The sequence below is a fragment of the Pseudophryne corroboree genome, chromosome 2 (assembly GCF_028390025.1).
Source record: "Pseudophryne corroboree isolate aPseCor3 chromosome 2, aPseCor3.hap2, whole genome shotgun sequence".
Lineage (NCBI taxonomy): Eukaryota > Metazoa > Chordata > Amphibia > Anura > Myobatrachidae > Pseudophryne > Pseudophryne corroboree.
The window spans coordinates 404811981-405100338 of NC_086445.1; the positions used below are offsets into that span (position 1 = coordinate 404811981).

At 43.8% G+C, this 288358-nt stretch overlaps 1 long non-coding RNA gene across 1 annotated transcript; it reads right to left on the bottom strand.

The window, feature by feature from the left end:
• Nucleotides 1-29122: 29122 nt before the first annotated feature.
• Nucleotides 29123-232499, bottom strand: LOC135050837 (uncharacterized). The gene is made up of 3 exons (XR_010241864.1): nt 232343-232499; nt 31201-31310; nt 29123-30713 (listed from the first exon to the last, which is right to left on the bottom strand). It is a non-coding gene; the product is annotated as an uncharacterized LOC135050837 (long non-coding RNA).
• Nucleotides 232500-288358: the final 55859 nt, after the last annotated feature.

The following is a 288358-nucleotide window of genomic DNA, read 5'->3' on the forward strand; positions in this document are numbered from 1 at the left end:
GAACCCGAAATGCTGTTGCTAAGGGCAACAGCAAAACCCTAAAGGGTTACCAACGGGTGTGGCAGTAAACTCCTTGGTCAGAGATGGAATGATAGACACAAGGAGAATCTCCACAATCCTAATTCTCACTTGCAGTGCACAGGTTTTAGCTTACTGCCACTAAACTGACCCCTGACACCTAGCACAGTGAGACAGGATTAGACAGGCAAGTCTTAGAATACAGCCGCAAACTTGCTAAGTTCACAGAGTAGTAACAGAACCCCAGCAAGCTAAACGACTGACTCCAGTCTTACTGCTAGGTCTGGATTGGCAGAGTGTAATACCAAATCCCCAGGCCTATTTGCAGTAAGCAACAAACAAATACAAAGCTACACAGTACTGGCTAACTTTCATGAACTGACTAACCAACAAAGATTCAGCAGCATCTGCTTACCCTGAAAAGAGGCCTTATAAAGCAGGTGCTATCCACGCCCCACTCAGACCTCACAGACTGTGAGCACAAAAACCAGCACCGGATCCCCTGCCGTGCACAGAGCCTATAACCACTGCACAGCAAAAGACCCGAACCGGAGTATCAGCTGCGCTCAGGTTACTCCACTAGCACTTGTCTCCCGGTTGCCATGACGACGTGGCAGCACAGGGCAGGAGACCCTAACAGTACCCCCCCTCTGACGAGGGGTCAAAGAACCCCTACCACCGGGTTTATCGGGGAACTGCGAGAAGAAAGAGCGTATCAGTCTGGGGGCATGAAGATCACAACTGCGCACCCACGACCGCTCCTCCGGGCCATACCCCTTCCAGTGCACCAAAAATGACAGCCGACCCCGAACCACCTTGGAGTCAAGAATCCTTTCAACAACAAACTCCCTCTGGCCACGTATCAGAAGAGGGGAAGGTCTTCCACTGGAAGAAGGATTACTAATCGCCCGTTTTAAAAGGGAACAATGGAATGTTTTATTGATACCCAAAGAACGGGGCAGATCTAACTGAAATGCCACCGGATTGATAACCCTGGTGATCTTATAAGGGCCGATGAACCGGGGCCCTAACTTATGAGATGGCTGTCTCAACTTCAAATTCTTGGTAGACAACCAGACGAAGTCTCCTAATTTGAAGCTGCAGGGTCTTTTCCGCTTATCAAAAACCCTTTTGGTCACTAATGACACAGACACAAGGGCTTTCTTCACTTTCCGCCAAATACCTCTAAGGACCGAAACCACAGAGGAACCACCAGGCGTGGAGTCCAGGGGGTCAAAAGAATTGGCCTTAGGATGATGCCCATACACACAAAGGAAGGGAGAGATCCCTGTAGCAGAGTGAGCCGCGTTGTTATAGGCAAACTCCGCCATGGACAGATGAGCAACCCAGTCAGTCTGACACTTGGAGACATAACACCTGAGGAACTGCTCCAAGGACTGGTTCACCCTTTCAGTCTGCCCATTAGACTGCGGATGGTAGCCTGACGACAAGCTGACAGAAATCAGGAGATCGGAACAAAATGCCCTCCAGAATTTGGCCACAAACTGGGATCCGCGGTCAGAGACCACATCAAGTGGCAACCCGTGGAGACGCACAACATGCAGCATAAATAATTCAGACAGGCGTCTGGCTGATGGCAGCCCAACCAATGGAACGAAGTGCGCCATCTTCGAAAACCTGTCAACGACAACCCAGATGGCTGTCATCCCCGAGGATTTGGGCAAGTCCACCACAAAATCCATAGAAATGTGGGTCCATGGCTTAGATGGGATAGAGAGTGGATGTAATGGGCCAACAGGAACCCCTCTAGGAGTCTTATTTCGGGCACAGATGTCACATGCCCGAACCCACTGTTCCACATCCTTAGCCACCGAGGGCCACCACACCGCCCTAGATAGCAACTCCCGAGTTCTGGCAATACCCGGGTGACCTGCCGACTTCTTGGCATGGAATTCCAGGAACACTCGCTGTCTTAACCTAGGAGGCACAAACAAAAGACCTACCGGAAGGTCTGGAGGAGCCTGCTCCTGTGCTCTAAGGACTAATGATAAGAGGTCCTGGGTAATGCCCACTTTAATACATGATGGGGAAACAATGGGCAACGGCTCCTCGGTGGTCTCCTGGATTGGAGCAAAACTCCGCGAGAGCGCATCAGCCTTGATGTTTTTTGACCCAGGGCGATATGTTATCAAAAAATTAAAGCGAGCAAAAAACAAAGCCCATCGTGCCTGCCTGGCATTGAGACGCTTCGCTGACTCTAAATATGCCAGATTCTTATGGTCAGTGAGAATTGAGACCACAAACTTAGCCCCCTCAAGCCAGTGTCTCCACTCCTCGAGTGCATCCTTAATAGCCAACAATTCCCGGTTACCCACGTCATAATTCATCTCGGCAGGCGAAAATTTACGGGAAAAGTAAGCACAGGGATGAAGGCGATTATCAGACACTCCCATCTGAGAAAGCACTGCCCCAATACCCATCTCAGAGGCATCCACCTCCACCACAAAAGGACGCTCTGGATCTGGGTGTCGCAGCACCTTGGCCGAAACAAATGCCCTTTTGAGACGGGCAAAAGCCGCTTTAGCCTCACAAGACCAGTGAGCAACATCCGCCCCTTTCTTAGTGAGTGCCACCAAGGGCGCCACTATAGACGAAAATCCAGCGATAAATCGTCTATAAAAATTTGCAAAGCCCAGGAAACGCTGAAGCGCCTTCAAACTAGTGGGCTGCACCCAATCCAGGACTGCCTGTACCTTGGAACCCTCCATTTGGAAACCTTCTGGGGAGATAATATATCCTAGAAATGCGATTTGCTGAACTTCAAATTCGCACTTCTCCAGCTTCGCCCCAAGCCGGTGGTCTCTGAGTTTCTGGAGGACTAAGCGTACATGCTTCCGATGTTCCTCCAGGGAATGGGAGAAGATTAGGATGTCATCTAAGTATACAACTAAGAATCTATCCAAATATTCCCTGAGCACATCATTCATGAAATCCTGGAAGACTGCCGGGGCATTACAGAGCCCAAAAGGCATCACCAAATATTCATAATGCCCTGAGTGGGTATTAAGGGCAGTCTTCCATTCATCCCCCTCTCTTATTCGGATTAGATTGTACGCACCGCGTAGGTCAATCTTAGAAAAAATGGTGGCAGTACGAAGCTGGTCAAACAAGACCGAAATGAGAGGCAGTGGGTATGAGTTTTTAATCGTGATACGGTTCAATTCCCTGAAGTCGATGCAGGGTCGCAACGAACCGTCCTTTTTACCCACGAAGAAGAACCCCGACCCAACTGGAGACTGTGAAGGTCTGATAAATCCCTTAGCCAAGTTCTCCTGAATGTACTCTGCCATAGCCTGAGTCTCAGGACGTGACAGGGAGTACAACCTGCTCTTGGGAAGCTTAGCATTTGGCAACAAATCAATGGCACAGTCATAGGGGCGATGGGGAGGTAGTACCTCTGCAACTTTTTTGGAGAACACATCCGCAAAATCTGCATAACACCCTGGCAATCCTGGCAAACTTAGCTGCGAGAGCCTGACTGGAAGGCTCAAGCAACTCCTGAAACAATCAGTACCCCAACTAAGAATCTCCCCAGAGACCAAGTCAAATTGAGGATTGTGGGCCCTTAACCAGGGTAACCCCAACACCAATGGGGCAAAAGTACAAACAGTCACATAAAAGGACAATTTTTCAGAGTGTGTGGCTCCAATAAACAAAGAAATCTGGCTAGTGCAAGAGGTAATTTTACCTTGGGATAATGGTTCCCCGTTTAACCCACAAATCTCAATATCCGATGCCAAGGGTACTAAGGGAACAGAGTGTTTCAGGGCGAATTGGCGGTCCATAAAAACCCCGTCGGCCCCACTGTCCACAAAGGCCTCAGTCTTGACAGTTTGTCCGAGGATCTTCAAGGTCACCGGAATGATAAAAGTCTTCTTGGGAAATTCTGACTTCTGGCCTGACAGGATATTTCCCATCACCCTCAGGCCCTGAAGTTTTCCGGCTTTTCTGGGCATGATACTTCCACATGACCTTTATTCCCACAGTACAAACACAACCCCTGCTGTCTCCTCCGCGTCTTCTCACGCGAGGAGAGGCGGGTAGCCCCAATCTGCATAGGCTCCTCAGAAAATTCCTCAGAGTCTGAGGTTCCCTTGGGAAGGAAGGAAATCTCAGTCTCCCTTTCAAGCCTACGCTCTCTCAGCCGTCTATCCACCCGGATGGATAACTGCATGAGCTGATCCAAGCTATCAGGCAAGGGATATTGTACCAGTTGGTCCTTTATCTGGTTAGAAAGACCTCTTCGGTACTGGTGTCTCAGGGCTGGGTCATTCCACTGGGTATCATGGGCCAACCTCCGAAACTCCGTACAGTAAACCTCAACTGGCCTTCGCCCTTGCTTAAGGATCGAAATCTGAGCCTCGGCTGAGGCCGTCTTGTCAGGGTCATCATACAACATGCCCAGTGCCGTAAAAAAAGCATCAACACTTTTAAGCGACGGACAGTCAGGCTGCAACCCATATGCCCAGACCTGTGGGTCTCCTTGTAGCAAGGAAATCACTATGCCCACCCGCTGAATCTCCGACCCAGAAGACTGAGGCCTAAGCCGGAAGTATAGCTTGCAGCTCTCCTTGAAACAAAAGAACTGCGAGCGATCTCCAGAAAAACGATCCGGGAGATTTACTTTCGGCTCCTTAACCCCTGCAGGTGCTGCTGCTGCGGGAGCTCCGCCAGCAGCCTGGGAGGTGTGCATTTTAATGGACAAATCATTAAATTGTCGAGTCAGGACCTGCACCTGATCGACCACCTGTTGCAACGTATTTTGAGGGGTATGCTCCATATTCCCACAAAATTTCAACAGGAGTATTAGGCTGCTGAATATGTTATGCACACCAGTGCCTGCAGGAAAGTACTGGTGTTTGAACTGTTATGCAAAACAGATGGACTCACAGACAAACTGGGGGATATGACATAATGTACACAGAAGGTGATAGGGTAACAAAATACACACAAAGTGAACAGAGAAGCCCAGAGGCTAAGGAACTGGGTATCTCCCTTGTATTAGAACTGCTCAGATGGAAAAGCAAGATGTTGTGTTTTAATACGTAGAGAACCCGAAATGCTGTTGCTAAGGGCAACAGCAAAACCCTAAAGGGTTACCAACGGGTGTGGCAGTAAACTCCTTGGTCAGAGATGGAATGATAGACACAAGGAGAATCTCCACAATCCTAATTCTCACTTGCAGTGCACAGGTTTTAGCTTACTGCCACTAAACTGACCCCTGACACCTAGCACAGTGAGACAGGATTAGACAGGCAAGTCTTAGAATACAGCCGCAAACTTGCTAAGTTCACAGAGTAGTAACAGAACCCCAGCAAGCTAAACGACTGACTCCAGTCTTACTGCTAGGTCTGGATTGGCAGAGTGTAATACCAAATCCCCAGGCCTATTTGCAGTAAGCAACAAACAAATACAAAGCTACACAGTACTGGCTAACTTTCATGAACTGACTAACCAACAAAGATTCAGCAGCATCTGCTTACCCTGAAAAGAGGCCTTATAAAGCAGGTGCTATCCACGCCCCACTCAGACCTCACAGACTGTGAGCACAAAAACCAGCACCGGATCCCCTGCCGTGCACAGAGCCTATAACCACTGCACAGCAAAAGACCCGAACCGGAGTATCAGCTGCGCTCAGGTTACTCCACTAGCACTTGTCTCCCGGTTGCCATGACGACGTGGCAGCACAGGGCAGGAGACCCTAACAAACTATACATATAAGAACTTTTAAAGACAAAGACGCGACAAATGAGGAACTATTAAGGGTGGGGGGGCATAATAGAGATGTTTTTCTCTTTGGGGGGGGGGGTTCCTACTGAAATCAAAAAGAACAGAGGTTTTTTTATCTCCCCGTAACTTCCAAGCCTTTACAAGATTGTTTGATTCCCCTGCCTGAAAGGTCTTTGCGTTTCGGGTTCAAGGACTTTGCGTTTCGGGTTCAAGGACTTTGCGGCGGGTTCAAGGACTTTGTGCTCGGGTTCAATTATTTTTTATGTACATGCAAAATTGTTCATGAATTTGATTTTGTTTATTTTACTTATGGAAACTTGTTTGAAAAACTGTATTTGTTTATAGTAACTGCACTAACTCCCCCAAAAATTTTTTTTGTATGTATAACTACAGAAGTGAATAGGTTTTATACTAAGATAGGGAGAAGTAACCAGAAATACATTTCCAACTTACAGTGTCGGATTTCCGACAACAGGGGGACTGTGAAGGAGCATCGATATTCGCGTCTGCTCAGCGCCACTGATAATGTGCGCATGCGCAAGACTGCTTGCAAACATTAAGAAATACACTGGGAATAAATCAGCTGTATATAGAACAAAAGAAATATACTGTATTGATCGTAACATGAGCTACAGTAATACAAAGAACAGGAAATGACACCTAGCCAGCCATGGACCTTATGTCCCACTTCCATGCCATGTGCAGCTGTGGGAGTAAGTTGGTGGTGCATGCTGGGAAAGGTTATATAAAGTCCCCTCACCCAAAAACAAACTCTCTTTTCCTGACACTACAATACAGGACACAACACTGACCTGGCTTCTGGAAATCCACTCAACAAAACACTTTCTTTGGAAGGTAACCATACTTCTGACTATACTAGAACACACTCTACCTTTATTTACCTTCACTTTAAATCACCTCTCCTTTTGACTTTGATATCTTTACTATGGCCCTCATTCCGAGTTGTTCGCTCGCTAGCTGCTTTTAGCAGCATTGCACATGCTAGGCCGCCGCCCTCTGGGAGTGTATCTTAGCTTAGCAGAATTGCGAACGAAAGATTAGCAGAATTGCGAATAGAAAATTCTTAGCAGTTTCTGAGTAGCTCCAGACTTACTCAGCCATTGCGATCAGTTCAGTCAGTTTCGTTCCTGGTTTGACGTCACAAACACACCCAGCGTTCGCCCAGACACTCCCCCGTTTCTTCAGACACTCCCGCGTTTTTCCCAGAAACGCCAGCGTTTTTTCGCACATGCCCAGAAAACTGCCAGTTTCCGCCCAGAAACACCCACTTCCTGTCAATCACACTCCGATCACCAGAACAATGAAAAATCCTTGTTATGCCGTGAGTAAAATACCTAACTTTTGTGTAAAATAACTAAGCGCATGCGCTCTGCGAACCTTGCGCATGCGCAGTAAGCGACTAATCGCAATATAGCGAAAATCGGCAACGAGCGAACAACTCAGAATGACCACCTATGTCTGTATGTGTTATGCCCAGAGCCGGCCCTAACCAATATGATGCCCTAGGCAAGATTTTGGCTGGTGCCCCCTAGCACAACCGCTGGTTCCACCTCTGACCTTGCACCTCTTTCCCAGCACCATCACCCCTCGCCCATAGCAGTCCTTATTTTGGTGTTTGTACCCCCTATACTTTAAATAGGAACAGTTCGCACATTTGGCGCACAGCCCAAAAAGGGGTGTGTTTTTGCCTGCAAGGGGCATGGCCACATAATAGTAACCCCAATTCCAAATACGCCACACAGTACTGCAACTTTATTCACATTTGATCATGCGATAGTGTCGATAATTCATATTACATCCCACAGTAGTATCACTTTACCTTAAACGTTACTCCTCACAGTAGAGCCCCTTATTCACATTACATCACACTGAATTGCTCCTTATTCACATTACAATACACTCTATTGCTCTTTATTCACATTAGATGACACAGTAGTGCCCTTTCTATACGCAACGCCACATAGTAGAGCACCTTACATACATAATGCCGCACATTAGTAATGCATTTATACACATAATTCCACACAGTAATGCCCCTTCCACATATGAGACACATTATTAATGTCCTTATAAACATAATGCACCTTACACATTATGACAACCTTTATTAATGCCCTTTTACACATAATGTCCCTTACACATATGCCGCACATTAATAATGCCCTTATACACATAATGACACCCATAGTGCCCCCTACACATTTGCTGCACATTATTAGTGCCCCTATACACATAATGACACACATACAGTAGTACCCTGTTACACATATGCTGCACATTATTAATGCCCTTATACACATAATAACACACATAGTGCCCCTTACACATATGTTGCACATTATTAATGCATTTTTACATGACACACATAATGCTCCTAACACATATTCCGAACACTACTGCACAACCAACCCACTCACATGCACACAGCACTCACACTGCCACTAACACTGTGACCTCTGCCTCTGCTTGGATACAGATGTGTCCTTATAAATCTTGCTTCAATGCTAACGTCGGGCACCTTTTTTAATGAAAAAGCATCTTATTTGCATTGCTATGTGGCTAGGATGCACAAGCAGGTTCTGCTGATTAAAATGATATGCAGCATGCCTATATACTGTGTGAGACTGTGGCTGTATCTGCATATGAAATGCTACATACAGAATATAGGCATGCCGCATATCATTTTAATCAGCAGAAGCTGCTGATGCCCCTAGGCATATCAAATGCCCTAGGCAATTGCCTAGTTTGCCTATGCCTATGGCCGGCTCTGGTTATGCCTGCACTTGGGCTGGCCTATACAATGGACACTGCTTTCTTCATTTGTTTGCTTTCATCTCTCCATACTGATAACTTTTTAACATACACACAAATATATATACATACATACACACACACACACACACACACACACACACACACACACACACACACACACACACTAGATGTTTTTCAGGTAGATGATTATCCAGCATTTACCAGTTAGTCCACTGATTAGCCGAGTGCGTGGTAAACATTTATCCCCTAACAATATCATCCCCTAACAATACATGCTACAGACACACACACATGTTTCTCACCATGCTTTCTGGAACAGCCATCTACTCACATCCTTATACACACGTACACAGGGAAGAGCACAATCTGATAACACTAGCACAGCTTTCTTGCATTCATACATTCACACACACACACACACACACACACATATATATCTACTAGAGATGAGCGGGTTCGGTTCCTCGGAATCCGAACCCCCCCGAACTTCAGCCTTTTTACACGGGTCCGAGGCAGACTCGGATCTTCCCGCCTTGCTCGGTTAACCCGAGCGCGCCCGAACGTCATCATCCCGCTGTCGGATTCTCGCGAGGCTCGGATTCTATCGCGAGACTCGGATTCTATATAAGGAGCCGCGCGTCGCCGCCATTTTCACACGTGCATTGAGATTGATAGGGAGAGGACGTGGCTGGCGTCCTCTCCGTGTAGAATAGATTAGAGAGACACTTGATTTACTACTTGGGGAGCATTAGGAGTATTCAGTACAGTGCAGAGTTTTGCTGATAGTGACCAGTGACCACCAGTTTTATTTATAATCCGTTCTCTGCCTGAAAAAAAACGATACACAGTCACATACCATATCTGTGCTCAGCCTCAGTGTGCTGCATGATAATATCATCTTTGTATATCTGACTGTGCTGAGTGCTCACTGCTCACACAGCTGAATTGTGGGGGAGACTGGGGTGCAGTTAATAGCAGGAGTACAGTGCACACTTTTGCTGCCAGTGTGACTGACCAGTGACCACCAGTATATTGTCTGCCTGAAAAAGTTAAACACTCCTGTGGTGTTTTTTTTTTTTATTCTATAAACGCATTCTGCTGACAGTGTCCAGCAGGTCCGTCATTCATTATATTATATAAATATTTACCTGCAGTAGTGTTATATTTTTTTTGTTCATCTCTATCATCTTTATCATCTCTATATTAGCAGACGCAGTACGGTAGTCCACGGCTGTGGCCACCTCTGTGTCGTCAGTGCTCGTCCATAATTGTATACCTACCTGTGGTGGTTTTTTTTTTCTATCTTCTTCATACTAGTAGTTTAGGAGTCTGCTGACAGTGTCCAGCAGGTCCGTCATTATATTATATATACCTGCAGTAGTGATATATATATATTTTTTATATCATTATCCTCTCTATACTAGCAGACGCAGTACGGTAGTCCACGGCTGTAGCTACCTCTGTGTCGTCAGTGCTCGTCCATAATTGTATACCTACCTGTGGTGGGTTTTTTTTTCTATCTTCTTCATACTAGTAGTTTAGGAGTCTGCTGACAGTGTCCAGCAGGTCCGTCATTATATTATATATACCTGCAGTAGTGATATATAAATATTTTTTATATCATTATCATCTCTATACTAGCAGACGCAGTACGATAGTCCACGGCTGTAGCTACCTCTGTGTCGTCAGTGCTCGTCCATAATTGTATACCTACCTGTGGTGGGGTTTTTTTTTCTATCTTCTTCATACTAGTAGTTTAGGAGTCTGCTGACAGTGTCCAGCAGGTCCGTCATTATATTATATATACCTGCAGTAGTGATATATATATATTTTTTATATCATTATCATCTCTATACTAGCAGACACAGTACGGTAGTCCACGGCTGTAGCTACCTCTGTGTCGTCAGTGCTCGTCCATAATTGTATACCTACCTGTGGTGGGGGTTTTTTTTCTATCTTTTTCATACTAGTAGTTTAGGAGTCTGCTGACAGTGTCCAGCAGGTCCGTCATTATATTATATATACCTGCAGTAGTGATATATATATATTTTTTATATCATTATCATCTCTATACTAGCAGACGCAGTACGGTAGTCCACGGCTGTAGCTACCTCTGTGTCGCAGTGCTCGTCCATAATTGTATATCTACCTGTGGTGGGGTTTTTTTTTCTATCTTCTTCATACTAGTAGTTTAGGAGTCTGCTGACAGTGTCCAGTAGGTCCGTCATTATATTATATATACCTGCAGTAGTGATATATATATATTTTTTATATCATTATCATCTCTATACTAGCAGACGCAGTACGGTAGTCCACGGCTGTAGCTACCTCTGTGTCGTCAGTGCTCGTCCATAATTGTATACCTACCTGTGGTGGGGTTTTTTTTTCTATCTTCTTCATACTAGTAGTTTAGGAGTCTGCCGACAGTGTCCAGTAGGTCCGTCATTATATTATATATACCTGCAGTAGTGATATATATATATTTTTTATATCATTATCATCTCTATACTAGCAGACGCAGTATGGTAGTTCACGGCTGTAGCTACCTCTGTGTCGTCAGTGCTCATCCATAATTGTATACCTACCTGTGGTGGGTTTTTTTTTTCTATCTTCTTCATACTAGTAGTTTAGGAGTCTGCTGACAGTGTCCAGCAGGTCCGTCATTATATTATATATACTTGCAGTAGTGATATATATATATATTTTTAATATCATTATCATCTCTATACTAGCAGACGCAGTACGGTAGTCCACGGCTGTAGCTACCTCTGTGTCGTCAGTGCTCGTCCATAATTGTATACCTACCTGTGGTGGGGGTTTTTTTCTATCTTCTTCATACTAGTAGTTTAGGAGTCTGCTGACAGTGTCCAGCAGGTCCGTCATTATATTATATATACCTGCAGTAGTGATATATATATATTTTTATATCATTATCATCTCTATACTAGCAGATGCAGTACGGTAGTCCACGGCTGTAGCTACCTCTGTGTCGTCAGTGCTCGTCCATAATTGTATACCTACCTGTGTTGGGGTTTTTTTTTCTATCTTCTTCATACTAGTAGTTTAGGAGTCTGCTGACAGTGTCCAGCAGGTCCGTCATTATATTATATATACCTGCAGTAGTGATATATATATATATTTTATATCATTATCATCTCTATACTAGCAGACGCAGTACGGTAGTCCACGGCTGTAGCTACCTCTGTGTCGTCAGTGCTCGTCCATAATTGTATACCTACCTGTGGTGGGTTTTTTTTTCTATCTTCTTCATACTAGTAGTTTAGGATTCTGCTGACAGTGTCCAGCAGGTCCGTCATTATATTATATATACCTGCAGTAGTGATATATATATATATTTTATATCATTATCATCTCTATACTAGCAGACGCAGTACGGTAGTCCACGGCTGTAGCTACCTCTGTGTCGTCAGTGCTCGTCCATAATTGTATACCTACCTGTGGTGGGTTTTTTTTTCTATCTTCTTCATACTAGTAGTTTAGGAGTCTGCTGACAGTGTCCAGCAGGTCCGTCATTATATTATATATACCTGCAGTAGTGATATATATATATTTTTTATATCATTATCATCTCTATACTAGCAGACTCAGTACGGTAGTCCACGGCTGTAGCTACCTCTGTGTCGTCAGTGCTCGTCCATAATTGTATACCTACCTGTGGTGGGGTTTTTTTTTCTATCTTCTTCATACTAGTAGTTTTGGAGTCTGCTGACAGTGTCCAGAAGGTCCGTCATTATATTATATATACCTGCAGTAGTGATATATATATATTTTTTATATCATTATCATCTCTATACTAGCAGACGCAGTACGGTAGTCCACGGCTGTAGCTACCTCTGTGTCGTCAGTGCTCGTCCATAATTGTATACCTACCTGTGGTGGGTTTTTTTTTTCTATCTTCTTCATACTAGTAGTTTAGGAGTCTGCTGACAGTGTCCAGCAGGTCCGTCATTATATTATATATACCTGCAGTAGTGATATATATATATTTTTTATATCATTATCATCTCTATACTAGCAGATGCAGTACGGTAATCCACGGCTGTAGCTACCTCTGTGTCGTCAGTCACTCGTCATCCATAAGTATACTAGTCTCCATCCATCTCCATTGTTTACCTGAGGTGCCTTTTAGTTGTGCCTATTAAAATATGGAGAACAAAAATGTTGAGGTTCCAAAAATAGGGAAAGATCAAGATCCACTTCCACCTCGTGCTGAAGCTGCTGCCACTAGTCATGGCCGAGACGATGAAATTCCATCAACGTCGTCTGCCAAGGCCGATGCCCAATGTCATAGTACAGAGCATGTAAAATCCAAAACACAAAATATCAGTAAAAAAAGGACTCAAAAATCTAAAATAAAATCGTCGGAGGAGAAGCCTAAACTTGCCAATATGCCATTTACCACACGGAGTGGCAAGGAACGGCTGAGGCCCTGGCCTATGTTCATGGCTAGTGGTTCAGCTTCACATGAGGATGGAAGCACTCAGCCTCTCGCTAGAAAAATGAAAAGACTTAAGCTGGCAAAAGCACAGCAAAGAACTGTGCGTTCTTCAAAATCACAAATCCACAAGGAGAGTCCAATTGTGTCGGTTGCGATGCCTGACCTTCCCAACACTGGACGTGAAGAGCATGCGCCTTCCACCATTTGCACGCCCCCTGCAAGTGCTGGAAGGAGCACCCGCAGTCCAGTTCCTGATAGTCAGATTGAAGATGTCAGTGTTGAAGTACACCAGGATGAGGAGGATATGGGTGTTGCTGGCGCTGGGGAGGAAATTGACAAGGAGGATTCTGATGGTGAGGTGGTTTGTTTAAGTCAGGCACCCGGGGAGACACCTGTTGTCCGTGGGAGAGGAATATGGCCATTGACATGCCTGGTGAAAATACCAAAAAAATCAGCTCTTCGGTGTGGAAGTATTTCAACAGAAATGCGGACAACATTTGTCAAGCCGTGTGTTGCCTTTGTCAATCTGTAATAAGTAGGGGTAAGGACGTTAACCACCTCGGAACATCCTCCATTATATGTCACCTGCAGCGTATTCATCATAAGTTAGTGACAAGTTCAAAAACTTTGGGGGACAGCGGAAGCAGTCCACTGACCAGTAAATCCCTTCCTCTTGTAACCAAGCTCACGCAAACCACCCCACCAACTCCCTCAGTGTCAATTTCCTCCTTCCCCAGGAATTTCAATAGTCCTGCAGGCCATGTCACTGGCAATTCTGACGAGTCCTCTCCTGCCTGGGATTCCACCGATGCATCCTTGCGTGTAACGCCTACTGCTGCTGGCGCTGCTGTTGTTGCTGCTGGGAGTCGATGGTCATCCCAGAGGGGAAGTCGTAAGATTACTTTTACTACTTCCACCAAGCAATTGACTGTCCAACAGTCCTTTGCGAGGAAGATGAAATATCACAGCAGTCATCCTGCTGCAAAGCGGATAACTGAGGCCTTGGCATCCTGGGCGGTGAGAAACGTGGTTCCGGTATCCATCATTACTGCAGAGCCAACTATAGACTTGATTGAGGTACTGTGTCCCCGGTACCAAATACCATCTAGGTTCCATTTCTCTAGGCAGGCGATACCGAAAATGTACACAGACCTCAGAAAAAGACTCACCAGTGTCCTAAAAAATGCAGTTGTACCCAATGTCCACTTAACCACGGACATGTGGACAAGTGGAGCAGGGCAGACTCAGGACTATATGACTGTGATAGCCCACTGGGTAGATGTATTGACTCCCGCCGCAAGAACAGCAGCGGCGGCACCAGTAGCAGCATCTCGCAAACGCCAACTCTTTCCTAGGCAGGCTACGCTTTGTATCACCGCTTTCCAGAATACGCACACAGCTGAAAGCCTCTTACAGCAACTGAGGAAGATCATCGCGGAATGGCTTACCCCAATTGGACTCTCCTGTGGATTTGTGGCATCGGACAACGCCAGCAATATTGTGTGTGCATTAAATATGGGCAAATTCCAGCACGTCCCATGTTTTGCACATACCTTGAATTTGGTGGTGCAGAATTATTTAAAAAACGACAGGGGCGTGCAAGAGATGCTGTCGGTGGCCAGAAGAATTGCGGGACACTTTCGGCGTACAGGCACCACGTACAGAAGACTGGAGCAACACCAAAAACGCCTGAACCTGCCCTGCCATCATCTGAAGCAAGAAGTGGTAACGAGGTGGAATTCAACCCTCTATATGCTTCAGAGGTTGGAGGAGCAGCAAAAGGCCATTCAAGCCTATACAACTGACCACGATATAGGAGGTGGAATGCACCTGTCTCAAGCGCAGTGGAGAATGATTTCAACGTTGTGCAAGGTTCTGCAACCTTTTGAACTTGCCACACGTGAAGTCAGTTCAGACACTGCCAGCCTGAGTCAGGTCATTCCCCTCATCAGGCTTTTGCAGAAGAAGCTGGAGACATTGAAGGAGGAGCTAACACTGAGCGATTCCGCTAGGCATGTGGGACTTGTGGATGGAGCCCTTAATTCGCTTAACAAGGATTCACGGGTGGTCAATCTGTTGAAATCAGAGCACTACATTTTGGCCACCGTGCTCGATCCTAGATTTAAAACCTACCTTGGATCTCTCTTTCCGGCAGACACAAGTCTGCAGGGGTTCAAAGAACTGCTGGTGAGAAAATTGTCAAGTCAAGCAGAACGCGACCTGTCAACATCTCCTCCTTCACATTCTCCCGCAACTGGGGGTGCGAGGAAAAGGCTCAGAATTCCGAGCCCACCCGCTGGCGGTGATGCAGGGCAGTCTGGAGCGACTGCTGATGCTGACATCTGGTCCGGACTGAAGGACCTGCCAACGATTATGGACATGTCGTCTACTGTCACTGCATATGATTCTCTCACCATTGAAAGAATGGTGGAGGATTATATGAGTGACCGCATCCAAGTAGGCACGTCAGACAGTCCGTACGTATACTGGCAGGAAAAAGAGGCAATTTGGAGGCCCTTGCACAAACTGGCTTTATTCTACCTAAGTTGCCCTCCCACAAGTGTGTACTCCGAAAGAGTGTTTAGTGCCGCCGCTCACCTTGTCAGCAATCGGCGTACGAGGTTACTTCCAGAAAATGTGGAGAAGATGATGTTCATTAAAATGAATTATAATCAATTCCTCCATGGAGACATTCACCAGCAGCAATTGCCTCCACAAAGTACACAGGGAGCTGTGATGGTGGATTCCAGTGGGGACGAATTGATAATCTGTGAGGAGGGGGATGTACACGGTGATGAATCGGAGGATGATGATGAGGTGGACATCTTGCCTCTGTAGAGCCAGTTTGTGCAAGGAGAGATTAATTGCTTCTTTTTTGGTGGGGGTCCAAACCAACCCGTCATTTCAGTCACAGTCGTGTGGCAGACAATGTCACTGAAATGATGGGTTGGTTAAAGTGTGCATGTCCTGTTTATACAACATAAGGGTGGGTGGGAGGGCCAAAGGACAATTCCATCTTGCACCTCTTTTTTCTTTCATTTTTCTTTGCGTCATGTGCTGTTTGGGGAGTGTTTTTTGGAAGGGCCATCCTGCGTGACACTGCAGTGCCACTCCTAGATGGGCCAGGTGTTTGTGTCGGCCACTAGGGTCACTTATCTTAGTCACACAGCTACCTCATTGCGCCTCTTTTTTTTCTTCTTTGCGTCATGTGCTGTTTGGGGAGTATTTTTTCGAAGGGCCATCCGGCCTGACACTGCAGTGCCACTCCTAGATGGTCCAGGTGTTTGTGTCGGCCACTAGGGTCGCTTAGCTTACTCACACAGCTACCTCATTGCGCCTCTTTTTTTCTTTGCGTCATGTGCTGTTTGGGGAGTGTTTTTTGGAAGGGCCATCCTGCGTGACACTGCAGTGCCACTCCTAGATGGGCCAGGTGTTTGTGTCGGCCACTAGGGTCACTTATCTTAGTCACACAGCTACATCATTGCGCCTCTTTTTTTTCTTCTTTGCGTCATGTGCTGTTTGGGGAGTATTTTTTGGAAGGGCCATCCGGCCTGACACTGCAGTGCCACTCCTAGATGGGACAGGTGTTTGTGTCGGCCACTAGGGTCGCTTAGCTAACTCACACAGCTACCTCATTGCGCCTCTTTTTTTCTTTGCGTCATGTGCTGTTTGGGGAGTGTTTTTTGGAAGGGCCATCCTGCGTGACACTGCAGTGCCACTCCTAGATGGGCCAGGTGTTTGTGTCGGCCACTAGGGTCACTTATCTTAGTCACACAGCTACCTCATTGCGCCTCTTTTTTTTCTTCTTTGCGTCATGTGCAGTTTGGGGAGTATTTTTTCGAAGGGCCATCCGGCCTGACACTGCAGTGCCACTCCTAGATGGGCCAGGTGTTTGTGTCGGCCACTAGGGTCGCTTAGCTTACTCACACAGCTACCTCATTGCGCCTCTTTTTTTCTTTGCGTCATGTGCTGTTTGGGGAGTGTTTTTTGGAAGGGCCATCCTGCGTGACACTGCAGTGCCACTCCTAGATGGGCCAGGTGTTTGTGTCGGCCACTTGGGTCGCTGAGCTTAGTCATCCAGCGACCTCGGTGCAAATTTTAGGACTAAAAATAATATTGTGAGGTGTGAGGTGTTCAGAATAGACTGAAAATGAGTGGAAATTATGGTTATTGAGGTTAATAATACTTTGGGATCAAAATGACCCCCAAATTCTATGATTTAAGCAGTTTTTTAGGGTTTTTTTAAAAAAACACCCGAATCCAAAACACACCCGAATCCGACAAAAAAAATTCGGTGAGGTTTTGCCAAAACGCGTTCGAACCCAAAACACGGCCACGGAACCGAACCCAAAACCAAAACACAAAACCCGAAAAATTTCCGGTGCACATCTCTAATATCTACATTATTGCATTATTTGTAACTGTCCGCATGTAAGTCATCTATAACATTGCAGTTACTGTTTATGGAGTAAAAGATGTTATACTTTATATGGTCTTTGGTTCATTACAACTGAGGGTAAGAAGGATTTAAATGTTTAAATCATATGTATAATGCAATATAGCGATATAACGAGGTTACTTGACGGATTTTGTCAAGCAGTAATATTTGGGCGGTTTTGGCCCAGGCAATAGTAGAGAGTTCGCGTGTGTAGCTCACATGGGACTCTAGCTGAGACGCATAATGCATTTCAGCTGGGACCTTCTGTCTGTGGGCTGTTGTGGTATAAGACAAATATATATATTATAAGACTGCATGGTAAGGCAAGTGAATATTAGTCAGAAGGTCATAGATGAAGTAGTATCACATGTAAGGAATATGGAATGGAAGAAAGTATTGTATCATTTCCCAATAATTACTTATAACAATTAATACTGGTATAAAGGTTATTTTGTATTTGTGTGACTATCAGACCCCCCAGAGGGAGAGGGAGGAGTACAAACAACCTCAGACAAAAGGTACACACTTTAACAGTGTGTCAGAGTTGGGGGCTTTGTCCTGTAAAAGCCCATACTTGATCTTCAACGAAGATAGAGCTGAGCTCCGGACACATCATCAGTTTCTTCCGAAGGTTGTGTCGGCATTTCATATCAACCAACCTATTGTGGTGCCAGTGGCTACTGACTCCTCAATTTCATCAAAGTCCTTGGATGTTGTACGGGCTCTGAAAGTATATGTGGAGAGGACTGCTCGTCACAGGAAATCGGACTCTCTGTTTGTCATGTATGATCCCAAGAAAATTGGGTGTCCTGCTACTAAGCATGCGTATTCTACGGCAGGCTTGCCGTGTCCTACGTCTGTCAAGGCCCACTCTACTCGTAAAGTGGGGTCTTCCTGGGTGGCTGCCCGGGGTGGCTTGGTGTCAACTTTGCCGAGCCGCAACTTGGTCTGGGTCGAACATGTTTGCAAAGTTGTACAAGTTTGATACTTTGGCATCTGATGATCTGAAGTTCAGTCAATCAGTTCTGCAGGAGCCTCTGCGCTCTACCTCCCATTCTGGGAGCTTTGGTACATCCCCATGGTACTAATGTGGACCCCAGCATCCTCTAGGACTTAAGAGAAAATAGGATTTTGGTTACCTACTGGTAAATCCTTTTCTAGAGGATGGTGGGCGCCCGCCAAGCGCTTCGTTTTCCTGCAATTGTTATCTGGTTCAGTACAACTTTGTTTTAGTTACGTACTGCATTGTTACTTGGTATGTAATGTTTCAGTGGTTGCTGAGTTTTCAAGCTAAGTTAGCTTGATGTATGTGCGAGCTGGTATGAATCTCGCCACTATCTGTGTTAAATCCTTCTCTCGAAGATGTCCATCTCCTCGGCACAGTTTCTAGACTGAGTCTGGTAGGAGGGGCATAGAGGGAGGAGCCAGCCCACACTCTCAAACTCTTAAAGTGCAAATGGCTCCTGTTGGACCCATCTATACCCCATGGCACTAATGTGGACCCCAGCATCCTCTGTGGACTACAAGAAAAGGATTTACCGGTAGGTAACTAAAACCCTATTGTTACTCACTCCAAACCTTGCAAGTTATTCCGCTCCCTCACTGGTCCTTCTCTGCGGTTTCAGCTTTCTCAAGATGGCTGCAGCATCCACACCTCTGCAAAAGCCTAGTAGTGTCTGGCTACCAGCTGCGATGTCTCACGCCCTCTCTCCCGGTTCTCTTTACTGTCTGGAAGCACTCTTCTGCCTTAGAACTGTAGCACTGCTCTTCACCGCCATGCGTGACCACCCGGCTCATACCATTCAGCTGTCCTGCTCTGCTCCTCAATACATGCCTGTATGGCTTTCCTCCAACTCCCTGTTCATGCCTCCTTCTTCCCACAAATCTCCACTTGCTCTCAGATCACCATCCAATCAGATCTCGCCACCTCACAGAACAGAACACATGACCAGTCTCTAGTCCATTTCATTAACTCCTGCTGTGCCAAAAAAAATGTCCCAAGGCTAGCAAACAACTTTCTCTTGCAATTAAAGGGGTATACACAATTTTTCCGATGTACCACAAAAAGGGTATTTAATGCTAGTTTGAATCAGCAGGCATTTTCTATTATAAACAATAATATGTCTGAATACTGGAACAGACATCAGTTAGAACCCTCACTAAACTCTATAATTGGGCTCAACTCTACTGAAATAAAGCTGACCATACATAAGATTATCTGTTAGGCTGTAAAGCCTCTGGCTGCAAAGTCTCTTAGCTGTGAAGTATGTTAATGTAAAGTATGAGGATAATATTATTATGAACATCAGAGATATACGGAGATGAACAGGAGAGAAACAGAAGGACAGCAGACTGTCTCCCCAGCTCCACAAAAAGAACTGGAATCTGAGTTACCTAATCCACTACTACCAACGCCTGCAGACTGCACAGCCTGGAGACTGAACTCCCTGTCTGATTAACAAACAACCCTAGTGCTCTCACACATTGCTTTCTGCTCCTCAGTTATACTATCTACAACCACTGTGTAACAATCTCGGCCTTTCCGTTCCTTTCATTTTTTCCCAAAAATTCCTGTTTGCACTGTCTTTGTTTTACTACACCCCCCTTCTCATTGTTCATTCTATATTACACCCACTCCATTCTATATTATTCCTCTGAACAACACTACTGTACTGGAATTAATGCTCCTCGATCCTGTCCCATACCAATCCTCACTGCTAGCCCCCCTCCCCCAATATCCAGACCACCCACACGCATTCAGAACCCAGACAACCTGATCCCCATCTCCCCTGTCCCCTCCATTCCTTTCTCCTGTGCACTCTGGAATGCTAGATCAATCTGCAACAAGCTGCCAACTATCCACGACCTCTTCATCTCCCACTCTTTTAACCTTCTCGCCATCACTGAAACCTGGCTCTCCTCCTCTAACACCACCTCCCCTGCTGTCCTCTCCTATGAAGGCCTCTCCTTCACCCAATTGGTAAGACCTTCTCCTCCTTTGAGGTCCACACTATCCGCCTTTTCTACTCCATTCACCTCTGTGTGGCAGTGATCTACCGCCCCCCTGGCTGCTGTTCACCTTTCCTTGACAACTTTGCTGCCTGGCTTCCCCACTTTCTCTCCTCCGACCTTCCCTCTATCATCTTCGGTGACTTTAACATCCCTATAACCATCACTAATGCTGCTTCCACTAATCTTCTTGCCCTTTCCACCTCTTTTGGAATTTCTCAATGGATCTCCACCCCTACTCACAATCTCGTCCACTCCCGCGACCTTGTCTTCACACACCGATGTGATATCTCTGATTTCTCTAACTCTTTCTTCCCTCTTTCTGACCACCATCTGCTTTCTTTCACCCTCTCATCTTCCCATCTCCTCTCCACGCCCAGTCCCACCATCACCAGATGCAATCTCGGGTCTCTCGACCACGCTATCCTGTCCTCCCTTGAGACTTTCCTCTCTCCTCTTTCCACTATGACTTGTCCCACCCAGGCAGCCTGCTTCTATAATTCTTCCCTAACTGCTGCTCTCGACTCTGTGGCACCCCTCTCCTCTGTCCTTCTCCGCCGCTCCAAACCCCAACCCTGGCACACCAAAGTAACACGATTCTTACAAAAATGTTCACGCTCTGCTGAATGCTCCTGGAGGAAATCTCACTCTCTTGTGGACTTCCTCCATTTCAAGTTTATGATCTCCTCCTACAGCTCTGCTCTTTCCCTCGCCAAGCAATCCTTTTTCTAAGTACTCATCTCTTCCCAGTCCTCCAGTCCACATTGTCTCTTTGAAAGTTTCAACACTCTCCTTTGTCCCCTTCCTCCTCCCCTCCCATCCTCCCTCACTGCCACTGACTTTACCTCCTTCTTAATCTCCAAAATTGAGGATATCTGACACAATATCTCTTTTGTCACTCCTCTGCTGCCCCCCTACCCCCATCATCCTTCCCCTCTATCTATATCACCCTGTCCTCCTTCCATCCCACTACAGACTAGAAAGTCCACTCCCTCAACCTGCTCCCTGGTTCCCCCTCCCATCTTCTTCGCTCCCTCTTTCCCACTGCCTGCTCCCACTTTGCTCACCTCTTTAACCTATCACTCTCTACTGGCATCTTTCCCTCACCATTCAAACATCCTCTGGTCTCACCTATTCTAAAAAAAAACAACCTCGACCCTTCATCACCCACTAGCTACCACCCCCTCTCTCTTCTCCCATTCGCCTCCAAACTACTTGAATGACTGGTCTACTGCCATCTCACAAGCTACCTCTACGAAAACTGCATCCTTGATCCACTACAATCTGGCTTTCGCCCACTCCACTGAGACTGTCCTGGTGAAAGTCGCCAATGACCTGCTTTCGGCAAAATCCAAGGGCTACTTCTCTCTGCTCATCCTTCTAGACCTCTCTGCTGCCTTTGACACTGTGGATCATCCTCTCCTCCTCCGCACACTCCAAAATATTGGCCTCTCTAGCACTGTCCTTGACTGGTTTACCTCTTACCTCACTAACTGCTCCTTCTCTGTGTCTGCCTCTGGCACCACCTCACACCCTTCCATCCTTCCTGCTGGTATCCCTCAGGGTTCTGTCCTAGGCCGTGTTCTGTTCTCCCTGTATACCTATTCCCTGGTTGTGCTCAGTAACTCCTTTGGCCTTCAATACCACCTCTATGCTTATGACACACAACTCTACCTCTCCTCTCCTGATCTGTCCCCCTATATCCTCTCTCAGGTTTCCAGCTGCCTCTTCATCATCTCCTGGATGTCTGAGCGCTCTTTGAAGTTCAACATGGAAAAAACTGAACTCATTATCTATTATCTTTCCCCCAGCCAGAGTAACACCCCCTACTAATATCTCTATCACTGTTGACAACACCATCATAACCCCAGTACCCCAACTCTGCTGCTTGGGCATCACTCTTGACTCCTCCCTCTCCTTTGCAGCCCACATCAAAGTTCTGGCACAATCCTGTCAGTTCCAGCTACACAACATTGCTCGCATCAGGCCATTTCTCTCCCAGAGTGCAACTAAACTTATCCACTCACTGGTCATCTCACGACTTTACTACTGCAATGTTCTCCTCACTTGCTCCCATCTTACTCCCATCCAATCTGTGCTCAACTACGCAGCTAGGCTTATGTTCCTCTCCTGCCACTCCACATCTGCCACTCCCATTTGACAAAATCTGCACTGGCTCCCATTCTCCTACAGAATCCTCTTCAAACTCCTCACCCTCACATACAAGGCCATCTCTAATTCCACTGCTCCCTACATCTCCAACCTCCTCTCCCTTCATACTCCCTCCACCCCCTACAGTCACCTCTGCTTTACCCTGGTCACTGCTTTCCATGCTCGAGTTCAAGATTTTGCCCGTGCTGCACCCCTTCAGTGGAACACGCTCCCCCGCTCCATTAGACTCTCCCCGAACTTCCAATACTTCAAACTGCACTGAAAGCCCACCTATTCATCAAAGCATACCCTTCCGATGCATAATATAGTCCTGAGGCTGCTCCTCCATCCCCCTGCCTCATGCCTTGAACATCTCTATTTTGCTTACATACTATCATCAGGCTACCTCCCACTTGCTTGCACTTCATGTCATCTGTCTGTTGCCCCTTTCCCACTAGATTGTTAGCTCTTCAGAGCAAGGCCCTCTTTCCTCTTGTTGTCAAAGCCCTCTTCTCTACACATTTCACTCACAGCTCTTTTCTACTCAGCGACCATCTTTACCTGCTTTATCTCCTGCTGTTAAAGGTTTATCTCTATCTATGGCCGCCAGCCCCAAGTAGTATGATGATTACGCCCTCACTACTTACATCTTAGCTGTATTATGGCCCTCATTCCGAGTTGATCGGTCGCAAGGCGAATTTAGCAGAGTTACACACGCTAAGCCGCCGCCTACTGGGAGTGTATCTTAGCATCTTAAAATTGCGACCGATGTATTCGCAATATTGCGCTCACAAACTACTTAGCAGTTTTAGAGTAGCTCCACACTTACTCTGCCTGTGCGATCAGTTCAGTGCTTGTCGTTCCTGGTTTGACGTCACAAACACACCCAGCGTTCGCCCAACCACTCCCCCGTTTCTCCGGCCACTCCTGCGTTTTTTCCGGAAACGGTAGCGTTTTCAGCCACACTCCCATAAAACGGCCTGTTTCCGCCCAGTAACACCCATTTCCTGTCAATCACATTACGATCGCCGGAGCGATGAAAAAGCCGTGAGTAAAAATACTATCTTCATAGCAAAGATACTTGGCGCAGTCGCAGTGCGAATATTGCGCATGCGCACTAAGCGGAATTTCACTGCGATGCGATGAAAAATACCGAGCGAACGACTCGGAATGAGGGCCCATGTTTTGAGAATTGTGGTGCTCTTTGTTACCTGTTAACTTGTTAACTATTTTTGTTATTTATTTACTGTAATGCCAAGTTTATTCTCCCTGTACTGTCCTTTGTACGGCGCTGTGAAACACTTGTGGCACATTATAAATAAAATGTAATAATAATAATAATAATAATAATAATAATAATCTGTTAAAACATCCAACTACAGTAGTTGGCTGGTTGAAATGAAAATCTGATAATGCATGGAAGTAACAAATGACCATTTTCTCCCAAAGACTAAAGCAGACAAAAATGGTCATTCAGACAAATTGGTTATTGAAAACAAACTAAAGAATATGCAACCAAGAAATAACATTACTTTGCTAGTAACATTAAATATTACATATACTGTGTTTATTACTGGGGGCCTGCCAGTCTGAGGGATGTCTGAAGCATATTCTCTCTCTCTCTCTCTTCCATTTTTCTCTCTTTCTCTCTCTCTGTCTCTTTCTCTCCCTCACTCTCTCCCCCCCATCCTCTATCACACTCCCTCACCCCTCACAATCTCCTCCCTCCCATCTCTCTCTCTCCTTTCTTTCTGTGCAGTGTAATGAAAATAAGGTTGCACCACTGGGTAGCACTGTTTGATTTTTTTTTCCCTTTTTTAAATCTTTTTTTTTTTTTTAAATTGGGGGGGAAGAGGGGGGGGGGGGGTAAATTGATGATTTACCTCGCATGCTGTAAATCCTAATTTCAGCCCTGCTTTGACATTTTTAAAATGTATTGTGTACTTTTGTAGTCATCTTTCCTACTTTTTTCTGCTAATTTTTTCTTCATTGTGCTACGTTTTCCTTAATTTTGCATGTTAGATTGCACATAATGTACCAGACATTATAGGATAGTTTATTTTTGTCACATAGGAATACCTCTATGTCTGTCTGTTATTACCCAGTATTGTTCTATTACTGTTGTTCCAATTGTAAAGAGCAATGGAATATGCTGTGCTCTACAAGAAACTGTCAATAAATAATAATAATATATACTGTAGGTATAAAGATGTAGATTAAGCATAAAGATGCACGGCATCTGTACTTTTCCCCTCAACTTTGCTGCTTTTTCTCTTCTGCTACTGTTCCTTATTTTAGTACTTTAGATCACTTATAGGGGCCCATTCATCAAAAAATATTTGTGGCCGTTTTTGGGTGTTAGCCACAAATATTTAGCATCCCCTGAATGTATGTGTGAAGACCACGGGTTCATGTGTGCATTATTCTCACCTAGCGGTATTCTCTGCCTTGAGAAAGGCAGCATTTACAGCTTCGCACGGTGCTCCAAGGTCACTACTGGGCCCTTCAGCTGATTGCTGTTTCCTATGAAGGGGGGCTGCGACAGAGGGGGGGTAAGCCCTGCTCTTCCTGTACATCGCACAGCCAGATGTCCCAGACAGCGTACCTGGCTGGGCACACACCTGACAAAAAGCCCTTACACTCATTAGTGCAATACAATGCAATCACGCATATACATTTCATAGGCATTTTGTAGGGTACAAATCAGGGCTAGAAAGATATTCCCTGAGAGGCACAACCATATTAAAAGTGGAACAATAACCTAAATGCATATAGTAGATGACAGGTTCAGCATTAAACCATATATTGTCCTGTTAATGTCCACAATAGTAGGGGATACACAACTCCGTTGAGCATGCAGGCAGTGGGCCGTAGAGGATCACACTCAGTTATATCCTGCATCTTGTACTTACATACTGAATGCAGGAATAGGCTGCCCAAAAAATACGCAACGTGATTCTGGCATGGCTGCATCTGTCACAGTATGTAGGAGGGACCGCAGCAGATATCTCTTATACCTGCTGCGATCCATCCATTTCCACTGGTAGCTACATCTCTCATAGGTTTCTATAGGGGATGCGATGCTACCAGATTTATTAATTTCTGGAATGCAAAGCATTCCAGAGATTGACCCCTGTAACCCACTGTAGCCTATGGGGTACACACCGCATATGCTGCTGACAGAGGGTTCCCCCAGAGCCGTCCACAGAAATGGATACTGTGCATGAGCGGTTAACAGGACCATGCATGCGCAGTAATCCCGCTTCAACACCCTGCGAGTGCTCAATAAAAAATTTTTTTTTCACTCGGTGTGCATTAGGGAACACATTGTGAGTGCTCAATAAAACACAGCACCTGTTCAATTGCAGGTATCCTCGGGACTAATTTTTCGCCCAGATCGCATTGAACATGCAATTAATGATAAATGGGTCCCATAGTGTACACAGTACTAGGTATTTAGGATTAGCGTTTAAGCACAGCAAAGTAGCAAAGTCTGTGGCACAAAAAGTAGGGCAAGTTGGTGCGATTTGAGGAAGTCATAAGTCGACACATCTGTACAGGATAAATGCGACAATTATTAATACAATACAGGCTCTGTCTACTTATCTTTACACACTGTAGTCATTCATGTTCATGAAAATAATGGACTTAGTATTAAATGGAATTAGGCAGACTGATAGAGAAAATGGGATATACAGTATATAAACTTAGAAATTTCTGTAGTAAATCAATATATTATACTGACATGACTCAGGGAACAGTTCTGTGCATCCAAACAGCACTGGGGGCAGAAGGGAGCCTGGGTGCCCATGCATCAGGCAGCCAGTGAGAGCTGTGATGGGAGGTAGAGGGTGAGCACCTTCCAGCTTTCACTACACAGCTGCTAGACAGCAACTTTGTAGGATTAAATAATAGTATCAAACAGAAACGTATATGAATTTATAAAAGACCAATGCATCAACCAATGATATGATAGCATTTAAAATAATTAGATTATTTGTATGTAAAATAATGTAGATTCCACCAAAGTTAAATTGTGATTTTTTTTATTATTTACATAAATATTATATGCAATTTTTCTTTATTACAGCTCAATTATGTTTTTTAGGGTATAGTATTTACAAAAATCATTAGATAGTGTTTAGATGTTCCTTGATTTCAGTACTGAAATAATTTTATTACATTGACCCAGTTAGTTACAAAGACATTACCCGAGAAAAGAAAGAAATAAAGGTTTATTGTTCACTAACAGCAAGTTCTTCTACAGTTGATCTATCAGAAGCTAAAATGTCATGAAAACTCCCATTACTGTAGCTCATATAAGAAAAACAAACAAAAACTTAAACAGAATGCAATTATTTGCTAGAAAGCAATCTTTTGTGGTCCACTATTACTCACAGGTTATTCTCTAGCAATGATTTGATAAATATTACAAGTAATATTAGAAATATTTTTAATAAGCCCAAATTAGTGTGATCTAAATTTCCAACCTTGACAAAATATTAAAATTTATTTTTAAATCTGGAATGAAATCTGTAACATTAGTTTGTTTCACAAATACATCTTGCTGTAAGTAGCATATTTTACATTACACTCACAGAACACAAGAGGCCAGTTTCAACAATAGGCAATATAACTTTTTAGAAGGTCCACTCATTTTTAAATTTGTTATATAAAACAACATGCTGCCAGAACTGACATAATAGCAGAAGATTTTTGCTTGTGTTATAAACATTCACTTTTAAGTATAAAGGTCAAAGACAAAATCACTCATAATTGTTTTCAATTATATGTCAATTTTTATCTTTGCTGTAACATTTTAGACTACAAAGAAAATTAAATGGAATATCCACTGTAGCTATCACATGTGTCTTCTCATTAAAATACAGGTGATTAGTTTTACAAAAAGCTTTGTTCTCGTTTATTCATATTTTTTTCAACAATGATTGGAAGTAGCACAAAAGCCTGCTGAATCTTCTCAGTTACATACAGCATTAATCTGTCTTAATCAAAGAAAAAAGTTAACTTCCTCTTTTGAAAATTGTTTAATTTGTGGAACTTTGTAATTGAAGCATTTCTAAATTTGATGTTAATAATTAGTATGATGGCTCTTTTGAAAGCAAGCAGCCTCAGACTAGCCTGAGCATTTATTTCCATGACAGTTTATTCTATCTTACTACGTTGTGGTAGATCTAACGATACATTGACTTTAATTGTGATATATAACCCTTAACATAGAATTTGTAAATGCATTACATATCTGGAAATTTTAAGAGTATCTGAAATATAGTATGGAGCTGTTTTGGCAAGGTTGCAATAGTTTAGTACAGAGGTTCTCAAATGCAGTCCTCAAGGCACCCCAACGGTCCAGATATTAGGTATATCCACAGCTCTTCATAGATGGTTAAATCAAGTCACCTGTGGCCAAACATGGATAATCTTAAAACCTGGACCATTGGACCACATTGAGGACCGTATTTGAGAACCTCTGTTTTAGTATATAGTAATGCATTACAATACAAAGAAATATTGACAGCTGTTACAATGGGTAAATTCCCTTTAGTTTTAGATGAAATACTGCCACAGATAATTTTGTGGTATCATAAAAGAATCTTTAGACTAATGTGCCTTTTTATGTAGCTGTATATTGGCAAAAGGAATACACAAAAATCTGGTGATTATAGTAGAATATTTTATCTTCTTATTTTTGCTGAGGCTTAGAACAGTATTTATATGTACCCAAAATATATTAATGTTATAGACCACCCCTGATATTATAATTATGTTATCATATCTCTATGTTACCACAACTATTCCTTATAACTATCAATAGAGATAAGCAAATTGCTTTGATAAAATTAAACATTCAACCAAATTTCAAAGATTTTCTGCAGCATAATTAAGTCATGAATCAGTACAGATTATTATTATTATTATTATTATTATTATCCTTTATTTATATGGTGCCACAAGGGATCCGCAGTGCCCATTTACAGAGTACATAAATGAATAATCAAAACAGGAAAATAGTGACTTACAGTTGAAGACAATATAGGACAAGTACAGGGTAAATAAACTAAACTGCAAGATTTGGTGCCGTTGAAGATGGTTTAAGTAAAAGAAGGATAAGGACATGAAGGTTGGGGGACCTGCTTATAAGAATTTACATTCTACATTACATCACCTCCATTAGCCAACACAAATGAGACACCACAGCAATGACCTTATTCCTGATTTTACAGAAATGGGTGTATACACCATTTACCACGCAGTAAGGAGAATATAGAGCTGCCTCATATATACCTTTATGGAAATGAGCACTTAAGTCCCCTCATAGTACAGAAAATAAAACAAATCAGGTATATATGTTCGCTCTTGTACCTATTAGATGCCTCAAATATAAATACCTTGGACCATGAATATATCAATTTTTATTTCATGGTCAAGGTATTTCTATTTGAGGCATCTAAGAGGTACAAGTGCCAACATATATACCTGATTTGTTTTATTTACTTTTTCTTGACTTTGTCACATCAGTGATACAGAAATGGCAAAAGTTCCAAGGCTACATAAAATACCAGACCAACCTAAGGTTTTATAGATTCCACAGCCAGACACAACCACTCCCACAAAAAACATTGGCCTCCCAGCCAGTCACACCAATAAATTAATGAACAAGCCTCACCTGCAAATCTGACATACATGCAAGAACCTGTCCCAACTTAAAAACCATAATGCTTAATACAGCCTTTCCGTTATCCAAAGTTTCATTTTTCTATAGAACCACTTGAATGCTTTGAATGCTATTTATGACACACAAAATTGTAGAGCAGCAGAAGAAATCTTACTTGGTAATGTCATGCACTTAGATTTGCGCTGGAGTGACTGCAGTTGTTTTCCAAAGTAAATGGGTTTGCAGGGCAAGATGATGAAGTTTGCAGAGATGCAAAGGCTTGCACTGGATAATGGGAATGGGTTGGAGAAGCAAGTGTTCATTCTTAACTGTGTTCAAGGCAGACTTTTGCAACTATGGGGCCAGATGTACTGCCACCCGAGTTGGTGGCTGTTCAGGATTACATCTGGTCCATGTACTGTAACATATATTTTGCCACTAAACAGATTATCTCCAAAGCAATTCAACTAAGACACAAGATAAAGGCACATTGACATTGCTATATTGTATATTGTATATTCTGATTGAGACCTTTCTCATGTGTTTATGTGTATGCTTGTTGATGGCAAATTCTACCCAGGCTGAAAATATAATTCCAGAGTTTATGTTCAAACACTTGGCTGATTTATGCATTGGTCTGTTTTCTGTCAACTGGCTAAAAATTGAATATAAGGCCAATATTTAAAAAAAAATAGTTTTTATATCTTTACTCTTCAAAAACAAATTGACTAACGACCTACTCTTGAGCCTCTCATCAACAGCAAGTGCTAGTGCTTGTTAACGAACTGCAAAATGTTCAAGGAAAGGGAATTTTTTTTATCATTTATTTAGAATTCCAGCTATGTGGTGATGTTAAAGTATTATGATTAATGCAAAGAGGACAATGTTGCTGTCAGCCAAGATTTTTGTAAATGAAATTAAAACTACACCACCATGAGGTACTGTAAGAACACCACATTTTCTGGATGAAACATACAGCTTGTTGATAATGCAGCATCAAACAGTACTATGTTATCCTGACTTGCATCCAGTGCCGGTTTAAAGAACAGGTGGGCCCAGGAAAAGAAATAATTTCCTACCACTTACATTTTCACTCAATTGCTGCAAATGCTTCCTACAGTTCAATGCACAATGTTTACTCAACTTAACTTGCTGTGCATTGAATGTAATATAATAATATAATAATAGATTGTCCACACATACATTTTTTCAAGTAAAATAAAGAGGCAGACATCCAGCTTTCTCTCACCAATAGAAAAGTGTCAGGAAAGTGGTATGCTTCTCGGCAGCAAGATGCTGCTTACATTGTATCTATGAAGTACAGTATACTGTATTTGTATAGTTGTGCATGGACAAAGCTCTACAACCTCTTTTTATGGTCTTGCAGTCTGTTCATGGGGTCTTGGCAGAGATGACACCTAGAAATAGCAATTAGAGAAAAAGCCATTAAAATATATTATATAAATCCTAAATCTTTGGGATTTTTATGTTAAGAATATATATTTATTTTTATGTTAAGAATATATATTTTCTTATCAATCTTTCTTCATAAAACGTATGAGTTTGCACTTATTTAAATATATTTTGCTATGTTTGTGTCTGTTTTGTAGTACTAAGTATGATGATAAAGAACATGTAAGTGCTAGCTCAGCATGCAGTCCCTTCAGGTTATTGTATTTTATAAGTCCAACCTAGGGTCATAGCTCCATCTACACGCTACATGAAATTGCACAGCATGCTTCCTCAGTATTGTGTAGTGCAGCTGTTTAAAGGTTCACTACAGAGGCTGCAAACAAAAGACAGATCATAGATTAAGTACTGTAACTCACAGCTCTTTAACCCTCCCTTCCACCCTATTGGCAATGCTTGCATTCAATAAAACATTTAAAATGCCTTTATGTTCACCTGATATCTTCTGACAGCAGTAAACAACACAGCTAGGAAGAAGTTGTTTGAAGAGATATCGCCTTCCCAATTTTTTTTTGATGTAAAAGAGAAAAAAAGTGGATCCTTTTCTAAAATAGAAAAGTAATGTAGACAAATTATGCAATACTAACAATTAGGTGCTCTAGGCAATATTTTGGCTGGTTCCCCCTTAATTTGCAAACGCATCCCACCACCAAGGATTCTGTTCATACATACACAGAGAAACTACTGATTAGCTTTATATCTTTTAGATTTATTTTTATTTTTAAAGAAACCAGTGCTATATACTAAAAACACAGACCTATTGTATAGCTATAATATAAATATCAAGGAACAAAAGACAGAAATAAATAAATAAATAAATATAAATTACTGCCTCCCTGATCACATGAATGTGGTGCAAATTAATGTCCCTCATTTTTTCACTGGTGGCTTCTGCTGACGTGGTCCCACTCAGTGCCTGATTAACCATTAGGCTGATCAGGCTACAGCCCAGGTTGCTGGATCTTGTGGGTGGACTAGCGACACCATCAATCCTTGTATCCTGCTGTGCTACTAAAGTTGAAATACGTTAGTTACACCCAGGGATGTGCGGTGAGCTAAATGGCTCAGGAGGCACTGGCTAGCACTAGAGCCAGATTTACATGCAATATATGGGCCAAATGGTACATCTGGGCATTATACACAGGTGCAGCAGTATAAACTCTTGGAAATTTGGTGAGTTTTTATCAGAGATGTGCAGAAAAGATAGGCACTGCCTCACCTGCCATAGACTTTTTACTCCAGAGTTTTGGCTATAAAAATGATTAGAATAATACAAAGAAGATATTTCAAACATATTCTTTGTATTTTTCATATACTTTATACAATCAAAACTCTGACACAAACGTTAGTATGACAGGAAAGGCTCTGCCTCTCCCCACCACATGTCACTGGCTACACCATCATGGGCCTCGCTCTCTGCAACTTTCAGGATTGCAGAAGCTGCATGTTACTCTGTAACAGTGAAGAGTAGAGCTGGGAAGAGAGACCAAAACTACATATCTTGCTTTATTTTCTAGAACATGCTGGAATGGACAAATGGTAGATGCTTGGTGCCTGTATGTCAGTATAAGTTCTGCATTTGATTTGATACTCTGATGTAAACAGTATGGGGAGAGGGTTGCGAGTAAGCCTACTTAGTTATTAATCATTTAATTGCCACATATTTCAATGAATATAAATGTTTGAGGTTTTGGGATCTTTCAAACTTATCTTTCAACGAGAGGGGGTCCCAGGATCTAAATTTGTCAGGGGTCCCATAATTCTTCTTACAACTACTCTGTCCAAGAAAGAACTTTAGTTGCAGAGAAACATGGGACAAATATTGGTAGTGGGAGTGAGATAAACAGAAGGCGGTAGGTCTTCTTATTAGGGTTGAGTTAGCTGATCAAGCCTCGGCTCATAAAATTCGGGTGAATAATTCTAAAGGTGAAAATTTAAAGGGTGCAGCCTGGACTTATTCTGGACTTGAAGTGGCTGAAAACAGACATAAAACATTTAAAACTAATGCAGCTACAGATGAACTGCTACACAACTTATATGAACACAAATGAACTTTACTGACACAACAATTGTAAGTTCAACTACTTATCACACCAAGCAACTCTAATCGGTGTAACCTGGACAATCCGCACTGTATTTCCCTGTTTTAGACATACAGTAGCTACAACTATCCAGTTCAATCGCATTTACTTACTGTACATTTGCTTGCAGTATTCACAAATCTCTTCATGCACACGCTGAACCTATGTAATTTAGTTTTTTTATAGTTGCAAATCCAGTCTGAATTTTTAGTTTTTTTCTAATCTCATTTCTAACACCTCCTTCTACTTAATTTCTGCAACTACATAAACTTTCTGATTGAAACCAAATTACTGCTGTTGAACACTTCCAACACTGTACTTTTACCTGCATTTCTGCAATCCTACTCGTCTGTCTATCATACACCACCACTCCTATTTCCATATTTATACTCCTATTTACATTATCCACACTACAGTCCAGCCTGTTGCTAATGCCCTCCAACAAACCTTGTCTGCCCCATCCTGTTTTCTGTCACCAGCTCCCACCTCTATGCTTTTCTCTGAGTCTCCTACATCTCCTACTTGCTCCCCCTCTGTCTCCCATCCACCCTACTTCCACTCCTCCCCTGTAACTCTACTGTCTTCACCTCTTCCCTGCATTGGGCCTACTCCTCCACCACTCAGCCCAGCTCCTTCCCTCCTCTCAATGCCACCTCACCTCCCTCAGTAATACACTTTACTCTGTCCATTCTCAACTCCTGCTGCTTCTCTTTCTAGCCTAGGAAACAGCACCATAACAACTAGACCCTCTGTATCCCTGCCTTCTAACTTCATCTCACCTCATCATTACAAAAACACTGATAATCTCATTCACATCACCCCTTCAGACTCTCACCCACTCTCTTCTGCTCTTTGGCAGGCCAGATCTGTCTGTAACAAACTGGTCTTCACCCATGACCTTTTCATCTCCAATTCCCTGCATCTCCTAGCCATCACTGAATCCTTGATTACCCCCTCTGACACAGTTTCTTCCACTGCTTTCTCTGCTGGAGGACTCACATCTTTCTACCCTGGGGTCAACATGGTGGTGGTGTTGGGGTCCTACTATCCTCTAGCCACTCATACCAGCTCATACTCCCAAAACCCTCCCTTACATTCTCTACATTTGAGGTCCATGCTATATGCCTCTTCCAACCTGTTCACCTTCAGGTAGCTGTCATTTATTGTCCCCCTGGTATTCCCTACAAATTCAACGACAACTTTGCTTCTTGGCTTCCTTATGTCCTCTACTCAGACATCCTCTCCATTATCTTAGGTGATTTCAACATAACTATCAAGACCCCCACAAAATACCCTGCCTCTAAACTCCTTAAAATCACATTGTCGCTTGGTCTCTCCCAGTGGACCTCCTCTCGATCCCATGTGAATGGGAACTCACTTGATTTAGTCTTCACTCACCACTGTAATATTTCTTATTTCTCCAACTGCCTGTTTCCCCTCTCTAACTATCACCTGCTCTTTTTTTAACTTAGCTTTCTCTGCTTCCCCATCTCTAAATGTAACATTGAGGCTGACACCACTTCCATTTCCTCCCTGTTTGACTCACTTCTGTTTCCTATTCTCTTTCTCTATTCTGCCTTAAACAAGCTACTTCCCTATACAATGCACCCTTACTTTTGCTCTTGACTCTGTTGCCCCACTTACCACTATTCAACCTTGCAAATCGACACCACATCCCTGGTACTCCATATGCACCAGATATCTGCAAAAATGCTCACGTACCGCCGAGCAGCAGTGGAGGAAATCATGCTCTGAGGCAGACTTCCACCATTACAAATGTATCCTACTGTGCTGCCATTTCCCTATCTAAACAGTCATACTTCAAGAACCTCATCCCCTTCCCAGTTCTCATCCCCCCAGTGCCTCTTTGCCACCGTCAACTCACTCTTCTGTTCACCCCTGCCTCAACTCCCCTCTTCACTCTCTGTTCTTGACTTTGCTACCTATTTCACTTCCAAAATTGACTCCATATGACATCACAATCCTCCAGACCCTGAGCTAGCTCCCTCCTCCATTCCCTTACGATCCTCACCTCCTCTCCTACTGACTCTGGGCCTAATTAAAATCTGATCGCACCACCAAATTTGTTAGCAAATGGGCAAAACCATGTGCACTGCAGGTGGGACAGATCTAACATGTGCAGAAAGAGTTAAATTTGGGTGGGGTGTGTTCAAACTGAAATCTAAATTGCAGTGTAAAAATAAAGCAGCCAGTATTTACCCTGCACAGAAACAATATAACCCACCCAAATCTAACTCTCTCTGCACATGTTATTTCTGCCCTCCTTGCAGTGTACATGGCTTTGTCTATTAACTAACAAATTTGCTGCTGTGATCAGATCTGAATTACCCCCTTTGACATCTTTCTTTCCTGTATCTGGTGAGGAAGGCAATGTCCTCATCCATTCCTCTCCACCTATCCACTTTGCCCTATGCCCTCCCATCTCCTCCGCTACCTCTTTATGTCTACATGTTCCCATCTTGCCCATCTCCTTAATCTCTACCTCTCATCAGGCACTGTCTCATCAGTCTTCAAGTATGCTCTTATCTTCCCTATTTTTAAAAAACCTAACCTTGATCCAACCACTCTCTCCAACTACCGACCCATCTCTCTTCTCCCTTTTGCCACCAAACTCCTTGAGCATATTGTCTACAACTGCCTATATGCCTTTCTTTCCTACAACTCACTGCTTGACCGATTCCATTCTGGTTGATATCCTCTTCACTCCACTGAAACTGTCCTCACGAAACTCTGCAGTGACTTCCTTGCTGCTAAATCCAAAGGGCCACTACTAACTGCTTTCTCTGCTTGATCTCCCTGCTACATTTGACACCGTGGACAACCCTCTCATGTGGACCAAGGGAGTAAATCCTTTACTCCCTTGGTCTGCATGATTCTGCCCTCTCCTGGCTGTCCTCCTACCATTCTGAATATTCCTTCTCTGTCTTCTCTTATGACTCCACCTCTCCCCCACTTCCTCTAAAAGTAGGTGTCCCTCAAGGTTCTGATCTTGGACCTCTCCTTTTCTCTCTCTACACATCCTCTTTAGGTGAGTGCATGAGCTCTTTTGGCTTAGAATTTCATATCTACACTGATGATACTGAAAGCTACCTTTCCTCTCCTGACCTTTCCCCCACTCTCCTCACTCGTATCTCCAAGTGTCTCTCAGCTATCTCTTCCTATTTGTCCCAGTGCCTTCTTAATCTTAACACGTCTAAGACTGATCTGTTCATCTTCCCTCCCTCTGCATAACCTCACCTCCCACAATTTCATTATTTATTAATGCCACTACTATCTTCTATAGACCCCAAGTACGCTGTCTTGGAGTAATCATTTACTCCTCCCTCAAATTCAAACCACACATTCAGTACCTCTCACAAACCTGCCCTTTCCATTTCAAAAAACTTTCCAGGATCAGACCCTTTCTCACCCAGTATGCTACTAAGACTACTACAGTAGTAGTACTACTGTAATGTCCTCCTTTCTGGACTCCCTTACATACACCTGTCTCCACTCCAATCTATCCGCAATGCTGATGCCTGTCTCATCTTCCTCGCCAAATGTACTACATCCATTTCCCTTCTGGCTTGTAAGAGAGGGGAAGACATACTTCTTCACGAAACCCAGCCAACTGTCCTCCTATCCCAAAAGTAATAATAATAATAATCACAACAATAATTATAATGATATTAATAATAATAATGCGGGCCCTGCCTATCTGGATTTGAATTCATCTGCTTTATCTGGACTCCGTTCTCCCAACCGGCCCGCAAAAGCCGTGTCCTCCTCGGCACTATTTGGACTTTCTCCCATCACTGGATTTTTCCATTCAACTGGCTATACCCCTACAGCTACATTATGGACTTGCTCCAATGCTGATGCACATCAACAAGGGGATCTGGTAAATATCCACCCAGTACAGTGAATGCACAGAGGGAGGCTGTCCTAGCCTTTAGGATTGGACATACTTCAATATTGGAGAATGTGAATTTATGAATTTTGTCCAGATAAGCTTTATTTTTGTTTTTATCGCCACCTAGTGGCAAGAGGAATTCCTCTTCTTTTAGAATTGTCTTATATGAGATGTTATTAAATTGTTATATTTTTTACATAGAACAAACCATCCGCATTATTATTATTAATATCATTATAATTATTGTTGTGATTATTATTATTATTACTTTTAGTATTGTTGATAATTTATCAACTTGACCCCATTCAGCCAGCGCTGGTACCCATTTTCTTTTCTACTACTTAGCTTTTGAGGAACTGACCTTCCTCCTACCTGCTGCTGTTGGCCGCGCACCTGCCTATTTGTTATTTGTCCTCCTATCCCTCTTGTCCATGCTCGTAGTCTACCCCTTCACTCCGGTCTGTTAGAACTTTACCTTTTAGTTTGTAATCTCAATAGAGCAGGACCTTCTCCCCTAATGTGCCTTTCCTTCTCTTACTTACACCATCGTATACTTAATACTTTCTTTGATGGTACCTAACCCTTGGTTTTCTGTATATACTATTGTCTCAAACTGCAAGTGCTTTTTTCTTGTTTTGATTATTTGTTTGTGTACTCTGTAACTGGGTGCTGCGGATCCCTTTTGGCGTCATATAAATAAAAGATAATAATAAAAATAATGTGAGCAATAGGGGAGAGGAGGTGAGAGATATTCAGGAGGAATTCTTTGGGAGGTGAAGAGAAAAACATAGGAGGAATAGCGAATGGGAAACAGACATGGGAGGAACAGGGGGATAGGGAGATGGGAGGAATACTGGGAAATAGGAAGGTGTGAGAAGAAAGAGAGAAAAAAAATCCAAGCATAATAGGTTATAACCTGGCAAATCATAGGTCCAAAATACTAGTACATTTAAATATTAAGGGCTCAAATGCAATGGGTTTTTTTCTCTGAAAATTGTTCATTTCTTACTGCACCCTGCAGTCTAAAGATTCATACACATTCAGTACCTAGCCTTGTTGAGTGAAACACATTATGCACTTACAAACCCTTGAACTAAGGGGGAAGGGATGAGAATTGGAATGCACATGTATGAATGGCCAAATTTTAATATGAGCATTTTCATGTGGAATGCATACCATGCTAATCACAAGACAGACATACAGTATGTGCACCTGTTTGTTGGAGGATCACTTGTGGGTGTATGACCCCTTGTGCAAAATACAAATTGATAATAACAATTGGCATCCACTCCTAACTGTTTAAAAACATTTAAATCCTAAAATGTATGCTAATACTAAAGTAATAATAAAGCTACAATCCATTGTCATCATTACAATGACAATAGTAATCGGTCTGCACAATAAAGCATGTTTGCATTTCATCTTTTACAGTGGAAGGCGATGTATGTGTGTATCATTTCAGCTCTATGATGACTCATTTCCTTTTACACTGTGAATGTGACTTTAATAGTAATCAGTGTCTGTGCAGATATGCCCTTTATTGTGAAATTGAGGCATATGAGTTTGGGCCACTGGGTAACACTTAACCCGCCTTCTTTAATATATATCCAAAATGTGATTTTAAATCAGTGCTTTTACATTTTCCCATGTGGTTTTAGATTTTTTTTTTTCTTCAGAAGATGTGTGAATAAAAAAAAACATAAAAAAAATAATATTGTAATACAATAAAAAATAATTAAAAAAAAATACTGATACACCCTGTAGTGAAGCATATCCAATTGAGGAAGAAAGGGTGAGGGAAAGTGTTAGCTTTACTGCCGGAAGTATGCTTGTTAATTGCCTTTCAATCAATTCTTTACTTTTCTGCAATCCCTCCAATCAGCAATGGTATCAAATGAATACACAAAGAGAAGAAGAAGAAGAAGAAGAAGAAGAAGAGAATTAGTGCACTACTGCCAGTAATTCTGCATATATTTCAGAACACTTTCAGACATTGCATCAGGATCCAGGTCTGCTGTCCGTTATAGCAATAAAAACAGTAAATATCCCCTGGGGGATGGTGCCTTTATTAAACAAATATCATAGGAAGAATCTAAATGAATTAAAACCTTGATGTGAAAAGGCATCCTGAGGAGATAGTTCAAGAATTATCACCACAGGAAGAAAAAGATGGCAATATGGTGGATAATAACCTGTCAGAGCAGAGGATCTACATGACCCACAGAAACCTTAAAGGATACAAAGTGTTTACAGCTATGCTATTCTGCAAATGTCCGAACACGTTTGACCTTGGAAGCTAAGCAGGTAAGGGCCTTCCCACTAGTGAGATGAGATACCACTCAAGAAGAACAGGTATTGTATACCATCATCACAGGGCTGCTGTAGGACCATATCTGCTTGACAGTTTCTTCCTCCAAAGGGGGTCTTATCCATCCACTAGAAATATCCACAAGATTACATTTTTTGAAGAACAAAACTTATTTTATAAAATTCATCTTGGATACATCATCTATCCACCACTTTTAATTGTTGCCATACTACTATTAACTTAGATCCCTGCCATATACCATTTATTCCTTAGCTTGATTTATTTATACTGCATTGTACCTGAGATAAGTATCTGCCGTCCACTTTCTTGTGTCACTAAGATCAAGGGCAAATGCAGGCTTTCTCGAGGGGGTGGGTCCAAATGTTTGATTTATGAGTATTTGTCACCAGCCCATGAAGGATGAATAATCTATAGGATGGGGGGGGGGTTATCCTATTAGCAGTGGTATTTTACATGAAGCTTAATCCACAATAAGGGGCTGCCAGAGCCATGATAACACATGGGATCGGGAACTTCTCCTGTATTCTATGTGTTTCCGTGCGATGCGGGTCCAATTTGTCAAAACAGCCTTTAATTTGATACCGTGATAATCACCATCAGTCATAAATAACAATGGGGGTGGTTCAGACCTGATCGTTCATGTGCTAAATTTAGCACATCTACGATCAACTTCCCTGACATGCGGGGAGACGCACAGCACAGGGCTAGTCTGCCCCGCATGTCAGGCCCTACCCCATCATTCAAGTACAAAAGCAGCGCACAGCGGCGATGCTTTTGAACTGTAGGAGTAGCTCTCTACCAACGCAGCTCCTGCGCACTGGTAGGGAGCTACTGGTCGCTGCCCGGGTCGCATCGGCTGCATGTGAAGTCACGAAGCCGCCACGGCCCACCCCCCCCCAACGGTCCAGGCACATTTGCGTTGCCCAGACCGCGCCCCCTAAATGGTGGCCAAATGCAGCCGGCCCGCCCCCTTCCTCCCAGCGTCTGCCTCTGCCTGTCAATTAGGCAGAGGCGATCGCAGGGCTAAGACAGCCATCAGCTGTCTGCCATGCACTGGCACACTGCGGTGCCGGTGCATGCGCACTTCAGACCTGATCGCTGCTGTTCGAACACGCATAGCAGCGATCAAGTCTGAATTAGCCCCAATATCCGTCTGTTTTAACTACCGAAATTGCATCTGGGCTAATTGAATACCCCCATAGTCTGTCCCAAACAAAGTACAGTGTATGTAATACAGTACTGTACGTCAGACATATACAGGCCCAATTATCACGGTAAGCCACTTACCAGATTCTCTCTCTGGTGTGATGAATGTGCAATCACATCCACAGACACACACAAAGCAGGCTTAGTAGGGAAATCTACTACCAATGGGCATGTGCAGCAGCTCCATTCTGTCCTTTATATTGCATGTAGTGGCTGCTGGCCAGGCTGTGGGGAAAGAAGCTTACTGTGCAACTGGAAACCAACTTCTGCATTTGCCTAGGAAGATATTCCAGTGTGGCTTCATACACCAACCTCATTATACAATAGTTTAATTACCTCCATCTATTCCAACAAGTCTTCAATGTTTACATCAGCTCAATTCTATACCTTATGACATGCTAGTCTGTATTCCTACGTGGGTTTCATTTTATCCATACTACTGTTATTTTATTTGATCTCTTGTATTTTTGCATACCACGTTAAAACCAGAACAGTGTTTAGAGATGTGCGGCTGGCACTTTTCGTGTTTTGTGTTTTGGTTTTGCTTCTAATTCCACTTTTGTGTTTTGGTTTTGGCTTGGTTTTGCCAAAACCACCCTTTCGTGTTTTGGTTTTGGATCTGGATAATTTTTGAAAAAAACATAAAAACGGCTAAAATCACAGAATTTGGGGGTAATTTTGATCATACGGCATTATTAACCTCAATAACATTTATTTCCACTCATTTACAGTCTATTCTGAACACTTCACACCTCACAATATGGTTTTTAGGCCAAAAGGTTGCACCGAGGTTGCTGGATGACTAAGCTAAGCGAGACAAGTGGACAACACAAACACCTGGCCCATCTAGGAGTGGCACTGCAGTGTCAGACAGGAGGGCAGATATAAAAAAAGACCCCAAACAGCACATGATGCCAAGAATAAAAAGAGGTGCACTGAGGTTGCTGTATGACTAACCAAGTGACACAAGTGTGTGGCACAAACACCTGGCCCCTCTAGGAGTGGCACTGCAGTGTCAGACAGGAAGGTAGATATAAAAAAAGTCCCCAAACAGCACCTCATGCCAAGATGTAGAATAGGTGCAATGATGTAACTGTATGACTGAGCCAAGCAACACAAACAATTGGCCCATCTAGGAGTGGCATTGCAGTGTCAGACAGGAGGGCAGATATAAAAAAAGCCCCAACAGCACATCATGCAAAGATGTAGAAGAGCTGCAATGAGGTAGCTGTATGACTAAGCCAAGCGACACAAACAATTGGCCCATCTATAAGTGGCACTGCAGTGGCAGACAGGAGGGCAGATATAAAAAAGGGACCTAAACAGCGCCTCATGCAAAGATGTAGAAGAGGTGCAATGAGGTACAGTAGCTATATGACTAAGCCAAGCGACACAAACAATTCCCACTGGAATTATACAGCAATATCACTAGAATTATACGGCAAAATCACTGGAATTATATGGCAGTACCACTGGACATATACGGCAGTATCACTGGAATTTTATGGCAGTACCATTGGACATATACGGAAGTGTTAGACAGGATGGCACTTTAAAAAATAGTCCCCAAACAGCGCATGATGTAAAGAAGAAAAAGAGGTGCAAGATGGAATTGTCCTTGGGCCCTCCCACCCACCCTTACGTTGTATAAACAGGACATGCACACTTTAAAAAACCGATTATTTCAGCCACATGGTCTGCCACACGACTGTGGCTGAAATGACTGGTTTGTTTGGGCCCTCACCAAAAAAGAAGCAATCTCTCCTTGCACAAACTGGCTCTACAGAGGTAAGATGTCGACCTCATCCTCCAATTCCTCACCCCTTTCACTGTGTACATCTCCCTCCTCACAGAGTATTAATTTGTCCACACTGGAATCCATCATCACAGGTCCCTGTGTACTTACCGGAGACAATTGCTGGTCAAGGTCTTCCTGGAGGAATTTATAATTAATTTTGATGAACATCATCTTCTTCACATTTTGTGGAAGTATCCTCCTACACTGATCGCTGACAAGGTTACCGGCTGCACTAAACACTCTTTCAGAGTACACACTGGAGGGGGGGGGGGCAACTTAGGTAAAATAAAGCCAGTTTGTGCAAATTGCCCCTTTTTCCTGCCAGTATACATAATCGCTGACAAGGTTACCGGCTGCACTAAACACTCTTTCAGAGTACACACTGGAGGGGGGGGGGGGCAACTTAGGTAAAATAAAGCCAGTTTGTGCAAATTGCCCCTTTTTCCAGCCAGTATACATAAGGGCTGTCTGACATGCCTACTTGGATGCTGCCACTCATATAATCCTCCACCATTCTTTTAATGGTGACAGGATCATATGCAGTGACAGTAGACATATCAGTAATTGTTGACAGGTCCTTCAGTCTGGACCAGATGTCAGCTTTTGCTCCTGACTGCCCTGCATCACCGCCAGTGGGTGGGCTAGGAAATCTTATTCTTTTCCTTACAGCCCCAGTTGTGGGAGAAATTGAAGGAGGAGCTGTTGATGGATCACATTCCGCTTGAGTTGACAATTTACTCACCAGCAGGTCTTTGTACCTCTGCGCACTTGTGTCTGCCGGAAAGAGAGATACAAAGTAGGCTTTAAACCTAGTATCGAGCACTGTGGCCAAAATGTAGTGCTCTGATTTCAACAGATTGACCACCCTTGAATTCTGGCAAAGCGAATGAAGGGCTCCATCCACAAGTCCCACATACTTAGCGGAATCGCTCTGTCTTAGCTCCTCCTTTAATTTCTCCAGCTGATTCTGCAAAAGCCTGATGAGGGGAATGACCTGACTCAAGGTGGCAGTGTCTGAACTGACTTCACGTGTGGCAAGTTCAAAGGGTTGGAGAACCTTGCACAAGATGGAAATCATTCTCCACTGCGCTTGAGTCAGGTGCATTCCCCCTCCTTTGCCTATATCGTAGGTGGATGTTAGGCTTTATTGGCCTTTTGCTACTCCTCCATTCTCTGAAGCATATACAGTGTTGAATTCCACCTCGTTACCACCTCTTGCTTCAGTTGATGGCAGGGCAGGTTCAGGAGTGTTTGCTGGTGCTCCAGTCTTCGGCAGGCAGTGGCAGAATTTCGAAAGTGGTCCGCAATTTTTTGGCCCACCGACAGCATCTCCTGTACACCCCTATCATTTTTCAAAAAATTCTGCTCCACCAAATTAATTGTATGTGCAAAACATGGGACATGCTGGAATTTGCCAAGTTTTAATGCATGCACAATATTGGTTGCGTTGTCTGATATCATAAATCCCCAGGAGAGTCTAAGTGTGGTAAGCCAATGCGCGATGATGTCCCCCAGTTTCCATAAGAGGTTGTCAGTGGTGTGCCTCTTATGGAAAGCAGGGATGCACAGTGTAGCCTGCCTAGGAACGAGTTTGGATTTGCGAGATGGTGCTACTAGTGCTGCTGCTGCTGCTGCTGCTGCTGCTGTTGTTGTGGGAGGCAAATCATCTACCCAGTGGGCTGTCACAGTTATATAGTCCTTAGTCTGCCCTGTTCCACTTGTCCACATGTCCGTGGTTTAGTGGACAGTGGATACACCCGCATTTTTTAGGACACTGAAGACACTTTTCCTGACGTCTCTGTACATTCTCAGTATCGTCTGCCTAGTGAAGTGGAATCTAGATGGGATTTGGTACCAGGGACACAATACCTCCATCAATTTCTAAATCTCACTGCACTAATGGCGTATACCGGATGCACGTCTAACACCAACATAAGTGTCAAGGCCTCAGTTATCCGCTTTGCAACAGGATGACTGCTGTCATATTTAATCTGTTGGACAATCAATTGCTTAGTTGAAGTAGTACAAGTGGTCTTCCGACTTCCCCTCTGGGATGACGATCGACTCCCAGCAGCAACAACAGCAGCGGTGGCAGCAACAGCAGCAGTAGGTGTACCACTCATGGATCCTCCCAAGGAATCCCGGTTAGGAGAGGACTCATCAGTCTTGCCTGGGACATGGCCTGCAGGACTACTGACATTCATGGCTGAGGAGGAAGTTGACTTTGAGGGAGTTGGTGGTGTGGCTTGCAGGAGCTTGGGTACAAGAGGAAGAAGGAATTTAGGTGTCAGTGGACTGCTTACGCTCTTACCAAAAGTTTCACAACTTGACACTGACTTCTGATGAATGTGCAGCAGGTGATGTATAAGGGAGGATGTTCCTAGGTGGTTAATGTCCTTATCCCTACTTATTAGAGTTTGACACAGGCAACACACGACTTGACACCTGTTGTCCGGATTTGTGGAGAAATAATTCCACACCGAAGAGGTGGCTTCACAAGGCATCACAATGGGTTTCTTCATCCCACAGACAACAGGTGTCTTCCCCCGGTGCCTGACTTAAACAAACCACATCGCCATCAAAATCCTAAGCGCCAGCAACAATCATATCCTCTGGTGTACTTCAACAGTGACATCTTCAATTTCAATATCAGGAACTGGGTGCTCCTTCCAGTACTTGCAGGGGGTGTGCAAATGATGGAAGGAGCCACCTCTTCCCGTCCAGTGTTGGGAGTGTTAGGCATCGCAACCGCCAACACACTTGACTCTCCTTGGGGATTTGTGATACCATCTTAGAACATACAGTTCTTTTCTGTGCTTTTTCCAGCTTATCTCTTTTAATTTTTCTAGTGGCAGGATGAGGGTTCCACCGTCATGTGAAGCTGAACCACTAGTCATGAACATAGGCCAGGGTCAAAGCCGTTCCTTGCCACTCAGTGTCGTAAATGGCATATTGGTAAGTTTACATTTCTCCTCAGATGATTTAAATTTCTTTGTTTTTGGGTCTTTTTACTGAACTTTAGCTTTTTGGATTTTACATGCCCTCTACTATCACATTGGGCATCGGCCTTGGCAGACGACGTTGATGGCATTTCATCGTCTATGTCATGACTAGTGGCAGCAGCTTCAGCACTAGGAGGAAGTGGTTCTTGATCTTTCCCTATTTTATCCTCCAAATTTTTGTTCTCCATTATTTTTCTGGAGTAATATAACACAATATGCGGCACAGGAGAGCGTACCCCTACACCTCACAGGGGAAACCCTGTAAAAATTATTTGGATTAAATATTAATAACCCCTTTATTTGTAATAAATGATATATAGCACAGGACAGCACCACTGAATTTATATGGCAGCACCACTGGACTGGATTTATACGGAATTATATGGATTTAATTTGGAATTATAAGGCAGAATCACTGAAATTATACAGCAGGATTACTGGAATTATATGGCAATATCACTGGAATTATACAGCAATATCACAGGAATTATACGGCATTATCACACGAATTATACGCCAGTATTCCGAGAATTACACGGCAATATCACAGGAATTATGCGCCAGTATCACAGGAATTATATGGCAATATCACAGGAATTATACGGCAAAATCACAGGTATTATACGCCAGTGTTCCGAGAATTAGGATCCCGCCTCCCAGCACACCTTTTTCCAGGTATCTGCACTAGAAGCAAGCCGCATTGTTCCAGTGTGATTTCTATTTGATCCGCTCACCGCTGCAGGCTGCTGCCTCTCATCTTGCCTCTCCAGCCAGCCACACCAGCCCGGCGGCCTTTCATCTCTCCTCCGCTGCACAGCGTCTGTGGGTATTGCAGGACATTTAACCGAGGACGCTCGGTTCATGACCAGACCACCAGAGAGATAATTACCATCATATCCACCTAGATTGGTGATGTCAAGCACTTGAATTTCGGGACTTCATTTATTGCTCTTTGATCATCAGTTGCTATTTCAGCTGTCACTGGCCCTTTGTGATTGCGGACAATTGCTCAGAGAACTTATACCAGCCACTGCTTGCATATGCTGAATAACATACCTAAATACATGAGATAACCCAGGTGTGCTTATCAATACCATTTATGATATTCTTTTAATGTTTCTTAATTTTCTATGTATTGTTAATAAATTTTATACTTTTACACGTCAGCTCTCATCTTATAATTGTCTCCTGATATACCGCGCAGCCGCTCTTTGTTTAAAATATTCAGAGAATTATACGGCAATATCACAGGAATTATATGCCAGTATCACGGGAATTATATGGCAATATCACAGAAATTATACAGCAATATCACAGGAATTATATGCCAGTATCACAGGAATGATATGGCAATATCACTGGAATTATACGGCAATATCACAGGAATTTTATGGCAATATCACAGGAATTATACGCCAGTATTCCGAGAATTATACGGCAATATCACAGGAATTATATGCCATTATCACGGGAATTATATGGCAATATCACAGGAATTATACGGCAATATCACAGGAATTATAAGCCAGTATCACGGGAATTATATGGCAATATCACAGAAATTATACAGCAATATCGCAGGAATTATATGACAGTATTCCGAGAATTATACAGCAATATCACAGGAATTATATGCCAGTATCACAGGAATTATATGGCAATATCACTGGAATTATACGGCAATATCACAGGAATTATACGGCAATATCACAGGAATTATACGCAAGTATTCTGAGAATTATACGGCAATATCACAGGAATTCAGCCATTATCACGGGAATTATATGGCAATATCACAGGAATTATACGGCAATATCACAGGAATTATACGCCAGTATTCCGAGAATTATATGGAAATATCACAGGAATTTTACGGCAATATCATGGGAATTATATGGAAATATCACAGGAATTTTACGGCAATGTCACAGGAATTATACGCCAGTATTCTGAGAATTATACAGCAATAGCACAGGAATTATACGTCAGTATCACGGGAATTATATGGCAATATCACAGGAATTATATGGAAATATCACAGGAATTATATGGCAATATCACAGGAATTATACGCCAGTATTCCGAGAATTATACGGCAATATCACAGGAATTATACGTCAGTATCACTGGAATTATACGGCAATATCACAGGAATTATACGCCAATATCCCGAGAATTATATGGCAATATCACAGGAATTATATGCCAGTATCACGGTAATTATACGTCAATTTCACGGGAATTAAATGCCAGTAACACTGGATATATGGCAGCAGAGGACACCACCACTGTGACTGGTCACTGGACTGATGCTACACAAGAGAGACGCTACCCCTGGTCTGATGCAAGACAATAGAGCAAAACTGCAAGGGACTTATACAGCAGCCAGCAGCACTAGGGACATATAGCAGCAGGACACCAACACTGTGACTGGCTGGACTGATGCAGCATAAGACACTGACTACACTGGACTGAGCAGCACAAGACAGCACTAGAATCGCCCCCCCCCCCCACACACACTTTCCTGCCCACACAGACACTGAGGATGGAGACACGTCCTCTCACGTCACTCTCCGAGACTGGAGTGAAAATGGGCGCGACGCGCGGCTCCTTGTATGGAATCCAAATCCCGTGAGAATCCGACAGCGGGATGACTGCGTTTTGCCTCGTTCTGGTTTCCGAGTCAGGCGGGAAAACCAAAGCCTGACTCGGATCCGGACTCAGGTAGGGAGGTTCGGTAGGGTTCGGATCTCAGGGATCCGAACCTGCTCATCTCTAGTTTATTATTATTTATTTTTTCTGCAACTGTACCTAAAGTTCACCCCAAGTGCTCAATGATTCTTACTTAATGATCTTTTTGATATTACTATGGCACTGAAGAGACACTAGCTCTTTAAACCAATTACAATGAATTACCTCCTAGAAAAGAAGAATTTGCGGTTCCTTCATCATACATTCTGTTTATCTACTGTATATATATATAAATATAAATACGAAAGCCCTCATTCACTCACTGACTGACTGACTCATCACTGGTTCTCTTACTTCCCGCTATGCTAGGAAGCTGACATTTAACATAGGTATTCTTCAGGTGAGAAGTAGGAAAACTACTTAATTAGAATTTTAATAAACCTCGCCTAAGGGGATGAACAGGGGGTTGACATAATGATGTCATTACCGATGCATGACTTGCGTTGCCTGAACGATAATGCCCAAACGGACAATCGTATAAAAATTTGAGTTGCACCTTCAGTGGGTAGAATGTAAAAAACTACAAAACTGGTCCTGTCACTTTTTACCGTATCTGCTACGGGTGCTCCTCAGGTAACGCCAAGAACCATGGATTAATATTTACTGACATTAAGATGTCTCAAATTTACATCTCTATAGATGTACCAAATTTTTAATACTCATTTATATTTACAACCATGAAAATAAGAAACTCCCATGCGAAGAATGAGTACAACAGCTAGTACTTAATATTTGAGGCTAACCCTCGAAAATGGGTGTTTTCATAGTAAAAGCCGCAAATATTTATTGATAAATGGGCCCCTTGCTCTTTTCTATTTCAACAGAGATTTGTATGAAGTCTGATTTCCTTAAATCTGTTTCAGCAATCAGCATTACCATTTATCTATCTGAAGCAATTAGACAGCAAAAACAAAGGTTTGATTGGTTGGTGCAAGATAGTGAAAGATTGAACCTAAATGTAATATTAGTCAATAATGTATGTCATATTCCACATTTGTCATATGATCACTAATCTCCAGTACTGGAAACATAAATGAATGAATACATGACAACTCCATAAATATATGTATTTTGCATGTTAAGAGAGAGACAGCTTTAGTATGTGTCATTGTGCTTGGAGTTCTCCAGTATAATCTACTTACGCAAAAGCTGGCTTGTGCTTCTTTCAGTAACTCCTTTATTAACGGTATCCGGACTCTGGGTCAACACCGTTTAGGTCGACACCCATTACGATGACACCTATTGGTCGACAGTGAGTAGGTCGACAGTAGAAATATGTCAACATGACCATTAGGTCGACATGAACAAGGTCGACATACAAAAAGTTTGACATGAGTTTTTCACATTTTTTCTTTTTTTAACTTTTTCATACTTTACGATCCACGTGGACTACGATTGGGAATGGTAACCTGTGCCGAGCGCAGCGGAGCGAGCACCTTGCCCAAATCATGGCGAGCTAAGTGAGCCATGTGACGGGACACGGTGCACTAATTGGGGTTCCTGGTCACTTTGTGAAGAAAACGACACCTAAAAAACATGAAAAATTCATGTCGACTTTTTTTCATGTCGACCTAATGGTGTGTTGACCTATTTCTAGTGTCAACCTAGCCACTGTCGACCAATAGGTGTCAACCTAATGGGTGTAGGCCCTGAGTCCCATACCCTTTATTAACCATATTAACCATCATAACAACTTAAATTATCGGTAATAAATAAAGACATGACAAAGGTATATGGTATTAAAATTCGTCATAAACTTATTGATAACATTAAGTGGTAAATTTACTAAAGCTTCTAAAACAGGAAATTGGTGATTTTGCCCATAGCAACCAATCAGATGCTGTCTATCATTTTCTAGAAGGCAATAGAGAAATGATAGACGGCATCTGATTGGTTGCTATGGGCAACATCATCAATTCTCTGTTTTAGAAGCTTTAGTAAACTTACCGCTAAGAGAAGAAAATGGTGGCAAGAAAAAATGGGCAGACAGATCAATATATAGTCATCACCCAGCCCCATATAATCAGGTTAAAGGCTTGGCAACCACAATAGCCATAAGATGTCAAAAGAGGTGTAACCATCTAGCCACAACTAAAAGGCAACACCTCCTCCATATCCGCGCCAAAAGGGTGGGACCCATCTGGTAAGATGACGTTGTTGGCCTCCAGAATAAAGGCTTCAGCTGACATACCACTGTGAAGGAGAGTGTTCCTGCATTGCACCTCAAAGTATTTGACCTGCCAGACCCCTTATATGACATGAATACAGTACGCACTTACAGTAATCCTTAGATAATTAGTAAAAATACCAGAGCTATTGGATAAAACTTGTCATATATGTTTGTATTGGAAGTGGGTTCCCTGTCAAGTGGTGCTGTCTTCCCTGTGATAAACTTTGAAAGATGGTGCTGTGCATTGAAAGAAAAGACACTGGCATTGTGTCGGAGCCTTTGCTATCATCTATGTATCCGCCAACTTCCTGAATATCACTGGGAAGATGGCGCTAACCACAGAAGGTGTGGAGGCTGCTGCACAAAGGTGTGGGCCACTGAATATGCCCTCTCCCAGTATTGATACACCCTGTATGGAACACTTGCCTTTTGCATCCTGCTACTTACAGTTATATCTATTGGTCATCCTCTCCAAACATTTCTGATAAACAATTTTAAATAGTGTCTATCGTGATGTGCACCGGAAATTTTTCGGGTTTTGTGTTTTGGTCTTGGGTTCGGTTCCGCGGCCGTGTTTTGGGTTCGGACGCGTTTTGGCAAAACCTCACCGAAATTTTTTTGTCGGATTCGGGTGTGTTTTGGATTCGGGTGTTTTTTTCAAAAAACCCTAAAAAAAACGCTTAAATCATAGAATTTGGGGGTCATTTTGATCCCATAGTATTATTAACCTCAATAACCATAATTTCAACTCATTTTCAGACTATTCTGAACACCTCACATCTCACAATATTATTTTTAGTCCTAAAATTTGCACCGAGGTCGCTGGATGGCTAAGCTAAGCGACCCAAGTGGCCGACACAAACACCTCGCCCATCTAGGAGTGGCACTGCAGTGTCAGACAGGATGGCCCTTCAAAAAAATTGTCCCCAAACAGCACATGATGCAAAGAAAAAAAGAGGCGCAATGAGGTAGCTGTGTGATTAAGCTAAGCGACCCAAGTGGCCGACACAAACACCTGGCCCATCTAGGAGTGGCACTGCAGTGTCAGACAGGATGGCACTTCAAAAAAATACTCCCCAAACAGCGCATGATGCAAAGAAAGAAAGAGGCGCACCAAGGTCGCTGTGTGACTAAGCTAAGCGACACAAGTGGCCGACACAAACACCTGGCCCATCTAGGAGTGGCACTGCAGTGTCACGCAGGATGGCCCTTCAAAAAAATACTCCCCAAACAGCACATGATGCAAAGAAAAAAAGAGGCGCAATGAGGTAGCTGTGTGACTAAGCTAAGCGACCCTAGTGGCCGACACAAACACCTGGCCCATCTAGGAGTGGCACTGCAGTGTCACGCAGGATGGCCCTTCAAAAAAATACTCCCCAAACAGCACATGATGCAAAGAAAAAAAGACACCACAGGTATACAATGTAGATGGATGGATACTTAGTATACTTATGGACGACGAGTGACGACACAGAGGTAGGTACAGCAGTGGCCTACCGTACTGCTATATACAGTATAATGGACCTGGTGGACACTGTCAGCAGACTGCGTTTATACTTAGTATAAAGGAAAAAAGACACCACAGGTTTACAATGTAGATGGATGGATACTTAGTATACTTATGGACGACGAGTGACGACACAGAGGTAGGTACAGCAGTGGCCTACCGTACTGCTATATACAGTATAATGGACCTGGTGGACACTGTCAGCAGACTGCGTTTATAGTATAAAGAAAAAAAGACACCACAGGTATACAATGTAGATGGATGGATACTTAGTGTACTTATGGACGACGAGTGACGACACAGAGGTAGGTACAGAAGTGGCCTACCGTACTGCTATATACAGTATAATGGACCTGGTGGACACTGTCAGCAGACTGCGTTTATAGTATAAAAAAAAAAGACACCACAGGTATACAATGTAGATGGATGGATACTAGTATACTTATGGACGACGAGTGACGACACAGAGGTAGGTACAGCAGTGGCCTACCGTACTGCTATATACAGTATAATGGACCTGGTGGACACTGTCAGCAGACTGCGTTTATAGTATTAAAAAAAAGACACCACAGGTATACAATGTAGATGGATGGACAGTATACTTATGGACGACGAGTGACGACACAGAGGTAGGTACAGCAGTGGCCTACAGTACTGCTATATACAGTATAATGGACCTGGTGGACACTGTCAGCAGACTGCGTTTATAGTATAAAAAAAAAGACACCACAGGAGTGTTTTTCAGGCAGACAAACGTATACTGGTGGTCACTGTCAGCAAAACTGTGCACTGTACTCCTGCTACAGCTGCTCCCCAGTCCCCACAATTAAGCAGTGTGAGCACTCAGCACAGATATATCATGCAGCACTGCACACTGAGCACAGATATGGTATGGAGCGTTTTTTTCAGGCAGAGAACGGATAAAAAACTGGTGGTCACTATTAGCAAAACTCTGCACTGTACTCCTCCTAACAGCTGCTCCCCAATCCTCCCCACAATAAGCTAAGCAATCAGATCAACTGTGTAGTATATAACTAGTATATAAACGGAGAGGACGCCAGCCACGTCCTCTCCCTATCAATCTCAATGCACGTGTGGAAAATGGCGGCGACGCGCGGCTGCTTATATAGAATCCGAATCTCGCGAGAATCCGACAGCGGGATGATGACGTTCGGGCGCGCTCGGGTTAGCCGAGCAAGGCGGGAGGATCCGAGTCTGCTCGGACCCGTGTAAAAAAGGTAAAGCTCGGGTGGGTTCGGTTTCTCGGAAACCGAACCCGCTCATCACTACTATCCATACATTTAAAATGCTCTCTGTGCTCTCTGCATCCAAATCACCTTGTTTTGCTATACTTTATTGTTTTATTTCTTCTGGGTTTATTGCAAGGATTATCTTAAAGCTGCTGACATATAATTTAGTATGTATGAGTGATTCACTATGGATCACAAACACGATCCTCTGTGCAGTTTCCCAATGGTGGGGAAACTGCACATATGCAGGACTTCCTGCAATGCGATCGCAGGTATGCGAACACTTCTGCCTGATTGACAGGCAGAGGCATTCAGAGGGAGGATCAAGGGTGGCTGGCGTTGCCAGAAATGGGGGCATGTTGCCCCATTTTTCAGGAGTGGCATGGCCAAGGACTATGTCATGGACACTGTTTCCTTTGCCCCGCAAGGCCACCTGTGATGTCAAGCCTGAGTAAGCTCAGGCTTACTCAGCCTGCCTGACAGGATATCCACAATTTCTTCTCAGTCCCGCATAACTTGATTTCTCGAGTTAAAGGGAAAAGGCCTTGTTTTCCACACTTCTCGGGCTCAGAAAGATCATTCTTACCCCCAGGCTGGAGCAGAACACAGTTCTGTACTCCTCATACTGATAACCTAGAGAGCACTGATCCCGGATGACCAGGAGGGAGGAGTAGGAAGAAGGAAGGAAAACAGTGGTTAGAAAAAGATACCTTTATGTGGAAGACGACACACAAGATATAGTAAGTTGGGTACGCTGGATGCTAGTTCATTCCCTTAAGGTTCAGTGAAAAGATACCTTTATGAGATTTATACAGTTTTGATTATAGTAAGTAAGGTACGGTTTGACACCATACTTTTATAGCCTTCACTGTGGTGGACCTTTTTAAAAGGAGATTCACACCCTTCTGAGAGATAAGGTGACGGACCCACCTTTTTTGACCTATTAAGGGGTTGGAGAAAGAAAAGGATAAGGAGAATCCCCGTCTCCAGACCTACTATAATTCCTGTTCCCCTCTCTGTCTTGCTATCCTCATTGATCGAGACTGGAATAACCACCAGGCGATAGAAGTACAGAAAGGAAGAGAGTGGAAATAAAGATACCTTTATGTGGAAGACTACTCCTGAAAAATAGTGAGTCGGGTACGCCTCATATCATCTCATCCCTCCAATGATTTGGTGAAAAGATACCTTTATGGGATTTGCACAGGTTCTTCATTAGTAAGTTAGGTACGGGCTGGCACCCTACCTGCTTATCTTTCACTGTGGTGGACCCCTAAAGGAGTGATACACCCTTTCTGAAAAAAAGTATAAAGAACAATCAGAATATTCCCTCTCCTGTGTTAAGGAGAATAGGGTGATGGACCTACCCTGTTTGATCCTTTTCGGGGGCGGATAAAAGGGGAGAAGAGATTTTCACCTTCAGGGTCCACTACAATCTTGTTTCCCATTGTTTTTTCCCTTTAACTCGAGAAATCAAGTTATGCGGGACTGAGAAGAAATTGTGGATATCCTGTCAGTCAGACCAGTGAAGAACATTCAAGGACTATCTCCCAGCCTATGAGTATTAACTCTTATGTATGGTTACATTTATGGTTTGTAAAAGATCTGAATTGAGCGCTGTCTAAGGTGGTTTCCAATTTTAATTGTAAAAGTTTCTATCCTTCTGGTGTGTGTGGTGATACACCAAGTGATACGACCATAGACTGCTGCTCCTAGAGTGCTCATTAGAATTCTCTTTTAATTTTTATCTTACTCAGCCTGCCGTTGCAGATGAACATCCTAACCGATGTTTGCGATGTTCATCTCAGATGCAATCACATTGCAAATACAGGAAAGTAGTGCTATGCACCTCCTAGTGCATTTGCATTGCTAAAGATTGCAACTGCAAAGCTGTTAATATAATGGCTGTCGGGATCCCGGCATTCTGGATACTAATGTCGGAATCCTGACAGCCGGTAAAATGCCAGTGGCCGGAATACCGACCGAAGCCCGGTATTTCCACTTGGGTGGCCAGTGGCAAATGCAGGATTTCTAGAGGGGGGTTTCCAAATTCACTCCACAATCTCCCACTCTGCGGAACATTGGAGCAAGTGCGGTAGTCTGGGGGAGCGGTAGAATAACCTAGTAATGACTCTGGACATTAATGTAAACATTGGTCTTTTTAAACATTGGAAACTGTATGGAATACAGTATTAATAGTTAACACTATAGATGGTCTAGGTATAGGCTGTATCAAACATAGTTAAATAATATAAATAAGATAAGTGGTCAGGAAAAGGTTAAGCATACCATAATAAATTCTCCTGTTTCTTCTTCCTGTTAGATCATAGGTCTGCAAACTCGGTCCTCATTACCCCACACAGTGCATGTTTTGCAGGTCTCCTCACAAAATAATATGTGAAATAATTAACTCCACCTGCGGACCTTTTAAAATGTGTCTGTGAGTAATTAATACACCTGTGCACCTGCTGGGTTACCTGCAAAACATGCACTGTGTGGGGTAATGAGGACCGAGTTGGCAGACCTATGTGTTAGATACTCTCTGGTCCTGTATACTGATTGAGGACTCAGATCCACACACACAGAAAACTTGGTAGAAGAAGCACCTACCACTGGGCATGTGCAGGCTCTCTGCTCTATCCCTTAAATTGAATGATGTGGACCAGAGAGTATCTAACAGGAAGAAGAGACAGAAGCCTTACTATGAGGTGGGAGAATGTGTGCTTAGAAAGTGCAGTACTGGTTCTATTATGTATGTGTATTTATTATTGTATGTTTAACCTTTTCCTGACCACTTATCTTATTTATATTATTTAAATATGTTTGATACAGTCTTTACTATAGACCATCTATAGTGTTAACTATTAATACTGTATTCCATACAGTATCCAATGTTTAAAAAGACCAATGTTTACATTACATACCATTGCTATTGTTGTTATAATTTGAGCCACTTTCCAAGATGAGGAGGGTTTCCGGGCAACCAGAATACCCCCCCCCCCTGTGTTTGTCTATGGTGGTGGGTGCACGCCACCATCCAATTGGGCATATAACCTGTGGAGACCAAAGCTTTCCACTGGTCTTGAAGCGTGGTGAGCGCAGCGAGCTTGTAAGAGGACTCACTGCATTCGCTGCCGGGATTCAGGCTGGCGGGATGCCACAGTCGATACACTGACAGCCGGCATCCCATCAGCCAGTATCAAGTATTTATTCCAGTTCATGCAATATTATGTAAAACCTATATACACAAATGAAACTCTTAAATGCCTTTTTGGATCAGATAATTCCCATCAGTCTACTAAAGATTTTCTTCTCTCTGGCGACACTTCCTATCATTATTACTACTTTACAAGCAACGACAGTTTAAATATGAAAGAGTACATTTGCTCAGAATGTCTTGGTTTTTGTAAAACAATGCCCTGTAGATCTTGGCAGAAGTAAAAGTGTCAGCATCCCAAGTGAGAGAACAAAAGCAGCCTTCACAAGTATGGAACTAAATACCTTTTATGCTTTTGCAGATATACTTCTTTATTTGTGCATTGAATGTTTTGTAGAAATACAATTATTGTACAAACTTGTCCTATTCCTTCATACAAACATTGAAATTCCATGTTTGAAGAATATTGGCTCACCATCCATAACCAAGATTGGATTCCCCTGCAATATACAGTATTGTAGCACTACTTTGCCACATTCCTCTGTGTTTTTTTGTGGAGGTTTTGAAGTTGAGGTTACGTAGAGTATCAATAGTCAGTATGCGAGCAGTATACAGAAAACCAGCACCGCAGTGATTTTTAGCCAGGCCGCTATTTCCTGAATCCTAGATGAAAAATATTTTTCTCCCATCATGACCTAAGTGAATAGCAACAAAACATAACATGAGTAGTTATTTCAACTTGTGTGTTTTTCTTTAGTGTGTAGATCTTACAAAGTGTTTTTTTACACTACTTAGATTTCATTTATTTTGCCCCTTATATAGTCTACAAGTCATATTCATAAGTTATTTGTCAATCTAATTTCTATAAAATAACATTTTGTTACTTAAAATATGCATTATTTTGAAAGTACTATCATGTAGAGTAAATACATGTGGAATTTTATCTCACACTAATTATGGAACCAAACATTGAAGTTTATTTATACTGAACAGAAACACAATCTCAGTTTGTTTATTTGTGATGCATAGCACACACATAAATATATAATATAGGTAAACTATTCTTCAGAAGACTTTTAGAATACAGAGCATTAGAATGTACTGTATGTATAGTAACAGAGGCAACGTAAGATACACTCATGAAGGGAGGGCTGTCTATAATTCATAATATATCATACTTTCAATGTGGTGTATCTCAATATCTAAATATGCCCTCCACTGTGACCAGCACTCAAAAACAAATCCTAGAGTGAACACAATACTTATTGCTCAAGTACTGAACAGCAAAACACTCATGGACAGGGCGGTATTATCCTATGGCTGGGCCCCTAAGCTTTCAGGTATTTTGGGCCCCTTCCAGCACTTAAATCTTTCACCCCACTTCAGCTGATGTTTGGGAAGCATAGCTTATGCCATCATTTACACTTTTTGTATTATCATGGACACCAATACATAGTTGAAATATAATCCATTGACCTCTTTTCTCAAATCATAATCATTCTTCCTTTTCTTTTCCCATTTGAAATAGCGCTAGTACACTACTGGTTCGCTGTCCCCACCCACACCCCCACTGTCTAAAAAAAATATTTCAGAGCCCCTAGTCCCTGCGGGGCTCCTATTCTTCAGCTTAGTCAGCCTTATGGATAATATGGCCCTGCTCATGAATTTACATCCAACTCTAAATTATAGCTAGTTACTGAATCTTCCATAGGCTGAAACTGTGGCAACAAGGAATAAAATTAAGACTTGCAAAAAGCTTCTTAGTATAATTGATGATTCTTTCTCAAATATTTAGCTTCTTCTGAATTGGATCCCATAGCCAGAATGGGTTGATAATGTATGCTGCTTCTCATCACTCTCCCATTTTTTTTATATTGCTTTACCAAAATTGTCTTGGAATGATAATATACAGTATTTAGTTGCATACTGTATATTGTTATACATGTTAAGCTGCAAATCTGGAATTCATTAACTTGATTTGGTTACTGTCTTTGTGCTTCAATTTTTCTCATATATATATATATATATATATATATACTGCCAGAAGAATGATTACTGAATTTGTCCCTGCTGTATAGCTATACTTTTTGCACAATTCTACAGGCAGAAATGTCACTAGTACCATGATTGAAAGAGCGTTTCAAAAGCTCATCCACATAATTCTGCTATATATAAAATGCCCTTTAGAGTATAATTCTTTTTTAGGTTGGCATTGGCACTGGCTCTCTAGAACTTTTTATGCAACTTTATATTGGACATTGGAATGGAAATAATTATAGAGGGTCATTCAGAGTTGCAAGCACATCAATCACCACGCATCATCTATTCACTTGTGAAAGTAGCATTCATCACAATCAGTGGGGACCTGCACCAGCCCCCCCAGATCCCACAATTATGTCAATGGACCCATGATGCATTCACGGCACACTTATCCTATGTTCTGAAGCCCAGGATATCAGCGTTCAGGATCACGGCTGTCGGAATACCAATGCAGGAATCCTGACACTACTCAAAATGCCGACTCCAGCTTCCCAACATGGATCAAAATGCAAGTGCTGGGATCACAACCGACCTTTGCTGTGAGTCCTCAGTGGTAAGCCACCTGGGGGGTGTAATGTTAAGTCTGTGGGTAAGCGGGGTGTTAAGGTTAGGCTACAGGGAGGGGGTTAGGGTTAGACACCCCCAGAAAGAAATTAGGGTTAGGCTGTGGGGAAAGGAAGGGTTAGGGATAGGCTGCAAGGAGGGGTATTTAAGTTTAGGTACCATCGGGGAGTGTTAGGCTAAGGCTGTAGGGGGGGGTGAAGCTTATGGTTAGGCTGTAGGAAGGATGGGTTAGGGTAGGAGGGTAAGGGGGTAGGGTAAACATACTTATCCATCCCCTGTCAGGATCCTCTGCATCAGGATGCGGGTGTCAGTCATATGACTGCTGGCATCCCATCCATCAGCATATTGTATGTATGTCCCCTGGAGAGGGTAGTCATGTCATCATGGGGAGAGCATGGTGTGGCAGAAGTGGATAGTGCAGGTTTTATGATGGCGTGATTCTATCATTAAGCCCCTACCCCCACTATACAATAATGCAATTGTGGGCATTGTGAATTGGGGCAGGGCCACAGTGATGTGATTCAGCGTGAATTGCATTAATGGCCATCCAGACTGCCCACTTCAATCAGGAAGTGGGCAGTGCCAGACAGTTGCAGAAGCTATTAACATTGCTCTTCAACCCTCGTCAGGAATCCATGGCTATTAATAATGCTCTTCAACCCCTGTCAAGAATCCTTAGCTATTAACATTGCTCTTCAACACTTGTCAGGAATAGAATGTGTGTACAATTGCGATGTCAGCAGCAACTGGTAGAGGGGTGGTCAAAACCCCAATGGTACTAGGATATATAGAAAGAGAGGTATGTAATCACTGGCTGCTTTAGTCAATACAAGACTTGTATGTTTAAAATAAACACATTTAATATCACAATATGAAATATATATTAAAAGAACACTATATCACATGTACATAGATAGACATCAATGTAAATAGCCACTGGTCGCCCAATGATCCACTTGATCTGGCTATGAATCTCCCTTGAAGTTATTTGGAAAGTTGCAATAATAAATGGCAGATGAATAATCGAGGTCAAAACCTTGGATGGATATTACGCAGGTGGCTCAATGCGTTTCTCTGGTGTGTAATATATCCAGCTTGATTTGTCTTATTTATAGGTAACACCTCTACCTCTTTAGTGAAAAATTTAGATTTCAGGTGCGCTTTCTTAAACTTTCTGTCCCCTGGACCACCTTTAGTAGATGTTGAAATACTATCATGAATGGCAGCAGCCACAGGACTAGTACTAGGTTGCTGCTTCTGATCTTCTGTTGACTGATTCATCTTACTCACAGCGCTATTAGTTATGGCGGCACCTACTGAGCATTATTTTATAAGTGCAGTTCCTGAATAACAACACACATTTGATTTATATTGTAACACTGCAGTACAGATGTACCCATGCTCTTCTTTGCTGTGATGCATGGCATGCCAGGCTGCGAGTATTCACAACCAGTGATCACTCCATTAATTCCTAAAGGAATTGATGCTACATCACAGTAAGATGAGCATGGCTACATCTGTAAGTAACTGTTGCACCTGTTGAACATTGTGTCGAAACTAAAACACATACTTTTTTATAATGATGATTTTCCTGACACAGTCACACTACTGCAGCCCACAGCCCTTTACAGATGACACTGAGTCTGAGGGTGACACAGTATCCCACTGCCCAATATCAGTCACAGTAGCTTTTAATTATTAACAGTCACAGTAGCCTTAATTACACTGCAGCATGCCCCAAACCCTTTCCTTCTGGTGTTCTGTGTAAAATGGTGCTCAAACCACGAGGGAGGGACATTTATCGAATCCAAAATATGGGAGCATAACATTTTGCGAGGTTTGGATCTGAACCTGGCGGGAAATACAGAGCAGGGACTCAGAAGTACACGGAATCCGAAAGTTTGGGTTTCCAAGTAAAACTAACTGCACATCTCTACTTATAATCATTCCTTTGAATGAAGAGACTCAAAGTAATCCCTTTGGATGAATATATGTTAAGACAAAGTCATTCTGCTAGGGCGAGGAGCTCACTGAGAAACAGTTTTCTATCATTGATAGAAGTAGCTAATTTGTAAATACTGGAGAACTGTTCTTTAAGAAACCTATGTGAGTAGGGCTTAAAATAGCTGGCAGCTCAGCAAAAAATTGACAATATCTTTGCAATACCGGCAGTAGTATTTCTTGGGTTTGCAAGTGACATTTTCCAATTCCTGTTGTTGTTCAGTATTGAAATCTTAATGGAAATCTTCATTTTAAAGCTGGTATCGCAAACCACTCTCTGAGACACAGGATGCAGATCAGTAGCAGCCTGTGAGTGATTGACAGTTTTCTGCCATCTGCGGGTTGAGGAAGGGGTTGTTATGGCCATTTAAGGGGTGGGAAGAAGCCACGGATCTTCATCATAGGATGGAGATTTCCAAGCCTCTGTGACAGGCAGCTTGTGCTGCACCAATGGTGAGTGATAGATCCAATGCGTCCTAGGATGCAGGTTGGATCACTACTGTAGCAGGAGGCATCTGCTTGTAATAGATGCCTCCTGCTGCATTACTGCACAGCGCTATCACTGTTGCTTCCTTTGAAGTTTTTCTTTTCTCCTTATTTGCAAGTCTTAAAAGTCGCAAAAAAGAGGGGAATGTAAGCTGATTCCTATTTTTGTTTAAATTGATATCTAGCACATAAACAGATTTAAAAAAAAATGAAATTCCAATAGTGCTTAGTTATTCATTTCTAAGCTTTTATTAGTATGATAATGTCACTTTACTTACGCAACTTATATTTCTATTACTTGAGGTTTTTTTCCTAATAATAGAGGTTAGTATGTTAACCTTGCAATTTTGTAGCTAATGTTATTATTCTTTTTTTGGGGGGCCAAAAGGGATTTGTCAGATTTTACTACAAAACTTTGTCTTGGTTAAGAGCATGAAAGAGAATGCTTGGCTGTGAAAGTATTCAGGATGAAGAGAAACTGAATAAACATTATAGGATTGTTGATATTAACTAGAAGAAAATGTCATTCCAACTGGGAAAAGAATATTTTCATATAAAATAATATTTGCGAAGAGGGGTATAATGGTGTCCTTGATTACAGTAAAAGAATATTCTATACAATATGCAAATATGCACAGTTGAAAACTGAAACAACTGACGAAAAGGGCAAATAAACAGAATAAAGTTTCATAATTAAACAAAAAAGGGTCACTGCTGAATGTTAAAAGTGTTAGCCTAATCACATTTTTAGCAGAAAAATATTTGTTCGTATTTTCTAAATTAAATAATACAGTATACAAAATGCAGTAAATACTATGTTATATTTACAACAGACTACTCTATGCGCTCCTATAAATAAAACAAATATTATACTACTTATAGTAACTGCATCTTTATTGAAACAGCAAGATAACATTTTAGGCTTACAATATATGATTAAATTAATTTTCAAGTAGACCATTATAACAATGTTAAGATTAAATTATAAAAGTAATGTAATAAAAAAAGATTTTGAAGCTATTTTTTCCAACTTTTATATAATGACAATATAACTGCAAATCTATTTTAATAATGTTAAATATGAATAAGTATATTAAATTGACTATTTTACATTTTTAAGTAATACAAAAAACTTTTTTTGCTTTTTGTTACAAATATTTGTGTAACTGACAGCACATCACCAATGAATGGTTCTTTTAAAAGTTCTACTGCCATTAGAGAGATGGAAGAGGCTACCTTCAAATGCGTAGTTTTTCCATCAAACTATTGTGTGTATATATATATATATATACAAAACATGGGAGATCTGACATTTCTGGGAAAATTATGTTTTCCCACATTTTGGGATCTGAACTTGGTTTATAAAAAATTGTAAAAGCTCTGTCCTTCCTGGGATCCGGATTGAAAGTCGACAGTAACTAGGTCGACAATGTCTAGGTTGACCACTGTTGGTCGACAGTAACTAGGTCGACAGGGTGTCTAGGTCAACAGGGTCATTAGGTCGACATGTTCTAGGTCGACAGGTCAAAAGGTGGACATGAGTTTTTCACAATTTTTTTCTTTTTTTGAACCTTTTCATACTTAACGATCCACGTGGACTACGATTGGAACGGTAATCTGTGCCGAGCGAAGCAGTAGCGGAATGAAGGCACCATGCCCGAAGCATGGCGAGCGAAGCGAGCCATGCGCGGGGACGCGGTGCACTAATTGGGGTTCCCGGTCACTCTACGAAGAAAACGACACCAAAATAACATTAAAAACTCATGTCGACCTTTTGACCTGTCGACCTAGAACATGTCGACCTAAAGACCCTGTCGACCTAGACACCCTGTCGACCTAGTTACTGTCGACCAATAGTGGTCGACCTAGACATTGTCGACCTAGTTACTGTCGACTTTCAATACCACACCCGTCCTTCCTACCCAGAAGAGAAGAACCGGCCACCGGCAATGGTAGTAAGTATGTGATCTGTGGGAAGAGGCAGTTGTGATGATCAAGATGGAGCAGCAGGGGAAGGGTTTGGTACGGAGCAGCAGAGGGTCAGAAAACTGACCTTGGACCGGACAGAGTGGACAGAGGAGTATCTGCAATCTGCAAATATATATGAATTCTTACCATGCTTACACAGTACTACTTACTAAGATGTAATTATAACAGATTGCTATGTTATTATAATTGAACACATTTTTTAATATGCTTTTAGTAATGTGTTTAAAGGAATGCATGTCATACAGTACTGAATGTTATTCTGGCAAATAATAGTGAATTTGTACTTTGCTTGTTGTAATGGGAACGGAAGTAAATACATAAATATCTGCAATACAGTATTTCCATTGCAGCCTCTATTCAATCTGCTAAAACCTACAGTGAAGTAAAATCTGGTCTCATTTAGAAGAAATAAATTCTTAATTTGCAAATGCAAATAACCTAATATTTGGATGACTGAAGATGCATAGATATTTTTACTCTTTACTTACTGAAGCCCTAACAAGATGTTCTCTAGCCTCAGCTTTCATTAGTACTTCTGGAATTGGCAGAAAATAAAGATCCTACAAAAGCTCTTCACATAACCAGAGCTTGCCAGGGTGTCTCCATTGCCAGCAGTAGATTTTCAGAATAAACAGTTGAAAGTTGGCATTTTTTTGTGCTTCTGTGGTGCTTACATGATGGGTTCCTCTTATCCAAAATGTGCCAGGCTTTGTACAAAATATACTTGCATTAAAAATAGATTGTTAGGGTGTAATGTAACCATATGCTTAGATATTTCAAGACTAAATGTGATTCAACTTCTCTCTTGCAAAGGTGCTCTATTTTTTTGGGATACAAAATACAAATAAAAATACTAAGCAAATAATACACCACTGCATAAGGTCAAATATAATTGTGTCTCAGGGGTGTTAGGATCATGAAGAGGTTTAGAAACTCTTCAAGTATGTAAAATATATATAAAATCTTGCCCAAATGTATAGTAATACCAATAGTATCAATTACTGTATAAGGAGAAAAACTATACATGTTTTTGAACTTTGCTACCCAAAGTTTGTTTTATGCATAGCTGTGTTTAAAAATAGTTCATAGAAGGGTTTATCTATAGTTTTTTGTGTGTATCATTTATAAGAAGATTATTATTTAATGTTTAATTGCTTTTACAGTTAGCCAGGGTTTGCATTATGAAGTGACGGCATTGACACAGGGAAGGCAGAGGCACTGATGCAGCTCTTTCCTTACACATTCATACAGCAGGGCCGAAACTAGGAGTTTTGTCTCCCGGGGCGATACATTAACTTGGCGCGCCCCCCCATATTCAACTGTGTTATTTATTTTGGCTACAGATGAAGATATAAAATAACAACCCATACATTGATACATAAAATCACACACCTAAACACATACATAAATTCATACATACATATGTAAAAATACATATGGTTGGGGTTGTTTCACCGACGGTCAGCATCCCGAAACTGTGATCCCAGCTGTAAAATGGGGGCGGTGGGAGGGGGGGTTGAGCGTAACAAAGGTTTTATTCCCACGCCACAGGTTCTATTTCCACTCTATGGGTGTCGTGAACACCCACGAGTGGACATAGTCCCTGTTAGTTGGCATGCTGACTGTCGGGATGTTCAGGGGATGGTATGTAGGTGCCAGTATTGTGACTGGAAGTCTCCTGACCGCCGGTCACATAACTACATCCCATACATATATAGTGACACGTATACATACAGTGACACACGAGCACACATACAGATATGTAGTAACACACCTATTCACTTACAGTCACACGCAAGCACACATTCATACACACATATATAGTAGTCACACACACAATGCCCCTTCCCTCAGTCATACTCATTATTTAGACTGTGATGCTGCTCTCTTCCCCTCTTCTCTCCCATGCTACTGGCTGGCTGACATGGCACTGTGTACAGTGCAGTTTAGCCCCACCCCCTTTTCAGACCTCAGGATGCTTTTTTTCCAGTGCAGCAGTGCACTGCAATGATTAAATACACTGGCGGGGAGGGAGGGGGTAATTTGTCCCCTGTGCCCACTCTTTTTTTTTAAACATACAATTTTTATTTAGGAAAGAGTAGAAGGACAATATTAAAATGTCAGAATTGACTGTTGTATACAAGAATAAAGATATACAGATAAAATAAACTGCAAGCGGAGACAATCCATAGATGAGTATAACAGATACATATGTAGACAATATAATGCTTGGTTTGATGTAGAGCTGATTAGTTCTAAATGTACTGAGCACGCTAAGGATAAACCAGAACTAATCAATTATACAGAGGTACCAAAAATACTTAAGAAAAGCTAATACTGTACATAATAAGATGAATTGTCAGTTGGTACAGAATTATATAATTGTGTACTATAAGTATATGGACATACAGCTTGTAGTAAGCTATGATATTATCTGATATATTCAAATATTAGGTATATATATATATATATATATATATATATATGTATATGATAGATAAGAACTACCTGAATAATTCTAGTCAGAACATAAACAATTGCCAAATTAACTAAGGGGGTAATTCCAAGTTGATCGCAGCAGGAATTCTGTTAGCAATTGGGCAAAGCCATGTGCACTGCAGGGGAGGCAGATATAACATGTGCAGAGAGAGTTAGATTTGGGTGTGGTGTGTTCAATCTGCAATATAATTTGCAGTGTAAAAATAAAGCAGCCAGTATTTACCCTGCACAGAAATAAAATAACCCACCCAAATCTAACTCTCTCTGCAAATGTTATATCTGCCACACCTGCAGTGCACATGGTTTTGCCCAACTGCTAAAAAATGTCCTGCTGTGATCAATTGGAATGGAATTACCCCCTAAGTACTATGGAGGAGGGGAGGGTGTGGGATGAGGGGTAGGGTTGTGGTTATCCAGGAAACAGCAGGTTGACATATCAAAAATATAAGGTACGAGTCAGATGAGTGAGTAAGGAGGAAGCACTAAGGAGGAGGCAGTTAGGAGTTGGTAATATTGCGTAATAGTTGAGATTCAGTATTTTCAAATATTTTCAGAATGCCATTTTGGGTTTGTGTGTCTAATGAAATAATGAAGGGGTTCCATTTTGAGTAAAATTTTGGTAAGTGTTTGTTAATGTCTGGGAAGGTGGCTTTTCTGTTAAAATATAAGAGTTGGAGAAGTTTATTTTTAAGTTCATGAAGAGATGGAGACGTTTTAGATACCCAGTGGACTAGAATAATCTTTTTGGCCACTGTGATTATAGTAGTTAATAATGGTAGATTAGAGGAAAGTAGGTATGTATTTGACCAATTTGTGAAATTAGCGAATAAACAAGCTATTGGATATAGAGATAATTTTGTATTCAATAATTGATTGATGTAGTTTAGTGTTTTATTCCAATTTTTTTTTATTTTCCCACATTCCCAAAAACAGTGAAAAAATGTTGCATGAGAGTGAAAACATTTTAAACAGGAACATGAGGTGTCTGGCGAAAAATGCTTTCTTTGTGCAGGAGAAATATACGCTCGATGCAAAGTTTTTATATGAACCTCTTGTAGATAAGAGGATTTTAGCCATGTGAGGACATTGTCATAATGTTTAGTGAAGACTTGAGGGAAATCAATATCAGGTAAATCTGAAAGCCAGAAGGATGTTAAAGATTGCCACGTTTTCTTGTTAGAGTGTGGCAGTAATATGTTATAAACATATGTAGTATGATAGGGTGTCAGTTTAAGTAAACGGAGAAGAGAAGATAGAGGCTCTGAGGATTGTGTATAGCGAGTATCCGGTTTTAAGGAGCAGACATAATGCCTGGATTGAAGGTACATAAAAAAGGTATTATTTAGCAAGTGATATAGTTCCTGTAAGTTGGAAAAAGATAAAATGGAGCCACCGGTTCAAAAACCTGGGCTGTAAGTGACAATCCTTTTTCTTTCCATGTGAGAAATAGTGAGTTATTTAGTGAGGGAGGAAATGTGGGGTTTCCCCAAAGGGGAAGATAAGGAGATGAAGAAGGATCTCTAGACAATTTTTTGTTAATTATCAGCCAAGCCTTATAAATCCAGTTAAATAGAGGATGGTGTAATATATGTGAAGGTATGAGACGTCGGTTAGTATGCAAGAGGGCACTTGGGGAGTAGGGTGAAAATAGTGCTAAGTCTAGAGAAGGCATTGTGTAGGTGGAAGTAGAAAGGAGACAATCTGAGATGTATCTAAAGTGGATGGCTAAGGTATAATTGAGAAGATTGGGTAAGGATAATCCACCTTTAGTTCTATGGGTTTGTAATTTGGACAGTGCAATATGAAGTTTTTTAGATTGCCACAAAAAGGTGGAGATAAGATGATCAAATTTGCGAAGATCTGGTTTGGTTAAACCCATGGGCAGCATTTGAAGTAGGTAAAACATTTTTGGAAAAATAATATTTTTAAGAACCGCTATGCGGCCTAGTAAAGATAAAGGCAGGTTGATTCAAGAGTCGTAAAGAGAGGATATTTTAGTAAGAATAGGAGTAAAGTTGTGAGAATATAAAGTGGAGATATCCAATGAAATAGTAATACCGAGGTATTTTATAATTTTTTTTACTAGGAGGGCGTGTGGGAAAAGAGGGAGATTGAAAAGTGAAGTTTGTTCCTGACATTGTTAAAATTTCTGATTTTGAGGGATTGATTTTGAAACCTGATACTTTGTCAAATTGATCAAGAAGGTTAAATAGCGGTAATAATGAAGATTGGGGGTCAGTCAGGAATAGTAACATGTCGTCGACATAGAGGGCTAGTTTCAAATCAACGTCACCTAGTGAAATACCGAGAATATCAGGAGAGAGTCTTATTTGAATTGCTAGAGGTTCAATGGCTAGGGCAAAGAGTAAGGGGGAAAGTGGACATCCTTGCCTTGTGCCCCTGTATAATTGAAAGGGTTCAGATAAAAGTCTATTGCAGTTCAATTGTGAAGTAGGAGATGTATAAAGGGTTTGAAGTAGGGAAATGAAAGGGGGTGGGTAGCCAAAGTATTTCATAGTTTTACATAGGTGTCACCATGCAACAAGGTCAAAGGCCTTTTCTGCACCTAGGGCTAAAATAATTTTATTGACGGGTGATGGATTGGTGGACGAATGATATATTGCTGAGTGAAGTTTACATACATTAGTCACTGAATGATGTCCCCATATGAAACCAGTTTGGTCTGAGTGTATCACATGAGGAAGGGAAAGTTTAAGACGATCCACAAAAATTTTTGTGAGTATTTTGTAGTCTGTGTTTAAGAGTGAAATCTGTCGATATGAGCTAGGAATGGAAGGATCACGGCCTGGTTTAAGAAATAGTTTTATAATTGCAGAATTAAAATATAGGGGGAGAGTATGAGATTCCATAATCGTGTTGTATAATGTCAAAAGATGTGTATCTATTTTGTCTATAAGTAATTTGTAGAATTAACTTGAAAAGCCATCTGGTCCTGGGGCATTGTTAGGGTTTAAATGTTGTATTGTATGGCGTATTTCTTCAATAGTAATTGGTGCGGAGAGAGATGAGATAAATTCAGGGAGGTTTTGAGGCATTTGAGGAAAAGACCAGGTATGGGAAGTCGGGTGTATGGATGGGGAGGGGTCTTTAGAGGATGATTGCGCATCTATACGTACATTGGGAACTTGTGAGCAAGTTTCCGAGTCAACAGGATCAGAATATAAAGCTTTGTAATATGATTTCATTATTTGAGATATTTTATGTGGGTCTGTGGTTAAGGATCCATCTGATTGTTTCAAGCGGTAAACTATGATGGGAGATGATGTACCTTTTAGTAAATTCGTTAGTAGTTTGCCAGTTTTGTTGCCATATTTATGGAAACGAAAATCTGCATGGAATTTATACTTCTCACCTGTGGATGACAAAAATTCATTAAATTGTAATTTTAGGGTGTTATATGTTGTTTATGGGTAAAGTGGGATTGGATTTGAACAGTTGATAGGCATTAGAAAGAGATTGTTGAATTTCAATGTAAGCTTGAGCATATTTCTTTTTCAATGCAGAGGAATAAGACATAATATGTCCACGAAGGACCGATTTCGCAGTTTGCCAAAATAGAGTAGGATTATCCTCAGAATGTGATTTATTTATGAGAAAATAAGAGTCCCAAGCTACTTGCAAGGAGTCACAAAATTTGTTAGAGGTTACTAGATGAGTGGGAAATTTCCATAGAGAAGGAGGGGGGCGATCGGGATGTATAGTTAAAGAGAACCATGTCAAGGTATGGTCGGAAATCGAGATGGGTTCAATAGCTGAGGAAGATACAGTAGGAAATAAATGTTGAGTGACTAATAAATAATCTATTCATGAGAATGTGTTTTGCGCAGCCAAGTGACATGAAAATTCTCTATCGGGTGTAATGCTCTCTAGACATCAATCAATTGTAAAGTAGAGGAAAAGAGAGGTATACCTAATTTAGGAAGACGGAAGGTTTAATTGGGAGGCTGAGAGCGATCCAAATAAGGTGAGGAGATTAAATTAAAGTCCCTAGTAAGTATTAAGTTATTAGTACAATGCGGAATCAATTTGGATATCAGGTTTTGAAAGAAAAATGTATTATATAAGTTGGGGGCATAGATTGAAAAAAAAAAAGGCCTATCACTGATAGTAGTATGCACTATAAGATGTCTGCCCTGGGGATTTATAACTGTGGAGAGTGTTTTAATATTGAGATATTTTTTTGCCAAAAATACTACACCTCTAGATTTTGAGTTGTAGGGGGCCGCTGCAATTAAAGACAAACCTAGGAATTGGATTTTAAGGTCTCGGGCGGTGTGAGATGTGTTTCTTGAAGGAAAGCTAAATCTATAAATTGTTTATTTAAGTATAATAATTTTTTTTGGCATTTAGCCAGTGTGTTTATGCCTCCAACATTTAAGGTGCCAATCTTCACCTCAGTTATCTACTCATCCAATAGTAGGGCCTTCCAAGGAAGTAGTTCCACTGCTCTCGACGAAGTGTGGCAGTGTCTTCGATGTGGAATTGGGGATAGGAGGAGGAGGAACATAGGAAAATACTAAAAAGAACATAGGAACAAAACATAGTTAAGTAATGGGTTTGTAAAACAAACCAACTTCCAGAAAACAAAATCAGTATGAGTAAGACATAAAACATGTCTATACAGTAATCCGGCTAGGAACTCCGGACAACAATCCGGCCAGGTGGGTATGTAGGATTAAAGTAAGAGGCTGTCAGAAGTAGCCCTTAGCTAGTACAACATAAAAAGGTATACAGGTATTAAGTTAGGTACAGCGTAAGAAGAGATGGAAGACAATAATTAAAGGTAAGGCAAAGAAGAGAGAGGTCCGCAATCTGAGGAAGAATTTTCTCAGGGTATAATAAGTATTCAAGATTAATATGAATATGCATAGATATACATCATTTATTTATTTATTTATTTATTTATTTTTTATGTCATTATATGTGTATACAAATTCCATAGAGTCTGTGAGAGCAAAGCAATAAGATCACCAATCTTATTATACTATGTGTCTCAGTGACCGAGGTAGTGTAGATTCATATAGTAGAATGACGTGACGTAATGGTGAGGGGATAGAAGAGAATAGACAGTAATAGAGTTGAGAAATTTCATATCAAAAGAGGTTGAGTAACATAATATATCATAGGATATCAGGGAGCATTATTCCTACAAAGGACATCAGTAGTAAAAAACAATACTCAGCTTGGGATAAGTGACATAGACAATACAGGTAAACATGAACATTGTCAAACTGGAGCAGTGGAAGGGAGATTTGCAATATCATCCAGATCTGATGATTGGAGATCTCGCAGGTAGGCATTGGCATCAGCAGGTGATGTAAAGTCAATATGATTGTCTCCTGCAAATATGCGTAGTTTGGCTTGGAAGAGCACTGTGAATTTTAGTTTCACCGATACTAGTTTGGAACAGATAAGGTTGAAGGCTTTGCGAGCTCTCGTTAATTTGGACGAAAAGTCTTGGAAAATGAATAAACGCGTATTCTGCCAGAGTAAATTGTGCTGTTTCCGGGAGGAGGTCCAAAAAGCCAACTTATGTAGATAGTTCATGCACCTAAATAAGGTCACACGTGGACGACCATCAGAGGATCATGGCAGAGGGCCAACCCTATGTACTCGTTCAATTACTAAATCTTTGCATTCATCAGTTATTCCAAGCAAAGAGGGTAGGGTGTTTTGAACAAAACGGGTAAGTTCAGTACCTTTTATGTTTTCAGGAAGGCCCACTAACCTTATATTGTTTCTGCTAGAATGATTTTCTGCATCCTCTAATCCAGGGATGGGGAACCTTCGGCCCTCCAGCTGTTGTTGAATTACATATCCCAGCATGCACTGCAACCGTTTTAGCATGGCCAAATAGCAAAACTGTAGCAAGGCATGCTGGTATGTGTAGTTCAACAACAGCTGGAGGGCCAAAGGTTCCCCACCCATGCTCTAATCGGTTCCAGAGCTGGTAATTTTCTCTTTCCAGATGCTTCATTTCAACTTGGACAGTAGCCATGTCATGGCATAAGCCTCCTATTCTATTTTCGTTGATAGAGACTTTGTGCTGCAGCTGCTGCAGCTGCTCTGTTATATCTGTGACAGCCTTAGTGAGAAGTGAAGCCATGGCTCTTATTATGGCAACCGTGAGATCTGCATGTGTGAGCGGGGCATTAGGGTTGCAGGTAACCGGTGCTGTGTCGTCTCGTGGCTGTGCTGGAGCCGGTTTCTTAGGCACCGGAGATGCCGGTGGGGTATTGATGCCGGGCGCCATGGTGGAGTTAGCCTGGCGTTTCACCTGTTTCACCGAGGTGGATGGAGTCAAATCCTTGTCCATATAAACCTCCGGGGTGTAGATGGCTGATTGTGCAGCCGTGGAGGCTTGAAAGCAGCATTTAAAAGGGTATTCTGGCCAGGTCGACACGGACCTCCGGTGACTCGCTGTTTTACAGCATGAATCCGGAACCGGAAGCCCCCCCTGTGCCCACTCTTAATCCTGCTCTGCTGATCACATGCTGCAAAGATGAAACTGAAAGTAAACTACAGCTCCTGGCAGCAAGGACTGCTGGGAGATGTAGTTTATTTTCAGTTTAATCTCAGGGATGCCTGTGTGCTCGGTGACGGCTTCTACATAGGCGGCACTGGCTCTAAGCAAACGCTGCCACACAGGGAGGGGGCGTCAGGGGGATTCAAGTGCCAGCTTGGCACCCTCACCAATTTGGCACCCAGGTCACATGTACCCCTAGCCCCCCCCCCCTAGTTGCGACCATGCAGTATGTCAAAACTATTTATATCTAAATATGCACCCATAGCCATTAATATAATGTCTACCCTACACTGTTTACCTCTGTAGCTTTATTCTAGCAATAGATTGAATTTTGTAGTTCTATATAGAGAATAATAGATCATCAGAATGTTTCTCTATAACTTACACACAGTCTTTGACAAATTAATTGAGGAAAATGAGCAAAATACAGTATACTGTATGTGCAAGTAATTCTTAGCTGCTATGCAATACTCTAGTAGTGACAAACTGGACCACGAGAAATATAGAGTCCAACTATCACTTATTACATCGTAATAGCCTAGATTTTAATTCAATACAAAATATAGAAAACACACAGTTACAAAACCCCTTCTTGTTTACATGACTGATTGGTTGTATCATTCCTGCTTAAAAACAAGCAAAAAAAGGAAAGGAAATAAAAGGGAAAGAAATTGTCAGTAATCTAGTCTAATATTCTGACTTGGGCACTTTAGTTTTAGGAACTGTTATTTAAATGTTTTTTCAAAACATTGCAATTCACAGCTATTGCTCATCCCTCATCTTTGCTGGCTACTGAATAGGTTGTTTACCATATAACTGAAAACCCTGCTGTAAGTGTCAAAGGGCAGCTAAGTCTGGTGAGTTTAATTATGGTGACCTTCAGCTGTGAGCAGCAGAAACGGTGAGAAGCGACTGCTATGTAAATCCAAAGAATTGTAACCCCTTAGTAAGCAATCATTTTACAGCTGTCCCGCTGCTGAAAAGGACAACATTCTAGAAAAATAGAATGGTCATCTCTTTGTACAGTATGTACTGAATCGGCAGGATGTAATGAAATCCGATATCGCTGGAGGTCTGGGATGCCGTCGATCTCTGACATTTTTTTAGAGGGGAGCATGGGAAAAACCTGACTAAGGATCTCATCTTCCCTTTAAGTCAGACCAAGTCCCTCAGTGATAATCAGTGCTCGAGGGTTCGAGATACAAAGTCTTGAATGTCTTTCCACTTGTCTGGGGGAACTGCTATCGATAAAGAAGGGGTATCTTTCAAAAATCCCAGAAAGACAATTGACTAGTAAGGTATTAACATGGATTTGTCGATATTTATGGTAAACCCTAGACAGAGACTGGACGAGTGACAGGATGAGATTCTTGTGGAGTAAAAGGGACTCCTGGTCTGAGAGGACCACCAGGAGATCATCTAGGTAGATTATACAGCAGATCCTTTTCTGTTGGAGGTGAGAGACCACTGCTATCATGAGGCGTGTGAATGTGTAAGGTGCATTGGATATCCCGAAAACCGTGACAGTTCACTGATAGAGTACGTCCCTCCACAGGAACCTCAAAAATCTTGTGAGATTTAGATGTACTTGAATTGTTTGAAAGGGCTCCTTCAGGTCTATTTTGATACAGAAATCATTCTCAGAGAGCAGAAAAGGTACATCTGCTAAGCCCTCAATATGGAAAGAGCAAAGTTTTATATGTTGGTTTAGAGATTTGACATTTAAGACTGGTCTGTATGAACAATCCTGTTTCTGACAGGGAAAAGGTGACTGACCCAGCCTTTCTTGGAAGTGCCTGCCAACTTTTTTATGCCTTGCTGCAGGGCAAGGGATAGGCCACCATCTTATAAATAACTGGTGTTCTTTAAGTAGGGAAATATCTGGCATGAAAATGAAAAAAGGGGAAGGACAGACCTTCTTCCACGATCCTTAGCAACCACCTGTCTGTGGTGATCTGCCTCCAGGAAGCTATTGCATTGGAAAGACAAGGAGGAGGTTGTAAAGATAAGTGACTTACAGTATCCTCTGTCTTTCCTGGGGGCATGTGCATCGCCAGACACTGTACCTCCTCATGATCCATGTCTAGGATAGACCTCCGCGGGTAGCTCTGGGAGAGCCCTGCTGATCTTGGGTTGAACTGCTGAGAAAATGGCAGTTTGGGGGGCTGAGGACCCTTAAGGTTGGCAAAGGATTTGCAAGCTTTATAACAGACTTTCACTTTGTCTTTAAAGTCAGTGCCAAAAAGGTCAGAATCTGTTAGGATGGGAACGTCTACTAGCCTGGGATCTATATTAGTCAGACCTGCACTAGCTAGGCAGCAAGTTCTACAGGAATTGTATATGAAATCAAATTTCTGGCCAATCATCAGGGTAGCCCTGATAATAGCTTTCAAGAGGGCCATCTTAGAAGCTACCAGGGAATCTAGGGAGTCCCCTGACATGCCTTCTTTTTCTGCCTTGTCTAGGACAAATAACAGAGAACCGGCAGCGTCCAAAACTTTAAACTGAATTTTCCTCAGTAATTTATCATTACAATCACTCTGGGTCTTCTTCCCAATGAGTGAAGTGACAGCCGGATTAATGTTCATGGCAATGGCAAGTAGCAGTAGTTCTAGTTAGCTCCTCTTACTCCCAATCTACTGGAGGGTAACTAGCGTCCTTTATTAGTGAGATAGGGGCAGTATACAGTGCATCTGAAAAGTATTCACAGCGCTTCACTTTTTCCACATTTTGTTATGTTACAGCCTTTTTCCAAAATGGAATAAATTCATTTTTCCCCTCAAAATTCTACACACACCATAATGACAACATGAAAAAAGTTTTTTTGAGATTTTTACAAATTTATTAAAAATAGAAAACTAGGAAATCACATGTACACAAGTATTCACATCTTTGTCATGAAGCTCAAAATTGAGCTCAGGTGCTTCCTGTTTCCACTGATCCTCCTTGAGATGTTCCTACGCCTTAATTGGAGTCCACCTGTGGTAAATTCAGTTGATTGGACATGATTTGTAAAGGCACACACCTGTCTACATAAGGTCCCACACTTGACAGTGCATGTCTGAGCACAAACCAAGCATGCAGTGAAAGTAATTGTAGATCTCCGAGACAGGATTGTCTCGAGGCACAAATATGGGGAAGGGTACATAAAAATATCTGCTGCTTTGAAGGTCCCAATGAGCACAGTGGCCTCCATCATCCATAAATGTAAGAAGTTCAGAACCACCAGGACTCTTCCTAGTGCTGTCTGGCCATCTGAACTGAGTGATCGGGGGAGAAGGGCCCAAGTCAGGGAGGTGACCAAGAACCCGATGGTCACTCTGTCAGGGCTACAGCATTCCTCTGTGGAGAGAGTAGAACCTTCCAGCAGGACAACCATCTCTGCAGAAATCCACCAATCAGGCCTGTATGCTAGAGTGGTCAGACGGAAGCCACTCCTTAGTAAAAAAGCACTTGGCAGCCCATCTCGAGTTTGCCAAAATGCACCTGAAGGACTTTCAGACAATGAGAAACAAAATTCTCTGGTCTGATGAATCAAAGACTGAACTCTTTGGCGTGAATGCCAGGCGTCATATTTGGAGGAAACCAGGCACCACTCATCACCATGCCAATACAATCCCTACAGTGAAGCATGGTGGTAGCAGCATCATGCTGTGGGGATGTTTTTCAGAGGCAGGAACTGGGAGACTAGGCCGGATAGAGGAAAAGATGAATGCAGCAATGTACAGGGACATCCTGGATGAAAACCTGCTAAAGAGCGCTCTTAACCTCAGAACGGGGCGACAGTTTATCTTTCAGCAGGACAACGACCCTAAAAACACAGCCAAGATATCAAAGGAGTGGCTCCAGGAATACTCTGTAAATGTCCTTGAGTGGCCCAGCCAGAGCCCAGACTTGAATCCGATTGAACAACTCTGGAGAGATCTGAAAATGGCTGTGCACCAACGCTTCCCATCCAACCTGATGGAGCTTGAGAGGTGCTGCAAAGAGTAATGGGTGAAACTGCCCAAAGATAGGTGTGCTAAGCCTGTGGCATCATATTCAAAAAGACTTGGGGCTGTAAGTGCTGCCAAAGATGCATCAACTTTAGAAAAGCTAACTTCAATAGGCTGAGGCAGGCACTAAGCAACTTTGACTGGGAAGTTTTGTTTCAGGGTATGGACACTTCGGAAATGTGGGATATTTTAAAAGGGTTGCTTGATAGCAATATTCACAAATTCATTCCCATGGGCAATAAATGCAGGAGTACTAAACACAGACCAATGTGGCTTAATGAGGATGTCAAAAAAGGAATGGCAAATAAGAGGCGTGCTTTCAAAGCATTTAAATCAATTGTTGGGGAGGAGGTATTCCAGTATTACAAAGAATGCAATAAAAGATTCAAAAAGGTAATTAGAGCAGCTAAAATTGTAAATGAAAAGCAAATAGCTATAGAGAGAAAAGCCAATCCCAAAAAGTTTTATAAATACATAAATAGTAAAAGGTTAAAAAAGGAGAATGTAGGTCCATTAAAAGATGAACTGGGAGCCTTGATAAATGATGACAAAATAAAAGCGGATATACTAAACAATTTTTTTCATCAGAATTCACCAGGAAGGATCAGACGGTGACAGTAGTGCATAACGACAAAGACGATAATGATTCGTGGCTAGATACTTGTTTAAGTGAGGAATTAGTCCTGGAGAGATTAAGCAACATAAAGATTAATAAATCACTGGGCCCAGAAAGCTTTCACCCGAGGGTTATTAAGGAGCTTAGGACTCAGCTGGCAAAACCCTTATACTTGATTTTCTGTAGTTCAATTAAATCAGGTATGGTACTGAGGGATTGGCGTATAGCTGAGGTAGTGCCATTATTTAAAAAGGGTTCTAAAAATCTTCCTGGGAACTATCTACCAGTTAGTATAACCTCTATAGTGGGTAAAATATTGGAAATAATTTTGAGGGATAGCATAGAGGATTATCTACGGAATTCTAAGTGTGTTAGCAATAGTCAGCATGGGTTTATGAGGGACAGATCATGTCAAACTAACTTAATTAGCTTCTACGAGAAAGTGAGCAATAATCTCGACCAGGGTAAAGCAGTGGATGTGATCTTTTTAGATTTTGCAAAAGCCTTCGATACAGTGCCTCACAGGAGACTGATCATCAAATTAAGGGAACTTGGACTAGGAAATACTATTTGTACATGGATAGGAAATTGGCTGGATAACAGGGTACAACGAGTAGTGGTTAATGGGATGTTCTCCAGTTGGGCACCAGTAGTCAGCGGAATACCACAAGGGTCCATAATTATCCCGCTACTGTTTAATATATTCATTAATGATCAAGGAATAGGCTTGGAAAGCACAGTGTCAAACTTTGCAGATGATACTAAACTGTGTAAGGTAATTCATTCAGAAATCGATGTGGAGTCTTTACAAAATGACTTATTTTGACTTGAAACTTTGGGAGTCTAAATGGGGAAGGAGATTCAATATTGATAAATGCAAAGTTATGCACTTTGGGATTAGAAACAAACTTGCATCCTACACTCTAATTGGGGAAAAGGTAGGGGTAACTGTGGTGAAAAAAGATTTAGGAGTGCTCATAGATAATAGGCTTAATAACAGTACACAATGTCAAAATGCAGCAAAGAAGGCAAGTAAAGTCCTTGCGTGCATAAACCGGGGTATTGAGTCAAGGGACGCGGATGTAATCCTGCCTCTATATAAATCATTGGTACTTCCGCATCTGGAATATTGTGTTCAATTTTGGGCACCATATTATAAAAAAGATATCGGGGAGCTTGAAAGAGTTCAAAGGCGCCCTACTAAACTGATTAAAGGGTTAGAGGCACTGGAGTATAAGGAAAGGCTTACTGGGTTAAATTTGTATTCCCTTGATAAGAGGAGACTAAGAGGAGACATTATTAATATCTTCAAATATGTAAAGGATCAATACAAAGAGTTAGTAGGGGATTTGTTTATAAATAAAACTCTGTATACTGTAGGACACGTGGGCACTCACTGAGGCTAGAGGAGAGAAAATTCTATACACAATGTAGGAAAGGGTTCTTCACCATAAGGGCAATAAGGATTTGGAACTCCCTGCCAGAGAAGGTAATAATGGCAGACTCTGTAAATGCATTTAAAAGTGGATTGGACAGTTTTCTAGCTGAAAAAGGCATCCAAGGCTACAGCATTTAATATATTGACATTATGTATATGGAAGTAATACGAAATATAGTTGTCAATAGGTTCGAAACCATTATTTTGGTTGGTGCATTATAATGTGCACAGCTTAATACGGATACAGGTTGAACTCGATGGGTATTTCACCTTCTTTCAACCTCACTAGCTATGTAACTATGTTACAAAGTATTGAGCAAAGGCTGTGAATACTTATGTACATGTGATTTCTTAATTTGAAATTTTTAATAAATTTGCAAAAATCTAAAAAAAGATTTTTTTTCACGTAGTCATTATGGGGTATTGTGTGTTGAATTTTGAGGGGAAAAATGAATTTATTCCATTTTGGAATTATGCTGTAACATAAGAAAATGTGGAAAAAGTGAAGCGCTGTGAATACTTTCCGGATGCACTGTAAGGCGGTGAATAGCTCTCATATGAGCGTGATGTGGCACAAATTGCTGGTCAGAGGCATGGAATATGTTCCGACCATGGCCAGGAGAGAGCAGTCTGCTGTGGACCTTAGACGTATTCCAGCTATGGGAAATACCTGGGAATAAGATGTTTTGTCTTGAACAGGCATCTCTAGAAGAAACACGGTTGATATGCTTCTTTTTGGAAGTGCATTTTCTTCTTTGGAAGTGCATTTTCTTCTTTTAGATGTGCATTGGAAGTACAAGTGCTTGATAAGGTGGCTCCAGCAACCCATTACACTCCACATAGGCCTAGATGTCAACCATGGCACTCTAAATTAACAAGACATCTACAAAAACTCACATATAAACTTGAACGTCAGTGGCGTAAATCTCATATTTCAAGTGGCTTCCTCACATATAAGACTTTCTACCACTCTTATAGAAATTCCCTGGACACTGCCAAACAAACATATTTCCAACCTCTCATCTCTGCTCAAGCCTCTAACACCAAATGACTCTTTAGTACATTTAAATCATTTCTGAATCCTCCCTCACCTACACCACCAGCCACTATCAAGGCACAAGATCTTGCTTCCTACTTTAAGTAGAAGATTGATAAGATCTGAGATAAAATGGTATGCTTTTCATCAGCCAGTGACCTGCTCAGTTCTTTACCTGAACCCTCTGGCACTCTCTCTTCATTTGATCCCACAAATGAAGATGAAGTGTCATTACTCTTCTCATTTTGCTTCTCTACTACCTCTCCTCTTGATCCTTTACCCTCACAAATAAGTAAAGCTCTGTCTGCGGTGCTCATCCCAACCTTAACTAACATCTGTAATCTCTCTCCCTCTGCTGGTATTTTTTCTTCACTGTTCAAGCATGCAGTGATTACTCCCATTTAAAAAAAAATTCGGACCCTAACTTTCTCTCAATCTACCGCCCTATTTCTCAGCTCCCTTGTCTCTCTAAGCTACATGAGACTTGCCTACACTCGACTCACACACTTTCTTAACTCACACAACTTATTGGACCCACTTCAGTCAGGCTTTCATTCCCAACACTCCACAGAGACAGCACTGACTAAAGTGGTTAATGATTTTTTCACTACGAAGTCTAAAGGCCATTACTCACTTCTTATTCTTCTAGATCTATCTGCTGCCTTTGACACTGTTGACAACTCTCTTCTCATACAGACACTACATTTCCTAGGTCTTAAAGACACAGCCCTTTCTTGGTTCTTAGCCTACCTATCTAATCGCTCCTTCAGTGTTTGCTTCTCTGAATCTATCTCCTCTTCGCTACCTCTTTCAGTTGGAGTACCGCAAGGCTCAGTCTTAGGTCCTCTGCTTTTCTCAATCTATACTTCATCTCTTGGCATACTAATCAGCTATTTCGGATTTCAGTATCATCTGTACGCAGATGATACTCAAATCTATTTATCCTCCCCTGATTTGTCTCTATATGTACCGTGTCACTGAATGCCTTTCTGCCATTTCATCTTGGATGACATCTCGCCACCTCAAACCTAATATTTAAAAAATAGAGTTAATTATATTACCACCGACCAATAGTAAGTATCAACCTGACAACCTATCACTTTTGAAAACTTGACAATCAACCCTACCCAACAAGCTCGCTGCCTAGGTGTCATCCTTGACTCTGATCTGTCCTTTGTTCCCACCATTCAATCTTTCTCAAAATAATGTTACATGCATCTAAAACACATATCCAAAATATGACATAGAAACATAGAATTTGACCATACCTTACACAAGACACTGCTAAAACTCGAATCCATGCTCGCATTATCTCCTGCATTGATTATTGCAATAGTCTCCTAACTGGTCTTCCCATTTTGAATGCAGCTGTGAGGCTAATCTTCCTCGCTAGATGTTCATCATCTGCAGACCCACTCTGTCAGTCCCTCCATTGATTACCTGTATTCTACTGTATTCAATATAAAATACATTTCCTCACACACAAGGCCATTAACCAAACTACACCAATGTACATCACTTCGCTTATCTCAAAATATCTCCCAACCTGACCTCTTTGCTCTTCACAAGATCTGCATCTCTCATCCACATTCATTACTCGCTACCACTCACGATTGCAGGACTTTCTTCGGGCTGCACCGACTCTCCTCTAGTCTCAAAACCTTCAAGCGTTCCCTGAAAACTCCCCTCTTCAGGGAAGCTTATCAAATTCCAGAACCGCCCACATAACTTTCATAAACTTTCCTATCAAATTGCATCCACTCTGCACAGTCCACACATATCCTCACATGTCATCTCATTCTTCACTTTCCCTTCCTCCCGACCCCGGTTCATCTTTGCTGTGTGACTATATCATCATACAGCCCATCAAGAACCTTTGCAATCTGGTGGACAACTATGCAATAGATAGCACCTATCCTTGTGTATCCATGCCTATTTTCCTATAGATTGTAAGCTTGCGAGCAGGGCCATCCTACCTCTATGACGGTTTGTTATTACCCAGTTTTGTTATATAATTGTTATTTCCAACTGTAAAGCACAACGGAATTTGCTGCACTATATAAGAAACTGTTAATAAATAAAATAATAAATAAATAAAGCATTTTCTCACTACTCTGTGAGAATATGCAGGAAGGGAAGCAGTCTCTGCAGCCTGACTGATTTCCCCCTCCTCAGAGGTGTCCCTGCTGTCCTCCAACCTGACAGGGTTCATTAACTTTCTCCTTTTAAAAATAATGTCCTCATCTGAGGAAGAACTCATCCAGGTTATGCCTGGAGGGCTGCCTACCTCTTTTGCTGGGTGTTGGGGACAGTAACACAGTGTCTGTAGCAGATACAGACACTTTGCTCTACATTCTGCCAGCGCTGAGGAAAGATCTGAGTCAGGGGGCGGGCCTAAGCACTTTATACCGGCACATGCACTTGCCCAGCATGCGCGCGTGACCAGAGGGCGCATGCATGCATCTTTGATGCGTGCAATGCGCATGCATTGGTAAAGCACAGCTGTGACCTGCAGCTCTGCCCCTCTCCCCCTGGCTGTAAAGAAGGTAAGTGAAAGTTTTCTTTCACTTTATCTTCTCAGCGCTCGTTGGGAGGCTTGATCCTAACCAACCAGCTGTTTCTAGGTGGCAAGCCTCCTGCCGAACAAATATTGCAGCAAGTAGTAGGGCGCCAGGCTCCTTTCTATATTGTCCCAGCATTGCCAGGCATGGTCTTGCACTAAGGGCATTCTTTACAGCTTGACCGTTATATAATCTTATATAGTCTACGGCATACCTCCCAACTTTTTTCTCTTCCAGGGAGGGACATCATCGCGGGTGTGGTATAAAAGATAGGTAGAGTCTAGTTAGACAGTCAATAGATAGACACCATATGTTAGCTGGACATTAGGTCGACAGGATCAAAAGGTCGACATGAAAAAGGTAGACAGTACAAAAGGTCAACAGGGTCAAAAGGTCGACATGGTCAAAAGGTCGACAAGAAAATGGTCGACATGAAAAAGGTAGACACCATGTTTTTTGCATTTTTGTGCTTTGTGTGGATAGTTTTGTCATCTGGGACCCCCAATTGTAAAAAGGCATACCCTCGCGGGGCTCGCTTCGCTCGCCACGCTTCGGGCTCGGTGGCTTGCTGCGCTCGCCACAAGGTTTATAACCAACTCTATGCCGACATGGATAGAGAAGGTATGAAATAGTCCAAAAACAGGTTACATTTTAAAAAAACATTTGTCTATCTTTATTATGTCGACCTTTTGACCCTGTCAACCTTTTGTACTGTCTACCTTTTTCATGTTGACCTTTTGACCCTGTTGACCTTTTGACCATGTCGACCTAATATCTGTCTAACATGTGTCTATCTACTGACTATCTAACTAGACACTGTCTATCTATCAACCGGATACCCATCATCGCACGTGACCAAAATTAGGGGGGTGGCCTTTTCGTCATTATGGTGGCATGAACAGTGCTCAGTGAGCAGCTAGCCATGCCCCCTGTCCCTCTCTGCTGGGAATAGATGCTATGCGCACAGCATCTATTCACCGTTACTCTACCCAGAGCAGCAAGTGAAATGGGAGATCTCCCACCGCGGGACACTGAGATAGAAGGTGAAAAATGGGACTGTCCTGACAAAATTGGGACAGTTGGGAGGTATGGTTTATGATCCATTTAGAAATTTGGGAGGATACTGAAAGCATTTGACAGCTTTCTCAAATGGTGCACATGATCTGCAATTTCTGTAATAAATTAATTGAATGCATAATGTGTTCACACATACACCTTATTTAATGTTAACTTCAATAAAATGGAATGATCTTTAATATTAGATCATATTCAGTTTTATATACCACTGTTATTTTGCTAGTTTTCATTTTCCAGTTCTGGATAATTTAACCAATGAAATACAATCTTTGGGTTCTATAGATCTTTAATGTTAATTAAATAGCACTTTCCTTTGGAAGTGAGCAATGAAGAGGTTGAAGTGGTTGATTTGCTGGCATTAATTAGTCTTAGTGAAGATCTTGGACCAGAAAACACACAAACACACACCCACCCACACACACACACACAAACACAGAATGTATTTGATTCTTCTCTTGTTTGGAGTTATCTGTTTATTTACTCAGGATCAGTTTGATAACATGATATGGCCATGTCTTTTTTAATAGGTGAGTGCATTATAGCTTTGTATTTACTAATAGATGAAATTACACAATCATCTTTTTATTATTACAGAAGAAAGTTAATTCTTTTCTATACAAATGGGCATTCTTTCAATGCAAATAAAGTGAATTTTTAATTACAGGTTGAGTATCCCTTATCCAAAATGCTTGGGACCAGAAGTATTTTGGATATCAGATTTTTCCGTATTTTGGAGTAATTGCATACCATAATGAGATATCATGGCGATGAGACCAAAGTCTAAGCACAAAATACATTTATGTTTCATATACACCATATACACAAAAAATGATGGTCATTTTAGCCAATATTTTTAATAACTTTGTGCATTAAACAAAGTGTGTGTACATTCACACGATTGATTTATGTTTCATATACACCTTATACACACAGCCTGAAGCTCATTTAATACAATATTTTTACTAACTCTGTTTATTAAACAAAGTTTGTGTACATTGAGCCATCAGAAAACAAAGGTTTCACTATCTCACTCTCACTCAAAAAATTCCGTATTTCGGAATATTCTGTATTTCGGAATATTTAGATATGAAATACTCAACCTGTAATACTTTTTTTGTATATATACAGAAAGCACCCTGGGGTTGGTATATCAATGACTGGCGTCACATTGCTTGTAATTCAGTTGCTCCTACATGATCACCATTAGAGAGGGCAGGTGTACAGGGCCAGGACTGATAGGGGTGGCCTAATGGCGCTGGCGATCCTGGCCACTGACATCTGTCCGTGAATAAGAAGCAGATTGTGGTAGAGATCATCAGTGACCATGGAGCCAGAATGGGTTGCATGCTCATACGGGGCACCAGACCACTTCTAATTATTTTATTTAACTTCTATTTGCAGTCTCCACATATGTCCTCAATCCCAGCACTCTCTTCTCCTACTTACCCTGCTTACAATGGCTGGTCTATTACTGAAGGGGATGGGGGTAACTACCTGTTTTATTTGTACTGGGCATCACAATTTCTGATGACAGCCTTAGTCCTTGTAACCACTGTCTACCTTATGTGCAGTCCACCTCTAAGTCAGGCCCAAAGTAAGTAGTACTGCTCTTTTTTTATTTTGTTTTACATACCTTTTCACTGGGTAAGTCCATTTGAGAGTGTGTGCCAACTCACATCCAAAGAAATATATTCTCCCATTATATTTTACCTTTCTTAGGTGACTAGCTATGCATCTGTTTTATGCTAAGTAATTACAGTACAAAGTGGTCTTTCACCTTCTTTTTGTTTTTTTATTGCTGCAAACTGAATAAAGCTTGAAAGACGCTATAAAAATATTTTCACATTTTGACTATTTGCCTGGCATTGTTGCATCGTTAGCGACCACACCAGCAAGTGCATTATCTGATCTGGTAGCAAACGATGTAGCCAGCCAGATACATAGTGTGGGCAGCTGCCAGAAGATAATCACTATCTTACTTTAAAAAATGCCCTTCGGACTCTCTGTCACTAAGAGACAGTGGTAACTAGGGTAACTCCTCCACTTATATACTAGCTAGACCACCTCAACCCTTTGTCCATTTCCCATATTTATAAAATAATATAGTGATAGGGGTAAGAAGCTATGTGTTTTAGCTGAAAGAGGCTATCATAGTAAGGAACAGTAGGGGAGCAGACAGGGGCTCCAAGAGGGGGTAATAATCACCAAGGCCCAGGTATTTTGGAGGGGCACACTACCTCCTCCTTAGGCTGTCTGCCCCTGGACTCCAATCCATGAATGTTTTAATTTCTGTAGATGACCTAGATCCATTATCTGTGCCCAGGGTGGGGGGGTAAACTCATCCAAGTCGCCCCGCGGCAAGTTGAAGTTTGGTCCCTCACCCCTTAAAAAGAGAAAACAAATATATATATCTATCTATCATCTATCTATCTATCTATCTATCTATCTATCTATGTGTCTGTCTGTCTGTCTGTCTGTCTGTCTGTCTATCTATATATAACACACACAATTTACAGAATTATATACAGTAGATCATATCCTCAGCCAGTTTATAGGACTGGAGCCCGTAGTGAATTGGCAGGGCTCCAGCTATGCTGTGTCACAATGGATGGTGGATCAGGAGATTCAACCGTCTGCTGTATGCAGAATCATCGTTCACCGGTAGGTCCCATCTTACAGTCCAGCAGAGGCGGGTGAACCATCACTCGCTGCAGCGCAGCCTGAGCAGTACCAGGTGGGAGCCTTCCTGTACCCTATTGCAGGTGTTAGCAGAGCTCCTGGGAAAGTGGTAGGTAACTCTGCAGCTGCAGCTAGTGCACCACAGAGCTCCATTGTGAGAGCAGCAGTCACACTGTGAACCACAAAGGTTCTATTGTACATGCAGGTGCCCCTTAAGGTCTTGGAGCCCGGAGGCAGGTGTCTCCATTGCCTCTGGGAGTTACGCCTCTGTCTGTGTCCATGCTACAGGTACAGGTTTTAGCAGCTAACACTGAATATTTCTATTGCATCCCTTGTGTCAGTGACTGTGTTGAAGATTATAGTGCTATTTGTTGTTTACTGTCTGTACTGTACTGTTTTCTGTACTATACTGTTCTGTACTGTCTTATTGTTTTGCCCTCTGTCCAGCACTGGGGACCACCAGTAATAATAATAATAATAACAACAACAATAATAATACACACAATATTTGGCAGTGTGCATAGCTTGCAAAACAGATCTTTGGAAATCGCCCCTTAGGGAGGTTGAAAAAGATTTTAGCTTCATATTTTACCATTACGACATATGTTTATCCAAAGAAATGCAAGACAACCCCTTTCATGATCTCACATAGAGCAGATGAACCAATGGACACAACTAGCTACTTCATTGCTGATTATAATTATTAATAGAATCTCATTGTTAAAAAAACATCCGATCCATTTTAAATTCATCCACTGATTGTACTTTATGACACCCTCAATAGTGAATTGCAACTGGTAAATACAGTGAAAAATGTGTTTGTATGGGTACTGACACCTTTTCTTCAGTCATGGTGGATATCCCCTTGTCACTTGTACAGACCTTGACCTTGAATGAACAACTTGTCAGACATACAGTTTCTTGAATTGTTTTTGAATTTGTTTGTAGACAATATTTAGGTCACTTCTAATGTGCCTTTTTTCCAAAGCAAACATGTTTACAATTTGAAAGAAAACCCACTGCTTTTTAGACAGGTCTTTAATTTTTCAAGATCCTCTCAATAGCAGCATAATATGTATTGTCACTTTACAAATAAAGCGTAATATAGTAACTAAGGGCTATACTAAGAGTAATTACACTGGAACTTAATGAATTATGCAAAATATGTGCACTATAGCTGATGTAAAAAAACAAGGTCAATTCATTACTTGTTCAAAACAAGGTATTTAAGACCATGGACAGGAAAGTATAGTAAAGACCATGGACAGGAAAGTAGAGATGAGCGCCTGAAATTTTTCGGGTTTTGTGTTTTGGTTTTGGGTTCGGTTCCGCGGCCGTGTTTTGGGTTCGACCGCGTTTTGGCAAAACCTCACCGAATTTTTTTTGTCGGATTCGGGTGTGTTTTGGATTCGGGTGTTTTTTTAAAAAAACACTAAAAAACAGCTTAAATCATAGAATTTGGGGGTCATTTTGATCCCATATTATTATTAACCTCAAAAACCATAATTTCCACTCATTTTCAGTCTATTCTGAATACCTCACACCTCACAATATTATTTTTAGTCCTAAAATTTGCACCAAGGTCGCTGGATGACTAAGCTAAGCGACACTAGTGGCCGACACAAACACCTGGCCCATCTAGGAGTGGCACTGCAGTGTCACGCAGGATGTCCCTTCCTAAAAACCCTCCCCAATCAGCACATGACGCAAAGAAAAAAAGAGGCGCAATGAGGTAGCTGACTGTGTGAGTAAGATAAGCGACCCTAGTGGCCGACACAAACACCGGGCCCATTTAGGAGTGGCACTGCAGTGTCACGCAGGATGTCCCTTCCAAAAAACCCTCCCCAATCAGCACATGACGCAAAGAAAAAAAGAGGCGCAATGAGGTAGCTGACTGTGTGAGTAAGATTAGCGACCCTAGTGGCCGACACAAACACCGGGCCCATTTAGGAGTGGCACTGCAGTGTCACGCAGGATGTCCCTTCCAAAAAACCCTCCCCAATCAGCACATGACGCAAAGAAAAAAAGAGGCGCAATGAGGTAGCTGACTGTGTGAGTAAGATTAGCGACCCTAGTGGCCGACACAAACACCGGGCCCATTTAGGAGTGGCACTGCAGTGTCACGCAGGATGTCCCTTCCAAAAAACCCTCCCCAATCAGCACATGACGCAAAGAAAAAAAGAGGCGCAATGAGGTAGCTGACTGTGTGAGTAAGATTAGCGACCCTAGTGGCCGACACAAACACCGGGCCCATTTAGGAGTGGCACTGCAGTGTCACGCAGGATGTCCCTTCCAAAAAACCCTCCCCAATCAGCACATGACGCAAAGAAAAAAAGAGGCGCAATGAGGTAGCTGACTGTGTGAGTAAGATTAGCGACCCTAGTGGCCGACACAAACACCGGGCCCATTTAGGAGTGGCACTGCAGTGTCACGCAGGATGTCCCTTCCAAAAAACCCTCCCCAATCAGCACATGACGCAAAGAAAAAAAGAGGCGCAATGAGGTAGCTGACTGTGTGAGTAAGATTAGCGACCCTAGTGGCCGACACAAACACCGGGCCCATTTAGGAGTGGCACTGCAGTGTCACGCAGGATGTCCCTTCCAAAAAACCCTCCCCAATCAGCACATGACGCAAAGAAAAAAAGAGGCGCAATGAGGTAGCTGACTGTGTGAGTAAGATTAGCGACCCTAGTGGCCGACACAAACACCGGGCCCATTTAGGAGTGGCACTGCAGTGTCACGCAGGATGTCCCTTCCAAAAAACCCTCCCCAATCAGCACATGACGCAAAGAAAAAAAGAGGCGCAATGAGGTAGCTGACTGTGTGAGTAAGATTAGCGACCCTAGTGGCCGACACAAACACCGGGCCCATTTAGGAGTGGCACTGCAGTGTCACGCAGGATGTCCCTTCCAAAAAACCCTCCCCAATCAGCACATGACGCAAAGAAAAAAAGAGGCGCAATGAGGTAGCTGACTGTGTGAGTAAGATTAGCGACCCTAGTGGCCGACACAAACACCGGGCCCATTTAGGAGTGGCACTGCAGTGTCACGCAGGATGTCCGTTCCAAAAAACCCTCCCCAAACAGCACATGACGCAAAGAAAAAGAAAAGAAAAAAGAGGTGCAAGATGGAATTGTCCTTGGGCCCTCCCACCCACCCTTATGTTGTATAAACAAAACAGGACATGCACACTTTAACCAACCCATCATTTCAGTGACAGGGTCTGCCACACGACTGTGACTGATATGACGGGTTGTTTTGGACCCCCCCCAAAAAAGAAGCAATTAATCTCTCCTTGCACAAACTGGCTCTACAGAGGCAAGATGTCCACCTCATCATCACCCTCCGATATATCACCGTGTACATCCCCCTCCTCACAGATTATCAATTCGTCCCCACTGGAATCCACCATCTCAGCTCCCTGTGTACTTTGTGGAGGCAATTGCTGCTGGTCAATGTCTCCGCGGAGGAATTGATTATAATTCATTTTAATGAACATCATCTTCTCCACATTTTCTGGATGTAACCTCGTACGCCGATTGCTGACAAGGTGAGCGGAGGCACTAAACACTCTTTCGGAGTACACACTTGTGGGAGGGCAACTTAGGTAGAATAAAGCCAGTTTGTGCAATGGCCTCCAAATTGCCTCTTTTTCCTGCCAGTATAAGTATGGACTGTGTGACGTGCCTACTTGGATGCGGTCACTCATATAATCCTCCACCATTCTTTCAATGGTGAGAGAATCATATGCAGTGACAGTAGACGACATGTCCGTAATCGTTGTCAGGTCCTTCAGTCCGGACCAGATGTCAGCATCAGCAGTCGCTCCAGACTGCCCTGCATCACCGCCAGCGGGTGGGCTCGGAATTCTGAGCCTTTTCCTCGCACCCCCAGTTGCGGGAGAATGTGAAGGAGGAGATGTTGACAGGTCGCGTTCCGCTTGACTTGACAATTTTCTCACCAGCAGGTCTTTCAACCCCAGCAGACTTGTGTCTGCCGGAAAGAGAGATCCAAGGTAGGCTTTAAATCTAGGATTGAGCACGGTGGCCAAAATGTAGTGCTCTGATTTCAACAGATTGACCACCCGTGAATCCTTGTTAAGCGAATTAAGGGCTCCATCCACAAGTCCCACATGCCTAGCGGAATCGCTCCGTGTTAGCTCCTCCTTCAATGTCTCCAGCTTCTTCTGCAAAAGCCTGATGAGGGGAATGACCTGACTCAGGCTGGCAGTGTCTGAACTGACTTCACGTGTGGCAAGTTCAAAGGGCATCAGAACCTTGCACAACGTTGAAATCATTCTCCACTGCGCTTGAGACAGGTGCATTCCACCTCCTATATCGTGCTCAATTGTATAGGCTTGAATGGCCTTTTGCTGCTCCTCCAACCTCTGAAGCATATAGAGGGTTGAATTCCACCTCGTTACCACTTCTTGCTTCAGATGATGGCAGGGCAGGTTCAGTTGTTTTTGGTGGTGCTCCAGTCTTCTGTACGTGGTGCCTGTACGCCGAAAGGGTCCCGCAATTTTTCTGGCCACCGACAGCATCTCTTGCACGCCCCTGTCGTTTTTTAAATAATTCTGCACCACCAAATTCAAGGTATGTGCAAAACATGGGACGTGCTGGAATTTGCCCATATTTAATGCACACACAATATTGCTGGCGTTGTCCGATGCCACAAATCCACAGGAGAGTCCAATTGGGGTAAGCCATTCCGCGATGATCTTCCTCAGTTGCCGTAAGAGGTTTTCAGCTGTGTGCGTATTCTGGAAACCGGTGATACAAAGCGTAGCCTGCCTAGGAAAGAGTTGGCATTTGCGAGATGCTGCTACTGGTGCCGCCGCTGCTGTTCTTGCGGCGGGAGTCCATACATCTACCCAGTGGGCTGTCACAGTCATATAGTCCTGACCCTGCCCTGCTCCACTTGTCCACATGTCCGTGGTTAAGTGGACATTGGGTACAACTGCATTTTTTAGGACACTGGTGAGTCTTTTTCTGACGTCCGTGTACATTCTCGGTATCGCCTGCCTAGAGAAGTGGAACCTAGATGGTATTTGGTAACGGGGGCACACTGCCTCAATAAATTGTCTAGTTCCCTGTGAACTAACGGCGGATACCGGACGCACGTCTAACACCAACATAGTTGTCAAGGCCTCAGTTATCCGCTTTGCAGCAGGATGACTGCTGTGATATTTCATCTTCCTCGCAAAGGACTGTTGAACAGTCAATTGCTTACTGGAAGTAGTACAAGTGGGCTTACGACTTCCCCTCTGGGATGACCATCGACTCCCAGCAGCAACAACAGCAGCGCCAGCAGCAGTAGGCGTTACACGCAAGGATGCATCGGAGGAATCCCAGGCAGGAGAGGACTCGTCAGAATTGCCAGTGACATGGCCTGCAGGACTATTGGCATTCCTTGGGAAGGAGGAAATTGACACTGAGGGAGTTGGTGGGGTGGTTTGCGTGAGCTTGGTTACAAGAGGAAGGGATTTACTGGTCAGTGGACTGCTTCCGCTGTCACCCAAAGTTTTTGAACTTGTCACTGACTTATTATGAATGCGCTGCAGGTGACGTATAAGGGAGGATGTTCCGAGGTGGTTAACATCCTTACCCCTACTTATTACAGCTTGACAAAGGGAACACACGGCTTGACACCTGTTGTCCGCATTTCTGTTGAAATAGTTCCACACCGAAGAGCTGATTTTTTTGGTATTTTCACCAGGCATGTCAACGGCCATATTCCTCCCACGGACAACAGGTGTCTCCCCGGGTGCCTGACTTAAACAAACCACCTCACCATCAGAATCCTCCTGGTCAATTTCCTCCCCAGCGCCAGCAACACCCATATCCTCCTCATCCTGGTGTACTTCAACACTGACATCTTCAATCTGACTATCAGGAACTGGACTGCGGGTGCTCCTTCCAGCACTTGCAGGGGGCATGCAAATGGTGGAAGGCGCATGCTCTTCACGTCCAGTGTTGGGAAGGTCAGGCATCGCAACCGACACAATTGGACTCTCCTTGTGGATTTGGGATTTCGAAGAACGCACAGTTCTTTGCGGTGCTACTGCTTTTGCCAGCTTGAGTCTTTTCATTTTTCTAGCGAGAGGCTGAGTGCCTCCATCCTCATGTGAAGCTGAACCACTAGCCATGAACATAGGCCAGGGCCTCAGCCGTTCCTTGCCACTCCGTGTGGTAAATGGCATATTGGCAAGTTTACGCTTCTCCTCCGACAATTTTATTTTAGGTTTTGGAGTCCTTTTTTTACTGATATTTGGTGTTTTGGATTTGACATGCTCTGTACTATGACATTGGGCATCGGCCTTGGCAGACGACGTTGCTGGCATTTCATCGTCTCGGCCATGACTAGTGGCAGCAGCTTCAGCACGAGGTGGAAGTGGATCTTGATCTTTCCCTAATTTTGGAACCTCAACATTTTTGTTCTCCATATTTTAATAGGCACAACTAAAAGGCACCTCAGGTAAACAATGGAGATGGATGGATACTAGTATACAATTATGGACGGACTGCCGAGTGCCGACACAGAGGTAGCTACAGCCGTGAACTACCGTACTGTGTCTGCTGCTAATATAGACTGGTTGATAAAGAGATGTCGTAGTATGTATGTATGAAGAAGAAAGAAAAAAAAACCACGGTTAGGTGGTATACAACTATGGACGGACTGCCGAGTGCCGACACAGAGGTAGCCACAGCCGTGAACTACCGTACTGTACTGTGTCTGCTGCTAATATAGACTGGTTGATAAAGAGATGTCGTAGTATGTATGTATGAAGAAGAAAGAAAAAAAAACCACGGGTAGGTGGTATACAATTATGGACGGACTGCCGAGTGCCGACACAGAGGTAGCCACAGCCATGAACTACCGTACTGTACTGTGTCTGCTGCTAATATAGACTGGTTGATAAAGAGATGTAGTAGTATGTATGTATAAAGAAGAAAGAAAAAAAAACCACGGGTAGGTGGTATACAATTATGGACGGACTGCCGAGTGCCGACACAGAGGTAGCCACAGCCGTGAACTACCGTACTGTACTGTGTCTGCTGCTAATGTAGACTGGTTGATAAAGAGATGTCGTAGTATGTATGTATGAAGAAGAAAGAAAAAAAAACCACGGTTAGGTGGTATACAATTATGGACGGACTGCCGAGTGCCGACACAGAGGTAGCCACAGCCGTGAACTACCGTACTGTACTGTGTCTGCTGCTAATATAGACTGGTTGATAAAGAGATGTCGTAGTATGTATGTATAAAGAAGAAAGAAAAAAAAACCACGGTTAGGTGGTATACAATTATGGACGGACTGCCGAGTGCCGACACAGAGGTAGCCACAGCCGTGAACTACCGTACTGTACTGTGTCTGCTGCTAATATAGACTGGTTGATAAAGAGATGTCGTAGTATGTATGTATGAAGAAGAAAGAAAAAAAAAACACGGTTAGGTGGTATACAATTATGGACGGACTGCCGAGTGCCGACACAGAGGTAGCCACAGCCGTGAACTACCGTACTGTACTGTGTCTGCTGCTAATATAGACTGGTTGATAAAGAGATGTCGTAGTATGTATGTATGAAGAAGAAAGAAAAAAAAACCACGGTTAGGTGGTATACAATTATGGACGGACTGCCGAGTGCCGACACAGAGGTAGCCACAGCCGTGAACTACCGTACTGTACTGTGTCTGCTGCTAATATAGACTGGTTGATAAAGAGATGTCGTAGTATGTATGTATAAAGAAGAAAAAAAAAAACCACGGTTAGGTGGTATACAATTATGGACGGACTGCTGAGTGCCGACACAGAGGTAGCCACAGCCGTGAACTACCGTACTGTACTGTGTCTGCTGCTAATATAGACTGGTTGATAAAGAGATGTAGTAGTATGTATGTATAAAGAAGAAAGAAAAAAAAACCACGGGTAGGTGGTATACAATTATGGATGGACTGCCGAGTGCCGACACAGAGGTAGCTACAGCCGTGAACTACCGTACTGTGTCTGCTGCGACTGGATGATAAATAGTGATATAAAAAATATATATATATCACTACTGCAGCCGGACAGGTATATATATTATATAATGACGGACCTGCTGGACACTGTCTGTCAGCAGAATGAGTTTTTTATAGAATAAAAAAAAAAACACCACACAAGTGAAGTCACACGACGAGTGTTTAACTTTTTCAGGCAATCACAATATAGTATACTACTAACTATACTGGTGGTCAGTGTGGTCAGGTCACTGGTCAGTCACACTGGCAGTGGCACTCCTGCAGCAAAAGTGTGCACTGTTTAATTTTAATATAATATGTACTCCTGGCTCCTGCTATAACCTATAACTGGCACTGCAGTGCTCCCCAGTCTCCCCCACAATTATAAGCTGTGTGAGCTGAGCACAGTCAGATATATAATATATACATAGATGATGCAGCACACTGGGCTGAGCAGTGCACACAGATATGGTATGTGACTGTCTTGTACTCCTGGCTCCTGCTATAACCTATAACTGGCACTGCAGTGCTCCCCAGTCTCCCCCACAATTATAAGCTGTGTGAGCTGAGCACAGTCAGATATATAATATATACATAGATGATGCAGGCATGCAGCACACTGGGCTGAGCAGTGCACACAGATATGGTATGTGACTGAGTCACTGTGTGTACCGTTTTTTTCAGGCAGAGAACGGATATATTAAATAAAACAACTGCACTGCTGGTGGTCACTGTTGTCAGTCACTAAACTCTGCACTCTCTTCTACAGTATCAGCCTCAGGTCAATCTCTCTCTCTCTCTCCTAATCTAAATGGAGAGGACGCCAGCCACGTCCTCTCCCTATCAATCTCAATGCACGTGTGAAAATGGCGGCGACGCGCGGCTCCTTATATAGAATCCGAGTCTCGCGAGAATCCGACAGCGTCATGATGACGTTCGGGCGCGCTCGGGTTAACCGAGCAAGGCGGGAAGATCCGAGTCGCTCGGACCCGTGAAAAAAAACATGAAGTTCGTGCGGGTTCGGATTCAGAGAAACCGAACCCGCTCATCTCTACAGGAAAGTATAGTAAAGACCATGGACAGGAAAGTATAGTAAAGAGCATATACAATACATTGGGCAAGGTGGCAGTGGCTAAGTTTGCTAGGTATGAAGATGATCATTGAGAAAGCCATTTTTGTGGTTGTGCAAGAATGTTGAGGTGTGGCTGGCTGTCACTCAGTTTTTGCTCAAAATTTGCCAGGGCCTGTATCACATTTTACCTTAACTTCCTCTAAGGCATGCATGTCCTAACTGCGGCCCTCCAGCTGTTGAGAAACTACACATCCCAGCATGCCCTGACACAGCTTTAGCATTCTCTGACAGCAAAACTGTGTCAGGCCATGCTTCACAACAGCGGGAGTCCTGCAGTTTGGATATGCCTGCTCTAAGGGCTTGGTGCTTTGCTTTCAATAATGGCCAGTGCTCCAATGGACAAAGATGTCACATTAGTCTTCCAGCCTACAACTGTTTTGTCTCCTTGGCAACCTCCAGCAGAGAAAGCCACAAGGACAGAACTAAGGGGGTCATTCCGAGTTGTTCGCTCGTTGCCGATTTTCACTATGCTGAGATTTGTTGCAAATTGCGCATGTGCAAGGCACACCTGGCGCATGGGCTTAGTTATTTAACACAAAACTTAGCAGTTTTGCTGTGGCTTGTGCAGCGCTTTTCAGTCGCACTGCTGTTTGGTAAATGATTGACAGGAAAGGGGCATTTCTGGGTGGCAACTCAGCGTTTTCCCGGCGTTTGCTAAAAAATGCAGGCGTGTCAGGGAAAAATGCGGGAGTGTCTGAAGAAACGGGGGAGTGGCTGGACGAACGCAGGGCGTGTTTGTGACGTCAAACCAGGAACTAAACGGACTGAGCTGATCGCAATCTAGGAGTAGGTCTGGAGCTACTCAGAAACTGCAAGAAATTATTTAGTAGCAATTCTGCTAATCTTTCGTTTGCAATTCTGCTATGCTAAGATACACTCCCAGAGGGCGGCGGCCTAGCGTGTGCAATGCTGCTAAAATCAGCTAGCGAGCGAACAACTCGGAATGAGGGCCTAAGTTAATTAGCATCCCCTGAGAATGATAACACCATTATATGGTTTCTGGTTAGATTTCTACTTCCATTTTTTACATGTCCAAGTTGCCTCTCCCAAGTAGTTAAACATTCTACTGGCTCTCCATCCACTTTCTGATCATAGCTTTTTCAATGTAGGCTGTGGGTATCAAGGCAAAAATATAGCAAACTCAGTACTGTTGAATTGCCTACTATCTGATCCCTTTTGCCGACCCATATTGTTCATGACCTGTTGTTGATGTCACGTTATTAGCTTGGTATCTTTATTGGAATCTTCCTTTTTTCTTTTTTTGCTACCTGACCCAAACCAGGACTTTGACACAGCTATACTGTTACAGTATGCCACCTGTCTTGACTTCTTACATATACCCAAACTGCATAATATCCTTAGGCCTAACCTATATTCACTGTCATACCACCTCAGCACTTCAGCTGGTGTTAAAACCAGTCAGGCTGCAGTGAGCGTCAGAGAGCTTGGTGTGCTATGGAGCCACTGGGCCAGTGTCTAAGCCTGTGGAAGAAAGGGAAGACCTCCAAACTCTGTAACTGAGCTAATGTTGCTGAGTAGAAGTCAGGCCAGTGAGGCTTTTATGTGAGTAGCTGTGACAGTAAAGCCAAGCCAGGTAAAAGCCTGGGAAGGAGAGAAGTTCCATTTTAGGTGCAGTCATATGGGCCCCCGGATAATGCATCAAAGAGTGGCCATTGGACAATGATTTCTTTTATGTTATTGATAAGTCTAGGTCATGAGTGAAAGGCCATCCAGATCAGGCAATTTTAAAATTTTGAAAGCTCTGAAGGTTTGGTCAACGGCAGTGCATGTCACTGAGGACAGGAGCCCAAAGAACTTAAAGCTAGTCCATCAATACAAGTTCAGTTTATAAATTCTTGTTTTTTCAGATGGCTTTTTCCATGGCGTTTTCTGTGCTTTCTGGGTATGTTTGTGACATCCTTAGCATCTGCAAAGATGCTTATTCACAATGGGAGTCATTCCAACCCGATCGCTCGCTGCAGTTTATCGCATGCTGGATGGCTGAAGGCCGTTGTTCCATAGCGATCGCCTCTGCCTGATTGACAGGCAGAGGGAGTCGCTTGGCGGGAGGGGGCTGGACGGCAGAGCGGGCCGCGGTGGATGCGTGATGTCACACGTAGCCGCTGTGACCCGGGCAGCAAAGAGGTTCTCCCGGCCAGCCGCAGGAGCTGGGAGTAACTCCTCAAATGCAAAAGCATCACCGATGTGACATGTGGGGCGGACTAGCCCTGTGCTGGGTGTCCCCCCGCATGTCTGAGTGCCTGATTGTAGCTGTGCCAAATTTAGCACAGCTACGATCAACTCGGAATGACCCCCAATGTCATTCTAGTTGAAATATTGTTCGCAAGAAAAAATGCTCAATGACTGACAAGCTGGATGAACGCTAGAGGCTTCTGAGGACACCTGATCTGCATGATATCCTTGTGTTATGTACTGTATACAGTACTTGGACATTAAACCTATTGTTAGTGCTTGGTTAGTGCATCGCACCCTTTTGACCAAATGGCTGCTTAAGCCTTGTGTTGCATGCTTTGGGTTCTCATTGTGACTTATGGGATGCATACTTTTGATAATACAGCAGCGTTAGACAGTTATTTAGATCAGGACATTGCCAACTTAAGTCTCTGTGTAATTTAATTTATTTCATTGTTAAGGTAACACACACATACAACAGTCATCAGTCATTAAGGGGTTTAGATTAACAGATCACTGTGTAAGCTTGATAGTGTGCTAAACCATGAGCTGTCCTGGATAATGTCAGCTGACTAGTTTGTCAATATAATTCTGGTGGTTGGGCATGAGGGTGTTCTATTTAGGATCAGGCCTTTTGGATTTGTTTGAGCCAGTAGTTGCACATAGTTTGCATGCAGGAAAGGAAAGCAGTTCAGTGCTGTTTAGTGCATTTGTTTTATTTGGATGCATGGTATTCATGGCTATAATTTTAATGGTTGATACCACACTACTTGGGGCAGCAGCACTACCCTGCCACATACTGTATGCTTATCCATTCTTGAAGGGAGTTGGATAAACTATGGCCCTCATTCCGAGTTGTTCGCTCGCAAGCTGCTTTTAGCAGATTTACTCACGCTAAGCCGCCGCCTACTGGGAGTGAATCTTAGCTTCTTAAAATTGCGAACGACGTATTCGCAATATTGCGATTACACCTCTCTTAGCAGTTTTTGAGTAGCTCCAGACTTACTCGGCATCTGCGATCAGTTCAGTGCTTGTCGTTCCTGGTTTGACGTCACAAACACACCCAGCGTTCGCCCAGACACTCCCCCGTTTCACCAGCCACTCCCGCGTTTTTCCCAGAAACGGTAGAGTTTTTTTCACACACACCCATAAAACGGCGAGTTTTCGCCCAGAAACACACACTTCCTGTCAATCACACTACGATCAACAGAACGATGAAAAAGCCGTGAGTAAAATTCCTAACTGCATAGCAAATTTACTTGGCGCAGTCGCACTGCGAACATTGCACATGCGCAATAAGCGGAAAATCGCTGCGATGCGAAGAAATTTACCGAGCGAACAACTCGGAATGACCCCCTATGTTGTTAAATAAAGTCTTCTTCTGACGTTCAAGCATTTTGTTGTTGTTGAGGTTGCATTCTTAGCTTTCACTGATAACTGGATTTCTTTCTCTGCGACTGCCACAGTTTTTGTACTTTATTAAAATCAATAAAAAGCTTAAGTGGCATATCCAATTAGCTATGGTAATTTTACCTCTAAAATGAATGAGGCAATTATGACCATTTTTCTATTACTGCAGTTATGCACATACCTAGTAGCGGATTTCAATTGAAAAAAAAGGACTCAATTTTTTTTGCTAAACCTCACAGAAAAATAAAAAAAATTGGGGAACAGCCTGTACCATAAAAATATTGAGTAACAGTAATAATGATTGTTACTATTCCAAATAAAAATATTTTATTCTTTAAAAATGCTTTAAATGGCTGCTTTGTGCATTTTTTTAAAGTGAATAAATAATATACAGCAAACTTTTTTAATTTAAGTGCAAAAAAATGTTAAAATTAAAAATAGTAGAAAAAAGGTAATTTTGAGGTTATTTTATATTGTTCAATTTATTTAAATGAAATAAAAAGAAATTGTGTTTTATTTAAATAAACAGAGTAATTTTTTGGGGGGTGCATAAAGTTACAAAAAAAGTATATTTTGGGGTAATCTGAGTCCATTTTTTTCACACCAAACATTTAATTATTTGACTAAGTGTAAATTTACAATTATTAAGACCTGCTCTGGGGCTGCAAGAAAAATAATTATGGTAATAATTATGTAAACTACAGCGACTCAATTTCAGATGAATATGAAAAACTTTACAAGCGTGGGAAAAAACCCCTGTGCCGCAGGGTTTTCTAAATTTTGCCTGCAATTGGATGTGCCCCTAAGTCTATGTTTTTTTGTTGTTTTTATATTTTAATTGTTAAGGTGATATACATACTGTACAAGGTGGTCATAGGCTTTTAGGAGGCTTACAACTTGAAATCAAATTAGGATTTTATGTATTGATTGCATTCTATGAATGAAGAGAAGCAGCTGTATAATGGTTTTTCATTGTGTATGCAGGGAACATCGATGAATGATGCATAGATGGTGAAGACGTGGTAAAGGGGGCTTGGTCTCATGGGAAGGGAGTGGCCTCATGGCACACCCCTATTTCCATTACTCTGGGGGCCTGCCCAGCACTACAGGAGATGCTAGGCTGCCCCCATGCTTACTCGCACTCAAATTTTTCCTCCCTGCAGGACACTGCAGCCCGTGGGTGGGATGTTAGAATGTCCTGCCCAAAGCAGTATGCGTTGGGAATGTAGGCAATGTGATTTTGTCAACATACAGCTATCCTCAAGTTTTGCTAATGGCCGCATTTGGCACACCACAGACTTTGGGACTTAATATATGCCATGTGACTTTTAATTAAAATATGCATCATAACTTGCTACTTTGTACCTATTCTTTTGTGAAAACACTAATACAAAGCACTAACAGATGTGTCTGAGCTGGCCGCTTCGACGAACAGGTGTCGAGAGATCACCCATGTGATTCACATGGGCACACTAGCCGCATCAAACGACCGGCATTTGCTGCGACTAGGGGATTAGATAATCAGTGTCTCATCTGTAGTATGTTATTGATGAGTTAAAATGCAAACTTTAGGAAAAAAGTAAACAATCTGGGCAAAAGTGCAAAAAAGAAAGCTGCCACATTATGCTTAATGTCCTCTTTTATACCAATTCTTTGCAAGAAAAATCCTAATAACAGGTAATTAGGGCCTTATTCAGAGATGGACGCATCCGCTGTGTGCACATGCACCGTCAACGTCCATTGGGTCTGTGCACTGGCCATATTGCATGTGCGCGACCCATTACCATGTGATTGCATTCCGGAAGGATGCGATTGAGTAGAGATTGATAGCAGCAGGTGTTAGGTGGGGCAGCGCTGCAGCGTTTTGTGGGCATGGTCCGGTACAATGCTGGCGTGTCCAGACCATTTTCGGGATAGCTGCTCCGAGATAAATGGCATCATACTGCCTGCCAGCGCAGCCAGGCTGAGCAAGCAGGGGTCGTCCTCAAATTGAGGAGTGATGCAACACACATGCTGCATGTGGGAAGATCTGCATCCATCTCTGAATAACCCTCTTAATACACTGAATTAAAACACAAAATTCGGGAAAAGTTACTAAAGCTGGAAAAATGGTATCCGTGCTGAGCAATTAAGTTGCACTGGTTGTCTTGCGCCATACTGAACAAAAAGGATAAGTGTATGAGGACACATCTGACTGTAACGCAAACATAGTCTTTTTTTAGTATATGTACACCAATACCACAACTTCATGAATATGGGGTATAACTTTGGGCATATGAGAGGGTTTACAGGGTGTAAACCATATTGATAGTGGTAATGAAATGGTGACATTATAAAGATTAAAGAGATTAACACTAGGTTTTATAAAATGTATTTACAGTATAAGCATCTAAGTTTTTTTGGACATTCTGAGATCTGAATGTTAAACATCTGTGCATAATGCCTATCATAATCAAAACTGCAACAACAGTATCAGTACCCAATCGCTAGCCATGCCTCCCATTTTTGTAACTGTGCGGGCATGGCCAGCACTCTGTGAGCTGCTGGCATGCCCCCAGTTCCTGTCTCCTGTGAATAGATGCTGTGCGTGGGTAGCCTACTAGGGGGGAAACTTCAACCAGTGGGGATGGGAGAGGGGGGATATAGATAAATATTTAAATTATGCTGGAGGGGGGAGGGGGAGTGCAGAAAAAGGGGCCTTTAACGGGGGGAGGTTGTTTATAAAATAGAACACTTGGTCTATTGCCAATGGAGGGGTGGGATTTTATTTTATAATGGGGGCCTGTGGACATGGGGGGTGCTCAAAACCCCCTTTATATCTATTTTTCAATAAAATATTTGAATATTTTATTAAAAATACTTTATAAACTTTATTAAGTTTAAAAAAAAGGGGGGGGGGAAACCCTAATAATTTCTGAGTGGTTTTGTGGGGAGAAGGCCATCAGTTAAGTGGTTAAGCAAAGGGACCTTAAAACTTTAAACCCAGAAAAAAAGCATATACTGTGTTTAAAATCTGTGGCAAATGATACAGTGTAGGGACTGGTAAGAAAGGTGAGACCGTGATGTGGTTTGGCAGCATGTACAGTACAGGTTGGGTATCCCATATCCAAATATTCCGAAATACGGAATATTCCAAAATACGGACTTTTTTGAGTGAGAGTGAGATAGTGAAACCTTTGTTTTTTGATTGCTCAATGTACACAAACTTTGTTTAATACACAAAGTTATTAAAAATATTGTATTAAATGACCTTCAGGCTGTGTGTATAAGGTGTATATGAAACATAAATGAATTGTGTGAATGCAGATACACTTTGTTCAATGCACAAAGTTACAAAAAATATTGGCTAAAATTACCTTCCGGCTGTGTGTATAAGGGCCCTCATTCCGAGTTGATCGGTCGCAAGGCGAATTTAGCAGAGTTACACACGCTAAGCCGCCGCCTACTGGGAGTGAATCTTAGCTTCTTAAAATTGCGACCGATGTATGCGCAATATTGCGATTACTAACTACTTAGCAGTTTCAGAGTAGCTTCAGACTTACTCTGCCTGTGCGATCATTTCAGTGCTTGTCGTTCCTGGTTGACGTCACAAACACACCCAGCGTTCGCCCAGGCACTCCCACCGTTTCTCCGGCCACTCCTGCGTTTTTTCCGGAAACGGTAGCGTTTTCAGCCACACGCCCCTGAAACGCCGTGTTTCCGCCCAGTAACACCCATTTCCTGTCAATCACATTACGATCGCCGGAGCGAAGAAAAAGCCGTGAGTAAAAATACTTTCTTCATAGTAAAGTTACTTGGCGCAGTCGCAGTGCGAACTTTGCGCATGCGTACTAAGCGGATTTTCACTGCGATGCGATGAAAAATACCGAGCGAACAACTCGGAATGAGGGCCAAGGTGTATATGTATCATAAATGTATTCTGTGCTTAAACTAGAGTCCCATCGCCATGATATCTCATTATGGTATGCAATTATTCCAAAATACGGAAAAATCCAATATCCAAAATACCTCTGGTCCCAAGCATTTTGGATAAGGGATACTCAACCTGTATTGCAATAATTTGGAACTAACATTCCCTGAATTAACATGAAGGGCCTAATTCAGTAAAGCCTGCAAATTCTGCTAATTAGCAGAATTTGCAATCCTTTTGCTAGCATGCTGGGGGCCGCCCGTCACAGAAATGGCCGCGCATCGCAATTTCTGCTTAAACGCAGGAAATAGGGCTTATGGTCAGCTATTTCACCAGGTTCTCATTAATTAGTATTCTTGGGTGAGGTTCTGTCTCTTTAAGCCAATGAGCTGGCAGCCTTAAAATTGTGTTTAAAATCTGTGGCAAATAATACAGAGTCAGTGTAGGGACTGTCCAGAAAGGGGAGAATGCGATGTGGTTGGCCAGCTTACCAAAGTATTGTTATATATTAGAGATGTGCGGTGGGCACTTTTCGTGTTTTGTGTTTTGGCTTTGGTTCTGGTTCCATCCTCGTGTTTTGTATCTGGATTGGTTTTGCCAAGACCACCCTTTCGTGTTTTGGTTGTGGTTTTGGATCTGGATGATTTTTTTTAACGTAAAAACAGCTAAAATCACAGAATTTTGGGGGTAATTTTGATCCTACGGTATTATTAACCTCAATAACATTAATTTCCACTCATTTCCATTAGAGATGAGCGGGTTCGGTTCCTCTGAATCCGAAACCGCCCGAACTTCAGGTTTTTTTACACGGGTCCGAGCAGGCTCGGATCTTCCCGCCTTGCTCGGCTAACCCGAGCGCGCCCGAACGTCATCATCACGCTGTCGGATTCTCGCGAGGCTCGGATTCTAACGCGAGACTCGGATTCTATATAAGGAGCCGCGCGTCGCCGCCATTTTCACACGTGCATTGAGAGTCATAGGGAGAGGACGTGGCTGGCGTCCTCTCCGTTTAGAGAAGAGAGAGACACAGTATTTTGGGGAGCATTATTAGGAGGAGTACTACTATACTGTATACTACTATACTACTTGCTGAAGTGATATTTATAGATTAGATAGTGTGACTGTAAGTGTATTATCTGACTTGTGGGGGAGACACTGACAGTGGGGAGCAGTTAGAGTCTGAGAGCAGGACTCAGGAGTACATATAACGTACAGTGCACACTTTTGCTGCCAGAGTCAGTGCCACACTGCCATTGTTGTGACCACACTGACCACCAGTATAATAATATATTTTGTGATTGTCTGCTTAGGCCTCGGAGTACTAGTTGCAAGTTGCAACGTGACCTGAAGTGACCACCAGTTTAATAATCAATCACCACCAGTTTAATATATATATATATATATATATATAATTGTATATAATATATATATATATATATATATATATATATATATATATATATAATATTGTATACCACCTACCCGTGGTTTTTTTTTTTTTCATTCTTCTTTATACATACTACTATAGTAGCTTACTGTAGCTGTAGCACAGCACTGTCAGGTGCTGTGCTGACCTGACAGTGTCCAGCAGGTCCGTCATCAGTCATTACATAATAAATATATATAGTACCTGTCCGGCTGCAGTACTAGTGATATTATATTGATTTCATCTCATTATCAATAATTTATCATCCAGTCTAGACTCTATATTACCAGCAGACACAGTACGTTAGTCCACGGCTGTAGCTACCTCTGTGTCGGCACTCGGCAGTCCATCCATAATTGTATACCACCTACCCGTGGTTTTTCTTTTTTTCTTTCTTCTTTGTACATACTACTATAGTATAGTAGCTTACTGTAGCAGTCTGCGGTGCTGCTGAGCTGACAGTGTCCAGCAGGTCCGTCATCAGTCATCATTACCTAATAAATATATTATCTACCTGTCCGGCTGCAGTACTAGTGATATTATATATACATACATATATATATGGATTTCATCTCATTATCAATCATCCAGTCTATATTAGCAGCAGACACAGTACGTTAGTCCACGGCTGTAGCTACCTCTGTGTCGGCACTCGGCAGTCCATCCATAATTGTATACCACCTACCCGTGTTTTTTTTTTCTTTCTTCTTTGTACATACTACTATAGTATAGTAGCTTACTGTAGCAGTCTGCGGTGCTGCTGAGCTGACAGTGTCCAGCAGGTCCGTCATCAGTCATCATTACCTAATAAATATATTATCTACCTGTCCGGCTGCAGTACTAGTGATATTATATATACATACATATATATATTGATTTCATCTCATTATCAATCATCCAGTCTATATTAGCAGCAGACACAGTACGTTAGTCCACGGCTGTAGCTACCTCTGTGTCGGCACTCGGCAGTCCATCCATAATTGTATACCACCTACCCGTGTTTTTTTTTTTTTTTTCTTCTTTGTACATACTACTATAGTATAGTAGCTTACTGTAGCAGTCTGCGGTGCTGCTGAGCTGACAGTGTCCAGCAGGTCCGTCATCAGTCATCATTACCTAATAAATATATTATCTACCTGTCCGGCTGCAGTACTAGTGATATTATATATACATACATATATATATATTGATTTCATCTCATTATCATCCAGTCTATATTAGCAGCAGACACAGTACGGTAGTCCACGGCTGTAGCTACCTCTGTGTCGGCACTCGGCAGTCCATCCATAATTGTATACCACCTACCCGTGGTTTTTCTTTTTCTTTCTTCTTTGTACATACTACTATAGAGTATAGTAGCTTACTGTAGCAGTCTGCGGTGCTGCTGAGCTGACAGTGTCCAGCAGGTCCGTCATCAGTCATCATTACCTAATAAATATATTATCTACCTGTCCGGCTGCAGTACTAGTGATATTATATATACATACATATATATATATATTGATTTCATCTCATTATCATCCAGTCTATATTAGCAGCAGACACAGTACGGTAGTCCACGGCTGTAGCTACCTCTGTGTCGGCACTCGGCAGTCCATCCATAAGTATACTAGTATCCATCCATCTCCATTGTTTACCTGAGGTGCCTTTTAGTTGTGCCTATTAAAATATGGAGAACAAAAATGTTGAGGTTCCAAAATTAGGGAAAGATCAAGATCCACTTCCACCTCGTGCTGAAGCTGCTGCCACTAGTCATGGCCGAGACGATGAAATGCCAGCAACGTCGTCTGCCAAGGCCGATGCCCAATGTCATAGTACAGAGCATGTCAAATCCAAAACACCAAATATCAGTAAAAAAAGGACTCCAAAACCTAACATAAAATTGTCGGAGGAGAAGCGTAAACTTGCCAATATGCCATTTACCACACGGAGTGGCAAGGAACGGCTGAGGCCCTGGCCTATGTTCATGGCTAGTAGTTCAGCTTCACATGAGGATGGAAGCACTCAGCCTCTCGCTAGAAAACTGAAAAGACTCAAGCTGGCAAAAGCACCGCAAAGAACTGTGCGTTCTTCGAAATCCCAAATCCACAAGGAGAGTCCAATTGTGTAGGTTGCGATGCCTGACCTTCCCAACACTGGACGTGAAGAGCATGCGCCTTCCACCATTTGCACGCCCCCTGCAAGTGCTGGAAGGAGCACCCGCAGTCCAGTTCCTGATAGTCAGATTGAAGATGTCAGTGTTGAAGTACACAAGGATGAGGAGGATATGGGTGTTGCTGGCGCTGGGGAGGAAATTGACCAGGAGGATTCTGATGGTGAGGTGGTTTGTTTAAGTCAGGCACCCGGGGAGACACCTGTTGTCCGTGGGAGGAATATGGCCGTTGACATGCCTGGTGAAAATACCAAAAAAATCAGCTCTTCAGTGTGGAGGTATTTCAACAGAAAAGCGGACAACAGGTGTCAAGCCGTGTGTTGCCTTTGTCAAGCTGTAATAAGTAGGGGTAAGGACGTTAACCACCTCGGAACATCCTCCCTTATACGTCACCTGCAGCGCATTCATAATAAGTCAGTGACAAGTTCAAAAACTTTGGGTGACAGCGGAAGCAGTCCACTGACCAGTAAATCCCTTCCTCTTGTAACCAAGCTCACGCAAACCACCCCACCAACTCCCTCAGTGTCAATTTCCTCCTTCCCCAGGAATGCCAATAGTCCTGCAGGCCATGTCACTGGCAATTCTGACGATTCCTCTCCTGCCTGGGATTCCTCCGATGCATCCTTGCGTGTAACGCCTACTGCTGCTGGCGCTGCTGTTGTTGCTGCTGGGAGTCGATGGTCATCCCAGAGGGGAAGTCGGAAGACCACTTGTACTACTTCCAGTAAGCAATTGACTGTCCAACAGTCCTTTGCGAGGAAGATGAAATATCACAGCAGTCATCCTGCTGCAAAGCGGATAACTGAGGCCTTGACAACTATGTTGATGTTAGACGTGCGTCCGGTATCCGCCGTTAGTTCACAGGGAACTACACAATTTCTTGAGGTAGTGTGCCCCCGTTACCAAATACCATCTAGGTTCCACTTCTCTAGGCAGGCGATACCGAAAATGTACACAGACCTCAGAAAAAGACTCACCAGTGTCCTAAAAAATGCAGCTGTACCAAATGTCCACTTAACCACGGACATGTGGACAAGTGGAGCAGGGCAGTGTCAGGACTATATGACTGTGACAGCCCACTGGGTAGATGTATGGACTCCCGCCGCAAGAACAGCAGCGGCAGCACCAGTAGCAGCATCTCGCAAACGCCAACTCTTTCCTAGGCAGGCTACGCTTTGTATCACCGCTTTCCAGAATACGCACACAGCTGAAAACCTCTTACGGCAACTGAGGAAGATCATCGCGGAATGGCTTACCCCAATTGGACTCTCCTGTGGATTTGTGGCATCGGACAACGCCAGCAATATTGTGTGTGCATTAAATATGGGCAAATTCCAGCACGTCCCATGTTTTGCACATACCTTGAATTTGGTGGTGCAGAATTTTTTAAAAAACGACAGGGGCGTGCAAGAGATGCTGTCGGTGGCCAGAAGAATTGCGGGACACTTTTGGCGTACAGGCACCACGTACAGAAGACTGGAGCACCACCAAAAACTACTGAACCTGCCCTGCCATCATCTGAAGCAAGAAGTGGTAACGAGGTGGAATTCAACCCTCTATATGCTTCAGAGGTTGGAGGAGCAGCAAAAGGCCATTCAAGCCTATACAATTGAGCACGATATAGGAGGTGGAATGCACCTGTCTCAAGCGCAGTGGAGAATGATTTCAACGTTGTGCAAGGTTCTGCAACCTTTTGAACTTGCCACACGTGAAGTCAGTTCAGACACTGCCAGCCTGAGTTAGGTCATTCCCCTCATCAGGCTTTTGCAGAAGAAGCTGGAGACATTGAAGGAGGAGCTAACACGGAGCGATTCCGCTAGGCATGTGGGACTTGTGGATGGAGCCCTTAATTCGCATAACAAGGATTCACTGGTGGTCAATCTGTTGAAATCAGAGCACTACATTTTGGCCACCGTGCTCGATCCTAGATTTAAAGCCTACCTTGGATCTCTCTTTCCGGCAGACACAAGTCTGCTGGGGTTGAAAGACCTGCTGGTGATAAAATTGTCAAGTCAAGCGGAACGCGACCTGTCAACATCTCCTCCTTCACATTCTCCCGCAACTGGGGGTGCGAGGAAAAGGCTCAGAATTCCGAGCCCAATCCGCTGGCGGTGATGCAGGGCAGTCTGGAGCGACTGCTGATGCTGACATCTGGTCCGGACTGAAGGACCTGACAACGATTACGGACATGTCGTCTACTGTCACTGCATATGATTCTCTCACCATTGAAAGAATGGTGGAGGATTATATGAGTGACCGCATCCAAGTAGGCACGTCACACAGTCCGTACTTATACTGGCAGGAAAAAGAGGCAATTTGGAGGCCCTTGCACAAACTGGCTTTATTCTACCTAAGTTGCCCTCCCACAAGTGTGTACTCCGAAAGAGTGTTTAGTGCCGCCGCTCACCTTGTCAGCAATCGGCGTACGAGGTTACATCCAGAAAATGTGGAGAAGATGATGTTCATTAAAATGAATTATAATCAATTCCTCCGTGGAGACATTGACCAGCAGCAATTACCTCCACAAAGTACACAGGGAGCTGAGATGGTGGATTCCAGTGGGGACGAATTGATAATCTGTGAGGAGGGGGATGTACACGGTGATATATCGGAGGATGATGATGAGGTGGACATCTTGCCTCTGTAGAGCCAGTTTGTGCAAGGAGAGATTAATTGCTTCTTTTTTGGTGGGGGTCCAAACCAACCCGTCATTTCAGTCACAGTCGTGTGGCAGACCCTGTCACTGAAATGATGGGTTGGTTAAAGTGTGCATGTCCTGTTTATACAACATAAGGGTGGGTGGGAGGGCCCAAGGACAATTCCATCTTGCACCTCTTTTTTCTTTAATTTTTCTTTGCGTCATGTGCTGTTTGGGGAGGGTTTTTTGGAAGGGCCATCCTGCGTGACACTGCAGTGCCACTCCTAGATGGGCCCGGTGTTTGTGTCGGCCACTAGGGTCGCTTATCTTACTCACACAGCTACCTCATTGCGCCTCTTTTTTTCTTTGCGTCATGTGCTGTTTGGGGAGGGTTTTTTGGAAGGGCCATCCTGCGTGACACTGCAGTGCCACTCCTAGATGGGCACGGTGTTTGTGTCGGCCACTAGGGTCGCTTATCTTACTCACACAGCTACCTCATTGCGCCTCTTTTTTTCTTTGCGTCATGTGCTGTTTGGGGAGGGTTTTTTGGAAGGGCCATCCTGCGTGACACTGCAGTGCCACTCCTAGATGGGCCCGGTGTTTGTGTCGGCCACTAGGGTCGCTTATCTTACTCACACAGCTACCTCATTGCGCCTCTTTTTTTCTTTGCGTCATGTGCTGTTTGGGGAGTGTTTTTTGGAAGGGCCATCCTGCGTGACACTGCAGTGCCACTCCTAGATGGGCCCGGTGTTTGTGTCGGCCACTAGGGTCGCTTATCTTACTCACACAGCTACCTCATTGCGCCTCTTTTTTTCTTTGCGTCATGTGCTGTTTGGGGAGTGTTTTTTGGAAGGGCCATCCTGCGTGACACTGCAGTGCCACTCCTAGATGGGCACGGTGTTTGTGTCGGCCACTAGGGTCGCTTAGCTTAGTCATCCAGCGACCTAGGTGCAAATTTTAGGACTAAAAATAATATTGTGAGGTGTGAGGTATTCAGAATAGACTGAAAATGAGTGGAAATTATGGTTTTTGAGGTTAATAATACTTTGGGATCAAAATGACCCCCAAATTCTATGATTTAAGCTGTTTTTTAGTGTTTTTTAAAAAAAACACCCGAATCCAAAACACACCCGAATCCGACAAAAAAAATTCGGTGAGGTTTTGCCAAAACGCGGTCGAACCCAAAACACGGCCGCGGAACCGAACCCAAAACCAAAACACAAAACCCGAAAAATTTCAAGTGCACATCTCTAATTTCCATTGTATTCTGAACACCTCACAATATTGTTTTTAGGCCAAAAGGTTGCACCGAGGTGGCTGGGTGACTAAGCTAAGCGACACAAGTGTGTGGCACAAACACCTTGCCCATCTAGGAGTGGCACTGCAGTGGCAGACAGGATGGCAGATTTGAAAGATAGGCCCCAAACAGCACATGATGCAAAGAAGAAAAAGAGGTGCAATGAGGTAGCTGTATGACTAAGCTAAGCGACACAAGTGTGCGGCACACACTCCTGGCCCATCTAGGAGTGGCACTGCAGTTGCAGACAGGATGGCACTTAAAAAAACTAGGCCCCAAATAGCACATCATGCAAAAAAGTAAAAGAGGTGCAATGAGGTAGCTGTATGACTAAGCTAAGCGACACAAGTGTGCAGCACAAACACTTGGCCCATCTAGGAGTGGCACTGCAGTGGCAGACAGGATGGTACTCAAAAAAAAAATAGTCCCCAAACAGCACATGATGCAAAGAAGTAAAATAGGTGCAATGAGATAGCTGTATCACTAAGCTAAGTGACACAACTGTGCGGCACAAACACCTGGCCCATCTAGGAGTGACACAACAGTGGCAGAGAGGATGGCACTTAAAAAAAATGGTCCCCAAACAGCACATCATGCACAGAAGAAAAAGAGGTGCAATGAGGTAGCTGTATGACTAAGGTAAGTGACACAAGTGTGACACAAGCAACATGGGACGTGCTGGAATTTGCCCAGATGTAATACACACACAATATTGGTGGCACAGGAGAGCATACCCCTAAACTACACACACGCAAAGCCTGTGAAATTAATTTCAATAATAATAACCCTTTAATTTGGAGCTATTATAATAATATGCAGCACAGGCGAGCGTAAATCTACACCACACAGGGCAAACCCTGCAGTGTAAAAATAAAGCAGCCAGTTTTTACCATGCACAGAAACAAAATAACCCACCCAAATCTAACTCTCTCTGCAAATGTTATATCTGCCCCCCCTGCAGTGCACATGGTTTTGCCCAACTGCTAACAAAGTTCCTGCTGCGATCAACTCGGAATTACCCCCATTGTGTGTAAGGAACACTACTGTGTTATGTGTAAGGCTGCTAATTGTGTGCGTAGAGGGGGTGTGAAAATGTATTTATTTATAGTGTGATAATATGAAGTTGTGAGGCCATGCCCACTTTCCCAGAGGCCACGCCCACTTTCCCAGGATTCTTGGTGGATTCCAGTGGGCACGAAATAATACTCTGTGAGGAGGAGGAGGATGTACGCACTGAAAGGGGTGAAGAATTGGAGGATGAGGTCGACATCTTGCCTCTGTAGAGCCAGTTTGTGCAAGGAGAGATTGATTGCTTCTTTTTTGGTAGTGGCCCAAACAAACCAGTCATTTCTGCCACAGTCGTGTGGCAGACTCTGTTACTGAATTTATTGGTTTGTTAAAGTGTGCATGTCCTGTTTATACAACATAAGGGCGGGTGGGAGTTCCCAAGGACAATTCCATCTTGAACCTCTTTTTCTTCTTTGCACCATGTGCTGTTTGGGGCCTAGTTTTTTTAAGTGTCATCCTGTCTGCAAATGCAGTGCCACTCCTAGAAGGGCCAGGTGTATGTGCCGCACACTTGTGTCGCCTAGCTTAGTCATACAGCCACCTCGGTGCAACCTTTTGGCCTAAAAACAATATTGTTAGGTGTGAAGTGTTCAGAATAGACTGGAAATGAGTGGAAATTTATGTTATTGAGGTTTTATTAAAAAATCATCCGGATCCAAAACCAACACACCAAAGGGTGGTTTTGGCAAAACCAATCCAAAACCAAAACATGAGCGGGTAATAACAACCAAAACACAAAACACGAAAAGTGCCCGCCGCACATCTCTAGATAAAATACACCAGAAAGCTCTTTACCCACTTGCCTGGCATGGTCGCATCAGATGTGACCACACCAGCAAGTACTTTATCTGACCTGGTTGCACACAATGTGACCAGTCATATAAATAGTGTGCGCAACTGCAGGAAGGTCAAACTTACCTCAGCTGCAGCTCTGAGGGGTCCTCCCTGTCCCTTTGCCATTCTGCACCTTCCCCCAGTGTTTGCCATGCTGTTGATCATTGTTGATCGGTCAGCACGGCAGGACCCCCCACCAGGCGGCTGTAGATATTAGGAGCTTCTGGGAAAGTGTTAATTAACCCCTCTAAGCCTCCCCTGTGTACCTGGTGGCAGTCCAAGCTTTTAAAATAAAAGCCGCAATGGTCGCAATGTTTTTGATGGTCACGATGTTCCAATGGTGATAACCGATGTTATGATATTTGAAAAAACATACACATTTTATTTACGAATATTAAAGAAAAAATGAAAATATTTTTTTCCAGTAAAATCATTTTGGATGAGGTTTAATACATGTTCTTCACCTAATTCACTCATTTAAGCCGCTCATAACTTTATTGTGATTACATAAACCTTTTCTTTAAGCTAGCTTATCACTAAATAAAACCACACCACACACTGAAATAAAGACACGGACACAGTAGCTGGAGTTAAAGGTCAGACGATGTTTATTAATCGCTGACCAACTCTTTAAACTAATAATTGTGGTCGAATTAGAATTGATTTGAATATATATTTAAATTTAGTTTGGAGGATGGCAAACAGAAAATCGCTGCCAAACACCAGCACCAGTCACCTAGATGAAAAACCACCAAACCAAGGAGGGGAGTACACATACCCCGCCTCCTTCCCGCATAACCCGCATTGTGCTGGAATTACCCCTCTTTCTCTGGCAAACGTTCGGTTCCCACAGGGGAATGTCTAAATGTCCAACCGCAAGAAAAGGACACACCTGCCGTCCTTCTAAAGAGGGAGCCCCACAATGACCACTTATGCCTGTGTGACAGCTGGTTGGCAGCGACTTCCCGCCAATCTGGCTTTCAATAGCCCACAGCAAGAACAAAAAACGTAGCCGCATTCTGGGAGGGCGGGCGGGCATACAATGAATGGCAAGAGGAAGTCTAGGAAAATGGCCACCACCTATATACTAACCTAAGACCCTCCTCTTAATCCTGATGCACAACCTTCTAATCCAATAGGAAAAAAACAACCGGGAAAACTGATCTGCCTAGCAACTGCCTAGTCATTTAAACATCCAATCACAAAAAGTTGATCGCTTATATGGCCTCAGGCTTATGCAGCCTTCAGCTTATCTAAGCCGCTCATAACTTTATTGTGATTACATAAACCTTTTCTTTAAGCTAGCTTATCACTAAATAAAACCACACCACACACTGAAATAAAGACACGGACACAGTAGCTGGAGTTAAAGGTCAGACGATGTTTATTAATCGCTGACCAACTCTTTAAACTAATAATTGTGGTCGAATTAGAATTGATTTGAATATATATTTAAATTTAGTTTGGAGGATGGCAAACAGAAAATCGCTGCCAAACACCAGCACCAGTCACCTAGATGAAAAACCACCAAACCAAGGAGGGGAGTACACATACCCCGCCTCCTTCCCGCATAACCCGCATTGTGCTGGCCTTACCCCTCTTTCTCTGGCAAACGTTCGGTTCCCGCATGGGAACGTCTAAATGTCCAACCGCAAGAAAAGGACACACCTGCCGTCCTTCTAAAGAGGGAGCCCCACAATGACCACTTATGCCTGTGTGAAAGCTGGTTGGCAGCGACTTCCCGCCACCAAGGTTTACCAAACCGCCACCGCCATCCGCAACCACAACATTAACCAAATAAGAAACTAACTAGCTCTACCGAAAAAGACCAAAAATATCCTCCAGAAAAACTGCACTCCTTCCGGAGAAAGGTGAACCCCATCGTCTCTGTAGAACTGCCTGTTCCGTAGCACCAGCAGAGGATGCTTGATTGCCACTCCGCCTATGGCCTTGACAAAAAGAGACACCGTAGAATTCACCTTTTTGCGTGCTTTCTCCAGCGCCGAGAAACGCACCGCACCACGCCAATGGAAACGGGGCACCATTTCCGACCAGACGATGCAGACCCCCGGCCAGTGACAACGGATCGCCACCACATCCGCCTTTATCGACAAAATCAAATCTATGCCTTTAACTCAGCCTAGATCATTACCACCCAAATGAATGATAATACAACTGGGGCGACCCCAGCGGCGCTCCCGAGAAAAAAGGACGCGCAACAGATCACCCCATAACATACCCCTAACACCTAACCATCTCAATTGCCTGGACCCAAAAATCTCAGTCGCCCTAGATGCCATGGGATGTTTTTCCGCCCAAAAAATATAGGAATGACCAACCATCCATATGTGGTCTCCAAAATTGATGACAGCTGCAAAAGAAAATATCCTAACATCAGCTTATGAACATACTCCATACAAAAACACAACTTAACAAAATTGAAACCCAAGTGAAGGAGAAAAATCAAAAAACCTCCCGTGGACCTTGAGAGAACAGCCAATTGAAATTAGGCCCCCTCGGAGGAAAAATTTCAAAAATTCACTTCACACCCTCGATTCCTGAACGGTAAGCGTTCAAAAACCGACGAGTAAACACGTTTTTGGGTTAGCGCAACAGGCGCACTTATAACTTATCTATACGGACATAGGACCTATAGGAGGCCGACTTCCAGCGACCCAACTCCCGAATAGCCGCAGGTGATGAACCTGCAGCCGCCGCATGGGTAGCCGCCCCAATCCGAAAGGAATGAGTACCGAAGTCCGCCTCCTGCAAGCCCAACGCCGTTAAACATTTCTTGAACACAGACGCAAACTGAAACTTTGTCAGAGGGTCAGACTGCGCGTGCACCAGCAACTGGTTGCCCCCCGGAGGTCTTAACCGCACATACTCTTGCGTCAACCGCAGCGGGCAAACGCCCGGTTCCTCCTGAGCCTCCAAAGACAACCAGCGACCCCGACCTGTTTGATCTATCTTGGATCGCACAATCCTACAGAGCAACAGGCCCTCCTGCAAGCGCACATTCTCGTAGAGCAGACCTGATTCCCGGGACGCCTTGCTGCCTGCCACTAACTCGCTCACCTGGAAAGCCCCGAAAAAGGCCAAGGCATACGCACAACTAAACAATGCTACCTCAAATTCCGAGGACGCAATCCGAGGCAGCACACGCAGCAACTCTGCTAGCAGCTTCAATGTTATTGGCCTACGTGAATCCGCCGGCGCCGGGTGCAACCTAGCCCAACCTTTCAGCGCTCTGGAAAGGACAAACGATCCCGTGGGGTCCGTCATCCCGTGGAGCCGCGAGTGAAAAGAGATGCCCGCAAGGGCAGTAGCCATGGCCGCTTTTGACCTACCGTTTCGGTAATGTTCCCAAACAAAGGTCAACAGGGCGTCGGCCGAGGACTCACCTGCTACCCCGTACCTACTCTGAAAGGCTGACCAATCCCGCCATGCTGCATCATACGCTCGCAGAGTGGAGGGAGCCAGAGCACACCTGGCTAAAGCAGTTAACCCGATTCGACCATCTGCCAGACAGAAGGTGGGCACTGTAACCCCTCCGCCTCCGCTCCCGGAACCAACGTCCTGAATTTGTCAAATTGGAACCGGGACAATGCATCCGCAATTCCATTGTCAACTCCAGGAACGTGGCGAGCCCTAAAATTAATATTGCGCTGCAAACAAACCAACACTAAATGCCTTAGCAGTCTCAGCGCCTGCGGCGAGGAGGAACACTGATTATTAATCGCATGTACTACCCCCAAGTTGTCGCAAAGAAACAAGATGTCCCTATTCGCGAACCGTCCGGCCCATAACTCAAGCGCCACTATGATCGGGAACAAGTCCAGCAACAGAAGGTTCTTGGTAAACCCTCGCATTACCCAAGATGCCGGCCAAGCCGCAGCGCACCATGCGCCAGCGAAGAACGCGCCAAACCCTCTACTGCCTGAAGCATCCGTGAACAATTGCAGCTGCTTACTGGAACAACAAGGAGCGGGCCACAAAACTTCCTTGTTGAAGGACACCAGGAAAGATACCCAAATCCGCAAATCATCTCTGATCTCGCGGGAAAGGTACACGGAGTGATTCTGCCGTACCGTCCCCGCCGTGGCCCGCTCGAGTTTGCGACAGAAAATCCTACCCATGGGGATAAACCGGCACGCAAAATTGAGAGAACCAAGCAAGGACTGCACCTGCTTAAGCCGAACCCTGCGTTTGCCTAAACAGTCCGTAATTAAACCCAATAGCTTCCGCACCTTATCCTCGGGCAAGCGACAGCAACCCCCCACCGTGTCAATTTCGATACCTAAATAGCTAAGACAAGTGCAAGGGCCCTCGCATTTATCTTGCGCGACCGGCACCCCTAAAGCGCAGAATAACGACCTGGCCACTGAGAGAATGTCCCCACAGACCGAACTGTCCCCGGGCCCCACAAAGAGAAAGTCGTCCAGGTAGAGAGCCACCCCCCTTTGACCAGAGGCAGTCTGGACGCACCAGTGCAAAAACGTGCTAAAGCACTCAAAGTAGGCGCAGGAGACAGAGCAACCCATGGGGAGACACCGATCCACGTAAAATTCGCCCCCTATTTTGAAACCCAGAAACCGCAGGGAATCTGGGTGTAGCGGGAGTAGGCGAAAGGCCGACTCCACGTCCAATTTTGCCAACAGACTCCCCGGACCACAATCCCGCACCAAGCGCAGCGCGTCGTCAAAAGACTGATATCGCACCCTGCACTTGGCCTCCGGAATAGCGTCGTTGACCGACAATCCCGGAGGGTGCGACTAGTGCTGTATCAAACGAAACTTGCCCGCGGCCTTCTTGGGCACCACCCCTACTGGGGAAATGCACAAGGAGGGCAGCGAGGGAAAGGCGTATGGCCCGGCCATGCGCCCCAGACCAATCTCCCCGTCCACTTTCCGCCGGACCTCCTGCGGGAATTCGCGAGCCGATCTCAAATTCTGGCGCGCAACCACATGCACCGAATCCGAAATGGGCAAACGAAAACCGTGCCGAAAACCCTCCAAGAGAAACGATGCCGCCGCCTCATCGGGGTACAAGGTAAGCCAGCGCTGCAACTCGGGAACTAGAATCGGGGAGAGGGCCTTACTTGCCAATTCCCCCGGCCTCGGTGGAAGCGGCGGGCATACCGCCTGTCGCCGAGGTGCACTCCTTGGCCGGGTGACTTGCTCCGCACAACTTACATGAGTGGCGAAAACGACAACTCGCTCCTTTGACGCACTTGCCGTCGTTGTAGGCAAAGCACTTGCCTTTCCCCGTCAATCGGGAACCCGCCGCCCCGGCCGCCTCGGGCTTCTTGGCCGTGACGTCCGGGGTGGGTTTGACCTGCTGCGTGACCTCCAACCACACCTCAACATCCTTAAAACCCGCGGGGAGGATGGGGTTGCCATCCTGATTGCGACGAAACTTCTCGTCGTAATCCCGCCAAGCGGAACAATTGGATGTCAAGTACATATCGTGTACCAAAAACAAATATTTAACCAAGTTGGCGTACTCCGAGGGCCGAGATTCCGTGTAGCAAGCCATGAACACCAAAAAACCCCGCAGCCACTGGTGAAAATTGCGAAACGCATTTTCCCCAATACCACCCGGCTTCTTGGCTGCGTCAAAGCCTTGACGCATTTCCTCCGTAAGGGTGAATATGTCTACATACTTCCCCTTCCGAATTTTTTCCCGCATGCGCTTGCGAACCCCCCTTGTAACTGCAGTGTTGGCGCAATGTACCATCTCCCCATAATGGGGGGGGTCAGGAGGGACCACCGGCGCAGGAGCGGCCACCCTATGCGCCTCCTTCGCCATTCGCCGCGCGATGAGTCTAGCTAATTTACGCGGGCGCCGCGGAGAGCCGGACGAAACACTGCTAGAAGATGAGGAACTACAGGTTATAACGTGTAAAGGAATGTTTAGCTCACCGGAGTTCGAAGGACCCGGAACCGCGTCGTCCGCTGCACCCGCCTCCGCTGATGGCCGCACCTCCCCGGTCGATGTTGCGGTTGTCCGCGACCCTCGCCTCCTGCCGGGCGTAGCCCCTGAATTGAACGGGACCTGTGAGGGAGAAACAGAGGGGACAACAGGTGCAGGGGGAACCAACACATCATTAACAAGTGGTTGAACCTGCGGAGGAGGAGGGCCCGCCCCGCTGCTCCGCGGCTGATGGCCGCCTGGAAGCTGCAGGTGGGGGAACCCCCACCGAGGCGTACCCGACCGACTGCGTAAAGGCAGCCCCGCTCACTGCACCAAAACTCGCGGGGTAAGACGGCCGCCACGCAGTATGCGGCGGGCCGGCGCTTGCCCCCGCCCATCCGGATGACACCGGAAGGAACTGAGGGGGCGCCGGGAGAGGGGGCCAACCCTGTGCTACCTGACTCCCCCCGACCAGTGACTGTCCTGGCTGCAGGCCCGCAAAGGCCGGAAAGGGCACCGCGACTCGGGGGCCGCCAACCGACCATGTGGTCTGCACGCCGGCGCCCGCGCCGGTTACGTGCGGGGTAAAATTGTGTACCGGGCGCCGTCATGAAACCCATGGAGGGCATGCTGGCGGCTAAGGGGAATGCCGGTGCCGGAGGCCACGAAAACCCCCCGGGGAAGGACTGGCTCCCCGCGAAGCCTTGTTGCGCTGCTAACGAAAGCGCCGCGCCGGGCATCATGTAAGCTGCTGAGACGGACGACTGTGTGGACCCGAACTGAAATGGACCGGGCAGGGCGTGGGGAGGGGTTTGAAACCCTACAAACGGGGGCGCCGGTAAAGGCGGCGGGGCGACTGACGACCAGGGGCCGCTCAAGCCGGCCCCCGAGGCCGGGGTCGCCTCCGGGAAACCCTGCCATGTGACTGCAGCTGGGGCGGGCGCGGCAGCAGCCGCTGCCACGTCCCCCGTCCCAGCAACACCAGGCCCAAAACACCCATCATTCCTGACACCGTCCTGTGATGCGTTAGGCCCCCCGCTGGAGAGGGGTAAACTAGGGCCCTGCGCTGTTCCGAGGACAGCGGGAGCCTCTACCCGCTGTCCCGGACTCATATTCCCCCGCTGTTCATTGCCCCCCCCTCACCCCCCGCAGCTCTGCCGCGGCCGTCCGGCACAACGTGTGCCCCCAGGACGCCGACGAGAGCCGTCCGCGGGGATGGAGGAGGAGGACCGGCACTGCTCATCGTGCCGTGAGAGGGAGAGTGTGGAGAGGTCTGGGCCGCTGCGAGCGCCGGTGCGCGCGGCCCGGCCGGGCCGCGCATCCCGGCGCACGTGCCGAGCGGCCGCCGGCCGCTTGTCTCCGTCCGGCTGGGAAGCGGGCAGTCACTGCCCGCCCCCGCCGCCTGTCTGCAGCAGGGGAAAGGCCTCTCTGGAGCACTATGCTAGGGGAACGAGAGCGGAGGGCGCTCCCCGCCTCCACGAGGCGGCGGGGAGGGGGGGCAGAACGTCTGGGACGCGGCATGCTGGAGGGAGGGAGACACTGGGAAAACCCACTGGCACCTGGCAGGACAATGTACAGCAACAGGGAGGGAGCAGAAGGGGTGGTATAATGCACAATAAGCAATGAAGGATAACAATTAATAGCAATTTGAATAAGCAATGATATACTTATCCTTCCTGGGCCATACAATGAATGGCAAGAGGAAGTCTAGGAAAATGGCCACCACCTATATACTAGAGATGAGCGCCTGAAATTTTTCGGGTTTTGTGTTTTGGTTTTGGGTTCGGTTCCGCGGCCGTGTTTTGGGTTCGAACGCGTTTTGGCAAAACCTCACCGAATTTTTTTTGTCGGATTCGGGTGTGTTTTGGATTCGGGTGTTTTTTTCAAAAAACACTAAAAAACAGCTTAAATCATAGAATTTGGGGGTCATTTTGATCCCAAAGTATTATTAACCTCAAAAACCATAATTTACACTCATTTTCAGTCTATTCTGAATACCTCACACCTCACAATATTATTTTTAGTCCTAAAATTTGCACCGAGGTCGCTGTGTGAGTACGATAAGCGACCCTAGTGGCCGACACAAACACCGGGCCCATCTAGGAGTGGCACTGCAGTGTCACGCAGGATGTCCCTTCCAAAAAACCCTCCCCAAACAGCACATGACGCAAAGAAAAAAAGAGGCGCAATGAGGTAGCTGTGTGAGTAAGATTAGCGACCCTAGTGGCCGACACAAACACCGGGCCCATCTAGGAGTGGCACTGCAGTGTCACGCAGGATGTCCCTTCCAAAAAACCCTCCCCAAACAGCACATGACGCAAAGAAAAAAAGAGGCGCAATGAGGTAGCTGACTGTGTGAGTAAGATTAGCGACCCTAGTGGCCGACACAAACACCGGGCCCATCTAGGAGTGGCACTGCAGTGTCACGCAGGATGTCCCTTCCAAAAAACCCTCCCCAATCAGCACATGATGCAAAGAAAAAGAAAAGAAAAAAGAGGTGCAAGATGGAATTGTCCTTGGGCCCTCCCACCCACCCTTATGTTGTATAAACAAAACAGGACATGCACACTTTAACCAACCCATCATTTCAGTGACAGGGTCTGCCACACGACTGTGACTGATATGACGGGTTGGTTTGGACCCCCCCCAAAAAAGAAGCAATTAATCTCTCCTTGCACAAACTGGCTCTACAGAGGCAAGATGTCCACCTCATCTTCACCCTCCGATATATCACCGTGTACATCCCCCTCCTCACAGATTATCAATTCGTCCCCACTGGAATCCACCATCTCAGCTCCCTGTGTACTTTGTGGAGGCAATTGCTGCTGGTCAATGTATCCGCGGAGGAATTGATTATAATTCATTTTAATGAACATCATCTTCTCCACATTTTCTGGATGTAACCTCGTACGCCGATTGCTGACAAGGTGAGCGGCGGCACTAAACACTCTTTCGGAGTACACACTTGTGGGAGGGCAACTTAGGTAGAATAAAGCCAGTTTGTGCAAGGGCCTCCAAATTGCCTCTTTTTCCTGCCAGTATAAGTACGGACTGTGTGACGTGCCTACTTGGATGCGGTCACTCATATAATCCTCCACCATTCTATCAATGTTGAGAGAATCATATGCAGTGACAGTAGACGACATGTCCGTAATCGTTGTCAGGTCCTTCAGTCCGGACCAGATGTCAGCATCAGCAGTCGCTCCAGACTGCCCTGCATCACCGCCAGCGGGTGGGCTCGGAATTCTGAGCCTTTTCCTCGCACCCCCAGTTGCGGGAGAATGTGAAGGAGGAGATGTTGACAGGTCGCGTTCCGCTTGACTTGACAATTTTGTCACCAGCAGGTCTTTCAACCCCAGCAGACCTGTGTCTGCCGGAAAGAGAGATCCAAGGTAGGCTTTAAATCTAGGATCGAGCACGGTGGCCAAAATGTAGTGCTCTGATTTCAACAGATTGACCACCCGTGAATCCTTGTTAAGCGAATTAAGGGCTGCATCCACAAGTCCCACATGCCTAGCGGAATCGCTCCCTTTTAGCTCCTTCTTCAATGCCTCCAGCTTCTTCTGCAAAAGCCTGATGAGGGGAATGACCTGACTCAGGCTGGCAGTGTCTGAACTGACTTCACGTGTGGCAAGTTCAAAGGGCATCAGAACCTTGCACAACGTTGAAATCATTCTCCACTGCGCTTGAGACAGGTGCATTCCACCTACTATATCGTGCTCAATTGTATAGGTTTGAATGGCCTTTTGCTGCTCCTCCAACCTCTGAAGCATATAGAGGGTTGAATTCCACCTCGTTACCACTTCTTGCTTCAGATGATGGCAGGGCAGGTTCAGTAGTTTTTGGTGGTGCTCCAGTCTTCTGTACGTGGTGCCTGTACGCCGAAAGTGTCCCGCAATTTTTCTGGCCACCGACAGCATCTCTTGCACGCCCCTGTCGTTTTTTAAAAAATTCTGCACCACCAAATTCAAGGTATGTGCAAAACATGGGACGTGCTGGAATTTGCCCATATTTAATGCACACACAATATTGCTGGCGTTGTCCGATGCCACAAATCCACAGGAGAGTCCAATTGGGGTAAGCCATTCCGCGATGATCTTCCTCAGTTGCCGTAAGAGGTTTTCAGCTGTGTGCGTATTCTGGAAAGCGGTGATACAAAGCGTAGCCTGCCTAGGAAAGAGTTGGCGTTTGCGAGATGCTGCTACTGGTGCCGCCGCTGCTGTTCTTGCGGCGGGAGTCCATACATCTACCCAGTGGGCTGTCACAGTCATATAGTCCTGACCCTGCCCTGCTCCACTTGTCCACATGTCCGTGGTTAAGTGGACATTGGGTACAACTGCATTTTTTAGGACACTGGTGAGTCTTTTTCTGACGTCCGTGTACATTCTCGGTATCGCCTGCCTAGAGAAGTGGAACCTAGATGGTATTTGGTAACGGGGGCACACTGCCTCAATAAATTGTCTAGTTCCCTGTGAACTAACGGCGGATACCGGACGCACGTCTAACACCAACATAGTTGTCAAGGACTCAGTTATCCGCTTTGCAGTAGGATGACTGCTGTGATATTTCATCTTCCTCGCAAAGGACTGTTGAACAGTCAATTGCTTACTGGAAGTAGTACAAGTGGGCTTACGACTTCCCCTCTGGGATGACCATCGACTCCCAGCGGCAACAACAGCAGCGCCAGCAGCAGTAGGCGTTACACGCAAGGATGCATCGGAGGAATCCCAGGCAGGAGAGGACTCGTCAGAATTGCCAGTGACATGGCCTGCAGGACTATTGGCATTCCTGGGGAAGGAGGAAATTGACACTGAGGGAGTTGGTGGGGTGGTTTGCGTGAGCTTGGTTACAAGAGGAAGGGATTTACTGGTCAGTGGACTGCTTCCGCTGTCACCCAAAGTTTTTGAACTTGTCACTGACTTATTATGAATGCGCTGCAGGTGACGTATAAGGGAGGATGTTCCGAGGTGGTTAACGTCCTTACCCCTACTTATTACAGCTTGACAAAGGGAACACACGGCTTGACACCTGTTGTCCGCATTTCTGGTGAAATACCTCCACACCGAAGAGCTGATTTTTTTGGTATTTTCACCTGGCATGTCAACGGCCATATTCCTCCCACGGACAACAGGTGTCTCCCCGGGTGCCTGACTTAAACAAACCACCTCACCATCAGAATCCTCCTGGTCAATTTCCTCCCCAGCGCCAGCAACACCCATATCCTCCTCATCCTGGTGTACTTCAACACTGACATCTTCAATCTGACTATCAGGAACTGGACTGCGGGTGCTCCTTCCAGCACTTGCAGGGGGCGTGCAAATGGTGGAAGGCGCATGCTCTTCACGTCCAGTGTTGGGAAGGTCAGGCATCGCTACCGACACAATTGGACTCTCCTTGTGGATTTGGGATTTCGAAGAATGCACAGTTCTTTGCTGTGCTGCTTTTGCCAGCTTGAGTCTTTTCATTTTTCTAGCGAGAGGCTGAGTGCTTCCATCCTCATGTGAAGCTGAACCACTAGCCATGAACATAGGCCAGGGCCTCAGCCGTTCCTTGCCACTCCGTGTGGTAAATGGCATATTGGCAAGTTTACGCTTCTCCTCCGACAATTTTATTTTAGGTTTTGGAGTCCTTTTTTTACTGATATTTGGTGTTTTGGATTTGACATGCTCTGTACTATGACATTGGGCATCGGCCTTGGCAGACGACGTTGCTGGCATTTCATCGTCTCGGCCATGACTAGTGGCAGCAGCTTCAGCACGAGGTGGAAGTGGATCTTGATCTTTCCCTAATTTTGGAACCTCAACATTTTTGTTCTCCATATTTTAATAGGCACAACTAAAAGGCACCTCAGGTAAACAATGGAGATGGATGGATTGGTGACTAGTACACAATTATGGACGGGCTGCCGAGTGCCGACACAGAGGTAGCCACAGCCGTGAACTACCGCACTGTACTGTGTCTGCTGCTAATATATAGACTGGTTGATAAAGAGATAGTATACTCGTAACTAGTATGTATGTATAAAGAAAGAAAAAAAAACCACGGTTAGGTGGTATATACAATTATGGACGGGCTGCTGAGTGCCGACACAGAGGTAGCCACAGCCATGAACTACCGCACTGTACTGTGTCTGCTGCTAATATATAGACTGGTTGATAAAGAGATAGTATACTCGTAACTAGTATGTATGTATAAAGAAAGAAAAAAAACCACGGTTAGGTGGTATATACAATTATGGACGGGCTGCCGAGTGCCGACACAGAGGTAGCCACAGCCGTGAACTACCGCACTGTACTGTGTCTGCTGCTAATATAGACTGGTTGATAAAGAGATAGTATACTCGTAACTAGTATGTATGTATAAAGAAAGAAAAAAAAACCACGGTTAGGTGGTATATACAATTATGGACGGGCTGCCGAGTGCCGACACAGAGGTAGCCACAGCCGTGAACTACCGCACTGTACTGTGTCTGCTGCTAATATATAGACTGGTTGATAAAGAGATAGTATACTCGTAACTAGTATGTATGTATAAAGAAAGAAAAAAAAACCACGGTTAGGTGGTATATACAATTATGGACGGGCTGCCGAGTGCCGACACAGAGGTAGCCACAGCCGTGAACTACCGCACTGTACTGTGTCTGCTGCTAATATAGACTGGTTGATAAAGAGATAGTATACTCGTAACTAGTATGTATGTATAAAGAAAGAAAAAAAAAACACGGTTAGGTGGTATATACAATTATGGACGGGCTGCCGAGTGCCGACACAGAGGTAGCCACAGCCGTGAACTACCGCACTGTACTGTGTCTGCTGCTAATATATAGACTGGTTGATAAAGAGATAGTATACTCGTAACTAGTATGTATGTATAAAGAAAGAAAAAAAAACCACGGTTAGGTGGTATATACAATTATGGACGGGCTGCCGAGTGCCGACACAGAGGTAGCCACAGCCGTGAACTACCGCACTGTACTGTGTCTGCTGCTAATATATAGACTGGTTGATAAAGAGATAGTATACTCGTAACTAGTATGTATGTATAAAGAAAGAAAAAAAAACCACGGTTAGGTGGTATATACAATTATGGACGGGCTGCCGAGTGCCGACACAGAGGTAGCCACAGCCGTGAACTACCGCACTGTACTGTGTCTGCTGCTAATATATAGACTGGTTGATAAAGAGATAGTATACTCGTAACTAGTATGTATGTATAAAGAAAGAAAAAAAAACCACGGTTAGGTGGTATATACAATTATGGACGGGCTGCCGAGTGCCGACACAGAGGTAGCCACAGCCGTGAACTACCGCACTGTACTGTGTCTGCTGCTAATATAGACTGGTTGATAAAGAGATAGTATACTCGTAACTAGTATGTATGTATAAAGAAAGAAAAAAAAAACACGGTTAGGTGGTATATACAATTATGGACGGGCTGCCGAGTGCCGACACAGAGGTAGCCACAGCCGTGAACTACCGCACTGTACTGTGTCTGCTGCTAATATATAGACTGGTTGATAAAGAGATAGTATACTCGTAACTAGTATGCATGTATAAAGAAAGAAAAAAAAACCACGGTTAGGTGGTATATACAATTATGGACGGGCTGCCGAGTGCCGACACAGAGGTAGCCACAGCCGTGAACTACCGCACTGTACTGTGTCTGCTGCTAATATATAGACTGGTTGATAAAGAGATAGTATACTCGTAACTAGTATGTATGTATAAAGAAAGAAAAAAAAACCACGGTTAGGTGGTATATACAATTATGGACGGGCTGCCGAGTGCCGACACAGAGGTAGCCACAGCCGTGAACTACCGCACTGTACTGTGTCTGCTGCTAATATAGACTGGTTGATAAAGAGATAGTATACTCGTAACTAGTATGTATGTATAAAGAAAGAAAAAAAAACCACGGTTAGGTGGTATATACAATTATGGACGGGCTGCCGAGTGCCGACACAGAGGTAGCCACATCCGTGAACTACCGCACTGTACTGTGTCTGCTGCTAATATATAGACTGGTTGATAAAGAGATAGTATACTCGTAACTAGTATGTATGTATAAAGAAAGAAAAAAAAACCACGGTTAGGTGGTATATACAATTATGGACGGGCTGCCGAGTGCCGACACAGAGGTAGCCACAGCCGTGAACTACCGCACTGTACTGTGTCTGCTGCTAATATATAGACTGGTTGATAAAGAGATAGTATACTCGTAACTAGTATGTATATATAAAGAAAGAAAAAAAAACCACGGTTAGGTGGTATATACAATTATGGACGGGCTGCCGAGTGCCGACACAGAGGTAGCCACAGCCGTGAACTACCGCACTGTACTGTGTCTGCTGCTAATATATAGACTGGTTGATAAAGAGATAGTATACTCGTAACTAGTATGTATGTATAAAGAAAGAAAAAAAAACCACGGTTAGGTGGTATATACAATTATGGACGGGCTGCCGAGTGCCGACACAGAGGTAGCCACAGCCGTGAACTACCGCACTGTACTGTGTCTGCTGCTAATATAGACTGGTTGATAAAGAGATAGTATACTCGTAACTAGTATGTATGTATAAAGAAAGAAAAAAAAACCACGGTTAGGTGGTATATACAATTATGGACGGGCTGCCGAGTGCCGACACAGAGGTAGCCACAGCCGTGAACTACCGCACTGTACTGTGTCTGCTGCTAATATAGACTGGTTGATAAAGAGATAGTATACTACTAATATTATATATACTGGTGGTCAGGTCACTGGTCACTAGTCACACTGGCAGTGGCACTCCTGCAGCAAAAGTGTGCACTGTTTAATTTTAATATAATATTATGTACTCCTGGCTCCTGCTATAACCTATAACTGGCACTGCAGTAGTGCTCCCCAGTCTCCCCCACAATTATAAGCTGTGTGAGCTGAGCAGTCAGACAGATATATAATATATATAGATGATGCAGCACACTGGCCTGAGCCTGAGCAGTGCACACAGATATGGTATGTGACTGACTGAGTCACTGTGTGTATCGCTTTTTTCAGGCAGAGAACGGATATATTAAATAAACTGCACTGTGTGTCTGGTGGTCACTCACTATATAATATATTATGTACTCCTGGCTCCTGCTATAACCTATAACTGGCACTGCAGTAGTGCTCCCCAGTCTCCCCCACAATTATAAGCTGTGTGAGCTGAGCAGTCAGACAGATATATATAATATTATATATAGATAATAGATGATGCAGCACACTGGCCTGAGCCTGAGCAGTGCACACAGATATGGTATGTGACTGAGTCACTGTGTGCTGTGTATCGCTTTTTTCAGGCAGAGAACGGATTATAAATAAAACTGGTGGTCACTATCAGCAAAACTCTGCACTGTACTGAGTACTCCTAATGCTCCCCAAAATTAGTAAATCAAGTGTCTCTCTAATCTATTCTAAACGGAGAGGACGCCAGCCACGTCCTCTCCCTATCAATCTCAATGCACGTGTGAAAATGGCGGCGACGCGCGGCTCCTTATATAGAATCCGAGTCTCGCGATAGAATCCGAGCCTCGCGAGAATCCGACAGCGTCATGATGACGTTCGGGCGCGCTCGGGTTAACCGAGCAAGGCGGGAAGATCCGAGTCGCTCGGACCCGTGAAAAAAAACATGAAGTTCTGGCGGGTTCGGATTCAGAGAAACCGAACCCGCTCATCTCTACTATATACTAACCTAAGACCCTCCTCTTAATCCTGATGCACAACCTTCTAATCCAATAGGAAAAAACCAACCGGGAAAACTGATCTGCCTAGCAACTGCTTAGTCATTTAAACAACCAATCACAAAAAGTTGATCGCTTATATGGCCTCAGGCTTATGCAGCCTTCAGCTTATCAAAAAAGCCTAACAATTTCTGAGTGTTTTTTGAAAAAAAAAAAAAATGTTAGTTACGTGGTTACAGCACTGACTGCAGCAAATTGCCAGTCAGCCCCAGGCCCCCTCCCACCAAATGAAGAGAATGTACAGCCAACCCATGTATAGTACTGTATGTATTGTACTACTCATAGGGGGTAATTCAGACCTGATAGCTCGCTAGCGTTTTTTTCAGCGCTGCGAACAGGTCAGAACTGTGCATGCGTATGCACCGCAATGCGCAGGTGCATCGCATGTGTACAAAGCGGATCCCTGCTGTGCGAAGGGTTTTACGAAGAATCCATTTGCACAGCCGATCGCAAGGAGATGGACAGGAAGAAGGCGTTTGTGGGTGGCAACTGACCATTTTCAGGGAGTGGTTGGAAAAATGCAGGCGTGTCCAAGCGGTTGCAGGGCGGGTGTCTGACTTCAGTTCCGGCCCTGGACAGGCTGAAGTGATCGCAGCGGATGTGTAAGTTCTGGGCAACTCAGAAACTGCACAAAGGCCCTCATTCCGAGTTGTTCGCTCGCTAGCTGCTTTTAGCAGCATTGCACACGCTAAGCTGCCGCCCTCTGGGAGTGAATCTTAGCATAGCAGAATTGCGAGGGAAAGATTAGCAGAATTGCGAATAGAAATTTCTTAGCAGTTTCTGAGTAGCTCCAGACTTACTCCTACATTGCGATCAGTTCAGTCAGTTTCGTTCCTGGTTTGACGTCACAAACACACCCAGCGTTCGCCCAGACACTGCCCCGTTTCTTCAGACACTCCCGCGTTTTTCCCAGAAACGCCAGCGTTTTTTCGCACACTCCCAGAAAACGGCCAGTTTCCGCCCAGAAACACCCACTTCCTGTCAATCACACTACGATCACCAGAACGATGAAAAAGCTTTGTTATGCCGTGAGTAAAATACCTAACTTTTGTGTAAAATAACTAAGCGCATGCGCTCTGAGAACCTTGCGCATGCGCAGTAAGCGACTAATCACAGTACAGCGAAAATCGGCAATGAGCGAACAACTCGGAATGACCCCCAAAGTTCTTTTGTACCGCTCAACTGCACAAGCGATCGCACACTTGCACAACTAAAATACACTCCCTGGTTGGCTGCGACTATGCGAACGATGGACTGCAAAAAAACACTAGCGAGCGATCAGGTCTGAATTACCCCCATAGCCATTTCTTTTAGTAACATTGTGAAAGTAATTCACTTTATGATCTGCTTGCTGCTGATACCTAGATATGCTAATGATACGTAACAGCGATACCTAATAATATTGTAGACTTTCTTTTCTTTCTGTTATCAGTGGTCAGCAACAATCTAGATGCAGTTTCTAATGATTGTGTATGCTAATGCATAAGAGTAAGATGTAAATTAATTTGTTGACCTAGTGTCGATTTCTCCGTTAACAAAAATACCAAACTACAGTAGTACAGAACAAAATAAACAATTTTATTTTGTTGTACAGTACATCATTTTGTGTTCTAATAATACCATTTACCAGTTACTACACTCCCAGTCAGTGTTTTCTTGACACCTTTTCTCTGTAGATATCCAACTTCCTTCTTTCCTTCCTGCTTCGGAAATATTAGATTTAGCAGGGCTGCTGAGAAGTCTGGCTGTTTGGACCAGCCTCAATCACAAGCAGTGGAAATGCCTGCTGGGTAGTTACAGTCCTTTTAGTCCAAGTTCAAAGATGAATCCCTGGGTACTCTACATCAATATCTGTTTGCTTTCCAGCATCTGATAAGCTCCATAGTGCTTGCAGTTGACTGATATGTTATTTTCCGGACAGGACTTGTAGTCACTCTATATTTGGTTCACATAATCAAAGAAATATATTGTTTTTAATCTACATGGTTAAACATATATGTCATAAAGTCATCTCCAGTAAAGGAGAGTACATGTTCCTCAATATTTTATATATAACCTATTAGATGTGCATTCATTGTCATGGTTTACTGTTTGTGATCAAATAACTCTAGATACACTTTTACTATTCTAAATATATAGAATTAAATACAGTATAAGGGATATTGATTATCTGATGTTTAACAAAAATCTATTTTCTACTTACAAAATGATTTATCATGTACTTTTTTTTATATCTAACTACTCTATAACACACAAAAGATATAAATACAGTATAGTGTTTAGTGTTACCATAATTTTCAAATAAAAATTTGGACACCTACAGTACTGTAAGTATCCTGTTTACTGGCCTGCATCACACAGAAATATACATTACATCCAAATGTCTGTCTGAATGTCCATATGTCATCCGTCATATAGTTGCTCCAGGTACATGTAAAAGCAAACACAACAATACAATACAATTATAGTCCAAAAACAAGGCACCAAGCACGTGAATCAAGGTGGAGTAATGTGGACCCTTTATAGAAGAAATTCCTTCTACCACTGATTGCTCCCCTTCAAACGTCAGAAGAATACCACCACTTGCGCCAATAGCCTGAAATGATGCTTACATGGTGCTTACATGTAAAGCAGCTGTGTATATCCATGTAAAGGTATCTTTTCCACCCTCGTACTTTCACTGGTCTATGGATAACTGGAATCATATACGGATCCAATGCCAAATATTTAAAACAATTACATTTATTTCCACACCAGACAACCAATAAAACAGAGACATATCACATCCTTTTTTCCATCAACTTATATCAGTCAGACTGTATCATATTCACCAATTCCAGGAGAGTGGAATCCCGGGATAATCTCACACTGGTATTGGACCTGATATTGCCGTTAGGACAGGTGAATATAGTCAACTGGTCACCTCTTTCGACGCCCCTTGTGTCTTTGTCAAGGACCTATTCCTGGGGATTAAATTAATACCCCACAACCAGAAATTGGAAACCGTAAGTCTCTGTTTCCCAGTATATGAGTTTTCCTTTAAAACTCCACTTAATCCACTTGCACTATAATTGACAGGCTTCCCAACATCCCTTTTACATATATGCTCTAAAAATCCTCTGTTAAGATAATGCACACTACGTGTAAGACTCACTAATTCCAACTATGGGGGTCATTCCGAGTTGATCGCTAACTGCCATTGTTCGCATCTCAGCGATCAGGCTAAAAAATGACATTTCTGCGCATGCGTATGCCCCGCAATGCGCACGCGTGATGTACGGGTACAAATCCCACTGTGTACAGAAGTTTTCAGTCGCACTGACGGCCGCAAGAAGATTGACAGGAAGGTGGCGTTTCTGGGTGTCAACTGACCGTTTTCAGGGAGTGTTTGCAAAAACGCAGGCGTATCTGAAAAAACGCAGGCCTGGCTGGGCGTTTGCTGGGCGGGTGTATGACGTCAAATCCGGACATGAATAGGCTGAAGTGATCGCAAGCGCTGAGTAGGTTCAGAGCTACTCAGAAACTGCACAAACTGTTTTTGCAGATCTCGGCTGCACATGCGTTCGCACTTCTGCTAAGCTACAGTGGGCAGCGGCATAGCGTTTGCACAGCTGCTAAAACTAGCTAGTGAGCGATCAACTCAGAATGCCCCCCTATGTACTGGCGGATATGACGTGTCCGTTCCCGCTCAACTTTGGGCGGAAATGACGTACCGCCTCTTCCAGCACTATCAGAGCCGATCACGGCTATTACCAAGTTCGGGACTTCTGCTCCTGGGCGGAGGTGACATCGCCTCTTCATCCAAGCTTACAGAGCGGTGCACGGACACTATTCACTGTCGAACTGACATATCCTTCTTCTGTATAGCGGAGATGATGTCATCTTACAGTCCAGACCAAAGGAAATCCTCACTAATCATTAAGTATAAACTGAGGGCAAATATGCCTTTACTTCTTAGATAATTTTTTGCGCAAAATCAATTATTGACATTTTATAATTAAAATATATAAATAACGTGTATAATCTAAAACACATATTTAGAGTTATATCATCCAGAAAAAAAGCATCTAACAAAAAACGGCAACAAAAAAACAGAATCTGAGAGTCCCTTTTTTGGTTCTAGTTTCATTACCACCCAGAATAGGTATAGACCCCATAATGCCCAGCGCAGCTATTAGCTTGCTATCTTATTATATAAACATAGTTGAAGCCTAACCAATTCCAAGTTCAATACAATAACACTGGCTATGCAACAAATTTGAATCTGAAAGACAAGGTTAAACAATGTGTTCCTCAGACTTCTAATCCTTTCTTATCTTCATTTTTCTATTGTTCGCTCTTACCCTCCTATATGTTCATTCCTCTCTTTCCTGTTGACGATTACCCTCCATACTGTTTCATCCTTTTTCTTTTCATTATTCTCCTTTCGTCTTCTTTCCCTCTTATCTCCCTGATCCTTCCATCTCTCATTCATCTGACTTTCTCTTCTCTCTGGCTGTCTTCTCTTTGCTCATACTCCCACCGTCGTCACTCATTTTACCTCTCATCTTGGACTACTTGTTCTCTCCACCTCCCTCATCAGACCCATGCTTACCCACATTTCTTTACAGTATTGTTCCTTTCTTGATATCTTACCTTTTTTTTACCTGTTCTTTCTAGTCTTTTCACCTCTCCAACTTTAGCTTTTACACATCAGTCATCCCACTCATTTTTTTTTTTTCTGCATGCACCATGTCGGGTTCCGTGTGGGTCGAAGATTCAGGTAAACAGGGCTTACTCCATATGTCCAACAGCAGTCAAATGAAATCCCAACATTATATTTTCCACGACCTGAGCCTTATCACACAATTCAAATCTGATCACAGCAGCACATTTGTTAGCCAATGGACAAATCCATGTGCACTTCAGGGGAGGGGGGGGGGGCAGATATAACATGTGTGGAAGTTAGATTTGGGTGGGGTGTGTTCAAACTGAAATCTAAATTGCAGTGTAAAAATAAAGCTGGTGGTATTTACCCTGCACAGAAACAAAATAACCCACCCAAATCTAACTCTCTCTGCACATGTTATTTCTGCCCCCCCTCCCCCCTGCAGTGCACATGGTTTTGTCCATTTGCTAGCAAAATTTCTGAATTAGGCCCTATATACTGCCTTATTATAGACAGCTGCCTCCACTACAGAATAACCCTAGAACTAAGTGTAGTGATGGATATAGATGCATCTGTCTGAGGTCTGACATGTTCAACTTTGCTTGTGAGACAAGGGTCACAGTCACCATAACCCATATGCACAGTTTATACAGCATACTCACATCTGTCATCTGGCACCATGCAGAGATCACCCTGCATCACCGCCACTGCTTTAAACTCCCACTCTCTAAGCCTGCACAGCGGCACACCAGCTCACCTACACCACCATGGTAACACGTTCCACACTATTCTGTTCTCTGTCATTCACTATAGTTTGTTAATGAATAAAAAAGTATGTTAGGCATTCACTGACTTGTTCAGTTAATAAAAGTTGCAGCATGGTGTGAAATTGAATAAAAAGTTGCTACACATTGGTACTACACTTACCCTAAGCTACAAGTTTGACACTGTGCCCCCCCTCTAATCCACCATGATCCCCCCCTCATCTATTCCTCGCTTTCCCGATCCTCAGTACCTGGATAGCTCCCCAGCCTCGCTGCTGGCTCTTTTCTCCAGCTGGGGCTTCAGATGATCTGATCTCTCCACTGTCATCTTATACAGGTCCACGCTCCACACTTTACACATCTGCATGTGCCTCCAGTCTGCCTGGGACTCCCCGTTAGTATGTGTCTGCACCTTCTCCGGGCTTCTGCGTACTGCTGCTACAGCAACACTGACAATGGAGATGTGTCCCCTTCACGGCAGACCCCGGCGGCAGCCGACTCCATTGTTTCCAGCAGTGTTGCCTCTGACCCCATGCCAGAATAGCATAACAGTCTCTTTGGAGGAGGAAAGCAGAGAATAATGTCTTCATGCTTCCTCTCCTTCTTTGGCATGTAGCTCCTACACCTTCAGTATTCAGAGGCCAATATCTGTGCAGTGCTGTTCCTCTTAATCCCAGCTTCCAGGTAATAAATAGACAAACAAGAGGGACAGTGACTTTTGGCAGATTTTTGTAATGCAATGTTGTTTGTATTACATACAAGCCAATGCTTGAGGTGTGCCAGTATGCCATGGTACTTCAAGCACTGTACTTTTTTTTCTTAGAATGTTGGACTGCTTTATATCAGAGGGACCTCCAGGTCTCCCTGCACCCTTGGTTCCACCTGTATTGTGTCCCGATCGATGCTGGCCACAGTGATTGGGCAGCCCGCAGCAGTTCTGGGAGCAGGAGTTTGGTGTGTCTCCTTAGTAGCCAGGCGGGTGGTGATGGTCACCATTCAACCCTTCCATGTACCAGACCCTGGTATGCCTTTGTTCCCTGGAGCCGAACTTGCTTCCTGATCCTGTAGTGGTGTAACCAGCACTGGTGGCTGGACAGCAGCTGCACTAGTGGGGACATGGGCTATATGCTGGCCTCCTATCTGGGGATGATCAAGGAGAGGGGCCCTGTGCTGGCCGTGACATCATTGGTTTTATTATTATATCACTGTGCCACATGTGTCATGTTTTGTAAGGTGTCATCATTCTGAAAATGATGTCCCATAGAAAAGTTTGATGCCAGAGCAGGGTGTGGGGGGGGGGAGGGGGCGTAGCCATGTGATGTAGGAGGCGCGGATGTGGCCATGCGGTATGATGTAGGGGACATGGCCGTGCGGTGTGACATAGTGGATGTGGCTGTGTGGTGTGATGTAGGGGATGTGGTCATGCAGTATGATGCAGGGGACGTGGTCATGTGGTGTGATGTAGGAGAAGAGGACATGGCCATGCGGTATGATGTAGGGGACATGGTCATGTGGTGTGATGTAGGAGAAGAGAATGTGGCTACGCAGTGTGATATTGGGGATGTGGCCATACAAGGTGAAGTAGGAGGAGATGTGGCCACGCAGTGTGTACTCAGGGGTGTAGAGAGCCATGCCAGGCCCTGGTAATGAACAGAGGCATGGCCTAAAAAGGGGGCATGTCCACGCCCCTTAATAATAATAGAACACAAGATTGTGCACATCACAGGGGGCACCATTCTAATGCAGGGTGGGCAGGAGGGTCGCGGGGGAGGACACCCACTTCCTACCTTGTTTGCGGGAAGTTGATACAAGAGCCAGAGCATTTGCTTTCAATGTGCAGGCAGCATCTTCCAGAAGATATCACTGGGAAGATGGCACAGGCCTTAAGTATAGAAACACTCAGGAGGAAGGGAAGTGGACCCGGGAAGCGGACCCGACCTCTCCTGGGCCCCTTCAGCAGCCCGGGCCCAGGTAATTAGTACCAGCTCCCCGCCTATCGGCACCACTGGATGTAGGGGATGTGGGACTGCGGTGTGATGTAAGGGATGTGGCTATGTGGTGTGAAGTATCAGGAAGGACATGACAATGCAGTGTGATGTAGGGTACATGGCCATGCATTGTGATATAGGGGATGTGGCTGTACCATGTGAAATAGAAGTGACTATGCAGTGCGATGTAGGAGGAGAGGACATGACCATGTGGTGTGATACAGAAGGAGTGGACATGGCTATTTGGTTTGATGTAGGGAACGTGACCCTGCGATGTGATGTAGGAGACGTGGCCATGCTGTGTGATGTAAGGGACATGACTGTGTGGTGTAATGTAGGAGGAGGGGACCTGGCCATGTGGTGTCATGTAGGGTACATGGCCATTCGGTGTGATTTAGGGGACACAGCTGTGTGCAGTGATATAGGGGACATGGGAGGAGGGGACGTGTAGGAGGAGGGGACGTGGCCATGCAGTGTGATGTAGGGCACATGGCCATGCGGTGTGATTTAGGGGACATGGCCATGCAGTGTGATGTAGGAGGAGGGGACATGGCCATGTGGTGTGATGTAGGGGACATGACCGTGCAAAGTGAAGTATGGGACGTGGCCATGCAATGTGATGTATGGGACGTGACCATGCAGTGTGATGTAGGAGGGGACATGGCCATGTGGTGTGATGTAGGGGACATGGCCAAGCAATGTGATGTAGGGGATGTGGCTGTCCAGTGTGATGTAGGAGACATGGCCGTGCAGTGTGATGTAGGGGACGTGGCCATGCAGTGTAATGTAGGAGGAGGGGATTTGGCTGTGTGATGTGATGTAGGGGATGTGGCTGTGCAATGTAATGTAGGGGTTGTGGCTGTGCGGTGTGATGTAAGAGACATGGGCGTGCAGTGGGATGTAGGGGACATGGGCATGCGGTGTAATGTAGGAGGAGGGGATTTGGCTGTGTGATGTGATGTAGGGGATGTGGCTGTGCAATGTGATGTAGGGGATGTAGCTGTGCAGTGTGATGTAGGAGACATGGTTTTGCAGTGTGATGTAGGAGATGTGGCCGTGCGGTGTAATGCAGGAGGAGGGGATATGGCTGTGTGATGTGATGTAGGGGATGTGACTGTGCAGTGTGATGTAGGATTTGGGGATGGGACCACGTGGTGTGATGTAAGGGACATGGCCGTATAATGTGATGTAGGTGATGTGGCCATGCAGTGTGATGTAGGAGGAAGAGACACAGTGGTACTGGGAGCAGGAGGTCAGTGTGTCTCCTCGATAGTGGGGTGGGTGATGATGGTTACGGTGGATTTGTTACTGGTCACCAAGCAGGAGGGATGTAACAGTCACCATGTGTATATCCCTGGTAGCTAGTAATAAGTATAATGGGTGATGATAGTCACCCTGGATAAAGCACTGGTAGATACTGTAAGCAGGAGAGAGGTTGATGGCAATTACTATGGAAACATCACTTTTAACCAACCAAGATTGTGGGTTGCTGGATGACAGTAGTCGTAAATACATTGCTGTCAGCACCTGGCAGAGTAGTTGATGCCATTGTCAGGATACTGGGATAATATTTAGCTCTTTACCCCTGCTGCTTACAGACCATACTATAGGTTTCATCACAATGCAAATTACTCACTCCTGTATATCATCAGTGTATTTTTATCTCCTATGTGTGTTTTTTTCTCTATCAGTGACAATGAGTGTGATACCAATAGGCACACTTAGTGATTGCTCCTATGTGTCATCCACTTTATCTCCCTATTTCACAACTTCATCTTCTCAATACTTCAACTTTGCCTCCTCTCTCCATCCTGATACAAGTATCATACACTGATGAAAAGTAGAGATGAGCGGGTTCAGTTCATCGAGATCCGAACCCCCCCGAACTTCACCTATTTTACTACGGAGTACATACTAAATCCCTTTACATTTTCCATAACTCACTTTGGCCACTGAAACAAACAGAAACATTATAGATATAATAAACAACATATCTCTCACCACTGGGTTGAGGGGCAGGATCCCTATGCGATCAGAGCTCTCCTCCCCTGGGACTTCAATCTCATTGCCCGCTATTCAGTCTTTGCCCCATCCACAACCCAGTCTGTGGGTCTGTAGTGCAGCCACAGCTGTAATAGCAAGAGGGGGATAAGAGAGAACTAAGTCTCAGAGCAGACAGTGGCAGACATGGCAGTGGCAGGCATAGGGACAGAGTGCAGCGCTGGAGCCTAGGAGACTATGGGGTATATTCAACTGAAGTTGAAACTGCCGTTTTGTTGGAAAGATGGCGGTTTCCAACTATTTTAGGTTGGAAGGGGTTCCGACCTATTCAATAGACCCCTAATTTTTCTGACAATTTGGGAATTCCGACTTGTCAGAAAGAACGTGGATCGTCGGAATAGGTGCCGATCCGCGTGCTTCTGTCGGAAAATGGGCCAAATCCGACAGGTTTTGGCCCTGTTTCTGACCACCTTTTTTAAAAAAAGTTGGATTGAGGAGATGAGACGGGGGACTGGGGTGGCTGGCTATAGGGGCATCAGGGCACATGTCCAGGTTAGAGATGAGCGCCTGAAATTTTTCGGGTTTTGTGTTTTGGTTTTGGGTTCGGTTCCGCGGCCGTGTTTTGGGTTCGAACGCGTTTTGGCAAAACCTCACCGAATTTTTTTTGTCGGATTCGGGTGTGTTTTGGATTCGGGTGTTTTTTTCAAAAAACACTAAAAAACAGCTTAAATCATAGAATTTGGGGGTCATTTTGATCCCAAAGTATTATTAACCTCAAAAACCATAATTTACACTCATTTTCAGTCTATTCTGAATACCTCACACCTCACAATATTATTTTTAGTCCTAAAATTTGCACCGAGGTCGCTGTGTGAGTAAGATAAGCGACCCTAGTGGCCGACACAAACACCGGGCCCATCTAGGAGTGGCACTGCAGTGTCACGCAGGATGTCCCTTCCAAAAAACCCTCCCCAAACAGCACATGACGCAAAGAAAAAAAGAGGCGCAATGAGGTAGCTGTGTGAGTAAGATTAGCGACCCTAGTGGCCGACACAAACACCGGGCCCATCTAGGAGTGGCACTGCAGTGTCACGCAGGATGTCCCTTCCAAAAAACCTGAACCACTAGCCATGAACATAGGCCAGGGCCTCAGCCGTTCCTTGCCACTCCGTGTGGTAAATGGCATATTGGCAAGTTTACGCTTCTCCTCCGACAATTTTATTTTAGGTTTTGGAGTCCTTTTTTTACTGATATTTGGTGTTTTGGATTTGACATGCTCTGTACTATGACATTGGGCATCGGCCTTGGCAGACGACGTTGCTGGCATTTCATCGTCTCGGCCATGACTAGTGGCAGCAGCTTCAGCACGAGGTGGAAGTGGATCTTGATCTTTCCCTAATTTTGGAACCTCAACATTTTTGTTCTCCATATTTTAATAGGCACAACTAAAAGGCACCTCAGGTAAACAATGGAGATGGATGGATTGGATACTAGTATACAATTATGGACGGGCTGCCGAGTGCCGACACAGAGGTAGCCACAGCCGTGAACTACCGCACTGTACTGTGTCTGCTGCTAATATATAGACTGGTTGATAAAGAGATAGTATACTCGTAACTAGTATGTATGTATAAAGAAAGAAAAAAAAACCACGGTTAGGTGGTATATACAATTATGGACGGGCTGCCGAGTGCCGACACAGAGGTAGCCACAGCCGTGAACTACCGCACTGTACTGTGTCTGCTGCTAATATATAGACTGGTTGATAAAGAGATAGTATACTCGTAACTAGTATGTATGTATAAAGAAAGAAAAAAAAACCACGGTTAGGTGGTATATACAATTATGGTCGGGCTGCCGAGTGCCGACACAGAGGTAGCCACAGCCGTGAACTACCGCACTGTACTGTGTCTGCTGCTAATATAGACTGGTTGATAAAGAGATAGTATACTCGTAACTAGTATGTATGTATAAAGAAAGAAAAAAAAACCACGGTTAGGTGGTATATACAATTATGGACGGGCTGCCGAGTGCCGACACAGAGGTAGCCACAGCCGTGAACTACCGCACTGTACTGTGTCTGCTGCTAATATATAGACTGGTTGATAAAGAGATAGTATACTCGTAACTAGTATGTATGTATAAAGAAAGAAAAAAAAACCACGGTTAGGTGGTATATACAATTATGGACGGGCTGCCGAGTGCCGACACAGAGGTAGCCACAGCCGTGAACTACCGCACTGTACTGTGTCTGCTGCTAATATAGACTGGTTGATAAAGAGATAGTATACTACTAATATTATATACTGGTGGTCAGGTCACTGGTCACTAGTCACACTGGCAGTGGCACTCCTGCAGCAAAAGTGTGCACTGTTTAATTTTAATATAATATTATGTACTCCTGGCTCCTGCTATAACCTATAACTGGCACTGCAGTAGTGCTCCCCAGTCTCCCCCACAATTATAAGCTGTGTGAGCTGAGCAGTCAGACAGATATATAATATATATAGATGATGCAGCACACTGGCCTGAGCCTGAGCAGTGCACACAGATATGGTATGTGACTGACTGAGTCACTGTGTGTATCGCTTTTTTCAGGCAGAGAACGGATATATTAAATAAACTGCGCTGTGTGTCTGGTGGTCACTCACTATATAATATATTATGTACTCCTGGCTCCTGCTATAACCTATAACTGGCACTGCAGTAGTGCTCCCCAGTCTCCCCCACAATTATAAGCTGTGTGAGCTGAGCAGTCAGACAGATATATAATATTATATATAGATAATAGATGATGCAGCACACTGGCCTGAGCCTGAGCAGTGCACACAGATATGGTATGTGACTGAGTCACTGTGTGCTGTGTATCGCTTTTTTCAGGCAGAGAACGGATTATAAATAAAAGTGGTGGTCACTGGTCACTATCAGCAAAACTCTGCACTGTACACTACTGAGTACTCCTAATGCTCCCCAAAATTAGTAAATCAAGTGTCTAAACGGAGAGGACGCCAGCCACGTCCTCTCCCTATCAATCTCAATGCACGTGTGAAAATGGCGGCGACGCGCGGCTCCTTATATAGAATCCGAGTCTCGCGATAGAATCCGAGCCTCGCGAGAATCCGACAGCGTCATGATGACGTTCGGGCGCGCTCGGGTTAACCGAGCAAGGCGGGAAGATCCGAGTCGCTCGGACCCGTGAAAAAAAAACATGAAGTTCTGGCGGGTTCGGATTCAGAGAAACCGAACCCGCTCATCTCTAGTCCAGGTACCTGATGGGTGTTTCCCCAGCCAGGATCCTCTCTCTCCCGGCAGCGCAGGTACCTGATGGGTGTCACCCCGGCCAGGCTCCTCTCTCTCCCGGCAGCGCTACCCGGCCAGCAGCAGCATAGATGGGACACCAGAACGGCCAAATCCGACAGTCATATTCAGCTCAAATCCGACGGTCGGATTTGGCCTCTCATTGAATAGGGCTTTTCGGATCCATTCCGACAAATTCATGTCAGAATGGATCAGACAGCAATTGAATATACCCTTATGGCTACAAGCACAAGTGCAGAAGGGAGAGAGCCTATTAAACAGCAGCCAAAGGGCCAGACAATGGTATAGGCCGCAGGGCAGTAGCGGCAGGACACACAAAGTACTACATTGTGTACTGGTTGAGCACTGGCAGCAGAGCATACTACCCCAAGCAGAAACACAAGGCACTTTTATTTTCCTCATATCTTGCAGTTAGGTCAGTGATTCACTGGGGTTTTTGTTTCATTCTGCAGGATGGATGAGTGTACATGAATGACTCCCCATTAAGTATTAACAGCGGCATATTTCATTTAGTATCGGAGTGATACTAACAAATATGCTGCTGGTATTTAACATTACTTATCCCTCAGATGAGGTCCAGCGAGGTTCTCCTCCTCAGCAGCATCTTCCTCACTTTTGCTGGCAGCCTAACGCCTCTAGTGATGGGCTAATGAGTTATGCGCATGCACGGTGGCCAGTCTGCACCTGCGCATGACAGTTTCACCCGATGGGGAGTCGGCAGTAGCTGGAAGACTTTGCTGAAGCTGGAAAACAAAGAATCAATCAGTCTCTGTAATGGCCTTTCTTGTTTTGTCTGGACAAGAACAAATAACACTTTCTCATATCAAAGGTTTATCTGATAAGAGTTTTTATTACAGTTCCCCTTCTGTTTCAGTGACACAGATCTGGCTCCACTGTGTGTTTTAATCTACTTTAAAGCTCTAGATTTATTGACTGCATGAGAATCAGTAACATCATGAACAGTAATTAATTTGTGCTTTTTATCTAGTCCCCCCATTTAAAACCGCAAAATACAACGACGCCATCCAAATGAATTTGCACACCATTGTGTTATGGCTGCAGTCAGAGCATAGGGGAACTGTTTATTAGCCAGCTGTGGATGATCACTTACCTTAAGAGACTGGAAAAGTGTTCAGTGGTCCCTAGACTGCATGATACTGTAGCAGTACCCGCTCTGGGCCATGTAATTATTTATTGTAAGGCCTCATGATAAAGGTATATACAAAAATACACCCAAATTGAGATTTAGCTTTATCATGAGATCTTACAATAGACAATTACATGGCCCAGAGTGGGTACTGTTATCATGCAGTGTAGGGCCCGCCAGTATCAGAGAAGCTATGAAGTGGCCTGGTGGCTTACCATGTATTTGCAAATGCACACAACAAATGGGAGGCATTCGATATGCCTGCTGTCGGGATCCCGGCGCTCAGCATACCGGTGCTGAGATCCCGACATCCGGCATACCGACAACTATTCTCCCTCTTGGGGGGTCCACGACACTCCTGGAGGGAGACTAACTAGCGTGGCACACTTAACGTGCCACCGTGCCCACAGCGTGGTGAGTATAGCAAGCCTGCAAGGGGCTCTTTTGCACTCACCCCGCTGCCGGCATGCCGGCGGTCAGGATTCCGGCGCCCAGCATACCGACATAACGTAGTACACCCCAACAAATATCTTGATTTTCTATTACCATATAGTTTTTCAAGTATTGTTGTAGGTACTATTTAGTGTGCTGGGGGACAACCCCCCTTTCTATTTTCTATTTGGTATGACCAGGGCTGGATTAAGGTCTGTGGGGGACCCTGGGAAACAAACTTGTGGGGGCCCCTATCAATAAGTCATAGTGGCAAATTTTTTAAAAAAAGTATAAATGATCAATCAGCATTGTGAATATGTGCATATACACTAAATAATCCTTGTTTAAATTGTAAAATCATAATTATTATTGATTCAGTCTTTCTTCATAACGGGTTATAACTAATTTTCCCTTAGGAAGAATAACTGAATCAATAATAATTACAATTCCACACCTTAAACAAGAATTAGTGCAGGGAAATTATTGATATCATCTTATATTCTTATAAAAATGGAGGATACTGTACTACTACCAGGCAGCCAGGCAGCAGAATCTTCTTCTTCAACTCACATGAGTCTTTTGATATGAACACACTTGTCACAGTCAGTGTCAGTGACACTGACTAAAGGGCAGGCTGCTCACAGGGGGGATTGGGGAACCTGGCCACACCTAGCAGCCACCACCACTGATGTCATCTGAGGCGCTGAACAATATGGCAGGCTGCTCTGTGAAGTTTATATAGAAAATATCAGGTGCAACTAATAAAAAACAATAATAATTTAATTATATGTGTGTGTGTGTGTGTGTGTGTGTGTGTGTGTGTGTGTGTGTGTGTGTGTGTGTGTGTGTGTGTGTGTGTCAGGGCCGTCTTAACAGCATTGTAGGCCCCTGGGCACAGCAATGCACTGGGCCCCCTACGCATCCTCCAGCGGTAGGGGTGGGGGTGCTATCAGCACCAGCATTGATGTCCCATGGGTGGTAGGGGGTGTTCTATCTGCCACTCAGTATGTAGGACCTGGAGCAGTAATTTCTGCTAATTACTCCTTTACTGCACAGATGGTGTAAGATGGGGTGGGAGGGAGAACACTAAACTGTAGAAGAGGCATTGTGATGAATGAAGGGGCCCTGGTACATAACTTCCAGGGTGGTAGGGGGCGATTAATATGTAGGGGAGGGGTGGATAGTGGAGTGGACTTAATATTCATCATTTTCCGTTGGGAGGGCAGCTTGGTTGACTGCAGATATCTCCAGTTCCTGGAAATAGATTTCTTAGCTTTGAATGCAATAAAAAACTAGAGAGTTCCACCTTTCAAGAGGTTCTATGGACTTGGGGATCAGATTTCAGGAGCCAGAGCAATCCACCTGCAAAAGTATAAAACTGCAAACCAGATGTGTGGAGCTGGAGCAGGGACCAGCTACTTGAATGCTTATTTCTTTAGTTATGGGCATAGTAGAGACGAGCTGCCAGTGTCCACTGAAAGGGGAGAGTCTCAGCTTTTGGATAATACCCTCAAAAAAACTCTAAGTTAGACAGAACCCGAGATATCTGGCTGGGAAGAGCAATGAACAGTCTTGGATGGGGACCACTGCTTCGAAGTCAGATATCTCTGGTTCCCCAGGGCCGATTTAAAAAAGTCTGGTACCCCTGGAAAGAGGGGACCCTCAGCTATCAGCCTAGGGCCCTTAGACTCCTGGGGCCCTTGGGCAAGAGCCCATTGAGCCCATACGAAAAGACGGCCCTGGTGTGTGTGTGTGTGTGTGTGTGTGTGTGTGTGTGTGTGTGTGTGTGTGTGTGTGTGTGTGTGTGTGTGTGTGTGTGTGTGAATTGTGTGTGTGTGTGTGTGTGTGTGTGTGTGTGTGAATCACCTCAGATTGAGTGCAGTTCTCAAGCAGTATTCTGGAGTACCAAATGAAACAATCATACAAGATATAAAGGAAGTGCAAATAACGAGTGCAATAAAATTATTATTTAATCAACATATATTAATACATAATTAACATTTAGTCATTTATTTAACATTTAGAGATCCTTCAGATAGATTATAGGAAAGAACGAAGCAGATAAAGAAGCCAGACAGTGCTTACACAGCTGGAGATGACGACCAGCATCCCCCCCTTACCTGTACAGGACAGCGCGGGTCTACTGTGTGCGGGCCCCCCTCTCTGACCTCTGCTGCAGGTGGGCACAGGAGAAGGGAGAGGCTGCAGTGCAAGCACATAGCAGTGGGCGGCAGTGGCCTCCCCACTGCTTCCGGGCACCGCACCTGTGTCACAGCTAATAGCCTGTGAGAACCACACTGCCTGACCGGAGAGAGACCGTGTTCACCCTGCCTTTGTACTGCAGCTGGCAGTCCCTTAGCCGCAGGAGGAGGACTTCTCAGTTGCAAGCAGCTGAGCTGTGTGTAGGGGCCCCTAATCTGTGGGGGCACCAGGACGACCGCCCCTGTCACCCCTCCCTTAATCCGGCCCTGGGTATGACCACTCCCTTTCATGGCACCTGAAAAGCACTTCTAGATTGATTTGAGCAGCTTCCACTGTTTGATTGCTGTTGTGAAGGGCATGGATGGGATCAGCATTTAGAGGGCATGCTCAGTGGCGTAACTAGGGGCCCACAGCCACTGTGGTCGCTTTGAGGCGCAGGGCTGCGGGGGGCACCTCTCCTGTGTGTCCCTCCTGGGTCTCCGGCGGCAGCAGCGTGTCTATCAAATGAAGTGCTGGATCATGAGCTCTAATTGGCTCACGAACCGGAAGGTTCATTTGACAGTCACGTCACTGACGCTGGAGACACAGGAGGGATACACAGGAGAGGCGCGCACTGTGCCCTCTGTGCCCTTCACAAAACTCACGGCAGCGGGGGAGCCCGGGGACTTGGGTGGGTGTGTACCTGGCACTGGGGGGATATTTGGCACTGGAGGGGTATATGTGTACCTGGCACTGGGGGGGGGGCATATTAGGCACTGGGGGGTATATGTGTACCTGGCACTGGGGGGGGCATATTTGGCACTGGGGGTGTATGTGTACCTGGCACTGGGGGGGGGGCATAATTGGCACTGGGGTATATGTGTACCTGGCACTGGGGGGAGGGCTTATTTGGCACTGGGGAATATGTGTACCTAGCACTGGGGGGGGGGGCAAATTTGGCACTGGGGGTATATGTGTAGCTTGCACTGGGGGGTATATTTGGCACTAGGGGTATATGTGTAGTTGGCACTGGGGGGCATATTTGGCACTGGGGTATATGTGTACCTGGCACTGAGTGGTAAAGCTTTGCATATAGGTGGAGTGTTAAACCTCCAGACTCCAGGATTTAAATATAAAAAGATAAACCGAAATGTTATGTGTGCAGTTTATAAACCACATACAAAACTATGGAGGTTATTAAGTAGAGATGAGCGGGTTCGGTTTCTCTGAATCCGAACCCGCCAGAACTTCATGTTTTTTTTCACGGGTCCGAGCGACTCGGATCTTCCCGCCTTGCTCGGTTAACCCGAGCGCGCCCGAACGTCATCATGACGCTGTCGGATTCTCGCGAGGCTCGGATTCTTTCGCGAGACTCGGATTCTATATAAGGAGCCGCGCGTCGCCGCCATTTTCACACGTGCATTGAGATTGATAGGGAGAGGACGTGGCTGGCGTCCTCTCCGTTTAGAATTAGAATAGATTAGAGAGACACTTGATTTACTAATTTTGGGGAGCATTAGGAGTACTCAGTAGTGTACAGTGCAGAGTTTTGCTGATAGTGACCAGTGACCACCACTTTTATTTATAATCCGTTCTCTGCCTGAAAAAAGCGATACACAGCACACAGTGACTCAGTCACATACCATATCTGTGTGCACTGCTCAGGCTCAGGCCAGTGTGCTGCATCATCTATTATCTATATATAATATTATATATATCTGTCTGACTGCTCAGCTCACACAGCTTATAATTGTGGGGGAGACTGGGGAGCACTACTGCAGTGCCAGTTATAGGTTATAGCAGGAGCCAGGAGTACATAATATAATCCGTTCTCTGCCTGAAAAAAGCGATACACAGCACACAGTGACTCAGTCACATACCATATCTGTGTGCACTGCTCAGGCTCAGGCCAGTGTGCTGCATCATCTATTATCTATATATAATATTATATATATCTGTCTGACTGCTCAGCTCACACAGCTTATAATTGTGGGGGAGACTGGGGAGCACTACTGCAGTGCCAGTTATAGGTTATAGCAGGAGCCAGGAGTACATAATATATTATATAGTGAGTGACCACCAGACACACAGTGCAGTTTATTTAATATATCCGTTCTCTGCCTGAAAAAAGCGATACACACAGTGACTCAGTCAGTCACATACCATATCTGTGTGCACTGCTCAGGCTCAGGCCAGTGTGCTGCATCATCTATATATATATTATATATCTGTCTGACTGCTCAGCTCACACAGCTTATAATTGTGGGGGAGACTGGGGAGCACTACTGCAGTGCCAGTTATAGGTTATAGCAGGAGCCAGGAGTACATAATATTATATTAAAATTAAACAGTGCACACTTTTGCTGCAGGAGTGCCACTGCCAGTGTGACTAGTGACCAGTGACCTGACCACCAGTATATAATATTAGTAGTATACTATCTCTTTATCAACCAGTCTATATTAGCAGCAGACACAGTACAGTGCGGTAGTTCACGGCTGTGGCTACCTCTGTGTCGGCACTCGGCAGCCCGTCCATAATTGTATATACCAGTGACCTAACCGTGGTTTTTTTTTCTTTCTTTATACATACATACTAGTTACGAGTATACTATCTCTTTATCAACCAGTCTATATATTAGCAGCAGACACAGTACAGTGCGGTAGTTCACGGCTGTGGCTACCTCTGTGTCGGCACTCGGCAGCCCGTCCATAATTGTATATACCACCTAACCGTGGTTTTTTTTTCTTTCTTTATACATACATACTAGTTACGAGTATACTATCTCTTTATCAACCAGTCTATATATTAGCAGCAGACACAGTACAGTGCGGTAGTTCACGGCTGTGGCTACCTCTGTGTCGGCACTCGGCAGCCCGTCCATAATTGTATATACCACCTAACCGTGGTTTTTTTTTCTTTCTTTATACATACATACTAGTTACGAGTATACTATCTCTTTATCAACCAGTCTATATATTAGCAGCAGACACAGTACAGTGCGGTAGTTCACGGCTGTGGCTACCTCTGTGTCGGCACTCGGCAGCCCGTCCATAATTGTATATACCACCTAACCGTGGTTTTTTTTTCTTTCTTTATACATACATACTAGTTACGAGTATACTATCTCTTTATCAACCAGTCTATATATTAGCAGCAGACACAGTACAGTGCGGTAGTTCACGGCTGTGGCTACCTCTGTGTCGGCACTCGGCAGCCCGTCCATAATTGTATATACCACCTAACCGTGGTTTTTTTTTCTTTCTTTATACATACATACTAGTTACGAGTATACTATCTCTTTATCAACCAGTCTATATATTAGCAGCAGACACAGTACAGTGCGGTAGTTCACGGCTGTGGCTACCTCTGTGTCGGCACTCGGCAGCCCGTCCATAATTGTATATACCACCTAACCGTGGTTTTTTTTTTCTTTCTTTATACATACATACTAGTTACGAGTATACTATCTCTTTATCAACCAGTCTATATATTAGCAGCAGACACAGTACAGTGCGGTAGTTCACGGCTGTGGCTACCTCTGTGTCGGCACTCGGCAGCCCGTCCATAATTGTATACTAGTATCCAATCCATCCATCTCCATTGTTTACCTGAGGTGCCTTTTAGTTGTGCCTATTAAAATATGGAGAACAAAAATGTTGAGGTTCCAAAATTAGGGAAAGATCAAGATCCACTTCCACCTCGTGCTGAAGCTGCTGCCACTAGTCATGGCCGAGACGATGAAATGCCAGCAACGTCGTCTGCCAAGGCCGATGCCCAATGTCATAGTACAGAGCATGTCAAATCCAAAACACCAAATATCAGTAAAAAGCCTCTTTTTTTCTTTGCGTCATGTGCTGTTTGGGGAGGGTTTTTTGGAAGGGCCATCCTGCGTGACACTGCAGTGCCACTCCTAGATGGGCCCGGTGTTTGTGTCGGCCACTAGGGTCGCTAATCTTACTCACACAGCTACCTCATTGCGCCTCTTTTTTTCTTTGCGTCATGTGCTGTTTGGGGAGGGTTTTTTGGAAGGGACATCCTGCGTGACACTGCAGTGCCACTCCTAGATGGGCCCGGTGTTTGTGTCGGCCACTAGGGTCGCTTATCTTACTCACACAGCGACCTCGGTGCAAATTTTAGGACTAAAAATAATATTGTGAGGTGTGAGGTATTCAGAATAGACTGAAAATGAGTGTAAATTATGGTTTTTGAGGTTAATAATACTTTGGGATCAAAATGACCCCCAAATTCTATGATTTAAGCTGTTTTTTAGTGTTTTTTGAAAAAAACACCCGAATCCAAAACACACCCGAATCCGACAAAAAAAATTCGGTGAGGTTTTGCCAAAACGCGGTCGAACCCAAAACACGGCCGCGGAACCGAACCCAAAACCAAAACACAAAACCCGAAAAATTTCAGGCGCTCATCTCTATTATTAAGCACGGATTGCAGATTCTGATAAAAAGCAGAATCTGCAATCCCTTCTGTAGCTTTCTGGGGGCCGCCCATTGCAGGGCAAGGCTGCACAGTATGCTAACTGTTATATTACACTGCGCTCGCAGCAATTGTGGACGACACCCTGCAGCCGCAGCTAGGCTGCATATGCAGGCGGCCAGCTACCATTTTTCCCAATAGATCGGCTGCATGTGACATCACGTAGCTGCCCCGAAAACGTTGCCACTCTGCCCCTGTTATTCCCACATTGCCTCAGCAATGGTCCGTTGCCACCCCAACCCATCCCGTGAACACCTCTACCTGTCAATCACGTAAAGGCATTCACAGCCAATGCGATCACATCACATTGGCCTGGCAACACATGTGCAGGATGGTATCTGCGCATGGACACTGTCTCCGTAACTGGGGATATATTAGAAAGTCTCCTACTGACTGTTTTGCTGTACAATTGTAATATTGGGACTGATTCTGATAAGGATCATGGGAGTAACGCAAAAAACAGCAAGTAACTTTGCACTTTGGTAAAAACCATGCTGAACAGCAGTTGGTGCAGATGTAAAATATGTACAGATTAAGGGCCTTATTCAGCTTCTGCGATCAAATTTTTACATTTACCGGGCCAGTGCGCACGTGCAAGGCCCGTTCTGCGCTTGCATGGCTCAGGAGATGCTATCATTTTGCAGCGATGCAAACACCTTTGACAGGCAGAGGCGTTCGCGGGGCAGTACAGGGGTGGCGATGTAGCGTTGTGGGGACATGGCAACGAAAACATGGGCCGCTATGATGGGAAAGATGACACATTTGGAGCTGCATACGCATCCTGGCTGAGTATTTAGGGGGCTACCGGTAATTCCCAATGCGTATATTGCCCCGGAAGCAGCCTGGTAGGCTAAATAGGGGTTCTGGCACCGGAAAAGCATGTGGCCTGCCTTACAAAACCTGCAGGGTGGTGGTGGTGGGGGAAGGGGGTATGATGACGCAATTCCTTGCAAATCACATGATCAGTCTGCTCACTTCTCTTAGAGAGGGAGCTGCGGGTGGGGATGAGTAAAATGCGGGAGACTTTCCCACCTTTCCGGGTGGCCCGGAGTGCCACCTGATTTTCGGACGCTACCCTGCCATTTCAGGAGAGTAGGCAAGAATGATATGTGTGCTCCATAGAAAAGTGGTCACAGTTAACCCTGCATGCAAAAAATGTAGTGTATTTGCACTTCTTGCAATGCAACATGGTTTGTTCCAGAAGCAAAGTTACTTTCTTTCTTTGCTTTGCTCCCAACTCAGAATTAGCCCCATTGTTTTTAAATCCTTTGATTGTACTTCTGCCTTTGAACTTAAGAGACGCTGCATTAGCAACAGAGTTATTAGTTACGTATAGAGAATGGAGGACATTTCATATGTCTATAGTGACATAAAATTCTGAGTAGTATACTGAATGAAGCAGCAAGGACAGGTGGAGATGTGTCCATGGTAACTGCTTGACCTATGAGGTTGCTGAGGAATCAGGTGATGGGAGGGAATTTGCCCTTATGAGGGGAGAATTGATTAAGTTCTCCCTCTTTTCCTCAAAAAAAATTGAACAGTGAAGTGCTCTGTGTTTGTGTTTTTCTGAACTGTTTATAACTGTGAATTTGTTGTATTTTCGTTTCCATTTCCTTTCAATCTTTACTACTCTCTATTTTTCTCCCCCTTTTTATCTAACTATTCTTTACTTTAACATGCCAAGGCCCAGTTGTGCTGCGGGTCCCCCTATCCGTTTTATTGAAAGCGGTGGAAGGGGTACTGCTGAGTCTGTGTCAAGTGGGGGACAGGATATTACAGCACAGGGAAGATAGTGGGGTGTACAAAATGTGGGTGGTAATACTGCCGCTAGGGGTCAGGCTTGACCTCCTGAGAGAGCTGTGGTGGGCGGAGCTGCGTCACACAGAGGCCGGGTGACCAGCTCATTTGTGTCATGCACCGGTGGCGTACTTAGTGGTGTGAGTGCCACTGCTTTGGAAGGGAAAGTCGAAGGTACGATGTCTCGAAGCATGGGTGCCCTGGTGGAATCATGGTGTAGGGTGATACGGAGAGTGGTAACATCGAGAGGGGTTACTTCAGGATTGCATGTTCCGGAGGTGCACTGCGGTCATCCTGTGGGGGACCGTGGCTGGCAGAAGCGTTCGTTACAGAACCGGGCTTTCCAGAGGTGAGCAATCTGGAAGGGGCACAAGTAAACAATTGGTGGTGCAAGGATTGGGAGCACCCAATAGAGGCGGTAACAGGGAGAGGGGCAGTTTAAGGGCTGCCTATGGAATCACAGAGGGAGTTGGTCAGCGCGCGGGTACTTCAGAACTGTCAAATGCTGGCTTGCAGCAGAGAATTGAGCCTGTTAACTTGAGTATGAGGGGCAGTATTGTGGCATCTGTGGTAACTCAAAGCAGGCGCACGGTTCCTAGGTGGTCATATGCAGATGCAGTGCGTTTAGGGCGCAAAGGTGCTGGCTGGAATTAATCTGAGGTGGCGCCTATATGCACTTCAGTATTATCAGCACTGGTCCTTGTTCTTACTTCGGGTCATGCTGAGGGGAGAGTTTTGAGGGGGCAGAAGCCCTCCATGATTAATGAGTGCAGTGTAAGTGAACCAGCGGCCGCAGGTTAACGCGCTAGGGCATGCAGGGAAAGTGGGGGTAATGAAATACTTGATGAGTGTCTAGTGGATGTTTCCCCTTGCATTTCTCCTGCAGAACCTTTGATTGTCCCTGAACTACAGGAGGATTCAGGGGAGTTGGCTGCTGTGGTCAAATCCAGTCTAGACAATGGCGGTAGGTTTTATGGTGAGTCTGATTTTGACCTTGAAACGTGTTAGGGTGGTGCGGTAGCCAGCTCGGGCAATAAATCAGTGTTTAAGGAGAAAACAGGCAAGCAAAAAGCTGCAGATAAGTGAAAACATAGGCGCAGGTGCAGGAAGGAGAGTGATTCATCCACATCTTCCTCTGAGTCCTCAGATTCAGAGGGTAGTAATTGCAGTGGTTGCAAGAGAAAACACAAAAGAAAGCGCAAACACAGCAGTTCTAGTATGTCCTCAGAGGAGGGTCCTGAGGATTCTCTGCAATGTGCTAATACGGCTGTTTTAAGAGGAATACGGCCCAGAATTATGGATTGTATATGAGAGGGCAGATATGTTAACATGTTTGCATTAACTAGCAAAGCAAAGAAGGCATTAGCTTCGGCCAGAATGAAATCGGGTATAGGTGAAGAGGCGTATAAATCATATTCTAATTGGCAAGAAGGTATGCTGACCCTTGCAGCCTGTTATTTAGAGACGAGGCCTCAAGAGCATTTGAATGCAATCAAATATATGTATTTGTTACATGAATTAGCGAGAACAGGGCGTGGGACAGCTTGGAGGATTTATGATGAGGATTTTCATAGGAAACAGCATTGCAGAGCTGTCATAGATTTTGGTAAAAAAGATATTAAGATTTTTGTAGACGTTACACAACCACAGAAGAGTGGTTCTGAAATGATTAGTGAGAAACGTGGTAGTAACAGTAGTAGATGGACGCAGAGCTGGCCCTAACCAATATGATGCCCTAGGCAAGATTTTGGCTGGTGCCCCCTAGCACCACCACTGGTTCCGCCTCTGACCTTGTACCCCCTATATTTTAAATAGGAAAAGTTTGCACATTTGGCACACAGCCCAAAAAGGGGTGTGTTTTTGCTGGCAAGGGGCATAATTCATATTACATCCCACAGTAGTATCACTTTACCTTATAAACGTTACTCATAACAGTAGAGCCCCTTATTCACATTACATCACACTGAATTGCTCCTTATTCACATTACACCACACCCTATTGCTCTTTATTCACATTAGATGACACAGTAGTGCCCTTTCTATATGCAACGCCACATAATAGAGCACCTTATACACATAATGCCACACATTAGTAATGCATTTACACACATTCCACACAGTAATGCCCCTTACACATATGACATACATTATTAATGTCCTTATAAACATAATGCGCCTTACACATTATGCCAACCTTTATTAATGCCCTTTTACACATAATGTCTCTTACAGATATGCCGCACATTATTTATGCCCTTATACACATAATGACACACATAGTGCCCCCTACACATTTGCTGCACATTATTAGTGCCCCTATACACATAATGACACACATACAGTAGTACCCTGTTACACATATGCCGCACTTTATTAATGCCCTTATACACATAATGACACACATAGTGGCCCTTTACACATATGTTGCACATTATTAATGCATTTTTACATGACACACATAATGCTCCTTACACATATTCTGAACACTACTGCACAACCAACCCACTCACATGCACACAGCTCTCACACTGCCACTAACACTGTGACCTCTGCCTCTGTTTGGATACATATGTGTCCTCATAAATATTGCCTCAATGCTAACATTGGGCACCTTTTTTTATGAAAATGCATCTTATTTGCATTGCTATATGGCTAAGATACACAAGCAGCTTCTGCTGATTAAAATGATATGTAGCATGCCTATATTCTGTGTGAGACTGTGGCTGTATCTGCATATGAAATGCTACACAGAATATAGGCATGCCACATATCATTTTAATCAGCAGAAGCTGCAGATGCCCTTAGGCAATTGCCTAGTTTGCCTATGCCTATGGTCGGCTCTGGATGGACGGCAGGGAAAAACAGTCAAGGTAGGTGCTATGCTTTTAATAATCGCCAATGTACCCTAGGGTCTAGGTGTCATTTTCAGCATGTTTGTATCCGTTGTCACATCCCATTAGAGACTGCTTGTGGCCCCCAGGTGGTAGAGGAGGTTTCAACAGACATCATAACCACGCTCCCGCGGTTGCCAATACTAAGTAGGGCCCCTACTCCTGTGAGATTGGATAAATTGTCAGGGAAGAAGCTTATTTGATAAGGTTGGGTTTTTCCAGAGGTTTCCCTTTGCCTATAAAGGGCCAAGTTTGTTCTGGTGTGGTTCATAATTTGAGCTCGGCTGAGCAGTTTCCGAAAATTTTAAAAGAAAAGGTTGATAAAGAGGTTACTTTGGGAAGAATGGTAGGGCCTTTTAGTTCTCCGCCAGTTCCTGATTTAATTTTGTCTCCGGTGGGTGTTGTTCCTAAGAAGACCCCGGGAAAGTTTAGATTAATTCAGCACTTATCCTGTCCCACGGGGTCTTCAGTTAATGATGCAATTCCGGAGTTCTTGACCATGGTAGTTTATCAATATTTTGAAGATGAGTTGGCAAAGGTAAGGTCATTTGGTAGGGGAGCATTGATGAGTAAAATTGACATAGAGTCGGCTTTTCGTTTTTTGCCCATTGATCCAGAATTTTTTCGCTATTTGGGTTTTCGCCTGGCAGATGTTTTCTATGTTGATAGATGTCTTCCTATGGGTTGTTCTATATCTTGTTCGTATTTTGAAAAGTTTATTAGTTTCTTGCATTGGTGCATTTCAGAATATTCAGGCGAGTATGGAATTGTTCATTATTTAGATGATTTTTTGTTCATGGGCTCCGCTGAGTCTGTGGTAATATTTTATCGAATGCATTGTCATTGTTTACTGATTTTGGGGTTTCAGTAGCTGATGAAAAGACAGTGGGCCCTATGTCATTGTTGACCTACTTGGGTGTTGAAATTGATACGATTGAGGGTTGCTGTCGTTTGACCAGGGAAAAAGTAGTAAAGTTGAGGGAGGATATAATTGTGGCATTGGCTAATGGCAAGGTGACGTTGAAACAGGCTCAATCATTGTTGGGGTTGCTTAATTTCGCTTGCAGGGTTATCCCAATGGGTAAGGTCTTTAGCAGGAAGTTGGAAAGAGCAACAGCTGGTGTTAAGAGGACATGTCATTTTAAACGCTTATCTAAAGAAATTCGTAGGGGTTTTGCATATTTGGGAAGAGTTTTTGTCGGATTTTAATTATGTTCGAATTTGGCCTGGTCTGAACTAGAGATGAGCGGGTTCGGTTCCTCGGAATCCGAACCCCCCCGAACTTCAGCCTTTTTACACGGGTCCGAGGCAGACTCGGATCTTCCCGCCTTGCTCGGCTAACCCGAGCGCGCCCGAACGTCATCATCCCGCTGTCGGATTCTCGCGAGGCTCGTATTCTATCGCGAGACTCGAATTCTATATAAGGAGCCGCGCGTCGCCGCCATTTTCACACGTGCATTGAGATTGATAGGGAGAGGACGTGGCTGGCGTCCTCTCTCCGTTAGAATAGATAGAGACACTTGAGTTGATTACTTAGTAATTTTGGGGAGCATTAGGAGTACTCAGAGTGCAGAGTTTTGCTAATAGTTACTAGTGACTGACCACCACCAGTTTTATTTATTATTTAATATAATCCGTTCTCTGCCTGAAAAAAAACGATACACAGTCACATACCATATCTGTGCTCAGCCTCAGTGTGCTGCATGATAATATCATCTATATGTATATCTGACTGTGCTGAGTGCTCACTGCTCACACAGCTGAATTGTGGGGGAGACTGGGGTGCAGTTATAGCAGGAGTACAGTGCACACTTTTGCTGCCAGTGTGACTGACCAGTGACCACCAGTATATTGTCTGCCTGAAAAAGTTAAACACTCCTGTGGTGTTTTTTTTTTTATTCTATAAACGCATTCTGCTGACAGTGTCCAGCAGGTCCGTCATTCATTATATTATATAAATATTTACCTGCAGTAGTGTTATATTTTTTTTGTTCATCTCTATCATCTTTATCATCTCTATATTAGCAGACGCAGTACGGTAGTCCACGGCTGTGGCTACCTCTGTGTCGTCAGTGCTCGTCCATAATTGTATACCTACCTGTGGTGGGGTTTTTTTTTCTATCTTCTTCATACTAGTAGTTTAGGAGTCTGCTGACAGTGTCCAGCAGGTCCATCATTATATTATATATACCTGCAGTAGTGATATATATATATATTTTTTATATCATTATCATCTCTATACTAGCAGACGCAGTACGGTAGTCCACGGCTGTAGCTACCTCTGTGTCATCAGTGCTCGTCCATAATTGTATACCTACCTGTGGTGGGGGTTTTTTTCTATCTTCTTCATACTAGTAGTTTAGGAGTCTGCTGACAGTGTCCATCAGGTCCGTCATTATATTATATATACCTGCAGTAGTGATATATATATATTTTTTATATCATTATCATCTCTATACTAGCAGACGCAGTATGGTAGTCCACGGCTGTAGCTACCTCTGTGTCGTCAGTGCTCGTCCATAATTGTATACCTACCTGTGGTGGGGTTTTTTTTTCTATCTTCTTCATACTAGTAGTTTAGGAGTCTGCTGACAGTGTCCATCAGGTCCGTCATTATATTATATATACCTGCAGTAGTGATATATATATATATTTTATATCATTATCATCTCTATACTAGCAGACGCAGTACGGTAGTCCATGGCTGTAGCTACCTCTGTGTCATCAGTGCTCGTCCATAATTGTATACCTACCTGTGGTGGGTTTTTTTTTTCTATCTTCTTCATACTAGTAGTTTAGGAGTCTGCTGACAGTGTCCAGCAGGTCCGTCATTATATTATATATACCTGCAGTAGTGATATATATATATTTTTTATATCATTATCATCTCTATACTAGCAGACGCAGTACGGTAGTCCACGGCTGTAGCTACCTCTGTGTCGTCAGTGCTCGTCCATAATTGTATACCTACCTGTGGTGGGTTTTTTTTTTCTATCTTCTTCATACTAGTAGTTTAGGAGTCTGCTGACAGTGTCCAGCAGGTCCGTCATTATATTATATATACCTGCAGTAGTGATATATATATATTTTTTATATCATTATCATCTCTATACTAGCAGACGCAGTACGGTAGTCCACGGCTGTAGCTACCTCTGTGTCGTCAGTGCTCGTCCATAATTGTATACCTACCTGTGGTGGGTTTTTTTTTTCTATCTTCTTCATACTAGTAGTTTAGGAGTCTGCTGACAGTGTCCAGCAGGTCCGTCATTATATTATATATACCTGCAGTAGTGATATATATATATTTTTTATATCATTATCATCTCTATACTAGCAGAAGCAGTACGGTAGTCCACGGCTGTAGCTACCTCTGTGTCGTCAGTGCTCGTCCATAATTGTATACCTACCTGTGGTGGGTTTTTTTTTTCTATCTTCTTCATACTAGTAGTTTAGGAGTCTGCTGACAGTGTCCAGCAGGTCCGTCATTATATTATATATACCTGCAGTAGTGATATATATATATTTTTTATATCATTATCATCTCTATACTAGCAGACGCAGTACGGTAGTCCACGGCTGTAGCTACCTCTGTGTCGTCAGTGCTCGTCCATAATTGTATACCTACCTGTGGTGGGTTTTTTTTTTCTATCTTCTTCATACTAGTAGTTTAGGAGTCTGCTGACAGTGTCCAGCAGGTCCGTCATTATATTATATATACCTGCAGTAGTGATATATATATATTTTTTATATCATTATCATCTCTATACTAGCAGACGCAGTACGGTAGTCCACGGCTGTAGCTACCTCTGTGTCGTCAGTCACTCGTCATCCATAAGTATACTAGTATCCATCCATCTCCATTGCTTACCTGAGGTGCCTTTTAGTTGTGCCTATTAAAATATGGAGAACAAAAATGTTGAGGTTCCAAAAATAGGGAAAGATCAAGATCCACTTCCACCTCGTGCTGAAGCTGCTGCCACTAGTCATGGCCGAGACAATGAAATTCCATCAACGTCGTCTGCCAAGGCCGATGCCCAATGTCATAGTACAGAGCATGTAAAATTCAAAACACAAAATATCAGTAAAAAAAGGACTCAAAAATCTAAAATAAAATCGTCGGAGGAGAAGCGTAAACTTGCCAATATGCCATTTACCACACGGAGTGGCAAGGAACGGCTGAGGCCCTGGCCTATGTTCATGGCTAGTGGTTCAGCTTCACATGAGGATGGAAGCACTCAGCCTCTCGCTAGAAAAATGAAAAGACTTAAGCTGGCAAAAGCACAGCAAAGAACAGTGCGCTCTTCGAAATAACAAATCCACAAGGAGAGTCCAATTGTGTCGGTTGCGATGCCTGACCTTCCCAACACTGGACGTGAAGAGCATGCGCCTTCCACCATTTGCACGCCCCCTGCAAGTGCTGGAAGGAGCACCCGCAGTCCAGTTCCTGATAGTCAGATTGAAGATGTCAGTGTTGAAGTACACCAGGATGAGGAGGATATGGGTGTTGCTGGCGCTGGGGAGGAAATTGACAAGGAGGATTCTGATGGTGAGGTGGTTTGTTTAAGTCAGGCACCCGGGGAGACACCTGTTGTCCGTGGGAGGAATATGGCCATTGACATGCCTGGTGAAAATACCAAAAAAATCAGCTCTTCGGTGTGGAAGTATTTCAACAGAAATGCGGACAACATTTGTCAAGCCGTGTGTTGCCTTTGTCAAGCTGTAATAAGTAGGGGTAAGGACGTTAACCACCTCGGAACATCCTCCCTTATACGTCACCTGCAGCGCATTCATAATAAGTCAGTGACAAGTTCAAAAACTTTGGCCGACAGCGGAAGCAGTCCACTGACCAGTAAATCCCTTCCTCTTGTAACCAAGCTCACGCAAACCACCCCACCAACTCCCTCAGTGTCAATTTCCTCCTTCCCCAGGAATGCCAATAGTCCTGCAGGCCATGTCACTGGCAATTCTGACGAGTCCTCTCCTGCCTGGGATTCCTCCAATGCATCCTTGCGTGTAACGCCTACTGCTGCTGGCGCTGCTGTTGTTGCTGCTGGGAGTCGATGGTCATCCCAGAGGGGAAGTCGTAAGACCACTTTTACTACTTCCACCAAGCAATTGACTGTCCAACAGTCCTTTGCGAGGAAGATGAAATATCACAGCAGTCATCCTGCTGCAAAGCGGATAACTGAGGCCTTGGCATCCTGGGCGGTGAGAAATGTGGTTCCGGTATCCATCATTACTGCAGAGCCAACTATAGACTTGATTGAGGTACTGTGTCCCCGGTACCAAATACCATCTAGGTTCCATTTCTCTAGGCAGGCGATACCGAAAATGTACACAGACCTCAGAAAAAGACTCCCCAGTGTCCTAAAAAATGCAGTTGTACCCAATGTCCACTTAACCACGGACATGTGGACAAGTGGAGCAGGGCAGACTCAGGACTATATGACTGTGACAGCCCACTGGGTAGATGTATTGACTCCCGCCGCAAGAACAGCAGCGGCGGCACCAGTAGCAGCATCTCGCAAACGCCAACTCTTTCCTAGGCAGGCTACGCTTTGTATCACCGCTTTCCAGAATACGCACACAGCTAAAAACCTCTTACGGCAACTGAGGAAGATCATCGCAGAATGGCTTACCCCAATTGGACTCTCCGGTAGATTTGTGGCATCGGACAACGCCAGCAATATTGTGTGTGCATTAAACATGGACAAATTCCAGCACGTCCCATGTTTTGCACATACCTTGAATTTGGTGGTGCAGAATTATTTAAAAACGACAGGGGCGTGCAAGAGATGCTGTCGGTGGTCAGAAGAATTGCGGGACACTTTCGGCGTACAGGCACCACGTACAGAAGACTGGAGCAACACCAAAAACGCCTGAACCTGCCCTGCCATCATCTGAAGCAAGAAGTGGTAATGAGGTGGAATTCAACCCTATATATGCTTCAGAGGTTGGAGGAGCAGCAAAAGGCCATTCAAGCCTATACAACTGACCACGATATAGGAGGTGGAATGCACCTGTCTCAAGCGCAGTGGAGAATGATTTCAACGTTGTGCAAGGTTCTGCAACCTTTTGAACTTGCCACACGTGAAGTCAGTTCAGACACTGCCAGCCTGAGTCAGGTCATTCCCCTCATCAGGCTTTTGCAGAAGAAGCTGGAGACATTGAAGGAGGAGCTAACACTGAGCGATTCCGCTAGGCATGTGGGACTTGTGGATGGAGCCCTTAATTCGCTTAACAAGGATTCACGGGTGGTCAATCTGTTGAAATCAGAGCACTACATTTTGGCCACCGTGCTCGATCCTAGATTTAAAACCTACCTTGGATCTCTCTTTCCGGCAGACACAAGTCTGCAGGGGTTCAAAGACCTGCTGGTGGCAAAATTATCAAGTCAAGTGGAACTTGATCGGTCAACAGCTCCTCCTTCACATTCTCCCGCAATTGGGGGTGCGAGGAAAAGGCTCAGAATTCCGAGCCCACCCGCTGGCGGTGATGCAGGGCAGTCTGGAGTGACTGCTGATGCTGACATATGGTCCGGACTGAAGGACCTGCCAACGATTACTGACATGTCGTCTACTGTCACTGCATATGATTCACTCCCCATTGAATGAATGGTGGAGGATTATATGAGTGACCGCATCCAAGTAGGCACGTCACACAGTCCGTACGTATACTGGCAGGAAAAAGAGGCAATTTGGAGGCCCTTGCACAAACTGGCTTTATTCTACCTAAGTTGCCCTCCCACAAGTGTGTACTCCGAAAGAGTGTTTAGTGCCGCCGCTCACCTTGTCAGCAATCGGCGTACGAGGTTACTTCCAGAAAATGTGGAGAAGATGATGTTCATTAAAATGAATTATAATCAATTCCTCCATGGAGACATTCACCAGCAGCAATTGCCTCCACAAAGTACACAGGGAGCTGTGATGGTGGATTCCAGTGGGGACGAATTGATAATCTGTGAGGAGGGGGATGTACACGGTGATGAATCGGAGGATGATGATGAGGTGGACATCTTGCCTCTGTAGAGCCAGTTTGTGCAAGGAGAGATTAATTGCTTCTTTTTTGGTGGGGGTCCAAACCAACCTGTCATTTCAGTCACAGTCATGTGGCAGACCCTGTCACTGAAATGATGGGTTGGTTAAAGTGTGCATGTCCTGTTTATACAACATAAGGGTGGGTTGGAGGGCCCAAGGACAATTCCATCTTGCACCTCTTTTTTCTTTAATTTTTCTTTGCGTCATGTGCTGTTTGGGGAGTGTTTTTTGGAAGGGCCATCCTGCGTGACGAGGTGAGGTGACATCTTGCCTCTGTAGAGCCAGTTTGTGCAAGGAGAGATTAATTGCTTCTTTTTTGGTGGGGGTCCAAACCAACCCGTCATTTCAGTCACAGTCATGTGGCAGACCCTGTCACTGAAATGATGGGTTGGTTAAAGTGTGCATGTCCTGTTTATACAACATAAGGGTGGGTGGGAGGGCCCAAGGACAATTCCATCTTGCACCTCTTTTTTCTTTCATTTTTCTTTGCGTCATGTGCTGTTTGGGGAGTGTTTTTTGGAAGGGCCATCCTGCGTGACACTGCAGTGCCACTCCTAGATGGGCCCGGTGTTTGTGTAGGCCACTAGGGTCGCTTAGCTTACTCACACAGCTACCTCATTGCGCCTCTTTTTTTCTTTGCGTCATGTGCTGTTTGGGGAGTGTTTTTTGGAAGGGCCATCCTGCGTGACACTGCAGTGCCACTCCTAGATGGGCCAGGTGTTTGTGTCGGCCACTTGGGTCGCTGAGCTTAGTCATCCAGCGACCTCGGTGCAAATTTTAGGACTAAAAATAATATTGTGAGGTGTGTGGTGTTCAGAATAGACTGAAAATGAGTGGAAATTATGGTTATTGAGGTTAATAATACTTTGGGATCAAAATGACCCCCAAATTCTATGATTTAAGCTGTTTTTTAGGGTTTTTTTAAAAAAACACCCGAATCCAAAACACACCCGAATCCGACAAAAAAAATTCGGTGAGGTTTTGCCAAAACGCGTTCGAACCCAAAACACGGCCACGGAACCGAACCCAAAACCAAAACACAAAACCCGAAAAATTTACAGGGGGACATCTCTAGTCTGAACCCAGATGCAATGTTGAGTTGCAGTTATTCACATATGCGAATGATTCTTTGGGTTTTGAAGCATACCTGGAGGGCAGGTAGTGTGCATTCCCCTGGCCCAAAGCATGGTTTGATGAAGGCCTTACAGGGAATCTGTTGTTGTTAGAGTTATTCCCAATGATGGTTGAGTTAGAGTTATGGCACGAGGTATTGGCCAATGTTTCAGTAGTTTTTTTTGTGCAATAATTTGGAGGTAGTTCAGGAAATTAACACACAAAAAGCTGCTGGCCTACCTGTTTTGCATTTGTTGCCTACAATAGAATATTAATTTTTGCGCCAGGCATGTACCAGGCATTGAAATTGTGTGGCAGATGCTCTATCACGTTTTGAGTGGCACAGGTTCAGGGTGCTAGCGCTGGATGCGAATGTATCTGCTGACCCTTGCCTGTCTTACGCTTGGCAGGTGATATGCCCGGATTGGAGGACCTAGCGCTAAGATCTTTGGAACTTTCCACTCTTCGGGGGTACAGAACAACAATGAGAGAGTGGGACAGATATGTCCACATGCGTCGAGACCAAAGTAAGAGCGATTATACCATGTTGTTGGATTATGTTTGGGAATATTTTAGCGAAGGCAAGTCAAGAGGATTTTTATTACGCTTACTGTCTGCTTTATCTTATTTCTTGAGACTTGAAGGCCGGTATGATTTCACCAAATCTTTCTTTTTAGCGAGAGTACTGAAAGGGTGGGCGTAAGCGATGCCCCCTGTACAGGACGCACGAAGACCAATAACCATTTCAATGTTGCGGCGCATGGCGTAGTTTTGCAAGAGGTCTGTGCTTCTGATTATGAAGCACTTTTATTTAGTTTGTGTTTCATGCTGGCCTTCTTCGGGGCTTTTAGAGTCAGTGAATTAGCTGCAGCATCAAAAACAGAGATGTCACCTATGCTTTGTGAGCATGTGTCACTTGAAAAAGGATGCTTATGGTGCAAAGTGCAGCATTCCAAAACTGATCAATTAGGCAAAGGGTGTTGGGTGGCCTTGAGGTGTGTTGAGGATATTGAGATTTTCCCAGTGTCACTGGCAAAGGAATATTTAAGAGCAAGGACTGATATTTCAGGTCCATGGTTGCAGCATATGGATGGTATGCCGGTTACTCAATTAAAATTTATATGGGTGATGTAATACTGTATTTTCACGATGGGTTTACCAGTATCGAAATACTGTATCCATTATTCCGTATACAGTAGGTGCAGCAACAACAGCGGCTGCTAAAGGCCGTTCGAGCGGGCAAATTAGTACTCTTGGTAGGTGGAAGACTGATGTATATTGGAAATATATCAGGTTTTGACCTGGGGTAACTAAATCAGACTTGAGGTTTCAGCCACTCACCATGGGGTATATTTACTAATATTCGTGATTTTGCCGTTTTTAAGGGTGTTTGAACTCGAATGGTATCGGGTGCATTTTACTGCAACTTTTTGAATCCTGATACGGTCATTTACTAATCTGCCGAGTTTGCAACATTCATCTTTTCCGATGTCGATGTGATTCGTAATGTCAGGCAGTGTTTTACGGGAGTGATGAGTTAAACACTGCCTGACAAAACACAAGGAATCCCGGCCGGATCTGTGAGATCCGTGCAGGGCTTCATTGTGCACCTTTAAAAAAAAAATATAAAGTGTTAAAATTAAAAAAAAAATTGTGTGGGGTCCCCCCTCCTAAGCCAAACCAGCCTCGGGCTCTTTGAGCCGGTCCTGGTTGCAAAAATATGGGGAAAAAATTGACAGGGGTTCCCCCATATTTGAACAACCAGCACCGGGCTCTGAACCTGGTCCGGGTGCCAAAAATATGGGGGACAAAAAGCGTAGGGGTCCCCCGTATTTTTAACACCAGCACCGGGCTCCACTAGTCAGAGAGATAATGCCACAGCCGGGGGACACTTTTATATAGGTCCCTGCGGCCCTGGCATTAAATCACTAACTAGTCACCCCTGGCCGCGGTACCCTGGAGGAGTGGGGACCCCTTAAATCAAGGGGTCCCCCCCTCCAGCCACCCAAGGGCCAGGGGTGAAGCCCGAGGTTGTCCCCTTGCGGATGGGGGGCTGATAGCCATGTGTAAAAAAAGAATATTGTTTTTTGTAGCAGTACTACAAGTCCTAGCAAGCCTCCCCCGCAAGCTGGTACTTGGAGAACCACAAGTACCAGCATGCGGGGGGGGGGGAAACTGGCCCGCTGGTACCTGTAGTACTACTACAAAAAAATATCCAAATAAAAACAGAACTCACACACCTTGAAAGTAAAACTTTATTACATACATGCACACCTACATTCACACATACTTACCTATGTTCACACGAGGGTCGGTCCACTTCTCCAAGTAGAATCCATGGGGTACCTGTGAATAAAATTATACTCACAAAAATCCAGTGTAGATCGGTCCTCTTCTGAGCTTGTAATCCACGTACTTGGCAAAAAAACAAACCGAAAAACCCGAACCACGCACTGAAAGGGGTCCCATGTTTACACACGGGACCCCTTTCCCCGACTGCCGAGACCCCCCGTGACTCCTGTCACAGAGAGTCCCTTCAGCCAATCAGGGAGCGCCACGTCGTGGCACTCTCCTGATTGGCTGTACGCTCCTGAGCTGTCAGTCAGGCTGCGCACGGCAGAGATACAATGTAGCGCAAAGGCGCTACATTGTATCCAATGGTGGGAACTTTGTGGTCAGCGTTTGACCGCAAGTAACCTCACCGCTGACCGCAAAGTTTGGTAAGTATTCTAAGTATGTGTGAATGTAGGTGTGCATGTATGTAATAAAGTTTTACTTTCAAGGTGTGTGAGTTCTGTTTTTATTTGGGTATTTTATTTGTAGTAGTACTACAGGTACCAGTGGGCCCGTTTCCCCCCCCGCATGCTGGTACTTATGGTTCTCCAAGTACAAGCTTGCGGGGGAGGCTTGCTGGGACTTGTAGTACTGCTACAAAAAACAATATTCTTTTTTTTTACACATGGCTATCAGCCCCCCATCCGCAGCCCTTGGATGGGGGGGACAGCCTCGGGTTTCACCCCTGGCCCTTGGGTGGCTGGAGGGGGGGACCCCTTGATTTAAGGGGTCCCCACTCCTCCAGGGTACCACAGCCAGGGGTGACTAGTTAGTGATTTAATGCCAGGGCCGCAGGGACCTATATAAAAGTGTCCCCCGGCTGTGGCATTATCTCTCTGACTAGTGGAGCCCGGTGCTGGTGTTAAAAATACGGTGGACCCCTACGCTTTTTGTCCCCCGTATTTTTGGCACCAGGACCAGTCGCAGAGCCCGGTGCTGGTTGTTCAAATTAGTGATGAGCGGGTTCGGTTCCTCGGAAACCGAACCCCCTTGAACTTCACCCATTTTACACGGGTCCGAGGCATACTCGGATTCTCCCGTATGGCTCGGTTAACCCGAGCGCGCCCGAACGTCATCATCCCGCTGTCGGATTCTCGCGAGATTCGGATTCTATATAAGGAGCCGCGCGTCGCCGCCATTTTCACTCGTGCATTGGAAATGTTAGGGAGAGGACGTGGCTGGGGTCCTCTCCGTTTATTAATGTTGCTGCAAATATTTGTGCTTATTGTTAATTGTGGGGACTGGGCATAGGCGTGCGCAGCTAATTGTATTAGGGGGTGCACCGCAGGAGGGGCGTGTCTAGCACCACCTTTTGGGGCGTATCTAGAACCACACAGGGACATGTCTAGAACCTTTTTACATTCTTGCAGTAAAATCACATGGCTTAATCTAATTTCTCTCTTTCCTAATAATAAAGTAGATATAATACACCCCAGAGAAATAAAAAAAAAACATAATGGTGCGACCGCCGGCTGGTACTGACTGTCCGGGTACGGCATATCCCTGAGTCCTAGCTGCTGCTGCACCCTATTGCTGCTTACACTTCCCCAATCTATCCCTGACCCAGTGGCTTAACTAGAGAGTGGTGGGCCTAGGTGCATGTGCATTCCCCTCCCCACGCACCTTACCCCTCGTAACCCTCCCAGCACCTACACCCTGATTTTAAGTGGACCACTCTGAAAAATATGGCATATTTAGGGGGCTGAACATTTCAGTTTTAATATAACACAAGTAAGGTTTATAATTTACATGTGTGCAATCAGAGCTACATCTGCCTCTTTCTATGCCATCAGACCCCTCCTCTGCAGGACACCAGCATTTGTCACATGTCTCCATGCTCACCAGCTACTGACAGTAGTGCCCCTTATTTAGATTATGCCACATGATATGAGCCGAAATTCACATTGCGCCGCACAGTATGAGCCAAAATTCACATTACGCCACACAGTATGAGCCAAAATTTACATTACGCCCCACAGCATGAGACGAAATTCACATTACGCCACACAGTATGATCCAAAATTCTCATTACACCACACAGTATGAGCTGAAATTCACATTACACCACACAGTATGAGTTGAAATTCACATTACACCACACAGTATGAGTTGAAATTGACATTACACCACACACTATGAGCTTAAATTCGCATTACACCACACGGTACGAGCTTTCAGTTTTATAAACTTTTGTCAAGCTACACGTTGCTAGAACAGAGAGTATCTGTATTTCTTTCCGGAAACCTGAGTGATGCAGCCGCACCGCTGGTCTCATATATATATATATATATATATATATATATGATGAAAATGTATGTATTTGTACATTGAAACGTTGACAGTACCACTAGGCTCCTGTCTTGTTTCATCGCCGTGAGTGCCGCCCCACAGATGATTTTTTTATGGGGAAGGGAAACGTCTTTTCTCCATTTGGAAGGCACCGGCTTTTTTTTATTACCTTGATGAAGTGGAGTGCCGCCTGATATGTTGCTTTATATATATATATATATATATATATATGTGTTTTTATATATATATATATATATATATATACACAATCTGTGTATGTATAATGTAAAATAGGCTTCTTTTCTTTTTTTTTCTGAATGTGCATTTGAAGTCCTACAGTCTACAGATTTTTTTTTTTTTAGGGGGGGTGGGTAACTTTTTGTACATGAACTGGCACAGCTGCAGGCCTGCAGCACTGCAGTGTCCTTAACACTTACCGACTGACTGCTGAGCGGTGTGTTTCACTCGGCTCGAGCTCCGACTCTGAGCCTTCCCAAGAGGAATGCTGGCCTGAGGCTGTGGCTGCACACCTGCAGAGCACGGACGTGAGGGGGGAGAGAGCCGCAGACGGGAGGGGCAGACAGCGCGCGGACGGGAGCGGGGAGAGAGCCGCAGATGGGAGGGCGATACAGAGCGCGGACAGGAGGGGGGAGAGAGCTGCGTACGGGAGGGAGTAGACAGAGTGAGGACAACAGGGGGGAGAGAGGCGGGGACAGGAAGGGGAGACAGAGCGCGGACAGGAGGGGGGAGAAAGCCACGTATGGGAAGGGGGAGACAGAGTGAGGTCAAGAGGGGGGAGATAGCCGGGGACAGGAGGGGAAGACAGAGCACGGGCGGGAGGCGTAGAGAGAGAGCTGACTGGTGGCGGAAGGAAGAACAGGAACGAACAGGGATCACCATGCTGAAGGCGTAGCGTATAGGGGGTGCCGGACATTAGGGGGTGCCTGTGCGCACCAGGCACCCCCCGTGCGCACGCCTATGGGACTGGGGAGCAGCTGTATTATATAGGAGGAGTACAGTGCAGAGTTTTGCTGATCAGTGACCACCAGTTTTATCCGTTCTCTGCCTGAAAAACGCTCCATATCTGTGCTCAGTGTGCTGCATATATCTGTGCTCACACTGCTTTATTGTGGGGACTGGGGACCAGCAGTATTATATAGGAGGAGTACAGTGCAGAGTTTTGCTGACAGTGACCACCAGTATATATTAGTGATGTGCACCGGACATTTTTCGGGTTTTGTGTTTTGGTTTTGGATACGGTTCCGCGGCCGTGTTTTGGATTCGGACGCGTTTTGGCAAAACCTCACCGAAATTTTTTTGTCGGATTCGGGTGTGTTTTGGATTCGGGTGTTTTTTTCAAAAACCCCTAAAAAACAGCTTAAATCATAGAATTTGGGGGTCATTTTGATCCCATAGTATTATTAACCTCAATAACCATAATTTCCACTCATTTCCAGTCTATTCTGAACACCTCACACCTCACTATATTATTTTTAGTCCTAAAATTTGCACCGAGGTCGCTGGATGGCTAATCTAAGCGACACAAGTGGCCGACACAAACACCTGGCCCATCTAGGAGTGGCACTGCAGTGTCAGGCAGGATGGCACTTCAAAAAAATAGTCCACAAACAGCACATGATGCAAAGAAAAAAAGAGGCGCACCAAGGTCGCTGTGTGACTAAGCTAAGCGACACAAATGGCCGACACAAACACCTGGCCCATCTAGGAGTGGCACTGCAGTGTCAGGCAGGATGGCACTTCAAAAAAATTGTCCCCAAACAGCACATGATGCAAAGAAAAAAAGAGGCGCACCAAGGTCGCTGTGTGACTAAGCTAAGCGACACAAGTGGCCGACACAAACACCTGGCCCATCTAGGAGTGGCACTGCAGTGTCAGACAGGATGGCACTTCAAAAAAATTGTCCCCAAACAGCACATGATGCAAAGAAAAAAAGAGGCGCACCAAGGTCGCTGTGTGACTAAGCTAAGCGACACAAGTGGCCGACACAAACACCTGGCCCATCTAGGAGTGGCACTGCAGTGTCAGACAGGATGGCACTTCAAAAAAATTGTCCCCAAACAGCACATGATGCAAAGAAAAAAGAGGCGCACCAAGGTCGCTGTGTGACTAAGCTAAGCGACACAAGTGGCCGACACAAACACCTGGCCCATCTAGGAGTGGCACTGCAGTGTCAGACAGGATGGCACTTCAAAAAATTGTCCCCAAACAGCACATGATGCAAAGAATAATGAAAGAAAAAAGAGGTGCAAGATGGAATTGTCCTTGGGCCCTCCCACCCACCCTTATGTTGTATAAACAGGACATGCACACTTTAACGAACCCATCATTTCAGCGACAGGGTCTGCCACACGACTGTGACTGAAATGACTGGTTGGTTTGGGCCCCCACCAAAAAAGAAGCAATCAATCTCTCCTTGCACAAACTGGCTCTACAGAGGCAAGATGTCCTCCTCATCATCATCCTCCGATTCCTCACCCCTTTCACTGTGTACATCCCCCTCCTCACAGATTATTAATTCGTCCTCACTGGAATCCACCATCTCAGCTCCCTGTGTACTTTCTGGAGGCAATTGCTGGTGAATGTTTCCACGGAGGAATTGATTATAATTCATTTTGATGAACATCATCTTCTCCACATTTTCTGGAAGTAACCTCGTACGCCGATTGCTGTCAAGGTGAGCGGCTGCACTAAACACTCTTTCGGAGTACACACTGGAGGGAGGGCAACTTAGGTAGAATAAAGCCAGTTTGTGCAAGGGCCTCCAAATCGCCTCTTTTTCCTGCCAGTATACGTACCAACTGTCTGACGTGCCTACTTGGATGTGGTCACTTATATAATCCTCCACCATTCTTTCAATGGTGAGAGAATCATATGCAGTGACAGTAGACGACATGTCAGTAATCGTTGGCAGGTCCTTCAGTCCGGACCAGATGTCAGCACTCGCTCCAGACTGCCCTGCATCACCGCCAGCGGGTGGGCTCGGAATTCTTAGCCTTTTCCTCGCACCCCCAGTTGCGGGAGAATGTGAAGGAGGAGATGTTGACGGGTCACGTTCCGCTTGACTTGACAATTTTCTCACCAGCAGGTCTTTGAACCGCTGCATACTTGTGTCTGCCGGAAAGAGAGATACAACGTAGGTTTTAAATCTAGGATCGAGCACGGTGGCCAAAATGTAGTGCTCTGATTTCAACAGATTGACCACCCGTGAAACATGGTTAAGCTAATTAAGGGCTCCATCCACAAGTCCCACATGCCTAGCGGAATCGCTCTGTTTTAGCTCCTCCTTCAATGTCTCCAGCTTCTTCTGCAAAAGCCTGATGAGGGGAATGACCTGACTCAGGCTGGCAGTGTCTGAACTGACTTCACGTGTGGCAAGTTCAAAGGGTTGCAGAACCTTGCACAACGTTGAAATCATTCTCCACTGCGCTTGAGTCAGGTGCATTCCCCCTCCTTTGCCTATATCGTGGGCAGATGTATAGGCTTGAATGGCCTTTTGCTGCTCCTCCATCCTCTGAAGCATATAGAGGGTTGAATTCCACCTCGTTACCACCTCTTGCTTCAGATGATGGCAGGGCAGGTTCAGTACTGTTTGGTGGTGCTCCAGTCTTCTGTACGCGGTGGCTGAATGCCGAAAGTGGCCCGCAATTCTTCTGGCCACCAACAGCATCTCTTACACGCCCCTGTCGTTTTTTAAATAATTCTGCACCACCAAATTCAATGTATGTGCAAAACATGGGACGTGCTGGAATTTGCCCAGATTTAATGCACACACAATATTGCTGGCGTTGTCTGATGTCATAAATCCCCAGGAGAGTCCAATTGGGGTAAGCCATTCTGCGATGATCTTCCTCAGTTTCCGTAAGAGGTTGTCAGCTGTGTGCCTCTTCTGGAAAGCGGTGCTACAAAGCGTAGCCTGCCTAGGAAAGAGTTGGCGTTTGCGAGATGCTGCTACTGGTGCCGCCGCTGCTGTTCTTGCGGCGGGAGTCCATATATCTACCAAGTGGGCTGTCACAGTCATATAGTCCTGAGTCTGCCCTGCTCCACTAGTCCACATGTCCGTGGTTAAGTGGACATTGGGTACAGCTGCATTTTTTAGGACACTGGTGACTCTTTTTCTGAGGTCTGTGTACATTTTCGGTATCGCCTGCCTAGAGAAATGGAACCTAGATGGTATTTGGTCCCGGGGACACAGTACCTCCAACAAGTCTCTAGTTGGCTCTGCAGTAATGATGGATACCGGAACCAAGTTTCTCACCACCCAGGATACCAAGGCCTCAGTTATCCGCTTTGCAGCAGGATGACTGCTGTGATATTTCATCTTCCTCGCAAAGGACTGTTGGACAGTCAATTGCTTGGTGGAAGTAGTAAAAGTGGTCTTACGATTTCCCCTCTGGGATGACCATCGACTCCCAGCAGCAACAACAGCAGCGCCAGCAGCAGTAGGCGTTACACGCAAGGATGCATCGGAGGAATCCCAGGCAGGAGAGGAATCGTCAGAATTGCCAGTGACATGGCCTGCAGGACTATTGGCATTCCTGGGGAAGGATGAAATTGACACTGAGGGAGTTGGTGGGGTGGTTTGCGTGAGCTTGGTTACAAGAGGAAGGGATTTACTGGTCAGTGGACTGCTTCCGCTGTTGCCCAAAGTTTTTGAACTTGTCACTGACTTATTATGAATGCGCTGCAGGTGACGTATAAGGGAGGATGTTCCGAGGTGGTTAACGTCCTTACCCCTACTTATTACAGCTTGACAAAGGCAACACACGGCTTGACAAATGTTGTCCGCATTTCTGTTGAAATACTTCCACACCGAAGAGCTGATTTTTTTGGTATTTTCACAAGGCATGTCAACGGCCATATTCCTCCCACGGACAACAGGTTTCTCCCCGGGTGCCTGACTTAAACAAACCACCTCACCATCAGAATCCTCCTTGTCAATTTCCTCCCCAGCGCCAGCAACACCCATATCCTCCTCATCCTGGTGTACTTCAACACTGACATCTTCAATCTGACTATCAGGAACTGGACTGCGGGTGCTCCTTCCAGCACTTGCAGGGGGCGTGCAAATGGTGGAAGGCGCATGCTCTTCACGTCCAGTGTTGGGAAGGTCAGGCATCGCAACCGACACAATTGGACTCTCATTGTGGATTTGTGATTTCGAAGAACGCACAGTTCTTTGCGGTGCTTTTGCCAGCTTGAGTCTTTTCAGTTTTCTAGCGAGAGGCTGAGTGCTTCCATCCTCATGTGAAGCTGAACCACTAGCCATGAACATAGGCCAGGGCCTCTGCTGTTCCTTGCCACTCCGTGTGGTAAATGGCATATTGGCAAGTTTACGCTTCTCCTCCGACAATTTTATTTTAGATTTTGGAGTCCTTTTTTTACTGATATTTGGTGTTTTGGATTTGACATGCTCTGTACTATGACATTGGGCATCGGCCTTGGCAGACGACGTTGCTGGCATTTCATCGTCTCGGCCATGACTAGTGGCAGCAGCTTCAGCACGAGGTGGAAGTGGATCTTGATCTTTCCCTAATTTTTGAACCTCAACATTTTTGTTCTCCATATTTTAATAGGCACAACTAAAAGGCACCTCAGGTAAACAATGGAGATGGATGGATACTAGTATACTTATGGATGGACGAGCGACTGCCGACACAGAGGTAGCTACAGCCGTGGACTACCGTACTGTGTCTGCTGCTAATATAGACTGGATGATTATGAGATGAAATCAATATATATATATATATAATATCACTAGTACTGCAGCCGGACAGGTATATATATTTATTATGTAATGACTGATGACGGACCTGCTGGACACTGTCAGCTCAGCAGCACCGCAGACTGCTACAGTAAGCTACTATAGTAGTATGTATAAAGAAGAAAGAAAAAAAAAAAACCACGGGTAGGTGGTATACAATTATGGATGGACGAGCGACTGCCGACACAGAGGTAGCTACAGCCGTGGACTACCGTACTGTGTCTGCTGCTAATATAGACTGGATGATAATGAGATGAAATCAATATATATATATATAATATCACACTAGTACTGCAGCCGGACAGGTAGATATATTTATTATGTAATGACTGATGACGGACCTGCTGGACACTGTCAGCTCAGCAGCACCGCAGACTGCTACAGTAAGCTACTATAGTAGTATGTATAAAGAAGTAAGAAAAAAAAAAACACGGGTAGGTGGTATACAATTATGGATGGACGAGCGACTGCCGACACAGAGGTAGCTACAGCCGTGGACTACCGTACTGTGTCTGCTGCTAATATAGACTGGATGATAATGAGATGAAATCAATATATATATATATAATATCACACTAGTACTGCAGCCGGACAGGTAGATATATTTATTATGTAATGACTGATGACGGACCTGCTGGACACTGTCAGCTCAGCAGCACCGCAGACTGCTACAGTAAGCTACTATAGTAGTATGTATAAAGAAGAAATAAAAAAAAACCACGGGTAGGTGGTATACAATTATGGATGGATGAGCGACTGCCGACACAGAGGTAGCTACAGCCGTGGACTACCGTACTGTGTCTGCTGCTAATATAGACTGGATGATAATGAGATGAAATCAATATATATATATATATATATATAATATCACTAGTACTGCAGCCGGACAGGTATATATATTTATTATGTAATGACTGATGACGGACCTGCTGGACACTGTCAGCTCAGCAGCACCGCAGACTGCTACAGTAAGCTACTATAGTAGTATGTATAAAGAAGAAGAAAGAAAAAAAAAAAAACGGGTAGGTGGTATACAATATTATATATATATTATATACAATTATATATATATATATATATATTAAACTGGTGGTGATTATTAAACTGGTGGTCAGGTCACTGGTCACACTATCAGCAACTTGCAAGTAGTACTCCTAAGCAGACAATCACAATATATATTATACTGGTGGTCAGTGTGGTCACAATGGCAGTGTGGCACTCTGGCAGCAAAAGTGTGCACTGTACGTTATATGTACTCCTGAGTCCTGCTCTCAGACTCTAAATGCTCCCCACTGTCAGTGTCTCCCCCACAAGTCAGATATACATTATACAGTCACACTATCTATCTATCACTTCAGCAAGTAGTAGTACTCCTCCTAATGCTCCCCAAAATTACTACTGTGTCTCTCTCTACTCTAGTCTCACTCTCTCCTCTATAAACGGAGAGGACGCCAGCCACGTCCTCTCCCTATGAATCTCAATGCATGTGTGAAAATGGCGGCGACGCGCGGCTCCTTATATAGAATCCGAGTCTCGCGATAGAATCCGAGCCTCGCGAGAATCCGACAGCGGGATGATGACGTTCGGGCGCGCTCGGGTTAACCGAGCAAGGCGGGAAGATCTGAGTCGCTCGGCCCCGTGTAAAAAAAAATGAAGTTCAGGCGGGTTCGGATTCCGAGGAACCGAACCCGCTCATCTCTACTGAAAATGAGTGTAAATTATGGTTATTGAGGTTAATAATACTATGGGATCAAAATGACCCCCAAATTCGATGATTTAAGCTGTTTTTGAGGGTTTTTTGTAAAAAAAACACCCAAATCCAAAACACACCCGAATCCGACAAAAAAATTTCGGTGAGGTTTTGGCAAAACGCGTCCGAATCCAAAACACGGCCATGGAACCGAATCCAAAACCAAAACACAAAACCCGAAAAATTTCCGGTGCACATCTCTAGTTCAAATATGGGGGAACCCCTGTCAATTTCCCCCCGATATTTTTGCAACCAGGACCGGCTCAAAGAGCCCTAGGCTGGTTTGGCTTAGGAGGGGGGACCCCACGCAATTTTATTTTCAAGTTTTTACAATAAACAGTCCCTTTCCCATAGATAACCATGCACAGATCTCACTGATCCGTGCATGATTATCCAAACTCGCCTGGAAAAAGCAGGTCTATTTTTGTGCTGCTTTTTTTAACGTATCGCAAAAAAATACACCCGCACTTGAGCACTCAGAGACTAACACCCAAATACGAATGAATAGTGAATACCCGTGTTGTAGGAAATAACAGCCGCGTTTGACCGATGGTCTATTCATTCGTATTTCTGAACTTTGTCATTCAAACCATTACGAATAGTCCAAACACTGCCGAGATTTGTGCTTAGTGAATTCCCGTGTTGGGACTTAGAAAAAAAAACACAAATCGTACAAACTCGATTTTTTAGTAAATATTGACCCATGTTTGGGGGTCTTGAGGAATTTTTTATCCTGTCAGGTACCTTAAGCCATGGGGTTTACACCCGCTTGACAGGTGTGTTGTTTGCCTCTCGTCAAGTCTTATTCTTCATATTCCCTGCCCCTCACCACCCTACCTTTTAATTTTGTCATCTTAGAGTCCAAATTAAAAATAGCTTAAGGATTAAAAATACCATTTTAGAAAGGTCATAATGGGAATAGTTGGTTTTTTTTGTCATGGAAGTAAGGTTGCTTTTAGGCAGAGGCATCACCGGGTGTGGTGACACCCGGTGCGCACCCCTGATCTCCTGCTGTGATTGTAGCAAAAAGGGCATGGTCTTACACTTAGGGGGCGTGGCTTCACGGGGATCCTGGAATCTTCACTCTGGGGCCGTTGCCGGGCTTCCCCCAGAGACACTCTCCGCGCTCTGACGGCTCCTCTTCTATGACAGGAGCCGGGTGCTGTAGGAGACTTTCTCACTGCAGTACCTAGCTCCTGTTACTGTGGAGGAGCTGACATTTGGTGTCACCCCCTCCAGATGTCACACCCGGGTGCAGGCCGCTCCCCCCCCCCGCGCACCCACCTTGTGACGCCACTGCTTTTAGGTTATTTCTTTGAATTCTTGTAGTGTGAAGGTTGTGTGAATATTGTTTTTATATTTTCAAATTGGCATTTGGCTGAGTGTCCGATATGGATTGGTGGGCACTCGTATGTCTTTCACTGCAAAAGGTCTCGGTTGGAGTGCCTTCAGTCCCCTGAAGCGGAGCTGATCAGATGGATCGATGTGAGGGCCTACATTGGGAGCAAGTCATGTCCATGTTTTGGCAGCATATGCAGAGGTCAGGATTCCCATTGAGAGTGGTGTTCCATGCCGGGGGAAACGACTTGACCAGAAGGTTGAGTCTTGACCTCCGGAAAACCATGGTTAGGGACCTAGTTAGCCTACAAAACAGGTTACCCTTCCTAAGCGTGGGATGGTCTGACATCGTTCCACGGTTAGTGTGGAGAGGTGTGGAGAGACCGGCTGCCATAGAGTTTCTGTGGTGGGCCTGGGCTATGAGTGAGAACTGGGGGTTTGTGGTTCCGCATCCCTCCATTTCAGTTTCTACCCTTCAGGTCTACATGTCCATTTGAATTAGAGGGGTATGGAAATTTTTCTGAAGGACCTGTTGTCCTCAGTCTATAGTTGGGAATTTTATTAGTTAGGTAGAATGATTTTTCAGGAGAAGGAGTAAGCGGAGTGTTTTAAGGTTTGAGGTATGGTGGTGAGCTTTCATTGAAACTGGTGGGTTGGGAAGGCCTGAAATTGTGGCTGTAGTTGAAAAAGGGTTTATAAGTGCTCATAAGATGAAAAGGTGGTGGAGTTTGATACATTATGGGGCCAGAGACCAGGTGGGCTTCGGTCTCCGGTGGAGTGGGTAGACACCTGAGCACCTTTTGGTTTGGAGTTGGGGAATACCTTGAGAGGAGAGTTAGCCACAGTATCCTTGGTAAATATTAATCAACACAAGGGGTGGCAAATGGTCCCATATTGCCCCTTGGGATGCGATGGAGGCTGGGCTGAAATTGGGCCTTTGCCTCTTCTTGTGGTTTGAAACTTAGATGTTGTTTGCATCAGCCACAATAAAAAGGGTTAAAATTTAGAATAAAAAGGGACTTGATTTAAATAGGCCGTCCCTCCTTGCCACCATACCATTTGTTTAATAATATAGCTGACATTTGTATTTGGCAAAATTATTACTGTTGTCGGTGTCAGTTATTTCCTTAGAGTATGTCCTGAGTATGCGTGTGAATGAAGGATAGTCTACGATAGACATTTTAATGTCCGGGGATTGTATCTAAGCAGTGCCATAACTGACATTTTGGTGCCCTGTGCCAGAAAGAGAATTGGTGCCCCCTCATGCATAAAAAGGATAGCCAAAAAGAAAAGAGGCAGGACTTTGTTTGGATGGGGCATGGCCACAGAATAGTACAAATTCACATTACACTTCATCCTAGTGTCCCTTAGTCACAGTACACTGCACAGAAGTGTCCATTATTCACATTACACCGCACAGTAGTGTCCGTAAGTCGCGTTACACTGCACAGTAGTGTAGTACAGTGTAGTCCCTGTCCCTGCTATAATCATTCAGAGGACCATTTTTAAATACAGTTGTAATGTAATGACAAAAGTGAAAGACACAGAATAAAAGTGACATGGGCAGAGCCAGGACAGAGGTGAAATAAACAGAATAAGGACAAACATGACAGAAACAGGTCCAAGACAGAGGGGCTAGATTAGAGGGGACTGAACCAGGAGGGACAGGGCAAGGACAGAGTTGATAAGGACAGGACCAGGACAGAAGGACTAGGATAGAGATGACAAGACCAGGAGGAACAGGGACCGGATAGGGGTAACAGGGCCATGACAGAGGTGACAGGGACAGAATAAGGACAAATGTGGCAGGGACAGGACTAAGACTGTGAGGCTAGATTAGAGGTGACAGAACCAGTGGGGACAGGGCCAGGATAGAGCTAACAGTGACAGTACAGTGGGACCCAGACAGAGGTGACAGGACTAGACAGAAGGGACAGGAAAAGGACAGGGGTGACAGTGCCAGGACAGAGCAGACATGACAGGAGAGAGGGGTGTCAGGGACAGGATAGAGGTGACAAGACCAGTGCAGAGATGACAGGGATAATTCAGAGGGAAAGAACATAAATGACAGGCGCAGGCCCATGTGGGTAGAGAGATGACTCCCCCAGGACCTGACTCTGCTGCATTGCTGAGCTGGAATGTCCGACCTGCCTGGCTACACCTGTCCTGGGCTGGCTCTCTCAGGGGTCTATTCATGAAGCAGTGAAAAAGAGTGGAGAAGTGAGCCTGTGGAGAAGTTGCCCATGGAAACCAATTAGCTGCTCTGTACAACTGTATTGTATGCAAATTATAAATGTTACTTCAATGCTGATTGGTTGCAATGGGCAACTTCTCCACTCGCTGACATCTCCTCTTTTTTAACTGCTTCATAAATAGACCCCTCAGTCTGCCTTGCTTGCGTCCTGCTCAGTGGTAGCATTTAGATTACCTTCGTGGAGAGGACCTTTCCCATATAGCACTGGGTCAACCTCACCAACTATTTGTAATAATAACTTTTGGCAAGCGGAGTGAGACACTGGGCCCAAAGCGTGGTGAGCGAAGCGATTCCGTGAGGGTACAATGCAGCATAAATAAAAAAAATGCCTTACCACAAAAGGAGATTGGAGAAAACATCAAAATGCTGTAAAAGAAGAACAGAAATTCCGCCCTTACCTGTTGACACATCCAGGTCCTTCCACAAAGTGAAAATAGACACAGCCAGCTGCATCGCTGCGCATTACCTTTTATATAATGGTGTGTTTTGCTGAGAATAAGCTGAGCGCTTCACTACGGGTGTGGTTCATTATGTCGACATAATTAGGTCGACATACATTGTGTCGACCTCTTTTGGTCGACATGCATTATGTCGACAAGATCACTAGGTCGACATGGTAATTAGGTCGACATGGTCATTAGGTCGACATGAAAAAAGGTTGACATGAGTTTTTTTACTTTTTTTGGTGTAGTTTTCTTTGAAAAGTGACGGGGAACACCAATTAGCGCAACGTGTCCCCTCGCATGGTTCACTTCGCTAGCCATGCTTTGGGCAAGGTGCCTCACTCCGCTACCACTGCGCTCAGGTTGCCGTTCCCAATTGTAGTCAACACGGATCGTTACGTATAAAAAAGGTCAAAAAATGAAAAAAAAAATTGTGAAAAACTCATGTCGACCTTTTTCCATGTCGATCTAGTACATGCCGACCTAATGACCATGTTGACCTAGTGACATTTTGACCTATTGCATGTCGACCAAATGTGGTCGACCCAATGTATGTCGACCGCCACCCCTTCACTACAGAGGACAGAGGCCAGCGCTGCAGCTAATGGTGGCGGGTGGCAGTAAGTGTCCATGCGGGTGCTGCCGTATGGTGCTACCACAGTGCACATGCACTGCCGCCAAGGCACCGCTGGTTACGGCCCTGTATCCAAGTATATGAAAATGTTACTATCACTTTTAACATGTATTTATTAGCTGCACAATTAGTTAGTTATGTTATTCTTTGTATGCGAGTATGAACAGAATTACAGTTTTTTTTGTTAAAAACTTTAGGTCATCTTGCCGGCCGGACAATATTGGGAAGCAAAAAAAAAAAATGTGTCCAACATATTTTATATTGTCATTGCATTTATGCATTAATTATTTATCTTTAAAGTATTCTTTTCAGTCCCTACTTGTCATTCGTTATACTTTAATGCTTTTATTAATTTTATCACTGAAACAGCCTATCTATGGGGGTCATTCCGACCCGATCGCTCGCTGCAGTTTGTCGCAGCGTAATGATCGGGTCAGAACTGCACATGCGCCGGCGCATGGCAGCTTTCGTTACCTAGCGATCGCCTCTGAGACAGAGGCGGCACTGACGTGCGGGGCGGACTAGCCCTGTGCTGGGCATCCCCCCACATGTCTGAGTTAACGATCGTAGCTGTGCTAAATTTAGCACAGCTACGATCAACTCGGAATGACCCCCTGTATGTCCTTCCTCTATAACAAGTCGCACATGAGGTTAAACAGATCAGTAATATCAGTCAACATTTCGGGAGGAGCCAAGTTAAATCCGATGCCTGGTAATAATTATGTGATGTGTGCCGACCCCCATGTTTTGGATTTGGATTCAGTTTTGCCAAAACCGTCCTCACATGTTTTGGTTTTGGATCTGTATTTTTTTTTTTTAATTTATAAGAACAGCTAAAATCACATAATTTGTACCTGTTTTTGTTTCTACAGTATTATTTGCCTCAAGAACATTAATTTCCAGTAATTTCCAGTCAATTTTGACCACTTCATAGCTCACAATATTGTTCACCAACATAGGCCAAAGGCTGACTGGTTAAACTAAGCAACGGAGCAGCAGCACAAACACACAGCAGTTAATTCTGTTTTAAAATGTTTTGCTAATTAGTAATATGGCCTTCATTCCGAGTTGATCGCTAGTTGCTTTCGTTCGCAGCGTGGCGATTAGTTGAAAAAGCGGCACTTCTGCGCATGTGTATGGTGCGCAGTGCGCATGCGCATTGTACTTTCACACAAAACTATGCAGTTTCACAAAAGGTCTAGCGACACTTTTCAGTCGCACTGCTGATCGGTGAGTGTTTGACAGGAAGTGGGTGTTTCTGGGCGGAAACTGACCGTTTTCGGGGAGTGTGTGTAAAAACGCAGACGTGCCCGATAAAAACGCAGGAGTGGCTGGGGAAACGGGGGAGTGGCTGGCCGAACGCAAGGCGTGTTTGTGACGTCAAAACAGGAACTGAACAGTCTGAAGTGATCGCTAGCTAGGAGTAGGTTTCGAGCTGCTCAGAAACTGCACAATCTTTTGTTTGGAGCAGTTCTGCGATCCTTTCGGTCGCACTTCTGCTAAGCTAAGATACACTCCCTGAGGGCGTCGGCCTAGCGTTTGCACTGCTGCTAAAAGCAGCTAGCGAGTGATCAACTCGGAATGAGGGCCTATATTAGCAATAACCAATTGAACCAACTCGCAAGTATTATTAATAGAAAACAATCCAACACAGAAATTCACTAAAAATCGTGCGTGGAATATCATTGCTCAACAGTATAGTAGTTAACAAACAGCAAAGAAAAAAATGTACGCCGTATTTAAAATAGCAACAACAGATGTGGATGCCCCATACACAAGTGTGCATGCCCCCAGCACATGCCTATTCTCAGTGCCCAATCTGTACCTCCTTCCTGTGCCCATGTTAAGTCCCCATCATTCAGCCTTTTTGTTGAGCAGTTCCCCAAAATCACCCCAACCACAAAAACAGCATTCCATACCTGCAGAGTATAGTGTGGAATACTTTGGGACATATAGTTTAATACTGTGTGTCTTCCTGGATATGGGTCGTTGGGTCAACACAACTTAGGTTGACAGTTATTAGGTCAACCTCTATTGGTCGACATGCATTAGGTCGACAGGGTCACTAGGTTGACATGGTCATTATATCGACGTGTACTAGGTCGACAGGTCAAAAGGTCGACAGGAGGTTTTATTTACTTTTTTTGTGTTGTTTTCTTCGCAAAGTGACGGGGAACCCCAATAAGTGCACCGTGTCCGCTCACCATTCTTCAATCAAGATGCCTCACTCCGCTACCGCTGTGCTCAGCACAGGTTACCATTCCGAATTGTAGTCCACGTGGATCGTAAAGTATGAAAAAGTCTTACTTTTTTTTTTAAACTCATGTCGACCTTTTGACCTGCCGACCTAGTACATGTCGACCTAATGACCCTGTTGACCTAGTAACCCTGTCGACATATAGTGGTTGACTTAATGACTGTCGACCTAAGTGGTGTCGACCTAATGACCGTATCCCGTCTTCCTCAGGTAACTGGACTTTATCTCTCACTTCTGCAACTTTTACATGACTATATGAAATCACTTAGGTAACTGGACTATGGGGGTCATTCCGAGTTGTTCGCTCGTTATTTTTTTGTCGCAACGTAGCGATTAGTCGCTAATGCGCATGCGCAATGTCCGCAGTGCGACTGCGCCAAGTAAATTTGCTATGCAGTTAGGTATTTTACTCACGGCATTACGAGGTTTTTTCTTCGTTCTGGTAATCGTAATGTGATAGACAGGAAGTGGGTGTTTCTGGGCGGAAACTGGCCGTTTTATGGGAGTGTGTGAAAAAACGCTACCGTTTCTGGGAAAAACGCGGGAGTGGCTGGAGAAACGGAGGAGTGTCTGGGCGAACGCTGGGTGTGTTTGTGACGTCAAACCAGGAGCGACAAGCACTGAACTTATCGCACTGGCAGAGTAAGTCTCGAGCTACTCAGAAACTGCACCGAGAAGTCTTTTTGCAATATTGCGAATCTTTCGTTCGCAATTTTGATAAGCTAAGATTCACTCCCAGTAGGCGGCGGCTTAGCGTGTGCAAAGCTGCTAAAAGCAGCTTGCGAGCGAACAACTCGGAATGACCCCCAATACTTTTTAATGAGCTATTTCTAGCCTGTATTAAAGTAGAAAATCACTGTGTATTAGTCGGTGTGGGGACTGTTGATGTTCACACCTAGGGGGTAATTCCAAGTTGATCGCAGCAGGAATTTTGTTAGCAGTTGGGCAAAACCATGTGCACTGCAGGGGAGGCAGATATAACATGTGCAGAGAGAGTTAGATTTGGGTGAGTTATATTGTTTCTGTGCAGGGTAAATACTGGCTGCTTTATTTTTACACTGCAAATTAGATTGCAGATTGAACACACCACACCCAAATCTAACACTCTCTGCACATGTTATATCTGCCTCCCCTGCAGTGTATATGGGCCCTCATTCCGAGTTGTTCGCTCGGTATTTTTCATCGCATCGCAGTGAAAATCCGCTTAGTACGCATGCGCAATGTTCGCACTGCGACTGCGCCAAGTAACTTTACTATGAAGAAAGTATTTTTACTCACGGCTTTTTCTTCGCTCCGGCGATCGTAATGTGATTGACAGGAAATGGGTGTTACTGGGCGGATACACGGCGTTTCAGGGGCGTGTGGCTGAAAACGCTACCGTTTCCGGAAAAAACGCAGGAGTGGCCGGGGAAACGGTGGGAGTGCCTGGGCGAACGCTGGGTGTGTTTGTGACGTCAACCAGGAACGACAAGCACTGAAATGATCGCACAGGCAGAGTAAGTCTGGAGCTACTCTGAAACTGCTAACTCGTTTGTAATCGCAATATTGCGCGTACGTCGGTCGCAATTTTAAGAAGCTAAGATTCACTCCCAGTAGGCGGCGGCTTAGCGTGTGTAACTCTGCTACATTCGCCTTGCGAGCGAACAACTCGGAATGAGGGCCATGGTTTTGCCCAACTGCTAAAAAATTTCCTGCTGCGATCAAATTGGAATTACCCCCCTAGGGTAAACCTTTTGCTGTGGGTGGAGTTACAGAGGGTGGGTGCTGCTAGCAATCAGGCCTATACCCATGTGTTCATTTCTATTTAATCAGTACATGTTAGGCTGCAAAGTCGCTTAGCTGTGAAGTATGTTAGCGCAAAGTATGAGGATAATAATAATAATAATAATATAACATCGGAGATATACCAGAGAGAAACAGAAGGACAGCATACTATCTTCCCCACCTCCCAAAAAAAAACTGCAATCAACATACTACAGTGAGTTACCTAATCCACTACCACCAACACCTGCAGACTGCACAGCCTGGACACTGAACTCCCTGTCTGATTAACTAACAGCCCTACTGCTCTCACACATTGCTTTCTGCTCCTCCGTTACATCTATGGCCCTCATTCCGAGTTGTTCGCTAGTTAGCTGCTTTTAGCAGCATTGCACACGCCAGGCCGCCGCCCTTTGGGAGTGTATCTTAGCATAGTAGAATTGCGAACGAAAGATTAGCAGAATTGCGAATAAATAATTCTTAGCAGTTTCTGAGTAGCTCGAGACTTACTCCTACACTGCGATCAGCTCAGCCCGTTTCGTTCCTGGTTTGACGTCACAAACACGCCCTGCGTTCGGCCAGCCACTCCCCCGTTTCTCCAGACACTCCTGCATTTTATCCTGGCACGCCTGCGTTTTTCCACACACTCCCAGAAAATTGTCAGTTTCCGCCCAGAAACACCCACTTCCTATCAATCACACTCCGATCACTTCAACGATGAAGATTCTTCGTTCGGAAGTGAGTAAATCTACTAAGTTTAGCGCTAAAATACTTAGCGCATGCACGCTGCGTACCACGCGCATGTGCATTTTTGCCTTAATCGCTCCATTGCGAAAATCAGCTACGAGCGAACAACTCGGAATGACCCCCAATATCCACTGTGTAACAATCTCAGCATTCCTTTCATTCCATTATTTCCCAAAAATTCCTGTTTACACTGTTTTTGCTTTTACTACACCCCCCTTCTCATTGTCCATTCTATATTACACCCATTCCATTCTATACTATTCCTCTGAACAACACTACTGTACTGGAATCATTGCTCCTCGATCCTGTCCCATACCAAACCTCACTGCTAGGTCACTCCCTCCCCAATTTCCAGACCACCCACATGCATTCAGAACCCAGCCAACCTGATCCCCATCTTCCCTGTCATTTCCCTTCCTTTCTCCTGTGCACTCTGGAATGCTAGATCAATCCACAACAAGCTGACAACTATCAACAACCTCTTCATCTCCCACTTTTTTAACCTTCTCGCCATCACTGAAACCTGGATCTCCTCCTCTGACACCACCTCCCCTGCTGCCCTCTCCTATGGAGGCCTCTCCTTCACCTACTCGGTCAGACCTGAAGACCGCCAGGGTAGAGGAGTGGGCATCCTTCTCTCCCCAAACTACACCTTTCGTATCATCCCACCAGAGCCCTCCCTCACCTTCTTCACCTTTGAGATCCACACTAGCTGTCTCTTCTACCCCATTCACCTCCTTGTGGCAGTGATCTACCGCTCCCTGGCCGCTGTTCACCTTTCCTTGACAACTTTGCTGCCTGGCTTCCCCACTTTCTCTCCTTCGACTTCCCCTCTATCATCCTATGTGACTTTAACATCCCTATTGACATCACTAATGCAGCTTCCACTAATCTTCTTACACTTTCCACCTCCTTATGACTTTCTCAATGGACCTTAACCCCTACTCACAATCTCGGCCACTCCCTTGACCTTGTCTTCACCCAACAATGTGATCGCTCTGATTTCTCAAACTCTTCCTTTACTCTCTCTGACCACCATCTGCTTTCTTTCACCCTTTCATCTTGCCCTCTCCTCTCCACGCCCAGTCCCACCATCATCAGATGCAATTTCGGGTCCCTGGACCTCGCTATCCTGTCCTCCCTCGAGACTTTCCTCTCTCCTCTTTTCACTAAGACCTGTCCCAACCAGGCAGTCCCCTTCTATAACTCTTCCCTAACCTCTGCTCTCAACTCTGTGGACCCTCTCTCCTCTGTCCACCTCCGCCACTCTATACCCCAACCCTGGCACACCAAAGTAACACGATTCTTACAAAAATGTTAATGCTCCACTGTACACCTCTGGAGGAAATCTCACTCTCTGGCGGACTTCCTCCATTTCAAGCTTATGATCTCTTCATACAGCTCTGCTCTTTCCCTCACCAAGCAATCCTTTTTCAAGTACTCATCTCTTCTCAGTCCTCCAGTCCATGCCGTCTCTGAAACTTTCAATACTCTCCTTCACCCCCCTCCTCCACCCCTCCCATCCTCCCTTACTGCCACCAACTTTACCTACTTCATCTCCAAAATTGAGGAAATCCGACATGATATCTCCTCCCATCACCACTCTTCTTCTGCCCCCTGCCCCATCACCCTTCCCCTCCTTCTATCCCACCCTGTCCTCCATCCATCCCACTACAGACAAGGAAGTCCACTCCCTCATCTTATCCTCCCCCCCTCAACCTGCCCCCTGGACCCCTTCCCCTCCCGTCTTCTCCGCTCCCTCTCCCCCACTACCTGATCCCACCTTGTTCACCTCTTCAACCTATCACTCTCTACCAGCATCTTTCCCTCACCATTCAAACATGCTCTGGTCTCACCTATTCTAAAAAAAAACAACCTCAACCCTTCATCACCCACTAGCTACCACCCCATCTCTCTTCTCCCACTTGCCTTCAATTTACTTGAACAACTGATCTACAGCCATCTCACAAGTTACCTCTCAGACAACTCCATCCTTGACCCACTACAATCTGGCATTTGCCTACTCCACTGTACTGAGACTGCCCTGGTGAAAGTCACCAATGACCTGCTTTCGAACAAATCCAGGGGACACTTCTCTCTGATTATCCTTCTGGACCTCTCTGCTGCCTTTGACACCGTGAGTCATCCTCTCCTCCTCAGCACATTCCAAAACATTGGCCTCTCTAGCACTGTCTTGACCTCTTACCTCGCTAACCGCTCCTTCTCTGTGTCTGCCTCCGGCACCACCTCACACCCTACCATCCTTCCTGTTGGTGTCCCTCAGTGTTCTGTCCATGTTCCCCTTCTGTTCTTCATGGGGCACTCATTAACTCCTTTGGCCTTCAATACCACCTCTATGCTGATGACACACAACTATAACTCTCCTCTCCTGATCTATCCCCCTCTGTCCTCTCTCAGGTTTCCTGCTGCCTCTCCACCATCTCCTCCTGGATGTCTGAGTGCTCTCTGAAGCTCAACATGGACAAAACTGAACTCATTATCTTTCCCCCAGCCAGAGTAACACCCCCTAACAATATCTCTATCTCTATATCTATGTTTTCTATCTATGACAACACCATCATCTCCCCCGTTCCCCAACTCCACTGCTTGGACATCACTCTTGACTTGTCCCTCTCCTTTGCACCCTACATCAAATCTCTGACTCAATCCTGTTGGATCCAGCTATGCAACATTGCTCGCATCAGACCAGTTCTCACCCAGAGTGCAACTAAACTTATCATCCACTCACTGGTCATCTCACGGCTCGGCTACAGCAACATTCTCCTCGCTGGCCTCACTTGCTCCCATCTTGTTCCCCTCCAATCTGTCCTCAACTCTGCAGCTAGGCTTATCTTCCTCTCCTGCCGCTCCACATCTGCCACTCCCCTTTGATAAAATCTGCACTGGCTCCCATTCCCCTACAGAATCCTCTTCAAACTCCTCACCCTCACATACAAGGTCATCTCTAATTCCACTGCTCCCTACATCTCCAACCTCCTCTCCCTTCATACTCCCTACCACCCCCTATGGTCGGCCAATGACCATCGCCTCTCTCTACTCTGGTCACTGCTTCCCATGCTCGAGTTCAAGATTTTGCCTGTGCTGCACCTCTTCAGTGGAACATGCACTACCCTCTTCATTAGACTCTCCCTGACCTTCCAAAGCTTCAAACGGGCACTGAAAACCCACCTGTTCATCAAAGCATACCCTTCCGATGCATAACCTAGTCCTAAGGCTGCTCCTACATTCCCCTGCCTCATGCCTTGACTATCTCTGCATTGCTTACATCCTGTCATCAAGCTTCCGCCCACTTGTTTGCACCTCATGTCATCTGTCTGTCGCCCCTTCCCACTAGATTGTTAGCTCCTCAGAGTAGGGTCCTCTTTCCTCTTGTAGTCAAAGATCTGTTCTTGACACATTTCCCTAACAGCTCTCTCCTACTCAGCGACCATCTTTACCCACTATTTCTCCTGGTAAAGGCTCATCTCTACCTATGGCCACCAGCTCCTAGTAGTACGCTGATTACTCACTCGCTACTTACATCTAAGCTTTATTATGTTTTGAGAATTGTGGTGCTCTTTGTTACCTGTACTCTATATTTGTTATTTATTTACTGTAATGTTAAGTTTTGTCTCCCTGTACTGTCCTTTGTACAGTGCTGCAAAACACTTGTGGCGCCTTATAGATAAAATGTAATAATAATAATAATAATAATAATAATAAATAGTGCAGGACACACAGTGTGAGTCGGATACAGTGAAGTTCAGATATAATGCTAGTTACTAAAAACATATACCATATAAGAATATGTATATTACAAGGAAGCGCATATATATAATCTATTTGATTAAAAATTGTAAATATTTTTTATTTTTTATTTAGTATTCAATTTTCTTAATAATGCATGACATAATAAAACCTTAAAACACACCAAATCTGCAGTGCAAAGAAGTCCAGAAACTGTGACTATTACCGTCCAGATAACCATATACCGCTGGAGCTCCAATAAGGATTTTCTTTAAGCACACTAAGTGCTATTTTTGTAACTCCCCGGTGAAAAGCTGGTTATTTTTAAAGTGATATCCGTTGTTACTTTGTATCCACTAGCCAGAACAATATACTTTGTAGGAACTAGGATGCTCCACATGTAGCACTATGTTAGATAAAAGCACAACCATTACATCCTATTCAAATGGGACCACGTTTGATATACAACAACATATTAACTGCCGTACCACATATGTTATATATGTAATTACGTGTGTATGTGGCATACAATACGTAGGCCGTACGACTAGAATGTTACACATTAGATGCTTAGAACATAAAAACAATATAATACGGGGGGTTAGTACACACAGTTTAGTGCGACATGTGAAGTATAAACATCATAGTAATGTTTCAGGGATCAGGATACAAGGAGTGGAACATGTTAAAAGTACAACAAGAGGGGGGGATAGATTCAATCTTCTATGTAAACGCGAAGCGTTTTGGATCTTCTCCCTGGGTACATTGTTTCCGAATGGTTTGAATGATTCAATTGAGATGAATAATATATAGGACATCCCAATGAGCAATATGACATATGACTGCATAATGTATAAAGAAAGAGACCCCTGGGGAACATTATTGGGTCTATACTCTCTGAAGGATTAAAAATAAAAATAACATTTAAGAGCATGAGAGAGAGAGTGCGCTATATATATATATACACACACACAAAAAATGTGGGAAAGCTAAAATGAATATATGGTATGTGTATATATAGATCAAAATTATAAAGGGCTTATACTATAAATATCTGAGGGATTTATTAATCATATAAGACTATGTTATTGTATGATAAGCCTGATTCTCTTCCGAATAATATGTTTAGTGACAATTATGTTTATATAAAGATTTTTATATGTATTAATAAATCAAAATTATTACATCTATATGAGATACGAAATACAATCGTGTTAAGAAAGTGTGTATATATTCGAGATATTTCTTAGAATCAAGTTACGTCTGGTTTTGATAATTCTAGTAAGTATAATTAATATATAAAATAAATATCTAATGAATATGAAATAAATTGAAAATCTTTTTTCCTGTGCTCTGAGGGTGATTCGAACCCGGGTCTGCCCGGTTGCAGGTGGAGGCCTCAGCCTCTTGAGCCACACGGCTGCACATTATTTTGAGCTATAAGAAAGGATAGTTATCATCTAAAAAGATTTAAAATGAAAATTAACTCCTATGTCTCTTGTGCAAATAAATAAATGAATAATACGGAATATATACTATAAACGAAATGGTTCTCTATATTTGTATAATGAATATAAGTAGGTTGTTGCCTTATGTTATAGTTTATTATAGTTTTTAATGTGTGAACTAATGAGAGATGATAACACAGGTTTAGAAGATCAACACACCTGTAAAAGTTTAATTAATTAATGCTCTCCATTGATTGGGTACCTGGTATTTAAATACGGACAATCTAATGCACCTCAATACCTTCTGATGAAACCGTGAGATTGGAAGCACGGAGAAACGCGTTAAGGATCCATTTTAAACACCGGCAGGCTGTCCAGAATCCCTCTATGCCAGAGAACACTTTGGAAGAATCATTTAAAACCAACTTTGAAAGTGTGCACCCTTCCCCCGTGGACGCTGCTGTTACCGCCGCTCCCGCCAGAGAACTTCGGTACTAACCATTTAAGATCTAGCCGCACTGAGGCTTCAACGTACGGCTGTGGTGAGCAATAATCATTGGCGGTGGGGTGAGAAAGGGGACACTAGCTGCTGTGCGGCAGGCACATTGTGAACATTTGCAGTTCCTACAAAGTATATTGTTCTGGCTAGTGGATACAAAGTAACAACGGATATCACTTTAAAAATAACCAGCTTTTCACCGGGGAGTTACAAAAATAGCACTTAGTGTGCTTAAAGAAAATCCTTATTGGAGCTCCAGCGGTATATGGTTATCTGGACGGTAATAGTCACAGTTTCTGGACTTCTTTGCACTGCAGATTTGGTGTGTTTTAAGGTTTTATTATGTCATGCATTATTAAGAAAATTGAATACTAAATAAAAAATATTTACAATTTTTAATCAAATAGATTATATATATGCGCTTCCTTGTAATATACATATTCTTATATGGTATATGTTTTTAGTGTTCAAGTTTGGAGTAAGGTAGAATACTCTATTGGGAGCTGCAAATATATCATTTAAAATTGGTACCCATCTAAGGAGTTAGTTTTAGTGCGCTTGATTGTTACACAGGTTTGACAGTTGAAATCATTAGTGGTTAGACAGTCAAAGCTGTGTGGTTTTGTTTTTATAATGCTAGTTACAGTGCAGGTCAGCTACAGTGTGGATTGGATACAGTGCGGGGTAAAAGTGTGGGTCGGATACAGTGTGAGTTTGATACAGTACAGGTTACAGTGCAGGTTGGATATAGTGTGGATTGTGTACAGGATCTTATTCAGTTTCAGTTGCAGTTTTGCTAAAAATGCAAAAGTGCAACTGCTAGCACTCGCATGCTCAGAGCCACCCAGCACAGGGAAAACTGCCCAGCATAGGGATAGGCCATCCAGCATGTGAATAGCTGCCCCACATTGCGTTTGCATTTATATATGCGAACCCAATGCAGGCATTGGGAAATACTAATAGCACCCTGCATATTCTGCGCCATCTTTCCTGTCACAGCGGCCACCATGAAAATGGCATAGACCTGCCCGTGTTTTCATTACCAAGCCCCCGTAACACCGTGCCACGGACCCCAACCACCAAGCGATCCATACTGAATAAGGCCCACCGTCCAGGTGGGATACAGTGTTGGTTAGATATAGTGTGGGTCGGATGCAAAGCGAGTTACAGTGCAGGTTGGATACAGTGCAGGTCGGGTACAGTGCAGTTCAAATACTGTGTGGGTCAGAGACAGTGTGGGTTACAGTGCAGGTTGGTCAAACCAATAATCATAGCCGTGCGCTGCACATTTTATTAGGGGGTGCACTGTCGGAGGGGCGTGTATAGAACCGCTTGTCTGGCATGTCTAGCACTGTCCATTGACATTCATTTCCATTATTTGAACCTTACCTATATTGTGGTTTCTCACAGTGGGGAACCTTTGAAAAAATGTATTCTTGCTGGGCAGATAATATCTTCAGTTGGTATTCACTATTTATGTAGGATATCACATGGTCAGGAAGATAACTGTTTGTGTACGAATATAACCATTTTAGACTCATGTCATCTCCTGCCCTCTGCGTCTCCCCACCACACCATCATTCCCTTCCCCCACATCTCTAAGCCACACAATCATCATTCCCTGTCTCTCAGCCACACCATCATCTCCCCCTGCGTCTCTCAGCCACACCACCAACTCCCCCCCATATCTCTAAACACATCTCATTTCCCCGTGTCTCTCAGCCACACCTTCATCTCCCTCTATGTCTCTCAGCGACACCATCATCTCCCACCTGCAACTCTCAGCACACCATTATCTCCCCCACATGTGTCTCTCAGCCACACCATCATTTTCATCCTGCATCTCTCAGCCACAACATCATCTCCTCCCTGTGTCATCCCTAAGTCACACCATCATCTCCTCCCTAGGTCATCTCTCAGCAACACCATCATCTCCCATCTGCATTGCCTCTCTGCCACACCATCATCTCCTGCCTGTATTACATTTCAGCCAAACCATCATCTCCCACCTGCATCTCTCTTAGCCACCCCATAATCTCCGATCTGCATCTCTTGCCATCCCCCTTCACTCTGTGCCTCTCAGATTTCCACCCTTCACTCTTTCTCTCAGCCTTCACCCTCTACGTCTCTTAGCGACACCATCATCTCCCACCTGCAACTCTCAGCCACACCATTATCTCCCCCACATGTGTCTCTCAGCTGCAGCATCATCTCCTCCCTGCATCGTGTCTCAGTCACACCATCATCTCCTCCCTGCATCGTGTCTCAGTCACACCATCATCTCCTCCCTGCTTCATCTCTCAGCAACACCATCATCTCCCATCTGCATTGTCTCTCTGCCACACCATCATCTCCTGCCTGTATAACATTTCAGCCAAACCATCATCTCCCACCTGCATCTCTCTTAGCCACCCCATAATCTCCGATCTGCATCTCTTGCCATCCCCCTTCACTCTGTGCCTCTCAGATTTCCACCCTTCACTCTTTCTCTCAGCCTTCACCCTCACTCTGTCTCTCAGCCTCCCACTCTTCACTCTGTGTCTCTCTGCCTTCCCCCTCTCTCTGTGCCTCTCAGCCTCCCCATTCACTCTGCATCTCAGTCTCATCCCCCTCACTCTGTGTCTCTCAGCCTTCCCCCCTAATTCTGTACCCCTCACTCTGCTTCTCTCCTTTCATGCACCCTTCTTATCAGTCTCACCCGGTCCCCTTAAGCCAATCACTCTGTACCCCTTAGTCTATCCCCTTCACTCAGTTCCTCTCAGCATCTCTCCCTTCACCCTGTGCCTCTCAGCCTGCTTCTCTCCTTTCATGCACCCCTCATTACAATCTCACAAACTCCCCTTAAGCCAGCATCCCCGCTTCAATGTCCTCAGTGCGAGTGTTGGTAGAGCAGGGATGTGGGCAGTGTTGCAGTGCAGGGGTTCTGATGGTGTCAGCATTGACCTTAGTGCGGGGGTGCCGGCAGTGTCAGCAGTGCAGAGGTGCTGGTACTGTGAGCAGTGTGGGGTGCTGGCATTGTCAACACTGCGGGGTTGACATTAGTTTTGGTAGTGCAGTGGTGCTGGTGGTGTTCTCAATGCAGGGATGCCAGCAGTGTGCTCACTGCAGGGGTGCTGGCACTGTAGACAGCAAGGGGGTGCCGTTGGTGTCGGCAGTGCATGGGTGGCTGACATCTTGTGTCTGCTCTGTCTGCCCTGCTGTGCCCATTTAAGTCAATGGGAAAGTTCTCATTGACTAAGAGCCGTGATTGATGGAGCTCTCACCCAATCAGCATTCACCCATTTATTTCAATTTTATTGGCACCCAAATCCAAAACCCATAAGATCTGCAGGAGGACGACGTTTTGCATCGAGGCATGTTGGCAGATCTGAACCCCATCTCAGATCCTCTTGGAACCCTTGAAGTTTGGGTGTGCTCAGTCCTCTGAGAATTGAGCCTGCTCATCTCTAGTAGTAATAACATACTCAAAACTGGTCATTTCACTGGTAACAACCTGTGCATTCCGTCATTTTTAAGTCTCATTAAGATGCATTAGTCATTATTTATATAACTGCCCAGTCCATGTGCTGAACATCCAGGTGTCATCCAGTGTCATCCAATAGTGCACTAGAAGTTTGCATCATATTTGAGCCTACTGTACACTATATTTCTGCTCCTCTTCATTCAGAATAGTGTAATAGTGCATGAGTTACAGAGATCCCCTGACAACACCATCTTGTTGCAATGGAACCCCTGGACAACTGTGTCCATCATTTTAGTTCAGACTCACCTTTTGTTTAATTTTTAATATTTGTTTTCAAACTTTTAATTATGTTGTTTAGTGCCCCTTAACACACCTATACCATAGTGTGACACTTTAAATTATATCTTCTTTTTACATTTCTATTCCCCTATTTGTCTACAATACTGTTTTCATTTAGATTTGTCATTGGGATTATCAGTTTCCATTCCAACATTTGTGGCTCATACTAGACTTCTGTTCTTTACTGAACTAATTTATGAATTGGATTATTTTCTATTATATATTTATTACTATGCAAGAAAGTTTTTATCTTGTGCATGTACAGTAATTGACATTTTGTTGCACATTATTCCCCAAATGATTGTGTTTATTAGGGTTGGGTATAGTATGCTGGCACACAGGATGCCGGCAATCAGAATATTGAAAGCGGTATCCAGATGATGAAGATCCCAACAGGGGTGAGCTAAGGTCTCTAACTCGTCACCCTAACCCTCCCTTACCACATCCTAACCCTTACTTCTCCCATTGGTGCCTAACCCTAACCACCCAGATTAGTGCCTAATCCTAACACCCGCCCCTTCCCACAGCCAAACCCTAAACCCCCTGGGTGGCGGCTAATTCTACCACCACCTATCCCTAACCTCCCAGCTATATTTACCTTCAGTATCCTGGCTGTTGGGATTCCGACATCGGGATACCAATGTTTTCTAAATGCTGGTGTTGGGATGGTTGTCTGGATTCCGGCATCTGTATTTTGGCATCCGGGATCCCGACAGCTGGTATATTGAATGTAGCCCGTATATTAGTGTACATTTTGTATATTTTAGAATTGTTATATTGTTTAAATAGACATGCTTATACACTGACTAGTCAACCACTTCTAGATTTTCTTTTATATACAGTATAATTTCTACTTCTATTACTTATTATCCAGCTGAGAGGGCTATGGGGCTAATTCTGAGTCAGACACTGCTATGATATATTATCGTCTTTTGGTAAGTCGCTTTTTGCTAATGTTAGTATAAGCCCTTCACTTGGTGTTCAACCCTGGGGCCAAATGCACAAGGGCTGGGTTGCCTTCTTTAAGTGGCTACAGTCACAACGATCTGAAACACCACTGACACTTGCAACAGCCCTCTACTAGGTGCAGAATCTTTATTGGATGAAGTGTGTATTTTGGCTTAGATACTCTCCCGGATTACATGAATTGCATTGTCAATGAATCCACCTTTTCAAGGCTATATCACTCACTCCAAAATTGCACTGAGAATAGTTGTTCCTCCACCTTCTTAAATACACAGATGGCATGTCTTCCTGTTTCTCACCCACCACACATTTCGGACAACTTTATTTTTTCAATTCCACAATTAGCATCATCACGCATCCACAGACAGCCCCCATTTAATGAGTTTTGGAAAACTGGCATTTTTCATAAAAGGACAGTTGTCTGAAATTTACTGTGGACTTGTTATCTATTGACCCTACAGGTGGGTGGGCCTTGTGACCAGGACTTTGCTGGCCTTTGCTGTGAAATATATTGGCACCTGGTAGAAATATCTATTCCACAGAGGAGAAAGCTGCAATATATTACATGCTTTATTATGTTTTTTTTTCTTCATATGATTGAATTATTATGAACTAAAATCACAGGGGCCCACTAAGGGGCATTGCCATATTCTGGAAGGGGTGTGGCCACATGACCAGACAGAAGTGGCCAGTCATTATAGAGAGCAGTAGTATATGTGCTGGGTTACACCAGTAGAGAACAGTAGTACATGCGCCTGGGTTACACCGGGTGAGAGCAGTAGTATACGCGCCTGGGTTACACCGGGAGAGAACAGTATTATATGTGCCTGGGTTACACCTGGAGAGAACAGTAGTATATGCTCCTGGGTTACACCAGGAGAAAACAGTAGTATATGCGCCTGGGTTACACCGGGAGAAAACAGTAGTATATGCGCTTGGGTTACACCGGGAGAGAACAGTAATATATGCGCCTGGGTTACACTGGGAGAAAGCTGCAGAATATGCACCTGGCTTACACAGTGAGAGAACAGTAGTATATGTGCCTCAGTTACACCGGGAGAGAACAGTTGTATATGCACCTGGGTTACACCTGGAGAGAGCAGTTGTATATGCACCTGGGTTATACCCAGAGAGAACAGTAGTATATGCGTCTGGGTAACACCGGGAGAGAACAGTAGTATATGCGTCTGGGTTACACCGGGAGAGAACAGTAGTATATACACCTGGGTTATACAGGGAAAGAACAGTAGATACACATGAAGACCCCAGTATAGTGCCAGATACAAATAATGACCCGAGTAGAGTGCCAGATACACAGTAGAGTGCCAGATACACATACTGACCACAGTAGAGTGCCATATACACATTATGACCCTAGTAGAGTGCCACATACACATAATGACCCTAGCAGAGTGTAAGATACACATATTTATTATTATTTATTACCAGTTATTTATATAGCACACACATATTCCACAGCGTTTTACAGAGAATATTTGGCCAATGACATCAGTCCCTGCCCCAGTGGAGCTCACAATGTATATTCCCTACCACATGTAATTTTGTTGGGAGCTAGTTAGCCTAAAAGTATACAGTTGTGCTCATAAGTTCACATACCCTAGCAGAATTTGTGATTTTCTGGCCATTTGTCAGAGAATATGAATGATAACTCACAAACCTTTCTTTCACTCATGGTTAGTGGTTGGGTGAAGCCATTTATTGTCAAACAACTGTGTTTACTCTTTTTAAATCATAATGACAACAGAAACTACCAAATGACCCTCATCAAAAGTTACATACCCCAGTTCTTAATACTGTGTATTGCCCCCTTTAACTTCAATGACAGCTTGAAGTCTTTTGTGGTAGTTGTGGATGAGGCTCTTTATTTTCTCAGATGGTAAAGCTGCCCATTCTTCTTGGCAAAAAGCCTCCACGTCCTGTAAATTCTTGGGCTGTCTTGCATGAACTGCACGTTTGAGATCTTCCCAGAGTGGCTCAATGATATTGAGGTCAGGAGACTGAGATGGCCACTCCAGAACCTTCGCTTTATTCTGCTGTAGCCAATGACAGGTCGACTTGGCCTTGTTTTTTGAATCATTGTCATGTTGGAACGTCCAAGTACGTCCCATGCGCAGCTACCGGGTTGATGAGTGCAAATTTTCCTCCAGTATTTTCTGATAACATGCTGCATTCATCTTGCCATCAATTTTGACCAAGTTTCCAGTGCCTTTGTAGTTCACACATCCCCAAAACATCAGCGATCCACCTCCATGTTTCACAGTAGGAATGGTGTACCTTTCACCATAGGCCTTGTTGACTCCTCTCCAAATGTAACATTTACGGTTGTGGCCAAAAAGTTCAATTTTGGTCTCATCACTCCAAATGACTTTGTTCCAGAAGTTTTGAGGCTTGTCTCTGTGCTGTTTGGAGTATTGTAAGCAGGATGCTTTGTGGCATTTGAGTAGTAATGGCTTTCTTCTGGCGATTCGACCATGCAGCCCATTTTTCTTCAAATGCCTCCTTATTGTGCATCTTGAAACAACCACACCACTTTTTTTCAGAGAGTCCTGTATTTCAGCTGAAGTTATTTGTGGATTTTTCTTTGCATCCCGAACAATTTTCCTGGCAATTGTGGTTGAAATATTTGTTGGTGTACCTGACCGTGATTTAGTTTCCACAGAATCCCTCATTTTCCACTTCTTAATTAGAGTTTGAACACTGCTGATTGGCATTCTCAATTGCTTGGATATCTTTTTATATCCCTTTCCTGTTTTATATAGTTCAATTACCTTTTCCCGCAGATCCTTTGACAATTCTTTTGCTTTTCCCATGACTCAGAATCCAGACAGGTCAGTGCAGCACTGGATGAAAGATGCAAGGGTCTTTCAAGAGTCCAGAAACTCACTGACCTTTTATACACACACACTGATTACAAGCAAACAGATCACAGGTGAGGATGGTTACCTTTAGTAGCCATTCAAACCCGTTTTTGTCAACTTGCGTGCATGTTATCATGCCAAAATCTACAGGGTATGTAAACTTTTGATCAGGGTCATTTGGGTAGTTTCTGTTGTCATTATGATTTAAAAAGAGTAAACACAGTTGTTTGACAATAAATGGCTTCACCCAACCACTAACCATGAGTGAAAGAAAAGTTTGTGAGTTATCATTCATATTCTCTGACAAATGGCCAGAAAATCACAAATTCTGCTAGGGTATGTAAACTTATGAGCACAACTGTATATATTTTTGGAGTGTGTGAGGAAAGCAGAGTACCTGGAGGAAACACATGGGGAGAATATACAAACTCCGCACAGTTAGGGCCATGGTGGGAATCAAACCCATGATCTCTGTGCTATAAGGCAGTAATGTTAACCATTACACTGTCTGAGCCCAACCCAGTAGTGCAGTGCCAAAAACACATATAGTATTCCCGCAATAGTGCAGTGCCAAATACAAATACGCACCCACAGTGCCAGATACACATATGCCCCCAGCAGTGCCAGATACACATAATGACCCCGGTAGTGCAGTGCCAGATACACATACACCCCCAGTAGTGCAGGGCCAGATACACATATGCCCCCAGTAGTGCAGTGCCAGATACACATATGCCCCCAGTAGTGCAGTGCCAGATACACATATGCCCCCAGTAGTGCAGTGCCAGATACACATATGCCCCCAGTAGTTCAGGGCAAGATACACATATGCCCCAGTAGTGCAGTGCCAGATACTCATATGCCCCCAGTAGTGCAGTGCCAGATATACATACCCCCCAGTAGTGCAGTGCCAGATACACATATGCCCCCAGTAGTGCAGGGCCAGATACACATATGCCCCCAGTAGTGCAGTGCCAGATACACATACACCCCCAGTAGTGCAGGGCCAGATACACATATGCCCCCAGTAGTGCAGTGCCAGATACACATATGCCCCCACTAGTGCAGTGCCAGATACATATAAGCTTCCACAGTGACAGATACACATATGCCCCCAGCAGTGCCAGATACACATACACCCCCAGCAGTATACTGCGGCCACAGTGCTGCATATATATATATATATATATATATATATATATATATACACAGTAAGGATGGGGATGTTAGGGCGACTACTAGTGTCAGTGATTATATGTACACACTATCTAAACCAGTATGTGTAGTAAAAAGGTAATTCTTTAGTATATAAAAACATTTAGGTATAACAATAAGAGACAGCAAGGTTTAAAATATGTCACACAGGATCATATAAAACAGACCCAAAAAACAAAAAAATTTGAAACAGTTGAAAAAAAAAGCCAAAATTTAAAATGTCAAACTACCATATTTATAACAGAGTAGTTAAAAAGTATTTTGGAGTGTAACCATAGAAAATGCTTATCTTCCCCATCCTTACTGTATATCCATCACCCTATCCAAGTGACCTACCACCACTTGCTTTTATTTGGGGTCGGAGCAGACACCACAGTTTACTTTAAGTGGGAGTGTCAACTATATATAGTGTGATAACTAAAATATATATCCGTGGCACTTATGTGTGCATAAAATAATTATCTATCTATCTATCTATCTATCTATCTATCTATATATATATATATTCAGTGGTCGAAGTGGAAATTTTGAAGTGGGGGTATGGAAAAAAGAAGGTTGCAATTATGCACGCACGCTCCAGAAAAGGGGGCATGGTCACTCAAAAGGGGGCATGTCCTTCAGTGTAGTAGGGCCCCTTATACTATCTAGTACTTGTGCCCCTTTCACCTTATACCACACAGTATGAGCCAAAATTCACATTACAGCACATGGTATGAGCCAAAATTCACATTACAGCACACAGTATGAGCCGAAATTCACATTACAGCATACAGTATGAGCCAAAATTCACAATACAGCACATGGTATGAGCTAAAATTCACATTATAGCACACGGTATGATTCACAATTCAGGGAGAGTGACAGCAGGGACAAGAGAGAGTGACAGCAGGGACAGGGAGAGTGACAGCAGGGACATAGGAAAGCAGGGGAACATTACCTGAAATGAGCAGTGGAGGTGCGGAAGGGACTGTGGTCGATAGAAGTGGAGGAGCCCATGGTCTGTGGGGGATGCGGCAGTACTAAGCTGTCCTTCGTTGCTGTGGCGTTGATATCCATCTGACTACCACCAGTTGTGGTCTGCGGCAGCCACCTTTGAGTGTCGGTGCAGCGTGCAGCAGTGAGCATTGGTCAGCGGCCAGCAGCGGGCGGCTGTGAGCCTAGAGTCTCACAGGTCCGGCGCTCTACACAGCCGCCTACCCAGCCAGGGACAGGAGCAGCATGTGCAGCAGGCTGGCCACTTCCCTTGCCCCCTGCTGCACACTCTTTAAATAAAAAAAGACTTCCAAAGCAGTGGAAGAAGTGCCAGTATGCCATACCGCCGCACACCGCCCCATTATAAAACATATACTGTACGACTGACAGGCAGCCCACAGATCATTTACCTAATCTGCAGCTGCTGGGTTGCTGTGTTCTGGTGTTGTGCTGAGGGCAGCCTGGATGTGGCTGGATGGGGCCGGGAGGGTAGCTCCAGCAGGCAACCCTGCTCCCTGGGGGTTATTCAGAGTTGATTGCAGCAGAAAATTTGTTAGCGGTTGGGCAAAACCATGTGCACTGCAGGTGGGGCAGATATAACATTTGCAGAGAGAGTTAGATTTGTGTGGGTTATTTTGTTTCTGTGCAGGGTAAATACTGGCTGCTTTATTTTTACACTGCAATTTAGATTTCAGTTTGAATACACCCCACCCAAATCCAACTCTCTCTGCACATGTTATATCTGCCACACCTGCAGTGTACATGGTTTTGCCCAACTGCTAACAAATTTGCTGCTGCGATGAACTCTGAATTAGGCTCCATGTGCAGACTTTGAGTGTGGGAGGGTCCATTCGTGACATGCCCCCGCCCCCCACATGGCTCCTCTGGAAACGGAGCCCCAAAAATATGGGAGAGCCTTGCGCCTCCCAGCACTGCGGCTGAATCACTGCTGCTACTGAGCAGACACCACGGGATGCGTGCACCGTGTAACTGTTTTCTGATTTTGCTATAAGTGCAGTCACCAATCTTTGCCTAATTAAGTAAACATCTGCATTGCATCTGACTCAAAACTTTGTCATCCGGTAAGGAGGGACATGCCGTGCATGTGCATGGTATGTAATTCCGTGATCACCGGCTGCTTTGCAGAGCAGAGCAGCGGTGATCACAGCATCTCCCAACTGCCAGATATAACATGTGCAAAGAGCGTTAGGTTTGGGTGGGTTATTTTGTTTCTGTGCGGGGTAAATACTGGCTGCTTTATTTTTACACTGCAATTTAGATTTCAGTTTGAACACACCCCACCCAAATCTAACTCTCTCTGCACATGTTACAACTGCCCCCATTGCAGTGCATATGGTGTTGCCCAACTGCTAACAAATTTGCTGCTGCAATCAACTCAGTACATTCTTAACCTTAGAAAAGAGTAAATATTCTTACTTTATTTGACCTGATTATTAAAAATTTTAAATGATTAACCCTGGATATGGTAAAACAATATCTGTCTTTTATTTGCCACGTGCACTGCCTATTAGTCTTAACATTTGATTTAAGCAGAGTTTTTCACTCCAGATCTGTTTTTTTTTTTAATTACTGGGTCATTCAGGTACGCCAAGGATGTGTTCATGAGTCTTAATCCTTGGAGTGCAAAGTTGATTTACAGCTGTGCAGAAATGCTATGTATAGTACTCTACTATATAATAGCAAAGGAATGAAACCAATGTATGGGATTATCCTTTTGATACAGTATTTTGATGTATAATGAAGTGTCAGAAGACAATATTGATTGTATTTTTGTACTATACATTTTCCTGTTTTTCCTAATAATAAGCCCTACACCAGCCATCAGTCCTAAGAAAAATCACCAATTTTAGTCAAATGCTATTTTTTTCCCAAAACATCAAATCTTGTCAGAAGTCATAGCCTTAAATTGCATAAGATTATGTTATAAACCTGTTTCTTTTTTTTCAAAAGTGATGGCAGCTTTGCTCCACTACACAGAGAGGATGCCAGAGTGAGGGACAGACACACGTATTCATTATACATGGGTGGGGGGGTCATAATGGTGATAAGATTAAAGGGGGCTGCATAAAATATGTAAATATTTAGAGCATTGACTCTACGTTTAAAATGCACATTGGGGCTGATCCTGAGTCGCAAGCAAAGTGCCTGTAGTTGAGGACAACTGTGCCAGCCTGATTTACTGCCATAGGCTAATGTGAGAATCAGTAGCTGCAGCACAGTCCAAAATTCAATTAGTGAAGCCACACCAACTGCCAGTGAGTTCCAGACGGCGATGTTTGGCGGGGTTTCGGTTGGCAATTGGAGTGGCTCCCCTATTTTAATTTTGAACTGTGCTATAGCACTACAACTGAAGCCTCCATTGCTGAGTATCCATAGGGCTAATAAAGGGGTTTGTGTGTCTACAAGTAAAAAGCTGCGCAGTTCATTGATTTTATGCAGGCTGCCACAAGAGTCATCATTAATATTGGCACTTTTGCCAGCCCCATGCTAGGCACAAAAGAACCTTCATAAACAGATTTTCCTTCTGCATAACATACACACCCACGACATGCTCATGGCACTCATACAACTTAGGACAGTTCTGTGTGCTTGCATTGTTGCCACCACAAAATAACCAATTTCACAGAAAGACAGATCTGCCCAAGATCCATACGACTCAATGTAGGAAAGAGATAAGAAAACATATCTACATTTGCATCTGTGCATATGCTGTATGCAAACCTCACCATTTACATCTGTGAGCAGAGATCCATCCACTTCAGAATTAGCCCAATTGTGACCATCAGAAACAAAAAGTCATGGAAAGAGTAAAGCAAAACTATTATGAAGATATTATTTTTGTATAATTAATTAAATAAATATATAATTAACTAATTAAATCAAATTATTATTTTAAGACAGTTTAATGACAATGGGGCTTATTAAGATTTGGGAGCAAAGAAAATAAGGAGTAACTTTGCACCTGAAATAACCACTGCAAGGGATGCAAATTCCTTTAGTTTATATTTATTGCAAATTCTCAAATTAAATTCAAGCAACACCTCTTCCATATCTAAATCTATCTGCATATTCTAAATCTGCCCCACCTGCAGTGCAGCAGGGGTTTGGCAAGGTATTAATGTACTGCAACCATTTTTTTGTTTAGCTCCCAACTCTGAATCAGCCGCAAAATTTTATCTATTACGTTTTATGTTCATTCATTATATCATACTGTTTTTGTTAGTCTGATCTAAAATAATGCCTTCTTTTTCTCATGGTGAGGATCTAAGACTACAGTACAATGACTATCACATTGCTTTTTAAAAAACCAACAAAGTAAGGTGGAAACAATGCTGGATTAGGACCTCTTACATTTAAAGTCATGTGGTTCAAATGCTTACAATTAGAATCTTCTGTATTCCGGTATTTTGTATAATTTGTCAGATTTCTGGTAGAACTCTAAGTTAGAGAAGTACACTGGCCAATTTTTGCTTGCTAGTTTTGGTTCTAATTTGTCAGAGGGTTTTGGTTTTGCCAAAACCGCCTCCCTGGCTTTGGTTTTGGTAAAGTCCAAATTGCAAACTGTGCGAAGATCAGATCTTCTCCAGAGATTTGGGCCAGGTTTTGGTTTGGGTTCACATACACAAAATTCAGGTGAGTTCGGATTTCAATTTGTAAATGAAAATACCATTTTATTATTCTATGGCTTACAATAGGGTAATAGACACTTTCTGTTTTCATTTATCTGTTGGCTATTTCTTGCGTAACACCACTTCATAAATAGTTCTTAGTACTGGATAACGATACACAAGAAAACATAACATCACTTAAATCCAGTAAATCACACTATCTGACAAGCAATATATTCAGCATGGGCTTAATTATTTCTAACTTTGGTTGATATGTTTATAATGATCATGTTGTAAAACAAATTAGTAAACTAGAGCAATACTGAACATATAAATGTAATCGCTAAATTCACACTTAGCTTGACAACCGCTGACACTATGATTGTCTGGGTGGTTCACAGTATAATAAGACAAGTCTAAATACATATATATTATTATATTATATTACTGCATGTATCCTTATGATCATGTATAATGCTATGGATTTCAAGGTCGGACATTAAACAAGATGTCCACCTACACCTATGGATATCACCTCAGTATAAAGTATCCACTGCAACTGGACAGCAAAAAGAGGAGGTTTATCTCTCACAATCCATATTTGAATTTTGCGAAACATGAGAAATCCCACAATATAATTTTACAAAACATCAATATAATAAAAGTATAATTATTGTGGTTTGTTTTCTTAAAATTGATTAAGTTTACATTATGGCATGTACTATTTTGTAATAGTTCCTAGGTTGACAGTTTTTTTAGTATTATGCTTAGGTTAGATTTTGAGATTGTAAGAACTTTAGTTAGGAGACAGAGCTAAAGCTTGGGACGGATATCTATTTAGATCTAGGGTTATGTTATGTTATGTTACAGTATGGACTTGTATTATTATGACAAGTGGAGGAAGATTTGTAGATAATTTGAATTAGGGATGAGTGGGTTCCGTACCCTGAGAACCGAATCTCCCCAAACTTTATGTCCCGAGCCCGGATCTGAGCCTGGCTGAGGACTTCCGGCCAGGCTCGGAAACCAGAACAAGGCAAAACGTCATCCTCCCGCTGTCGGATTCTTGCGGGTTTTGGATTCCATATAAGGAGCAGCGCATCACTGCCATTTTCACTCTAGAATAGGCGAGTTTAGTGAGAGGATGTGTCTCCTCAATGTCTGTGCGGGAAAGTGGTGTGGCGAGTGGGGTGGTGACCTGCTCTTATGTGTCATTCCAGTGCTGTCTTGTGCTGCATCAGTCCAGTGATGGTGTCTTGTGCTGCATCAGTCCAGTCACAGTGGTTGTGTCCTGTGCTGCCATAAGTCCAGTGGTGGTGTCCAAGCTGCCATAAGTCCAGTGGTGCTGCTGTATAAGTCCAGTGCATTGGTGCTGTGTTGTGCTAAATCAGTCCAGTGGTGGTGTCCTGTGCTGCCATAAGTTCAGTGGTGCTGCTGTATAAATCCAGTGCAATGGTGCTGTGTTGTGCTGCATCAGTCCAGTGGTGTTGTCCTGTGCTGCCATAAGTCCAGTGGTGCTGCCATATAAGTCCAGGGGTACTGCCGTATAAGTTCAGGGGTACTGCCATATAAGTCCAGTCCAGTGGTGCAGATGTATAAGTTTAGGAGTACTGCCATATAGTCCAGTGTTACTGCCATATAAGTACAGTACAGTGGTGCGGCCATATTAGTTCAGTGGTACTGCTGTATAAGTCCAGGGGTACTGCCGTATAAGTCCAGTGGTACTGCCGTATTATTCCAGGGGTACTGCCGTATAAGTCCATTGGTACTGCCATATAAGTCCAGTCCAGTGGTATTGCCGTATAAGTCCAATGGTACTGCCGTATAAATCCAGTTGTACTGCCATATAAGTCCATTGATACTGCCGTATAAGTCCAGTGGTGCTGTCCTGTGCTGTATATTATTTATTCCAAATAAAGGGGTTATTAATATTTAATCAAAATCATTTTTACAGGGTTTGCCCTGTAAAAATGGGGAGAGGGGTACACTCTCCTGTGCCGCATATTGTGTTATATAACTCCAGAAAAATAATGGAGAACAAAAATTTGGAGGATGAATTAGGGAAAGATCAAGAACCAGTTCCTCCTAGTGCTGAAGCTGCTGCCACTAGTCATGACATAGATGATGAAATGCCATCAACGTCGTCTGCCAAGGCCGATGCCCAATGTCATACTGGAGGGCATGTAAAATTCAAAAAGCTAAAGTTCTGTAAAATGACCCAAAAAAATAAATTGAAATGGTCTGAAGAGAAATGTAAACTTGCCAATATGCCATTTAATACACGGAGTGGCAAGGAACGGCAAAGGCCCTGGCCTATGTTAATGGCTAGTGGTTCAGCATCACATGACGATGGTAGCCCTCATCCTCCCGCTAGAAAAATGATAAGAGTTAAGCTGGCAAGAACACAGCAAAGAACTGTGCGTTCTAAGATGATATCACAAATCCCCAAGAAGAGTCCAAGTGTGTCGGCGGTTGCGATGCCTGACCTTCCCAACACTGGACAGGAAGAGGTGGCTCCTTCCATCATTTGCACACACTCTGCAAGTGCTGGAAGGAGTTTCTGATATTCAAATTGAAGATGTCACTGTTGATGTACACCAGGATGAGGTGTTGCTGACGCTGAGGAGGAAGTTGAGGAGGAGGATTCTGATGGTGATGTAGTTTGTTTAAATCAGGCATCGGGGAAGACAATTGTTGTCCATGGGATAAATAAGCTCATTGTCATGCCTGGGCAAAATACCAAAAAAGCCACCTCCTCGGTGTGGGATTTTTTCTCCACAAATCCGGACAACAGGTGTCAAGCTGTGTGTTGCCTTTGTCAATCCATAGTAAGTAGGGGTAAGGACGTTAACCATCTAGGAACATCCTTCCTTATATGTCACCTGCAGTGTATTCATCAGAAGTCATTATCATGTACAGAAACTTTGGTTAAGAGTGTAAGCAGTCCACTGACACCTAAATCCCCTCTTCCTCTTATACCCAAGCTCCTTCAAGCCACACCACCAACTCTTTCAACATCAATTTCCTCCTCAGTCAGGAACGTCATTAGTTCTGAAGGCCATGTCACTGGCATGACTGAGGGATTCCTCCGGAAGATCCTTGAGTGCTATGCCTACTGCTGCTGCTGCTGTTGGTGCTGCTGGGAGTCGATCATCATCCCAGGGGGGAAAATGGAAGACCACTTGTACTACTTCAACTAAGCAATTGACTGTCCAACAGTCCATTGCCAGGAAAATTAAATATGACAGCAGTCATACTGTTGCAAAGCGGATAACTGAGTCGTTGACAGCTGTTGTTGTTAGACGTGCATTCGGTATCCGCCATTAATGCAATTGGATTTAGACAATTGATGGAATTGTGTGTCCCTGGTACCAAATCCCATCTAGATTCCACTTCAATAGGAAAGCAATTCCCGGACTGAACATGGACATTAAGAAAAGTGTCTTTAGTGTCCTGAAAAATGTGGTTGTACCCAGTGTCCACTTAACCATGGACATGTGGACAAGTTGAGCAGGGTAAACTAAGGACTAAATGACTGTGACAGCCCACTGGGTAGATGTATTGCCTCCCGCAGCAACAACATCAGCGGCACCAGTAGCAGCATCTCAGAAACGCCAGCTCGTTCCTAGGCAGGCTACGCTGTGTATCACCGGTTTCCAAAAAAGGCACACCGCTGTCAACCTCTTACGGAAACTGAGGGACATCATCGCACAATGGCTTACCCCACTTAGTTTCTCCTGGGGATTTGGGATTCAAGCCTATACATTCCCCTACGATATAGGCAAAGGAGGGGGAATGCACCTGAATCAAGCGCAGTGGAGAATGATTTCCGTCTTGTGCAAGGTTCTCCAACCCTACGAACTTGCCACACGTGAAGTCCCTTCAGACACTGCCAGCTTGAGTCATGTCATTACCCTCATCAGGATTTTGCAGAAGCAGCAGAAGAAATTGAAAGAGGAGCTAAGATGGAGCGATTACGCTAAGTATGTGGGACTTGTGGATGGAGCCCTTCATTCGCTTTGCCAGGGTTCAAGGGTGGTCAATATGTTGAAATCAGAGCACTATATTTTGGCCACCATGCTCGATCCTAGGTTTAAAGCCTACGTTGTATCTCTCTTTCTGGAAGACGTAAGTGTGCAGAGGTTCAAAGACCTGCTGGTGAGACAATTGTTAACCCAAGCAGAATGTAGCCCGTCAACAGCTCCTCCTTCATTTTGTAGCGCAACTTGGTCTGCGAGGAAAAGGATAACATTTCCGAGCACACATGCTGGTGGTGATGCAGGGCAGTCGGGAGCAAGTGCTGACATCTGATCTGGACTGAAGGAGCTGCCAACGATTACTGACATGTCTACTGTCACTGCATATGATGCTGTCACCATTGAAAGAATGGTGGAGGATTATATGGGTGACAGCATCCAAGTAGGCATGTCAGACAGTCTGTATGTATACTGGCAGGAAAAAGAGGCAATTTGGATGCCCTTGCACAAACTGGATTTATTTTACCTAAGTTGCCCCCCCCCTCCAGTGTGTACTTCGAAAGAGTGTTTAGTGCAATCGGTAACCTTGTCAGCGATCGGTGTAGGAGGTTACTTCCACAAAATGTGGAGAAGATGATGTTCATCAAAATGAATTATAAATTCCTCCAGGAAGACCTTTACCAGCAATTGCCTCCGGAAAGTACACAGGGACCTGTGATGGTGGATTCCAGTGGGGACAAATTAATACTCTGTGAGGAGGGGGATGTACACAGTGAAAAGGGTGATAAATCGGAGGATGAGGAGGAGGTGGACATCTTGCCTCTGTAGAGCCAGTTTGTGCAAGGAGAGATTGATTGCTTCTTTTTTTGTGGGGGCCTAAACAAACCAATTATTTCATCCACAGTCATGTGGCAGACCATCGCTGAAATTATTGGTTTGTTAAAGTGTGCATGTCCTGTTTAGACAACATAAGGGTGGGTGGAAGGGCCCAAGGACAATTCCACCTTGCACATCTTTTTGTATTTGCATTATGTGCTGTTTTTTGCCTAGTTTTTAAAAGTGCCATCCTGTCTGCCACTATAGTGCCTCTCCTAGATGGTCCAGGTGTTTTTGCAGCACAATTATGTCGCTTAACTTAGTCATCCAGCGACCTCATTGCACCTCTCTTTCTTCTTTGCATTATGTGCTCTTTGGGGCCTAGTTTTTGAAAGTGCCATCCTGTCTGCCACTGCAGTGCCACTCCTAGATGGGCCAGGTGATTGGGCCGCCCACTTGGGTAGCTTAGCTTAGTCATGCAGCTACCTCATTGCACCTCTTTTTCTTCTGTGCATGATGTGCTCTTTGGGACTTAGTTTTTATAAGTGCCATCCTGTCTGACACTGCAGTGACACTCCTAGATGGGCCAGGTGTTTGTGCTGCCCTCTTGGGTCACTTAGTTTAGTCATCCAGCGACCTCGATGCAACCTTTTTTGCCTGAAAACAGTTTTGTGAGGTGTAAGGTGTTCAGAATAGACAGGAAATGAGTGGAAATGAATGCTATTGAGGTTAATAATACCATAGGAGCAAAATTACCCCAAAATTCTGTGATTTTAGCTGTTTTCATGTATTTTTCAAAAATCATACAGATCCAAAACCAAAACCAAAACCCGAAAGGGTGGTTTTGGCAAACCAATCCACATCCAAAACACAAAACATGAAAAGTGCCCGCTGCACATCTCTAATTTGAATGAACCTCCTGTGCACAATGAATGGTCTGGGCTTCACACAGGTCATTCCTTCTGCCACACATAAAAGTGGTCACACTCTCGATCTTATCTTTCAGATTGGATTAGAAGTCACTGACCTAAAAATAAACCCAGTCATCTGGTCAGACCACTACTCCCTTTGGTTCTCAGTTGCAAATCCTCAAATAAGATCTCTGCCCGTGGAGTTGACCAGGTATCGTCCAAGGAGGGGTATGACTCCCCAGGCTCTTGCCGCAAATCTGGATCTCTCTGCCATACTGGGTGCCTGTAAAGATCCCTGTTCCCTAGTCCGTTATTATAATAGGGATGTTATGGCTGCAATTGATATTATCGCCCCTGTGCGTATAAGACCTCATAAACCACAACGTCAAGCTCCATGGTTCGACAACAGTGTTAGTGAGCTCAAGAAAAGGGGGCGTAGACTGGAAAGACGATGGAGGAAGACTAACCTAGTGGATGACAAAACAAAACTAATAAAGCATAACGAAGAATATCAATCGACAATTACTCGTAAGAAATCACAGTTCCTGTCAAATGAGATCACAGGAGCAAACAGTAGGCCAGCTCAACATTTCCGCACAGTGGAGATGCTTTGCAAGCCAGCATGCCTGCAGACTGATGAAACCCTCTCCCAGGCAAGATGCAGCGAGTTTGCAAACTTCTTTGCAGATAAAATATCCACCATCCGGGCTGAAATCTCCACAGTGCCATCAAAGGAGTGCCAAAATACAAAGCCTGCCAATATAAGCTACCTGCCTTCATGGACCAGCTTTGACCCAGTGGGACACTGCTGAAATTGCTCGGATTTTGCGTCCCACCACCTGTGATCTGGACCCGGCCTCAACCAAGCTTCTAATAGGTTGCATGGATATAATTGGTCCTGTCTTTGGAAAAATTGTTCAATGCTCTTTGCAGACAGGCATTTTTCTTGGACCACTAAAGGAAGCAATTGTTAGACCGCTTCTTAAAAAACCTAATTTAGATCCCGACTGCATGACCAACTACAGACCGGTATCAAACATTCCTTTCCTAGGAAAGGTTATTGAGAAAGTGGTTGCAAATCAACTGGAAACACGCCTGACAACCCATGATATTTATGTTCCATTCCAATCAGGATTCATGAGAAGACATAGCACTGAAACAGTCCTGGTGTGTGTGTTAAATGATCTTCTGATGGCAAGAGACAGAGGTGACTGTTGAATATTAATCCTTCTGGATCTCTCTGCAGCATTTGATACCGTGGACCATGGGCTTCTGATTGAGCGACTGATACATTTCTGTGGTCTGGATGGTACAGTCCTAAGCTGGTTCAAATCATTTCTCACCGGCAGGTCACAGAGTTTATCATCTGGATTATAGTCATAACCACCAGTGCCATTTCCATGTGGTGTCCCACAAGGTTCTAAACTATCCCCCATGCTTTTTGCAGTATACATGCTCCCATTGGGCAAAATAATCAGGCGCCATGGACTGGTCTACCACTGCTATGCAGATGACACACAACTGTACTTGTCCTTTGCTCCAGGCACTGATAACCCAATAGCAACCCTAAATGGCTGTCTGGCTGAGCTACAGGAGTGGATGAGCCCCAGTTGGCTGCAACTAAACCCGGATAAAACAGAGGTCCTTATGATATGACCGCAACATCAAAGGACAAGACTGCAGCATAGCCAACCAACTGGACTTACACTCGGGGATTCAGAATTACATACCAGTGATCGTGTGCAGAATCTTGGCGTTGTCCTGGATGGTGGTTTGACACTTAAACATAAGATATCAGCCACAATCAAATGCCCATTCTTTCACCTGAGGAACATAGACAGAATCAAGCACTTAATTCCCTCAGATGATATGCCAAAAGTCATACATGCATTTGTATCATCTCAATTAGACTACTGTAATGCCCTCTACCTTGGTCTCCCAGCAAAAGAATTGCAACGCTTACAGCTGGTGCAAAACACAGCTGCCAGGCTGTTAACTAACCAGCCCTGTTCTAGCCACATAACACCCATACTTTACTCTCTTCAATGGCTGCATGTAAGATGGCGAATCATCTTCAAGATTGGCTTACTGAGTTTCAAAGCATTCCATGACCAGGGCCCAAGGTACCTGAAGCAGCTTCTGACCCCATACTGCCCCACTCGATCACTGCGATCTGTACATGAAAGACTTTTAGCAGTACCTACAATCTCCCGTAACACATCTGGGGGTCGAGCTTTTAGTCATGTGGCTCCGACTCTATGGAACTCACTTCCCCGCACAGTGCGAGAGGCCCCAACTATAGAATCCTTCAAAAGTAGACTCAAGACTTTCCTGTTTACTCAAGCATTTCCATTATGTCCCTTTTAGTATCTTCATGCTTCTGTATTTTATGAAAATGTACTTCATTATTTTCTGTACTATATTATGCTATGTACTGTATCTGTTAAGTCCCTTGAGTCCTATTGGAGAAAGAGCGCTATATAAATAAAATTATTATTATTATTATTATTATTATTAACTAGCCACAAAATGGGAGATAATTATTTGAATGAGAAACAGTATGGTCATGATGACCATATTTCTGTGAGGTCAAAGAAGACACCTGATAGATATTTTAGTACACCAACATTTGTGTAGTATGTCTGTGCAAATAAATTGTTCAAGACTCAAGAGCAGCTGCATTGCAAGGGAATGTGATTCTCTGAAAAACAGGAACTGGAAGTAAAAAAACAATGCAGCACTGGATTGACTGAGTATGTGGGATTCAAACTATTCTTTTATAAAATTAAGAATTATGTCTCTTCCTCATGACTTTCCAAGAGCGTAGGAAGAGAAGCTCTCACGAGTAGGGCCCTCTTCCCTCGTGTGCTTATACTTTTCTTACTTTAATAATCCTCAACTGCCCAGATCCCACAGTTTTTTGACCACCTGGAACTTATCTCTGTTTACTGGTGTAGTTATTAGAGATGAGCGCCGGAAATTTTTCGGGTTTTGTGTTTTGGTTTTGGGTTCGGTTCCGCGGCCGTGTTTTGGGTTCGACCGCGTTTTGGCAAAACCTCACCAAATTTTTTTTGTCGGATTCGGGTGTGTTTTGGATTCGGGTGTTTTTTTCCAAAAAACCTAAAAAACAGCTTAAATCATAGAATTTGGGGGTCATTTTGATCCCAAAGTATTATTAACCTCAAAAACCATCATTTCCACTCATTTTCAGTCTATTCTTAATACCTCACACCTCACAATATTATTTTTAGTCCTAAAATTTGCACCGAGGTCGCTGGATGACTAAGCTAAGCGACCCTAGTGGCCGACACAAACACCTGGCCCATCTAGGAGTGGCAATGCAGTGTCACGCAGGATGGCCCTTCCAAAAAACACTCCCCAAACAGCACATGACGCAAAGAAAAAAAGAGGCGCAATGAGGTAGCTGTGTGAGTAAGATAAGCGACCCTAGTGGCCGACACAAACACCGGGCCCATCTAGGAGTGGCACTGCAGTGTCACGCAGGATGGCCCTTCCAAAAAACACTCCCCAAACAGCACATGACGCAAAGAAAAAAAGAGGCGCAATGAGGTAGCTGTGTGAGTAAGATAAGCGACCCTAGTGGCCGACACAAACACCGGGCCCATCTAGGAGTGGCACTGCAGTGTCACGCAGGATGGCCCTTCCAAAAAACACTCCACAAACAGCACATGACGCAAAGAAAAAAAGAGGCGCAATGAGGTAGCTGTGTGAGTAAGATAAGCGACCCTAGTGGCCGACACAAACACCTGGCCCATCTAGGATTGGCAATGCAGTGTCACGCAGGATGGCCCTTCCAAAAAACACTCCCCAAACAGCACATGACGCAAAGAAAAAAAGAGGCGCAATGAGGTAGCTGTGTGAGTAAGATAAGCGACCCTAGTGGCCGACACAAACACCGGGCCCATCTAGGAGTGGCACTGCAGTGTCACGCAGGATGGCCCTTCCAAAAAACACTCCCCAAACAGCACATGACGCAAAGAAAAAAAGAGGCGCAATGAGGTAGCTGTGTGAGTAAGATAAGCGACCCTAGTGGCCGACACAAACACTGGGCCCATCTAGGAGTGGCACTGCAGTGTCACGCAGGATGGCCCTTCCAAAAAACACTCCCCAAACAGCACATGACGCAAAGAAAAAAAGAGGCGCAATGAGGTAGCTGTGTGAGTAAGATAAGCGACCCTAGTGGCCGACACAAACACCGGGCCCATCTAGGAGTGGCACTGCAGTGTCACGCAGGATGGCCCTTCCAAAAAACACTCCCCAAACAGCACATGACGCAAAGAAAAAAAGAGGCGCAATGAGGTAGCTGTGTGTGTAAGATAAGCGACCCTAGTGGCCGACACAAACACCGGGCCCATCTAGGAGTGGCACTGCAGTGTCACGCAGGATGGCCCTTCCAAAAAACACTCCACAAACAGCACATGATGCAAAGAAAAAAAGAGGCGCAATGAGGTAGCTGTGTGAGAAAGATAAGCGACCCTAGTGGCCGACACAAACACCGGGCCCATCTAGGAGTGGCACTGCAGTGTCACGCAGGATGGCCCTTCCAAAAAACACTCCACAAACAGCACATGACGCAAAGAAAAATTAAAGAAAAAAGAGGTGCAAGATGGAATTGTCCTTGGGCCCTCCCACCCACCCTTATGTTGTATAAACAGGACATGCACACTTTAACCAACCCATCATTTCAGTGACAGGGTCTGCCACACGACTGTGACTGAAATGACGGGATGGTTTGGACCCCACCAAAAAAGAAGCAATTAATCTCTCCTTGCACAAACTGGCTCTACAGAGGCAAGATGTCCACCTCATCATCATCCTCCGATATATCACCGTGTACATCCCCCTCCTCACAGATTATCAATTCGTCCCCACTGGAATCCACCATCTCAGCTCCCTGTGTACTTTGTGGAGGCAATTGCTGCTGGTCAATGTCTCCACGGAGGAATTGATTATAATTCATTTTAATGAACATCATCTTCTCCACATTTTCTGGATGTAACCTCGTACGCCGATTGCTGACAAGGTGAGCGGCGGCACTAAACACTCTTTCGGAGTACACACTTGTGGGAGGGCAACTTAGGTAGAATAAAGCCAGTTTGTGCAAGGGCCTCCAAATTGCCTCTTTTTCCTGCCAGTCTAAGTACGGACTGTGTGACATGCCTACTTGGATGCGGTCACTCATATAATCCTCCACCATTCTTTCAATGGGGAGAGAATCATATGCAGTGACAGTAGACGACATGTCCGTAATCGTTGTCAGGTCCTTCAGTCCGGACCAGATGTCAGCATCAGCAGTCGCTCCAGACTGCCCTGCATCACCGCCAACGGGTGGGCTCGGAATTCTGAGCCTTTTCCTCGCACCCCCAGTTGCGGGAGAATGTGAAGGAGGAGATGTTGACAGGTCGCGTTCCGCTTGACTTGACAATTTTCTCACCAGCAGGTCTTTCAACCCCAGCAGACTTGTGTCCCACATGCCTAGCGGAATCGCTCCGTGTTAGCTCCTCCTTCAATGTCTCCAGCTTCTTCTGCAAAAGCCTGATGAGGGGAATAACCTGACTCAGGCTGGCAGTGTCTGAACTGACTTCACGTGTGGCAAGTTCAAAGGGCAGCAGAACCTTGCACAACGTTGAAATCATTCTCCACTGCGCTTGAGACAGGTGCATTCCACCTCCTATATCGTGCTCAATTGTATAGGCTTGAATGGCCTTTTGCTGCTCCTCCAACCTCTGAAGCATATAGAGGGTTGAATTCCACCTCGTTACCACTTCTTGCTTCAGATGATGGCAGGGCAGGTTCAGTTGTTTTTGGTGGTGCTCCAGTCTTCTGTACGTGGTGCCTGTACGCCGAAAGTGTCCCGCAATTCTTCTGGCCACCGACAGCATCTCTTGCACGCCCCTGTCGTTTTTTAAAAAATTCTGCACCACCAAATTCAAGGTATGTGCAAAACATGGGACGTGCTGGAATTTGCCCATATTTAATGCACACACAATATTGCTGGCGTTGTCTGATGCCACAAATCCACAGGAGAGTCCAATTGGGGTAAGCCATTCCGCGATGATCTTCCTCAGTTGCCGTAAGAGGTTTTCAGCTGTGTGCGTATTCTGGAAACCGGTGATACAAAGCGTAGCCTGCCTAGGAAAGAGTTGGCGTTTGCGAGATGCTGCTACTGGTGCCGCCGCTGCTGTTCTTGCGGCGGGAGTCCATACATCTACCCAGTGGGCTGTCACAGTCATATAGTCCTGACCCTGCCCTGCTCCACTTGTCCACATGTCCGTGGTTAAGTGGACATTGGGTACAGCTGCATTTTTTAGGACACTGGTGACTCTTTTTCTGAGGTCTGTGTACATTTTCGGTATCGCCTGCCTAGAGAAATGGAACCTAGATGGTATTTGGTACCGGGGACACAGTACCTCCAACAAGTCTCTAGTTGGCTCTGCAGTAATGATGGATACCGGAACCACGTTTCTCACCACCCAGGATGCCAAGGCCTCAGTTATCCGCTTTGCAGTAGGATGACTGCTGTGATATTTCATCTTCCTCGCAAAGGACTGTTGGACAGTCAATTGCTTGGTGGAAGTAGTAAAAGTGGTCTTACGACTTCCCCTCTGGGATGACCATCGACTCCCAGCAGCAACAACAGCAGCGCCAGCAGCAGTAGGCGTTACACGCAAGGATGCATCGGAGGAATCCCAGGCAGGAGAGGAATCGTCAGAATTGCCAGTGACATGGCCTGCAGGACTATTGGCATTCCTGGGGAAGGAGGAAATTGACACTGAGGGAGTTGGTGGGGTGGTTTGCGTGAGCTTGGTTACAAGAGGAAGGGATTTACTGGTCAGTGGACTGCTTCCGCTGTCACCCAAAGTTTTTGAACTTGTCACTGACTTATTATGAATGCGCTGCAGGTGACGTATAAGGGAGGATGTTCCGAGGTGGTTAACGTCCTTACCCCTACTTATTACAGCTTGACAAAGGCAACACACGGCTTGACACCTGTTGTCCGCATTTCTGTTGAAATACTTCCACACCGAAGAGCTGATTTTTTTGGTATTTTCACCAGGCATGTCAGTGGCCATATTCCTCCCACGGACAACAGGTGTCTCCCCGGGTGCCTGACTTAAACAAACCACCTCACCATCAGAATCCTCCTGGTCAATTTTCTCCCCAGCGCCAGCAACACCCATATCCTCCTCATCCTGGTGTACTTCAACACTGACATCTTCAATCTGACTATCAGGAACTGGACTGCGGGTGCTCCTTCCAGCACTTGCAGGGGGCGTGCAAATGGTGGAAGGCGCATGCTCTTCACGTCCAGTGTTGGGAAGGTCAGGCATTGCAACCGACACAATTGGAGTCGGACTCTCCTTGTGGATTTGGGATTTCGAAGAACGCACAGTTCTTTGCGGTGCTACTGCTTTTGCCAGCTTGAGTCTTTTCATTTTTCTAGCGAGAGGCTGAGTGCTTCCATCCTCATGTGAAGCTGAACCACTAGCCATGAACATAGGCCAGGGCCTCAGCCGTTCCTTGCCACTCCGTGTGGTAAATGGCATATTGGCAAGTTTACGCTTCTCCTCCGACAATTTTATTTTAGGTTTTGGAGTCCTATTTTTACTGATATTTGGTGTTTTGGATTTGACATGCTCTGTACTATGACATTGGGCATCGGCCTTGGCAGACGACGTTGCTGGCATTTCATCGTCTCGGCCATGACTAGTGGCAGCAGCTTCAGCACGAGGTGGAAGTGGATCTTGATCTTTCCCTAATTTTGGAACCTCAACATTTTTGTTCTCCATATTTTAATAGGCACAACTAAAAGGCACCTCAGGTAAACAATGGAGATGGATGGATACTAGTATACTTATGGATGGACTGCCGAGTGCCGACACAGAGGTAGCTACAGCCGTGGACTACCGTACTGTGTCTGCTGCTAATATAGACTGGATGATAATGATATGAAATCAATATATATATATATGTATATATAATATCACTAGTACTGCTGCCGGACAGGTAGATATATATTTATTAGGTAATGATGACTGATGACGGACCTGCTGGACACTGTCAGCTCAGCAGCACCGCAGACTGCTACAGTAAGCTACTATAGTAGTATGTATCAAGAAGAAAGAAAAAAAAAAAACACGGGTAGGTGGTATACAATTATGGATGGACTGCCGAGTGCCGACACAGAGGTAGCTACAGCCGTGGACTAACGTACTGTGTCTGCTGCTAATATAGACTGGATGATAATGATATGAAATCAATATATATATGTATATATAATATCACTAGTACTGCAGCCGGACAGGTAGATATATATTTATTAGGTAATGATGACTGATGACGGACCTGCTGGACACTGTCAGCTCAGCAGCACCGCAGACTGCTACAGTAAGCTACTATAGTAGTATGTATCAAGAAGAAAGAAAAAAAAAAAACCACGGGTAGGTGGTATACAATTATGGATGGACTGCCGAGTGCCGACACAGAGGTAGCTACAGCCGTGGACTAACGTACTGTGTCTGCTGCTAATATAGACTGGATGATAATGATATGAAATCAATATATATATATATGTATATATAATATCACTAGTACTGCAGCCGGACAGGTAGATATATATTTATTAGGTAATGATGACTGATGACGGACCTGCTGGACACTGTCAGCTCAGCAGCACCGCAGACTGCTACAGTAAGCTACTATAGTAGTATGTATCAAGAAGAAAAAAAAAAAACCACGGGTAGGTGGTATACAATTATGGATGGACTGCCGAGTGCCGACACAGAGGTAGCAACAGCCGTGGACTAACGTACTGTGTCTGCTGCTAATATAGACTGGATGATAATGATATGAAATCAATATATATATGTATATATAATATCACTAGTACTGCAGCCGGACAGGTAGATATATATTTATTAGGTAATGATGACTGATGACGGACCTGCTGGACACTGTCAGCTCAGCAGCACCGCAGACTGCTACAGTAAGCTACTATAGTAGTATGTATCAAGAAGAAAGAAAAAAAAAAAACCACGGGTAGGTGGTATACAATTATGGATGGACTGCCGAGTGCCGACACAGAGGTAGCTACAGCCGTGGACTAACGTACTGTGTCTGCTGCTAATATAGACTGGATGATAATGATATGAAATCAATATATATATATATGTATATATAATATCACTAGTACTGCAGCCGGACAGGTAGATATATATTTATTAGGTAATGATGACTGATGACGGACCTGCTGGACACTGTCAGCTCAGCAGCACCGCAGACTGCTACAGTAAGCTACTATAGTAGTATGTATCAAGAAGAAAAAAAAAAAACCACGGGTAGGTGGTATACAATTATGGATGGACTGCCGAGTGCCGACACAGAGGTAGCAACAGCCGTGGACTAACGTACTGTGTCTGCTGCTAATATAGACTGGATGATAATGATATGAAATCAATATATATATGTATATATAATATCACTAGTACTGCAGCCGGACAGGTAGATATATATTTATTAGGTAATGATGACTGATGACGGACCTGCTGGACACTGTCAGTTCAGCAGCACCGCAGACTGCTACAGTAAGCTACTATAGTAGTATGTATCAAGAAGAAAGAAAAAAAAAAACACGGGTAGGTGGTATACAATTATGGATGGACTGCCGAGTGCCGACACAGAGGTAGCTACAGCCGTGGACTAACGTACTGTGTCTGCTGCTAATATAGACTGGATGATAATGATATGAAATCAATATATATATGTATATATAATATCACTAGTACTGCAGCCGGACAGGTAGATATATATTTATTAGGTAATGATGACTGATGACGGACCTGCTGGACACTGTCAGCTCAGCAGCACCGCAGACTGCTACAGTAAGCTACTATAGTAGTATGTATCAAGAAGAAAGAAAAAAAAAAACCACGGGTAGGTGGTATACAATTATGGATGGACTGCCGAGTGCCGACACAGAGGTAGCTACAGCCGTGGACTAACGTACTGTGTCTGCTGCTAATATAGACTGGATGATAATGATATGAAATCAATATATATATGTATATATAATATCACTAGTACTGCAGCCGGACAGGTAGATATATATTTATTAGGTAATGATGACTGATGACGGACCTGCTGGACACTGTCAGCTCAGCAGCACCGCAGACTGCTACAGTAAGCTACTATAGTAGTATGTATCAAGAAGAAAGAAAAAAAAAACCACGGGTAGGTGGTATACAATTATGGATGGACTGCCGAGTGCCGACACAGAGGTAGCTACAGCCGTGGACTAACGTACTGTGTCTGCTGCTAATATAGACTGGATGATAATGATATGAAATCAATATATATATGTATATATAATATCACTAGTACTGCAGCCGGACAGGTATATATATTTATTATGTAATGACTGATGACGGACCTGCTGGACACTGTCAGCTCAGCAGCACCGCAGACTGCTACAGTAAGCTACTATAGTAGTATGTATCAAGAAGAAAGAAAAAAAAAACACGGGTAGGTGGTATACAATTATAATATTATATATATATTAATTATATACAATTATATATATATATATATATATATATATATATATTAATTAAACTGGTGGTGATTATTAAACTGGTGGTCAGGTCACTGGTCACACTATCAGCAACTTGCAAGTAGTACTCCTAAGCATACAATCACAATATATATTATACTGGTGTGGCACTCTGGCAGCAAAAGTGTGCACTGTACGTTATATGTAGTATGTACTCCTGAGTCCTGAGTCCTGCTCTCAGACTCTAACTGCTCCCCACTGTCAGTGTCTCCCCCACAAGTCAGATAATACAATACAGTCACACTATCTATCACTTCACTTCAGCAAGTACTAGTAGTAGTAGTAGTACTCCTTCTAATGCTCCCCAAAAATACTACTGTGTCTCTCTCTAGTGAGACTGTCTCACTCTCTTCTCGAATCTCTATAAATGGAGAGGACGCCAGCCACGTCCTCTCCCTATGAATCTCAATGCACGTGTGAAAAATGGCGGCGACGCGCGGCTCCTTATGTAGAATCCGAGCCTCGCGAGAATCCGACAGCGTGATGATGACGTTCGGGCGCGCTCGGGTTAACCGAGCAAGGCAGGAGGATCCGAGCCTGCTCGGCCCCGTGTAAAAAACCCTGAAGTTCGGGCGGGTTCGGATTCCGAGGAACCGAACCCGCTCATCTCTAGTAGTTATGCTTAGTTGCCCAGTACTTGTCCTATATTGTATTCAACTGTAAGTCACTGTTTTCCTATTTTTTATGTGCATTTGTACTCTGTAATTGGGCGCTGCGGAACCCTTGTGGCGCCATATAAATAAAGGATAATAATAATAAAGAGAATTTGGGTGGGGCTCACTGCAGCCCCACCTCCTTTAATTGTCTCCTTGTTTCCAGGCAGCAATGGTGAGCGATAACTAGGAATGCCCACTCCTCTCTGCTGACTGATCTTCTTGCAGGACAGGATTTAGAAGACCTGTGAGAAATGTAACTGGGTAGATAAAGAGTTTTATACAGCTATATACAGTAGTTAACCTTCCTGTGCCAATATATAATAGAATAGAAATAGAGAACATATAGTACATTTTTTTTATTGTATAAATCTTTTTTTTTTTTTAAATTGTCCAACATTGTTGATTTCCTTATTTTCTGCAGCATACTGGGTCAGAATTAAATAGCTCTTATTTTCCTTAAAAAAATATTTAATAACATTTTTGAAAACACTTGCTTTATACATTGAAAAAGAAAAAAGCTTGATAAAATTCTCAATATTACATACTGTATTGGCACAGGAAGGTTAACCATATGACTTTATAAAACTCTCTGTCTCCCTAGAAAAAATATTAGCTAGTGTATTGGTTAAGTTAAATATATATATACAGGTTGAGTATCCCTTGTCCAAAATGCTTGGGACCAGAGGTATTTTGGATATCGGATTTTTCCGTATTTTGGAATAAGTAGATACCATAATGAGATATTATGGTGATGGGACCTAAATCTAAGCACAGAATGTATTTATGTTACATATACACCTTATACACACAGCCTGAAGGTCATTTTAGCCAAGATTTTTTATAACTTTGTGCATTAAACAAAGTGTGTCTACATTCACACAATTCATTTATGTTTCATATACACCTTATACACACAGCCTGAAGGTCATTTAATACAATATTATTAATAACTTTGTGTATTAAACAAAGTTTGTGTACATTGAGCCATCAAAAAACAAAGGTTTCACTATCTCACTGTCACTCAAAAAAGTCTGTATTTCGGAATATTCCGTATTTCGGAATATTTGGATATGGGATACTCAACCTGTATTTATATATATATATATCACTATAGTGATAGTGTAGGACCTGCATGAAGGTCGGGTACCTTGGCGATTGGTTTGCAGGCTTCCGTGCATTGGCCAATTCACTAACTAAACCCCCATCATCTATTTATTGATGTTGTGAGGATAAGTGAGCTTGCTATGGTGAGTGCTGAATTTTCTGTTTATGTATGTATATATATATATATATATATATATATGGGGTGGCGAGTGCTGTGGTTTTTATATTTGATTGTATATATATATATAGTAAAACAAATTGCTGCGGCACTCAGGGTCTTATGAAGAACGATATGTATTGCTTGTCAGTCACATCAAAAAGCGCACCAACGTTTCGGGGAGTTCAACACCTTTGTCAAGGTGTAGGTGAAAGAAGGTATATGTATATATATACTGTATATATTTTTTAAATTGTTCAAACTGTTAAAGATGAGAATAAAATGGCAAATTTACAGGGTAGCAACTGGCAGGACAATGTAAAAAAAAGACATTATTGCAAAAATACTGTAGATAACAATCAATCAAATTGTTTTCCAAACTAGTTTAAAAGGTCATTAATTTATGATTCTCAAACTACAGTATATTGTACTTGGAACCACAGAGCCAAACCTTTCACACACAGTACTCCGTATTTTAATGACTAATACTGGTGGTAATATTACCTTGATATAGAAAATATACATTGTACAACCAAATGCTGCCATGCCTATATACATTAATTTCTGTACATGTATAGAGACAAACATTTAATTAGAAGAGTTTATGTAGAAAGTTGTATTTTTGTTTAACATAAAACATGTTTATATATTATGTTTGATTTGTATATAGAATAGTGTAATCTATCTTCATTGTTTTTTGGCTTTGCTCTGAAAATATCACACACTTGGGAGAATGAATCGCTCACTCTGCCAAATGGCTAGTAAGTGCCAAAATAATCCCAGTACTAAGTAATATAGCCCTGAGGCAAAGTTAAAAAGGCATTAATGCACAGAGCCAGTTGTGTATACTATAGTGTACTGTAGTTAGTGCTTCAATAGAAAGCCACAATAGTAAATAATACAGATGGATGGTCATATACTGTTGATAGATCTCTAATCATGAGGTGCATTCTATTTGAAATAGAGGTACTGTACAGTAAGAGGGAAAAACAGAGAGATGTAAGAGTCATCAGAGATCCTAGTGGATACAGCGAGAAGGTAAGGAAAGGAAAGTCCTAATAAATTAAACATTTTGAGGGAGATTTATCAAATCTTTGAGAGAGATAAAGTGAAGTTGCCCAATAGCAATCAGTCAGCTCCTTTCTAGCACATCCTGTAAAATGACAGTTACTGTAGAACTTGTTCGTTTGCTACCGAGAACTAGTCCCCTTTGGGGGTCACAGAACAGTGAAAAGAACTTTATCAGTGAGACCAGGGCTTTTAACTGCTTCCTCCTATTCATGAAAGGTTTACCATAGAGAAAAACATTTCTCCAGTGATGCCCTTGATGAGGGTGGATATCACTTTCTTATACAGCAGTATGTGGAGAGCAATTCACAGAATCACAGAATGCTCAGCTCAAAATAAGTTCCCCATCTCAGGATAGCATGTAGAGCCTGCTGAGGAGAGAAGAACAGGGAAGACTGCTATACCTTGCCTCCTCCCTGTTCTCCTAATCCCCTTCTCTGTCATTGACCAATCAGAGCATGGCACAAACCTTTCCAAATCCACCATAAAACAAGAGGACCACAGCAGGAGACCGGTTTGCTGGAGCCCTCATTATCAGATCACTTTGTTGGAAGGGTAAGTATTAATGTATTGCTACTTTCAACTACTACATATCATATCAAAATGATGTGATATACTGTATAGTGAAAAGTAACAGTTCTATAATGCAAGCCTACATGAAAAGACCCCTTTATCTCTCCCATAGTTTCCTTTGTCGGTGTGAAAGGAGCTTAGATAAAACATGAAACTATTGAGCCCCTCAAGTGCCTTTTCATAATTAAAAACTAGACGTTTTTTCCAGTGTTTTACTCTTCAGATTGAAATCTATTAACACAAATAAAATATACAGAGTCAATTATGAATATATGATATTATATTAATAATTGTAAACCTGTCAGTCAGAGATGCGGTTTTTGAAAGTGACACATATACAGGGTGCACTTTAATTAGATGTAATGAGGACTCAAAGGTGGGCTTCCTGTATGGTTCTGCAACAGCCACAAGATTACAATTTCCTGTTTTAACAAGCAACAAACACTAATGCTAGTCATCAAGGGGGACTCAGCATAACCTGTTAATAAATTGCCTCCAGTTATAATCCTAATACTAACAAAGTGTCAGAGAAAGGAGATGTGTAAGACCACACACACCAATCACAGCATACAGTCTACTTCCAATATCTGTCCAAAGCAAGATACAAACAAATTAACACCTCCAAACTCAAGTACTAACACATACAACAAATACACATACATTCACACACAAAGGAAACACAAGCTCTGACCTTTCTCAGGCTCACAACATGTACGTAGGACCTGCTTCATCACCACTTATGAAAACCTCTTTGCTGATCTGTAACTTGACCTTTCCTTTCCTTTTTGCTCTCCAGTCCCATATGCTTTCCTTCTTAAGAATATCAACTTCCAGCAGCAGAGAGGCCCAAGCCTTGGCCTAACTATAAGCATAATGACTTTTGTCATGTGATACGGTAATCTCTGTATTTAAAAGGGTGACAGAGAGATTTTATTAAAAGTCTCCTCTTGTTGATGTAGGGTCATCCTGGTGGCTGACCACAAAGGCGATATAGCTAACTTCAATCACTACAAGTACCAGTGAGGGCCTACATGAATATCAGTATGGTGTAGGTAAATGAAAAGCTGAAGAAAACAAGGTCTATTAGATGAGTGCTCTAAAGTACAGTAGTATGGAGGCAATTGCTTTTTTAAAACTTTTCAACAGACATCTCCCACAGGTTATCTTTAAACTGTATATATATATATATATATATATATATATTTATTTATATACTAGCTGAATACCCATGCGTTGCTGTGGGATGAGGATGGTAAATTAGAATTATAGTTATTTGTTATTTTACGTTGGTTAAAGATGTAGTATATAGGCATATCTTGCTTCCCTGAGGCACTTTGTGTAGTGGCCAGATCCCTTTTTGCTCTTCCCGCTATACAACTCTCAGTCTGTGGCTTCCTGTTGCCTCCATTCCCCTCCTCACATTATGTCAGTGTGCAATTATTGATTTGTTTACAGTTTTTTATATAGTGCAGCACATTGTCTATCTCCTGATATATTCTGTGCTGCTGGGGGACCGTGCTACTTCCACTATCTAACTCTCAGTGTGTGGGTTCGTGCTACCTCCATTACCCTCCTCACATCATGTCACTGCCCCTGTCACATGCAGCCCTGTCATCACTGACATATCATGCATGTCCTGATATAGTCTGTGCTGCTGGGCCACCCCTAGGGGTGCAAGCGGTGTTCAACCCCCACAGAGTTTGGTCCCAGATTGTAAGTTAGATGTGTACCAAGTTTGGTGTAAATTGCTCCAGGCATTCCAGAGTTATGCTGTCTGCTGAATAACTCTGTGCTGCTGCCTCACCCTTAGGTTTGCTAGGGGTGTGTTTCCCCCACAGTGTTCGTACCCAGATTGTAAGTTATATGTGTCCCAAGTTTGTTGTAAATTGGTCCAGGCATTCTGGAGTTATGCTGTCTCCTAAAATACTGTGTGCTGCTGTCCCACCCCTAGGGGTGCTAGGGGTGTCTAACCCCCACAGAGTTTGGTCCCAGATTGTAAGTCAGATGTGTACCAAGTTTGGTGTAAATTACTCCAGGCCTTCCACAGTTATACTGTCTGTTCACATACTCTGTGCTTCTGTCCCACCCCTAGGGGTGCTAGGGGTGTCTTACCCCCACAGTGTTTGATCCCAGAGTGTAAGTCATATATGTACCAAGTTTGGTGTAAATTGCTGCAGGCAATCCAGAGTTATGCTGTCTGCTGAAATACTCAGTGCTGTTGCCTCACCCTTAGGGGTGCTAGGGGTGTCTTCCCCGCACAGTGTTTGTTTCCAGATTGTAAGGCATATGTGTACCAAATTTTGAGTACATTGCTCCAGCAATTCAGGAGTTATGCTGTTTCCTGATATACTCTTCTCCTTTTTTGCTCTATCTATCTATCTATCCATCTATCTATCTATGCAAAAAGAAACAAGGCGGCACTCGAAGACTTTCAAACAGCGGGAGGTGTGACGTAGGGAGGTCAGGAAGGAGCTTGACTCCGGAAGCCCTTTCAGCACTGCCGCGGGGACCCGTGGCTACCCGGTGTCCTCGAGATCTGGGGAAGGGATGATTTAAGGTGAGCACTATTGTATTCTTGTCTCTGTGTTTGATTATGTGAAGTCCGACGAGTGCTATCTTCTGGATTTGGTATATATATATATATATATATATATATATAGCAATACCGTTCTTGTAGAGAGGGGTATAGATCCATCCACTCCCAAAGTATAAAGAACAGGCGGCACTCCAGGGTCTTGGTGAAAAATCAGTGTATTGAAACAAAATCAATAAAGTTAGTGGCACATTGCGCCAATGTTTTAGCACCGCGCAGGGCGCTTTTGTCAAGGCTGTGTGCAAGTGATGCACATCACTTGCACACAGCCTTGACAAAAGCGCCCTGCGTGGCGCTGAAACGTTGGCGCAATGTGCCACTAACTTTATTGATTTTTTTTCAATACACTGATTTTTCACCAAGACCCTGGAGTGCCGCCTGTTCTTTATACTTTGGGAGTGGATGGATCTATACCCCTCTCTACAAGAACGGTATTGCTATACATTGGATTCTAGGAAGGCACCAGGGCAGTTGTTGATTTATGGGAGTGCCGACCTCACCAGTTTTGTATATATATATATATATATATAATGTTGCAATCAAGCAACTGGCTGAAGACACGTCATCCATGAGATGTCTGCCAGCAACCATTCTACATTGAAAATACAAGTGCACACTCTGGTCCCACGTCTAGTACCAGTATGTAATGCACACTGTTACAAAAACATGTGCCTAATATACAGTAATATGTATGTGTGTGAGGGTGCTGCATGCAGTACCAGTTAGATACACAGCAGTATAGATAACGTACATTGAAAGTATAGGCACTGATCTATTGAAAACACATATTGTTAAAACATATTACTAATATACTACTTTTCATCTACTTGCTTATATAAATACAAGTATATACTAACATTTCTATAAACAATGTATTGTGGGGTGGGTGGGGGTTGACAAGATTATATTCAATAAATGAAAAGGATATACTGTAGAAACACAATGCAATACTAGTTCAGACTATGGGTGAGCGTCGGGCCATTTTTGGGGTTTTGTGTTTTGGTTTTGGATCTGGATCTCCTTCATGTTTTGGATCTGTATTGGTTTTGCCAAAACCGCTCTTGCAGGTTTTGGTTTTGGATCTGGATTTTTTGGGGAAAAAAATCTTAAAAACAACTAAAACAACAGAATTTTGGGGTGCTTTTGTTCCTACAGTATTATTAACCTCAATAACATTAATTTCCACTCATTTCCAGTCTATTCTGAATACCTCATAATTTTGTTTTCATCCAGTTTAGGCCAAAAGGTTGCACCGAGGTAGCTGGATGACTAAGCTAAGCAACAGCAGTAGGCAGCAAACACGTGGCAGTTAACAATATACTGTATTTTTGAATGCTGTAATTATCTGTTAAAATTATTTTAAAATTAGGATCAAGTTCTTCTGTTCCTCAAAGATATCTTTAAGATGGAGAAGGTTCGCTAATCATCTGTTAAAAATTATTTTCAAATTAGGATTAAGTTCTTCTGTTCCTCAAAGATATGTTTGACATGCAGAAGGTTAGTTATTTTAATTTCATTTAAATTTAGTTAATATATAATTATTATTAGTAATATTTATTTAAATTAATCACAATGTGGTGATAAAAAGAATTATGAAAATAGGGCAATAAGTTATAACATAAGAATATAAGATACAGACACAGCAGCCCGAAACGGTCGGAGCACACCTGGATGTATACTGGGAGGACACAGCAGAAAATATAAAAATAAATATGTATTTTATTTTGGGTGGACTGACAGAAAACCCCTAGTTGGACAGAGCAGCTGCAGTCCCCGGATGTGTACTTGGATGACACAGCACAAATATAAATTTAAATCAATATATATATATTATTTTTTCACAATCTGCAGTTACAGTGTCGCACAAATGACTCAAAAATATGTTTTTTTTTATATCACACATCGATGGTTACAGTGTCCAACAAATGAGTCAGAAATATATATTACACACTGCGGTTTAGCTTCAACAACAGCGTTGCACAATACGTGTGTGAGTAGGAAATAATATACTGAGTCTTACCAGCCATGTCACAGTACTTTTGAAAATAAAATTAAAATTGTATAGTACACTGGGGTACAGCACAAACAAACAAAAAATAAATATGTATATATATATATATATATATATTTATATATATTTATATAATTATAATTGTAGGATTTTTGTTTTTAGCTGTTATTATTTTAGTTTTACACTGGGGTGGAGCCCCTGGAAGGATGGACAGATCACCCCTTTCAGGTACAGCAGGCCGAATGCAGCCCTTTCTTTAGATACAGCAGGAAAACAGAGCACCCCTTTCAAATACTGCAGACAGAGAGAGCACCCCTTTCAGATACAGCAGAGAGAGAGAGCACCCCTTTTTCAGATACAGCAGACAGGGATTGCACCCCTTTTTCAGATACAGCAGACAGACAGAGCACCCCTTTCAGATACAGCAGACAGAGAGAGCTCCCCTTTTTCAGATACAGCAGACAGAGAGACCACCCCTTTTTCAGATACAGCAGATAGAGCACCCCTTTTTCAGATACAGCAGACAGACAGAGCACCCCTTTCAGATGCAGCAGACACAGCACCCACCCCACACCAAACAACACATTATAGAGACAGACACGTCCATCCAGTATACTCTCCACAGCTGGAGTGAAGATGGAGCCGATGCACGGGGACTCATATAGAATCCAAAACCCACAAGACGTTCAGACTTTGGAATCCAAGTAAGGAGGGAAGTCCCGAGCCAGACTTTTGGCCTCTCTTTGGGATCCGGGTAAGGTGGGAAGTCCTGAGCCAGACTTGGATCCCAGCTTGGATTGCAATGTTTGGGCGGATTAGGTTCCCCGAGAACCGAACCCTCTCATCTCTAGTTCAGACTTTTTTTTGCAAACAGCAACTCCATACCTCCCAGCTATACCAATTTTGGCGAGACAGTCCCATTTTTCTGACACCACTGTCTGCTGCCCCACTCGCAAGGTGCAGTGTCCTGTGGTAGGATGAGGAGCAATTGGAGGATCCTCTCTCAGCATCTATTCACCAGGATAGAGGGACTGGGTGCATGACCAGCAGCTCAGAGAGCTCTGGGCATACCCCCTCAGTGATGGAAATGTGGGTGTGGCTTATGATTACGGCACCTCCTATGAGGCCAAGGCACACACCCCTAATTTCAGGAGCAGCTAACCCTCTTCCAGCCTGTGTAGAGCTGGGAGGTATGCAATTCTCTTACATTTCCGCATATGATTTGGGTATTATATGTAAAGACTAATACACTGTTCAGTACTACACAGTGGGCCTTGTTTTAGGTTTAGTAGCAAAACAAAAAAGCACACTAATGGGCAAAACCATGTTGCACTGCAGGTGGGGCAGATGTAACATGCGCAGAGAGAGTTAGATTTGGGTGGGGTGTGTACAAACTGAAATCTAAATTGCAGGGTAAAAAGAAATCAGCCAGTATTTACCCTGCACAGAAACAATATAACCCACCCAAATCTACTGTAACTCTCTCTGCACATGCTACAGTATGCCCCACCTGCACAGCAATATGGTTTTGACCATTAGTGTGCTTTTTTGTTTTTCTAACAAACCTGAATAACCTCCAATATTTGCAGTTCTACAAGAAATGTGCACTTGAAAAAACTTTTTTTTTTTACTTTAAGAACATGTGGCTTACAACTGCAAAGAATTCCCCCCACTCAGGGCTCTCAGCACACATTTCTCTGGCCCCTGATGCTCCTCCTGTGATTGGGGCTGAAAGAAACTACAGCAAGATTTACACCCCCCCCCCCCCCCCTGCTGTACTCACAGCTGTGCCAACATCTTCACACTCCCATTAACCCTTTAGGCACTAACCTGGGGCAGAGTCAGAATTTTAGACCCCCCTCATCATTCCCTGGGATCTGCCTGCTTTTAAGGAAGGTTCTATGAAACCATGAATCTTTGGTGCCAATCTACTGTAGAATGCATAATGGGCAATAGCCCTACTCACAATGACAGTGTAGTATACAGTGTTTACAGGGCAGGTGCAACTATTTCCATTTTGGCATTATTGTTTTCGCCAATTGAGTCGAGGTCACAGATTTCCTTAAATGGAATTTCATCACTATTTTTAATAAATACTAGAGTTAAATGGGTATTTTAATCAGGGCTGCCCTCAAAGTAGAACTACTAGGACTGCAGTCCTGGGCACAGCACTCTGACAGAGAGGGGAGCCTGACCCACACCTACTGCCTTCTCTGCTTCTATTGCCCACACTGCTCCTATTACCAGCACCACTCTACTGCCTGCAACTCTTCTAGCGGCTGCACTGTTCCTACAGACCACCTACCCACACCAGTCCTACTGCCTGCCCACTTCTACACCCGCCTCCTCCTACACCTGCCCACTCCTACTGCCCGCTGGCCTTTAAAGGGTCAGCAGTGTCCCATAAGTGATCCTCAGTGCAACACAGCAGCTGGAGAGAAGTGAATCAGAGACAGGTCAATAAGATCAGCAAAAGGAACACAGCAGCAGGGATCACCCATGGCAGCTCAGGAATGGACAACAGACTCAGCAGGTCACTGTGGTAGATGTCCCATGGAGTATAGGCAGGTGGGTTCAAGATTGGGAGATGGCAAAACACTGCCAGTGGGGACACACCAACAGAGAGTTGGGCCTGCAACACTTTTATTTTGGCTATGGGGGTCTTGCCTATTTTGTCAGTCCTGGGCTCCACAATTTCTCATGGCAGCCCTGATTATAATTAACATTCATATTAATACAGTATGTTATGTATCTGCTAATCTAGAATGTAAATGATACTATGTTATGCATGACAGGCCTCATGCAGAGTTGGGAGCAAGGCAAAAAAGAAAAAGGAGCAAACTTACACCTTAATAAAACCAGGTTGCAGTTTAGGGGGCCAAACTTATAATGAGCAAACAGATTTAGAGTAAAGAAGGAAGTATCCAAGTCAAACCTGTAGCTTAATTCTATGTTTCAGTGTAAAAGCAGAGCTGTACTATATTTGCTGTATGCTAAATCAGGCCTGCACGGTAAAAACGAGGAGGAGGGAGATGGGTGATGAGCTGTTCAGCAATATTTGTGAGGTTCTAAAAATTTTTTATTTTTAAGCCTTATTGTGTCTAAACTGGAACTACACAAGAAAATTCCCTCTGTCTCCTTTTCAGTCTCACTCTCTTGCGGACTCTCTCTCTCTCTCTCTCTCTCTCTGTCTCTCTCTCTGGCTCTCTTCCTGAAATCATAGTATACAGTATTTTCTGTGTAAACAGGAAGTGTTTTGCATGTTGTTTGCATTATACTATATACTCATATGGGAACCATTTAAAAAGTTTTACAAACAATTGTTAGCATGTGTGCTGTCTTCATTGCTAATTTAAATGAATATATGATATGCAGCCTTTACCTAATACCTAATACCTAATGCAAAGGGTCCTTTATTACTTTTAAGACTTTGCTAAAGTTATGAATTGTTCACTTGTCAATCCACTTCAGCCTATAAAATGTATATTTTAAAAAAGGTTTCTCAAAGAAAAAAAAAACTATAATTGACAAGTATGATTTAGACCTGTTACTGTGTTCATGTGCGCAACAATGTGTCAAGCATTCTGATTGGAAAATAACCAAAATTGCACAGTCCTGCATGTCACTTTACCATGCATATGCTGTAGTGGGATGCAAGACTAACATGGTCAGATGATGTTCATCTGTAGGACTCCAAATACTTCTGGCTGTAAAAGCAGGTTGGGAAACCCAGATGTGTGTCTATGTACAGTATGTCAGTTTTTGGATTAATTTTTTGCCAAAAGTCTTGAGCAAAACCAATCTCGTTTTTTCAGAAAGACAATTCGGTGCAATTCTTTAGTTTCATTATTTTATTATTAATATAGGTAGGTATTTATTTGTAGTAAGTGGTTGTGTGAAAATGCAGAAAACAATGGGAAGCTAAATAATTGTGTTCTTGCTGAATGTAACACCATCATTTAGCTATGATAGATGATAGATAGATATTTATGCGGGTATCCGGTCTCTAGGTCGACAGTAACTAGGTCGACAGTGTTTTCAGGTTGACAGAGTCTCTAGGTCAACATGTTCTAGGTCGATAAGTCTGAGCATGTGCGTTTATATATATATATATATATATATGTATATAACATATGTGGACAGAGCAAGACAGAGGAAGATGTAATATACTGTAAGAGCACATTTAACATTAGAATATTTACACAATTTTTTTTACATTATTTCTGCTATAAGTACATTATACAGTGTAATATATTCAATTTTATTTAGTAGGAACGCTCTGAAAATGTTTGAGAAAATTTTAAAGGTGTTATTGCACTTTATGCAAATATTTTAAATGTACTCCCATCTAGTGAGTCATGAGAAAAACAACTGGAAATTATTTTGTCTAGTCATGACTACTTTTTATAGGCCCCACTTCCTTCACATATGTTGTACCCATGATCCTCTGATTCCTAATTGCAGCTATGCATTTTTACAGTATATTTGGAAATTTTTAATATAAGCGAAGTACCTAGAGATATTCTGCTTTGTTTTATTTAACTTTTTTAGCCATATTTGATCGGCCTTAATAAACACATACATGGGTAGCAAATTGATAGCCAATTTTTTTTGTAAATAATAGTGCAAACAATAATCTATTATATTTTAAATTGTAATTCATCTGCACTAGTTTTAAACAACAAACAAGCAAACTATCAATTTAGATGTCTATGAGACAAAGTCATTATTACATGAGTCATTAGTGTTTGGTGCTTGTTTGATGCATCTTTGCACTGCTATTTTGCATCCTGGGAGGTCCCCAAATTAAGTATGTAAATATTATATTGTATGGTTGTTAATATTATTATTATTATTATTATTATTATTATTATGATTATTATTATTATGATTATTATTATTATTATTATTATTAACAAGAATAAGAAACATTTCATAAACTTATATATACCATGTACACACACACACACACACACACACACACACACACACACACACACACACACACACGCACATACAGTATAGTATTTGCATTCAGTATTTGAATCATGTCCTGAATGTTCAACCAGTCTGCTGTAGTGAGTAATGCATGTTGCTATTTCATGTCTATTCATTGCTATGTGTAGTTTCAAATTTAAAATTAAGTATACAGTTCTATTCAGAGACCTGTTACAACAATGATTAATTATTTCACCTCCTTAGCATGTTAATGGTATATTGTATATATAAAGTGCTACACATTTAATTTGTCTTGTTTGCTTTTGTACCAGTTTCTAGGATCATCAGACATAATGTAACTTGTAACCATGTCTAAATAGTAAACATAGAACTGGGGATTATTTTCCTTCTGCCCATTGCATAAAATATCCAGATCAAAGAAAATTACATTCTGTGGTCGTGTAAGCCTTATTCTTTATCTTGTTATTGCTTCATATGTTTGCTCATTGTGATTTTTCACTTCATAAAATCTTTAGTAAATTACGATGACAAAAATAGCACCCTGAAAACATTAATTCAAATTCAGAGCTAAAAATTTTACACCTTTAGTTAACATAATAAAATAAGATATTAATAATGATTTCAACAAATATATTGTGCAGAATAAGTTTTATTTGACATTTGCAATTAATTAATTTATTATATTATTGCATTCATTTTGTTTAAATATAAAATATTTAGATTACTTGCATGAAAATATGTTTCTTTTGTTTCAAGAAAAGGGAGAATTTTCTATGTACTAATGTAATTCATGACAAGAACCTCTATTTTCAGCATGTGTACAGTATCTCTATTCAATTAAACAAGTGTAGGCTATAAATGAGCGAGAAAATTAATGTGAAACAAATCCAAATACACTATGTATAATCAATTGTGTAAAACAAAAGGAAAATATAATCCCATACAGTAAAGGATTGAGTAAACGTATTCCAAAGCATGGAATTGGGGTCCAGTCAGTCACAGCTCTGTTCTGCAGGTAGACCATCAGCAGGCAAAGAAAAAGACTGAGAGAAAACACAGGACGTGGGTCTGATGCCTGCGAGCATTAACACTATGGTTGTGAATCCTCAAATCACACATCGGCCATGCAAAACAGGACATACCTTTCTGGCTTGCTGCTTCTGTTGGCTGAAACAAAGCAGTCCCATTCTCAGCGGGAGGCCAAGTCAAAATGAAATTTTATTTAGTCTGCACTTTCTCCCAGATCAGGTTTCGGAATGACTGCTCTCGGAGATAGCCTCGTTGTGGGTGATGCATGCTTTGCATATGAAATGCCAGTGACAAAAAAAAAAAAACTATACATAAAAACTCTCCTCATAAAACTGCATATTATGTGACCAGGAGATGAAGACAATCACAGGCTGTACTCATACTGGGGACATATTTTCTACCATGGGGACTGTTTATAAAGCAATGTAAAGTATAGCTAGAATATCAAATTTAAAAGAAAAGTTTTAATCAATATATTAATATTGCTTAACTTGGAACCTTCATATCTCTGGGAATAAATATAACAGTAATGAACATGAAGAACAACCATAAAAGTGTATTTCTAAAAATAATGTCATAAGCAATAGTTAAGTGTGTTGGGCATATTTTATATTATTGACTTACAGTACTAAAGTCTGTACTTTTAGTGTACTGGGTTTGTTATTATACCTCTCACTCATATTATTGGCTATCAAATTGCAGCATAACGTGAGATGCTGGAAAACAAGTACAAGTGGCAGCATCTTTCTCACTGATTCTTTTCTATTAAGTTTGATGTTTGTTCAATGAAAATATATTTTTTTATCTCTTCAGAGGTGATAGTTTATGATGGCGCATTTTATAATATGTTATTCACTTTACTGCATTTCCCATTTACTGTCATTTAACATTTAATCACTGTTAAAAAAGAACAGTAATGTCTTAGAAAATAAAAATGTTAGCAATTTCTTGTCAAACAATAATTTTACTTTCATTGAATCTAAAAAAAAAATGACACTATTAAAACACATTTTCAAAATGCTGATTCATGCCATGTAAATGATCAGACAGGCTGGAGTGCATTTACATTTCCTGCAGGGTAAAGACATGTCATGTCAACTCCAAATACTGTGGAGCATACTGTGTATTAAATAAATAGAAATCATCTTTACTGTACTTTTGTTCTCTGAAATAAACAAGGATTTTCAGAGTTCATTACAGTAAACAGAGTTAGAGCACAGCATGCAGAAAAGAAAATGAGTACAATTGAGACATAAAACATAAAAAATACACTTTAATGTTAAGCATGCTTCTTTGTGGAGTGCTAGGCCACTTCAAATCAAATCTAGCATAAATCATTTAAAAACAGAAAAAAGCATAAATATAACTCAGTGCTCAATATAATCATATGTTCTTGTTAGGATTCTAATGTTCAAAATGGTAAAACAAAAATGATAATGAACAGCTGCAGGTCAGCTTGCTAAGCTATGGAGTGTAAATGGGGTCCCAAATTTACATTTTAAGGTTCAAAATCTAAATAACACTGCAATGCTACATTGTCTAACAGAGGAAACAGTTTCTCTTATATGGTTCTATTAGCTCAACTCAGATCTTGAAGTTGTGTTTATATTACTTCTGAGTAAGGTGTCGTCAAACACATGGAGAGAAGTCTTAAAAAAATAATGGTCAAAAAAAGGTTTTGCCCACTTTTTTTTGTTATTCCTATAGATAGTGTCACATTGCTGAAAACACATTTATTTCTTAACAGTTATTTATATAGATCATACATATTATGCACTGCTTTACAGATAATACAGTATTTAGTCATTCACATCAGTTTATGCCCAGTGGAGTTTACAATCTACAGCATATTCCTTAACACATGGATACACATATATGCTAGGGTTTATTTTTTGTCAGAAGCTACTGTAAGTAACCTACCAGTATGTTTTAAAGAGTGTCTGGAGAAAACACATGCAAACACATGAAGACCATACAAACTCCACACAAATTTTGCTTTGGTCAGGAATGTAACTAATAATCTTAGGCAGTAACACAAACCACTATGATAACTGTCCTAATGGGTATTTATTTCTCAATAGTTGAAAAATGGCAATTTGCTAAATTTGCATAGTGAAATAATAAATCATGACTGGATGTAAGCAAAACTAAAGTTATAATCTACATACACCTTCAGTTAAATTTGTGGTAAAGTATACAGTTTGTAATTGCTGACCTTGTTGTATGCAAGTCACATTTTTCTTTGTACTGTTACTCCCACATAATTGATGGCTATTCCTGTATGAGAGATGATTTACCATAAATCTATTTTTGCACTGGACAGTGCCAAGAATGGCATAACGGTTGTATATACCAACTTTCAATATTTGTCATTATAGAGTTTAAAAGTAATTAAAATCAACTTCAAATTGTCAACTGTTATTATGCTACATTGCTGTGAATATAATAAATTTGCCGTAATCAATATGCAGTATCTTTCTTTAGTAATATAGTAATATGTCTTCAACAACCTACTGTCCTTCTATATTGTGTCATACTATACGTGCCAATAGTTCCATTTTCGGCAATATATTACGTTTGGGAAAAAAGTTAGAAAGGACTGCACAGAACTAACTGAGGTATGGTCCAATATATAAATTATAGAATAAAGTCTGCGTTTTTATGAACATCGCCACCAAATTAATCTACAATGGTATTGCTATAAAAATATTTGAAATACCAAATATAAATGTCAAAATGTCTTTCAAGAACATAATCTATAAATGCAGCCAAATAAATGTATTTGTAAATACATTATGCTCTCTCTCTCTCTCTCTCTCTCTCTCTCTCACTCTGTGTATATATATATATATATATATATAAAACATACAGTATGTGCTTGTGTATGTGTGCCTTTAAGTTGTTTGCTGAGAAAGCATTATAAAGCTATGGGGTATAAACGGTGTCCTGAATTTACGTGTCAAAACTCAGGATCAAAATAACTCTCAGGCAACTTCAAGAGAACGTTTAGCTATAATATTTTATTCTTTAGACTTACTTAGCTATTGAAGTTGTGTTTATATTATCCATGTGTGTAAACATTTGTGTGCACTGGATAAGATGCCACTAAACACGGGATATGTGAGAAATGTAATATCCTGTGCGATGTAAGCATTGTGCGATTTTGGTGAGCCTTCTTGATATTGTAAAGCAGTTTGGCTTTGCCTTTTAAATTATTGCTGCTTTAAAACATTGGGCAGACCTTTTAGAATTGCACTGATGCGTACATCTCACAGGAGATTACATTTACCCCATTGTGCATAAATAGATCAAAAAATGTTACCCTTATTCTTACTCCTATTGTGGGAGGATTATTTTAGCAAATTCTACATACAGTATTGTAAGTTTTAGAATTTGGCAACTTAAGCCCCTCTATTATTGGGGCCTATTTATCAAATAATATTTGCAGAATATCCCCTGAAAACATGCATTTTTGTTGGGGTTATCTCCATTTTCCATTGCAAAAGCAGCCCCCATTGAATTCTATGGGGACTGCTTTATTGACAAATTGACTATTCCGGAGTCTGGCCACAGTACAGTAGCTAATGCCATTGCAGCCTTTTGATCACTGGACTCCAGTGTGTACAGTGTCAGGCCCAACACCTGTGTGCACAATATCAAGGTATCATTACAGTGTGCAGAGAGGATACCTATCTGGAGTGCCCAAAGGATGTTCCGGCAGTGATCCTGGCTAGCAGGGTGCTGTATCGGGCACCCTGCTAGCCAAAAGCAGGAGCAGCAACAGTGACGTCCGTGGAGTCCTGCACTCTGGGACTAATTCAGACCTGATTGCAAGGGTGCGTTTTTTGCATCCCTGCGATCAGGTAGTTGCCGTCTACAGGGACAGGGGGTAGTCACTGTGCAGGGGTGCAATCGCTTGTGCAGAGAGTTGCACAAAAAAAAGTTTGTGCAGTCTCTGCACAGCTCAGGACTTACTCTTCCACTGCGATAATCTGGCCTGGAGCTAATGTCAGGAACCCTCCCTTCAAACGCCTGGACACGCCTGCGTTTTTACGGACACTCTCTGGAAACGGTCAGTTGACTCCCACAAAAGGCCTCCTTCTGTCAATCTTCTTGCGATCGCTGGTGCGATCCCTTTCATCGTCCATCCCGTCACAGTCCGGCGCTCCCCTTCGCTGGTGGGGCTTTGCACCTGCTCATTGCAGGGCTGGCGCATGCGCAGGTCAGACCCGATTACTGCTGTGCGAAAACGCACAGCAGCGATCGGGTCTGAATGACCCACTCTGTGCGGTGGCCCCAGTCACACACTCTACAAAACTTACTGAAGGATATACTTCCCCCAGCCGGCCCCAGAAACTGAAAATAAATGGATCACATTAGTGGACATTTTACTTTTACACATTGCAGGGAGTGGCTCCGGTCACTGTTGCTGCATGTATGTTTAAACACATCCTACATACTGTACATTGATTGACAGATTATTTTGTTATTGCTCCTGTTGTTGAGTAAATTACTGTAGAATAGTTTAGGGGATGGACTTAACTCCATATACATTTTCCCTTTGACAGGAAATTCATTTTGGAATCCCCACCCTCCCTTATTTGTACATTTTATGTTATGTTTTTTGTTGTTGTTTGTCCTTGATAATCATAATTTCTTTCAGAAGAGGCACAAGTTGGTGGTAAAACTCTGCTTGTCAGTGGGGATAATATGGTTGCTGGACATTTCCCCTTTGATCACGACGAGATCCAGGGGCTGTTATAGTATCGCTCACTTTTATATTTATGTAGTACTTTCACTTAGCCTTCTTGCCACAAATTAATTCATTAATATATTATTATTTTGAATACTAAATGCTGGGACCTCAGCTTTCCAGACTTTCAGCTGTATGTGCTGTCATTTCTAGGCTTAAGTGAGTTATTAGTACTTAGAAGGTTTCAGTGCTTGAGTTTAAGGCCATATACTGCATTATTATTATTATTATTTTTATTTTTATATGATCTAGCATCAACATATTAAACATATTCATACATTTTCATAAGCTTTGTACCATCATATAATTGTATTCAAACACAAGTCTCAACCAATGGTGGCTCCAGAGGTGAGGCTGCAGCGCAGTCCAAAATTCAAATAGGGGGGCCACACGTAGTGCCACTGAGTCCACGCCAGAAATGTTTGGCAGGGTTTGGGATGGCAGTTAGTATATCTTCCCTATTAGAAACAGCCCCACCCCCACATCTCTGGCTGTTTGTTAACAATGTACTGGCTGGTCTGTATTTAACTGGTTAATAATATGCGAAAATAATGCACTAAAGGGGGGTACTGACGGAGAGATCCATGCTGAAAATCTAAGCAATCTGACTAGATTGCTTAGAAGTTAAGCACTGATCTCTCCTTGTGTATGCCCCACAGCGATAGCGCAATCACTGATTCTAGATTGGCCCGCATGCAGGCAGAATCTAGTAAACTCGCTTAGCACATCGCTCATGTGTACGGAATGAGCGATGAGCTATAGCGGTTCCTGTCACTCACCACTCTCCTGTCATTGCCTGATCTGTCCTCTGTCTCTGCTTGATCCCGCCTCTGCCTGGTCCCGCCTCGGCTTGGTCCCGCCTCTGCCTGATCGCTCCTCTGCTTCCTTCAGAGTAGCTCACCATGCAAAATAGCTGCAGTGCAGCAGCACAGTGCAGAGATCTCCTCCAACTTATGGTATGTTTTGGTTAATGGGTGAGTGGGCGGGTGAGCAGGTGGGCAGGCGGCAGGGTCTGCAGATGGACGGACGGATGGGGGGGTGTTATTAATGATGTTTTATGCTTATTGTGGAGTTAATAGAGGCTGTTTTAACAGCAGGGGGATGGGGGGTTATTATAATTATTGTGGGCTATGAGTCTGTATTAACAGCAGGGGGATGTGTTATTATAACCTGGCAGAGTCCACATCAGGGTTGTTGGCCGGAGTAGTAGATGGGGGGCATTTTGGGCCAGTTTTGCACCTTAGATAATTGTGTAGAACACAGCAGGCCAACACAACCCAGTCTATTTTATCCACCCTTAGGCCAATAGCAGGGTGGAAAATTTGGAATCTAGTACTCAAGATCCCAAATGCGTTTTCAACTATGTGGCGGACCCTTGAGAGCTGATAATTGAAAATGCGTTTCTCCTTGGATAAGTTCCTTTGTGGGTAGGGTTTCATGATGTGCTCGTGCAGAGCGAAGGCCTCATCTGCCACAAACACATAGTTCAGGCCGTGCCTGCAGTCCTCAGCTTTCGGGAGGTCCAATTGGTTGCAAAGCAGCCTCTCATAAAATACAGTATCTTTGATTGATTCGCCATCAGATGCACTCCCATTTTTCCCCATATCCACAAATATGAACTCATAGTTAGCATTAACTATAGCCATCAAGACTATGCTATAATAACATTTATAGTTATAATATAGAGATCCACTTTTTGTAGGAGGAGAGATGCAGACATGGTTGCTGTCTATGGCACCTCGGCAATTGAGGAAATTCCAGCGATCCTCAAAATCCTGGGCAATTTCTTTCCACTCCTCTGCTTTAGTGGGAAACTAGAAAGCAAAAGTAGAAATGGAGGCACTTTTGGTGCGGGAAGTCGCTACCAACCAGCGGTCATTATTAAACATTGCAATTAAAAACACATGTAACAGTGAAACTCAAAGTCAGACACGTTACAGCCGGCATTATTATGTGTAAACAGCATGCCCCTTCCTTATGAGAGCTCACCCCTTTTTTTGGAACGAGCCGCATACACCGACCCTTGGTGAAGTAAAGTAAAGTAGGGCAAAAATGTATACTTTGCAGGGGGTGGTGAACTTCCTAGCACTGGCCCTACAGCAGGTCTAAACAATAACTGTCTCTCCAGTTGATGTGAAACTACAAGTCCAAGCATGCCTTTATAAACTTTGGAAACAATATAACTGTGACTACGTATGATAGGACATGTAGTGTTTACAACAACTACAGAGACAAATGGTTTAACATTAAAATATGCTGCATTTAAATTCAGCACACATCGGGGGTCATTCCAAGTTGATCGCACGCTGCTGATTTATGCTGCGCTGCGATCAGGTCTTTACTACGCAAGTGTTTGCAACTCAAAGCGCACGCGAGTTGTACAGGTACAATGCGGATCGTTGTGAGCTATGGATTTAACGAAGAATCCATACGCACAGCTGATCGCAAGAAGATTGACAGAAAGAGGGCGTTTATGGGTGTCAACTGACCATTTTCTGGGAGTGGTAGGAAAAATGCAGGCGTTTTCGGACATTTGGAGGGCGAGTGTGTGACATCAATTCCGGCACCAAAAAGACTGAAGTGATCGCAAGGGCTGAGTAAGTTCAGACCTACTCTGAAACTGCACAAAATGTTTTTGCAGAGCTCGACTGCACAGGCGTTCGCACACTTGCAAAGTGAAAATACACTCCCCTGTGGGGGGGCGACTATGCGTTTGCACAGCTGATAAAAACAGCTAGCAAGCGATCAACTTGGAATGAGGGCCATAGTGACCCCCACAGTGTCCCCAAACAGTTGCAACTATACATGTTCTTACCTTCAGATACTCCATTCGGAGGACGCTGTATAAGGCCTTTTAGGTCTCTGTAATGATCACTCCCAAAGCCTGAGGAGAGATCAGGATGGAGAATTTAGTTCCTGTAGTTTTCTCCCAGTAGCAAGATAGCGCAGGGTAGTAACCAGCTGTTCCTCAGCAGAAATGGCCCTGCACATAACTGTGTCCTGCTTCACAATGAGAGGTGTCACCAGTCGCAGCAGCTCCTGGAGCATGTCATCATTCATGCACAGGTAGTTCCTGTAGTCCTCAGGATTATCATCCCGAAGCTCACGTAGCAGCAGTGTATGAGACATGGAGTCCCTCTCCCAAAGCCATTGCTTGGTCCAGCAAGACCAAGTATCTCTCCTCTCCATCCTCTCCCTCATCTTTCTCTCTCGGTCCAAATCAATCACTGTAACAGCCTGGCAGTACAATATCCCCAGCTGGTAGTCATCCATGATAAAAGGCAAGAAGCACTTTTAAATAAACAGCAAACTCTCAAAACACAGTGCAGCACGATGTGTGCTGAGCGAGGGGGGCACTCATTTCACCCAGCAGTGAAATGAGCGACCTGCTAGATTAGCACCGGCGATAGCGACGTGCGGGACATCACTGTTCCCGGCAGTCAGATTGCTTAGAAATTAAGAGAACATTGCTCCGTGTGTACCCCCCTTATGGATGATCTAGATACCGGGATGTTCAAGGGACATCTCCCAAGCTAAATTGCTCAGCACACATCTCTTGCAGAAATCTCTCCGTGTGTACCCCCCCTTAAGGAGGGATTTCAGAGCTGGTAGCAGTTTTTGCTAAAATATCAAAAACTGTTACTGATAAAATCTCATGCTGGGGGCTGACCAGCGAGGACAAGGCCTTCCTGAACGTGTATTCAATGACAATCACATGGCAGAAAGTGGCAAATAGAGGTCTACCCCTGTATACGCAACCCGTTGCAGGAAACTCAGGCAACGTATCCGAAAATAGCCATGACATGTCTACATTTCCTGTAACCCCCCCCCCCCCAATGCTGTGTTTCCGCCCCTGACGCCCTGCTGTTTGTCAATCACTATGCAATGGCATCCTTCTGGGCAGTATCAGACTGGAGCATGAAGGGCCCACCGGGGGTATGCAGTGGTAGAGGCCCATGATTAGAGGTGTGGACAGTCTCCAGAGGGGGGGTGTTCAGCCACCACAGAGGTTTGGCTAACCATTCTAGAGTACCTGGTCTGGACTCCTTGACAATTTATATAGTAATTAATGCTAGTGCATGCATGGTAATGTGCCAGATTAATGACAGCAATGACCTGTAGAGAATACATCATAATCCTGTGCAGTATAAGGTAACATATGTATAATATATAATTCAAGTGCACAGTCTAGAACCTGACCCCTAGAGGTGGAGGGCCCCCAGGCAGTGGGGCCTACCGGTGGTTTCCCCTGTACCCCTGTGGGCCAGTCCGAGTCTGCTTCTGGGATGCGATCACATAGCGTATGCACAGATTGCAGGCAATCGGCAGTTTGCAATATTGCAAAATAGCATCCACCTCTAAATACCGCCCTATGTCTGTATTAAGAATGACATGTGCAGTGGATGTGGCACGAGTGGCCACCAACAGCTCCATCAGAGGTGTAAGGGTATATATCCTTCAATGCAAGCATTGTTTGAGTAACATAGGTAGGCCTATTTTAAATATTCATTGGTATGCATGATAGCACTGTAACAACTTTGGAAAATGGCTCTATCATGTGTGGAGTTAAAATAATATATTTCAATTGAAAATGTCCTCAGGTTTTTACCCCAGCTGATTTTCATCATGTGTTAAATGTTCCTACAGTAAGTCCTCTTTTACATTTTTTGTTTGTTTTTTTGCAAGTTTTACAATAGTTGTCAGAATTTACTTAGGCACTACTTTGGCTCAACCCAAAGTTTCTACAGGGAGAGTAATGTCAATATTATCCAGTCTCTCACATCATCACACACACACAGGGCCGGATTAACAATGGGGCGGGTGGAGCTGCAGCTCCAGGCCTCCCATCAAAATACAAAATTGGCCCACAGGCTCTGCCCTGCTGCTGGAAACAGGAAACATTTTTTCTCTTGTAACAGCAAGTCAGTAGCCACCTGATGTCCCAGCCACTGAAACCGCAAACCTACAACCCCTCACCTTCTGCCTGCCAGCCTTCCCATCCCAGGTTTAAAATATCGGGGATATAATTTTTTGTTAACAGTGCCTCAGAAGCCCTCCCTGTGTCGCAATATTTCTCTGCTCCTCCCCTGCATCTCTCCACCACTGTGCACAACAGCAGCCAGTGGCGGACAGAGGACTGGCCTGCCGGGAAGCCAGGTTTCTTTTGCTGCTGGGTTGGTCCGTCCCGTGACCCCTCTCGCTGTGCTTGATGAATTATTGTTTTTTCCTCAAAGGGGGCGTGGTCATGGGTCAGTGATTAGTCCACGCCCCCGGATTAATCCGCCGCAGTCTGTCTGCAGTGCTTCCCTGCCTACTGCTTCTGTGTCCGGCTGGGTCACTGTACAGTAGATTATATAGGGACTGGGGGGAACAAGGTGTGTGTGCAGGCTGTGTGTGTTTGTGTGTGTAGGTTGTATAGGGACTGGAGGGGCTGTGTGTGGGGGGGTACTGGAGGAACAGGCTGTGTGTGTGTGTAGGGACTGGGGGAACAGGGTGTGTGTGTGTGTGTGTGTGTGTGTGTGTGTGTGTGTGTGTGTGGGGACTGGGGTGAACAGGGCGTGTGTGTGTGTGTGTGTGTGTGTGCGTGTAGACTATATAGGGACTGGGGTGTGTGTGTGTGTGTGTGTGTGTAGGTTGTGTAAGGACTGGGGGAATAGGGTGTGTGTGTGTGTGTGTGTGTGTGTGTGTGTGTGTGTGTGGTGCAGGGTCTGGGGGAACAGGCTGTTTGTGGTGATATGAGCATGCTGCTAGGGTTGGTTGTATACGCAGACTCTGTGTTGCTCACATTGGAGGTTATGCTCCGTTGGATGTTCTGCATGGGTTGGCGATGGAATCCCAGTGGCCGGAATCCCGGAGGTCAGTATACCGACCCCGGGATCCCGGCCATCAGAATGCCGGCCGAGGAGCGAGTGCAAAGAGTCCCCTTGTGGGCTTGCTGCGCTCGCCACAGGTTCTATTCCCACTCTATGGGTGTCGTGGACACCCACGAGCGGGAATAGCCCTGGCGCAGCTGTCGGCATTCTCAGCGGTTGGGATCCTGGCGTCTGTATTCTGTCTGCCGGGATATAAACTACATCCCATCTGCACGTCTGTGGACACTCGGTCCTTGTGCGTTCGGCTGCTGGGAGGGACCTTGTTGGCGTTGGAGTGGAGTCACAGCTGCAGGGAGAGGGGTAATTTGGGGAAGACTGCTGCTCACAATTCATTATATGCAACACAACTGTAGTGATGCGTCACAATCAAAAGGTTGCCTTTCAAAATTAAAACGTGCCCTACTCAGTGATCAGCAACCTGTCCTAGAGTGAACACCATTATTATGCATGTATACTGTATATGTTTAGGTGGCACTTAGTGAATATTTTTTTAGGCTTCTCTTTGGTGTCTAGATGTAATACCTTCTCCGGGCCAGATTAAGGCTTGAGGGTGCCCCCTAGGCAATAAGCTTGTCAGGACCACACCAGCAAATTTGATCCTGCGCCTCTGCTTACCTGCTACAGCAAGCAGACACTAGGACCCACAGCAGCTTTGAATCAGGTAAGGATCAATGTGGGGCAGGCCCTGATTGACACAACCCCTAGTCAAAACCCCCCTGTTGACAGTCACTCCCCCTGCAGCGGTACACAATAGGCCCTTCATAAATTTCAGCTCCAGGCCTATGTGGTCCTTAATCTTGCATTGCACACACACACACACACACACACACACACACACACACACACACACACACACACACACACACACACACACGAACCTACAGTATTCACACACACACATATACATGCACACACATATGTAATGATACAGTATATTCACTCACATACTGTATATTGAGAATTTTATGCACATACACTGTAAAACCATGAAAAATTAAATGTTAGGGAATCCCACTAGGCTTTCTACTTAACAAGCCATGTATGACAAATCACAGTGTAATGTATTGTGTTCCTTAATCTTTAATTAGAATGTGAATATCTACTAGGGAACGCAGTTAACTTTGACACATTAAATCTTCTGGTTAAACTGTCTTACAGGAAGTGCAAAAGATGAAACACTGTAGCAATCTCCTGCTTCTTTCCATTCACCCAGACAGCCAGGGAAGTATGATAACATCTTGTAATACCTGCTCTGTAGTAATTAATCGCTGTGGTATTTAGGACCACTCAAGTAGACAAATATGACAGAGACAGGGACAATTAGGAACCTTGTTCAAGCTACATTAACTTTTTCAGCTATTACAACACAGCAGCTCAAGTTTGCTTGTAAAAGCTGCAGAGGGATTGTTATGCATTAGTCGTGTGGTTATTAATGAAAGGAAAAGAGAATCGTGTTTATTGTAGTTTGAAAATTGCAAATAAATTTCAATTATCTGCTATGTCATTTTGTTAAACATGCATTCTGGAAAAGCTTTCACATATTGTAAATCACAAACCACTTACTGTACAGTAAGATAATGTCACAAAGCTATTGAAAAGTATGTATAATTTAAGAAAACAAAATACCACAAAAAAAAAAAAAACTCAATAAAAAAACAACCCAACTCTTCTGCATACAGATTTGTAGAATTTCAGATCAGCAACATGGAGCAGCAGAGCAGCAGACATATGAAGTTGTTTAATTTGTTCTGTGCTATTTTTTCTGATGGTTTATAGTACAATGGGGGTCATTCCGAGTTGTTCGCTCGCTAGTTGCTTTTAGCAGCATTGCACACGCTAGGCCGCCGCCCTCTGGGAGTGTATCTTCGCTTAGCAGAATTGCAAACGAAAGATTAGCAGAATTGCGAATAGAAAATTCTTAGCAGTTTCTGAGTAGCTCGAGACTTACTCCTACACCGCGATCAGCTCAGCCCATTTCGTTCCTGGTTTGACGTCACAAACACGCCCTGCGTTCGGCCAGCCACTCCCCCGTTTCTCCAGACACTCCCGCATTTTATCCTGGCACGCCTGCGTTTTTCCGCACACTCCCAGAAAACGGTCAGTTTCCGCCCAGAAACACCCACTTCCTGTCAATCACACTCCGATCACTTCAACGATGAATATTCTTAGTTCGGACATGAGTAAATCTACTAAGTTTTGTGCTAAAATACTTAGCGCATGCGCACTGCGTACCATGCGCATGCACATTTTTGCCTTAATCGCTCCATTGCGAAAATCGGCAACGAGCGAACAACTTGGAATGACCCCCAATACCTGCACTTTTTCTTCTAGGTACAATGTATAGTTCTTATATACAGTATAAGAACCTTTTTTTATCTGAGTAGCGCCACCTTTTTTTAATAAAAAGAAATCACTGGTTTTTGTGCAAGCCAATGTTAACATTTATTATATAAGGCGTCTTTAAATATCTGGTGCAAATTGGTGTTTGGTGAATGAAAAACATATTTAACATAAACAAACCCAAACCTGTTTCTGTGACATGACATTGGGGTCTATTTACTAAGCCTTCGATGGAGATAAAGTGGACAGAGATAAAGTACCAGCCAACCAGCTCCTGTCATTCTTCAAACAGCCTGTGACATGGCAGTTAGGAGCTGATTGGCTGGTACTTTATCTCTATGTACTTTATCTCCATCCAAAGATTAAGAAACAGACCCCATTATCACCACACACCTCAACAAGTTGGGCGATGAATTTCATCTACTGTGCCATTTAGATGCAAACATCCGATTCTGATCACACTACACACCTCAATGTTTGACCATGTTGCTAACAGCCATGCCATCTTGTAACTAGTGTTGGGACAGTATAAACAGTGTCGGACTGGGGCATGAAGGGCTCAAAAATGGAATGCAGTGGTAAATTCCCATGCTTAGGGGTGTGGCCAGTCTCCAGAGGGGGTGTGGCCAACTGCCACAGAGTCTTGGCTTGCCATTAGAGAGTGCATGGCTGGGCCCTTCTATAAATAAATAAATTATATATATATATATATATATATATATATATTATATGCTGTTAGTGCATGGATGATAATATACCAGATTAATAACAGCACTGTACTGTAGAAAATCCACCATAGTCCTGTGCAGCACAAGGTAGCATATGAATAATGTATAATTCAAGTGCACAGTCTGGACCCTAATCCCTAGAGGAGGAAGTGGGCCCCCAGGCAGTGAGGCCCACCCTGCGTTTCCCCTGTACAACTGTGGGTCAATCCAATCCTGAGTATGACTGATATGTGGTCAGTGCTGGATTATAGAGGGGCAGCAGGAGCAGTCACCCTGGGGCCCACACACATTAGGGCACCCCACACACACACACTGTCCCCCAGAATCGGCAACTGCTATTATCAAGTTGAGCCATTACAGGCTCTCAACCCAACAGGCCCGCCCACAGTTGCAACCATATCAGGGGAAATCCTCCCCATCATGTGCAATGGCCGCTGTAATCAGTTCAGGTGAGGTCACTGCTCCTTGGACCCCAACAGACACACAGAAATGGTGGGAGGGATGACGTGCTCTCACTCCCGAAGCAGGTGTGACAGAGAGTGGCACAGCCAAGAGTATCACAACAGGAGCAGCAGGGGTCCTATCAGTACCTGCAGCCAGACAGGCCAGGACAGACTGTGAATGCTGAGGTAAGAAATGCTACTGCCCCTTGTACATCTTCCTCTCTCTCCCCTACCCCACTCTTTTACACCTCCCTCTCTCCCAACCCCCCCACCCCCACCCCCCTCACTTTTTTAATTTTACAAGTTTGTTGCACGGCCATGTATGAGGTGGAGTTTAATTACCATAAGGGGAAGCAGTGGTCTATCTGCCCTGGCCTAGCAGGAAATAAGAATGAGTAGAGAACATTACACATGTGAGAGGTCTTGATAACTAGTCTATAAAACACTTGCCATGATGTAGTATAGTGGTGAGTAATTTGTTGACTGATCTTTCTAAATACAGTGTCTGCTGGTACCAGTGGCATAAGTTCGTCACAGTTGCCCGGAGGCAAGAAAAGTATTGGTGCCCTCCTATTTCCTATATTAAGATAAATATATGTACAGTATGTATGTGTGTGTGTGCGTGTATATTATATATATATATATACACACATATACGTGTGTGTGTGTGTGTGTGTGTGTGTGTGTGTGTGTGTGTGTATGGAGTGTTCTGAAAAAAAATGTATATACTGTATTTATACATTTAATTGTCTTTTATCAGGATTAGAACACATGACCTGCTTCACTGACAGCAGACACTTTACTGATGGAGTTATTTGCTCCTGTACAGGATGCATGAGAATTCTAACTATAAGTTACGTGTAATTGTCAAAGAAGTGACTTCATATAGTTAAAATTTTTATATGCCTATACAGAAGCAAATAGCTTCATCAGTAAGGTGTCTGCTTTCAGTGTAATAGGTTGTGGTTTCTAATCCTTGGTGTGATACTTTTAAAATGTGTATATTCAGTATAATAAAGAGGGTGTGACTTGTAAGGTGCAGGGACCAGTGAGGAAGTCGGACACTGAAGAGATAGCGGCAGCTATCAATTAACTTAATTCAATGGTGTCACAGAATGGGAGGAGAGGTGCCCCCCTTCAGAGCAGGAGCCCGGCGGCAGATGACTCCGTTGCCTCCCAGAGTTCTGCCTCTGCCTTGTACCAGTGGTGCAAGTAAAACAAAATTCTTAGTGTCACTGTGTGTGTGCACCGAAAACAGGCGTGGCCATGTGCCATAAGGAGTGTGGCATAGAAAATGTGGGCGTGTCACCATATACAGTAGTGCCCGTTATTCACATTGCACCGCACAGCAAGAGCCTCTTATACTTGCTACGCCTTACAACAGATCCCCTTATACACATTACACCAGACAACAGAGCCCCTTATACAGTACACGTTACACCAGACAGCAGAGCCTCTTATACACGTTACGCCAGACAACAGAGTCCCTTATACATATATTAAGAAAATCCAAAGGGGTTAGAGTGGGGCCACAGAGGGGAGAGTAGGGGACACAGGGAGGAGAGTGAGGCCACAGGGGGGAGAGTGGGGGGACATAGGGAGCAGAGTGGGGCCACAAGGGGAGAGTAGGGAACGTAGTGGGGAGATTTGGGGACACAGGGAGCAGAGTGGGGCCACAGGGGGGAGAGTATGGGACACAGTTGGGAGAGTGGGGCCACAGGGGGGGAAGTGAGGCCACAGAGGGGAGAGTGGAGGCAACAGGGAGCAGAGTGGGGCCACAGAGGGACAAGTAGGGGATAAAGAGGGGAGAGTAGGAGACAGCATGGATCATGGCACCACCAGAGCCAGACTTAGCTATAGACAGGCTAGGCATTTGCCTAGGGCATCCAAGCATGTCTAGGGGCATCCAAGCATGTCCCTGCAGTATCTCATGTTGGGATGGACAGTCTGCAAACTAACTGTTACTTTCCAAATGTATTCAATCAGTACTTGTATACACTGCTGTTTACATTTGTCAAATAGAATACACACTGTCCCTTAAAGTTGCTAAATTCCCTCCGACATGCTTGAATGCCCCTGATTTGTGAGACCTCAGGCAGCAGAAGCCTGGTAACTGCAATTCCTGGACCTTTGACATTTTCACTGACTATATAAGGTTATTACTGGATGGCTCGTGTATTTTGTAAGACTGCTTCACATAAATCTGACATCACCTATACTGCTTGTGCACATGGGGGAGGGGGACCCTGCCATCCTGTGTGTGTCCTTTATCCCTGTGCAAACCCCTGGTGTCTGCAGGGATATAACATGGGCAGTGTTCTCCCCACACTTTATTTCCTAGTCAGACCATGGCGTAAAATTCCCCTGCCATCCAGTACTGTAATGTGGTCAGTAAGTTGCATTGCGCCAGGGCCGTAACTAGGTGTGTGCGAGAAGGGCCTCGCACACAGCGCAGAGCCCTGGGGAGCGCACCATCACGGCACCTGTGTCCCATACTGTGTCTCGACTCCTCCTACTCCTGGCCTCTACTTCCTCCCCCACGTCCCTGTGCCATGTGTACAAGCTGGAACGGCTCCTGCATTTAGCACCTCAGCCACGATCCATCCGGTCAGTGCAGTGCAGAGAATGGGCTTGCCTCTCCCTCCCATTAATTAGTGCTTCAACTAACCTGTCGTGTCCTGCACTTCAGCTGCGAGTCTGACTGACTGACTGATTAGCAGCAGCGATGGAGGTAAGCTTCGGGTTGTGAGTCTGTGAGAGATCATCCACACAGCTCCAGCCTCCTCCACTGACTAGCACTGACAGCTGAGTGCCTCAGCAGCCTCCGAGCTGCAGATCGCTGGACACGGCTACACAAGCATTGAAAAGCGCAGACCAATACAAGTGAGTCTATAGGTACTGCAGTATTGGTCCCTGGGGAGCTGTATTGTAACAGGCACAGTGGACAATAGGACACAGAGGAAGAGGGGTCAGGGAGTGTTATGCTCAATTGCACTTTCTACCAATTTAACCTTTTCAGTGCACTTTATGCTGCTTGGAACATGTAGTCCAAATTTTGATGGTTCTTAACTTTTAAAGGTATTTGAGGTTTAATTAAGTTGCAACATTAATACGTTTTTACTTTTTAGCTTCAACTGGGTGAATGACTATATAGCTGCTACATACAGACCATATTGTACTGACATACTGTAAGTCGCTTATCAGCACTGATTTGATTTTGAGACAGCAGATTCTCTTATGCTATGCATTCATTTTGTATGGGTATAGTTGGCAGGGCCGTTACTATGTGTGCACAGATGGTGCCTTGCCCATCGCACATTTTCCCTGCGGGCGCACCATCTGCATCCACCCTGACTGGCCGGCTCTGGATGCGGTAACAGCTGCAGCGCTGTCCGCTGTGTACATTACAGCAGACAGCTCCGCCCCTCTCGTCCAGCTCACTCTGACTGCCGGACTATTTAATAGTAGTTTCACTCTTCCAAGATGGAACCCGCTCCCCCTTCCCTCAGCTTCCGGCAGCAGTAAGTATCTGCGATCTCCAGACCAGGCGCTCGCCGTGATCCACAGCTCCGCAACAGCGGGGGGCAAGGTGACAAACTGCAAATATATGCCTGTCAGCCTGCAGCAACATGGTCCCCTACCTCCTAGGTGGGCAGGTGGGGCACATTCTCCTCCCTTTGGTGGCGGGGCTCCGCGGCACCTCTAAGGGCTGTAGGCAGTGAGGTGCGGTGACTACCCCAGCCTATAATGCTCAGCTGCCAACAGGGCCCCAGCGGCAGCTAGAATGTGTAAAAAGCAACTGGTACACCCGGCCCTGGCTGTCCCTGGCTTCCTTTGATCTGCCTAACCCAGGCCTCTTCATCATGCAGAGAGGAGCGCGGACACCTACCATGGAAATGTCCTCACATCCTGTAGAAAAGTAAGATAAAACACTGCGTGGCATCATGATCTAAATATGTATAAGGGGGAGGGAGGAGTGTCATAGCATAATGTATATAGAGGGATTAACATAAAATATATAAAGGGGGTTCCGTGTGCTGCAGCGTAATGTCTAAAAGGGGGCTCTACCTGCCGTAATGTGTAAAAGGCGGCTATACCTGGTGTAATGTGTGACTGGGGCTCTACCTGGTGTAATGTGTGTAAGTGGCGCTACTGTGTGGTCTAATTTGAATAATGGAGACTACTGTACAGCATAATATGAATTGGTATTCTATTATCTTTTGACCACGCCCCTTCCCCATAAAGCCACGTCCCTATATTTTTGATGCGCATAGGGGGGGGGGGGGGGCGCCGATGCTGTTTCTTGCACACAGCGCTAAAATATCTAGTTACGGCACTGCATTGCGCTATTTCAATATGAAACATCAGTGCACTGTGACTTTCAGACACACCAGACTGGAGGGCAGAGCATATCGCTCCCACAGTATAAAATAAAAGGCATGTAGTTGCCAGGAGTAACAGACATCAGCAAACACACTGAACAGTGAAGAGCATGGACAGTTGCCACATGTTTGACAGTGTGGCAGTATCAGGGGCATAGGAAGGGTGGAACAAGTGGAGCTCGAGCTCCAGTCGCCGCTGGGGACAGAAGGCGCCAGGTCACTGCACAGCTGAGAGCCGGGATCTCGGGCAGGGGTAGGAGGAGATGACTAGAAGAGAGGGAAGGGGTGGCCACCACACTGCAGAGAGTCCAGTGCAGTGCAGTGTGGTGTTTTGTTAGGGAAGAGGGGAGGTTTGAAGGATTGTCAGAAGAACTTTCCTGGCTGTCAGGGATCTGCATTCAGTGATCTGGAACATGCAGGCAGTGTGGTGGCCACCCCTTACCTTTCTCAGTCCTTTCCTTCTACTCATGGAGGTCTAGCCTGTCAATCACATAGAAGCTCCGCCCCTCCAGGCTGGAACGAGGAGCTGCTCTGCTGCTGCCCTCTTGGTGAGAATTACTGTGTGTATACTGTGTGTTTATGTGTATATGTCTGTGTTTGTGTGTGATTGTGTTTGTGGGTAAATGTGTGTGTATATGTCTGTGTGCTAATGTGTATACATGTATGTGTGTGCTTGTGTATATATATCTTTGTATATAGTATGTGTGAGTATATGTGTGTGTTTATGTATGTCTGTGTGTATATGTGTATGTCTGTGTATATCTGTGTGTGTATATGTGTGTGTATATGTGTGTGTGTGTGTGTGTGTGTGTGTGTGTGTATATCTGTGTATACTGTATTTGTGTGTTATTGTATGTCTGTGCCTAAATGTGTGTGAATCTATGTATGTATGTATGTATGTATGTATGTATGTATGTATGTGTGTGTGGTGGTGGGTGGGGGTGCCGTGACATGACCTTGCTCCGGGTGTCATGTCTCCACGTTATGCCTCTGGGCAGTATCTGGACATTGCTGCTCTCTGTTTCGAATGAGCAAGCAAAAATAAAGGGTGAGGCTTGCAAAGGATGGCATACCCTGTGAGATCACATCCCTTGTACGGGTGCCCCTTTAACGGGTGCGAGCGCAAGCACGTACCGACCCATCCTGCCACCCCCATCTCACAAAACACAGTCATAAGTTTAAAAAAAAAAAAGCTACTAGCATTACTAATGTGGGGCATATGTGTCAGGTGCATTATTGTGTGGAATTATGGGGGTAATTCCAAGTTGATCGCAGCAGGATTTTTGATAGCAATTGGGCAAAACCATGTGCACTGCAGGGGAGGCAGATATAACATGTGCAGAAAGAGTTAGATTTGGGTGGGTTATTTTATTTCTGTGCAGGGTAAATACTGGCTGCTTTATTTTTACACTGCAAATTAGATTGCAGATTGAACACACCCCACCCAAATCTATCTCTCTCTGCACATGTTATATCTGCCCCTCCTGCAGTGCACATGGTTTTGCCCAATTGCTATCAAAAATCCTGCTGCGGTCAACTTGGAATTACCCCCAATGTGTATTATGGGCATTACTAATGTGGGGAATATGTGTAAGGTGTAGTACTTTGTGGAATTATGTGTATTATGGGGGTCATTCCGAGTTGATCACTCACTAGCTAGTTTTAGCAGCCGTGCAAACGCTATGCTGCTGCCCACTGGGGAGTATATTTTAGCTTAGCAGAAGTGCGAACATTTGTGCAGCCGAGCTCTACAAAAAGTAACTCTGAACCTACTCAGCGCTTGCGATCACTTCAGCCTATTCGTTTCCGTATTTGACGTCATACACCCGCCTGCATTTTCTCAGACACGCCTGCATTTTTGCAAACACTCCCTGAAAACAGTCAGTTGACACCTAGAAATGCCCCCTCCCTGTCAATCTTCTTGCGGCCGTCAGTGCGACTGAAAACTTCACTACAACCTGTGCACAACCACAACGGGCTTTGTACTCGTACGACGCGCATGCGCATTGCGGCCCATACTCATGCGCATACATGCCACTTTTTCACCTGATCGCTGCGCTGCGAAAATCGTCAGCGAGCGATCAACTCGGAATGACCCCCCATGGGTATTACTGTGTGGCATTATGCAGGGTTGAACTGGCCCAAAGGGTAATTCCCTGGTTGGCCCCACTGCCTGAGTATTGCTGGGTCAGATGCAGAACTAGCGGCAGAGCTAGGGGGCACCAGACAAAATTTTGCCTAGGGCATAAAATTGGCTAGGGCCGGCTCTGGGCACCACACAGGGGAACACTATTTGAAGAGGCGCAGGCGCTCACCTGCAACACCATGCACCATGGGGACCAGCAGCAGCACCATCCCCACAAAAAAAATCTACTGTGGCAGCTCTGGACTGGGAGGATAACACAGGGGACCCAGTAGCCCAAGCAGCGCCAGCACCATGAAGAGTTGGGACCATGAAGCAGGGGAAGGAGAAAGCACACCAGGCGCAGAGGACAGACAGAGCCAGGAACAGCGCTGCTTCCCCGCCTCATCAGCGGCTGTTACCATGGTAAAAGGCCACTGGTTGGCTGAGAGACAACCATTCTCAGCCTGTTAGTTTAATACAAAAGTGCTCACAGCAGCTGTGGGACAGGCAGTACAGCATACCGGTGGCCGTACCGGACCATACCGCTGTACTTTCACATCTGCCTGGTACTTATGTGAGCTGGGTGCAGGAAAAGCAGGCACCATAACAATGTCACCAGCATCCACTATAGTTATACCTCTGGATAGATAGATAGATAGATAGATAGATAGATAGATAGATAGATAGATAGATAGATAGAGTTAATGGCCATAGGGAAAAAATGATGCACCGTAATTTTAAGAGTGGTTTTTAAATAAAATATCTGATGGAAATCTGAATATTAATATTTGTAGATAGAGATATTTGTATAGAGAGAGATGGGACAGTATTGACTTGAGGGAACTGTCCTATCATCACCCCTATTATGTACCTTTTCTTGCCCATGCAGCTAACTGGTTATTCTGTCCCAGCTGCCCAGTGATGTGTTCTGTCAATATTCAACTAAAGGGCCCCATACACTAGAACGATAATGCCCAATTTCATCCGATTTCAGGCATTCGGCCCAATATATCGGGTGAAATCGGGCATTTTGGAGGTGTTTCTGATCCGATCTGATCCGAAGCGCATTCCCGTGAGCATCGGAACGGATCCTCCAGACTCAACGTGCTGCACTTGTGATATGTCGGACCCCGCAGGCATGGCTGGGATCGCCCAAGATATATCGTATGCAAAAGGACAGCATACGATGTAACTTGGGCGATCCTGCCGCCCGGGAGGCTGCCGGGGTGATCACCTGCGACATGTCAGACGGGCATGTCGCAGTAGTGTATGGGGCCCTTTAGGTTTATTTTAACCCTTGAGAGAGATGAGAAGCTTTAGGGGCCCAGTTATGAATTATCAGGTATCAGACCATATAAATATAATATCTAACTGCCACTATTAGCAGCAATATGAAATTCTGTACTGCCTCTGTGTTTTAAAAATCACATCAGAGGTAGACCCATCCTGTGGTGTGTAAAGTAAAGTGATTGGGCGGCCAACTGTGCATGCACGGTCATCAGACATGCATTATCAGGAAGGGATCTGGAGGATCCCTCGCCCAGTAAATTCTGCAATATGTAGCCTATAGGATCCCTCTACCAGTAATGTATGCAAAATGTCTCTGATGGCAATAGGCACTGTAATCAAGTTCCGTAATGCAGCTTGGTAAATCTTATAATACAGCACCCCCACAGAAAGCTTTCGGGGCTGCTATTGTGATCGGAGAATTCTGCTGCGGAACCCCTGTAATATATCCAGGGGATCGTTACATTTTGTGGTAGTCCCTGAAAAATCTATTTGCAAGGGATTTGCTGCAAAATTTGTTTAGTAAATATGCTCCTTAGTCTAGTAGGTGGGCCCGTGCCTTGTACTTCTGTGAATCTATTAGCTGGGGAGCATGGGTGATATGCAATTTACCGTTAAATATGTGGTAGGCAGACTCTTTTACCTCTTTTGCCATAATGTATAGTTATTTTGATATAAGTTTTTTTCATTTATGCACATAAATTATGTATTTTTATAGTTTTTTTTTTTTAAATCTTTTTAATTAGTAGCATTTAAAGAGACATTTCCATACTATGCTCTTTTGGTCTGAGGACTGTACATTTGCATACTTTGAAAAGTCTGTTGTCATTTCTATCAGAAATATTACACTACTATATTACTATATTCTATAGTTTTATTTCATGGTAACAACATCCTCTATAATGTGGTGGGAAGAACGGTCAGAAAAGGGGTGTCTGTGTATAACTTTTTTTTAAGATTTCTTGATCATCAATTAAGGGTGACACATTCCCTAGTGAAGGATATGCTAACAGCTCTTATTTAAGGGACTGTTTCCTCAATATTGGGATTTGGAATTTATATGGACCGCATTGTGTTTGGTTATTTTGTCATGTACGGTTACATTTTTAAAGCTATGATCTTTTATACAGCCGCTACTGCTGCCAGCTGGCACCTGCGCAGTCAAGCGGCGGCCTGATTGCACATGTACAAGCCCCAAGCCTCTATAGACTGTATCGGCTGCAAGCCCTATAAGCCGGGGTTTGCACATGCGCATTCAAGCCGCCGCTTGACTGCACATGCTCCTGTACTGGGGTTGACTGGCAGGTAGGACTTCCAATAGAAATCATCACTGCCAGTTACTGTGTAGCCAGTGCAGTCACTGATCGCAACTGGCTCACTACCTGCAGTGGCAGTTTACTGGAGGGGCTGTCCTGCAGTCCTGCAGCCCATAGGTAACATCCACCACTGTGTGTGTGTGTGTGTGTGTGTGTGTGTGTGTGTGTATGTGTGTGTGTGTGTGTGTGTATATATATATATATATATATATATATTACAGTGTAGTGTATAAATAAAGTTCATATAACACTCCCAATTATGGTGGCAGCCAATTGAGTCCTCAACTTTGTTAATATTTCACAAGCCAAAGTAGAATGTCCAAAAGATAGTAGAACACCGACGCTCTCAGTGTACAAACAATCCTTTACAGTTAAAAATATATGCGGACTGACTAGAGATGAGCGGGTTCGGTTCTTAGAGAACCGAACCCTAATGAACTTCACGTCTCGAGCCCGGATCTGAGTCCGCCTCAGGTTTTCCCGCCCGACTCGGAAACCAGAATGAGGCAAAACGGCATCAACCCGCTGTCGGATTCTTGCGGGGTTTGGATTCCATATAAGGAGCCGCACGTCGCCGCCATTTTCACTCCGGCATTGGAGAGTGTAGAGAGAGGACGTGTCTCCGTTCTCTCAGTGTCCTCAGTGTCCGTGTCTTGTGCTTCATCTGTCCAGTCACAGTGGTTGTGTCCTCTGCTGCCATATGTCCAGTGCTGCTGTATAGGGTGCTGTGTTGTGCTGCATCAGTTCAGAGATGGTGTATTGTGCTGCATCAGTCTAGTCAAAGTGGTGGTGTCCTCTGCTGCCATATGTCCAGTGCTGCTGTATAAGTCCAGTCCAGTGGTGCTGTGTTGTCCTGCATCAGTTCAGTGATGGTGTATTGTGCTGCATCAGTCCAGTCAAAGTGGTGGTGTCCTCTGCTGCCATATGTCCAGTGCTGCTGTATAAGTCCAGTCCAGTGGTGCTGCGTTGTCCTGCATCAGTTCAGTGATGGTGTATTGTGCTGCATCAGTCCAGTCACAGTGGTGGTGTCCTCTGCTGCCATATGTCCAGTGCTGCTGTATAAGTCCAGTCCAGTGGTGCTGTGTTGTGCTGCATCAGTTCAGTGATGGTGTATTGTGCTGCATCAGTCCAGTCAAAGTGGTGGTGTCCTCTGCTGCCATGTGTCCAGTGCTGCTGTATAATAAGTCCCTTACAGTGTTGCTGTGTTCTCCTACATCAGGCCAGTGGTAGTGTCCTGTGCATCAGTCAGGCCAGTGACCAGTCAGAGTGGTGTCCTCTGCTGCCATATGTCCAGTGCTGCTGTATAAGTCCAGTCCATTGCAGTGGTGCTGTGTTGTCCTGCATCAGTCCAGTGGTGGTGTCCCTGTGCTGCCGTATATGTCCATTGGTACTGCCTTATATGTCCAGTGATCCTGCCGTATATGTCCAGTGGTACTGCCGTATAAGTCCAGTGATCCTGCCGTATATGTCCATTGATCCTCTAGTACTGAAAATTACAGTGTTTCCAGCTCATAGCAGTGTCTTTCATCCCTTTCCTCCACTCGTCCCACTTATGTTGTTTAATCATGAGTATGGAGAAAGGAATAAAAGTTGTTTCTTGTGATTTATAAATAAATAACTAAATTATATAACTCGTGCTCTCACGAAAAAAACTAAATAATTCAGAAAAGTGATGGCTCCTAAACATTTAGAGCTCACCAAAAGGCACCCAATGTCAGACAGTGCTATGCAGAATGTGCCAACAAGACCAATAAGCCCTGTTGCTATCTCAATGAGAGGGTGCACAAGGTGAAATGAATTGCCAAATTGTGTAAAAAAAGGAAATAATTCCTCAAGGAGCTGTGAGTGTTCCCTTTCAATAGAACATTGATCTCCCTACTTTCCAAAGTAGATGCCTATAGTAAGTCGGTATCATATAACACCCTATAACATCTGGCTTTATATAACATAATTATCATAAACCCTTAAGTAACGTTCATCAGGGGTTCATCTCTAGAATGGAATGTTAGGAACAATTGTTGTATATCAAAGAGATGTATCACACCAATATTCCACCAGGTGAGTTCAAGGTGAATCAGACCGATAGATCAGCGGGCAGATTCAAGCTCACATATATATTTAAAAGGACACCACACCTTGAATAAATGTGTAGTTGCAAGACAAATCTTTAAATGTGTCAGAATGATGACAATTGTTGCCCACCAATTCACATGGTTGAGAGTGTGTACCTCTGTTTACAGTATGTGAAATCTCAATAAACTTTTTATTGAGATTTCACACAGACAGAGGTACACACACTAGGATGACCTGGCTTGCGGATGACCAATGTAAAGATACAGTGGTCACCTGTACCTACTGAATGATAGAGTGCACCTCCCTGTGATATACAGTATCGTTCATGCCCACATTCAGCTGTATGTCATCATCAGCTGGGTTGTTCCATCTGCCACGCAGCAAGACAGATGGGACAACCCTGATGCTGGCGGATGGGAGAGCGCTGATGTCCATACACATTAGACAATATGGCCGATATGACACTTTGATACGTAATATTGGATAACATATTGTCCAATGTGTAATATGTATCCAGCCTAAGGGCGGGAAGTAATGAAGTCCGAGTGGCCATGCTGGATGCCAGCCTAACTCTGACTTTTTTTCAAAGGGGCAATCATTTACAAGGTTAATCGATGCCTTGTAAATGGTTGCCCCTTAAAATAAAAGGTCAAGTTCTGCAGGCATCCCGCACGTCCGTCGATGACTGGCCTTAATGTCAAAGCTGTAACTGCATTTGTAAGGCTAAATATATGTAGAAACAGTATTTTTATAGGACTGAGCTATTGTAAAGCTGTATGTAGAGATATTTGTCTGTCAGAACTATTCACAGGCAACAGTTTCAAGCAGGGACGTGCGGTAAGGCAAATTGCTCAGGAGGCACTGGCTAATACCAGAGCCAGGTTTACACACAATATATAAGCCTAAGGGTTCTTGTGGGCATTATACACAGGTGCAGCAGTATACTGTATACTGTTGGAAATTTAGTGAGTTTTGATCAGAGATGTGCAGAAAAGATAGGCGGGGGAGGCACTGCCTCATCTACAATAGACTTTTTTGACTATGAAAATTATTGGAATAATACAAAGAAGATATTTATAATATATTCTTTGTATTTTTTAGATACTTTATATAGTCAATACTCTTGCTTATACTGGAGTATGAAAGGAAAAGCTCTGCCTCACCTGCCTCAACACACGTCACTGGTTTCAAGTCAGAAATAGAAAAAGGCTAAAATTATTATTTATAAGATTTTAAGCATAAACTCTAATACAATCGCCATCATTTGTATAATTCTGTATTAGAACTAGTGATGAGCGGGTTCGGTTCCTCGGAATCCGAACCCGCCCGAACTTCACCTTTTTTTTACACGGGTCCGAGCGACTCGGATCCTCCCGCCTTGCTCGGTTAACCCGAGCGCGCCCGAACATCATCATCCCGCTGTCAGATTCTCGCGAGACTCGGATTCTATATAAGGAGCCGCGCGTCGCCGCCATTTTTCACACGTGCATTGAGATTGATAGGGAGAGGACGTGGCTGGCGTCCTCTCCGTTGTATTAGAAAAAAACAAAAACTGAGTGACTTAGTTTTAATAGTGGGGAGGATTGGGGACCGGGAGCAGCTGTTAGGGAGTACAGTGCAGGGTTTTGAGTTTAATCCGCTGTTTCTCTGCCTGAAAAAAAAACGCTCCACCATATCTGTGCTCACTCAGTGTGCTGCACTGCTGCATGATATATCTGTGCTGAGTGCACTGCTCACACTGCCTAATTGTGGGGACTGGGGAGCAGTTATAGCAGGAGTACAGTGCACAGTTTTGCTGACAGTGACCACCAGTCCAGTATACGTTTGTCTGCCTAAAAAACACTGTGGTGTTTTTTTTTTTCTTTCTTCATGCTAGTTTGTTTAGCAGTCTGCTGACAGTGTCCACCAGGTCCGTTATACAGTATATTATATATATAATTAAGCACTAAGCAGCAGTACGGTAGGCCACGGCTGTACCTACCTCTGTGTCGTCAGTGCACTCGTCGTCCATAAGTATAAGTAATACTATACTATCCATCCATCTACATTGTATACCTGTGGTGTTTTTTTTTTTCTTTCTTCATAGTCATACTAGTTTGTTTAGCAGTCTGCTGACAGTGTCCACCAGGTCCGTTATACAGTATATCATATATATAAGCACTAAGCAGCAGTACGGTAGGCCACGGCTGTACCTACCTCTGTGTCGTCACTCGTCGTCCATAAGTATAAGTAATACTATACTATCCATCCATCTACATTGTATACCTGTGGTGTTTTTTTTTCTTTCTTCATACTAGTTTAGCAGTCTGCTGACACTGTCCACCAGGTCCGTTACACAGTATATCATATATATAAGCACTAAGCAGCAGTACGGTAGGCCACGGCTGTACCTACCTCTGTGTCGTCACTCGTCGTCCATAAGTATAAGTAATACTATACTATCCATTCATCTACATTGTATACCTGTGGTGTTTTTTTTTCTTTCTTCATACTAGTTTAGCAGTCTGCTGACACTGTCCACCAGGTCCGTTATACAGTATAATATCATATATATAAGCACTAAGCAGCAGTACGGTAGGCCACGGCTGTACCTACCTCTGTGTCGTCACTCGTCGTCCATAAGTATAAGTAATACTATACTATCCATCCATCTACATTGTATACCTGTGGTGTTTTTTTTTTCTTTCTTCATACTAGTTTAGCAGTCTGCTGACACTGTCCACCAGGTCCGTTATACAGTATAATATCATATATATAAGCACTAAGCAGCAGTACGGTAGGCCACGGCTGTACCTACCTCTGTGTCGTCACTCGTCGTCCATAAGTATAAGTAATACTATACTATCCATCCATCTACATTGTATACCTGTGGTGTTTTTTTTTTTTTCTTTCTTCATACTAGTTTGTTTAGCAGTCTGCTGACAGTGTCCACCAGGTCCGTTATACAGTATATCATATATATAAGCACTAAGCAGCAGTACGGTAGGCCACGGCTGTACCTACCTCTGTGTCATCAGTCGTCGTCCATAAGTATAAGTAATACTATACTATCCATCCATCTACATTGTATACCTGTGGTGTTTTTTTTTTCTTTCTTCATACTAGTTTAGCAGTCTGCTGACACTGTCCACCAGGTCCGTTATACAGTATATCATATATATAAGCACTAAGCAGCAGTACGGTAGGCCACGGCTGTACCTACCTCTGTGTCGTCAGTCGTCGTCCATAAGTATAAGTAATACTATACTATCCATCCATCTACATTGTATACCTGTGGTGTTTTTTTTTTCTTTCTTCATACTAGTTTAGCAGTCTGCTGACACTGTCCACCAGGTCCGTTATACAGTATAATATCATATATATAAGCACTAAGCAGCAGTACGGTAGGCCACGGCTGTACCTACCTCTGTGTCGTCACTCGTCGTCCATAAGTATAAGTAATACTATACTATCCATCCATCTACATTGTATACCTGTGGTGTTTTTTTTTTCTTTCTTCATACTAGTTTAGCAGTCTGCTGACACTGTCCACCAGGTCCGTTATACAGTATAATATCATATATATAAGCACTAAGCAGCAGTACGGTAGGCCACGGCTGTACCTACCTCTGTGTCATCACTCGTCGTCCATAAGTATAAGTAATTCTATACTATCCATCCATCTACATTGTATACCTGTGGTGTTTTTTTTTTCTTTCTTCATACTAGTTTGTTTAGCAGTCTGCTGACAGTGTCCACCAGGTCCGTTATACAGTATATCATATATATAAGCACTAAGCAGCAGTACGGTAGGCCACGGCTGTACATACCTCTGTGTCGTCAGTGCACTCGTCGTCCATAAGTATAAGTAATACTATACTATCCATCCATCTACATTGTATAGCTGTGGTGTTTTTTTTTTCTTTCTTCATACTAGTTTGTTTAGCAGTCTGCTGACAGTGTCCACCAGGTCCGTTATACAGTATATCATATATATAAGCACTAAGCAGCAGTACGGTAGGCCACGGCTGTACCTACCTCTGTGTCGTCAGTCGTCGTCCATAAGTATAAGTAATACTATACTATCCATCCATCAACATTGTATACCTGTGGTGTTTTTTTTTTTCTTTCTTCATACTAGTTTAGCAGTCTGCTGACACTGTCCACCAGGTCCGTTATACAGTTTAATATCATATATATAAGCACTAAGCAGCAGTACGGTAGGCCACGGCTGTACCTACCTCTGTGTCGTCACTCGTCGTCCATAAGTATAAGTAATACTATACTATCCATCCATCTACATTGTATACCTGTGGTGTTTTTTTTTTCTTTCTACATACTAGTTTGTTTAGCAGTCTGCTGACAGTGTCCACCAGGTCCGTTATACAGTATATCATATATATAAGCACTAAGCAGCAGTACGGTAGGCCACGGCTGTACCTACCTCTGTGTCGTCAGTGCACTCGTCGTCCATAATTATAAGTAATACTATACTATCCATCCATCTACATTGTATACCTGTGGTGTTTTTTTTTTTTTTTCTTCATACTAGTTTATTTAGCAGTCTGCTGACAGTGTCCACCAGGTCCGTTATACAGTATATCATATATATAAGCACTAAGCAGCAGTACGGTAGGCCACGGCTGTACCTACCTCTGTGTCGTCAGTCGTCGTTCATAAGTATAAGTAATACTATACTATCCATCCATCTACATTGTATACCTGTGGTGGCTTTTAGTTGTGCGCAAAATATGGAGAACAAAAATGTGGAGGTTAAAAAAATAGGGAAAGATCAAGATCCACTTCCACCTCGTGCTGAAGCTGCTGCCACTAGTCATGGCCGAGACGATGAAATGCCATCAACGTCGTCTGCCAAGGCCGATGCCCAATGTCATAGTACAGAGCATGTAAAATCCAAAACACAAAAGATCAGTAAAAAAATGACCCAAAAATCAAAATTAAAAGCGTCTGAGGAGAAGCGTAAACTTGCCAATATGCCATTTACGACACGGAGTGGCAAGGAACGGCTGAGGCCCTGGCCTATGTTCATGGCTAGTGGTTCAGCTTCACATGAGGATGGAAGCACTCATCCTCTCGCTAGAAAAAAAGAAAAGACTTGCGGCAAAAGCACAGCAAAGACCTGTGCGTTCTTCAAAATCACAAATCCCAAAGGAGAGTCCAATTGTGTCGGTTGCGATGCCTGACCTTCCCAACACTGGACGGGAAGAGCTTGCGCCTTCCACCATTTGCACGCCCCCTGCAAGTGTTGAAAGGAGCACCCGCAGTCCAGTTCCTGATAGTGAAATTGAAGATGTCAGTGTTGAAGTACACCAGGATGAGGATATGGGTGTTGCTTGGGCTGGGGAGGAAATTGACAAGGAGGATTCTGATGGTGAGGTGGTTTGTTTAAGTCAGGCACCCGGGGAGACACCTGTTGTCCGTGGGAGGAATATGGCCATTGACATGCCTGGTGAAAATACAAAAAAAATCAGCTCTTCAGTGTGGAAGTATTTCAACAGAAATGCGGACAACAGGTGTCAAGCCATGTGTTGCCTTTGTCAAGCTGTAATAAGTAGGGGTAAGGACGTTAACCACCTCGGAACATCCTCCCTTATACGTCACCTGCAGCGCATTCATAATAAGTCAGTGATAAGTTCAAAAACTTTGGGCGACAGCGGAAGCAGTCCACTGACCAGTAAATCCCTTCCTCTTGTAACCAAGCTCGCGCAAACCACACCACCAACTCCCTCAGTGTCAATTTCCTCCTTACCCAGGAAAGCCAATAGTCCTGCAGGCCATGTCACTGGCAAGTCTGACGAGTCCTCTCCTGCCTGGGATTCCTCCGATGCATCCTTGAGTGTAATGCCTACTGCTGCTGGCGCTGCTGTTGTTGCTGCTGGGAGTCGATCGTCATCCCAGAGGGGAAGTCGGAAGACCACTTGTACTACTTCCAGTAAGCAATTGACTGTCCAACAGTCCTTTGCGAGGAAGATGAAATATCACAGCAGTCATCCTGCTGCAAAGCGGATAACTGAGGCCTTGACAACTATGTTGGTGTTAGACGTGCGTCCGGTATCCACCGTTAGTTCACAGGGAACTAGACAATTTATTGAGACAGTGTGCCCCCGTTACCAAATACCATCTAGGTTCCACTTCTCTAGGCAGGCGATACCGAGAATGTACACGGACGTCAGAAAAAGACTCACCAGTGTCCTAAAAAATGCAGTTGTACCCAATGTCCACTTAACCACGGACATGTGGACAAGTCGAGCGGGGCAGACTCAGGACTACATGACTGTGACAGCCCACTGGGTAGATGTATTGCCTCCCGCTGCAAGAACAGCAGCGGCGGCACCAGTAGCAGGATCTCGCAAACGCCAACTCGTTCCTAGGCAGGCTACGCTTTGTATCACCGCTTTCCAGAATACGCACACAGCTGAAAACCTCTTACGGCAACTGAGGAAGATCATCGCAGAATGGCTTACCCCAATTGGACTCTCCTGGGGATTTGTGACATCGGACAACGCCAGCAATATTGTGCGCGCATTACATCTGGGCAAATTCCAGCACGTCCCATGTTTTGCACATACCTTGAATTTGGTGGTGCAGAATTATTTAAAAAATGACAGGGGCGTGCAAGAGATGCTGTCGGTGGCCAGAAGAATTGCGGGCCACTTTCGGCGGGCAGGCACCGTGTACAGAAGACTGGAGCACCACCAAAAAAACCTGAACCTGCCCTGCCATCATCTGAAGCAAGAGGTGGTAACGAGGTGGAATTCAACCCTCTATATGCTTCAGAGGATGGAGGAGCAGCAAAAGGCCATTCAAGCCTATACATCTGGCCACGATATAGGCAAAGGAGGTGGAATGCACCTGTCTCAAGCGCAGTGGAGAATGATTTCAACGTTGTGGATGACAAAATAAAACTAATAAAGCATAACGAAGAATATCAATCGACAATCACTCGTAAGAAAGCACAGTTCCTGTCAAATGAGATCACAGCAGCAAACAATAGGCCAGCTCAACTTTTCCGCACAGTGGAGATGCTTTGCAAGCCAGCATGCCTGCAGACTGATGAGACCCTCTCCCAGGCAAGATGCAACGAGTTTGCAAACTTCTTTGCAGATAAAATATCCACCATCCGGGCTGGAATCTCCACAGTGCCATCAAAGGAGTGCCAAACTACAAAGCCCGCCAATATAAGCTACCTGCCTTCATGGACCAGCTTTGATCCAGTGGATGTAAAGGACACTGCTGAAATTGCTCGGATTTTGCGTCCCACCACCTGTGATCTGGACCCAGCCTCAACCAAGCTTCTAATAGGTTGTATGGATATAATTGGTCCTGTCTTTACAAAAATTGTTCAATGCTCTTTGCAGACAGGCATTTTTCCTGGACCCCTAAAGGAAGCAATTGTTAGACCGCTTCTTAAAAAACCTAATTTAGATCCCGACTGCATGACCAACTACAGACCGGTATCAAACCTTCCTTTCCTAGGAAAGGTTATTGAGAAAGTCGTTGCAAATCAACTGGAAACCCGCCTGACAACCCATGATATTTATGATCCATTTCAATCAGGATTCAGGAGAAGACATAGCACTGAAACAGCCCTGGTGTGTGTGTTAAATGATCTTCTGATGGCAAAAGACAGAGGTGACTGTTCAATATTAATCCTTCTGGATCTCTCGGCAGCATTTGATACCGTGGACCATGGGCTTCTGATGGAGCGACTGATACATTTCTGTGGTCTGGATGGCACAGTCCTAAGATGGTTCAAATCATTTCTCACAGGCAGGTCACAGAGAGTATCATCTGGATTATACTCATCACCACCAATGTCATTGCCATGTGGTGTCCCACAAGGTTCTATACTATCCCCCATGCTTTTTGCAGTATACATGCTCCCATTGGGTGAAATAATCAGGCGCCATGGCCTGGTCTACCACTGCTATGCAGATGATACACAACTGTACTTGTCCTTTGCTCCGGGCACTGATAACCCAATAGCAACCCTTAATGGCTGTCTAGCTGAACTACAGGAGTGGATGAGCGCCAGCTGGCTGCGACTGAACCCGGATAAAACAGAGGTCCTTATGATACGACCGCAACATCAAAGGACAAGACTGCAGCTTAGCCAACCAACTGGACTTACACTCGGGGATTCAGAATTACAGACCAGTGATCGTGTGCGGAATCTTGGCATTGTCCTGGATGGTGGCTTGACACTTAAACATCAGATATCAGCCACAATCAAATCCTCATTCTTTCACCTGAGGAACATAGCCAGAATCAAGCACTTAATTCCCTCAGATGATATGCCAAAAGTCATACATGCATTTGTATCATCTCGTTTAGACTACTGTAATGCCCTCTACCTTGGTCTACCAGCAAAAGAATTGCAGCGCTTACAGCTGGTGCAAAACACAGCTGCCAGGCTATTAACCAACCAGCCCCGTTCTAGCCACATAACACCCATCCTCTACTCCCTTCACTGGCTGCCTGTACGATGGCGAATCATCTTCAAGATTGGCTTGCTGAGTTTCAAAGCATTACATGACCAAGGCCCAAGGTACCTCAAACAGCTTCTGACCCCATACTGCCCCACTCGATTACTGCGATCTGTAGATGAAGGACTTTTAGCAGTACCTAGAATCTACCGTAATTCATCTGGGGGTCGAGCTTTTAGTCATGCGGCTCCGACTCTATGGAACTCACTTCCCCGCACAGTGCGAGAGGCCCCAACTATAGAATCCTTCAAAAGTAGACTCAAGACTTTTCTGTTTACTCAAGCATTTCCATAATGTCCCTTTTAGTATCTTCATGCTTCTGTATTTTATGAAAATGTACTTCATTATTTTCTGTACTATATTATGCTATGTATCTGTTAAGCGCCTTGAGTCCTATGGGAGAAAGAGCGCTATATAAATAAAATTATTATTATTATTATTATTATTATTGTGCAAGGTTCTGCTGCCCTTTGATCTTGCCACACGTGAAGTCAGTTCAGACACTGCCAGCCTGAGTCAGGTCATTCCCCTCATCAGGCTTTTGCAGAAGAAGCTGGAGGCATTGAAGGAGGAGCTAAAACAGAGCGATTCCGCTAGGCATGTGGGACTTGTGGATGGAGCCCTTCATTCGCTTAACCAGGATTCACGTGTGGTCAATCTGTTGAAATCAGAGCACTACATTTTGGCCACCGTGCTCGATCCTAGATTTAAAACCTACGTTGGATCTCTCTTTCCGGCAGACACAAGTCTGCAGAGGTTCAAAGAACTGCTGGTGAGAAAATTGTCAAGTCAAGCGGAATGCGACCTGTCAACATCTCCTCCTTCACATTCTCCCGCAACTCGGGGTGCGAGGAAAAGACTACGAATTCCGAGCCCACCCGCTGGCGGTGATGCAGGGCAGTCTGGAGCGACTGCTGATGCTGACATCTGGTCCGGACTGAAGGACCTGCCAACGATTACTGACATGTCGTCTACTGTCACTGCATATGATTCTCTCACCATTGAAAGAATGGTGGAGGATTATATGAGTGACCGCATCCAAGTAGGCACGTCAGACAGTCCGTACGTATACTGGCAGGGAAAAGAGGCAATTTGGAGGCCCTTGCACAAACTGGCTTAATTCTACCTAAGTTGCCCTCCCTCCAGTGTGTACTCCGAAAGAGTGTTTAGTGCCGCCGCTCACCTTGTCAGCAATCGGCGTACGAGGTTACTTCCAGAAAATGTGGAGAAGATGATGTTCATTAAAATGAATTATAATCAATTACTCCATGGAGACATTCACCAGCAGCAATTGCCTCCAGAAAGTATACGGGGATCTGAGATGGTGGATTCCAGTGGGGACGAATTAATAATCTGTGAGGAGGGGGATGTACACAGTGAAAGGGGTGATGAATCGGACGATGATGATGAGGTGGACATCTTGCCTCTGTAGAGCCATTTTGTGCAAGGAGAGATTGATTGCTTCTTTTTTGGTGGGGGCCCAAACCAACCAGTCATTTCAGTCACAGTCGTGTGGCAGACCCTGTCGCTGAAATGATGGGTTGGTTAAAGTGTGCATGTCCTGTTTATACAACATAAGGGTGGGTGGGAGGGCCCAAGGACAATTCCATCTTGCACCTCTTTTTTCTTTCATTTTTCTTTGCGTCATGTGCTGTTTGGGGAGTATTTTTTAGAAGGGCCATCCTGCCTGACACTGCAGTGCCACTCCTAGATGGGCCAGGTGTTTGTGTCGGCCACTTGGGTCGCTTATCTTACTCACACAGCTACCTCATTGCGCCTCTTTTTTTTCTTCTTTGCGTCATGTGCTGTTTGGGGAGTATTTTTTGGAAGGGCCATCCTGCCTGACACTGCAGTGCCACTCCTAGATGGGCCAGGTGTTTGTGTCGGCCACTTGGGTCGCTTATCTTACTCACACAGCTACCTCATTGCCCCTCTTTTTTTTCTTCTTTGCGTCATGTGCTGTTTGGGGAGTAGTTTTTGGAAGGGCCATCCTGCCAGACACTGCAGTGCCACTCCTAGATGGGCCCGGTGTTTGTGTCGGCCACTAGGGTCGCTTAGCTTACTCACACAGCTACCTCATTGCCCCTCTTTTTTTTCTTCTTTGCGTCATGTGCTGTTTGGGGAGTAGTTTTTGGAAGGGCCATCCTGCCAGACACTGCAGTGCCACCCCTAGATGGGCCAGGTGTTTGTGTCGGCCACTAGGGTCGCTTAGCTTACTCACACAGCTACCTCATTGTGCCTCTTTTTTTCTTTGCGTCATGTGCTGTTTAGGGAGTATTTTTTGGAAGGGCCATCCTGCCTGACACTGCAGTGCCACTCCTAGATGGCCAGGTGTTTGTGTCGGCCACTTGGGTCGCTTAGCTTAGCCATCCAGCGACCTCGGTGCAAATTTTAGGACTAAAAATAATATTGTGAGGTGTGAGGTGTTCAGAATAGACTGAAAATGAGTGGAAATTATGGTTATTGAGGTTAATAATACTATTGGATCAAAATGACCCCCAAATTCTATGATTTAAGATTTTTTTTAGGGTTTTTTGTAAAAAACACCCGAATCCAAAACACACCCGAATCCAACAAAAAAAATTCGGTGAGGTTTTGCCAAAACGCGTTCGAACCCAAAACACGGCCACGGAACCGAACCCAAAACCAAAACACAAAACCCGAAAAATTTCAGGTGCACATCCCTAATTAGAACATAACATTACTAAATATAATAAAAAAGCAATAACTATCATCTATAACAACTAAAAATAATAATAAAAAAAAGTTCCCAAAATATCAATATACTGCTGTCGTTTTCAGTGCATATCACAGTATATTGGGGGTAATTCTGAGTTGATCGCAGCAGCAAGTTTGATAGCAATTGGGCAAAACCATGTGCACTGCAGGGGGGGAAGATATAACATTTGCAGAGAGAGTTAGATTTGGGTGGGTTATTTTGTTTCTGTGCAGGGTAAATACTGGCTGCTTTATTTTTACACTGCAATTTAGATTTCAGTTTGAATACACCCCACCCAAACCTAACTCTCTCTGCACATGTTATATCTGTCCCCCCTGCAGTGCACATGGTTTTGCCCAACTGCTAACAAATTTGCTGCTGCGATCAACTCAGAATTAGGCCCATTGGCGGTCATTCTGACCCGTTCGCTCGCTGCGTTTTCACGCAGCAGAGCGAATGGGTCCCTGCTGCGCATGCGCCGGCGCCGTAGTGTGCCGGTGCATGCCAGATGGCCGAAGGCTGTAGCAGGAAAGCGATCGCCTCTGCCTGATTGACAGGCAGAGGTGATTGCTGGGCGGGAGGGGGCAGAACGGCGGCATTTGGCCGCCGTTTCATGGGTTTGGTCCGGCCAATGCAGGTGTGGCCGGACCGAACGGGGGGGAACTGTGTGACGTCACATGCAGCAGCTGCGGGCCAGGGAGCGACGAGTAGCTCCCGGCCAGCACGCTAAAGCTGTGCTGGCCGGGAGCTACTTGTGAAGTGCAAAGGCATCACCGCCGTGCGATGCCTTTGCACTTCTGCGACAGGGGGGCGGACTGACATGCGGGGCAGACTAGCCCTGTTCTGGGCATCCCCCAGCATGTCTGGGAAAAAGATCGTAGCTGTGCTAATTTTAGCACAGCTATGATCAACTTCTGAATGACCCCCATTGTCTGGATAGAAACACTAAGCAATAACATAATACTGAATCTGACTTGGATGCATAGTGCATGTAATTTGTGCTGAAAATGCATATTTTACACTTGTGAAGGGGCATGCACATCACAAGATCACAAGATGTATGTTGGCCTGCGCCCGTAGCTCATACACCCAGTTTGCATACACTAATAAAACCTAGCTTATAAAATCAGTATATTGTGAATTCTGAATGTGCAAATACTGTATATTTAAAAATATACTTTTTAACACTTATTTGGTATATTTCACTTACATGGGTGTTTATAACTATTTGGTTTGGTTGCCAAATATTCATTCACAATTATGTTTTAATAACAATTAAAATACCCATCTCTAATATAGCCGATAAAACTCTCATGTATATAATATTTGCACCTATCAATTTCATAGATAAATTTGCAATCAGTCAGAAAGAAGCAGTTAGGTACAGTATTCAGGTAGTCATCATCATCATCATCACCACCACAAATGTACTGTATGTTTTCACCACTCCTAAGGTACCTGTAATTGTTATAGCGTTTACGGGAGTATATGTGTCTCTGTGCCAGTTTGCAAATGTTACTGCACTTGGCCTATGTTAGCACCTGCCTATCTCTGTCCACTCCAGACGCAAGCGGTTGTACATGTAAGAGTGACACAAATCTGCAAACGCACATATACCTGTGGTTGGTTTTCTTTGCATGCACAGAACTAATTGGCTCAGATATTTTAAGAATGCATTGCCCAGTACATGTGTACGGGTATATAGAATAAAGAAGCAGGCCTTATTTGCATAAAGACATAGGGGAATACAACAGCCAAATTCAACTCTCAAATTAGGTTGACATACTACACCCATTTGTAAAACTCCCACCAATGCAAGAGAAGAGAAAGCAGTAAATAAATAAACAATTCATTACAGCTCTGTGCTGCCCTGCTAATTGACACTAGAATCAATTTGCAATGTGCACTCATTTTAAATACCCAGCAGTTGGTTCATGGCACCAGGCTCCATATAGCAGGGTGCAGCACTGCACAGTAGAGAACATGTGATGCTGCATTTCTCTCTGTACTGTAGCTCACCCGTTATATCACAGATGGCCATATTTCAGCATCTACTCCTGCTTTGTGGCATTTTATGTAGGTTCTTGATCTGTACTGAAAACCATAAAAATATAGAACATGTGCTCATTTTTCTCTCTGTGTTCTTTCAGCCGGGTGACAATTCCTGTTCTTATTGTACACTGAAAGAAAGACCAGCTTAGCGTGGCACAGATCTGTTCCCCCTCCCTGCCCAGAATCCAATGTCACACAAAAAAGTCATGAAAAAGCTGCTCAGTGCAAAGGAACAATTCTCACCCTCAACTGAGCTGCGATGATGTCAGCTTTCTGATTACAAACTGCTTATTTATGCTTCAACAGCTGCCAAGAGCTCAAAATAAGTGGCTAAAAGAGTGTCTAGACCAGGCATTCAAGCCTCTATTGTTTGCTGGTTGTTACCTGGTTGACAGCAATGGGTACAGCTGCCTGGTGTGAAAAGGAGAAGAGATGGGAAAGCTGTGAGTGACAGAAAGGCCCGCAGGGTCAGGCACAGGCAGTCCCTAATGGCCCCAATGTCTTTGTACTCTGATCTAGCAAACCAAAGCTTTGGCTATTACTATGAGATTGATGAGGAGCAAATGTTAGCTGATGAAAATTGTATCTCAAAACTCAAATAATAAAGCTTCTGTTTTAACACCCATTAAGGTGTCATTTGTTCTTTCAATTGGTTAGGGTTAGGTGTTGTTATCAAACATACAGCACTAGAGAAAGATGGGATGGTTGGAATGGACAGCACTATATGTATATCTATCTACAGTTGCATATGGTGAGTGAGAGATCAGAGCTAGACTGTATTCTGCACATTGCCACATATCACCAGCGGTTTCCACCTCCACTGGATTCAATATCCACTGATATGGAGGGGAAAAGTCAAACTGCTCCAATGTAACATAGGATCATAGAATTTGACTTGGCCCATCTAGGCTGCCATTTTTTTTTATCCTTTAGGTAATCTCAACCTTTCATATACCTATCCCAATGTATGTTGGTTTCAAAACCCCAAAGCTGCCAGAATAAAATGTCAGAAGATGCTGGCATGCTATATGGCCATTCATATTCAGGTCATTAGAGGAAGTGCAAAACTCTTATTATTTATTATTGCAATTATTACTTATTGATTATATGGTCATTAACAATTTTTCATTTAGAATTAATTTATGAGGACCAATTTGGAAATATTAAGGGCGCACTAAATTAATGTATGATTTTATTAAGAGGGCAATTTATTAATTATATTATAAGACAGTACGATATGATTGTTAGCTGGAGTGATACATTTTTTTTAGAATGGTGGCATGCTTATTGTTCTATTATCACTGTAAATGATGTCCCTGTTATGAAATAAAAAGTGTTGACCTAGTCATGTATTTGTTCACCCCCTACACATTAACAATCAAATAGTATTGCCCCTTAACTTAATATAATTAATGAATAATATTCTCCCTTTAATATCATGCTAACATAATATTGCCCTCTTTATATAATTATCCATTTCTTTGACCCCCATAAAGAGTTTACTAATTGATATTTGTTTTGGTCACATTAATCAGTAAATGATTTCCATCATAATTAAGAACTGTTTTTGTTCCTCCTTTTACAGTATGTTCTGCATGTCCAGATAGCTCATTCAGCATACATATTTTTCATAGTAATTTGTTGAACGGCACATAAATTTCCTGGTTTGTATTCTTACCATGAAAAAAATTGGGACATCTACTTTTACTGTAGTGCTTTGTATAATGACAATTTGTGCGGGGTCTCCAGTGGTTTGGCCCTTAGTAAATAGTGTGTTTTCTAAATTACCTAGAAATTTGTCCAAGAACTGCAGTTTTCCGAACTGCCCTATTGTGAATCCAGCCCCAGGTTACCTCAATGGTTGGTAAAGAATTCACTCTCTAATCATCTATTGCATAAATATGTATATCTATCGGGGTGTACAGTATATAAATATATTCAAGTTATGTACACTCAGGGATATATTTACCAAAGTGCAGATTTTTAGAAGTAGAGATGTTGCTCCTAGAAACCAATCAGATTTTACTTATTTATCTAGCGCCTTCTAGAGATAATAGCTAGAATCTGATTGGTTGCATGGGGCAACATCTCCACTTCTAAAAACTTTCACTTTATTAAATGTACCCCTGACCATTTATTTGAGTATTATATATAATGATTACATTTGAATTAATTTTTTTTTATATTTAATCACTAAATAACAATTGCCCTAATATTTAATAAGCATATTGGGGCATATTCAATTCGTGTTGGATCCTCTCCGACAGGTTTTTGCCCATTTTCGACAATGCTGATACAACTTTTTTTTAAGTCGAATCGGCATTGTCAAGAACGGGCCAAAAACCTGTCGGAAGTGCGTGCAAATTCGACAAAACACGTGGATCGGCGGCTAACCGCCGATCCACGTGTTTTTCTGACAAGTCGGAAAAACTGCACTAGAATTGAACAGGTAAAATCCAGATTCGACCTAAAAAAGTTGAAAAGTGCAATTTTTCCGACTTGTCAGAAATTACGACACTAATTGTGTCTTTTCTTATGTTCTGAATTCAGTAGTATGCTGGCAGTTTCAGTGTGGTTTGGTCTTTAGTACATCTGTCAGTATAAAAAATCCTAAAAAAATTCTAAAAAAATTTTGGTTTTACAAAACTGCTCCTAAAGATTGCTGCTAAAGTGACAAGTATATACTGTAATAGAACTCCTGCTCATCCTGCTGTAGGCATTTGCCACATTGTAAAATTATTATTGTGATCAATCATCCTGTATTATAATTAAGCCTTCTGTCCATGCCACCACTTCTCTTACTTACAGTGTGAGCCAGACCATGGGTCCTCTTTATATACAGTATGTGCCTTTCACATGTTCACATACAATTGTAGTGTTCTTAATATTGGGCCTAATTCAGACCTGATCACAGCAGCAACATTTTTCTCTAATGGTCCAAACCATGTGCACTGCAGGTGGGGCAGATGTAACATGTGCAGCGAGAGTTAGATTTGGGTGGGGTGTGTTCAAACTGAAATCTAAATTGCAGTGTAAAAATAAAGCAACCATTATTTACTCTGCAAAGAAACAAAATAACCCACCCAAATCTAAGTCTCATTGTTCCTTTCCCATTTCAATTATTCTAAAATAATGTGTGTGTGTAATGTAACTTTTACACTTTGACTGCACATGTTACCATTGAAATGGATTCCCTGTACCCGCCATACTGCATACTGTTATTACCTGGACATGACGTTTTTCTTAACTGCTGGGATCTGTAGGAGCAGTTTAGAGTTTAAGCCCCTTTTCACCTATCATCTTGTTATCATCATGTTTTTTGTTTCTTTTACCCTACTCCCCCTTCTGTACCATCTTCTACAGTAACTCCCTCAATCAGGAAGTCCAGAATTGCTTTATATTACATAATACATGGCTGTAGTGAGGACATATAGTAGCAATTTCTGAATGCCTATCTTTTCCCTACCACCTCCAACCACTATTTCCACTTACACCACATAATTTTTTGCTATGTTTTTACCTAACGGTTTGTAGGATACAGCATGGGATCCCCTGCCCTGTACTTGAACCTTAGTGTTATGGACCCATCAGATGAGGTCACTTGGTCAAGGTTGGTGGGCCCATATTTTGGGCCAAACTTATGCTAGGCACCTCAAATTTATTCTCTGTTATATTGCAGAGTTTAATATAATTATTCTGATTAGCATTGCTTAGTATTTAGAGTGTGGACCTGCATTTTTTCTTTTTCTTTTCTGTGTGGCACCATTAATATTTTGAAACAATTCCCTGGACATTGTTAATATTGAATATGCTCTCAAATTTCGACTATATAACAGTTAAATACAGCTTTTTGCATTTATACCTCATAATATGTTCTTCACATGTGTCATTTTTTATTTTATCAGTTGGAGTATCACAAGAATAATTACTAGGTCCTCTGCTCATCTCTACCTATACAATGTATCTTGGAAAACTGATAAGCTCCTTCGGATTTCACTATCATCTTTGTGTGGAACTTGCCTATCTTCACAGGAACTCTCGCCATCTGTGTTGGTCTATCATAGTGTCTTTCTGCCATTCATTGGTGCAAGTAGGATTAATCTTTTCCTGGTACTCAGTACAAGCTCTGGAGGCTTGGTCATGCATCATGGGGGCATGGTGACACGTCATGAGGCATGTACGTATGACACACGACCATTTCTCATAACTCTGAGTACATGTCCAGCTGCCATTTCACTTTAGATATTCTCTCGCCATCTTAAACTCATTTTTTTTAAACACAGTTAATAATATTCCCACCAGGTAACAAAAGTTTACTGACTGACATGTCTATTTCTGTTGATACCACAACAATAAACCCTACTCCTCAAGATTGCTTCCTATGTGTCATACTTGGAAAATAACTATTATTTGCTCCCCATATTTAATCTCTATTAAAATCATGTTACATATATGTAATAATCATTTTCAGAATACGCACATAGCTCATACAAAACATTGCAAAAACCTTAATTCATGCACTTATAGTCTAGGCCCTAAACAGCACATGATGCAAAGAAGAAAACTAGGTGCAATGAGGTAGCTGTATGACTAAGCTAAGCGACACAAGTGTGCAGCACAAAAAACATGGAACGTGCTAGACTTTGCCCAGATGTAATACACGAACAATATTGGTGGCACAGGAGAGCGTACCCCTAAACCACACACACACACAAACACACACACACACACACGGCAAAGCCTGTAAAATTAATTTGAATAAAAATAAACCTTTTATTTGGAGCTATTATAATAATATGCAGCACAGGCGAGTGTACCCCTACACCAGACAGGGCAAACACTGTAAAAATTATTTGTATAATAATATAAGTAATGTATATAACCCTTTTATTTGGAGTAAATAATATACAGCAATGGACACCACCACTGGACTGATGCAGCACAAGACAGCACCACTGGACTGGACTTATACGGCAGTACCCCTGGACTTGTACGGCAGTGTCAGACAGCATGTCACTTTAAAAAACTAGTCCCCAAACAGCACAAGATGCAATGAAGAAAAAGAGGTGCAAGATGGAATTGTCCTTGGGCCCTCCCACCCATCCTTATATTGTATAAACAGGATATGCACACTTTAACAAACCAATCATTTCAGCGACAGGGTCTGCCACAGGACTTTGGCTGAAATGGCTGGTTTGTTTGGGCCACCACCAAAAAGAAGCAATCAATCTCTCCTTGCACAAAATGGCTCTACAGAGGCAAAATGTTGACCTCATCCTCCAATTCCTCACCCCTTTCAGTGTGTACATCCTCCTCCTCACAGAGTATTAATTCGTCCCCACTGGAATCCACCATCACAGGTCCCTGTGTACTTTCTGGAGGCAATTGGTGGTAAAGGTTTTCCCAGAGGAATTTATAATTCATTTTGATGAACATCATCTTCTCCACATTTTGTGGAAGTAACCTCCTACGCCGATCGCTGACAAGGTTACCGGTTGCACTAAACACTTTTTCGGAGTACACACTGGAGGTTTGTGCAAGAGCATCCAATTTGCCTCTTTTTCCTGCCAGTATACATACGGACTGTCTGACATGCCTACTTGGATACTGTCACTCATATAATCCTCCACCATTCTTTTAATGGTGACAGAATCATATGTAGTGACAGTAGACATGTCAGTAATCATTGGCAAGTCCTTCAGTCCTAACCAGATGTCAGCATTTTGCTCTTGACTTCCCTGCATCACCGCCAGCGGGTGGGCTAGGAAATCTTATCCTTTTCCTCGCAGCCCCAGTTGCGGGAGAAAATGAAGGAGGAGCTGTTGTTCCGCTTAAGTTGACAATTTTCTCACTTGCAGGTCTTTGAACCTCTGCACACTTGTGTCTGCCGGAAAGAGAGACACAACGTAGGCTTTAAACATAGGTTCGAGCACGGTGGCCAAAATGTAGTGCTCTGATTTCAACAGATTGACCACCCTTGAATCCTGGCAAAGCGAATGAAAGGCTCCATCCACAAGTCCCACATACTTTGCAGAATCGCTCCATCTTAGCTCCTCCTTCAATTTCTCCAGCTGCTTTTGCAAAAGCTTGATGAGGGGAATGACCTGATTCAAGCTGGCAGTGTCTGAACTGACTTAACATGTGGCAAGTTCGAAGGGTTGGAGAACCTTGCACAAGATGGAAATCATTATTCACTGCACTTGAGTTAGGTGAATTCCCCCTCCTTTGCCTATTTCATAGGTGGATGTATAGGCTTGAGTGGCCTTTTGCTGCTCCTCCATCCTCTGAAGCATATAGAGTGTTGAGTTAAACCTTGTTGCCACCTCTTGATTCAGGTGATGGCAGGGCAGGTTCAGGAGTGTATGATGGTGCGCCAGTCTTCGGCACACGGTGGCTGAATGTCGAAAGTGTTCCGCAATTTTTTGGGCCACCGACAGCATCTCCTGCACGCCCCTGTCATTTTAAAAAAAGTCTGCACCACCAAATTATTTGTATGTGCAAAACATGGAACGTGCTGGAATTTGCCCAGATGTAATGCACGCACAATATTGGTGACATTGTCCGATATCACAAATCCCCAGGAGAGTCTAATTGGGATAAGCCATTGTGCGATGATGTCTCTCAGTTTCTGTAAGAGGTTGTCAGTGGTGATACATAGCGTAGCCTGCCTTTAAATGAGTTGTCATTTGTGAGATGCTGCTACTGGTGCCAATGCTGTTGTTGTTGCGGGAGGCAAAACATCTACCCAGTGGGCTGTCACAGTCATATAGTCCTTAGTCTGTCCCTGTTCCACTTGTCCACATGTCCATGGTCAAGTGGACAGACGGTACAACTGCATTTTTTAGGACACTGAGGACACTTTTTCTGACGTCTCTGTACATTCTCGGTATCGCCTGCCTTGTCTAGTGGAACCTAGATAGGATTTGGTACCAGGGGAACAGTACCTCCATCAATTCTCTAAGTCCCACTGAACTAATGGCGGATACCTGGCGCATGTGTAACACCAACATAGCTGTCAAGGCCTCAGTTATCCGCTTTGCAACAGGATGACTGCTGTCATATTTCATCTTCCTCACAAAGGACTGTTGAACAGTCAATTGCTTACTGGAAGTAGTACAAGTGGTCTTCTGACTTCCCCTCTGGGATGATGATCGACTCCCAGCAGCTACAACAGCAGTGGCAGCAGCAGCAGGCGTACGACACAAGGATCCATCGGAAGAATCCTGGTTAGGAGAGGACTCCTCAGTCTTGCCAGTGACATGGCCTGCAGGACTAATGATGTTCCTGACTGAGGAGGAAGTTGACGTTGAGGGAGTTGGTGGTGTGGCTTGCAGGAGCTTGGGTACAAGAGGAAGAATGGATTTAGGTGTTAGTGGAATGCTTACGCTCTTACCCAAAGATTCACAACTCGACACTGACTTCTGATGAATGCGCAGCAGATGACGTATAAGGGAGGATGTTCCTAGGTGGTTAACGTCCTTACCCCTACTTATTACAGATTAACAGAGGAAACACACAGCTTGACACCTGTTGTCCAGATTTGTGGAGAAATTATTCCACACCAAAGAGGTGGCTTTTTTGGTATTTTGCCCAGGCATCACAATGTGCTTCTTCATCCCACGGACAACAGGTGTCTCCCCTAGTGCCTGATTTAGACAAACCACATCACCATCAGAATCCTCATTGTCAACTTCCTCCTCAGCGCCAGCAACATCCATATCCTCATCCTGGTTTACTTCAACAGTAACATCTTCAATTTGAATATCAGAAACTGGACTGTGGGTGCTACTATCAGCATGTGCAGAGGGCGTGCAAATTGTGGAAGGAGCCACCTCTTCCCGTCCAATGTTGAGAAGGTCAGGCATCACAACCGCCGACACACTTGGACTTTCCTTGGGGATTTGTGATACCATCTCAGAACGCACAGTTCTTTTCTGTGCTTTTTACAGCTTAACTCTTTTAATTTTTCTAGTGGGAGTATGAGGGCTTCTATCGTCATGTGAAGCTGAACCAGTAGTCATGAACATAGGCCAGGGCCTTAGCCGTTCCTTGCCACTCCATATTGTAAATGGCATATTGTCAAGTTTACATTTCTCCTCAGACCATTTAAATTTATTTTTTTTGGGTCTTTTTACTGAACTTTGGCTTTTTTGATTTTACATGCCCTCTACCATCACATTGGGCATCGGCCTTGGCAGACAACATTGATGGCATTTCATCATCTATGTCATGACTAGTGGCAGCAGCTTCAGCACTAGGAGGAAGAGGTTCTTGATCTTTCCCTATTTTATCCTCCAAATTTTTGTTTTCCATTATTTATTTATATAACAATATGCAGAACAGGAGAGCGTACTCTACACCACAAAGGGCAAACCCTGTGAAAATAATTTGGATTAAATATTAATAACCCATTTATTTGGAAAAAATAATATACAGCACAGGACAGCACCACTGAACTTATATGGCAGCACGACTGGACTTATTCGGCAGTACCACTGGAATTATATGGCAGTATCACTGGAATTATACGGCAGTATCACTGGAATTATACGGCAGTACCACTGGATTTATATGGCAGTACCACTGGATTTATACGGGAGTACCACTGGACTGGATTTATAAGGCAGTATCACTGGATTTATATGCCAGTACCACTGGAATTATATGGCAGTATCACTGGAATTATACGGCAGTACCGCTGGACTCTTGCGGCAGTATTACTGGACTGGATTTATATGGCAGTATATGTGGATTTATATGCCAGTACCCCTGGAATTATACTGCAGTTTCACTGGAATTATACAGCAGTATCATTGGAATTATACAGCAGTACCACTGGACATATATGGCCGTATCATTGGACTGGATTTATACGCCTGTACCACTGGATTTATACGGCAGTACCACTGGACATATATGGCAGTATCACTGGACTGGATTTATACGCCAGAACCACTGGATTTATACGGCAGTACCACTGGACAGGCAGTACCACTGGACATATACAGCAGTATCACTGGATTTATACGAAAGTACCACTGGACATATACGGCAGTATCACTGGACTGGATTTATACACCAGTACCACTGGAAATATACAGTAGTACTAGTGGACATATACGGCAGTATCACTGGACATATACGGCAGTATCACTGGACTGGATTTATACGCCAGTACCACTGGACATATACGGCAGTACCACTGGACATATACGGCAGTATCACTGGAATTATATGGCAGTACCGCTGGACATATACGGCATTATCACTGGATTTATACAGCATTACCGCTGGACATATACGGCAGTATCACTGGACATATACGGCAGTACCACTGGACATATACAGCAGCACAGGGACACCACCACTGGACTGATGCAGGATCACACAGCATCACTGCAATGGACTGGACTTATACAGCAGCACTGGACATATGGCAGCAGAGGACACCACCACTGTGACTGGACTGATGCAGCACAAGACACTACCACTGTACTGATGCAGGACAACACAGCACCACTGGACTGGACTTATACAGCAGCACTGGACATATGGTAGCAGGGGACACCACCACTGTGACTGGACTGATGCAGCACAAGACACCACCACTGGACTGATGCAGGACAACACAGCACCACTGGACTGGACTTATACAGCAGCACTGGACATATGGCAGCAGGGGACACCACCACTGTGACTGGACTGATGCAGCACAAGACACTACCACTGAACTGATGCAGGACACTGAGGACGGAGACATGTCCTCTCTCTACACTCCCCAATGCCGGAGGGAAAATGGCGGTGACGCGCGGCTCCTTATATGGGATCCAAACCCAGCGAGAATCCGACAGCGGGTTGATGACATTTTGCCTCGTTCTGGTTTCCGAGTCAGGCGGGATAACCCGAGCATGACTCGGGTCCGGGCTCGGATAGTGAAGTTCGTGGGGGTTCTGTTCTCAGGGAACCGAACCCGCTCATCTCTAGTTAAAACCTAGTCTCATTTTATTACTATATTTGTTCTGAATTGTAAACAGCAATAGAATATGTCAGTGCTACTGTATATAAAAAATGTTTCGGAAAATAATAGAACACAATCACCCATGCATGTTTTGTGACAATGTTTAAAAGTATATTGTATATCTATTTACATTTTAATTTACATTCTTTATTAACATTTTTGCTCTCCTCACCACTTTGTGTTTGCATTTATCCTGGGAAGAATTGTGAACTTCAAAGTGTATTTTTAAGGAAATCTACAGGTATCAATTTAGAGACAGTGTATTTAAGGGGATCCGGTCTGAAGATCGACAGTGTCTAGGTCGACCACAATAGATCGACAGTCAATAGGTCGACATGTTTTCAAGGTCGACAGGATTTATAGGTCGACATGTTCTAGGTCGACAGGTCAAAAGGTCAACATGAGTTTTTCAAGTTTTTTTTCATTTTTTTAACTTTTTCATACTTAACGATCCACTTGGACTACGATTGGGAATAGTAACCTGTCTGAAGCATGGCGAGCGAAGCGAGCTATGTGAGTGGACACGGTGCACTAATTGGGCTTCCCGGTCTCTGTACAGAGAAAACAACACCAAAAAACCATGAAAAACCTCATGTTGACCTTTTGACCTGTCGACCTAGAACATGTTGACCTAGAAACCATGTCGACCTGCAAACCCTGTCGACCTAGTGACTGTCGGCCTATAGTGGTCGACCTAGACACTGTCGATCTAATGATCCACACCAGCATTCAAGCATGTATTATTTCACCTTAGAAACAAATCACCTAATATAAGATACCTTAAGCATAGCAGCAAATGAATATGCATATAATTTGGGAGCTTATACAATTTTTTTTAAATACACTGTGATTGTCAAAGGTTTTCGTTTCCTATGCATAGATGACTTCCAGTCTATATAATAAGTATCCTTATTAAAGTACAGCATACTGTACTGTGAGCAACCTCTCAGAGTCTGTGGATATTAAGAATAAAAATAGTAAGGGTTAGGTACTTTGGGGTCTATTTACTAAGCCTTGGATGGAGATAAAGTTGACGGAGATAAAGTACCAGCCAATTGGCTCCTAACTGCCATGCCACAGGCTGTGTTTGAAAAATGACAGAAGGTGATTGGCTGGTACTTTGGTGGTCATTCCAAGTTGTTTGCTCGTTGCCGTTTTTTGCAACGCAGCGATTAGGTGGAAAATGCGCATGCGCATGGTACGCAGCGTGCATGCGCTTAGTAATTTAACACAAAACTTTGGAGATTTACACAAGCTCGAGCAACATTTTTTCAACGCTCGAGTGATCGTAGTGTGATTGACAGGAAGTGGGTTTTTCTGGGCGGCAACTTGGCGTTTTCAGGGAGTGTGCTAAAAAATGCAGGCGTGCCAGGTAAAAACGCAGGAGTGGCTGGAGAAACGGAGGAGTGGCTGGACGAACGCAGGGTGTGTTTGTGACGTCAAACCAGGAACTAAACAGACTGAGGTGATCGCAATCCAGGAGTAGGTCTGGAGCTACTCAGAAACTGCAAGGAATTATTTAGTAGCAGTTCTGCTAACCTTTCGGGGGTAATTCCAAGTTGATCGCAGCAGGATTTTTTTTAGCAATTGGGCAAAACCATGTGCACTGCAGGGGAGGCAGATATAACATGTGCAGAGAGAGATAGATTTGGGTGTGGTGTGTTCAATCTGCAATCTAAATTGCAGTGTAAAAATAAAGCAGCCAGTATTTACCCTGCACAGAAACAAAATAACCTGCACAAATCTATCTCTTTCTGCACGTTATATCTGCCTCCCCTGCAGTGCACATGGGCCCTCATTCCGAGTTGTTCGCTCGCAAGAGCTGCTTTTAGCAGCATTGCACACGCTAAGCCGCCGCCTACTGGGAGTGAATCTTAGCTTCTTAAAATTGCGAACGAAAGATTCGCAATATTGCGATAAGACATCTCTGTGCAGTTTCTGAGTAACTCGAGACTTACTCGGCATCTGCGATCAGTTCAGTGCTTGTCGTTCCTGGTTTGACGTCACAAACACACCCAGCGTTCGCCCAGACACTCCCCCATTTCTCCAGCCACTTCCGCGTTTTTCCCAGAAACGGATGCGTTATTTCCCACACGCCCATAAAACGGCCTGTTTCCGCCCAGAAACACCCACTTCCTGTCAATCACACTCCGATCGCCTGAACGAAGAAAAAGCCGTGAGTAAAATACCTAACTGTATAGCAAATTTACTTGGCGCAGTCGCAGTGCGGACATTGCACATGCGCACTTAGCGGAAAATCGCTGCGATGCGAAGAAATTTACCGAGCGAACAACTCAGAATGACCCCCATGGTTTTGCCCAGTTGCTAAAAATAATACTGCTGAGATCAACTTGGAATTACCCCCTTCGTTCGCTATTCTGCTATGCTAAGAAACACTCCAAGAGGGCGGCGGCCTAGCGTTTGCAATGCTGCTAATAGCAGCTAGCGAGCGAACAACTCGGAATAAGGGCCTTTATCTCCGTCCAAGGCTTAGTAAATAGAACACTTTATGCCACATTTTTTAACATAACAGCCCATAAGCCTTCAGTTATAAATGAATTAGATCTATGTTAGTGAAAAATATTTTTGCTGGTCAGGGAAAATTCCTTGTAAAAATGTAAAGTATAATTTAATCAGGCTCATTAAAGGTAGGTGCAAGAGGCAGAATATTCTTATATCTATATATGCACATTTCTGTTATTTGGCTCAGTTTGTAAATGAAAAATGTAACTCTTTTATATAATTATTTTTTTTTTACCAAACCACCAGAGACTGCAATTGACCATTCTCCCCAAAAAAGCAAAACAAAAACAAAACAAAACACACGTGAATCTTGAATCTAGTTACTGTACTTAGAAACATCATTACTCCTACTGTTACAGGGGTTGTGCAGCTATATATTCTCCCCCTGCCCCCTCAAAGACCACAGTGATACCTGTTTGTTTGTTTGTTTGTTTGTGTGTTTGTTTGTTTGTTTGTGTGTTTTGTTTGTGTGTGTTGTGTGTGTGTGTGTGTGTGTGTGTGTGTGTGTGTGTGTGTGTGTGTGTGTGTGTGTGTGTGTGTGTGTGTAGGGGATTAATAAGAATAAAGGTAGAGTGACCATATTATCCCTATTACCTGGGACGCTCATGGATTACACAGGTTCTGTGGCTGGCTGACTTCAAGCCTACATTTCAGCTGGTTCTAATCAGCCACAGAACCTGTGTAATCCATGAGCGTCCCAGGTAAACGGATAATCTGGTCACTGTAATGAAGGGGTTAGTTATTATGAGTGGGTTATTAATAGGAGGGTGAAAGGGTTAATGCTGTAATGGACTTAATAAAGATGCCAAGGTTAATGCCTTTACTGGGGATAGAAAGATTAGAATGTGTGTTAATAATTATAAAGGGGTTAATTATGTTGAATGCTGATGGAAGCAATAATTTCTGAGGATCAGTTAATCAGTTAATCTCTGTGTTCTATTGCAGCCATAGGGATGCAATTTGTATTACATGGCTATAACTAGGATGCAATGTACTGTGGCCATAAGAATGCTTTCTGTGTTGTATGGCAGACATTAGGATTTCATGTGTATTATTTGTAGAGATGAGCAGGTTCGGTTTTACTCCGATTTACCCGAATCTCCTTCTTGGCTATTGGACGTCACATGTTTTCGTTAGCCAATAAGAAAAATCCAGAAAATAAGAAATGGCGATAATTCTGGCGTAAAGAACCGAGTAAATCCGGACCCGCTCACCTCTAATTATTTGGTGGTCAGTAGGATGCCCTCTGTATAATATGGTGCTCTTAAGATTAGTTGGTATCCAGTCTTTAGGTCAACAACACTTAGGTCGACACTCATTAGGTCGACCACTATTGGTTGACATGGTCATTAGGTCGAAATGGTCACTAGGTTGACATGGCATAGGTCGACACATGAAAAGGTCGACGTGAGTTTTTCATTTTTTTTCTATTTTTTAACCTTTTCATACTTTACGATCCACGTAGACTATGATTGGGAATAGTAACCTGTACCAAAAGCAGCGGTAGCAGAGCAAGGCACCTTGTCCAAAGCATGGTAAGCGCACACGGTGCACTAATTGGGGTTCCTTGTCACTTTATGAAGAAAACAACACAATTTTCTTAGGAAAAAACTCATGTCGACCTTATCCATGTCGACCCAATGACCATGTCGACATATTTTATGTGTCGCCCTAGTCACTGACGATCAATAATGTTCGACCTAAAGACTGTCGACCTAGTTACTGTCGACCCAACAATCCACACCTGTATGGAATCACTAGGATGCAGTCTGTATTGTATGGCAGTATCAAGCAATGCATTATGTATTGTATGGTGGACATAAGATTGCTTTATGTATTGTATAGTGTTCATGAAATGCTCTATATTGTATGGCAGACCTTGGAATTCCTTTTGTCTAACAAATATATTATAAGACAAAAAAAATTTTGTTTTAGTTGTAACAGTACAACATAATGTGCCTATGGTGAAAACTTATTCCTTTAGCTATAAGGCAAATAAAATGAGTGAGTGGCCTATAGAGATTTAGTCTCCTAAACAAAATTAAATCTTAGCTCCACCAACCTAAATACATTTTGACACCACTGTTTGTACTTAATTATAATGTTGCATCAGGTGTTTACTATGTGAAATTCTCACTTTTTCTCGTCCAGCACACACTGGAGGAGATGTATTACGCATTGAAGAATGATAAAATAAAGATGATCTACCAACCAATCAGCTCCTGTCATTTTTTCCTGAGCACAGCCTGTAACATGATCGTTAGATGCTGATTGGCTGGTACATTAGCTCTCTCTTCACTTTATCACTGTCCAAGTATATCTTCCCTATTGTTTGAAAAGATTTGAGTGCCAAACACCGCACAAAGGGGGTCATTCCGAGTTGATCGCTAGCTGCATTTGTTCGCAGCGCAGCGATCAGGCTAAAAAACATCAGAAGGTTTTGAGCTACTCTGAGACTGCACAAAATATTTTTGCAGGCGCTCTGCGATCCATTCGTTCGCACTTCTGCTAAGCTAAAATACACTCCCAGTGTGCGGCGGCATAGCGTTTGCACGGCTGCTAAATCTGCAGCGAGCGATCAACTCGGAATGACCCCCAAAGATGTACATTTGTTTATCAATTGGCAGCTATAGATTATATGACAACAGATATTAAAAACTGTGACTAAACAGTTCATAAGTTTATGTAATGCAGTGGGACACATTTTATAATGTGCAGACTTATTTAGGTGATGGGGAGAGATCTGTGAGGGACACATATTAGCTCAACTGTAAATTATACTGTAAAAATAAATGTGCCGTCATGTTTTGTGCTGCATGCAAAAGCAGGAAGAATGTTCCCAATATGCAGAACAAGCTAACTTTTTAGTTTTAAATGTATTTTAATAAACATTTTGATAATATTGGTTTTCTTTATAGTCTGAATGGAATATCGTTTATAAGCTGACTGTCATTGCTAATGGTCTATGCACAAGATGGTACATGCGTACTCATACTTTCTAGATTTGCCATCTGTTCACTAGAAAAATATGAACATAAATTAAAATAATTGCTTAATTAATTACTGTTTGCATTGTGACCAGCATTGCTAGACCACTTTTGTCTATAAAACATCCATCTAACACAGATGTTGGTGCTGAACACGGAAGCATAGTATGTTTAGATTCCCTTATCCATGACCTGTATCCTAAAATAAGCTTAATTGGATTTCATAAGACATATTTTATTGAAAAGACATTTAGATAATAAATCACTTTAAACCAAACTCAGATATGATATATGTTTTTCAAATATAAACCCATGATTTTGATAATATGATATAGTTATTTTGCAATAATTTTGGAGGACTATGGGGGTAATTCTAAGTTGATCGCAGCAGGACATTTTTTAGCAGTTGGGCAAAACCATGTGCACTACAGGGGAGGCAGATATAACATGTGCAGAGAGAGTTAGATTTGGGTGTGGTGTATTCAATCTGCAATCTAAATTGCAGTGTAAAAATAAAGCAGCCAGTATTTACCCTGCACAGAAACAAAATAACCCACCCAAATCTAACTCTTTCTGCACATGTTATATCTGCCTCCCCTGCAGTGCAGATGGTTTTGCCCAACTGCTAAAAAATTTCCTGCTGCGATCAACTTGGAATTACCCCCTATATTGCTTTTAATGTATTTGCAGCTTTAGAGTGAAATTTATATTATAATAAAAAAAATTATCATTACAATTAGATTTTAATGAAATACTGTATATTCGGTAGAATGATTATGGCATGTATTTTTTTTTTAAAGAACAGTAAACTGAAACATTATTGAAATATAATTGAATAGTAACAGTGCTCACACAATAAATGCATTTATACAGTGTTGTGCCCCCAAACATGAGACATCATGGTGTCACAGTGAGGAGGTGGGGCTGCCAGAACCAGAAAGAACAGCACTGCTCGTAGTGTCCTAAGGATGCTCTTGATGGCTGTACAGTCTCCAGAGTGCATGGCCAGAACATCCAGGCACCATTTAAGGCATCCTGCAAGTAGTGGCGTAGTCACCTTTAGACATAAGTAACAGCAAAGTTGGAAAAATACAGTAGTGCCCAACACACGCTGTGATTTTTACCTATTTTCTAAGTGATCTGTCTAGATCGCTTAGAAATTAAGCATGGATCTCTCCATGTGTATACCCCATAGCGATGGCAATGTCCCGCATATTGCCATCGTCCTCTCAGATCTTTAGCACATGTAGGAAATATCTAGTTAGATCACCTATAGTAGCATGTGCATAAAGAACACTGGTTAGCACAGATCGCTCAGCACATATCGATGTGTGTATATAGATATGTGCTGAGCGATCTGTGCGAACCTACTTTGCTTAGTACACAGTCACAAGTCGCCCCGTGTGAATGGGGCATAGGGGACTCAGAAACAAATGTTGAAAAATTTAAATATTAACACACACATACATTATTTGCATCCAAATGACATCACTAATTACCCCTTAGATGAAATTACCCCCCCCAACACACACACTACAGAATTATTATAAAGCAACAGTCAGAAATCAGTACTCATCACACCGTAAACAGCGCATCCCAGCGATCATCTTACAGTAAACAGAACCTCCAGTGAATTATATACAGTACACTCCGCATCGCAGTTACCACCATGCAACAGAGAATTTTTGTGACTGCCATACAATACAAATCAAATTTTTCCTGACTGTCACACAATACAGAATGTACTGTTTGAGATCACCACACACTTATTAGAGCAGTTTTGAGACCACAATACAACACAAATAGCATTTTTGACCACCACATAAATAATCCTCTCATCACTAATTAAGCTCTCCTCAAAAACCATCAACTTTTCAGCGTAATCGTAACAACTCAAATAAGCATAATTAGTCACTTAAATCAGTGGTTGTCAACCATCACGTATTCGCAAATTTTTGAGGTTCTGAGGATCTTGTGTGTGTGTGTGTGGAAAGAGGCGGGATAATTATGGACCCAGCAAACTA